Genomic DNA, 288,358 nt, shown 5'->3' on the forward strand with positions numbered 1-288,358 from the left:
GGTGTAAAAATATATCAACATTTTTAATGTTAATTTTATATTTTTTAGGGTAAAATTAACATGAAAAAGGGTAACTTTAACCCCTAATACACCTAAAAAACATAATATTTACCCCGATTTCGGATCAATACTGGAGGGTAAAATAAACATTTCCGGAATGTTATTTTAACTTTTTCGGATTTCCCTCAGTGTATGATAACTTGATAACTAAAAATTCACAATCCACCCATCCGTATCCTTTGACCCCTTTGACCTGAAGCTGGTACTTAAGTGACGGTCACTGTCGTCTTTTCTATGTCTTCGTGATTCACTGCAGTATTGTGGACAAAGTGAGGGGTTAGTGAATGAACCAGTAGGGGAAATCTATAAGATTATGACAATGTCATATGACAACTTCAAATTTTTCTACATGGTAAGATTGGGAAAACAATTCGAGAATGCGAGTTATATCGATTATTGAAAGCTTCATAGAACTCTTTGCAAATGCTATTCAATGCTCACTGGCCTTTAATGTTGTCCTGTTCCCGAATTTATCACGAAAATTTGTCATATGACATTGTCATATCCTTACAGAATTCACTTGAAGGTAAGAGATGACTTAAAATCATGGGAGTTTTTGTATTTACATGTTACACAATACACATAATTTCTAATACATAATAATATTGCAATTAGGGCACAACATAATAAATAAAATATAGAACAGAAATAGGGAGAAGTTAGATAGGGGAGACCGGGGAGGTTTGCGACAGGGGTAGTGTGGGAGAAGGCGATTTTTTCATTTTTTTTTTAAATAAATGGGATTTAACCACTACTCAATCGCAGGCAATATTAAGATGTATCTTGACTAAAAGAATGGATATCCTCACTTTTATTGTTTTAATTCAATGAAATTTTTTTTAAAAATTGATAAAAATCGTATATTTTGACCTCTCAGTTTTCCTCTTTGTATTTTATATCAGCGATATATAATCAAAACTTTTTATCTCATTAGCTAGCAGTGTAATCTGGGAACAAGTTTTTATAAAAGTTTTAGAGATTATACGCTCTTGTTTTTTTTACTTAAATGTTTTAAATACCAAAACTACCCGCGGGGATGTTTGGGACACCTGAACGGGGATGAATGGGACGTTGATTTTTGACAAGATTGCAGGTGGCGTGCAATTTTTTATTGTCAAAATGGAGAGTAATTCCCAATTTCTACTGGAAATCTTCATCTTGTGCAAACTTTACCAGTTGAGCAGTTGTCTACAGGGACAATTAAACCATCAATGTCTTGGGAATCAATAATTTATTCTCAGAGGATATTCGATCTTTGCCCAATCTAGTTAAAAACTATTTTTTTCGAAAATTTCTCGAACAAGTTCTCCAGAAAAGGCAAGGCGAGAGCTAATTCAGAGAAATAATGAGAAAACAGGTACAATGCAGTTGTCGTAAAATCAAACAGGACTCCATCAATGAGTTCAAAACTAAGAGTTGCAAGTAAATCTACTCGCCTGAGGAATTTGATAATCATGATTGCAATATTTAGAATAAAAAAAAAGAAAAGAAAGGTAGATGGAAAATAAGAAGAAAATACTTTAAATAATTGATTGACAATAAATAACTCTACTGTACAAATAAAATTGATATTAATTTCTAAGTGTAAATAAAAGATGAAACATTTTTATTTCTATCAGAAATATTTTTAATCTGGTATATAAAATTAATTAACGTGTTCCAGTAATACAAATTATGCGAGAAAAAACACGTCCCAAACATCCCCTTTTGCGTCCCATACTGCCCCACATCGGGGAGGTTTGGGACAAAGCGTCAAGTAAAATGTTTTATCTTCTCCAAGAAAACTCAGTTGTTTTGCAAGTTCTATCGAGTACTTTTTATAAAGTCAATACCCATAAGTATCCTATATACCGCATAAAATTGTAATACACTATCGTGGTTTTTTGGAATAGTGTCTCAAACTCAAAACATGAAAAAGTGTCCCAACCTCCCCGGTCTCCCCTACCTTTGAAATAAGGGTTTTTTCATCTAGTTTTTAATGAAACTGAGCCTTATAAAATTTAGTTTGAAATTGGTTTGTGAAGCTAATTAAATCATGGCAAGATTCAGTCCCAATAAAAAAAGCTTTATTTAAAAAATTCCCCAATTCAAAGGTGCCCCTCTTCTCCCTATCCCAAACTAAAGCATAAAAAGAGGAATTTAAATTCATAAACTTATAGAAAAAAAAACCAGACGAGAAAAAAGAGAAAAATCAAGATAATAAAGAGTGGTGTTGCATAACCAAATCAAAGAACATAGAGCTTTTGAAGTCAAGTACATCATAAGGATCTTTTTTCCGTTTCTTTTGAAATCATTGGAATCATACATATTCCAATTTCCTGTTGTAATAATTTTCAAACAAGTCATGTTTGATATAATTCTGAAGTATTAATGCATTTACTTCAATTTAAAGTAATATTGATTTCACAGTAAATGTTTTTCCGAGTGTAACCCTTTAACTCTACATTGCATGTATGTATTCCTTTGTGTGCCCTTATATCATTGTCGTCTGATTTCCACCTGAGATAGCAAGAAATTGATATGTGGATTTTTGAAATGTTGTGGCACGGTAATCCGGGCAGATTCCCGATGTTGAGAGGCCTCAAAGGGGTGTGTACATATAATTTCCTTCCGGAAATGATGGTTTAAATTGAGTGGTAATTTCTCTTCTCAGCTTTCTGATATGTGAAAGATGAAACTTGTAATGTGCCCAGAGTTTGTGGTTTCTGAATTAGATGTTCTCGAGAGCTTTCAAAATAAACTGTCTCTTTGATTGGCATCAATCATTATGAACTTCATAAAATACCATCTGTTTCAAGTTGATATAATAGAATCGCAGAACCATGGACATTGGATTTTCTAGTAACCCAGCAGTTTGTTAATCGAATTTTCCGAGTTGTATTGGGGATAAATTCCACCCAAAATGAATATAGCAGAATTAGTCCTTTGGAAATTAATCAATAGGTGGAATGGTGATGTGTGGGAAAATTGTCAACCAAGAAGGGTGTGAAAGTGGGTAAGGATGGCACAGTTGCATTTTCCAACCTGGGGATCACAATCCCAACTATTTATGATTGAAAGTCACGAGCGGTGGAGTGCTAAAGGGGCGAAGAAGAAATTTTGCAGCAAATGCGTCGACTCGGTGTTCTTTCTCCATCCATTTGAAAAGAATGTTCACCATACACTTCCTCACGGATGTATTGAACCACATTTATTCACACACAAAAAAAAAACCCCACTGCCACCAGATACTGAGAGGGTTGAAGTGCTTTTCTTATTCACAATTGATGCTTTATGAAGATGAGGGATGATTGGAGGAATCCCCAGGGGAGAGATTCATTGGCAATTTTGTCGAAAATTCAGCACAAACTTCCTGCCACCCAATGATTGTGTGTGCGTTGAATTTTCCGCAAAGGTGTTTTGTGCCTTTCAGGCTAACACTGTGGTAGACTCCACTATGTGGATGTGTATAAATATTCAGTGGCCGACATAGCACATCAATTTTCCGATTTTCCTCGTCGACACCGAACCACTATGAGGATGAACATTTTAGTTCGGTATAACGTCTCACGGAATACGGACGTATTTTCGATAATTCTAACTTCTATTTCAGTAGACAAGAACGTCTCAGTTGGTGTCCAACAAAAGTGAAGACTTTTTTTTCTCGTCTCGATGTTACACGCGAAACTTTCATCAGTTTCAATCACGAGTTTTACAGAAATTTAATACAAGGTGTTAGCTGTTATTAGATTTTTTTTCTCTTCCATTAAATAGTGTTGTGAAAGTTAATAGTTTTTTTTTAATAATTTATCACCGGATGTTTAATTGATGTGCGTTTGAAAATTAACGGTGAGTTTTACAATTCTTATCCCTACGATCATATTTAAATTCAGTCATACGTTCACAGTGATTTAATATCTATTACTATAGGAAAAAATGGTATTACTTCGTGGAAAGCATTATATTCAAAATTTTATATAAAAGGTGCAAAAGGGCATTTGACCATGAACTACTATACTTCAAGACTAAACCGGTCTTAACGATCATATATTAATTATTTGAAATTCAAACAAAAATTAATTTATATTGTTCTCAGATTTTTTCATATTAGTACAATGATGGGGTAATTTGGTATTGGATCAAAATTGTAATTATGAGATTTCCCCACCTGTTTCGGTAGACAATGGGAAATTGAAGACCATGAAGTAGTACAAGTTAACTCAAGAGTGGTTCTTCGTGGTATCTTCTGGCTATCTAAAACAGTGAATAAATTTCAAAATTCCAATTTAGACCTGATTGATGATTTTACCAGCAATTTTCTAAAATGCAAATGGTAGTCGAATCGTGGCATAACTTATAAAATAATTAGCGTCGAATTACATAGATGGTTGTGAAAGACTGACTTTACTATTGTAAGAAATTTTAACTCATTAAGACCACTTCATTGATCCGATATCAGGGGTGTCCTTTGGACTACAGGTTATATTAGGATAGTATATAAATTTAGGACTTTCCATCTTGGTGGAATTTTTACATTTCTATTATAAAATACAGTGAAGACCAAAATTCAATAAAATATATTCAGGAAAATTCTTGCGCTTCAAATTGTAGGCTTGAAAATTCAACTTGAATTAATATAGGGGAAAGGCTCATAATTTTGTCCAGTTTCTTATTTTGGACACTTTGAGGATAATATTGGACACTAAAAATAAATTGATTAAAATGATTGATTTTTATTTCAATATTTGATGAATAATGAATTCGATCTAAATATTTGTTCTTTTTGGAAGATTTTAACACTAAATACGTTAAATTTTGAATATAGTTTGAGTTAAAATTGCTTTGTTGAAAATTCAATTACTCATCTAAGAAATTTTAGTTAATAAAAGAAGCACACAAACATAAAGTCGACAAAATTTACAAATTTTGAGTATATATTTTGGAGCTTCATTACAAAAAAAGAATTAATAGACAATATTTTCAAGATATCTTTATGGTCAGTGGCTTCTGTAATAATGTACGGGTGTTAAAAATCTTATTTTAAAAGTGTGAGTTAAGCTTTATCCATATAGGGGAAACTGGGGCATTACCGAAGACGGATTAGCACCGGATACTGCGATTTTTTAATTAGATATTAGATTTCGGAGGACGATATGAATTCATAGATACTATTGGGATGCTTATCCACTCAAGAAATGTTCATCATAGTCCAAGTAGTTTAGGCATAAAAACCAGTGTTCGGTGCTACCCCATATTCGGTGGTACCCCAGTTTCCCCTAACGATTATTCAAGTCTCGTTGCATGTATCTTGCATCTGAGTTTTGAATTCTTTAAAAATGCTTTAAGCAACATTTGAGCGTGACTGAATATTAATTTTAATGTGGAGAAAGATTCACTCTGAACAAAAATGCAATTGATATTTTAAAATTTACATACTGCACTTTTAGCCCCACCCAAAGTAGTCCTAATTTATCTTAACCCGAAAGTTCAATGTTCTTTAGAAAAGATATACAGTAGAACCCCGCTATAGGCCATCGCTCTATAGTCCACAATTTATCGACCGTTGATTTCAAAACACTGATTTTAAGTTAGGTTATGTTTTTTAGTACGCGACATGCAATGTGGTCATAATTATTATTATTATTTTTGCAAACTTTATTGAGTAGTTGGGATAATTGTGATTCATAATGAAGAGAGCGAGGACAAGTACCACAATCGGAAAGAAAGTGAAAGTGGAAGAAAGTGGTATTTGATAATTTAAATAAAATGACATGGACTATAGTGCGACCCAAGTGTCAAATCTGGAACCACATATGGCCTATAGCGAGGCTCTACTGTAGATTTGGATTTAAAGATATAACTTTGGACAGAAGTGAAATAATACTGTTTTTTATGCTTTTGGTCAGTAAAAGTTACATTTGATCAGTAGGAGGAAGTGGGGCACATTATTGAATTGGGGCAGTTTTGAAATTGAGCTTTTTTCCACTATTTTTAAGTAGAACTGAGTTTTATCATAATTTAATTTAACTTCGGAATTGGTTTGTGAAGCGAAATCATGGTGATCTTAGTGGTGCAATAGGCAAAACAGTTGATTCTTGGGCGGAGAAGATCTCTGACTCGACTCTCACAGTTGTGACTTCGAGTCCCGCGCGGTACAATCAACTGAATGTTTAGAAAAATACACTTTCACGGTGATAAAATGTAACATAATGCACCGCCTTTATTCAAATAAACTCTGGAAGCATGGACGAAGTATCCACACTACGGGGAAGCGCTCCTGGGCGGTCTACACATGGACTTAGCAGATTCCTCCATCACGAAATACAACAGCAATATAACATGATTACAAGGTGTGAATAAGTGGCTCTCACAGTGAATCGTGAGCGGCGATCGGCAAAATTGTACCGATCAGGAGCTAAAAATCGACAGATCGGTACAATTTGGCAAGATATCAACAAATCGGCATTTTAAATAGTAAAAAAAAACGTTAAATTGGTTTGATTTTAGCGAAGAATTCTCTTATGAAATACAGCTTTCGTCTGAACTCGTGTAACATCAGTGAGAGAAATCCGAAAAAGTTAAAATAACATTCCGGAAATGTTAATTTTACCGTACAGTATTAATCCAAAATCAGTGTAAATATTACCCTTTTTAGATGTATTAGGGTTTAATGGTACCCTTTTTCATGTTAATTTTACCCTCAAAAAGATGTAAAATTAACATAAAAATGTTGATATATTTTTACATCTAAAAAATGTTAAAGTTATAAGGACAAACAGTTAATCGCACCCCCGTTTTTTCTCAGTGTAGAATATCTAAATCAAAATCTAAATCCTGTTCAGTTCAAAAAAAATGTGTAATTTTACATAAAACTTTAATTTCGGTACTTAAAGAGTGTACATTTTAATAAACTGGAGGTTCTCTTTTACATGCTTAATTTCGCATAAAGGTGTCTACACATTGGAGCTGATTTCATCAAGAATTATTTCAAGAATTTTTTAAAGAAAAATTCATATTTTTGAAGGAATTTTTGAAGAAAAATGCCTACACATTGGGTTTTTTATTTTCCATCAAAAATTTTTTTGACAGATTGCCATCATTTCCAAGTCTCTACCTCTTCTGACTGTTTTTCACGAAAATTTGTTGTTTCACTACTGGAAAAAGTGAGAAAAGCGTTTGGTGAAGTTCCTTGGGATAGTATTTAGTGAATTTGTGAAGAAAATCTTCTAAATATGCAAGGGAATAGTGTTTTTCTGGAGATGTCGTTCCTGGTGGAATCCAACCCAGCCTTTGAAGGAACATTTCCTGTGATTTTCCTCCAGAAATTGCCGGAAGTTAATCCATCTGTGTATTCTTGAGGTGTTCCACAGTACAGTGGCCTCGTACTCCATGGATTGCAAGATGGATGGAAAGGAGAAAATTTACGGGCACTTTGGAATCTCTGCCTTGGTTACCAATCAAAACAAGAGCTAACCAGAGCCACCGAGGAGATCTCAATGCAAACGAGAGCTGTCCGAAGCTACCAGAAGCCATCACTTGAACCCCCAGAAGAACATCAGAATGATCTTTTATATCATTCACTTTCTCAACCACTAGGAACTCTGTGGGATTGCTTCCTTTCGAGAACATCAGAACTGGATAGCCACATGCCTTCAATTCCTCATGTCAATGGAACATGGAACCCAGTAAATAAATCAGTAGTGGAATTATTTTGTAACATCCATGGAATTTTCACAGGAATATTCTTCTATTATATTAATTTAAAAAAAAACTACATTTTTTACATAATAGAGATCCTTTATGTAATTTTTTTTTATTTATTAAGGGGTCCATCTGGAAGATGATTGCCCCGCCTTTATGTAATTTCTAATGATTACACTGTGCGACACGTTGTGGGTGTCTTTGACGAGAGTGCCAAAACTTGTTAGAGGGTCATTTAAGGACTTCAAATCTGCAATCTGTTTGTTCGGGTCACCTCTAGATTTTTTTTGGAAAAGCATTTTTTGTTTTTTGCTGTTTTATAAAATTCAAAAATTCATATCTCCGGTTCTAATTATCCAGTGGTAGTCACATAAAGCTAAACTGACGCGTAATTTCATCCTCTATAATGGCCTCTACACATTGGGAGCAATTTTTGTCAAAAATTGCTTTTTTGAAGGAAATTCCCTGCAGCGTTGTAGGGAGAAACGTCAAATTTCTGTCAAAAACGCAATTTTTGACGAAAATTGCTCCCAATGTGTAGACGCCTTAACTCTTGTGAACATATCAAGCACCTACGATGAAATTAAAGTATATTTTTTTAAAGATTTTTTGAAAAAGGGCACCTAAAATGGTACATTTTTCTGTGTTTTTTCCATCTTCTAGTAATTCTCCCACTTTAATAGAGCATTTTATATGTCAACCAACTATGCCTAAAAGTTAGAGAATTTAATATTCTTTCATTTTCTTTTGGTTTAAATTTTCTATCCTAATTCGTTTATTCACAATAATTTATTGAAAATGAAGTGCATTAAAATCTCTTATTATATATAATTATATTAGTATCTTTGTCTAACCTACTGAAGAGCATTCTCTTTTGCACTCTCACTTACAAATTTCATATAAAAAGAGGTGAAATGAAAGAAAAAAGACGTATTTAGAAATAGAGAGAGAAGAATAGCTGTTATGAGTGCCAAAAAACTATTCTTCTCTCTTTATTTCTATATACGTCTCTTTTTTTCATTTCGCCTCTTTTTATATGAAATGTGTAAGTGAGAGTGCAAAAGAGAATGCTCTTCAGTAGGTTAGACAAAGATACCAAATAATTATATATAATAAGAGATTTTATTTTTATAATAATGCATTTTATTTTCAATAAATTATTGTGAATAAACGAATTAGGATAGAAAATTTAAACCAAAAAGATATGAAAGAATATTAAATTCTCTAACTTTTAGGCATAGTTATTTGACATATAAAATGCTCTATTAAAGTGGGAAAATTACTAGAAGATGGAAAAAACACAGAAAAATGCACCATTTTAGGTGCCCTTTTTCAAAAAATCTTTAAAAAATATACTTCATTTTCATCGTAGATGCTTGATATGTTCACAAGAGCTATAGAGGATGAAATTACGCGTCAGTTTAGCTTTATGTGACTACCACCGGATAATTAGAACCGGAGATATGAATTTTTGAATTTTATAAAACAGCAAAAAACAAAAAATGCTTTTCCAAAAAAATCTAGAGGTGACCCGGACAAACGGATTGCAGATTTGAGGTCCTTAAATGACCCTCTAACAAGTTTTGGCACTCTCGTCAAAGACACCCACAAAAAGGTAAATTTTGTCGCACCGTGTTATTTATTAAAAATTCCTACTTTTAATAACATAATGCAATGTAAAGGACTTTTAATTTAGAAGATTACGTGGATTTTTAAATATTTAGGTTTGCTTATTTTTAGTAGTAGAAAATATATCTGATGGGGGGATGTTATAATATAATACAAGCGGTTTAAAATAAATGAACTAAAAAAAATCTAGTATAATGTTAAGAGCAGTTTCCCAAAAATTAAATAAAATTTATTTCAATTTTAATTTCACATTAAAATTCAAATAAGAGACAGCCTTTGAAATTTATTGTCTTTTTTGATCAGTAAAAAGTTTCATTCAAGTTTTTAACGCTTGTGGAAAGGATTTTATCAATATCAGGAGGATTTTTTTATGAGATCTTAAGAGTATTTTCCAAAAATTACACTTTAAGACTCCCAAAAAATCTAGTTTTGAATCTAGTCCTTTACATTGCATTTGTTATTAAAAGTAGGAATTTTTAATAAATAATCATTAGAAATTACATAAAGGCGGGGCAAACATCTTCCAGATGGACCCCTTAATAAATAAAAAAAATTACATAAAGGATCTCTATTATGTAAAAAATGTAGTTTTTTTTAAATTAATATAATAGAAGAATATTCCTGTGAAAATTCCATGGATGTTCCAAAATAATTCCACTACTGATTTATTTACTGGGTTCCATGTTCCATTGACATGAGGAATTGAAGGCATGTGGCTATCCAGTTCTGATGTTCTCGAAAGGAAGCAACAGTGTTGCCAAGTCTAGGAGATTTTCACCAGATCTAGGAGATTTAAGAGGGCATCTAGGTCCGAAAATTTTGATCTAGGAGTTAGGAGAATTATTTAGGAGATTGGATTTCTTTTTTAGGTTTTTTTTAGGGAAATTTCTTTAACAAAAATACCTAAAGCATATGAAGAAATCAGGTTTTTTTTTAGGTTTTTACATCAAATGGAACGTTAAATTTTTAAATTTAAAAGTAGAAGAAGAAGAAGATGGATGTCGTGTAGTCTTTTCTCTCTCTCTCTTCTTCGCGGGCATCAGAGACGTCAAGCTTGACAACCTCGCGTTTGTTTAGACAGAGGAACCAACATAGAAGGAAAAAGTCGTTTTTCTGCTTTTGTAGTGGTAGTCGCCAACATTTGAAAAAGACGTCGCCAAGATTGCTTTTTAAAACCAATTTGTGAAGTTCAATTAATGAAATTTCACTAAAAATTGGTGTAAACATAAAGAAAATAGTTTTTAGAATTAGTTTTGTGACATAGAATTGGTTAAAAGGCATGATTTGATAGCAAAAATAGGCTAAATATGGGTCGCCCAGCGACTTTTGCAACATTTCATTCTTCGTGGAAAATTATGAAAATTATGTGGAAAATCGGTGATTTATGAATTGGAATAGAAAATTGGAGAGTTTTGGAAGCTCTTCTGGCTATTTATTTTTTGAATTCTCCGTGGAAAATCTTCTAAAAATTGCCTTGAAAAAGTGCTTACTTTGCTCGAAAAATGCACCCAATACGGTTCAGTTGTCAAATAGAAGATGGCGGACAGTGCCCTTTGGAACATTTCTGTTGATGTTTTCACGTCATTTTGCACAGAAGTAAGAAAATTCCCGTAGTTAATTCATCAAAAATTATTAAAGAAGTGGTCAGTGAAGTGATTTGTGGGAAAATTCTGTGAATTTTACTGTCTTTTCTTGTGTTTTTTTAGTGTGAAAACTGCCCTCGAAAATTGCCCTGCAGATCGTATTTGTCATCTGTTTTGGGGCTCTTGAGGGCTTTTTTTAGACATCCTGATACTCTATCTTCTCGGGAAGAGGCCCTAGAAGTTCTAGGTAGCCTCCCAGAGAATCCGTGTACTGTTAGGAAGCCTTCCGGACACAGAAACTAATTCCATTATATGACCAGAAGTGTCATTGACTAGACAGAAATTCCTTTTTGTCCTTCAAGAATTGTAAAAATTTCACATCTTTTGCACTGTAAGGATTCTAGAATAGTTTCTTTTTCTTTGTAAAGGAAGAAGAGAATAAAAATGTTACAAGAAAGATTAAAATTTTCCAATTTTCTATCAGTGTTCGTTAACCCATTGTCTTTTGGTCTCGAAAAAACCTGCAAATTTCACAAATTTATCACACTTATCATATTTTTTAACTTTATTAGCTCTCTCTTAAGATAGTTAGGCAAGAAGAATACCTAAAGAATAATCAAAATTCCTAAAAACATTAAAAAATAAATGCAACATCAGCCACTTTTTTTAAGGTGTCCAGATTTGAATGCAAAAATGACTTTTTCCTTTAGTAGTGATTCCTCTGGTTTAGATTTTTTTTGAATAGTGGTGTGGTGTGGGTTGGGTGTGGATATCGAAGAAATCCAAAAGAAACAAATCATTCAGGCACACTCAGTAAGTTGATTGAAGTCGTAAATATGAAATTCTAGATACTCATCATAATCTCTTTACAGCCGCAGAAAGAAAAAAAGAATTTGTAAGAATCAAAATACTAGTCGCAGCCGTCATTTTAGAAGTTCCGGAAGATAGTACGTCAACACAGTTAACAATAGACTTGAAATGAGATTGGAATCTATCAAATGGATTTCTGATGCTAAGTTCTTCTTGCTAAGATGCAAGAGAACTTAAGAACTGCAGGCAGAGAAACTTCAACAGGTAGTACGATATTTTGTAATGAGGATTGATGTATAAAAGATTGAAACATCTCCAAGTTCAAAGAAACAGATGAAATTGCAACGAAAATTGACTTCAAATGGTCAAAAATTTCGTTTGTGGAGTGGGAGAAAACAGACAACATTATTGAATTTTGGTGCGAAGTCAGGAGCCACAAGGACCCTGCTGGAAACAACCCATTTTATGATCTTGCGGGATTCGCTCTTAAGGTTCTCTCCCTACCTTGGGCTAACGCTGAGGTGGAGAGAACCTTTAGCCAAATGAATATAGTAAAACATCCATTGAGAAATAGAATGAGCGATCCCGTATTAGTATCAATTTTAAAAATCCGTGCTGGGTTAAAGAGGATGGGAAAATGCTGCAATGAAATAAGCCTTCCACTGCATATCCTTGGAAAAATTGGTACAAGTGCAGCGTACGAGGGAGAAGTGACAGTGGCAGAAGAAGACGAAATGGGAGACATTCCTTATTTATATTAAAATGATAATTTTTTTGTATTATTTTTGTGGTATTCTGTGATATTCTTCCTCTTTAAAATGTAAAAAATATATTTAAAACGTGAATGTTTTTTGGATTTGAAATTATTTTCAATAAATCATTAAAGAGCAAAAAATTCTTTCCTTAATTTCGCTCTTGATTTTGAGAAAAAAAATCAATCTTAATGACTACTAATTTTATTATACATGGCTCGCGTAAAAAATAAAAATAAATGCCAAACCAATATTATAAATTAAATCAATTTTTTAACCCACACAAATGAAAAGTTGTGTATGAAATCTCATATTTCTTGTAAAAATTCTCATATTTTTACAAATAACAGATAAATATTCAAATTTTTGAATTTTAGGAGAATTCTAGGAGTTTTTAGCTCTTGATTTAGGAGGAACTGTCATTAAAGTGTTGGCAACACTGGGAAGCAATCCCACAGAGTTCCTAGTGGTTGAGAAAGTGAATGATATAAAAGATGATTCTGATGTTCTTCTGGGGGTTCAAGTGATGGCTTCTGGTAGCTTCGGACAGCTCTCGTTTGCATTGAGATCTCCTCGGTGGCTCTGGTTAGCTCTTGTTTTGATTGGTAACCAAGGCAGAGATTCCAAAGTGCCCGTAAATTTTCTCCTTTCCATCCATCTTGCAATCCATGGAGTACGAGGCCACTGTACTGTGGAACACCTCAAGAATACACAGATGGATTAACTTCCGGCAATTTCTGGAGGAAAATCACAGGAAATGTTCCTTCAAAGGCTGGGTTGGATTCCACCAGGAACGACATCTCCAGAAAAACACTATTCCCTTGCATATTTAGAAGATTTTCTTCACAAATTCACTAAATACTATCCCAAGGAACTTCACCAAACGCTTTTCTCACTTTTTCTAGCAGAAAATAACAAATTTTCGTGAAAAACAATCTCAAATCGTGATGGTTTCCTTCAAGAATTCTGTCAAGAATGACTTTGATGAATTTTATTCCAATGTGTAGCCGATAATTTCTTTCAAAAATTCTTGATAGAAATTTCCTTCAATTGGATATGATTTTTGAAGAAATTTGTCTACACATTAGACAAATTTTCTTCAAGAATCCATCTTTTTGTCAAAAATTCTCACCAATGTGTAGGCAATTTTCTTGAAGAACACTTCTTGAAGCTCATTTTTGATAGAAATTTCTTATAATGTGTAGACACCTTAAAGAAGATTACAGATTACAGAATATAAAAAAGAATAAATATATTTTTTATAACACATTACAACGATTATCCATTCTTGAAAAGTATCAACGATTGTAATCTTTATTAGCTAAAACATATGGGCAGTAAATCAATTTTGTTTAGAAGAAGGTTAAATTTAGTGAGTTAAATATCAAATTTGATCGGTAAAATCTTATGGCTGCGGCTTCAGGAAAATTTAGATCAGGAAAATTTCATGAAATCGAAATTCGAAACCCTTTCTTTCTCACATATTTTGCAAATGACTATCTCATTCTTTCACATACTAAATTCGATTGAGCTAAATTGAATTTGGAGTGATGTTTAAGAGAAGAAGAAGAGTGCGAGAGAATGAGATAGATATATGCAAAACATGCGAGAAAGAAAGGGATCCGAATTTCAACTTTATGAAATTTTCCTGATCTAAAAGGTGTGCCGGAGCCATTAATTTTATGGCTCCGGCACAGCTATTAGGTCAAGAAAATTTCATAAAATCAAAATTCACATCCATTTCGTTCTTAAAAGTTCAAGATATGCCTATCTTACTCTTTTGCACTCTTCTTCTTCTTTTGAACATCACACCAATTTAAATTTAGTTCAGTCCAATTTGGAGTCGAAAGAGTTAGGATAGGCTTATTCAAATCTTTTGAAAAAAAAGGAACGCGAATTTTGATTTCATGAAATTTTACCGATCTAAAATTTATATCAGTGACATTATAAATATGAATCCAATTTATATAATTTACATTAAAGTTTGTTACAGTAAAAATGTTTTTTTTTACTTTTGCCAAAACTTGCACGACAATTTCTTTTCATTTACCAAATTGAATATTCCAAATATTTATCCAAATTTAGTGCTAAAAAGTGGGATAGATATAATGCAAAACTTTTAAGAAAGAAAGTTATTTAAGTGAATTTTGATTTTATGAAATTTTCTTGATCTAGAATTGGAGGCATAAAACATAGTTTTCCGTATTCTAGCTTAAACCAAAAAAGAAGTAGGGAAGACCGGGGTAGAATTAGCCACCAAATGAAATTTTTCATTGCGTATAATCAGTACAAAAAATATTTGTACGAGGCTGATTGATATTTCAATGAATAGTAAAAGAAGTATATATTTAAAATAAAGAGTGGTTTCCTCAATGTTCCTCTGAAGGCAAACTATAAGATACTAGTATCTAATACAGAGGCGTGCAAAAACCGTTGAAACCGAATAAACGTCAAATGAAATATGTACGTCAATGGTCAAAACGCTACTATAACAAACTTATTTTGACGTTAATTCAGTTTCAACGATTTTTGCACACCTCTGATCTAATACTATGTGGCCAATTCTGCCCCGGTCTCCCCTAATTTTCGCAATTCATTTCCTTTTTCTTACATAAATTGGAACAAATACTATTGTCCATTTTGAATTACCATGATGGTTCATAACTTTTTAATTTTCCATTTGCAAACGATATTAGCCTAATTTGAAATTTAAAAAGTAAAATTTTATTATAGTTTAGAGCTTTAAAATAGTGTTTCTAAATCTCAAAATCAATTGTGCATATAAGCACATGGTCTATCTTTGGTGAACTTTCATCAGAAAGAACATTCAGTAGCACCATAAACGTTGACTTTTCGCGAGCTTTCGGTGAATTTTCCTGAAATGTTTCTACCCTAAAAATACTATATGTTCTACAAAATAATTCTATTTTCATCTCTTCAGTCATTTACATTATGTGTGTGTGTGTATGTGTATTTTTTCACTTTATGCTGCAAGATGAAACTAAAATGGCTATTTATAAGAGTCTTCCTCCACTTTTGCACAGTCTCGAGGTATTTTGCTCTTTCAACGGAATTTCCTCGTGTGAAGAGAAATTTCTCGAGACACTTTTCTTTGTGCTTTCCACCCATATCACTTTCTCGGGTATGGGCATTTTCCCAGAGACGAGGAGACACGCCAATGATAAGACAAGAAGCGGGGTGGTAAAACAACTTGAGACATATTACACTCCATCACACATTAACTTTCGTCCAATTTAGTGCATATTATCGATTATTAGATGGACACAAGGGGGTTGGCTGGGGTTTCGGATATTTTATATATACACACACTCAACTTTAATGTACATGCGGTGCGTCCACAAATTGATCATTTACCACCCCCATTTTTCCACCCCATGGACTGTCACTTGCTTCTGCGAAGGGGGATGAGAAATTGGGTGATTTTTGTGTCTAGCAGTGAGTGAGCTTTTTGGGGAAGCTGCGCTTTCCACAATTTTTTTTTATCTCTTCCTTTGCTTTTTTTGTGTCCTCATCCACACCCTGATCAATCACCTCAGATAACAAGTGGGAATTTATTTATACAATGAGAGTGTTTATTTTCAACTGCCACACCATCCTCTTTACAGTCGCACGAAGGATAGGGTTTCCCTATTGAGGTGGGGAAAAAATGAAAAGAAAAAGTTGAAGGAAAAAAAAGCTGGATGGGAAAATTCTTTAAAGTTCTCACACAGATTTTTTTCCTCCTTTCTATTTTCAATCAACTCTTTTCTCTTGAGGGAATTTGCTTTCTGAAATCACACTGGATAAATTCTCATAGACTGTCGCCGTTTCCAATTAAAGGTTCAAATTTGATTTAATCAGTTGATATTGCTTTTAAATTGTTAGTATAAGCACCATCTCCACCATTCAACCCTTCTATGAATAACCATAATTTATTGAAAATTCAATTGAACAGTCGGTTAAATCCTAAGCAAATATTAGTGTGCAAAAGTGTATGGATTTCATTTAAATAGGGGAAGTGTGCCAAATTTCGGCCAGCTTCTAATTTCGGCCATTTTGAGTGTAATTTCGGCCATGCAAATAAATTAATTAAAATTATGTATGTAATCTTCGAATAGTCAATGAGGCTATTTACACCGCCGCATTAGATTGGGATTGAACTGTTCTAAAATGGGATTTCGGATCATTAAGTCTCAATCTAAGGCCGCAATCTAAATCGTTTCATTGAGGTCATTTAGACAGTCCCATTAGATTCAGATTGAATTGTCCCAAAATCCGATTTTGGGACAATTCAATCTCAATCCAATGCGGCGGTGTAAATGGCCTCAATGAATTCATTTTGCTTTTAAATATTTATTCATTTTAGGATGTATTAACACAAAGACCGTTAAATTTTAGGTATAATTTGAATTTAAATTGCATTGTAAAAAGTCAGTGTGGTTGTAAAAGTCAGTCTTACAAAAAATGTGACAGATCGATTGTGTTTCTAGCAGTCTTGCGATTTGTGGTGAAGTGCAAAAGGTTTTGCTTCGGTTTTTTTCATGAAAATTGATTAATTTTCATTAAAGATTATTTCTGTTTATGTTAATAGTGAGTCAATCTTTAAATTTCGGGTAAAATTTCGCAGCTGGATTCTATATTTCGCGTAAAAAAGTATATACTTTGTGAGCGTCTCTCCGGTGAGGTAGTGTTGCCTATTCCGACAACATGTTTTGCTTTCCTAAATTTCTTATTCATTATATGTTTTTTTTTTCAATTTCTGAGTTTTACAATGTCCAGAGAAAAAACCATCGCTTCTATGAAAAAAAAGATGATGTGGAAAAGGCCTTGGAAGAGTTCAGGAAGGGCAAATTCCTATGGGAATATGCGCGTAAATTTGAGATGATACTCTTCAGGTCTTCAGGACAAATAACACGGAAGATCTCTGGGCTTGTGGGTCATATAAACGTATTAAACTAAATATTAAACTCGTTCCGTTTGACATTTTGAAATTTTCTATCCGTTGCGTCACAAAAGGTGATCAGAAAAAAGGTGGCCGGTATTTCACACAAAGTGGCCGGAATACTACCCAAAGAAATGTCCATATTTTTATTAATTTTTGAATATTTTAGGAAGTGATTTAAAGAAAACAAAGATGATAAACTAGTTTTCAAGGTTCCATACAACCCTTCCGAAAAGAAAGTAACAAAAAATATCAATATGAATTAAAAATATTGCATTTCAAACTTACGACTTCGGTGCTTATATGCAACTATGTCGAAATTTGGCACACTTACCCTACTTCCATTGAAAATAACAATCATCAATTGCGATGTGAGAGTTTGGAATTTGGACCGAAAGATGAACTTGTTGGTTTGTTCTTGCGAATGACTCAAAATAATGACGCGATAGAATTAGCAAAATTTAACGAGAGGAAAACCCAGAGTTTTTGGCTTTGTATCATCATTGTAAAATTTCTGTCGTTTGTCGCCAAACTGACTGGCATTCTATTCTGTATATACCCTCCAACCTCTGAGTACTGAATACCTTCAGTAGATAAAATCTCATCCTTTTGCTGGAAATACTCCAAATACTCGAGAATTCTCTCTGTGTATTTAAAGCTTTAGTGTGCCACCTTTGGCAAATATTGATTCAAGAAACTGATTTTGTGCTCAGAATCCACAGTCGTATAATTACAAAACTGTCACATTAATACAATTCCAAGACTTTTCCCACTTTACAATAAAAATTCATGCGGTATTACAGATCCGACCAAGCTGTATTAGTACACACGCTTTCTTTTACAAACTGCTCATATTTTATGAAAATTATTGCACTTTCCTTTGTCACGGAAGTCATTTAGCTTTAATGTTTATTTATGAGTTAAAGATTTGCAAGTCGTTGAGGGTTTTAAAGGAAAAGGAAGAAAAAAATGACTGTAGATTAAACTTAAGCTTTTATTCTAAACACGAGAGGTTATTTTTAGAAAGTTATTCGTGAACAAGACAATTCGTGCTTTGTGCACTCAGAGGAAACTTCTGTTGAATCAATTGTTGATATTTGCGTTAAAAATATACTTTGTTGAACCTTCATAATTACATACCGTTCTTTTTTACAGGGATATTATATTTCCAAAGCAGAATGAAGTGTTTAGAAAAAAAGAGTCATAAATTCCATAAACATATAACATTAGATAAAAATAGGTAACTCACGTATATTAATTTTCATTCCAATCTCAATCCAACTTTTCTCTGAGTGCAATATTTGCTCTACATAATGTAGAGCAATGATGAATTACCTGACTTTTCAGATATAATGCAATATTTACATAAATAAAAGAATTTCCTGTATAAATAAGTTTAATACATTGCGCACGTTCTTTTTGCAAATATAAATCTTATATTTCACTCACTCTCATGTCGGAGTGATACGAATATTAAAGATGAAAAATTCAAGGAAAGTCCTCGTGATTTTGCGACAAAAGCTTCTCATCTGATTTGATTATTAAATCACACAGCTTTGAAGCATGATATAATTTTTATTTAATTTAACATATTCATCTTTATTTCTGCTAGATATGTACAGTGACGACAAGATAAATAGCACAGTTTCAGACACTATAATGTACGCTTTATTTTTCAAAAAAAATATACTTTTAAATGATGAAAGAAATACAGTATAGAGTCTCTCAAATCTTAATCTCTCAAATTCGAACGACGCGACGTTTGAATTCAAAATGTCAATTGTGGGGTTATCCCGTCTGCCACAGGGTAAGGGGGACCCAACGTTGAGCCATTAATTAACACATAGCTTTAGGCACTATTTTAGCTCTCATCGGCAAGATCCGAGTGGTAGGCACAAATTAAGGACTGAATCTTGCCACGTACATCAATGACAGAGGAATGAAACTGTCAATTGCACGTCCTGATTTCACCTTCGAATTTTATACAAATGATAGAAGCTACAAAGATAGTGATATGTTTTATTTTACCAGGATGAACGATTTAACACTTTAGAAAAACAAAAAACTATTCTGGAAAAAAATTGCCTTTTAAAAAATACCCCCGAATGGAAATAAAAACACGTATATCAAGGTTGGAAATTTGTTTATAGTTACCACGTTACTTTTCTCTACACGACACGCACTCACTCACATTTATTATTATTAATAAAAAACACCATAAAAACACTGAGAATCTTAGTACAAAATTAAAAAAAAAACAAATAAAATCTTTTGGAAAATATTCCATCTTGTCACTGACAGCTGAGCAACACGACCGGCAACATAATTTTCGTAGTTCCGCTCTTCAGCACCATGAAGTCAAAACAGTGTCCTTCACGTATATTTGATAAAGAGTATGGGAGCTTCCTAAAAGTAAGGTATGAAAGATAGGGGTTAATTGAGGCTATAAGCCATGCTTACCTGGTAAAACGGGATGTTAAAAAAAATCGTATTTTGGCGGAATAAAAATCATATTTATGTGCTTCTTCCTGAATGTTTACATACATTATGATCGTTATAAAATGAAAAGTTAATATGTTACCACTAAAACTTGTGAGAAAGTACGGGAATTTAATATAAAGTACAATTTAATCTCACACAAATTTCGTTAGTTTTGAAAAAATCGTTCGAATTTGAGAGGTGAAAAATGTCAAAAATACCCCCAGAGCGTTCGAATTTAGAAGACTCCCACTGTAATAATAAATAAACGTATATATAATTACATTTTGGGTATGAAGAAAAAACCCAAAAGTTCTGTCAAAAAATTTAGTACGGTAAAAAAAGTATTGAAATGGCACATATTAACTGTGCTATCAAACTAGGATTTTTTCAATTTGCAAATTCAATTCAATTTACAGATGAATTGTTTCTTGCGTTATTTTAGATTAAAAACCAACTAAATTGATAGATCTTCACTTATTTATTAATATAAACTAACACTTGGTTCACAAAAACACGTTTAAGCATGGTAAAATAACATAAATGTGGTTGCTCAAATTAATGTGAATTCAGCAAATTGAAATGTTAAAATTGCTCATTAAATTAATTAAATCAATTAAATTAAGTGCTCCAATTTTATTGCAGTTAAACAAGTAAGTTTTTTGAAGTACATTGTTCTTATTAAATTTATTTACTCTTAATTAATATTATTCACGTCCAATTTAAGTTCCCGGAGTCTTATATATTATTAATATTATTATTATTTATTTTAATCAAAGCTGATAGGATCCGCCCCTCTTACATAGTTTGATTAGAGGAATAAAAAAAGAAAACTACAAGCAAAGACATATAAAATAATAGGCGAAAAGAAATAAGTAATCCAAGATTAGTCCGACTTGATCTGGTAGAATCTAGCCTTGCCAGCCTTATATATTCTTAAATTTAGAGTCAAAATTTAAATGACAAAAACACATGGTTTTACCAGATACAAATATTAAATAATTACCATTTTTATTTATAGTGGGCATTAATTTTCTTAAAAAAAGCATGATCAGATATAAAGATTGATATTGTATCATAAAACATCAAAACAGAAAAATCGCTGAAGTGTTCTATTTATCGTGTTGCCACTGTATAGTTACATGGATATGTAGATAATGTGTTTCAATTTCATTTAAGGACTACACAACATTTTAAATTGCTAATTTCAACCTACCGTAAGATTTCTTAACAAAATTATTTAAAAAAAAATGAATTTCAAACAGTTGCATGAAAATTTCACTGCTTTTAAACTTTGAGTACAGATCTAATTTGAATTTTGCAGAGCAAATTTATTTTTTTCTTACTCATTTGTACAGTGCATTTGAAATGTGTGCAGTATCACAACTTTTTAATTACAAATCTAAAAAAATGCAATCATTAACTTTATTGTGACTACTTTAAGAAAACTAGAATAATTAATGTACTAAGAAAACCGTATATAATTGTTATAGCATTTCCATGACTAATTTGTAATCACCCTAAAGGTCTGACCTATGGGCATGAAATGCTTTCCTCTATAATTGTTTCCTTTGACTTGATGAATATTCATGAACTTTCACCTGTGATATGACAGAAATAGAAGTTTTCACGACTCCCAGGAGTGGCCTTTTGGTGCAAATGTTGCATCTTTTACTGGACTATTCTATATCCTCGATAAATTACTGAGCAAGTAAACTAGCACAATTTACTCAAATCCCAAGACACTCCTCAAACATGGAGCTTTGTAATTAATAAAGCTAATTAGATGATGCCAGTATGTCAGATAAATATTCCTCAATTTAATTTATAATCATATTAATCTCTCATGGGAAAATTCTCCCCATTTATTTCAATAGGCAATTTCAGTGACATTAAGTGTGATTCTCCGGATTCACCTATTACTTTTTAAATATTTTAATTGACTAAGACTTTTATATGAAATGGTGGTCCCTTACTTTATTATTATTGTTATTATTATTGTTATATAGGATTCAACCCAAAGTGAATGACACCAATCTATTTAAAATAACATAGACCCTCATACTAAAATTTACGACACAAAGAATTATGGCACATGGGAAATATTTATAATAGGTTCATTGACTTTAAAAACACTTTTCAATATTGTAGTGAAAAAAACAAGAGTAATGCATAAAGTGCAATCGATGAGTGAATTGGTGTGAAAAGTTAAATAATCACAATTGACCTCGTAATCGTTCAGTGTCCAACGTGTCCAATATGTAAAATAAATAATGTTATAGGTTGAAAAAGTGATGGTATTTATACCAAATAAATCGCTGTAATGGGTTAATTTTAGAATATTTCATCTAAACATTTACTGTATCCTTCGCCATTTTACCGCTCTTTTATGTAAATAGAATGCTTCCATAAGCAATAATGTTAGATTTTATGTTTCATCCAACTCTAAACTGCTTAAAAACATTTTACAATTTCTTCAGTGGTTTTGCATTTTCCTCCCTCGCACATACTTTTCCTCTCTTGTTTCGATTTCCTCTCTAACATTATTGGCATTTTAGTACTACAATTCTTGGGGGCGTGATTGGGATGTCTTCGTGACTTCTTGAAGGGTTTACACAGCTTTTTTTTACTTCTCTGATGTGCTAAGAAATTTATTGCAGTTCCTGCCATTCTACAATCCAACAATTGTACCAAGAACATTATTCCCTCTAGGGCAAAGGCCAAATTTTCCACTCCTTTTCTCCATATAGTTTAGGATTCTTGGAAATTATTTTGATGTTTCACCCAAAGGGATTTAGTCTCTATACAATTAATCTTTTCTATATGACCTTTCGAATAATAAATTTACTGTCTTAATTGTGTCCTTTCTAGGAAGATGTTCAATTTCACGATTTTTTCTCTTATTTTCCATAAACAACTCATTTCACCCATATATCATGATTTTACAACACAATTCATCACACTTGATCGTAAGCATGTTTTATTTTCTTCTTATAGCGTGCCAATAACACTCCAAAAATAGATTCGTTTTAGTTTTGAGTGCATAAAAATAAAATTATTGGCGAGAATGTTTAAGAAAATGGTTGAAAATTAATGCGTTCATTGTAAAATAAACTGAAAAGAAGCATTTTTTTTATTCAAAAATTAAACATTTAAGGAGGAGATTGTGCTGCTTCACAGGGAATAAGATATCCAAGATTTAATATTTTTTACTGAATGCCACACAAGCCAAATCAATTTTATCACTATGTTAAAAGGTCTCTTACTTATTAGGTTCATAATTCCGCCTCACAAAATTCCTGGAAATCCTTGGATTTTCCTCTACAGAAAAATGAAAATTTAGTGGCGATTTTTACGAAACTGCCCAGGTTTGCTCAGCTTCGTACAACATTCTGTCCACCTATGTATAGGCCTCATTTTTCCCGGAAACATTACACAAGATACAAAAATTTGCGCATCACTGCCTAGGAGGAACTTTCATTTACTTGTTTTCACCGTTTGTAGGGAGTATAATGCATTCATTCTTATGCTATTTTTCTAACACATGTTTTTTGACACTTGGAAAACCATTTTTTCTCTGCCTTCTGACAGCCAGTTAAGAGCATGGTTAGGTGTGATAATCTCATAATCACACCTATTGTAATCCTCGGATATTCTCTAACACCTGCAATAGGTCTTACAGAACATAATTTCGGACACAACTGCGTGAAATGCGTGAAGTTCTACTTAAAACAAGGAAATTTGAATGAGAAATTCACAAAATGCACCGAAGTGGCAATTAAATAATCACATCTACCATAAGTAGTCTGGTTTCATCACTGAACTCCAATCTGTCTTATAGAACATCTTTTGAACATCACTGATTCTGAAAATGACCAGTGACTAATTTAAAGTAATATGTATATAATTCCGCCTGAAAACATAGCAAATTGGACGAAAAATGCTCAAAACGCATTGCATTGGCAATGAAAAAATCACACCTACCATAAGCAGATTTAGGCTTAATGCTTGATTTGACAGAAGCGAAACAAAAACATCTGATGAAATCTCACTTTGATGGGGAAGTGCGTGTTTTCCTTCGAGATTTTCGTGAAATTTGTTTTATATCCCAATTTTCTTGTTAACTTAGGGCCTTGACAGACATGAGGATCAACCAAGAGACGGCTTACCGTCTCTTGGTCGTAAAAAGTGAGGCATTCTCAAATTCGATGGTCAATAATTTTGAAAGATGTTTTTACGAAGCTGCAAAATTCAATTTTCCTGAGCTGCAAAGGTGGTAATTTTTGTGAAATTCCTTCCACCCAGAAGAACGACCCCCTTCGAGCAAAAGATTTTCACGGTAAATATTAACCCTGATAAACCCTCTAGGAATGTTGTTTTTCTTCGAAAAGACTCTTGAAGTGTGAAAAAAGTCCTAGGCTTCCAAGTTTGTCAGGAAATATGAAATGTTGGAATGGCTATTAGAATATATGACCATGGATGAAATTCATTTAGTAACTTGGAAAAAATCCACTTTTACGAAGCTGTAGCATTACGAAGCTACAAAACCTTCCCCTAAAAGTTAAAAAAAAGAAAGTGCATTGTGATAAATTTCAAATATTATTGTGAATGTGCTCCTATACGAATTCCCCCAATGGATGCAATAAATATATTGTTTCAAAATAATTACATATTCTCCCAATTCTGCTGGAAATGGCCCCATGGGGATAATTTTCAAGCTTATCACACCACTTACAAATTTAGGCCAGCTTTTATTCTAAATATTGAATGTATGTAATTAAATATTCGATATTTAAATATTGAAGGTTATGTGCTAACAAAATTAATTGAGTTATTTTTATTTTACATTTCGATACTATTATCAAACTATTAAAACAGGAAAGGATATTGCAAGTGACCATTAAATTATTAAAAGAAATTATAAGAAAATTGCCTTAACTCCAATAAGTAATTACATTTCCTTTCTTCTTGTAAGTTTCCTTTTGAAATTACAAAACGATGTAATAAATTTGGTTTTATTCAATTAAGAGATAGAAAACTTCACAGATTTTCTCCTATGGATATATTTTTGGCACTTTATCTTATCAATTATGCAATATTACAAAGGCTAAAGATATATTACGTTCATTTATATACTATAAATAAATGATAAAAGCCTTAATTACGGTCCTGTCTAATACTTTAAATTTTTTATAGACCTAACGATCATTCTTTGCAGAAGATACAAAGTAAAGTCATTTAACCAAATATAATATTGGGTGATGATTGCAGCGTAATAAGAAGGAGTTACTGAAACTTTGCAAGGAAATGAGTCGAGAAAATTGTTTTATAAACAATCTCGTCTGTGGATACGAGAGAATGAACGTATGTTTAAACATATTAGTGCGTGAGTGTAAAATACTAAAGAATTACAAAGTGGAAAGTGAGAGCTTCAATCGTTGACGTTAATATTTTTTGCGCTATATATGTTCCAATTTAAACAAGATACTTTTGCCTCAAATCAATCAAAAAGTAAAGTGGAGGGATGTTGAACATTGGATTAAAAATGCTCGCGAAAGACATACAAACACTCTCTTGAATCCCAAAATCACGTGGAAATTTATTTCCGTCTCTCATCGACTGACTGACTTTAATCATGTGAGTTGAAAATATCTCAGGTCATCGGCAATGTCTTCAATTTTCCTGCCGAAGAAATCCCCATAGAGATTTGTGTCAGTCTGCTGAAAAATTTAAGGAAACTGTCCATGTTTCTTTTCTTTTCGAGGAATTCTTCAAGAAATCCCCTAACTCTTGTGGTTCATATTTGTCTAAAAATACTTTCACACACACAAATATTTCAAAATTTGGTGCAAAAAATTTAAACCACCACAAATTTAATATCTTCTTACAGGAAAATCAAGCTCCTACTTTTGTTGAAAAATATCCCATGAAATTATTATTTTTATTAGCGTGTATAATATGGTGAATTTCGTGAAGTGGCATATGATTGGATTTCAATTAAATTTATATACGATTTGAGAGATTGATGCTTCTTAGAGTAGTATGAAGAGTTTATTATAGGAATAAAAATCGAACACTTCCTGAAAATGTCACAAACACATCTGTCTGCAAAATGTCTTTTATTTCCTTAAGAGGATCTTATAGAAAAGTTCACTATATATATGAAAAAATTCAATCTGAAAGCGAGCATTATATCCCTATTTCCTTGAAGCATCCTAAATTGAAAATAGTGACACAATTCTTTGCTGAGATGCTGACTTGTATAGTCAAAGTGGCTGCATGAAAGTTGCCGTTGAAAACACATTATCGTGTAATACTATTATGCACTTTATAAGAACCTATAGTAGCAGATACATTTAAAATGTGTTCTTTTATTTAAAAAGAAGTAGAATATTATAAGGTCATTTGGATAAATTCGAAATATAAATAAGCTGTATAAAAGTTATCATATAGAAAAGATGGGTAAAAAAGATGGTAAAGCGTCCCAGCTTTGCGGAGTGCTCGAATTCACTCTATGTATTATCTTTTTGCATGCTTTTTGAGTGCAAACGGGTTTACTACCGGTTGAATTCATTCATAAATTTAAAAAAAAGACATTCCAAAATAAGAAATTGCATAGGAAAATCACATTTTAGAATATTTTACCATGAACAACAAGCATACGAACAAATAAAAATATAAATCCGAGAAATATATACCATTAATGGCACTGGTAAAAATGAAAGGATCACCGAGGATCCTTTGAAAGAGTAGCTGTTTTTATACCAATTTAACTCCGGAATAAATGAATAAAAACAATGAAAAAGCCATCTTTGGCGTTCGTTCGGATAAGAGAAATATGAAATAGTGATCAATATATACATACAAAATTTCAAGAGACACTAGTGATCCTATCAAAAGATCAAATATGATCCAATTTGATCCTTTAATTTTTACCAGTGGAGTAGGAAAAAGCGCGGTACCTTCGGATGACTCAAGCTTCGGAAAACGCAATTATTTTTCCTATGTTTTTAATAGAATTTACACACAACTCTTATGGAAAATATTATAATGAACCAAAATAATTTAGAACACATTCAAAAAAATGAATCGTTCGAAGCTTCTTGAGGCCCATAAAGTCGTTAAATTTTGATCTTCGAAAATTCTATATCGAAATGTTTTTGAAACATAGGTGTCTAAGGTCGAAATATTCACCTTGACTATCTCCAAAACATATTCGAATATTTTTAATTAGAGTGAAAATTATCATTCATTGGTAGGGGAAATGTGCCAAATTTCAGCCAGCTTCTAATTTCGGCCACTTTGAGTGTAATTTCAACCATGCAAATAAATTAATTAAAATTATGTATGTAATCTTCGAATAGTCAATGAATTCATTTTGCTTTTAAATATTTATTCATTTTAGGATGTATTAACACAAAGACCGTTAAATTTTAGGTATAATTTGAATTTAAATTGCGTTGTAAACTCTGTGTGGAAAGAGTCTTACAAAAAATGTGACAGATCGATTTTGTTTCTAGCAATCTTAGGATTTGTGGTAAAGTGCAAAAGATTTTGCTTCGGTGTTTTTCATGAAAATTGATTAGTTTTCATTAAAAAATGTTTCTGTTTATGTTAATAGTGAATCAATCTTTAAATTTCGGGTAAAATTTCCCAGCCGGATCCTGTATTTCGCGTAAAAAAGTACGTATTTTGTGAGCGTCTCTCCGGTGAGGTAGTGTTGCCTATTCCGGCAACATCTTTTGCTTTCTTAAATTTCTTATTCATTTTATGTTTTTTATTTCAATTTATGAGTTCTACAATGTCCAGAGAAAAAAACCATCGCTTCTATGAAAAAGATGATGTGGAAAAGGCCTTGGAAGAGTTCAGGAAGGGCAAATTGCTACGGGAATCTGCGCGTAAATTTGAAATGATACTCTTCAGGTCTACAGGACAAATTACACCGAAGATGTCAGGGCTTGTGTGTCATATAAACGTATTAAACTAAATATTAAACTCGTTCCGTTTGACGTATTGAAATTTTCTATCCGTTGCGTCACAAAAGGTGATCAGAAAAAAGGTGGCCAGTATTTCACTCAAAGTGGCTGGAATACTACCCAAAGCAATGTCCACATTTTTACTAATTTTTCAATATTTTAACAAGTGATTTAAAGAAAACAAAGATGATAAACTAGTTTTCAAGGTTCCACACAACCTTCCCGAAAAGGAAGTAACAAAAAATATCAATATAAATTTTAAAAAAATTGCATTTCAAACTTAGGACTTCGGTGCTTATATGCAACTATGTCGAAATTTAGCACATTTAACCTATTGTCAAAAAAATTACTTAAATTTTTTGGACTATTTTTGTCCCTACCGTGCATAGAGATAAAAAATATACCGCATCACACTCTGTTGAACTTTCCAAGGTTATAAAGCGCCTTTTAATATAGTATGCAATAGTCCGTAAGGGAATACAGTAGACTCTCGCAAATTCGTGTATATGGGACCGAAATGTCAGCCAAATTAGACAAAAATTCGGGCGCAAACTTGAAATGCAACGATTTTTTATTCATTTGCATATAGATATTCAGTTTACACACTGATATATATCGTAAATTGCATGAAAATCCCTCAATAATGCAAAATCACATTAAAACTAAGACAAACCATGTCAAATTTGAGCATATTTGATTCATTTTGATAATCATAATCAAACTTGAAAAATGACAACAAACTTTTTTCAAATATAAACTCTGCTTGAATTAAAAAGTAGCCCGATCTTAAAAGAGACGAATTAGCGAGAGTCTACTGTAAAACAAATTGTTACTATTATGCTATACGTTACACCCATAATAATTCAAATCATAGACTTTATTTTTTCAATAATTCAATTTCTTTAATGTAAATCTTTCATTCTATTCAAATGTCCAATTCTAAATGTTAATCGATTTCGTATAAAGTTACACATGCATCTGAAAATTGGGATTTTCAAACTGTAAGCTCCAACTTACATCTGGAGCTTATTTACATATTGGTTTTCCACAATCACTAACAGTATTCACTGTGCCATTCAAGCAAGAAATCAATGTTCCCAAGAGTTTTATCAAACTCTTTGTTTGCAAAACTTTCATCAGATTTAGAACAGTGAAAACTCAGCACAGCAAAGATCCATTATCTAATATAAATGAACTCCAAGTGTTTAACTTTCTTGCACACTTACCACCACCGTATTTTCCTTTATAGCATTTTACTTTACCAATGCAATTTTATTTGTGATATCAAATAATGTGACTGGGTGCAAATAAAATTAATATGCTTGCTTAGGGAATAAATTTTTTTTTTTATTTCATAATATTTTAATAGGACTTTTAAAGAATGTTGAATTATCAAGAATAATAAAGAGGTGGAAGTGATACAAATGGCAAAATAACTCAAAGTATTGTTGTTCTTGGATTAGAAAATGGTTAAATCGAAAGGCAAATATTTAATCAACAATTTGTAGGAAGTGGATTTTTCTGGTATTCAGAAAAGCCCTAGGCGACTTGTGCAAGGTACGTGCGTTATGTAAGAATGGAAGTTGCCCAAAGGCTTAAAGGTAACGACAAGAACATTTGGTGTATTGTGAAAGTCAGGTGTCGAAATTGCAAAATATTCTTACTGAGGTGAAAGAGAAAACAGAGATGTAAGTTGTGAAAAGACAGAGTAAAGCCTATTGACTGAAATCCACAGGATTTTTCTTTTCATCACATATTCTGTGACAATAAGTTTACACAAGGGACAAAAAGTGCCAGGAGGAGAATTTACAATGAGAGTAACTTTTTTCCATGACAAAAGGGCTCACATGTGTCGATCATCGTAAATTTGAGTTTTAAGGAGTTTGGGGAACTCCCACAAGTGTGAGAGAAGAGACAGTTACCTGGTGAATAAATTGGTGGATTCTTGTATTAGATGTCGAGCTAAAATGCTATTCTCCCCATTGCAAAACTCTTTTGAGTCTTTAAGGATTTTTTTCCACCAACAAACTCTCATCCACACTTTTCCCACGGTTTTTCCAACTTCCTTTCTTTAATATTTCTCACTAGTAATATTTCGGGTGTTTCTTCCACGCAACATTAAATTTACTGCTTGGAAAAGAATATTACGTGTTTCGGTGATTTCCAAAGAATTACAAAATATCCCTCAATAATTCATAAATTAATTAAAGGCAAAAATCTCTCTTTAATTAATCATCAAAGCCCACACTTAACCCCATAATTTAAGAGATGCCTAAATGCGATAATCTTCACATAGAAAATTCACAAAACGGATCATTTGGCTGTAAAACTCGGTAGAGAGATTAGAGTGCAATTTGCTATGCATTTAGTGAGAATTTTCCTCCCCATTGGAGCCTTTTCGTGTCAATGCAATAAATATGATTGCTAGTTGGCTGATACCGGCACAACCACTTAATACACAATTTTATTTTATTGCGTGATAATTGTACTTTTCGGTCATTTTGGTGTGGTAAAAGTGGAAAGGAAAAACGAAAAATAATTATGCTTTTCATGCAAACTGTGCAAACAGAAGAAAATAAAGGATCTCAGCTAGAAACAGATTTACTTTTACTATAGACGAATTTCAATTTGCGATTTATTATTTTTTTCAAAATTATAAATGTAATTAAATTATTCCTTCATTCATTCATTTTCGACCGCTTATCCCAATCGGGATCGTGGGACTAGGACACTCAGGTTAACAGCCCACGTCTGTCTATCTCCCACTACTTCAGGAAGATGTTCGGGGTCGATCCTAAAACGATCCCAGATAAGACCCTGAATTTGTTCGATCGTCGACTCAGCGTTGCTCGAATCAGAGATCTCAGCGCCATACATCCAGTACCTACTCTACCCACTGAGAAATTAAATTTCCATAAAAACAAATAAATAAAATTAAACCTTTGAATTGGGGCGGATGGGGTACTTTAAACCGGTGGCAACTAAAATACCGAACGCCAAAATCTCGAAAAGGCCAAAATCCCGAAAGCCAAAATCCAGAATGTTCAAAATCCTAAAAGGGATTAAATTATATGGAGGAAAATATTTAGATTAATTTTCCAAGACACAAAAGGTTTCCCTTTGCCTTCAGCAAGCGCGGGTGTAATCGTAGGAGTAGCTATGACACTTTTAATAATTCGTGATTTTGGCTTTTTGGATTTTGGCCCAATCTGGATTTTGGATTTTGGAATTTTGGCCCGTTCTCATATTGTTTATAATTAATGATTCCAAAAACGGTTAACCGATTTCGAAAAACCGGTTAACCGCCCTATTTTGGAGACGGTTTTAAAACCGGTTTTTAGAAATGAAACCGGTTTAAAACCGTCTCCTTCCAAAAATTTAAAAATTTCTCTTAAGCTTTAGTTTATTTCTTGAAAATAAAGATACATTGCAAAATATTTCCTTGACTTTAGGAGGGAACCTAAACTGCAATATGATTCCAAGTGTAATCTGTAGTATGGCAGTATGTTAATAATATATGAAGGATAGTAGTAATGGGTTTCCTGTACGTTCCTTCCCTTGAAAAGAATTATTTACTTAAAGGTTATCGGAAATTATTTCAGGACTTCTTCAATTGAAAATATATTATCTTTTAAACATTAGTTAAATATTTACAAGTCTAAAAAAACAATTGCATACTGAAAAAAAATTATAAACGATATTTAGTACAATCTTGTAAAATATTGTTTTATGTGGAAAATTAACAAGATGTTTACCTCTCCCCACCTTTATAGAGACTTTTATTGAATCTTGCTATATTTTAATTTAAATACATACCTTATTAAACCCAAATTCACCAAGATTGTTACACAAGATTCTTGTAAAATTTTTGTCATATTCTGGTATTTATTAGTTTCTCAACCAATAATGGAGTAAAAAAAAACAAGAAAAAGTTTATCTTTGATAGTATTTCTTTTTTTTTAAATGCCTATGGATTATTTTTATCAAATTTTTTGTGAATTTGGGTAAATTTTAATCATGATTCTCATGATATATAATACCAAAATTTATGCATCGGTGTGTTTTCTGTAGAGAATGATCTAAAAAAGAGACTTTAGAAACTATTCCCGATCGAAAAATCTGGATTTTTTTTGCTGAAAAGAGAATAATTTTTTCAATACTTTCACAAGATTTTACAGAGACAGCCTTAAATGTGCGTGAGTTAATTTTATAAGGAGACAAATTGTAATTCATTTGTGTTGTTTGTTTATTTGTTATTTATTTATTTAGCATTTTAGCATTTTAGAAATGGTTCTTGGTCATAATAAGCCCAAGGGCTTTAGACCTACAAAGGGGTTAGGGGGGGGGGGACAAAAAAACAAGATTTTACATTAAAAAAAAAACTTCATAACGAATATAAAGCAGCAATAAATATTGGTAACTATCCTTCCAATATTCTCTTTTCATATTTCTATTAATATTATTTTTCAATCACGATTCAAGTTTTCTAAACTTAAAATTAATAAGATTAAACTAGTCATAGAAATTTTAAAATAAAGAGGAAAACTCTTTTGGTTTGTTCGTTAAAACGTTTTCTATATTTTTTTTTCATTTTCCAAGATCTAGAATAAAATTTTTTAGTATTTCCTTATTAAAGATTTTCAAAAATTACAACATTTGTAGCTAATTTACTAATTTATTTAAAAAAAAAAATTGTATGAAAAAATGGTTGTTTTACGGAAATCTACACTGCATTAGCTTTTCCACCATACAATATTATTGGTAAAACTCTCAATAATTTTCCTGCACTCTGAAATTTCCAGAACTATTTTAAATACAAAATAAAGCAGTAAAATAAATATATAAGTCTTAAACTAACTGAGAAAAAGAATATAATTATGTGTTAAATATTACATTAAAGATGAAGTTCTGAAAAATTGCTCAAAATTCCATATTGTGATCCTAAATTTGAAACCGGTTTCAAACCGGTTAACCGGTTTTAGAGGCATCAAAAACCGGTTAACCGTCTATCCTAAAAACCTGGTTATTTGGAATCACTATTTATAATATGCTCGACATTTTTTCACAAGGAGTTATTTGATTTATTTACCTTTACATACAGAATACATTAGATGTCAAATTCTGAGTCTAACTGCAATTGAGAACTTTAACTAACTCACTGTGCAAGAATTTTATTTTCATTATTGATTAAAGTATCAATTTTCTGTCTTTTGTTGTCTGGTGTGGAATTTTAAAGCCATGTTCCTCAATTCGACCGGCTAATATTATATAGCTCTTCTAGTAGTAAATATTGTCGAAAAGCAAACATTTCAATTATTTAGTAATCTAAAATTATTTTATCTCCAAATGAAGTTAAGAATTAGATAGATAAAGATCTATACTACAACATTAAGGTGAAAATCCGATCAAAAACACAAATTAGATGTCGTTTTACATAAGTTTTTCATAAAACCCGTCCTTAAGTCGCCGACATAGGACACTTTACCTTATTATTGGCTTGCATTGACACCTTTTTGCCTATAACTAAGAGAATTCTCTTTAGTGAATGCTAAATCGCGTATCATCTCCAAGTCTCGGTCCTAGTGTTCCGGAAAGAAAACCTGTGATCTCAGGCCTGCACTCTGTTCCACAGTAATGCCTGCAAAAAAGTCTCAGAATCTGCAATAAAATATTTTAGGCCCATATTGATCTATGATTGACTTTGAAAGCATTTAGGGTAAGTGTGCCAAATTCCGGCCAGCTTGCAATTTCGGCCACCTTTTTTGTTCCTCGAATTTCCATGAACTTTTAGATTTTACGTACTCTACAGATTATACAATGCAAAAGAATAACAAAAAATGTAGCTTCGACATGTAGATGACGTGAAAAAGATATTAGAAGAATTCCCGAAGGGCAAGAAACTTTGAGAATGAAGGTGGCCGAAAAATAGGGCACCAAAGCTATGTCTATATTTTTATTCATTTTAAAATGTATTAAGAATGATTTTAGAGTAAATAAAGACGGTATACTCTTTACAAGGTTCCAAGCAACACTCTTTCAGAAGAAAGAATAAAAAAAATCAATTTGAATTTAAAACATTAAATTTCAAACTTAAGACTTTGATGCTTGCATGCAACTATGCCGAAATTTGGCACACTTACCCTAAAGCATTCTGAGCCCTATTTAAATTAACAAAACGTGTTAAAGTTCAAATTGGTTGAAATATTTTGAAGAATCATTATTTGTGGAGAGAATGCTTAAATTTTAACAGAAGGTAACTTTAAAGTCAATTTGATATAGCATTAAAAAAGTGCATACAACTTTTTATCTCACATAATTCTGTTATTGCTTTTCATCAACTCTGTTATTGTGCTCAGTATAATAGGTTTTGTAAATTAATAATGCCTTTACTGTTCAACATGCAACTGACTAATATCTTATTATGATTTCACTTTAAAAGTATTCGTCGCAAGAAATATTGTCACAGTTTTTTTTGACAATTTCATTGAGAATTATTGTTTTGTGATGTGGCATCTATCGAACTTTATCTGGTTCTTTACCTTGATTTGGTCAAACCAAGCGAAGATTTTCTACGACAATACAATACAAAATAAATTCATCGACAATATTACTACAATGATTTCCAATTTGGTAGATCAAGAAGCGGAACTCAAAACTGTTGCTGTTGTGGGCCAGTTCTGCACTTTTTGTGATCTTGAGAATAAAATACTGCAACATGTTCAATCGCTTAATCAAATTTCAGTAATTGCACTGAAATATAATCCCTTGATTACGAAAATCGATCAAAGAAAAATTTTAGCACTGAGTCCATGGAAATCCTCATATGTCGTATTTTACATCATACCTTACTCAATAAATTTTAAGGAAAAATTATTTCAAGTCGATCGTAAGGATAGAAAAATCTTCTGGGTGATTAGTCATCCTCTGTTTACAAAACCGCTCATGTGGGAAAGAACATGGACAGAAATATTTTATATGTATTATAGTATTGTGAAGCATTTCAATATCTACTACATGACATTTCTTGGTTTAAGGGAGACTCAGCTCTTTACTAGGAATTTTGACTTTAAAGAAATTCGAGTTTCCATTGAAGATAATATCGTTCGTGATCGACTAAAGTACCTAAGTGGGCAGAGGACCGTACTTCAAGTGGCTCAGTACCATAATCCTCCAATGTCAATAATAAGAAATGGTCGAGTATATGGATATGATGGAAAATTCTTAGATGTAGTCTGCAAGCTCCTCAACGTGTCATACAAAATTATTGATTACACGAATATTCAAATGGGAAAATTGGATGCAGATTCTGCTTTAACAACTCTTATACAAGTCATGTCTTCAGTTGCGGACTTTTCATTTAACTCACGTGAAATATCTCATGTGGTTTCAAAAGACAATCGTAAAGCTCATGGAACCTATCCACTAGAAATCACAAAAGTATGTGCTGTAGTTCCACGTAGTAAAAAGTACTCAACAATAAGAAACATTATAAATGTATTTGATCTCGTTACTTGGTGTGCTATTGTGGTTATTTTTGCTGGAATAGGGATTATGTTATTCTGGATGACCGGCAGATCAAATATATTGGATATCTACTTTTCTCTTTTGGAGATCCAACTTTTTGGGGCCACGAGCCAGCTACGTACTACAACATGGAATAGGAGTATATCCATCGTATTTATTCTCTACAATTTCTTAATATTATCGTTTTTCACTTCAGTTTTGGTGGCTATGCTCACAAAACCTATTTATTACCCAAATATTAATACTATTCACGAGCTAAAAAGCTCTTCAGTAATACTATTCCTCAGCTTGTCAATTGGCTTAGAAATCAAACTTCATCGCGGGGAAGAATTTGTTAAAGGTGATACTAGTCAACTAATACAAGGTCCCTTTTCAGATATCATTAAAAACGTTATATCGACACCAAATAGTGGTTTTGTGTCCACAGAAAACCTCATTAAAGTTTTCTTGAATTCTAAATTCAATCAGGATAGTATTACTGGAGAAACAAAATATCATGTTGTCGAAGAATGCTACTACGAAACCTTTCGCACTTATTTGATGAGCGAGGAAAATCCTTTTGAAGAAAAGGTGAATCTCTATCAGTCTTGGATAACAGAAGCAGGTCTCTTTATTCATTGGATGCGCTTTGTTAAATATGATTTTGGTTCAGCGGATACACAAAATCTTTACATGATGACTTTTAACGACTACCTTGTAGCCTTTTATATTCTTTTATTTGGCTATGCATCTGCATTCGTTACCTTCTGTTTTGAAATATGTCTGCAATGGAAAAGAAAGACATGAGTCTTACTATTTAATTTAAATGTTCTTAATATTGTTTGACTATAAATTCTTAAGGCCTCCACACATTGGGAGCAATTTTCATCAAAAATTGCTTTCTTGAAGGAAATTACTTGCAGTGTTATAAGTGCGAATGTCAAAATTTTCTGTCAAAAATACAATTTTTGACAAATATTGCTTTTAATGTGTAAGGCCATTAAATAAATCTAACTTTATAGATTCTTGATTATGTAGATGAAAGCAATAAAATTTATTATTATTTTAAGCATTGTACCGTACGTAAAGTTTTTTTTTAATGTTATGTATAAAATTTTTTTCGACCTGTAATACAGTATAGTAGAAATTTCGTTGTAATATTGTCTTGTAAAATGTTGTAACTACGACCTTATATTCTACAAGACAATGTGGTGTATAGAAAACGATTATTATGTATAGATTTTGAAATATGATGTAAAAGTGATTGTAAAGAATCTCAGCTAATTGATTCATAAAACTTCTACAATCTATTCTTCAATTTCACACTTCTTTTACTCTCTGTTACTATTTATCTCTTTCTTAATTAAAATATGGCTTATAATAAAAGTCATTTTGAAGTTAAAAAGTGGTTTTTATCTCCCGCAGAGATATTTCTATAATCTTGTAAAACTTTAATAATTTGGTACACATAGGGTCGATGAAAAAACTAATTGCACAGGGAACACTTTTGTTTGCAGTTTCCTCAAAAAATTGAAAATTATTTATAATATATATCAAATAAAATGTAAGTAATGTGAGTTTTTTCTTTAATCTATGTTTTCCTTTAAACAGAGGTATTTAAAATGCATATGGGAGACCGGGGTACTTTTAACCAGCAAATGAAGTTTTTTCGCGCATTATTTGTGAAAAAAATGATAAGATTTGTCCAATGTTTTTATGATTCTTAAGTAACATTAGGATATGGGCTTTATCAAATTCATTGTGTATGATTTTTTTAGGGAATATAGATATATTTCTCACTTTTCAAATTTGAACAATATTTTTAAAAACCCAACGGAATTCGTGCAAAATGTACTTTCTCTATATTAAGAAAAATAACTTTAGAGAATATATCAATACAATTTATTGTTAAAAATGGAATTTGTTTCAGGAAGTTAATATAATACGGTAATATTATGGAAAAAAAAAACAGAGAAAAATGGTTATTATACAGACTCCACGCAAAATTTTCTTCACATAACCTCAAATTTTACATTTTGAATTCAATGATCAGTCTTAAATTTGAGAAATTCATATTTGAGGAACTTAACGGTATCATAATTCTAACTATGAGCTTCAAAACGCATATGAACTAAGTTTAAGTCCGATCTGACGTGTTCAGAGATTACCTTGAATCATAAAAGCTGACAATTTAAAGAATCTCCACTAACCTCACATAAAAATATATGTAAGGTAAAGTGATATAATTTGGAATTATAGTGTTACAAGTTGGACAATTCGACGGTACAAGTTGGACATGGCTTTTTTCTTGATAAATACAGTACAAAATTTATTTTTAAGCACAAGGAACCAAATTATAAAACTAAAGCATTAAAAATATACAAATATTATAAAAACGAAGTACTAAATTTATTAAGACAAAAGCCCTGTCCAAATTGTACCATTGTCCAACTTGTACCACTGTCCAGCTTGTACCACTTTACCCTATCTTATGTATCTTTATCTCGCATAAAAAATGGATTCGTATAATTAACTCTGTCTTCAATTTATGTATTGTAAATTGCTTTTTGAAATAATAATGAATTTCCAATCATGATAAGGATTTTTTTTGTTTATATACCGTACGTTACATATAAAAGTTCTAGTTATGAAAAGAATATCATAGTGTTCTCTAAATTATTTGAGCGAGAGTATAGTATAATAATGTGGCGTCTTTCAAAAATATTTTGTATCTTTATTTTTGTTTGGATGTGCCAGGGGAATATTATCTACAATAATTCAGTAGAAGACAAATTCATCGAAAGTATTTCTACAATGATTTCCAATTTGATAGATCAAGAATTTGATCTCAAAACTGTAGCTATTGTGGGATGCTTTTGTAATTATTGTGAACTTGATGGTAAGGTTCTTCAGCGTGTGCAATCGCTCAATCAAGTACCAGTGATTGCGTTACAACATGATGCTAGAATTTCAAAAGAAACTATTTTGACGCTGAATCCATGGAATACATCATATGTTATATTTCATCTTGTGCCTTTTTCAATATATATGAAAGAGGCAGTGCTAAAACCAGACCGGAAGGATAGAAAGATCTTTATAGTGATCAATGAGCCTGTGCACCAAAAGCCATATCTTTGGGATTTTGTTTGGATTGAAATATTATCCATGTATAAGCTTCTAAACATTTTAAATGTCTACTACATGGCATATCTTAACTTCCAGGAAACTCAACTCTTTACAATGGTGCCAAAATCTAACGAAATACGCGTCTCTATTGGAGATGATATTGTTCAAAGTAGAATGAGGTACCTCAGTGGAAAAACTCTTCGATTATTTCAGGACCATAATCCGCCAATGTCAATAATAAGAAATGATCATGTTTATGGATATGATGGAAAATTCATAGATGTAATTTGTGAAGTTCTTAACATGTCCTACAGTATTCAAAACACAATAGAATCAGCACGACCTGGAATATATGGAATTATACTTATTGCAAATATATTGAACTCCCTTGCTGATTTTTCCTTTAATTCTTGCGAAATATCTCAGTACGTATCAATGGATATAAACAAGAAAATATATGGAACTTATCCTCTAGGAATTACAAAAATATGTGCCGTAGTTCCACGTAGTAAAAAGTACTCAACAATAAGAAACATTATAAATGTATTTGATCTCGTTACTTGGTGTGCTATTGTGGTTATTTTCGCTGGAATAGGGATCATGTTATTCTGGGTGACCGGCAGATCAAATATATTGGATATCTACTTTTCTCTTTTGGAGATCCAACTTTTTGGGGCCACGAGCCAGCTACGTACTACAACATGGAATAGGAGTCTATCCATCGTATTTATTCTCTACAATTTCTTAATATTATCGTTTTTCACTTCCGTTTTGGTGGCTATGCTCACAAAACCTATCCACTACCCAAATATCAATACTCTCGATGAACTAAACAGATCTTCTGTTAGGCTTATAATGACTTCAGATATTTTCAGTGAAATCATAGCTATTCGTGGTAAAGATTTTGTCAGAAGCGACGGCGGTATAGTATTTGGTTCTTTCTCCGATATAATCAATCACATCATATCTTTTCCTAACACTGGTTTTGTGTCCACAGAAAACTTCATTCAGGTTTTCATGAAATCTAAGTTCAACCAGGATAGTATGGGTAAAGCAAAATATCATGTTGTCGAAGAATGCTATTACGAAACCTTTCAAATGTATGCAATGAGCGAGGGAAACCCATTCGAAAAGCAGGTGAATCTCTATCAGTCCTGGGTCACAGAAGCAGGTATCTTTCTTCACTGGATGCGCTTTCTTAAATTTGATTTTGATTCAGAGAATACACAGAACCTCTACATGATGACTTTAGATGATTACCGGGAAGCCTTTTATATTATTTTCATTGGATATGGATTAGCATTAGTGGTCTTCTTCTTTGAAATATGTCTACAACGGATAAAGAAGTTATATATTCGCACAAATTTTCAATGTTAAAGTGGGAATTCTTATTTTATTACTTAGCTAATTTAACTGTGAGCTATTTCTTTTTTGCAGAATTTAACTATCATATAAGTCGACTTTTTGGACTTTACTAATAGGCCCAAGACAACCTAGAACACTTCTTATGCGTGCCGTGGAGGGGCCGAATTGATAATTCTGTAAAATCCTATAGAGTAGGGTGGAGTCGTCACTTATGAACGTTATTCACTTATGAAAGCTAGCAAAAATCCCCATTTTTTACCTAAAACAATTTTCGAACAGATATGAAGGTGAACGAGAATAAGCCATAGTGAAGAGGCGTCGACCTCGATGCAGACCTAGGACAAGGTGGCAGAATCAAATTCAGAATCTTGCCTTGGAACGCATTGGGATCGAACCCGAACATTTTCCTGAAGTGGCGGATGATCGACAAGCGTTGACTGCTAAATTGGATGTCATAGTCTCGCGACCGCAATAGGGATAAGCGGTTGAAAATGATGATAATGATGACGAATTTCGAAAAGTAACAAAATTGTTAATCGTATCTTAAGGGGGTAAGCGGGTTTGACATAGGGAAAACTTTAATTTTGTTCATTTTTTTAACTATAAAATCTCGTAAATTCAGATTTTCGTCTGATAGAGTAGATAGTAGATAATTTCACCGGAAATTTTTTGGAAAATTTTCAAAATTGAACCGTTGAGAAATGGTATGATCACACCCTCATTTTTTCCTTTGTCACGTTTTTTTTTCTAGCAGCTTCATCTTAAATCCATAAAACTAGTATTTTCTTTTAGGATATGAATGTGGCTCGTACTCAACAGAAGAATTTTTTTATTTTTATTTTTTTGATTTTTGGCACAACTTTTTTCAAAAAATGATCATTTTCAACCACTTCTTAACATGTTTTAAATCCATCAAAATCAATATTTCTAAAATCTCTCATGTTAAGCATGATCCAATTATATCTAGAAGAAGTGTGCAAAGTTTCAGAAAAATCGGTTTAGGGTTTTCGAAATATCTTAACAACCGATTTTGAAAATGGTGTTTTGAGGATATTTCGAAATCGTACATTAAGAGCTATCTAAAAATACATATTTTATAATGTTCACCGAAATAATACAAGAACTACGAGCAAATTTGTTTAAGTCGCGGTGCAATATCTGCAAAATTTTTTCAAGGAAAAGTGAAAAATAGCTTCACTTTTTATTAGGTTTGATAGCCCCCTGTTTAAAGTTTTACAGTAATATGCGCGCGGGAGGAATGCATAACCAAAACTACTCTACCTCCGAGGTTTTACTCCGATTGAGTTCAGATTTTCATAAAATGTTCTTTAAACCTTCCTTCAACCCCGCTTAACCCCTTGAATTGATAATTGCTAATTTTATGACTTTTCGAAATTTGTTTTAGGTAAAAAATGAAATTTGTTACCAGCTGTCCATAAGTGGATAACGTTCATAAGTGATGACTTCATGCTAATATTTATATAAATTTGCTAATAATTTTATATCAGATACAGAGATAAAGATCTCAGAAAATACAAAATATTTTTACAATACAGTAGAGTCTCTCAAATCTGAATCTCTCAAATTCGAACGCCGTTTGGATTCAAAACGTCAATTGTGAGGTTATGTTAGAAAGTTCGTATTCTTGGTGAATGAAAATCATATTTATCTGCTTCTTCCTGAATGTTTACACACATTATAGTTGTGTAAAATGAAAAAGAAGTATGTTACCATTAAGACTTGCGAGAAAGTACGGGAATTTGATTCAAAGTACAATTTAATCTCATATAAATTTCGTTAGTTTTGAAAAAATCGTTCGAATTTGGGAGGTGAGAAATGTCAAAAATACCCCCCGAGCGTTCGAATTTAGGAGACTCTACTGTATTATTAAATTCATTAAAGGAAAACTTAATCACAAGTAATAACAAGCAATTTTTTTTAATGCCAAACATTTTAGAAGTGGAATTTTTAAATAAAACTTGAGTGTGTTATGGCCTCGACACACTAGAGAAATTTATGTCCATATTGAAGCAGATTTTATACGATTGTGTAGGAGAAACTCCTAATTATGGACATAATTTCTCTAGTGTGTAGAGGCCTACAGTCGCACTTTAAGGCTTTTTCATTGAACCAAGCAGATGATCAACATTCAAAAACTTAACTAATTATACATTATCCGTTTTTCTAAAGTTCACCATCACTGGATAAAGTAGTCCCTATATTTTATTGAAATTTAAATAATGTGTGTTCAATAAAATAGGTTCATGCTTTTCACACCTCAGATATGAGAAAATCTAAGTTATTTTGATATGAAGAATAATTTTCAAAAAAAAATAATTCTATATTAAATATCCATAATCTAATTGATTTTTAAATTAAAAGTTTCACAATACAATTAAACTCTATGTCCACTTAAATTGTAAAACTAATTTTAATTTTTAAGAATTAATTTTGTGTAATATTCAAGTCTATTGTCATTTAGGGATTCACAAAGAGCTAGTTTACAATTTCTCATCTCGTTTCATGAGGTTAATAATTATCTATGTTCTAAGAAATGGCGAATAGCTGTTTACAGCCAAAGAAAAAATTCGCATCGTTTAAAGGTTCACTGTGTACGGACCATGCCTGCTTTCCCCTACCTTAATAATTTTAGATTAAGATGCATTATCATTGAGATTGTGAAAATTGTGCAAACTTACTAATATGTGGTTTTAAATAAATGTATAAAAAATGTAATTGAAAATAAATGCTTTAAGTGCTTAGAGAACGAAAATATAAAGAATTATACAAATCTATTCTTCATCATTCGTTCTGACCATAGAAGTTTTGCATACACACGATATCTTCATTCAGAATCAATCAATTTCATTCAATGGGCATCACATTGGAGATAGACAAATCCAGAACTTGTTCTGAAATAATTGATGAAAGTTCTGTGACTATAATTACAAGAGAGAGAGCACATAAGAGTTTTTCCCATATCCGGTGTTTGTGGGTTAAAATCCCTGTGAAACCACAGAATTTCAATCAAGACTTATGTACACGGTTTTGGAAAAGTAATTGGAATTTTCGCAAAGTTGAATAAACGTAATAAATTCATTGAGAAATCTGGTGTGTGATTAAGTTTAAATATTTAAAATGTCAGGAAGTTTGGAAAATCTATGGAAAATCTATGAAAAAACAATTGCAAGTTTTTAAAACTCAATGAAACTTGTCATTTAAATCTTTATATTAGATTTAACATGCATGAGTGTATTACAAAATATACTTCGCCTAATAGATAAGTAAATTAAATTTCCTTATATTTGTTTCATGCAAATTTATATTGAAAATCTAAAATTGCAACACAAAGATTAAGTTCCTTCTTATAAAGGGCTTTAGTACTACTTGAATTCAAGTAAATAAAAAAGCTTAATTGAGGTAAAACATGTTTTTCTGGTGGAATTTTCTCCGTAGAGAGCACTTTTTCAGAGTCATTGCAGATTTACTTCAATGAACCCGATAATATTAACATCTCCTTTAAAAAATAATTATAAATATAAAATTTGAAAATATACTACAAATATACTGCGAATATAATAAATATATATTGGTCTAACATAAAAATGTTCAATACAAAATGAAAATCAACTTTTTTAAAAATTATTTTGAATAGTATTTGCCTGAAATAAACTAAATCATTTATCAAATTTGAAAATTATTAAACTCATGAATTAAAATTATTTATAATGAAATTAATAAAAGAAGGCACTAGAAAATATTTTTTAAAAAGAAAGTATAAATTCAATCTATTATTCGCATTTTTTTTATTAAACTGATTGTCTTATGATGTATGAAGCGCTCAATACACTAACTAATATTTTAGCACGGTAGTATAATAATAATTGTTTGACCAGTGCAATCATCTTCCAGATGGACGCCTAATAAAAAAAAAAATTGTTTGACGGACGTCCTCGTCTTACTTTATTGTAGTCCGTAGAAGTTTCCCACTCTGTGGCGCAGTCCAATCCAATCCTTCACCGTTTTTCAATATTGTATGATATTGACAATATAATAATATGTTGATAATTATATTACGGCCAAATATAAAGCAAGTGCTCTATAATTTAATCAATCATACCAATTATATTTTCAATAAATTTATCATCAGTGGAAATTTGCCCCCTCTCTCATTTCGCCAATCAATATAATATTTAAAGCTTTAACGGATTATACGTTCATTCAAGCCCTTAAGCGTTTGAAAATAGATTATTTTACCAATTTTTTTTTAATTTTTATATAGAAATTTTAAAAATTGAGCCAATTGTATCTGATTTTTGGAGAACTTTTTGACAAAAAAATTACTTTGTGGTTTGTTTTTGTGGTTTGTCATGATTACTCGAAGCAGGATCATCATCTGAAGTTAAAAAGCTAAATATTTCGTGTTAGCAGATATGTTCAACTCAACCTACTCTATCCAGCTTTCCTAAGGCCAATTATGATACATAATGTCGCAAAGGATATAAGGAACATTTTTTTATTAGCGTGTAGTGACAAGTTTATCCGTGTTATCACACTTGCACATTAAAATTTTAATATGATTCATATTAATTGTCGCTGGTGAGAGTCCAAATATGTAATTTGTGTGTTTGAATCATTTTATATTCAAAATTTGATCTATTTGTTGATAAAAAGTTAGAGTTAGCCCGCAAAATTTGATATAAATTGATTTATAGCATTAATGCGACAAATTAATGCGATTTTCTCTTTAATTTTTTAATGTGAAAAATATTTATTCCTTAAGTAAATTTAAACTTATTTTTTCAGGCCAAGTCCACTTCTTTATCAATAAATAGAAAAACCCCAAATATTAAGAGACTCAAAGACACAAATATCACATATGGACGCTCACAAGCGACAATTAATGTGAATCACATTAAAATTTTAATGTGCAAGTGTGATAACGCCGTATATGAGCTTAAAGCTTCAAGTGTAATTCTTAATTCTTAAAAATGAAATTAGGGAGACCACAGACTGTCGGCCTGGAGAACTTTTAGCTATTCATAAATTCATGATCAAGAATGTTGGAAGGGAGACTTTGGTAAAGTTTAAGCCAAATCTGAGATTATGAATTTTTTTGAAAATTTACATAGAAGTGAAAATTACTAAAAATCGCACATAGTTTTAAATTTTCATAGAAAATATTCCACCGTCACAGAACTTTTATTGTATATGATCGACTCTTTAGAAAATTCATACAAACTCCTCCTTGTTGGATATCTGTTTCACCCACTTGGAAAACTCATAAAATTCATATGGTGCATTCATGCATTTGAATAACATAGTGAACCTTCTTATTCATAGTTAAAGTTGCTCATTTTCCGCTCCTTTACAAATGTTTACGGAACTAGGTTCCCATAAAGAGCCTGAAGTGTTATTAGGTGTTTCATTTTTCACAAGTGGAAGCTCGGACGTAATTAGAAAGCACACTTCATCCCTTTTCACTGTTTGCTGGTGAAAAGTGAGTTGCTCGGGGGCAATGTTAGACCATTCAGCAGATTGATATCTTATTTGTATAAACTTATGTGTTGAAGTTTTCTACAAACACCATGTCAGCCCTTCATGAGAGTCCCTTATCTGCAGCCAGGTATAAAAATAAATTTTCCACCTCTTTTTTTTCTCCCTTTTCAACAGCAATCTGTGGCGATGTGGTGGATAGTGTGAGCAAATTAAATGCCATTTCTAGTGAAATAAATCCCTGTCAGGAGTTGGAGCAATCAGGGAGGAGGATCGAGGAATAGAAATGGATGACATATCTGCACACACACCGAGAATAAATTACACAAAAACACGAAGTGCTTCAATTTGTGCCCCAGCCAGTACAAGTCTCGAGAACGTTTTGCTACCTCCATCCGGTAGCGGAACACCCGACAATGGGACTCCAAGCTACCGACGTCGAAGGCCTGCTACACGATCCCAAAGTGCCAGAATAACCGGCCCTAGATCTGTAAGATATAAGAAATTTGGCTAAATAAGGAAATTGCAAACTTATTGAATTATATTTAAGGTGAAAAGAAAGACACAGCAACAACCTAGTAATCTTCAGGAGACCAGTAGATCGCATTGCACCAGCGAACCTCGCCTCAATGACACAGAAACCCCTCCACAAAGAAGGAGAGGATCCCAAAGAAGGCCCACACACACTCAAAGTAAGTTTAGTGCATCAAAAAGATGTTTAAACAAAAAGGAAACCTTTCTAACATCAATAATATTAGAAATGTAATATCAAAAACTTCTCTTAGTAGTTCAAAATCCTGAAAAATTAAATGTTTCTTCCCATTTCTCATTATTATAAATGACTTTTAATCAAACGTTTCCTTTATGACTACTTATTAAAATATTTATGACTACTTATTATAATAAATTCAATATAAAATGTATTGGATTATTAATCGTTATAACCGTTTAATAAATTAAAATATTTAAAAAAAAAATTAAATTATTTAAATTGAATTCAGTCTTGGTAGGGTAAGTGTGCCAAATTCCGGCCAGATAACAATTTCGGCCATATTTTTTGTTCCTCGAATTTCCATGAATTTTTAGTTTTTGGACACTCTTGAGATTGTAAAATGCAAAAAAATAACAAAAAATGTCGCTTCGACGAGCAAGATGATCTGAAAAAGACATTGAAATAATTCTGGCAGGGCAAGGAACTATGAGAATGAAGGTGGCCGAATTAGGCCACCAATGCTATGTCTACATTTTTATTCATTTTAAAATGTACTAAGAATGATTTTAAAGAAAATAAAAATGATAAACTCTCTGCAAGGTTCCAAGCAACACTCCTTATAAAAGAGTAACAAAAATATTCAATTTTTATTAAAAATATTACATTTCAAACTTGAGACTTTGTCGCTTGCATGCAACTATGCCGAAATTTGGCACACTTACCCTAATATTTTTAATAAAAATTGAATATTTTTGTTACTCTTTTATAAGGAGTGTTGCTTGGAACCTTGCAGACAGTTTATCATTTTTATTTTCTTTAAAATCATTCTTAGTACATTTTGAAATGAATAAAGATGTAGACATAGCTTTGGTGCCCTATTTCGGCTACCTTCATTCTCATAGTTCTTTGCCCTTAGGGAATTCTTTCAATGTCTTTTTCACGTCATCTCGTTTGTCGAAGCTACATTTTTTGTTATTCTTTTGCATTGTATAATCTTTAGAGCACGTAAAATCTAAAAGTTCATGAAAATTCGAGGAACAAAAACGGTGGCAGAAATTGCAAGCTGGCCGGAATTTGGCACACTTATCCTACATTTCAAACTTGAGACTTTGTCGCTTGCATGCAACTATGCCAAAATTTGGCAGACTTACCCTATATCTTAAGCTTTCTTTTTATTCTTCCACGATGTTTTTGGGTTGTTTTATTATATGTATATACATATTATATACTTTCGATGATAGCCAGTGTCCCGAAAGAAAAGAATCCTAAATAGTTAAACTCATGAAAAGGTCGAAAATGTGTGGAATAATCATCCAAAACACAAAAAAATTCCCTTTGTGTCTAACAAACGCGGGTGTAATCGTTAATGATGCTCTTACCAATTCGTGATTTTGGCTTTTGGGATTTTTGGAGGTAGTACAATAATATTTGGAATTTTAGATAATACGGAATTGTTGAAAAACTCAGTTTAACATTATATCTTGCCTTCTAGGACGTAGCATAGTTCACAATTGCTGTGCAATTATGTTTCAATGGTTCAATCAGCAATAGACTATATTCCTGAATGATCCAGAAGGATCTCGGGCCTTCTGAAATCCGTTTCAACGCTGAAGTATAAGATCATGCTTTTCAATTTTCAATCTCTAAAACCTTTATAAAAAATCAATTAGGTAATCTTCAAAGTATTCCAGAATTGCATAATTACTAAAATTATTGCTGGATAATCAAAGTTCGTGCTTCCAAATTGATTTGTCCGAAATTCCAAAATTTGTCTTATGCTCTATACGGGTCCCGGTCAGCAACTCAAGCGAAATTTTGGAATTTCGGACAAATCAGTTTGGAAGCACGAACTTTGATAATCCAGCAATAATTTTAGTAATTATGCAATTCTGGAATACTTTGAAGATTACCTAATTGATTTTTTTATAAGGGTTTTAGAGATTGAAAATTGGAAAGCATGATCCTTATACTTAAGCGTTGAAACGGGTTTCAGAAGGCGCGAGATGCTTCTGGATCATTCAGGAATATAGTCTATTGCTGATTGGGGTCCCAGTCAAAATCCCGGAAGCCAAAATCCCGAAAGCCAAAATCCCGAACGCCGAAATCCCGAAAAGGCCAAAATCTCGAAAGCCAAAATCCCGAATTCTTAAAAGTGTCATAGCTACTCCCACGATTGCAGCCGCGCTTACTGGAGGCAAAGGAAATCTTCTGTGTCTTGGGAAATTATTCTAAACATTTTCCTCCAGAATTTCGAACATTCGGGATTTTAGCTTTCGGAATTTTGACTTTCGGGACTTTGGCCTTTTCGGGATTTTGGCGTTTGGGATTTTGGCTTTCGGGATTTTGGCGTTTGAGATTTTGGCTGCCACCGGCTCTAGACAGACTTACGACATAAGCCGAGAGACGGCTTATCCTCGGCTAATCCTCAGGTCTGTCGAGGCCCTTACTCTCCTTATTAATCTGATATTCTTGTAAACTAATATCAAATGACCAATAATTGAATCTTAGCTTCTGTGAATATAGTAATCGAATCTTTATTTTCAGTTAAAGGAAATTTTTTGTGTACTATTTTCTACGAAAAATATCACTAATAGAATTTGTGTAAAGTTTATATAAGTTAAACCTGTTAAGTGCCCAAGAAAATTGTCAAGAAATTAACTTAAGTCATTCATTGGGCGAGGATGGAAGTTTATCCGCGGAAAAAGGAAGTTGATAAACCTAAAAGATGGCTCCAGGCAATATAGAATTATTCACGCGAAGTTCATTTAAGAAAAGGGAGACAAAGAAGCTTAGGAAACGCTTCCCAGAGATCAATTCTCAATCCTTGTCTGAATCTTATTCGAGGAAGAAATGCTTGGGCCTGAAAATTATACCGCAAATGATTTATTTAAATTAATGTTGAAACCATGCATTTTCTGATTATACAAACTTAACGTTATTTTCTCGTATAAATCCAAAATACAATATTAAATCCACCCAAGATCCAAGAAGCATTTCATGTGGAAGAAAATAAATCTCTTGCATGCCTTTTTCACTTGAAAAGTTACAGTGAATTCTAGGATTTTTCTTTTATTGTGGTATGGTGTGTATATTTTGGAGTTCAAGAAATAAATGATGCGTTGAAAAGTACAAGAATAAACGAGATAAATCATTCGTCATCAGTTAAAACATGACTTTTTCAATTTATCCTGCCATACCCAGGGAATGAGGGAAAATTCTCTGTCTTTCTAAATAAAGAATTGTTTTTTTTTTTATTTTGTCTCACCCCAACCCTCTGCAAATGGTTAGCAAACTTTTCCCTGCCATACAGAAAAAAAACTCTCGACGATGAAATGGTAAATTGGTGGGAAAATTTCATTCTCCACCATCAACTCATCCCCTGCATTTCTTAATCAAAAATCAATTGTTCATCTACAAAAGTCGATTTTACACAATTTCCCAGCTTTTCCGTTCCTGTTTACCCCACAAAGTTTGTCCATAATTGAGAACAATGTGTGCCAAATGTTTATTCATTTACACTATATGTATTCAACCATACTATTTGGTGCCATTATTCAAATAGGCGTCCTCCAACTCTTTTATCCAACCGCTCAATGCAAAATCACACCACGCTCCTACACGTGAGATAGGAAGGATGTTGGCAAACTTTCTGGGTTGGCCAAGAAAGGATGTTTTGTGGTCTTTTCACCAAACATCATGACAGATTTTTTCACACTTCCTTGTTTTCTACTTTCTGTCCTTTATCTATTTTTTGGCACTTTATCTTTTAAAAAGTAAAAAGTTTCAAAACTGAATTCAAAATGAAAACTCATTCCTGACAAGATATTTTTCCAATCATATTATGAAAAATTAAATGCATATCACGACTTCACAAAATTAAAATTTCGAAAACGTTGTTATGTTAAAGCTTTACACGATGACTTAAACATTTTTACCACAGAAACCCGCTCTCCTCTACACATCTCTGATATGCATATTTGATGAACTTCATAATTTTAGAGAAAATTGCCTCTTGTACATGAAAGCAAGAGGGAAACTAGGTATTCATTTAGGAACGATAGCAAAGCGTCTCAAATTTACGAAATACCTGAACTTTGTATTTCGTTGGTGAAACACTTCTTGTTTTTTTTTTGTTTCTGCAGACTCAAAGTGACTATACGCATTAAATTGATAATACCGTAGAGGTCCCTCAAATAAGACACGGCATTAGTTCACAATTACTGTACCATCGGTCTCTCAAAAGAATACGGTACATTTTGAAAAATAATTACATGTGAAAAGCGATGAAAAGGGCCCCAGCTTCGCGGAATGCTCGAATTGACGAGATAGAGCTCTCCGTGAATAGATATTTAGCATAATCTTTTGGAGCTTACTCTGGTCACCTAAACCGACTAAATTTATACATAAATCACAAAATCATTTCAAAACAAAAAAAAATAGTAAAGAAATGATCATTCTTAGAATGTTCTGGCATGAGTTACAAGCATATGGACAAAAAAATGTAAAAACGAGAAAAATAAGTTATTTACGAATATTTAATTGATTTCAAGATCTTCCCAAAATTTTACCAAATCGGTTAAAAAGTAGACCCTCTAGACTGGTTAAACTTTGAGCTTTAAAACTTCAAGATAGTGATTTTTTTAAGTCATAGGTAGGGTAAGTGTGCCAAATTTCGGAATAGTTGCATGCAAGCGTCAAAGTCTCAAGTTTGAAATGTAATATTTTAAATACAAATTGATTTTTTTATTCTTTCTTCTGAAAGAGTATTGCTTGGAACCTTGTAAAGGGTTTAGCGTCTTGATTTACTCTAAAATCATTCTTAATACATTTTAAAATGAATAAAAATATAGACATAGCTTTGGTGCCCTATTTCGGCCACCTTCATTCTCATAGTTCCTTGCCCTTCGGTAATTCTTCCAATATCTTTTTCACGCCATCTCGTTTGTCGAAGCTACATTTTTTGTTATTCTTTTTTATTGTATAATCTCTAGAGTCCATAAAATCTAAAAGTTCATGGAAATTCGAGGAACAAAAAAGGTGGCCGAAATTGCAAGCTGGCCGGAATTTGGAACACTAACCCTATGTTTGGGCGAAATATTCACCTGGAATATATACTTCTAAAAGATATCCAAAAATAAAGGAAATCGTATGATCTGTTTTCGAAATAAACCAAAAAACATGGTTTTGGAGAGGATGGGAGGGGGTCGGGGAAAAATGAAAATAATAATAATGATCCTTCCATGGGTCGACTTATGAAAAAGTCACCGAAAATCTAATGTAGTTGGATTGAAAATTTTAAGACCTTTTTAAAATATCCAAATTTAACCAAATCGATTGAAAAATAGGCCCTCCAATATAGTTATACTTTTACTTTTTAAGCACAAATTAAATAAAATAATGTTTATAAAAAAAATAATGTTTCATCTTTGCACAAGAAAGAGACGCTGAAAGACGAAATTTAGTCACTCATATTATCTGAATATTTATTAAATTTTCTTTCTAACGGCGTTATCACACTTGCACATTAAATTTTTAATGTGATTCACATTAATTGTCGCTTGTGAGCGTCCAAATATGTTATTTGTGTCTTTGAGTCACTTAATATTTGGGGTTTTTGTATTTATTGATAAAGAAGTGGACTTGGCCTGCAAAAATAACTTTAAATTTACCTAAAGCATAAATATTTTTCACATTAAAAAATTAAAGAGAAAATCGCATTAATTTTTCGCATTAATGCTATAAATCAATTTATATCAAATTTTGCGGGCCAAGTCTACCTTTTTATCAACAAATAGATCAAATTTTGAATATAAAATGATTCAAACACACAAATTACACATTTGGACTCTCACCAGCGACAATTAATGTGAATCATATTAAAATTTTAATGTGCAAGTGTGATAACACAGTAAGTGCATTAAAATCTCAAAATCTCGAAAAAGTGAGTTGGTCCCTTGTAATTTCCAAAGAGCTATTGTCCCATCCACAAACTTTTCATTTGACCTGTATTAACAAATATGTTGCTGCCTAACACAATGCAAAACTAAAAGCTATTGAATTTTGGACAATTCACATTCAAATAGACTCTGGGCAAATTTATAATACTGCATTGGGATTGTATTGCAAATGTGATAAGAAAAGCAATTTTCAAAATTGAATTTTGTATATCACAAATCTAGGACGTTTATTGAATGCACAAAATTAATTCCATGAAATTGCACTCATCATCCTAAATGGAAGATTACACTCTTATTGACAAAATTTCAAATTAGAAATTGATCAAATTGGACATATTGGTGTATTTAGTATTATTATGAATCTATTAATGAATTCAAATATTTTTTTAGGTCAACGGAAACCAACCACCTTTCTGGATGTTCCTTCCAGTTTTCAGTATACACAGGGTGATGAAGATGATGATAATTATCGACTTCGGACATTTAGCAGTACAAAAGGAGGTGAGGCTCTAAAATAAAATATATCGCATTGGGAGATCAAGGATAATCCTTTAGATTGCAGATAATGATTAAATAATCCATTAGAAAGTATACTTATCTTGTATGTTAGTATTTTCAAATTAGAAATGGGAAGGAAAAAAATCCGTGGAGAAAACATTACAATTATCCTTTAATCTCTCTCCTTCAACTCGCCTTAATTCACTCCATGAGACAGTTTCGAGTTTATATTGAAAATGAAGGCAGCAAAGCGTTAAATTGAATTGATAAACCCCAGAAACCAGGGAAAGGGAATTATATGTGGGAAAAGCTAAGGAATAATTGTAATATCTAATTTTTCCGGTTGATTCATCTCGTGTGGCTTGGTAAAAGGTGTCATCAATCGTGGAGACTCATTTCGACGGAGACGATCCAGGAGCAACAGTTTGGTGCCCACGAGTCCCATCCACACGCGCGCTGAGGAAGTTGTCACAACATCCGCCAGCGTAGAGAGCTTCCAGGTGGCAATGCTTGGGGCACCAGGAGTAGGCAAGGCTGCTCTTGTCTCACAATTTCGCACGTCGGAGTGTATTAATGCTTACGAGGGACCAGGTGAGAGCATCCATTAGTAGCCTCATTTTCTCTGAGATTTTTCTTCATCTCCCCCTTATCTCGTAAAGTCTTACTGGAAGTTTATGAGAAACTTTTTCATAAAAAAAAATTACAACTTAATTATAATCTGCATGAAACTTTTCCAGAGACATTCTCGAGATTCTGCTTTTCTAAACTTTTATGAAACTCTTCCCGGCTCAAATTGCTATAAACTGATTTAAAATAAACTCAATTTAATGCTATAAAATGTATCTTTGATAGAATCACTGGAAGAACAGAATATCTCAATAATTCTGAATGGAATAGAATCTGAACTACAATTCGTCACTTGGCGTGGAAATAAGGCAAGTTTAACTGAAATATAGTTTTATTGGTAGAATTATATACATTTTAAACATGCTTCATTCACATGATTTTATTGTTTATACAAATAGTGAATTAGGTTAAGTGTGCCAATTTCCGGGATAGTTACATGCAAGCGCCAAAGTCTCAAGTTTGATGTAATATTAATACAAATTGAATTTTTTATTCCTTCTTCTTAAGGAGTATTGCTTAGAACCTTGTAGACAGTTTGTCGTTCTTATTTTCTCTAAAATCATTCTTAATACATTTTAAAATGAATAAAAATGTAGACATAGCTTTGGTGCCTTATTTCGACCACCTTCATTCTCATTGTTCTATGCCCTTCGGGAATTCTTCCAATGTCGTTTTCACATCATCTCGTTTATTGAAACTGCAGTTTTTGTTATTTTTTTGTATTGTATAATCCCTAGAGCATGTACAAACTAAAAAATCATGGAAATTCGAGCAACAAAAAAGGTGGCCGGAATTTTAAGCTGGCCAGAATTTGGCACACTTACCCTAGGTGTTACAATAGCAAATAGGGCCTAAGTAAGTGTGGCAAATTTCGGCATAGTTACAAAATAAGCACCAAAATCTCAAGTTTGAAATGCAATATTTTCAATACATATTAGAATTTCTTGTTTCTTCTTTTAGGAGGGTTATTTGAAACCTTGAAAAGTAGTTTATCATCTTTGTTTTAGTTTTTAAAATATTGAAAAATTAATAAAAATATAGACATTGTTTTGGGTGGTATTTCGGCCATTTTGAGTGGAATTTCGACCACCTTGTGTAAAACTACGGATAAAAAATTGCGAAACGTCATACGGAACGACTTTAATATTTATTTTAATGCATTTATATGATTTACAAGCCCTGAGATCTTCGCTTTAATTTATCCTGAAGACTTGAAGAGTTGAACTTGGCACCTGAAATTAACGTGCAGTTTCCCAAAGCTATTTGTCCATTCTGAACTCTTCCAAGACCTCTTTCATATCATTTTTTTTCACAGAGGCGATGCATTTCTGGGCCTTTTACAACCCAGAAATTGAAAAAAACCTAAAAAAAAAAAAAGAAAGAAACAAAAGGTGTGGCCGAAATAGTAAACATCATCTTACTTACGCTCACAAAATATTTCTTTTTTGACAAGAAATACGTGATCCAGCTGAGAAATTTCACTTGGAATTTTAAAGAACGATTTCCTATTAACATGAACTAAAACTAATTAATTTTAATCAAAAACTTTAAAGGAAAAATAATCGCATTTTACCACAAACTACTAGACTGCTAGCAACTCAAGCGATCTGTCACATTTTTTGTAAGACTTCCACATCGAATTTTTTATAATACAATCTTAATCCAAAATATACCCGAAATTTAATACTTTTAGTGATTCTAGTGTTGTTAGGTTTAAAAAAATATATTTGAAATAAAAAGAATTCATTAACTCTTCGAAAAATAAAATCCATAATTTTAATTCATTTAGTAGCTTGGTCGAAGTTACACTCAAAGTGGCCGAAATTGAAAGCTGTTCGAAATTTGGCACACTTACCAAAAAACCAGAATATATCAGAAAACTCTTTCTTGGAATGTGAGAATTTTGAATAAATTCATAAATAAAAATTAGCTTTTGTATTTCCAAAAATTCAGGAATTTCACATTTTGTGATGTATTTGAAGTGTTAACAAATTTAGTGATTAAAGCTTCACATAATTTATTTCTTGAATTCAGGAGTATGAAAGACTACAAGGGGAAACTAGGACAGTATTAAACATGGGGTAGTTGTAAACATTTTTTTTATTATTTTTATTAAAACTGATTTTATGTCTAAACTATTTTTGGTCTTATGTCGACCATTACTTCAATGGACAAAAATCCCTAAGTGTAGTACAGATACATGCAGTATCTATATGAATTCATATAGATCTCTTCCTTTGAAGTCCCTAAATATTAAAAATCACAGTTTTGATAACTACTCCATGTTTACTACTGCCCCAGTTCCCCCTACTGTAAAAGTATTGATTTTTTATAATTGACCATTCCTTTAAATTTGTAGCTTCGTTTCAATCATTATTTTTTTTTATTTCTCAATACTTAAAATCGACCATCACTTTAAAATAAAAATTTAAAAGTAAATAAAAAAAAATTGCAAAGATAACATCTAATAAGAAAATTCATAGATAAAATGTTAGTAAATTTAGTAAATTTAGAAAAAAAACTGTATTCTGTAAATCTCTTAAATTATATGTCTCATTTCTCTACCTGAATCCCAATAATCCCTGCAGAATAAATTTAGTATTCCGAATTCATTTACTATACAACATTTGTACTGTGAGTATAAGAAGATTTATAGTTTACAAATTAATTTCTTTGCAGGATGAACTGGAAAAAGCTGATGCATTTCTTGTGGTATATTCCGTAGTGGACAAGGCCTCTTTTAGTCGATGTGAACAACTCATTTCCATGCTCCAAGACATGGATCTCGTGAGATCTCGTGCTCTTATCCTCGTGGGAAACAAAATAGATTTGGCACGATCTAGGGCAGTTTCTTCACAAGGTTAATATTTTGTCCATATAAATTAAATCTTGTAAATTTTGAAGATAAAAGACCAATAACATTAAACTAAAGCAAACAACAGCACATGAAAATTTTCGGGGTGATAGTGAGTTTCTGTACTCAACTAATTCTTCTTCGCCATGATTAAAAATTGTTACTGGTTATATGCGGCTTATTTATCATGTGTTAAAAGTTTTCTTGTAAATATAAATTTGCATGAAATCACAAAAATATGGAAACAAAATTTAAAAAAAACGGGTTTTATAATTGAGAGTTAGACAGGGCCGTAGCGCTGGGGGCCATTGAGGGGCAATGCCCTACCTTAAAACTTCCAATGCCCTGTCTTAAAAACCAGAAACTACGATAATGTTCTAAGTAAAATGTTCGTAGTATGATATGGTAGAGAAAAAATTAATCTCCTATTAAATGGCCTGTAATCGATAAATGATCGATTGAAGTGCTTAATGCAATTGGTTGAAGTCGTATGGAAAATCAAACGATAATTTTGTGAAAAATTTAAATATTTTCTCAAACATCTTTAAAAAAAAATAAAATAGAATATTTATCCATCAATTTGGAATTGTTATTAATAAGTTGAAATTGCAATTTTTTGATGATTAATTAAATGAAATAATGTTTTTCAATGGTTCTGAGCAAAATGAGCGTAAAGATTCTTACATTTCTTACATAAAAAACTCAATCTTTTCTCATTCACGCATTTTCAAGATAGTTAAGGGGTTACATGGATCAAGAAGACTGTAAAAATATAATAATTTCTCAATTTTTTCAGCATATTAAAAAAATATTTAATTTAAGCTCTTAAGAATATAAAAGTACAACATAAACATAACCTATATTTTGTAAATTTTTCATTTAAAATTCTTAAAAATTTAATCATTGAAACTTTATTTTTGGGGATTTAAAAAAAACATACTTTCCGGTGAAGAAGACGTTTTCTCGAAATTGGTCAATCTAAATCAAAAAATCAAATATTTCCTGTTAGCTGATAAGTTAAATTAATCCTTAAACGAAAGATTTTATGTTCACTTGATCAAAGCGTATTCTACATTCAACAAAAATGAAACGTAGTGTAAAACACGTTAAAACTGGTATTTTTGTATATGAAATTTTCTTAAAAATTCAAATTTCATTTATTGAAAATTCTTTTGTTCAAATACTAGTTTAACTCATCAGGTAATAGGAAAGGAAATATTTGGTTTTTGGTTTCCAGATGAACCAATTTCGAGAAATCTTGTCCACCGAAAAGTTTTTTTTTTTGAAAATGTCTCCAAAAATCAAGTTCCGCAGGATAAATTTTTAAATGAAATTTCATAAAATATAGTTTGAATGCTGTACTTTTATATGCGTAAGAGCTTGAATTACTTATATTTTTATTATGTCGAAAAGAAATTTGAACAATCTGTTGTTTTTTCTCAAATTTTGACCCACGTAACCCCTTAAGTATATGCATCGAAAAATGAGAATAATATATTTTATTTTTAAAATTTGTCTTTCTGAATATTTTTTTTGTTTTACCTCGTTCACTTACATTCAAGTGAAGTGGGACGGGAATCGACTAACCAAAATACAGTAGACTCTCGCTAATTCGGCTCTTTTAAGATCGGGCTACCTTTAATTCAGGCGGCAGTTAAATTCGAAAAAAAAATTGTTTTTTCAAGTTTTATTATGATTATCAAATGAAGCAAATATTCTCAAATTTGCCATGGTTTGTCTTAGTTTTGATGTGATTTTGCATTATTAAAGGATTTTCATGAAATTTACAGTATGTAAGCTCAATATAACAGATGAATAAAAAATCTTTGCATTTCAAAAAAACTTGACACTCGAATTTCTCTCTAATTCGGGTGACATATCGGTCCCAAATACCCGAATTTGAGTGAGTATACTGTAGATGTGTAGATCAATCAAAATTTTGATGACTGTCCTACCTTTAACTACTAATGCCCTACCTTAAATTCAACTCTAGCTACAGCCCTGGAGTTAGGGGAATGTAGGCATGATTCACTCACAGTAAACCTTCAAACAAGACAAATTTTTTCTTTGTTTGCAAAGCGCTAATTTACCATTTCTTATCTCGTCTAATGAGATTAATAATTATCTATCTTATAGCTAAGAAATGATGAACTACCTCTTTGCAACCAAGAGAAAATTCATATCGTTTGAAGGTTCACTGTGTGCGAACCATACCTATATCTATATAGTCCTAATTTATGTTCACTTTTGTGGGTGGCCACAAAAGACCAAAAGATAGTATCTCTCACCGTTTGTTCTACATAGTCCTATAACAATAGAAAATTGAACAGACAAGCTTTGGAAAAGTGATTTTATTCAATTTTTTTATTGGCATAGGGGAAAGTGGGACAGGTTCACACATTGCAGAAGTATGTTTTCAATAATTGCCAAATGTTATGAATTACACTATATTCAAGCTATTTACGTTCAGCTTTCAGCTGGTTTTTCTTTGATATGGTTAGTACAGCACATTTTCCATATATTAATTTATTATCTCAGAATTTCATATTTACAACACTGAGAGAAATCCGAAAAAGTTAAAATAACATTCCGGAAATGTTAATTTTACTCTGCAGTATTGACCTGAAATCGATGTAAATATTACCCTTTTTAGGTGTATTGGGGGTTAAAGTTACCCTTTTTCATGTTAATTTTACCCTAAAAAAGGTGTAAAATTAACATTAAAAAATGTTGATATATTTTTACACCTAAAAAGTGTTAAAGTTATGAGGAAAAAAGTTAATCGCACCCTCTTTTTTCTCAATGAAAAGTTATGTAATGCCTAAAACTGCCCAGGCTTCTCCCTAATTATATTAAAGATTTAATTTCCTATAGGGACAAGAGTGAAGATGTGGGAGTGATGAAAAAGCAAGGGATTATTATATTCAATGCTCACTCCTTGAATTCGCGCAATAAAGTGCACTGAAAAATTTTCAAGTATTGCAAAAAAATTCAATTAATTACAATATAAAGAAGTTTTATAAGGATACACATCAATGGGAAAGTTCAGAGAGCAAATAAAAAGTCTTAAAATTTATTCAAGTCACACAAATTCGACTGAATTACTTCAACTTGTGCTTTTACAGTTCTCTTTTTCTTTCAGACGGAAAATGTTTGGCATGCACTTTCCGTGCTAAATTCATAGAAGTCTCCGTGGGCATCAATCACAATGTAGATGAATTACTGGCGGGTACATTGACACAGATTCGTTTGAAAAGAGAACACAGTTTAATTCAGGTGAGCATCCTCAGGAAAATTACAGGCTATTTGCTTGAAAAGAGTCATTAGAGCACATTTTTGCATCAAACTGAATATCTCGGAAGCGTATGCAAGTCGTTCATTTTGCCATAAAATTGGTTTCAGGGGTCACGAGAAGGGTCTTCGCCTCATTGGTACAAATCCCGTAGTGTTATGAGAGCCAGCATGAAAGCTCGTCAGATGATTACATGGATCCTGGGAAAGGAGGATTCAAAGTTCAAAAATTGCGAAAATCTTCAAATTCTGTAAACAGGACCCATATGATAAGGAAAAAATATTTATATGAAAAATCTAACTTAAGACCTACCACTATTAAATGTTAACACCATAAAATTCTTACATTGGGTTAAGGAACAAAGAAGGGTAAATTAAATTATATCTAGAGAAAAAGAAAACGATAAAAGTAATTGTGAAATGTGGACGATATACATTAAGAGAATATGTGTACTAGTTCTTGTGTGTTACAATCCTGATATGGTCAGAGGTTATTGCGTTAAAACCATCTCTAATTCTTCCACTTGTTTAACACAATGCGAGAGAAAAGAATAACGGTCAAATCATTGTTGTTGGGAGAGAATGTTGGATTAGAATTAGACCAAAAGTAATAAGATCCACGTAGAATTTTCATGTCTATATATGAAACTTTTCCCATTTTCCCTCGTCAATATTTGACACGATTTCTTCATCCTCCCTTTGCTATATTATATGCATACTTCCATACCTAAGTAATATAATTTATTTGTACCTTTTTTTATCAGTCTTCTTCAAAATAGTCATAAATATACTCTTACAGATTCACATGAAATTATTCAATATTTCCATCATTCATTTCCACATCTTATACAGTTTCCCCCCTTTTTTTTCTTTTCAAATCAGTAACATTCCTTCCAATCAACTCTTTTATTTCAACAATAGAAACAGAATCATAAAAATGGATTGAATTGAATTTGAGATATGAATAGAAAATATATTTAAATTTATTCCCTCTGTTTTTTATGCGATTTTTAAAGTACTCATGAGAATTTAATCAAAAAAGAATTGCAAACAAGAGACCAATTTTGAGCACAAGGTTTCCCAATTTAATGCTATTACTTCTTGCTATCTATCATGCTTACTGACAAAGATTATGGCGAGATTAGCTTATTGCATTGTATACACAACGTCCCATGCACAAAGGGATGAGAGCCACAATGACTAGACTCAGATAAAGAGCATAAAGAGCTATAAATTATTTAATAAGATTTTTTATACCCAACACTTAGTACTTTGCAGTTTCATACAGAACTGAAATTGCAATTTGCCAAAAGATTCATTTTATTTCCTTAACAGCACAGTAAAAAAATGTGTAAAATTTCACTACTGCAAAATCGACCATTTTAGTTGTTTAATTTAAAAATGTTTAAAAAATATACAATAATTTGGTAATTTATTGTCACTTGATTGAAAATTACCACTATTATAGTCATTATATAGTTAAAAAAAAATTTCAACAACGTTATTTAATTTGAAAGTGTGTAAAATTTTAACACTATAATAGTGTGAAATCGGATAAATTAATTATTTAATTGCGATCTGTGTAAAATAGTCATAAAAAATTTACAACTATGTTTTGTAATTTAAAACTGTTGAAAAATTCTAAAAATTCCCACTATTATAGTATGATTACAGTTTTTCACATTATTATAGTGTGAAAAAATACACAACTTTATGGTATTTTTTGTCACATGGTCAAAAATTAATATTATTATAGTTTGATCATAATTTTTCACACTATTATAGTGTGAAGCCTTGTTTATTTCAACCAGATTTGTTGAATTTTTAAACAAAAGTTGTTGAATTTTTATACAAAAGTTGTTGAATTTTGAGACAAAAGTTGTTGAATTTTTAAACAAAAGTTGTGTAAAAATTGTTGAATTTCCAATTAAGACTTATACTTCAGTCGAGATGCTTTTTATTGGGCAAAAGTCATATAGAACATCAAATATTTATATGCATAATAGGTATATCGTGAAGATCCGAGCATGAGATGTAAATCATTTCGGATTATGGGGGATCCCGAGTATAGGAAAAACTAATAAAAATGTCTAAAAAGGCAAAAAAAAATCAAAATCTTCGAAATGAAAGGAAAATTCAACAATAAACAGAATTCAACAATTTTTAAATTCAACAATTCCAAATTCAACATCTTGAAAATCAACAACTTTAAATTAAACAATTTTAAATTAAACACTTTTTCCAAATTTAACACTATAATAGTGGTGTGAAAGGTTACACACTATAATAGTGTTAATTTTTTTTACTGTGAGTCTCTTTATACAATTATACACCACAAAGTATTTAATTTCCTCTTAAGAGTTAATATTGTATAATTGCTTCAAGCGACATTGACTCGAATCTTGACTTCCAAAACTTCACAAAATATTCTTGATCCTTTTTGGGTGAAAATTCATAAGGGTTGAAATGGATAAAATAATTGTGAAGAAATAGGGCAAAGTTGTGGCATTTATTGCTCTGGTGAGAAGGTCATGGAAAAAGTCATGGCAGAAGTTCAGTGTCTAAGAATTCATCTTTACAAAATTAAAAGATGTTATAAAAGATGTAATGGAATATTTGAGAGTGAGTGAGATATTTATTCAAGTGCCTTTCCCACCTAATTTTCTTCAATTTACATTTTTTTTTTAAATTAAAAGTTTAATCAGCAAGAGAGCGACCAAATTGAATTGTGTGCACCAGCTGAAAATGACACTAGGAATTGAATTACTGAGGAAAATATACTTTGCATACAGTCTTCAAATCGATATTGAAGCTATTTTCTCGGGAACTTTTATTGACATCCTTTTTGATTATCTCATCATTCTTTCACTCGCCTCTTCAGCTCATTACCTCATTGAATTACTAAGTGAAGAGCAAGATGGAACTTATGGTGTTTCCCCATTAAAGTTTTCCCCGAGATTTCAGCTTTTACGACAACCCAGATGCGGATCTTTAAGCTTTATACTCTTTGACGAAAATATACCTATACCCCAGGAAAAATCCAGGAGATGAGAGTGAGTGAATTTTTCCCTCGAGAAATTGTATTTGAGATAGTTTCATGCACGAAATTCATTCGCATAATATGATGAATAAAAAATGCTCTTAAGGAAAGAACTATTTTTTTTTCCAGTGACTCTATCAACATCTCTGCCTTTTATTCATCATGTAATATCATGTTAAGCTTCTCTACCTTCAAAGTATTTTGGTATTTCGGGAAAAGACTGCTATAAAAGTAGAAGGAAATGCTCGATAGACATTTTCTGCACAAAAATTGACTCATTTTTCCAGTCACATTTTTTGCTCTGTTGAGTTTCAATAAGATTTTTATACATGTGGTTGGCTTTTTCTATAAAAAAAAACACACTAAATTGTATATCTCACAGCTGTTTTTTCTGTAAAAAAAAAAGTATTTCCGTGATATGACTCGATAAGCCAAAAATTGCTATACATACTTTCACTTATGTAAATATTTCAGCTATTCAGAGTAGGTAATATCCTATAGATAAAATCATTTCAATGTGTTAACTAGTTTTTCCTGTACCATGAAAAAAGTAAAAAAAAAAAACAACAAAAAAACTACGTTGAAGGAGATAAAATAACACTTCATAAATAATTCGTAATTGTTCTATTGCCGTGATAACTCTATAAAATAGATAGTGTTAAAGAAAACATTTGTGAGGAAAGTGTGAATGAAGAAATTTTCTCATAAAAATAAAATTCAGAAAGAGAATTTTTGAGATAAATATTAAATCGAAATTTTGCATATTCTTATCCAAAAAAATTATCGTTCACAAATTCCCTTGTGTGAATGAAATCGCGCCAAAAGCTATCAACAGAAAAATTGTATGGAATTTTCTGCAATTTTCACCCCAAAAGAAAACAAACATTGTTATTAGAGAAAATAAAAAAAAAGAAACACATAGCATATGAGAAAGAATACGAGTAACATATGTAAATGACGTGATTTGACAATATTGAATAAAAATCAATGTGAATTGGGAGGAGAACCTGACAATCTTTTTCTTCATTCCCATCCCTGACCCTTGGCCAATCAACCCTAAGCACCTGAAAAAGAACAGAGAAAATTGTACTGAAAGGCCAAAAAGTCCACAGGACACAGCATAGGTAGGAGGTCAAAGGAGATGAAGGTGCAGAGGTCAAAAAAAAATTGTTCAACTTGTATTTATTGTGACATTTTACAAACATACGAACCAAGTGTTCTACATGGACCAAAAATATACTCGAGGAGAAAGGAGTAGAGTGGATGAACAAGAGCTTACCTATTCCAAAAGGGTAAAAAGTTATAGATGAAAGTAATATCACACAGGACGAATGGAATGTGATCTTCAAAGAATATTTTCGTGCTGCTGAGAATTTAAATCAATCTCAATGACTTTTCACTTTCTTGGACAATCGAAAACGGCAAAGAAAAGAAATAAGCAATTTCAATAAACTCGTCAATTGATAAGCTTTTCAATATTTATAACACAGTATATTGTATTTCATTCCCCAACTTCTAGACTAGGCGTTCTCTTTTATTTCACACAATAACATACTGCGAAAAGGTTTCGATTTATTTTACAATATGAGCTTCAATTTTCATTCTATATTTTAAATAAAATGTTTATTGAAAGAATTATTTGACCCTTTTTGAAGTACAAATTTATTTTCATGAGCTCATGTACAAAAAAAATCAGACAGATAGAAGCTGAAAGAAGAAGGGACGGCAAAGTGATTCGCACTTCGCAGGATACTTGCCAAATTATTAAAATTGACTGGTACATAAAAAAAAATAAATAAAAAATTATATTTTAAAATAAAAAATGAAAAAAACAATGTTTTACTAAAACGGTATCTCAGGGAATGATGTGTGGAACAATATAGGATGAACCTATTGAATCTCAGCCAGATCACTAAATTTAAAATCACTATTAAAAACAAGCTCTAATTTTGCTCAATAATATTTCATTTTATCTTTAAATAGGGTAAATTAAGCTAATTCAAAACCTGCTTCAAATGGAAATTTTTCGCTACTCCAAATGGAAACGTCCCTGTTTTCATGATAAATACAGTACTAAATTACTATATTCATATATTTTCTATACCACAGTTACATTATTTAGTTAATTTTGCTCTAAAATAAAGCGAAAATCCATTCATATTCATAAATTTTAATTTGTAAATTTCTCAGAAAAATTAAAAGTGTATCTTTTCACCATCGAATTTTTCATCGATCGACCATGTTTTCCAATGAAAAACACAATAAAGTGACTGTTGTTTTGGTTAAATTAAGTTCTAATCTTTATCGTTAACGGAACCTGAAGTTTTCAAATGAAATAATTACCTATTTTGTGAACAAAAAGGGTTTTTCTGAAGTGTCTGCAAATGCTTCAATAGGAAACCCTGGAAATATGATTTTTTTTTGGAGAGATTTTCTTATTCTTTTAGATGGGAAATGAGAAAAGACCAAGAATAAGAATAAATCCTACCCTCAAGAGCAACTCTACAAGGTTTTGGAAGCCTTTCGTCGCGGTTTCACTTACACTGTTTGTCTCCAATTAGAAACATTTCCTTGTCTCCATTTGGATTAATTTGTTTCCAATAGAAGCATTTTACACTCGTGTATTTTTCTTGTATTTAAGAAGTTTTCAAATTATATCTATAGAATTTTCACTGAACAGTAATATTTTAGAAGAGTCAAGGAGCAAATTTATATAATTCTCTTCAGAAAAAGTATGAACTTATTGCGTTGAATCTTCTGTCAAAGTTATAGCGTCTGGAAATGGTTTTGAATTAGGACATTTACCTTACACACAGAAGAATATGCGTTTTTGGTAAAAAGATTTTTTTATCTTCAATGGAATTCAAGCATGATAACATGATTACATTATGGAACCCAAAAAATAATAGAGCAAGAGCTTTACTTGACCATTGGTGATATGTTGCCGAATATTCTCTAGTAGTTCAATAAGAAAATTTAATTGAAATGGTTTGTAAAGGTTTGGATTACCATGATGGCCGATGGCTACTGTTTTGAACCATCAACATCAAACTCCAATACGTGTCAAGTAATTGTTTTAAAAGGATCTCTAGAACAGTGGGCACTCAAACATTTGGATAAGAGGCAGTGGACATTCCTACAGTCTTAAACAGCATTTTTTTTATCCATTTCAAACGTACAATGTATTCCATTAAATAATAAGGTCTTATTCCTATGGAAAATCATTCAGGAAGTATACAAGACTTTTATTATCTTAACACTGACTGAGTCAATCCAGAAAGATAGATCGGAGATTTGCAATGGATTCACAAATTTTGAATATTTTTCTTCACATTAAAAATTCGTCTTCAAATTAACCCATTAAGGACGATTGGATCACCAGTGATCCATTTTTATCATAGTACGATACTACCCTCTATTTTGGACTTCCCTCGTACTTAAGGGGGATCCCCTGACAAGGTGAAAAGTGATCTATATTTTTTATTACTTAAATAGATAGATAAACTAACTAAGAATATACCATAAAAATTTCAGAAGCCAATTTTGAAGTATTTCCGATAATGCAGAGACGAAAGCAAAGAAGCGCCGGCTTCGTCCAGATTTCCAAGCGCTCAGGAGAACATCCAAAACTTTGAAGGGCGTTTTCTCCACTCCTCACTTTTACAAATTCTTCAAATTATGGCGGAAAATATTAAGAAAGGGGTGGCAAAGCGTCCCAGACTTTGCGAAATGATCAAACTCGTGACTTAGATGCTATACCGCAAAAGTACTTTCGCATCATTTACCGTTTACGGGTCCTCAACCGACTTGAACCGATTCATAAATCTCTCAAAAGATCCCCCAAAATAGTTTTAAAAGTAATAGAATTGATTTTCAGATAAACATTTTTCATCGGATATGAACCGGTTCATTACCTATTCAAAAGCGATTGGAACCGGTTTAGTTTTGTCGAAAATTCCAAGACATTATTTTCAACGACCCCAAACATGATCACATTCGCTTGATAAATGTGCTCTCTAGTGCCTTTTTAACCTTTTACCTTGAAAAACGGTAATTAGGAATGATTCTACGATATTTTCGTATATGGATAATCTCCTGGATAATTCGCCTGGATAATCTAAAATATATCCAAAAATGAAGAAAGAAAATCGCACGACGCGTTTTCGAGCAATCCCAAAAAAACATAGTTTTGGAGGGAAAGGGAAGGGGTGGGGGGAAATGAGGAGCATGTTAACGATCCTTGGGTCGAGTTATGGGGGGGTCCCCCGAAGGTCCCAAGTCGCTATCTCTAACCGTTTGGTCTCTATACTGCTCTCTCCGTAGAGTTTGAGTAGTAAAAAAGCTAGGGAGAGGTGGGGCTACTTTGAGCTGTGGGCTCAAAAAGCAAATGGCGGGCATTGGCGGGATAACCTTACATTTGACCTCTAGATTTTTGCGGATGAGAGTACCCATAAAGTTTAAACAAGTTTTTTGAAAATTTAAGAAAAAAATGTTTTTCAAATTTATGTAATCTGTAATTGTTAGTTATCATACTTATTGACCCCGAGAGGTTTTTCCTTATTCTGGTCTAGAAATATCAAAAAGTCACAATATCTGCAAGGAAGCAGAAAATCGAAAATTCACGATTTTTGACCAAGAATATCTTAGCTCAGGAGTTAATTGGGATCCTGCAAAAAATATCCTAAATTTGGACATCCTTATAGGTTGTAATCATACACAAGAATAGGATTTTTATCGATTCTAGATAGTCTAAAAAAAATTTTTGTTTCCATGGGTACCCAGTATCCCAAAGGAGACGAAAGAGTTAAAGGATTATTGGAACTGCCTGACCCTCCCCTATATACCACATTTAATTGTATTATTATGTTGTATGAGACAACATCCCGAAAGTATTAAATTAATTCTTTTATTAGTCATCAGCACAATATATTTTTGAACGATAAATTTAGATTGAAATACTTGGAACAAGAAAATCGCGAAATTTATTAGTTTTGACGGTCTTATTTACACCAAAAAGCTTTAGAAATTACTGGAAAACATGAGATTGCTGTCATAAGCAAGTCACATGGAAATTTACTTACAAACTGCGTGCAAAAAGTGAGAAAATATTTACTACTTTTGTTGTTACGAAGATTATTATTCTCTCATAATATGTAACAACACATATAATGGGCAAAAAATCTGCAATTATGTGCGAGAACCACCTCAAAAGTTCATGATGAAATCCTTCAGTTGCTGTTTCTGCCTTACTTGCACACTTTCCCATGGCGAATTGGTCATTTATCGTGACATCTTGACCCCTTCAGCGAGTGATAAGAGATCACAAGACATTGTCTGTCTGAGCTTGTCTCTCGGGCACACTTAAACCAATCACATTCAGCAGTTTATTCAGTACAATTCGTGCCTTCAACATGGCTAAATCGAACAAAATTTTCTTTGTGATACTTGTGATAGTCCTACTAGACGTACTTAATACTGGTAATGTTTTTAGACTAACTTAAATCTTTTAATTGAAGTGCTACATTAAATATTGTGCCTCAATTCCAGGATACTCAATTCCTATCCAGGGAACTTCATTAACTCAAAGACCATTGGGATTCGCGCCAAGAAAATTTTGCATTCCTCACAGCACCTTCCTAGATGACTGCAATTGGTGCAAATGCAATGAACATGGAAATCATTTCACCTGTACCACCGAAAGATGTGGAAATAGACCTAGAGCAAAATCCTACGGTTGAATAAACGGTATCTTTTCAAATATTTATTTGTCTTTTCCTCTACTCACCACCAGGATTCTCACAGACTTCCGCTCTTTTGACGTTACAGAAATGGCGCGCAGTGGTTTTTAACCTCAAAAATTGTGAAAAATCTGTGTAAGTGCTGTGTGTGCAAAAATTATTAAAATTATGCAAAATTCACGAAAATTTCTACTACTTGAGTAAGTATAAACAATAATTACGTCTTAGTATTTCCCATGACATTGAAATTTGCCCGATAGAGCTGTTGATTTGGTGAGGAAATCAAATGAAATTGTATCATCATTGTGCACTGGACCAAAGAAGAACTTTCCGGATAGAACCGACCATGAAAAGGCCATACTCAAAGACTTACATGATAAATTGAGAGATATCCTCTGTTCCGAACGCGTAGGCACTGAAAATATACGGTCCATTGGAGATTACAATAATTCCATTGGAAAAATTCATTTGAGAAAAATCTCTGGGAGTTTGCAATCCTTTGGTCAGACAAACGAAATGAATGAGACATTTTTGGAGACGTACGAAGCTCTGTACCTTCTGGAAATGAATCGCCTTATTGTATATTACAATTCAGTAGTTGTATCCTTGGAACAAGCATATGAAATCTTCCTAAACAACAAAGAGGGCGATTTATCACTTGAGGAATATTTTGTTTTTTCTACACTCAATAAAGTCGGATACATTCTAAAGAAGTTTAATCCGAATACCATTTATAATCAAGAAAAAGACAATGTTGACACACCAGAAGATTGCACCAGGAGTAAAAGAAAAAACATGGAAATTGAAGCTGGTTCTTCTAAGAAATTAAAATCCGATCTTTCTCTTCAAAGTCACAGTGAAGAAAGTATCATTAAAGATTTAATTGATCAGTCAATTTATGAAGAATCAATTGAAGAAAAATGTAGGAACATTTTTGCTTCCCTTAACGTGATAAAATTATCATCCGGAGAGGTATTGTTAGCCAAAAAGAAGAAAAGAAACACAGCATTGCAATACAACTTTGACTTGTACAATCCTCGGAAAATTTACAAAAAATCTCATCCACCTTATCCTGATTATCGCATATCGTTATTGAGGTAAGAAGAATTCAGTAAAAGTAGTACAAAAAGTTTAGAAAAGTCAATGACCTATTGAAATTTCACTACCAGGTTTAATCAAAATTGTCCGGATCGAGACGAATTATTGGAATTGTACAACAGCCATGAGATTAAATGCCCCATAATAGCTGTTTACATTGACAACCATCTCAAAATGACGGGATTTATTTACAAATTTTCATGAATCATCACTATCTAGCATGATATTGAATATTTTATATTTTCCTTATCGCGAAGTGAACTTGTCCTTTGTTAACGGTCAAGATTTCGAAAATATTGTGCAAGACCCAGCAAACCTAGCAATAAAAAGTTTTATGTCGTGAATGCAGCACGTACTACTAACGTACTACAAACACCACAAAAACGTCATACGGGGTGATTCTACATTGAAATACATTTTCAAACTTAATGCAATTTAACTCTACAAAATAAATAAAATAATTGTAAGGCCTAAGGTAAAGTGATATAAGTTGGGCATAGTGTTACAAGTTGGACAATTCGCCGGTACAAGTTGGGCATGGCTTTTTTCTTGATAAATACAGTACAAAATTTGTTTTTAAGCACAAGGAACCAAAGTATAAAACTAAAGTATTAAAAATATACAAATAAAATTAAGTATACTAAATTTATCAAGAAAAAAAGCCCTGTCCATATTGTACCACTTTACCCTAGATTCCTTTAGAAATATGCGAAAAATCGTATATCAATGCAGACGTCAAAGTAGTTCTACCTCGACCTATATTTTAGCGAACATGAATTGTCTTAAGGGGTTTTGTATGCCACGGAAACTACGAAATAAAAAAATAATAATTTAAGCTCTTAAGCATATCGACGGCTCCATTCCATACTATGCTAAGTCGACTTAGCTTTATATTAATCCGAGAGATATGTTGTTTCTGGGACCGAGATCTACAACTGGTGAAAATTTGGTGGTCATCCGTCGTCCGGGTAACGAGATATTCAATTTTTTCGAAAAAAAAATTACACAGGCAACATAGGAAATCGCCAACTTAAATGGCTCTCCTGAAAAGTTGTCATTCTGAGATAGCATAGTATGGAATGGAACCGTCGATATGTAAATGCACTATATGTTACTTATATTTTCTGAAATTTTCTATTAAAAATTTAGTCATTAAGACTTGTTTTTCCGAGATTTTTTTGAAAAAAAAACTTACTTTGCAGTGGATAAGATTACACAGAGTGTAGATTCATGTGAAGTTAAAAAAAACACAAATATTTTCTGTTAGCAGAAGAGTTAAACTAATACTTCAGCGGAGTGTTTTTACTTTCATTCAACATACTACAATATCATAGAAATTGCTTCATAAACACCGAGAATATTGTCCGGTCAAGTTATTTTCATTTATAACTCGAGTTCAAGTACAGCGAGAGTACACTACAACCCATCATTGGAAAGGTCTCGAGCTCGACCTGAGCTACAACATATTAAAATTTCATCAAAATTGAAAATGCAAGTTTCGAGATATTCGGTATCAAATTCGAATAATTTTAACTTTGATTAAAACGGATTAAGTTGGGGTGCCAAAAGAGTTGTAGCATTTAACGAGTGCTTTCCAAATAACTATTTTTTTTTACAAAATTTGTCAATTAGAACCGGATATATGGCCATTTGAAAATTAAATTTTCGAACCCTTATAAGTCGAAGGGCTTAAGTTTTTTTTAATTGAAATCCCTTAGGCCCAGCTATAACATAATAAAATTTGACACCCACCCATGCTATTGTTATATACGAAATATAACAATGAAATTTATGAAATGCTCCCTAAAATATTATAGCAAAGTACTGTATAAAAAGACTGAAAAAGTCCAGTTTGTTCTCTTTCGCCTCCTAGTGATTAAATATGCGACATCATCAACCTAATAAAAGTCTTTTGTGATAATTCCAATTGAGTATTTTAATGTCGCATATCAACCATAACGGCTGAGGAAATAAAATTTGGAGATGTTACAAAATGGCGGAATCATCAATCCGATATTTAACCTTTGCCGAAATCCGTTTGTCGATATCTTTTTCGTTCTCTCGCCAGAAGCGTTTGTACTATGTAGAATCGGCGGGACGGTCACGAAAATCGGTTCTTTTCGGGTATGATAGTCGTGATCTATGAGAATTATCCCTTTAAGGACGATTGGGTCACCGGAGACCTAAAAATTAATTTTTCCTGAGGCCTTCTAAAATTCTAATTATTTTTGTTATGTTTTGCTCAAAAAAATCCGAAAGTGTTTTTTTCTGACCCCATTTTTTGACTCTCGTCCTTAATGGTCTCTACACACTAGAGCAGACCTGTGCTCGTTAAAAGTCGTGTAGTATCGGAAATTTTGTGTTGATAGTTCTAATGGAAATTGCAGATAGCCGTGCTGGTAATACTAATCCCGCTTATTCACGGTGCTATGATGAATATTTTTGCGCCAAAAAGACATAAAAGAAAGAAAAACTCATAAAAATAAATTTCTTCTTGATATCTTTGTCGGAAGACGGATAGCCGTTCACTAAACACGTTTTTACTTGAATCTTGCGAAATTATAAAGAAATTTAAAGAAAATATCATTTCAAATGACAAGCTTCCTAAATCGCGCGCAGTTCAACTCTAGAGAGAGATAGAGACACAAATAACTCACTTGACAAACATCTGGCGGCGCTGCGGTTGCAAAAAATCTCTGAAATGCGACAAAATATTTTCTTCTCTTGTTTATGCTTATTAGCAGGTCTTGTACCTTCTCGTAATACGTACTTTTGCATTACTTATTAATCAAAATAGTGTTATACAAAAGGGTTTTTCTCAAATCTATCCTGAATTTTGAGACACCTAAGATGAATATGAGCCATATGAGCCTTCCAGCTTAAAATTTCTTCCCAATGTTTTTATTGTAATATAGACAATTATTCACAATTAACCCAAATAACTGTAATCAACTAAATTATAAAGAGGATTTTTTTGTGAAAATGACTTAACTTTAAGGAATTAAGCAATTTTCACATTAAAAACCTCTCATTTTCTCTACGTGAATTTTCGCGGCATTTCGAAGAATCCCAACTGGCACCACCAAATTCACTTCGGCTTTTATTTTAGCTCAGGCCTGCACTAGAGAACTTTATGTCCATATTGAAGCAAATTACCTACCCTTCGCTTTCCTCAATATGGACATAAATTTCTCTAGTGTGAGAATCTCAGCTAAGAGGGTCGTTAAAAAAATTATCTACTGAAACGCATTGGTTTGCATTATTAGTAGCACTAACGCTTTCGGTATTCGGTACCATAAAGATCGTAAATTACTTAGCCACTGGGATTGATGAGGGGAGGCGCGCGTAGTCACGCCAGTCAGGTCGGGTTCATTTGTTTATCTCGCAGAAAAGCCGTATTTTTTGTAGAAAAATCTTGAAAATCTCACTGCTGTTATGGGAGTCGACAAACGCAGAAAGCTGTACAACACTGTTCAATCCCAGACCTTCTCATCATGCGGAAATTTTCTGTTTGCCGGCAATAATTTCGGTGACGTATTTGTTTTTAGGTTAGAGAATGCTTTGATGTTTTTTCCCGGAAATTTGTTGTGATAAATTTGTTTACTGTGTGTCAGTATTCCAGATATTGCGGAAATCCCAAATGATGAGGATATTCTACACAAAGCAGCACCGTCCCTGGAGCCAATTCAAGTGTTCAGGGTGACTGATAGTGGGCATGTTGAGAGTCTGGCTTTCTTCAAGGACTTCCTCATTGTGGGAATTCCTGGAGAAATTCAAGGGTATCAATGGTGTGAGAGCAGCAAGAGAATCAAGAAGAAGCTATGGGAAATTAGGATACCGACTGGACAGGATACCATGGAAGCGATAGATGTCAATTGTTTGTGGCTAAATGAGGAGAATGATGAGATTTATCTAGGATGCGGTGATTCCAAAATTTTGGGCCTCAATCTCGATAGTGGGCAATTTTTTCGCACTTTCATGGGTCACAAGGATTACATACATTCCTTGCATGGATTGTGAGTAAAAAGAATCTGGGGAGATCTCAGGAAAAAGCCTTTAAATTTTTTTTCTGCAGGGACAATCGTTTATACTCAGCTTCAGAAGATGGAAGTGTTAAATTTTGGGATTTGAGGCAGAAAAAATCTACTGGATTCGTAGAACCTTACAAGAATCCTGACCTTTTGCGACAGCCAATGGGAAAATGGGTGGGAAGTGTAGCTTGTACGGAGAACTTCTTCATTTGCGGCGGTGGACCTAAAGCCTCGCTCTGGCACACAAGAACAAATGAATGCACAACAATCTTTCCCTTTCCGGGAGCCGTTCATGTGTCTGGTTTTATCGATGATACTGTTCTCTTAGCCGGTCAGAATCCCAATGTCGTCCAATACAGTCTCAATGGGGATTTATCAGCTGAAATTCCTGTTTCAAGCCCGGCAACTTACTCCGTTATTTGGCAAACAACTCCAACAAAGCTGATGTCCATTGCTGGGGCTCACAATGAGATCGATATCTGCCTGAATTTCAACTACAAGGATATTGTCTTGAAGCTGTACACAAAGGAGGGAAACGAATGAGTCATATTGATTTATTCTATACACATGATTACATAATGAATTATGATGAAAAGTCAGTCTTTCACTCAGAGAAATCCATGTCCGGCAACTTCGGCGGGAATATAGCCTTCACCGCCTTCTCGGGTTTTAACAAAGAACCACTGGCGACAGGAATTCTTATCCCTGTACTCCTTGCACGCCAGCAGCGTTACTACATCCCCTTTCCGGACACTCACGGAATCCGACATGTAGTTCTCTCGCACGGCCAGGAGAGTCTCTCTCAAGAGCAGGGGCGATTTTATTTGACCTAGTGTTGGTCCTCGGCGTGGTTTGGGCAACAGAGACACATACTCGTCATGGATATTAGCTTTTGGGGCGCACAAGAGGGGCGAAATCTTCAGAGGAGCAGGCTTCTCGTGAAGTTTCGGCTGACTAGTTGCCCGCAAGAAGAGAGCATCCACTTGCTTCTCCCCGCAAGATTTCGAGCGACGTGATCGAGGTGTTCGTGCTCCCTCTGATCTTGTTCCGCGCATTTGCAGTTCCTTCTCACTGTCCGTCATGTTCCCACCGCTGGGCTTCGGAAAGATATCCCCATTCGTCTCCCAACAGGCTGGCGGCTTTGAGGATCTACGAAAAAATATTAAAACATAAGGTAAGTCAATTATTATTAACCCATTTAGTCAATGTACCACAAATACTTGAGATAGAATGTTCATATTTTGGGATTAATTTTCTACAGATTAATAGATGAATTTTTTGAAAAGAAAAAAATTATTGGGGCGCGGGGAGCCCCTGTCTAACACACGTCTTTACGGTCACTAAATTTAAATTCTGTGCATTAATTCATTACACACTCTATTGCGTTAGATTAGATAGAGTAACTATCCAAGAAAACAAATTGGCAACTAGAATTCAAATCGGGAAAGAGGATGAAGACCAATTTTAACAAATTCGACGGGATATCGAATTTTCAGTTCGCCATTTTGACCAAAAAATTTTGCATGACCTTCCGCGAAGCAAGAATACAATAACAAAATCTATTAACATCTCTGTCGGACGATTTTCCTAAGTAATTGAAGAACTAAAATTACTAAAAAATCCATTCCCGACAGCAATTCGCATAAAAATTTCCCAGGAATAAAATCATCTAAAATTACTCAATTTGCGTATGATGTATAATACCATGGTAAGGAATGCGTTAAACTTAAAACTTAGGGGAGGGGAGGGACAGTTCAATGAATATAACAAAATATTCATTTCATATTTTATTTCTCAATTTTCTTATAAAAACTTTTATAATCAAGTGAAGACTCTAAAACTGTCTAAATACACTACATGACTGATTATATTTAAATGTACTTCCGAAATAATTGTTAATATATCTCTCATGGAGCCGAACAGTTACCAACGGCTAGGCTCTAGTATCTTGCGATTGGCATTTGCTCCTTTTACCCCAGTGGACTTTAATGGGACATTTGTAATTATTGAAATGAACAAAAAAGGGACAGATAATCCTAACCGGCTTATGTAGGTGAGATTCTTAACGTGAGCTAACTCGGAGTGCATGCAAATTCGATTTAGAGCTGAAGTTGGGAGACGCCATTCAGTTATCTTGAATCAAATTCGTGAAATTATACAAATTTTGTATTTAAACCAAAATATCAAGGATTTGGATGAACTGGCACAAAAGTAATATATGGGTGAAATGTAGACCAGAATGTTCTCTATAATTTTTCCATAGAACATGATCTCATCGATTACTTAGAAGCCAAGATAATCGAGGTTTTTTGTTTCTTAACTCGTTTTTTCATCCATAGTGCCCCAAGTAGTCATTTGTTGAACTTCATATATCAAAGAATTGTTGTATTTTGTGGGACTTTCCATTTAAACCCCTATTTTAAGTGTCTTGGTGGAGTAGAGGCAGTCAAATTGGCATCTGAGTGATTTCAAAGCGTTATTATGGGAAAAATCAATTTTTTCACACTTAAACGGTAAAATCTGAGTGATAGCGTAGTCTGAGTGGAAAATGATGTATGGACTAAATGTAGAGACAAATGTGCTCTACAATCATGTCGAAGTAATCATCAAAATCGGTTCAGCGACAGTCGAGATAATTGAGGTTATGTGATATTGAAATTGGTTTTTCGACTGTGGCGCCCCTGGTGTTGGTCCCACGAAGTTCAAATATTCTAGAAAGTTGTAGCATTTGGTGAGATCTTTCGTTTAAGCCCTCATTAATCAAAATCGGTCACATAGAACCGGAGATATGATTTTTTGAATTTTGTGAAATTTGACCCCTCATAGCTCCGATCCTATTGTAACCACAGCGAACCCACACCACTTTTTGTAAACTTCACAGCCTAGTCTACAACACTCTAAAATTTGAATAACTTGCGCAAAAGAATTTTTGAGAAAAATGAGTTTGAATTTTGATGAATTTTGACGCTATAGCATCGCCACCTGTGGTGACTTTTTGAACTTCCATCTGAAAGTGTTCATCGAGACGAAACCAAAAACCCAAAATTTAGGTCAAAATGTTAATTAGAACCGGAGATAGAGGCCGGTCAATATCCGAAATTTGACCCCTTATAGCTCGGGTCAGGGATTATTGATCGACTTAAGTATTTTTTTGTTTGATAGGTATAATCTGCGGCTACAACATACTAAAGTTTCAGCCCGATGCACAAAGGAATTTTTGAATTATTTAACTTAGAAAATTGAAAAATTAAAAAAAGCGGTGGTTTTATGAACTAAGCTCCAAAGAGCGGCCGGCCGGGAACGTAACTTAGCCACCCATATATTCTGGATCAGGAAGTGATGAAACACATTTTGGCCAAATTTGAGCTCAATCGGACGACATGAAATTTTGTTAGGATTATAGTAGGTGAGATTATTAAGAATCTCACCTAATACACGAGTGTAAAATGCTTCTATTGGAAACAAATTAATCCAAATGGAGACAAGGGAGTGGTCTTCACCGAACGGATCTACCTTGTCTAATCGGTGAAGACCATGTGCAAGTATTACAATTAAAGAAAAGCTTACGAGCAGTTGGGGGCAAAGTCATCCGTATGTACGGTAGTGATTGCGAATATAGTAAGTTGCCGTTGAATCATTCCTATTAACGATTTTCAAGGTCAAAGGTTAAAAAGGTTCTAGAGAGCGCATTTATCAACCGAATCGTATCAAGTTTGGGTTCGTTGGAAAGGTCTTGGAATTCTGAACAAGCCTGGACTGATAAGAAATTTTTATGCGAAAATATATTCAATTCTAAAGTATTTTAGGCATTTTGGGCAATGTTTTGAATGATTTGTACTTAAATCGATTCAATGTGAATCGGTTCAAATCGGTTGAGAACCTGTAAATAGTAAATGATGCGAAAGTAGTTTTAAGGTATAGTACCTGAGTCACAAGTTCGAGCACTTCGCAAAGGCTGGGACGCTTTTCCACCCCTTTTATTTACAAATGACATGGTTCAAAATTTTCTGAACTTCTTTTCGATATGATTTAATTTTATAATATTATATTCTAAAATTGTTTAACCCTCACCTAAATTCTAAAATTAGTCATTGAATGTTGACAATTTTGTTTTACAAGTTCTTGTAAAAAAAGTCAACTGAATTTAACAATATTTTTAACCAAATATTAGGTAAAAAAAAGTTAAACTATATGTTCACTGCGTGAGCAACCCCTTTTTTAAATTCCAAGGCAAATCTCTTACCTTGAAAATTCCTAATAAAACAAATAGAGGTGAACAGCACTTAGGGAGAGGTAAAAACTAAAAATTTTCCAACAGTGATATTTTCGGTAATGACAGCTGCGTTGATTGAAAGCATTTATTATTTTTTCCTTGTGAAAAAAGTATTTTAAATCCAAAGGTTTAATTAAAAGTTAATTAGCGAAAAGGTGACCCAGTTAGTGCATGCTGACTTATTTCAGTATTATCATTATTTTATAAATTTTCTTTAATATTTTTGATAATTTTTTTATATCGACCACTCAGAATATAAGTCGAACAACTCGATTTTTTAGAAAAATCGTGTTATTCGCTTTTCGAATACTTCTTTATTCCCTCTACCTTCCTTGTGAATATTATACATAAAAGATAATTATTTTCAAAGTTATAGAGATTTTAAATATCAAAAATCCTATACTCTGCATGTAAAATCTCAACTTCAAATCGCTCTCCTGTAAAATTTGCCTAGTGCGAGTTATTCGTTTCTTATTCTGAGTGATCGATATTATGTTTCTGAATGAAACAGTGAATAATTCAATGGATTTAGAAGAAGAAAAAATAATTTCATCAGTCCAAAAACAAGCGTTTAAGTAGCAATCTTCGGAAAACGATCCAGTTACTCCACCTTACTATATTTAGGATTTTTTCGAAATTAAATACGTGGCCCTATAGGGGAATTCTGAAACAGTATGACAATGTCCTATGACAAATTTAAGGATTGTTATGTGGTTAATTCGAAAGAACTAATGAAATATCCATAAATTACTAATAGCTTCATAGAGCTCTTAGGGCTCTTAGTAATGATCTTTTGATGATCACTACGCTTTAATGTTGTCCTGGTCCCGAATTTTACCAAGTAAATTTGTCATATGAAATTGTCATACTGTTACAGAATTCCCCTTCTGGATAGTTTAAACATTCCACCCAAAAACCCGTTTAAATACTTAAAAATGCATTTTGTGCAACGTCAAAAAATCCATAAAACGATTTTACATTCAAAGTGAATGATTTTTAGTTTTTTTTGGAAAGCTCATAAGATTCAACAAAAGGCCTTTCAAAAGCCAAGGCAATTTTTTTAGTTAAAAATGAACTTAAGATGAGCTAAAACTCGTTCTTGAATTATTTTTATTTTATGCTTTTTTTTAATGTTTCAAATATCGTGAGGATAACAACATCGGCCCTTGTAAATGGTAAATTAAAGAAATATCTATAGTTCACATTTTTCAATGAAACTATTTTATGAAAGCTCTTTTGGGCCATTGAATTTTTTCTTTTGGTTTAGAAGAAGTATAGAAAAGGCAAACTGGGAAAAGTGGACCGAGTTAATGTACACCATATGACACAGTTTATCACAAATGGATTATTTTTGAATAGAAAATAATTACATAACGAAAAGAAAAACTCCATTGAAAACCGTAAAACTAACAACAAATTCCTGTTTAACCGATACAAGTTTTTTTCGAAACAACTCACTCAAGTTGGTCAAAACGTATATCTCTTGTAAAGGAACTATTTTAGAACTTATTTTTTCCAAAATACTAGCTGAAATCTGAAAATTTGTAACCATGTAATTTAGTTAACCATGTAATTTGAAACCATGAAAACTATCTATGGTAAAAATTTAGAGCCACGGTTTACTTCATCTAGAAAGATACCGATTTTTTAAATTTTTGACTTGTCACATTTTGCCCCAAGTGACCCTTAATGCAGAATCAATTTAACCCATTCAGTCAATGTACCAGAAATACTTGAGATAGAATGTTCATATTTTGGGATTAATTTCCTACAGGTTAATAGATGATTTTTTTGAAAAGAAACAATTTTTATCCATTATGGGGGCGCGGGGAGCCGCCCTCAAACACGGGTCTTAACGGTCACTGAATTTAAATTTTGTTCAATAATTCGCTACAAACTCTATTGATTTAGATAGAGTAACTATCCAAGAAAGCAAATTGGCAATTAGAATCCAAATCTGGAAAGAGGAAAGAGGCCAATTTTAACAAATTCGACGGGATGTCGCATTTTCCGTCCGCCATTTTGAGCAAAATTTTTGCATGACTTCACGTGAAGCGCGAAAAGAACAACAAAATGTATTTCCCTGTCGGACTATTTTTCCCAAGTAATTGAAGAACTAAAGTAACTAAAAATCCATTCCCGACAGAAGTTTGAGTATCAGTTGCCCAGGAATAAATCATCTAAAATCACTTAATTTGCGTATGATGTATAATACCATGGTAAGGAATGGGTTAACATAATATTATATAAGGTAAGGAATATATCGAAGTAAACTCTATTTCCGTTTGGCTTGTAAAATCATATATATGACTTTAACTCACCTTACTGTGGGGAGTATCCCAAGAGGGAGGCATGAAGTGTAGTTAACGTAGCCTTCTTCAGCATGCGGTGTCTGGACATACAGCCAATTTTGATTTTTAAACACTGCATTTACGACCATTCCCAATGGAAGCGGGATTTCAAGCTGATATCCACCAGATCGAGTTTGGTAGAGGGTACTGGCCTCAGACAGAACCACTGGGATATTCCCAGGTGATGAGAGAGAGCACTGTATGGATGTGATTTACTGAACAAATCTGGCTTTGTTTTGGGTGGGAACACACTCACCTTGGATAGGAAGTCATCAACGTTGGTGATTTCGTATCCAAAACGTGGACAGCGGTTTCTGTCTCGTCTCTTACGATGCCTATGACGCCGGTTGGTTTGAGTTGGGGCAAAAAGTGTTGGTTCTGAGCGTGTGTTCTTGAGACCACCACCCTCAAGGAGTCTCTCACTGGCAATCAAGCTGGATTTACTATTGCCACTGACGGAGGTTTTGTCAGATTCGGCGCACATCTTTCGATCACTTTCTGTCCCATTGGCATATTTCTCGCTGAAAAGTCGTTCGCCGCGTGACTTCTTCCGATGCTGATGGTGTTTTCCCGCGCGATGCTCTGTGGAGGGAGTAGTGGACTGGGCCTGGTGATCTCGGAGGACCCATGTGAGGGATATTCGGGGCCGACGAAGACTCACGTTTTGACCCATGACCTCTCGGCGGGGCGCTATTGGGTGTCTGGGGGAGGGTTTTGCCGCGTCCGCAACGAAACACGACAATTGCGATACACGCTCACGCACATCTTCAATCTCTTCATACACATCCGACCAAGCACTTGGGGAGTGTGTCACTTCTGGGCAACTTCTCACGAGATCCGGTACAAAACGGGCGTTCTTAGCTGCAGATAAGCAATTTAACAATTTAAATATAAGCACTCAGAACTGCCTTTTGTCTTCATTTTCCGACACACTCTCCTTAAGATTGTCCCGGAATTTAAGGTACCTGCTACGATTGGATGCTTGATGGCTTCATTATCGGATGAGTCGGTCGAGGAGTCGTCAGAAGCGAAGATAATATTTTTTGTCGTCGGCAACGCAGGCAAGGGCCGATTGACTTTCAATAACAAAAAAAAAAAGAAGAAGTGAAGATAACAATTGAACTAGAGCACAAATTTCACTGAAGCTGAGAAATTCCCATTAAGATTGATTTATCTTTCACACTCTTTTCACTTGAGAAAATCTCTCAGGCAAACGAATTTATGCTTCCGCGGATGAAGACTTGGATTTAAATATACGATACCACAAAATCGTCTTCGTGAGTAGCAGCAACTTAAGAAAATACCACCAGATGCAACCTGCTAGAGATTGCGAATCACGATAGAGAGTTTGATTGATACACAAGAATGACGACAATTGCTATCTCTTCATCCTCTTTCCGTTGCAGTTTCGCGCAAATGATACACCATTTGGGTGGGGGCGGGTATTTTTTTTTTAAAATTATTTCTGAACACACAAGATATCAATCCTTCGCTGAGAAATTTCACCAAACCACTAAACACATTCCAATAAAATGATGTCGAATTGAGTCTCACGAGAAATTCCCGCGCATTTTTGTGATCCACCCGCGTGAGCGTCTGCGAGGCAACTGAGGAGTGGTGTGAAGATATTTCTTCAATCATGCGTTGGATGATCCATACGGATCCCCGAGCTCGTTTTGTTGTTTATCTCGCGACAGAGGAGAATATGAGGATGGAAGAGAAGAGGCGAATAAAGTGTAATATTCCCATTGCGCCTGGTCAATTTCTCAATAAACTTTCCTGATGTGTGGCTTCAAACATGAGATAGGTTCGGAGTTGAAATATTTCCAGATATGGGATGTTATATTTAAACACCAAATTACATTTTCTCCAAATGATCAGGAAGATCAAGGATAATGAAATTTCAAAAAGCATGAATTTAAGAAATCACAGTATCTCACTCATGGAACGTAGAATTTCTTTGCAATACCTTTATAATATTTTAAATCTCTTGCATAGGGGTAAAATTTGAGTTCCTGGGTAAAATCCGGCAAAAATAAGGTGGTATCATTCTTTCCCGGAAAGTATGATCATAAGTATTTGATATTCATGTATTTTCAATGAGTAGGAGATACTGGGGCAAAAAGTAACAAAACGGATATTTTATTTTTTTACAAGTTACCCGTGCACCTCCGAAATTTCTAATTAGCACAGTTTTATAGGAAATTTACCGCTCTACAACTCTGTGAAAGTCATTTTCTTCTATTTTGTAAGGACATACGTTTATCGAGCCGTTTCCTAAAAGGTAATTTTGTGACCATTCTCAAAAATGCTGGGGCAAATAGTATCAAGCATGGCATATTATCATATTTTGATTTGCTTTGTTACGGGATTCTGTAAATTAAAAACATACCTAGATAACATATTTTCATAGGAAATTTATTCCTCTACACCTTTGTAAAACACCATTTTTTCTAACACAACACGTTCTAACACGACACATAGCATTGACGTTTCTTTTCACCGTGGGACATCAGAAATTGTTTCGGTTTTTATTACTTTTTGCTCCATAGCTTTTGTTACTTTTTACCCCAAGTGGTCGTTTTTAATAAAAAGATTTCTTGAGAGAAGAATCTTTGTAAAATTCTAAAATAGCGGCTTCGTATTCAAAGAATCCAAGTTATTTAGGAAATAATCATCAGTGCATAAATTTTGAATAATAAGTAGGTAATAATTGATATATTCTTCAAGGAAAATATTCCAAAAATAGGGCTAAAAATTTCGATATTTTTTATTTTCTAAATTCCTTGTTCAAATTTTAACAAACTTACGACATTGAAGAAGACTTATGGTGGCTGTCTATGGAAGAAATTTTAAGCCGCTATCTTAATTACCTTGGCAGATATTGAATTTTGAAATTTTCGATTTGTGACTTTTTGCCCCAGTCTCCCCTAATGAGAGGATTATCTTGCAAATTCCATGGTAAGCGCAGGCTAAAAGCCCTGTTCTTCAACAAATAGGTCACACTCCCTGTAAGAATTGCACAAAAATAAATTTAATGAAAATTTAAGAAATGCTCAGTTTTTTGCTTCAGCTTTTTTGTGTAATTTTTTGGATATTTAAATTGTATATTAATAAGTTAAAAGCGGTGATAAAATAACCCGTGCTTTGTTAATTTTTTTTCGTATCATTTACTGCTTACCGGTTATCAGTTTATTTGAAATGACTGTATCAACTAAAAGATCCCTTAAAATAGCTTAAGTGTAATTCAATTCATTTTCGCATAAAAAAATTGTTATCGGTTCATAACCATTTGGAATCGGTTCTGACTTCTCAGAAATTCCAAGGCCTTTCTAACGAGCCCAAACATGATCCCATTTGGATGAAAATACGGTCTCTAGACCTCTTTTAACGTTAGAATTTGAAAAACAGATATTGGAAATGATTCAACGTTATTTTCGTATCTGAAAGAATCAAAGAAGTCCTTTTTTTAATATAGTCTTATAGAATTCTCTAAGTAAGGCGCTATAGAACCACAATTTTTATAATCTGCTTGTAGCTCTCTTGGTTCCATCTCTGTGACTACTAAAAATATTGTAGGGCATTCTTAAGGGGCTTAAGAGTTTCTATAAGAATCTCAACACAAAATTCTCATTATAACCCCATTACAGATGCATTAAAAGAGTTGTCAAAGTCTTGGTTCTAAAAGGCAGCTATTTTGCTTCTTAGATGTCCACTTAGGTAACCAAAAAATGAAAAAAAAAGATCACACAACGCGTTTTTGAGCAATCCCAAAAAACTTGTTTTTGTGGAGCAAAAATAAGGATCATTCTAATGATCTTTTGTGTCGACTTATGAGGGGGGTCCCTCAAAAATCCCAAGTCGCTCTCTCTAACCTTTGGGCTTCGTTTTTTAATAACGACCAGATACACAGAGTACCGTCAAAAAACTCAAAACTAAAGATTTCCAAAATTCTACCGAAATATGACTTTTTATTTAATTTTAGGGAATAATGACTAGCGCACCATAACTTTTGTTTGTAAACATGTTTTCTAAATTTCCCATGAGAATGAGCGAGATGACTAGATATAGATCTCACTCACTCTCATTGAAATGTCAAAAATATGTTTAATAAACAAAAGTTATTGTGCGTTGGGCATGAGAATTCGAAATTACTCAAAAACGAAATATTGTAGGGGAAAGTGAGGCACCTTTGAATGTGGGGCAGCTTTGAAATTGTAATGAAATTGTCATGATATAATTTAGCTGCACAAACAGATTTAGAAGCTAAATTACATTATGATGTAGTTCAGTTTCATTTAAACATAGGAAAAAAAAATCCCAGTTTAAAAACTGCCCCACATTCAAAGGTGCCCCACTTCCCCCTACTGCTCTCTTTGTGGAGTTCAAGAATAAAAAATCATCTGTTGGTATTAAGTTATTAAACTGGAAAAAAGTGAAAATTCAAATGAAGTAAAGGTGAAATTGATCCTTAAATATTCGCACGCGAGCAAAAAAGATTTTAAAAAAATATCTGAATAACTTGTAATTATTGTCGTGTGCACATGGATTTGTAAAGAAATTTAATTTATTTTTTCAAAATAATTATTTAATGCACATTAATTATAATGCAAATCAGCTATAAGAGACTCATTTTAAAGTATTTAATTATTCACTGGCATTTTAATGTTTTTTTTTCACTAATGATTTCGATCATTTCGATCTATCAGAATGATCAATCAACTCTGGAATTTGTGTGAGGGCTCTCATTGACTCCCGAGTGGGGGATATTGTCCCGTGTCGCGCGGGTCGTTGGTGATTCCATCTGGGGATCAGTTAAATGATTTGAAACCTTTCCCATCTTCCAAGCATATTTATGGTAATTTAATGATTCCCTGGGAAGTATTCACGCATTTGGTTATCTATCAAATTACACATTTTATAGAAAGCGTACATTTATCAGGTGACTGCTGAATGAAAGTTTTTACCCTCCAAATTGCCATTATATTCCATTTAAAAAGCCATTTCGTTACATTGCATTTGATTTCTGGTGATGCTCCAGCAGACTCGATCGTGTGGTGATTGGAATATTTTAACAACATGGGTTGATTGTGGATTTTCTCGGGCTGAAAAGTCCATAGTCCATATGCATATATACATCATTTTGATATTGAATTCTGTGTGTGTGGGAAGGAGTCGAAGTGGAAGAGAGGATCACTATTGGAAATAATTCTCAAATGCTGAAGATGTGAATAACACGTTGTCCTACATTTTATTCCATGTGTTAATACTGCTATTTCAATTCTTCGCTTGTTCCTCAATTAAATCATTTTCTTCAATACTACCCAGTGTCTTGGGCAAAACAATGAGGAATACCAGAGAATCCGCTATCACGAAATCGTCATAATTCAAGGCATGTTAATAATCATAAATTGCACCGTCTCTAAGAAATAAATGTGAAATTGAAGAGATGAAGGAAAATTTCTTAAATAAATTTCAATCGTCCACCTGATTTATTAGTCATCTCACAAACTTCGGTGAAGATTCCAGTCAAATCTTCCTCATCGGCATTGTTTTCAGTGGCTCTTTTCTTCTCTCCTTCTCTCTATCTCTGGAGTCACTGAAAATTAATCCCCAGTGGGTTTTATTTGCCACTAAATAGTCTAGTTCTTTGAGGTGAAATACCTGAATATTATCAGAAGATTTTATGGAATTCCCATCACCACATTTGAAAGTAATCAGATAACAATAAACGCGAGGTGGTCTACAGACCGGAGAGAAGAAATTCTTCCTCATCATATTCTTCAATGTGATTTTATTTCTTTCTCCTAGTAAATTATTTATATTTTTTTTCCAAAGTATAACTGTATTACAAAAAATTGTAAATATTTTTGTAATTCAATGAGAGTTCTGCCTAATGCCCAGCGTACAATAATTTTTGTTTGTAAACATGTTTTCAAAATTTTCTATAAAAGTGAGCGAGATAACTAGATTGAGGTCTCACTCATTGAAATGTTAAAAACATGTTTACAAAACAAAAGTTATTATGCTCTGGGCATAACGCACAATAACTTTTGTTTGTAAATGCGTTTTCAAAATTTCCTGTGAGAGAGAGCGAGATGACTAGATCTCTGTTTCATTCACTCTCATTGAAATGTCAAAAACATATTTACAAAACAAAGATTATTGTGCGTTGAGCATTAAGCCCAATAACTTTTGTTTTGTAAACATGTTTTTGATATTTCTATGAGAGTGAATGAAACCTAAATCTAGTCATCTCTCTCACTCCTGTAGGAAATTTTGAAAACATGTTTGTAAACAAAAATTATTGTGCGCTGGGCATTATACCCAGCCCAGAATAACTTTTGTTTTGCAAACATGTTTTTGACATTTCAATGAGAGTGAGTGAGATCTAGATCTAGTCATCTCGCTCATTCTCATGGGAAATTTTGAAAACATGTTTACAAACAAATGTTATTGTGCGCTTGGCATATAGAAAAATCAACCGGAATAATATTATTGTTTAAATATCCATTGAATTTTAGTATCAAAGCATTAACCATATGAAATATTTAATCCAATGAAATATGTAGGTTTTATTGCATCTTATCATTGGCTAAAAATATTTTATGTAATTAAAAATTTAATTATTTGTGAATTAAAGTTTACACACTTTTTAATACATCACCAAAAAGTTATAAAATAGATAATTTTATAATGATCCTTGGGACCATGAGTCCTTTCTCAATCTTACATAGGTTTTCGCATGATTTAGTACAAGAGAATTGAAATACAGCTTGGCTTGAGAAGAACCTGAAAACGATCAAAGAAACGAGGAAGAGAACATATTTTTGATAAGTGGATCACGAATATCATTCTATTCTCTGGCAGCCAAGAGAGTAATTTTCCACTTTCGCGCAAATAACACTGAAGAATTCCTCGCGAAATGGTATATTCTGAAAAGCAAATTACTGGCAAAAGAACGAATGTTGGTACATTGAAATGTTAGAGGTTGAATTCGGCATGGTGCGGCATAAGAATTAGAGAAGTGTGAAGAGAATTCATCAAAAAAAATCACGATATCGTTCCCACAATCATGAACGTGATCTCTTGATTGGAAATATTGGTAGAAGAAAGAATTTTTCAGGTATATATTTCACAAAAATTGAGGATTGATCCATGGCTCGAGGGCGATGGTATTCGTTGGGGGAAATTGCAAAGATTTTCTGGGGATTATAGTGTTTCTTCTCAGGCACTTTATCATGAAATTATGGAAGACTTTAATTGGCACGTGCCTCTTAATGTCAGTGATGGATGACATTACCTGGAAGGGTTATTATCTTCCTCAAAAACTACATCGTCCCAAAAAATATCCATATACAAGGAAGTATGCAAAAAACGAAAAGCAGCCTTGAAATGACTAAACGGTATAAAAATGTGGGAGATCACAGTTAAAAAATCGTTAGATAGGGGAAGGTAGAACAATTCACACAGCAGAAGTTCTTGTTTTAACTGCTCGAACTCCAAGAGAGAGCAGTTTTCACAATCCAGTTTTTTTTTCAATTTCTCTCCATCCTGGCTACCAAACGGTAAGAGATATTGACTTCCGGTCTTCGGTGACCCCCCCCCCCACAAGTCAACATGCTCTAGCGAACTAACTTACCCAAAGTACCCCCCACCCCTTATAACCCCTCCAAAAACATGTTTTTTTGACATTGTAAAAAATTGGCCCTAACGATTTCAATGATTTTCGGGTATGTTTTGTAGTTAGTCGAGCGAAACATTTCGTCCTTAGACACCTGTCACCGGTTAATTCGCCATCTTGAATTATTCGCGGTCAATGGTCAACCACCCTGGAGAGCCTAATTTTCAACGGATTTGGTTAAATTTGGACATTTTTGAAAGATTTTTTAAATATGAACCTGACTGCATCGGTCACAATCGGTGATGGATCGGTAAAGTAACGGTAAGAGCCCTAAACTGAAAATACTGTTTTTCGCACTTTTTCAGTCTTTTGACCCATATAAAATTCAAACGGTAAGAGATATCGACTTCCGGTCTTCGATGACCCCTCCTCAAATGACATTACCCTTCGTACGTCCCCTATCCCCATAAAATACATAAAAAATGAGGTTTTTCTAACATTGTAAAAAATTGGCGCTAGCGATTTCAATGATTTTCGGATATGTTATGTAGATAGTCCAGCTGAACATTTCGTACTGAGACACCTTTCACCAGTTAATTCGCCATCTTGAATTATTCAAAGTCAAAGGCCTTTTTTCGCCCGTTTTGTTCAATTCATTAATTAAAAGGTTAATGATTTTTTGAAGCCCTTTTCTTGAACAATTTTCAACTTCAAGCTGGTTTTGAGGTGATTTAGAGAAAAATTTAATTCGACAGTAATTTTATATGCACCAGAAAAATTTGCGAAAAGCAATATAAGGCAAAACTCTTTCTCGGGAGTTCAAGTAGCTCGCAAAGCCTCGGACGCTTTGCCACCCCTTTTATATTCAATTGACAAATTTTAATGGATTATTTATATTCAAACTAAGTCCAGATAATTTCCCTTGGATATTAATTATTTAAAATAGGGGGATGTAGGGTACATTTGATTTAAGATACTTTTGGAATAGGGCTTTTTTTCTTAATTTTTAAATAAAAATTAATCTTCTCATAATGTAATTTAGTTTGACAACTGGTTTCTAGAGCTGAATTATATCAGGATAAGGGCCAGTTCTATTTAAAAATAATAAAAAGAAACCCCTCTTATCAAATGTGCTCAAATTCTAAGATAGCTACTTGCCCCTATACTGCACATATCCATTTTTGTCTCAAAATTTTATTCGATAGGGTAAATGTCCTAATTCAAAACCATTTCCAGACGCTTTACTTTGACAGAAGATTCAACACATTAAGTTCATATTTTTTCTGAAGAAAATTACATAAATTTGCTCCTTGACTCTTCTAGAATGTTACTGTTTAGTGAAAATTCTTTAGATATAATTTGAAAACTTCTTAAATACAAGAAAAATACGCAAGCGTAAAATGCTTCTATTGGAAACATATTAATCCAAATGGAGACAAGGGAAAGTTTCTAATTGGAGACAAATAGTGTATAAGTGAAACCGCGACAAAAGGCTTCCAAAAACTTGTTGAGTTGCTCTTGAGTGCAGGATTTGTTCTGATTCCTGGTCTTTTCTCCTTTCCCATCTAAAACAATAAGAAAATCTCTCCAAAAAATCATATTTCCTGGGTTTCCTATTGAAGCATTTGCAGGCACTTCAGAAAAACCCTATTTGTTTATGAAATAGGTAATTATTTCAATTGAAAACTTCACGTACCGTTAATAATAAAGATTAGCACTTAATTTAACTAAAATTAGCCAGAAATATGACATATATATTAAACAAAACGAATAAACAACAGTCACCTCATTGTGTTTTTAAAAATTTGTGAATATGAATGGATTTCCGCTTTATTTTGAGCAAAATTAACTAAATAATGAAACTGTGATATAGAAAATATATAAATATAATAATTTAGTACTGTATTTATCATGAAAACAATGACATTTCCATTTGGAGTAGCGAAAAATTTCCATTTGGAACAGGTATTGAATTAGCCTAATTTACCCTAGTCATGTATGTCTTGCACTGCTCTAGCTTTATTATAGTTACATCGTAAATTGCAAACTTAAATTAAATTGAAAAAAGCTCAAAGAAGTCAGGGCCAGTCTCTGAAGTATGATATTTTCAGAAAGAAAAATCTTTTGATCATCCAAAAAGTAAGGTTGATGAAAAACTTGTGGTAATAGGGGCAGGAAGAATAAAACTTATTTCTGCAAAAACCTTCTTCGAGATATGCATAATATTCCATCATGGAAATGGTTTTTGATGAGAAGTATCAAAGACTTCACAAATTTAGAGTGATCTTTTCCTTAACATTGCAATGTACTATTCTACATTTTCTGGTGGATTTGTGTATTGAACAAGATGCAAAGGAGAACCAGAACACAAATTCCGTCCGTGATGTAGTTTTTGAATATTTTCCTCGCGGTGTGGATGGGAAAAGAGTCCCATCCAGAGAGGAGAGAAAGAAAAAAGGAAGAATGATCCAAAGCGGAATCTCCTCGATCTTTTTTTCTGTTCTCTTTGCCTCCTCTCTACTTACAGATGAAATTGAGAAGGAGGAGGATTAATAGTTAGATCGTGAGATGCGTGACTTCAGTCGGTCTTCTTGGTGCTCATCATCTTTTTCGCAAAAGTCTCAACAGTACATTGAAAGCATCAGAGGGCTCTTTTTCCTCTCTCTTGGCATGGACCACTGAAGCTGGAGCAATTTAATTCTTCAGCACTCTGAGAAACATGAGAGAGAGAATTTCATGGATGATGAAGGGCTCAAATGATAATTAATATGTTTCTCCTCTTGCAGTTGGTGTGGCCCCAAAAAAAGGGGAATTTCCTTCCCATGCCCGAAAAAGATGAACGAGCGACTAAGAAGAAAAGAGGATATTTCACAAAATTCATGTCTTGTTCCCACGCAAACAAATTTTATTTTTGTTTTATTTTTACTAGACAAAACCTTAAATTTAGTAGTAACCAGTAGTAACAAAATAGGATATCACATGTATAGAAATGCATTATACTACAATAATCGATATAATTCAAAACCATCGAATCTCAAAAAACTCTTCAAGTGATTATAAATATCCAAAAACTGATCCATGTTTCACAATAAATTACTAAGATGTTAAAAAAAAATTATTGAAATTACATGATGAATTTCTCTCTAAAAATATTTAAATTCGGTGTCGAATGGTGGCAAAGTGATCTTATGGCAGAGAATTGGGATCTTTCATCGGTGAAATGCACTTAAGAAATCGGAGAGCAATCATGTTGAATACCATGCATTAAATTTCCAATATTATTGTACTATTATCATTATTTATGATACACTTGCAACATTTATCTCTCCAAAATGATTCTCGAGCCACATGAGTTGGGGGAAAAAAATTATGTGTATGGAAGTTTGTGAATTTTAAGTATTAGGCAAAACACCAGAAACACTTGAGTTGAAATGCTTTGGAGAAGAGATATTTCGTCGTTCTCTATATCGATTTTAATTCCGCAGCATCCACCTCCAACGATCTTGTGGATGCTTTGAGAGAACCACACAAGAGTTGTGCGGTAGAGAATGAAAAAATCGATTTGACCCCAAACCACCAAAAGGTTAATCGACAATCCACCGCGAATCGTGTTATAATAGCATTTGCCAGTATCAAAAACATATCGAAAAGGAGCATCTCTGGGATGCATTGAAATGCACATGATTCCACTGAGGGAATTCTGCCCCACTTTGAGGAGCATCATCACTTACACGAATTTGTTGGATTTTTGCACAATTTCGACAACATCGCGATCACAAGAGCCAACTCACGGTCAGACAATGAATTTTTGATCTCAAGAGCAGTGACACACAAGACTAAATGAACAATTCCAGGTGCATTACTCGTGGCTTGTGCGAAGAAAAATTCTCCGGGGAAGCCATGCGGAAATTGGAGGGAAATCCACAAGGGGCTCATCACTACACATTTTTGAGAATTATTACGTACTCCAACTCTACCAAAGAGAAACAAATAAATTGAATTATCTCGGCTACCGAGCAACTGATAAGATCAAGTTTTGGGGCAAAATTATAGAGCAGATTCTGATCTATTTTCCTCTATCAGCTTTCTGTCAGTTCATTTACATCCTAGATATTTTGATATAATTAAAAAGTTTGCAATTTTTCAGAAATTTGATTCGAAATTGCTGTATATATCCCTCATATTTAGTTCCAAATCGAATTTGCATGGAATTTGAGCTTGTTTACGTTAAGAATCTCACCTACAATGAGCTAATCTAAGCTAATGATTAGCTTTATTTAGAAGTTACCCCTAATTTGCAGAAAATTTTCAGAATTCTCAAAATTTGGAATATTTTTACAATATCTGTTGGCCTAGACCTACAGTGATATTGGAAGCGATAGTGATACCCACACTGAGAAAAAAAAGAGGCTACGATTAACTTTTTTTCGTCATAACTTTAACACTTTTCGGGTGTAAAAATATATCAACATTTTTTAATATTAATTTTACACCTTTTGAGCGTAAAATCAACATGAAAGGGTAATTCCACCCCTAATACACTTAAAAAGGGTAATACAATATTTACACCGAATCAATACTGCAGGGTAAAATTAAGTTTTCCGGAATGTTATTTCGACTTTTTCGGATTTCTATCAGTGCATCTAAAAGTCATAAGGGTGTCTAGGGAATTAGGCCCCACGGCCCCAAATAGACTCAGGCTGATCCTCTAGAGTATTTAGCTTTTAAAATTCGATAATAAAAGAATTAGATAAAGGAAATTTATGCAAAGGACCTGTAATTGATGATCTTAAGCCTTAAGTAAATGACAGTTTGGAATAAATCTTTATTGCTAAATTTTACAGGCTAAATATTCTCGAGGATCAGCCTGAGTCTATTTGGGCCCTAAAGCTGTGCTCACTGAGAGAACTCTTATTATAAAGATGCCATTCTTATTACTGACTTTCGAGTTTCATTAGTATGGAATTACTTAAAACACTTTAATATTTCGTAATTATTGCATTGGATCACCGGAAATTGAACTTTCCCAGCGAACGCAATAAGATTTACAATAAAAAACCAAAAACAGGTTTTCAGCTTATTTATTCCTTAATTAGTGTTCTAAATTTATTCTTAATTAGTGTTGCGAGCTTAAAAATGCTAAGCCGAACTATGTAAATAGAAATGGAACAGCATTTACGTAGGGCGATGAACTAAATTAGTATATGTATTGAAAATTAAGCTAATTTAGGCAATAGACTTTACTAGAATTTTGCACTTTTTATCTAAAAAAAGGGGTGGGAAATCGTCCCAGCTTTGCGGAATGCTTGAACTTGCGACTTTAGGCGCTATACCTCAAAAGTATTTCCGCATCATATACCGTTTACCTGTTCACAACCGACTTATTGAACAGATTGAGTCACTAAAGAGATCGCCCAAAACAGCCTAATTTATAACAAAAATTAATTTATCGGGATGAACCGGTTTACAGCTGATTGGAACCAGTTTAGTCTTATGAAGAATTCCTAGTCTTCTCAAATGTCTCAAACGAGCCCAAACATGATACCGTTCGGTTGAGAAATACGCTCTAGAGCATTTTTGACCTTTGAACTTGAAACACCGTTATTAGGAATTCCAAGGATCGACTTATAAGGGGGTGGGGAGGGTCACCCGTAGATCCCAAGTCGCTATCTCTAACCGTTTGGGCTCTAGGCGTTTATTGTGATTTTAAATTTAAAAAGTGTCTTCCAAATAGTTTCAGCGAAGAGATCCAAGAAATTATCAAGTATAGAATCCGACCGGGTGGTCAAAGTCGGATATAACATTAGTTCTCCATTAATATACATAATAATTTCTGCCTCCAGGTAAATCATTTTAAAAATAGGTTCAAGTGACACATTTAACATGAGAAGGGGGTTTCAAGTGAAGTAATCCGGTTCAGTTAAAAATTTGGTAGAAAATTGGTGACAATTAGTACCCCGAAATTGACTATCTATGAGATCTAGTATCAATGAATTTATACAGGTCTTGTCCTCTGGAGTCATTTAATAAAAAAATTAAAAGTGTTGGGTGTTACCCCATGTTCGATAGTGCCCCAGTTTTTCCTATATCTACCCCAACTGGGTACATTTATCCAATTTGTCTTCTTTTTTCAATATCCTCTCTAGAAGAAGTCAATTCTTTAATAGCTACTGTTTCATACAGTCAATATCCTAGTTCTATTTATAAAACATAAAAACATCAGACAAATTTATCATGTTTTTCACATATTAATATGCGAAGAAACGGCTTGATTTGCTGGCTAAATGTACGTAGGTGTACCCTGGTCTTGTCTCCCCTAGACCTCTAATGGGAAGGCCACTAGCTACGATACCGGAGTTGAATACTGTCCTATAAAAATTGAACCAACTAATCAACTTTTAAAACTAAATTTATTGAATAGGTAATATAATACGTTTCTATGTAGCTAAGGATTAGTTAAGGCGAACTACCATAGGGGAAAATGCTTTCCCTTTGAATAATTTAAATTTATTTTGTTTTTCGTAAGAGATTTACACTAAATTATCCAGGAATTATCAACAATTGTTGATAAGCCAAACAATATTTAATAGAAATGTGTAAGTTTCTCAGGAAAACTAAAAGAAAATTCACATTATTCGAAGGCATGAACGTTCGAAAGAAGAGTACTTTCCCCTACCATGCCTATTGTAAAAGATTACTCACATGCCCCTTGCAAGATCATAATTTTCTGCTTTGGTAGTTAGACGAAAGTCTCGAGCACCTTCAGCCTAAAACACCTCATCTCGTGATGAAATATCATACAAGGAGTGCAAAAGGGGATCAAGGTAGAACAGAGTAGGAGGCAGTCAGAGTCAGCTGAAGCACTTTATGGAAAATATTAGCATTTCTTCCCGCTCCGGTGAGGCGAGTAGAGAAAGAGCTCCAAGACAAAAAAAAAAGTGCCGTGGACTCATAGAACCATGCCAAAGAGCCCCGAAAGGCACAAAATCCACACATTTTTCTCGTGGCCTGTTCCGCATTAGTTCTCTCACAGTTTCTTTCTCTTCTTTGGAAAAATCAACGAACCTCATCCGCGTGGGTTTATAAATTTACTAAATTTTAGTAGATTCAGTGGATTTTACGGATTTACTATACCTGAGTAAAAGATGGGACATTTATTGGACAGTTTTTATTCACTGTTTCGACCACATTTTTAGGAAGACCATTACAATAAATAAAAATATTGATACTTGATGGTGGTATAAAGAGGCACATTAAAATTTTGATTCCTCATTCACTTGAAATTTATGATTCCCAGTAAGAGAGATTGCCATTAATTCTAAAAGTGATTAAAATCAGGCGGAAAATTTACATATTTCACCAAAATTAAATATATATGGGGAAACTCGCAATGTAAGATGATACTTTTTGGTCACAAACTTTGTAGTAGTGGATATCTTCGGGAAAATGTTTTTGGCTGTGAAGATTTCTGTTACACGTTGATACCAATGATTAGTTTAAAAATAGTTATATAGTGATGATTCTTAATGTTCTTATGTTACTCGCAGAAATTTGGTGTTTGGTAATATTCTCAATAATTCCAATTCCCGCATAATATGCGCACAGTTTAATGCTCTCTGAATAAATTCAAACTTTTATATAAATTCTTCTAATTCCTAGACTACCAAACCTTATAAAATATGGCAATTACACTTGAGAAAATACGTAGGGGAGACCGGGGAGGTTGCGACAGGGGTTGTGTGGGACAAGGCGATTTTTTCAATTAATTTTTGAAATAAATGGGATTTAACCATTACTGTATCGTAGGCAATATTAAGATGTATCTTGACTAAAAGAATGGATATCCTCAGTTTTATTGTTTAATTTCTATGAACATTTTTTTTAAAAATTGATAAAAATCGTATATTTTGACGTCTCAGTTTTCCTCTTTGTATTTTATATCAGCGATATATAATCAAAACTTTTTTCTCATTTGGTAGCAGTGTAATCTGGGAACATATTTTTATAAAAGTTTCAGAGATTATACGCTCTTGTTTTTTACATAAAGGTTTTAAATACCAAAACTACACGTGGGGATGTTTGGGACACCTGAAAGGGTTGAAGATTGTAGGTGGTATGCAATTGTTTATTGTCAAAATGAAGAGTAATGCCCAGTTTCTACTGGAAATTTCCCTCTTGTGCAAAATTTATCAGTGCAGCAGATTTCTCTAACTACAGGGACAATTAAACCATCATTGTCTTGGGAATCAATAATTTCTGCTCAGAGGATATTCTATCTTTGCCCAATCTAGTTAAAAACTTTTTTTTTTCGAAAAGTTCTCCAGAAAAGGCAAGGCGAGAGCTAATTCAGAGAAATAATGAGAAAATAGGTACAATGCAGTTGCCGTAAAATCAAACAGGAATCCATCAATGAGTTCAAAACTAAGAGTTGCTAGAAAATCTACTCGCCTGATGAATTTGATGATCATGATTGCAATACTTAGAATGAAAAAAAGCAAAGAAAGGTAGATGGAAAATAAGAAGAAAATACTTTAAATAGTTGATTGACAATAAATTACTGCACTGCACAAATAAAATTGATATTAATTTCTAAGTGTAAATAAAAGATGAAACATTTTTATTTCTATCAGAAATATTTTTAATCTGGTATTTAAAATTAATGTGTTCCAGTAATACAAATGATGCGAGAAAAAACGCGTCCCCAACATCCCCTTTTGCGTCCCATACTGCCCCACACCGGGGAAGTTTGGGACAAAGCGTCAAGTAAAATGTTTTGTCTTCTCCAAGAAAACTCATTTGTTTTCCAAGTTCTATCGAGTACTTTTTATAAAGTCAATACCCATAAGTATCCCATAGACCGCACAAAAATTGTAATACACTATCGTGGTTTTTTGGAATACTGTCTCAAAGTCAAAACATGAAAAAGTGTCCCAAACCTCCCCGGTCTCCCTATTCTTTTTCTTCTGTGTAAGAAACAACTTAATGTTATAAAATATTCATGATATTCACACTTAGTATTCAAATATTGTCTATCCTTAATAGTAGGAGGAAGTGGGGCACCTTTGAATGTGGGGCAGTTTTGAAATTGAGACTTTTCACGTATTTTTAAATAACATTGAACCTTAGGGGGAGGTGGGGTTACTCTGTGCTGTGGGGCTACATTGATATCTGATATTTTCGCCTATTTCGAAATTAAGGTTGTCTTACAATTATTTTATTTAGATCCACAATTGTTTTGTCTATCCAAATTTCATCATGTTAAAACCCAGTTTCCTTTAAAAATATGCCAAAAAATCGTATGACAATGTAGCCCCACAGCTCAAGTAGCCCTACCTCCCCCTATCATGATATAATTTAGCTGCACATAGAGATTGAAAAGCTGAATTTCATTATGATATGGCACAGTCGGGATAAAAATCCCAATTTCACAGCTGCCCCACATTCAAAGGTGCCCCACTTCCCCTAAGGAAATTTTTATTGGAAAAATTGAAAAGCGTTTAGGTTTTTCGGGTGTTTCCCATACCGTAAATTCGTCCATTAACTTTAATTTTCTAATAAAGAACTTTTGAATAGAACCTCAAGTTTAAGACATTCCTACAATTTTCCATTATCTTTTACGCAAAAAAATTGTCATCGTTGTTACATCTTGAACTACATTTACCACAGGTAAAGTGAAATATAAATCTTTGATGTAAGGGTGCGAAAATGCTTATCTGTCCGTGATGTAGAATTCCTTTTTAAATTAGCACATGAACAAAGAACCAGCTAAAAGAATATACAGGATTATAGGTCTAAATGGAGAACAAAGCGAATTTCGAGAATCACGAAATTGTATAATGCAATAAGCAAACCATTTTTCTTATAAAGCAAGGTATTAAGAAAATAAAAGATATACAGCTAAAATGCGTCCAAGAGTTGATTATGGGCCATCACATGCCACATAGAAATGTTAATCGATGAACAATCAACATTTAATGCTTCTCCACGGTTACTAACCATAGTATTTGCCTATATATTGAATATACTGGAAATGTGTGAATATGCTTGAAATTCTTGCAAAGAAGAGACAAGGTGATTGCTCAAAAGTGGTCAATTTGTGCTACATTTTGACTTCTTTGTTTTTCCCTCCAATTTATTGTTGAGTCAGCTGCAGAGGTCTCTCCCTACATTTCATCTTCCTGTGGGGATATACTGTCTAAAAAAAAGAAAGGGGAGACTTAAGGGCAATCTTTATGCAAAAATTCAGAGTGCAACAACCGTTCCAATTCGTTTAACACAGACAATTTTCTGTGAATTAACAAGACTTTGAATTAACCAGGATCAGTGAATTTTTCTTATAGATTGCGAGAATTCCTTCTATACTACTGAAATGTAATTAAAAATCATTCCATTCTTATTTAAACTACAATTTTTTCACCAAGTTTATATTTCAAAGAAATGAACTCAATTTTTCGGTTGAGAGAATGTTGCTTCCGCACTTTTCTTTAGACTCGACCATTCTGCGTGGTTTGAATAAAGATGAGGCAGATCACGTGCTACCAGAAGTAGGGCGTTTTTTCTTCTCCGTAGGGTAGCCCAGATGTCCAAGACTTTTAACTTGGTCAAAGAGATCTCCACTAATTGCACCATAGATTGCCTTCTGAAGCTCAATGTATTGAAAATGGGGTGGGAAGGGCATATTCTCTAATGCGCATACATGAACTGTGCCATCTGCTGTGCCCACGATCAGAGATCTACCACACTTTGAGAATCTAGAAAAGAGAATTGGATGGAAATTATACGAATATAATTTTCACGAGTATGATCTTACTTGATTTTCGTAAGGGGTGCACTATCAAATGTGTGCGTTGAAGCAGGTTTGAGAGTCTTTCGACGAATATCCCAGAGTTCAACGCGATCTCTGCTGCAACTAGCGATAATGGTTGCATGAATTGGGCTCCAAAAAGCACAATTAACGGCATTGAAGCCACTGGAGAGCTCAATCACGGGCTTAAAGATACCTTCAACCCAAACTCGAATACACCAATCGCTGCCACAAGTTAGAAAAATTTTAGGGCTCCAAGGAGAATATTCGATACTATATACGGACCCCTTATGAACCTGACACACTGCCACATGATGCTGAGGGTAGTTGAGGGAGCAGGTATGCAAGCAACCCTCATCTGTACCTACAAAGTAGATATGATGTCGTAATGGATGAATTCTCAGGCAAAGAGCTTGCGGGTGGCGATAAGCTTCCATTAGATCCTTCTTCTTTGCTATAGGTAGACCTTCAACAACTCCTTCAACGCGACTCAATCGTAAGAGTTGAATGCCAGACAAATAAGGACCAGATGTGAAGGAGTATTTCATAATTCTCCCATCTACAGAGATGGTCAGCAATTGGCCATATTCACTAAATATTCCTTCCCCTGGTAGCCAGTTAATCTGCCAGATGGACTCAAAGCCAAGGGAATTTTCCCGATCTGTTGAAGTTATTAAGGTCCCATATTCATCAGTAAAGTCCCTGATTTCCAAGCTTCCATCGTAAAGACCCACCGCGAGCATTTGTGGGTAAAATGGAGAAAAAGCAAGAGCAGTAACAGGAGCATTAAATTTAAATTTCCGCTCTGGATTTACGGGATTCTGGAAGGCAATTTTTTTTGTTAACATAATTTTATTTCTTGTTACTTCATTTAGAGGAGTATGGGTCTGTTTCAGGCAGCCGAAGTGTTTTTAAAGGCTCATTTATCAAGCGTTAGGTCCTTGACAGACTTGAGGATCAGTCGAGAGACGGTTTAGCGTAATGGCATTCAAAATAATGGTTCATTTCCATCAGTTTCCACTAAATCGTCTCTTGACTTAACCCTGCCTCTATCGCTTTCGAGTCACTCCAGAGTAGCATTACAAAAATCGCATTTACTGAGGCAATAAAGGTTCTATTTATTTAAAATTGCTTTAGTACCCTCAATCATTGTCTTATTAACATTATTTTAAAGGTTTGAATTCATTTTGACCTTTCGTTTGATTTCTGTCGTCAGTTTTGTGTGTCAGAGAAAATCAGCCAAATTTCTTGTGCAACATTTTTCGTTTTCAAAGTACAAAAAAATATCTTAGGTACTCCGAGTGAAGCAAATATTATATTTTCGGAAAGATGTGTTATTCTACTTCATATATTTAGTTTGATAACCAAAAAAAAATTGAAATTGTGAGTTTTAGGGCCAAAAAATGAAGATACTCTCTGGAGCCTCTTGGCTGGTTCGATGACAAAAATTCAAAAAAACCGACCTTCTCATTTAATTGTTCCGTTCAAGTAAATAACTGTTTTGCATAATTTCTCTCACAGAAAACAATTAAAATGACATAAAGACAACCCACAGCGAGTAGTCAGATCAAATTCTTGGAATTTACCAATGATATATGGCTGGAATTCATGGATTTGGTCGTAATACACGAAGAAGCAGATTTTGGATGTGATGATGCAATCACTAATCCAACTTAAAATGTCCAAGATCATGGAAAAGGCCAGAAGATGAACATTGAATTTCATAGTACCTTCAAGATATACAAGAAAGTGACATTTTCATAGCTGATCTGTGAAATATTTGTAAAAAAAATCAGAGCGATTGACACAACTTCAATTTTGACAAGGCTAAATTTTGAAAATTCTAAAGTTTTTTTTTCTAAAAATATGCATTTTTATAGTAATCATAGAACAGCGATCCATAAAAACACTTAGAATTACTTTATTCAACTCCTTGTTCTACATATTTAAATAAAAATATTTTAGTCATTTGATACCTAAACGCTTATCATGCTACACGGTAAAAACTCTTGGACACTGACCAAAATATTTGAACAAGTTTTCCTTGGAACAATTTTTTTTCGAATCGATTTGTCCCTAGAGAAGATATTTGTTTGTTCCAAAAAGTTTTTTTTACAGTTTTGTTACGAAATATAGTTACAGTTTTATTAGAGTTTTCTTTTGGAACCGTTTTGATACGATGGAATGTCTACAAATTTGAGTTGAATTCGTTTTATACAAATTTGTTCTTGAAAGTTGGAATAGAATTTGTTGCACTCGGCTGTTTTGTTCCCACTGTCAGGAACAAATTGGTACATTTTCTTTATAACAATATTATTCCTACATCTGTAATATATTTGTTCCAAAAATTTTCGGTGTCCGTGGACAAGGTAATTTTTTGAACGAAATTGTTACTCATATGGGGAATCTTTTTTTCCCATTGTCTAGAACAAATTCGTGTAAAAGATTTCGTCTTACAGTTAAGGCCTATACTTCAGTCGAGATGGACTTCGGTGGCAAAAGTTCATAAGGAACATCAAATAAAAATCAACTTAAGAGTGTTTTATACAGACGCGTTCATGACGAAATCATGCGAGTGCTGGCAGCAGGAGAGGAAGGGAATCTCGAATTAAAAAAGTGAAATCATGTAGCACGAAAATTGCCATAGATTTAGCGTCCTCCTCGCTTCGGTGACGGGTGACGAGCTATTTTTTCGAACAAATTCGTTACTAATATTGGGTATCTTTTTGTTTCTCCTAGAAGATACAAATTTATTCTAAAAATTTTCGGTGTCCGTGGACGAGCTCCTTTTTGGAACAAATTCGTTACTAGTATTGATTATCTTTTTAAGTCTCGTAAAATGAACAAGATTGTGCCAAAAATTATAGTGTCCGTGGACGAGCTAATTTTTGAAACAAATATGTGCCGAAATTTTTTACCGTGTACTCAGGGTATCTTCACCTTTTCTCATCTGGTGCTTAAACTTAAAAAGATAATGGCGAACAGATTGTATTTTTGAGTTTGTTGGACCATAATTAGCCTAGAAAAACTTATCTCAATACTTTTTCTTGCATATTAAAAAATCAGACGTTAGAGGGTTAAGTCATAAGTGTGTCTAGGGCATTATAGGAGAAGTCTTTGAGGCTTCGCACATATTCTGGCTTCAACTACTTCATATTTTTCCTATATTCCTTTAATGAATGTGACCTAGCAGCAATATAATTAGTAGCTAGTCACACACTTCCTGTAAAAAATGCGTGAGACTCATTAAAGGATTAGGGCAGAATCACATTGACAGTAAAATGCTCACCGTATTTCGTTAATTTACGCATTTTTTTGCAATTCTTACGCAAATTCTCGATTACCGTATTACCTTATCTCATACTCTGTGGCACTAGGTGAAAATAATATAAGAAAATTGAAAAAATAAAACGAAAATTCGATAAACGGTGAGCAAAAAAACTGTAAGAGAAATTAATTGTACTGTTTTTTTTTTGCTCACCGTTTATCGCTTTTTCGTTTTATTTCTTAAATTTTCTTATATTATTTTCACCTAGTGAAAATAGTAATACGGTAATGGAAAATTTGCGTAAGAATTGCAATGAAAATACGTATAACGAAATACGGTTAGGCTACGGCGAGCATTTTCTTGTCAATGTGATTCTGCTCTTAACGGAATATAGAAAAAATATGAAGTGTTTGAAGCCAGAGTATGTGCGAAGCCTCAAAAACTTCCCCTACATATTTGAGCACATTTTCCATATATTAAGTCTTGTAAGTCATGCATGCCTGAAACTGTCTCACTCACCCCTATACTACCTTTATGCTCCAAATGCAAACATATCCATCATCGGGCTGTTCTTGGTTTGGTTCTAGGTAGAAAAGCCCATATCCAACAGCCAAAATGTCCCTGTTAGTCTCACACCAGCTAAAACTCGTTACTGCATAACCAGATAAGGCAATCCATTGATAAGACCATAGTTTCTCCAAAGTATAGTGGTACTTAACATCCATGGCCAGAGGATCTGGCAAATACATATTTCGAAAACGTTTCTGCTTCTCACGGAATACGTTACCGGCTAGAAGACGTTGGATGATCATAGCAGAATGCCGGAAATTGGCTGAAGTACTTTACAAAAAAAAAAACTCGTGTACTAAAAACCATTCAATTTTTGTTAAGGAAACAAAGAAAAAGGAAAGAAACTTACTTGAGAAACTGTCCAAGATCATCTTCTCCTTCCCTTGCATAAGTAGTCACCACAATTTTCGTCTCATCACTGACCTCCAGACTCTGAGTAGATCTTGCAAGATCTTCGTAGGTATCAAACATTTCGTAGTTGGAAACAAAAGTCCCAATATTTTCCTGTTTGATCCGATCAGTATTCACGGCACGAGATTTGTAAAGACAGTCCACTGTTTGGGTTTCAGAATTTGTGGTCCGACGATTTCTTCCTTTTCCCTTGGTCAAATACTCATATCTCTCATTGGCTGAAATAACAGCTGCAGCTTCCTCGCTGTCCCTTGGCACAGTCTCACTAGGATTCTCGAAGAGAACAATATCATCTGTTTCCTTGAGAATAATCTTGATGAAAGTGTGGGTAATTGCAGATACATCCTGACCAATAGTTTGTTCCAGTGAATTATCTGACCTGGCAGTGTCTTTAGGGCTCTTTACTTGAGCCAGTGTATCCTCCATTTTTCGCGGAAGTTTAATCAATATCCAGGAGGTGCCTCAATCTCAAGTAAATACCAAGCGCAATATGAATCACATAAAAACATGCATTTATTTCCCATAATTAATATCGAACACATTTTTTGGGTAAATTCAATGAAGGAAACACCATGATCTCTTCGGTCCAGATGAGGGATTCTTCAGACGAAAAATTCCTGAAACAAATTGGATTTTATTAGAAGGATACATTATCAAAAAAACTCATAATTATTTACTTACTGGAGACTAACTTTTCGATGGGATTGAGTTCGATGGGAATGTCAATTCCTGCACAATGATCCTCAAAATTGACAAGAGCAATGCGTCTGAAGAGTTTTGTGACTCCTGCAGTATCTTTGCATGAGACTTCGTAATATTCTGCATTGATTTCCCTTGCCATCTTCTGTCCTTGTTCCGAAATAGCTCGGTACTCGTACGGAGTCTGGAAGTAAAAGCCAGTGATAAGCCTAGATCAGCTTATAGAGGTGCGATTCCTTCATTGCAAATTTGGATTGTGGCAAACCCGAACGATATTTATACATAAATAATGCAAATTTCGTTTAATAATTCTTAAAGTGTATGAAGCATATTACCGTTATTAATGAGGAAAATTGGATGAGAATTTCATGAAAGTGTCTGAAAATCTTTAGAGTCGATTATCTCGGAAACTATGAGAGATAGAGACCTCAAACTTTACATCAATTTAGTGCCACTTTCAGGCTTGATATATACAAAATTTCACTTTAAAATGAAAAAAAATTGGATGAGAAATGCATAAAAGTGTCTGAAAATCTTTAAAGTCGATTATCTCGGAAAGTTTGAGAGACAGAGGCCTCCAACTTTACATCTGTTTAGAACCTCTGTCAGCGACCCGTGAGATAATCCGCAAAGTTATTCATTACCCACGAAAAATACGCGCCCAGAGAAAATCCGCGAAAAAATACGCGACCCGCGAAAATCCGTGAGAAATTCGCGCCCCGCGAAAAAATATACGCCCCACGAAAATCCGTAAAAAAATTCGCGACCCGCGAAATTCCGCGAAAAAATACGCGCCCCACGAAGACATTCGCGTCTCGCGAAGATCCGCGAAAAAAATCGCGGATCGCGAATAGTATATATAATGTTACCTTACAAATCTTCGAATATATACAGTAAAAAAATTAACACTATTATATAGTGCGTAATCTTTCACACCACTATTATAGTGTTAAATTTGGAAAAAGTGTTTAATTTAAAATTATTTAATTTAAAGTTGTTGAATTTCAAGAATTTGGTATTGTTGAATTTAAGAATTGTTGAATTTTTTTGTGTAAATTCAAAAATTGTTGAATTTTGTTTATTGTTGAATTTTCTTTTCATTTCGAAGATTTTGATTTTTTGCCTTTTTAGACGTTTTTATTGGGTTTTCCTGTACTGTGGATCCCCCTAATGCGAAATGATTACATCTGATGCTCGGATATTCACGATACTTATTATGCACACAGTAAAAAATTAACACTATTTATAGTGTGTAATCTTTCACACCACTATTATAATGTTAAATTTGGAAAAAATATTTAATTTAAAGTTGTTGAATTTGGAGTTGTTGAATTTAAAAATCGTTGAATTTTTGTGTGTAAACTTAGAAACTGTTGAATTTTCATTTCATTTCATTTATTTTAGTTTTTTTTGCCTTAGACATTTGTAATGTTTTTTTCTCTGTACTCGGGATCCTCCCTAATGCGAGATAATTACATCTGATGCTCGGATCTTCACGATATACTTATTATGCATATAAATATTTGATGTTCTATATGACTTTTGCCCAATGAAAGGCATCTCGACTGAAGTATAAGTCTTAATTGGAAATTCAACAATTTTTACACAACTTTAGTTTAAAAATTCAACATTTTGTCTCAAAATTCAACAACTTTTGTTTAAAAATTCAACAACTTCTGTTTAAAAATTCAACAAATTTGGTTGAAATACACAAGGCTTCACACTATAATAGTGTTAAAAATTATGATCAAACTATAATTGTGTTAATTTTTGATCATGTGACAAAAATACCATAAAGTTGTGTATTTTTTCACACCATAATAATGTGAAAAACTGTAATCATACTATAATAGTGGTAATTTTTAGAATGTGTCAAACAGTTTTAAATCACTAAACATTGTTGAAAAATTTTTATGATTATAACAGTGAGAAATTTTACACAGATCGCAATTAAATAATTAATTTATCCGATTTCACTCTATTATAGTGTTAAGGTTTTACACATTTTGAAATTAAACAACGTTGTTGAACATTTTTCAACTATAATAGTGGAAATTTTCAATCACATGACAATAAATTATTAAAATTTTGTTCATTTTTTAAATATATTTAAATTAAACAACAAAAGTGATCGATTTTGCACTTTTATAGTAGTAAAATTTTACACATTTTTGTACTGTGTAGACTTACTATGTAGAGTTGAGAGAGAGAGAAAGAGATAGAGTGCTATATATATGGAAAAGCTTGTCTGACGCCACTTCTCCCACTTTTTTCCCGCCTGACACTATTAGCAAATTTTCTTAAAATTGAAATCTTTAAAGTGAAATATCTCGAGGACCGTTCGATGAATGTCTTATTTTTTTCTTAAATTGGTCTAAATTTTCTGGACTACAACATAAACATAAAAAATTCAAAACCGCATACCTAGATTTCGAGATAAACTACAAAACGTGATTTTTAACCGGTATAGAACCGGTTTTTTAAAAAACTAATAGCACAGAAATCGTCGTACGCGCGAGTAGATATATTTAAAAAAAAATTATGAAGATATCTCTTTCCCAGGGGCCTCTCGACAAACGTTTTTGCATAGAGGCACTGAAGACTGTTGGTAAGTTTTTTCCTAAAGAGAATTGACTTATCAGTTTGATATATTTCGAAATCGTGCACTAAAAGCTATCTAAAAATACACATTTCATAATGTTCGCCGAAATAATACATGAACTATGAGCAAATTTGTTTAAGTCGCAGTGCAATATCTGCAAAATTTTTACAAGTAAAAGTGAAAAATAGCTTCACTTTTTATTAGGCTTGATAGATCCCTGCTCTTTCCAAACCATAGATATTGCGTACTACGGAACGGACGGCTGGACGGCCGGACCCGAAATTTCCGGCTCATGGTTTTCGGCATCAGGGATGTTCAAAACATATACCCTGTGAATTTCAGCTCGATCGGAGCACTTTGAGAAAATCCGAGGATTACAATAGGTGTGATTAGAAGAAATCACACCTATATATTCGAGTATTCAAAATTGAATAAGGGCCTCGACAGACATAAGGATTAGCCGAGAGACGGCTTAGCGTAATTATATTCGAAATAATGATTAAACTACATTTCCATAATAATTTTTCACTAAGTCGTCTCTCGGCTTAAGTCGTAAGTGTGTCCAGGGCATAAAAAGACAAGTGAATCCTTACCAGGAGATCTAGCTTGTTGCCAACGAGAAAAGTAGGACAGGGAGAATTTCTAGCCGTCTCTGAGTGGAGTCGTGCTATTGAAACATAATCGAGAGCACTGGCGATTGTCGAGGGATTGCTCATGTCGAAGACGGACACAATTGTCGAAGCTCCACGGTAAAATGGAATTGCCATAGCACGGTACCTCTCTTGACCAGCTGTATCCCATCTTAAAAAAAAATAAAAATAATAATAAAATTTAATTCAAATATCAACATTTTGCCTTACAATTGAAGTCGATGTTCGCAATTGAGGACGACGAATCTCTCAAGTTGGAAATCAATGCCAAGGGTGGACATGTAGGTGGAATCAAACTCTCCATAGTAGAATTTAGTGATGAGGGAAGTCTTCCCCACAGCACTTTCACCCACAAAAATCACCTTCCTCATGGCAAGCATTGAGTCCTCTCTCATCTTTACAAGCAATTCGCGGTGATTCGTCGTGAGTTCCAGGCAATGGCTGGAGAACTCTTCTCGAACATATGGAGTAATGCCTAGTCGATGGGGACGTTGAAAATACCTAATAATCCGCTTCTCTAACTCTTCTCCGGACAGAAATCTCCGGATTTTCCTCATATTTGGTTCGATGGGAGAAAGTCGTCTGCAACAGTGGAAAAGTAATTAAAAAAAAAACCTATCAAAAAGATTGATTTTTCCGATCCTCTCAACTTATTTGCATAAAATACAGCCCTAAGAAGATATCTCATGCAAATTTTCAGACTTTATGTGCGAAATAGATTTTTTTATTGTCACTTGAACACGAGCCCTTTTCTTACATCATTTCTTTTGAGTAGAAAAACTTTTACCCTTCAATTGAGTCGAATCATCTTGGAAGGAATTTTTGTTGTACTCTGGGAGAATTATGGAAACCAACTGAGAAAAATATAATTGTTTTTGGACTTGATTTCCTCTGTCACAGAAATTTTGTGCAAATATTTTCACGAGCTTTCTCTTCATAAACCCATCCGGGGTTACATAGAAAATGAGCAAATTGCAAATATCAGTAAGAGAATACGAATTCTTATCACATTTGCTCATGGAATGGTGTGTTGACTCAAAAGATAATTAAATGGGAAAGAATAAATAAACAAAGAAATGTTAACATTATTTTAGTTGGAGAAAATCGTTAAAAATTTATTCAATATTCAAAGAAAATAAATTTTCATCTGGCAATTTATCCAAAATTGGGATAATAGTACAAAATACTTTCGCTACGAGGCGCTGCAAGTATGTTCCGCTGTCGGAGAATGTCATCGTGACTTTTCTTTCTTTTATCCAAAAAATGGCTCCGAAAAAGCCCACTGACAAGCCCGGTAAGGATTTTTCACGATTTTCATCAATTTCCCCTGTAGTTTTACCTGTTTTCGCAGTGATAATTCCTCCAGTGATTGTTCGCGGACACGGAAATTGTGTTTTTTCGGTGGAAAATAAACTTTTTCACTGCAAAATTGCAATGTGTACAAAACGCCACGCGGTCGATTGTCTCGATGGTCTGTTGTTGTCCAAATAGCAGATTAAAGTGTACTGGGCAATACGAAGGTTGCCCTTTGTCTGGCATTGACCAGATTTTGCACAAAAGGTGTACTGTGAATTCGGGGAATTATTGCGAAAATCATGTGGAACTCTGCAGCATGACATAACCTCACATTTTGTAGGAATGTGATTTGTTTATTTGTTAATATCCGGATACATTTTATACCTTTCAGCGGCAAAGCCCGGAGAGGAGAAGAAGAAGAAGCCTGCACCTGCTACTGGTGGTGCCTCAACGTCAGGTACTGCCAAGGCGGCACCGGCTGAAAAGAAACCTGCCGCATCGAAGCCCACTGCATCGGCTGCTCAAAAGCCAGCTGCCGAGAAGAAGCCTGCTGGCGAAAAGAAGCCAGCTGAGAAGAAGGTAGCCCCAGCTCCGAAAATTGCAACTGCCCCGAAAGCCGCTGCAGCCCCTAAAGCTGCTGCTGGAACATCGAAGGCTGCTGCTGGCGGGGAGAAGAAGAAGGCTGCTGCTACCACAAGTGCAGCTGCCCCCAAGAAGGCTGGAGACAAGAAGGCTACGGCAACTGGAGCCAAGAAGACTCCTGCAGCTGGGGCTGAAAAGAAACCCGCTGCAACTGACAAGAAGGCCACGGCTAAGAAGACTCCTGCCAAGACTCCAGCTGCTGGGCCAGCAGCCAAGAAAGCTGCTCCGGCCAAAAAGGCACCCGCTGCCAAGGATGCCAAGCCCAAGGACAAGAAGCCGGCTGGTGTGAAGAAGCCAGGTGCTGTCTCGAAGCCCGTGGCCAAGAAGCAGGCAGCAGCCAAGGCGAAGTTGGCTAAAGCCAAGGGAACCACCGGAGTGTCCAAGGTGCAGAAGGGAACGGCCAAGACAAAGGCTGCTGCTGTTGTAAGGGCCAAGAGAACGGCTACTAAGGTGAGTTCAATGAACTTTTCTTCCAGGACACTCGGTTTATCCAAGGTGATGATAATTCATGTAGGAATCTCTTTGAGGATGCTCCAGTGAAAACTATTCAACTCATAATTCTGATCAAATTTCCCTTCAGAACCTGAAATTCTCGAGAACGATCGTGAAAGACAAATTATTCTCTAATTTTTGACATTGCAGTTGATCAAAGGACCTTTTGGTACGCGTACAAGGAAAGTGCGCACATCTGTGCATTTCCGCCGCCCTAAGACACTGAAATTGCCCAGGACGCCCAAGTATCCCAGGAAGTCAGCACCAAGGAGGAACAGAATGGACGCTTACAATGTGATCAAGTATCCGTTGACCACGGAAGCGGCTATGAAGAAGATTGAGGACAACAACACTCTGGTCTTCCTCACACATCTGCGTTCCAATAAGCACCATGTCAGGGCGGCCGTACGGAAGTTGTATGACATCAAGGTGGCTAAAGTGAACCTCCTCATTCAGCCCGATGGCAAGAAGAAGGCGTACGTGCGATTGGCAAGGGATTACGACGCCCTAGACATTGCCAACAAAATCGGCATCATATAAATGTTTTGCTTTCGCTTCTGCATTTTTTTGTAGATTTGAGAGGAAACTGAATAAATATTAAATGAGAATTTTTAGCTTTTCTTTAATTTTTGTTTATGGGAAATGGATGGACAAGGCATATTTGCAGAAATGTTGAAATTCTTCCGGAACACAGAAGATGAATTAAATGTAAGTTATGGGTTGTGCACGCACAAAACTATTTTTTAGTTTTAATTTACTTCTGGATAGAAGTAAAAATATTAATTTAACCCTCAAACGGTCAGACAAAGAAAATATAATCACACCTTTTTTTTCTCAATTTTTTTTTATCGAAATTTGGATTTACCCATTTTAATTTTTAATAATTATCCATTATAGCAATCCAGAGAAACCAAAAATCGAAGAAAGCGAAATATGGTTTCCCGTTTACCGAAACAGTAACGATAGCGGTACCAATATTTCTCAGTGATAATCATAATCCTAATCAGCGTGAAAATGTTCAAAATTATCCCACATAGGCATAATAGCGGCCCAGTAGTCATTTAAAAGTCCATGGAAAGAGGGTGTCTTGGATTAAGGGAAATTATGGTGTGTTGTACAAGATAATTGATACCATGATTACAATGGACTCTTTCTCAATTGGCCGAAAAAATTTATTGGCAATTTTCACGTTTTTGAAGAAAATGTGCACAAATTCGCTGTATAGTTCTTATTTTATCGTGATTCTTTAAAATTGAGCGCTTTTTGTGAAATTTATAATGACATACATTTGCAATTTACAATTACTCTCGATAATTCGGATGACATTTTGCTCCAAATACCCAATTGAGAAAGAGAGTCTACTGGAATTATCTTGTTCTATACTGAACCGATCATCGCACGATTATAACAATGTAGTTATGTTTGTAAATCTGAGTTCTCTAATTCGGTCTTATTAGGAACATTAGCCCTGTATTTCATACAGCCTGGTAACACATAAATGTTACTAAATTTGTTTCATTTTCATACATTTGGTAATTAGTTATTTGTTCTACCTACACAACTTCTTAAAATTGCATTAGGTTAAGTACTTACTAAATACTTAATTCTCTAACGACCAACTTTACAATATGCGAAAAAATAATGAGATAATGCTTCTTGCCTCTTGCCCCATTCACGGTATAATAAACTGTAAACCATCGTGGTGGAAAAATGTCAAAAAAATTTTTTTTGCTTCTAAAACTGACACAGGTTGTCTCCGTATTCTTGCTCCAAAATAAAATGAATTTGTAAAAATAATGCTATTTTTTACCAATTAACTATTACAAGATTGAATTCCGTTAGTTCATATTTAACCTACAAAATCAATACGTGACATATACACGAGCTCAGAACGATCCGAGGTGTTAGTAAAAAAAAATATTTTAGTAAGGTTATTTTAATTATTCTAAATACATATTTTTATTAATTTAGTAAGTTTTTTGCCATTTTGGGCACTGTATAAATGAGCAGTAAAGAATTAAAATTGAGCAGTAACAAAAAATTTGAAAGAGTGTATCGTATAAATTTTGGCAAAGGGAAAATAAATGGCTTTTCATTCTATCTGCAACAATTTTAAATATTAAAGTGTTAAATAGGTTAAATATATAAATTAGACCAAAGGTGTGCAAGAACCGTTTGAAACCAAAAAACGTCAAATGAAACTTGTACGTCAATGATCAAAACCGATCAAAACACTACTTGGACAAACTTATTTTGACGTTTATTCGGTTTCAAACGGTTCTTGCACATCCCTGAATTAGACCTATTTTTGTAAAGATTTCAGTTTTTTACTGACCATAATTATAGATATTTTACTGCTCATTTTTGATTTTTAAACTACAGTAGACTCTCTCAAATTCGGGCATATAGGACCGAAATGTCAGCCGAATTAGACAGAAATTCGGGCGACATGTGCATATAGATATTGAGTTTACACACTGATATATATCGTAAATTGCATGAAAATCCCTCAATAATGCAAAATCACATCAAAACTAAGACAAACCATGCTAAATTTGAGCATATTTGATTCATTTGATAATCATAATAAAACTTGAAAAATGACAAAAACTTTTTTCAAATGTAACCGCTGCCCGAATTAAAAAGTAGCCCGATCTTAAAAGAGCCGAATTTGCGAGAGTCTACTGTATCTCCTATCCGAATAAGGGGGCTGGCACTGTATTTATTGTAGTGTAAAATCCAGATTAATTCCTGAGCTAAAATATTTTTGACCAAAAAATCTTGAAATTGGCTTGCTGCATTGTTGCATGTTTCATATGTTTCATATACACAGCTCTTGCTCTCTCCGATATCCGGCTTAGCTGCCAAACACTGACGGTTGATGAATTCGAACTTTTTTTACTAAGTGTGCAGCTTGTCAAGCATGAATTAAAATGTTGTTTTCACTTTATCAAATCCCTTGATACTTAATTGTAGTACAAAATGAAACATAAGCGCACCACAAAGAAAATTTTGTTGTTTTTCGACAGAAAATAAATTCACACAGGGCAAATTTAAAAACCGTTGACCAAATTCAAAAAATCCAAATGTCATTTTGTCCCTCCGTCAGCCGGTTTATCGGAGAGAGCTGTGTGTAGTGTGGTCCCGAAAGGAAGGGTTTTCGCTCTTCAATTTTCCTTTGAAAAAGCATGTACAGTGCCCGCTTTGTAATCCGGATGATTGGGAGACAAAATGCCAGATGTCCGCTTCGTAATCCGAATGGATTTTTTGAATTTGTTCAACGTCTCGAAAATATAATACAAGATTTTTTTGTAGAATTAGAATAAAAGTTTTAAAGAAAATTAAAAAAGTACAATTTGAGAATTCTATGCTATTATAGGGGAATGTAGGCATGGTTCGCTTCGCACAGAGTGAAGCTTCAAACGATGCGATTTTTTTCGTTGTTTGCAAAGAGCTAGGTCATCACATTTTACCCATACGATAGTTGATTATTAACATCACAAGACGAGATGACAAATGGTAAACCGATGGAATTTTCTCTTTGCCCAGCGAGCACAGTTAGCAGAATAAAATAGGATTTTCAGCATTTTTTTGCTGAATCGGTCTGCTGGCCAATCAGCAGCTCTCGAACAAAAAGTGCTAAGCAAATACATGAAAATGGCACTGTTTAGCGCTCGCAGTGGATGATGGCAGAACTAAATACTGCCGGTAGATGGCGCCAGGAAGCATTTAGCAGCAAATTTTCTCTTTCATTTTTTTTCTTTTTCTCTCAAAATGTCAAAATGGACTTGGAATTTCCCCTGAAATTATTTATCAACTTGGGGGATATTATAATCACGATTTTTATTACTTATATTATTATAGGAATTATGCTGCGGTATGCTGCCTATAGAGAATGGTCAAATAAGAGTATTAAACATACTCCCGACCAAAAATGTTGCATTTTTTAGTGAATTGCGTCATTATTTTCCCGAGAAAAAAAATATTTTTTTCTGAGCAAATATTCAGTCGGGGGTTATAAAATTATTCTTTATTTATGAAAAATATGTTTTTTCTATTGCAAAAAGTATATTTTCCTCAATTTTCGCAATTAAATATTGGCATCTTTCCTGGAACAGCCATTGATGTATTATGCTCACAGTCGGTCACAACTATTGTAATTGATCTTGAAACAGGATTTTTCTACTTTTTTAACTTTTTTATGGTAAATAAAGTTGCAGATGCATTTAAAAAAATCCATTTAAAAGTTGTGACTCCCCCACTTAACTCTTTCGCCTCTTTTGGGACTCTGAGTACACAAAGCAGCATATGAATATTTTGTGGAAAACAATGTTTTTTTTTTTTAATTATTCAGAACTGATAAAAATCCTATTCTTGTGAATGATTACAAACTATAAGGATGTCTAAATGTAAAATATTTTTTGTAGGACCTCAATTAATTTCTGAGCAAAGATATTTTTGATTTAAAAAAAAAGTGAAATTGGCTTGCAGCATATGCTGCGGTCCGGAAAGAGTTAATGAGTTCAATAATGCCTTTAAAAATACTACAAAAAAATTTCTATGGATACTACAAAATAAAATATAATTGTTTTATCACAATTTAACTTGAAAAATTTACATAAAAGCGTTTTTGTTTGTTGCGACAAATGCGGAAAATATATTTTTTTTATGTTATAAAATGTTTTATATTTTACAAGTGAAATAAATGTATGATCCGTGCACGATGCATATGCATAATGTATATGCTGCACTTTTCTATTTATAAATTTTCGATTATAAATTTTCTAAAGCGCATTTTTACGCAAAAAGCTACTTTTATTATCGTGGTAAAATAACAAACCAACAGTTATCGTTTTTTTAATACTGTACGTATTTTTTTAAATGAAAAATTTATTCAATTTGATGATTCATTTGTTAAATTAAAATGATATGCATTTATATTTTTTAGAAGAGAGTTTTTAAATACCTTTAAAGTCAGGAAAATATGCTAATTTGTTGGAAATCATTTCAAATAATTTTGAGTAGACTATGTATACCATTAAATAAAAATGATAGAGGCTCTAAATTCTATATGTTCTTGATCTTCTTGGTATTTCCATGAGGTTCCGAAGTTTTTTCAATATTTCTCGAATTTAGAATTCATTAAATATCAAAATATCTTGATAATTCCCAAGAATTTCTTGGGTTATTAATTTTCTAAAATCACAGCGGGCAAGAATTCTTGGCAATGCAATTTTAATTTAGGTGAAGTATATTTTTTTATAAATGAATTCACAATATATTTTGATAAAATTAGACAAAAAAAATTAAATTTATTGGTCGGAAAAGGTTTAAGAATACATATTATTCAAAATATATTATAAATATGATTTTTTAAAATTTTTGTTAATCTTAAATTTTTTGCTTTATTTTTTAATGTCAAATGTGGTTATTGTAAGAATCATAAAATTGTAATAATGGAAAAGGTTAACCTTAGCTTCTACTCAACTCAGCAAAGACAAAAACCAAGTGCATTAAAGTCTCTCACTCGATTGGGGAAAAAGAATAACTTTGACTAATTGCCACTGCGATCGCTAGTGTAACTTCGAGGTCAGCAGAGCTCAGCTGAAAAAATATATGTTTTCAGCTGATTTGAAAAAGCTTAGCATTTGGTGCTCGCTGGGTGCAAGCAAAGATAAAATTCGCATCGTTTGAAGGCTCACTCTGTGCAAACCTTGCCCACATTCCCCTACTTCATTTATTAAATAAAAACATCACAGGATAATTCATTTTCATTGCTGAACACACATGCAAACATAATCTCAAAATTTTTTTAACTCGTCCGGATTACGCCGATCCGGATTAGAAAGCGGGCAGCTAAAGAAAGGGTATAGGGGGGGGGTGGGTCGCTCAAAATCAGAAATCGATATCTCTTATCATTTGGCCCGTAGCACCATACAGGTTGTGCAAAATACATGCTATCTTAAGAATTGCGAACATTTATGTTTTATGAATTGCAAGCCGAATTGCAAACTTCAAATGATTTGAATTCTAAGAAGCAAAGTTATTATTTATACATACTTTATAAAATTAACAGAAAATAATTGAATTTATATTCTGAAATCTAAAAAATGAAAAAAAATGCAAATTTGAAATCCCATGCACGATATCTCTTACAGATAGGTATCATAATAAGCATTGTGTATTGTGTGAGTTGTTCACTGGGTGTTTGATTGTGAATGCGTGTCACTTTTGGAGTTGCTGTTCCAATTGGTTTTTTGGTGATTTTTGGGTAGGAAAAAGTGTGATTTAGCGTGTGAAAATCGTGCAAAGGAATGGCTGATATAGTTGAGAATGTGGTGCAGCAGGCGGCAGAGAACTTAACAGAGACCACAGCGTCAAGCGGGAAGCCACCAGCCACTTTCGAAGGAACCGCTGTGGCATATGGGAGTCTCGTTGTAATGGTAAAATCCCCTTGAAACAGTCACGTTTTTTACTGAATTCTCATGCTCGTACCTTTGTTATCCAGGCAATGCTACCCATCTTCTTTGGCTCCTTCAGATCCCTCAAGGGTGCCAGCTCGCGAGTGCCCGAGCGGATGAACACAAAGGATGCAATGATGTTTCCTGTGATAGCTTCCCTCTCCCTCTTTGGGCTCTATCTATTCTTTAAGATCTTCTCCCAAGACTATATAAACCTCCTCCTAACTGGCTACTTCTTCTTCCTGGGCGTTCTAGCGCTCTCCAATATGATGAGCCCCGTGATTAACGTACTGGTACCCACCTCCATACCCAACATCCCTTTCCAGCTGCAATTCACACAGGGCGAGGGTGCTCAGAAGGAGGATATAATTAATTACAAGTTTACTTCTTACGACGTGGCATGCCTCGTGATCTCCACGGTGATTGGTGTGTGGTATTCTCTGCAGAAACACTGGATTGCCAATAACCTGTTCGGAGTGGCATTTGCTGTGAATGCCGTTGCACTACTCCGGCTGAATAATGTCGTGACTGGATGCATCCTTCTGGGAGGCCTCTTTGTCTATGATATCTTCTGGGTCTTTGGCACAAATGTCATGGTCACAGTGGCCAAGTCATTTGAGGCACCGATCAAGTTGGTCTTCCCTCAGGATCTTCTCACAAATGGTCTCAGCGCCTCCAACTTTGCCATGCTGGGACTCGGAGATATTGTCATCCCTGGCATCTTCATTGCCCTTCTGTTGCGCTTCGACGTCAGCTTGAAGCGCAAGAGCAAACTCTACTTCTACGCCACTTTCATCGCATACTTCCTGGGACTCATGATGACCATCTTTGTGATGCACGTGTTCAAACACGCGCAGCCGGCACTACTCTACCTCGTTCCCGCCTGTATCGGAACACCCGTGGCTCTAGCGCTCGTCAAAGGAGACATCAAAACAATGTTTGCGTAAGTAAATCATTTCAATTACTTTTTTTTTGGGATGGTTTCTTATATTTATTGCCCAGAAAGTGGGGCTACTTCCTTAATTTTTTTTCATACATTTTTATGACTTTTTAAAGTGCAAATTCTGGCTAGAAATTTGCTTTAAGCTGCAATTTTATTTTTTTATTAAATGCTTTATTCTCCCAAAAATATTTCGTCAGTTGGAATTTTTATTCCCACCAGGATCAATTTTGTTGTCTATGTCCTTTAAAAACATAAAAAAAACTGAAAAAAGGGCACCTTTAATTCAGACACTTAAAATAAGACTTTATGATTTGAGGAGTTAAATTATATCAGGGTAAGAACCTCGACAGACCTGAGGATTAGCCGAGAGACGGCTTAGCGCAATTTTTTCGCAATAATGGTTAAACTACTTTTCCATCATTTTCCACTAAGCCGTCTTTCAGCTTAAGTCGTAAGTCTGTCTAGGGTATAAGGTCCAGCTTAATTTAAAAATAGGAGAAAAAGTTTTAATTTGAAGGCACCTTCAGTCAAAAGTGCCCCAATTCCCTCTATTATAGGATGAGAAGGACATCAGCATAGAATGAAGAAATGCTCTTCAATAAATGCTGATCAGTGAAGGAGGACCTTTAGCAAAGTTTTACGAAAGGGATATTTTATTTTTTTCAATCAAAATATTCTTTTATATTCATTTAAGAAATTTATACCGCTCTTCAACTTTGCTTCATTTTTCTTTATCTTGAAGGGAAATGTCGTCGGTTCCGAAGAAGACTATTGTATGTCTAAAATGCAACTTTTCAGGAGAGAAGTTTAAAATTTGAGATACAATATTAAGCTATAAAAATTTTACTGCAATTAGTTTCCCTCTACTTTTTGGAATATATCGTAGAAAAATGTAAGTGCTTCCGCATGAAACATGTTCCACGATGGTAGCTTTAGTGGAAAATGTAAAAAAAAAAATGTCCATTTATTAGTGTTTTTTTGGAAAATTTAACAAAGTCAGAAAAATCTGTAATGTATCTCGACTTATCATAATCTAGCGCGAAATTTTTAACAAGGTGTATGTGATAAGTCGACATACAATACTATAATTTGAAAAAAAAATTAGAACTCGGTAATTTAAAATGACAATAGAAATATTATTTATATTGAATTTGATATACCGATTTTTTAAAAGTATAAATAGAGCGTAGTTTCAACAATTTACTTTAAATCTTGTAGCAGCAATACGAATGATTGATAAATTTCTTGTTAAGTATGGTTTAAAACCTAGCCCCTCAAGTTTCTTGAAATTTGAAGCCACTTTCTCATACTCCCACCTAAGTTTATATGGGATTTTTTTGTACTCGTGACAGTTAGGATAAGTGTGCCAAATTCCGGCCAGCTTGCAATTTCGGCCACCTTTTTTGTTCCTCGAATTTCCATGAAATTTTAGATTTTACGTAGTCTAGAGATTATACAATGCAAAAGAATAACAAAAAATGTAGCTTCGACAAACGAGATGACGTAAAAAAGGTATTGGAAGAATTCCTGAAGGGCAAGGAACTATGAGAATGATGGTGGCCGAAATAGGGCACCAAAGCTATGTCTATATTTTTATTCATTTTAAAATGTATTAAGAATGATTTTAGAGTAAATAAAGACGGTAAACTCTTTACAAGGTTCCAAGCAACACCCTTTCAGAAGAATAAAAAATCAATTTATATTCAAAAAAAATTCATTTCAAACTTGAGACTTTAACGCTTGCATGCAACTATTCCAAAATTTGGCACACTTACCCTATACGCTAAATATCTAAAAAGTGAGAAGTTTTTCCGTTTTATAAGATACCTTTTCGTATAGAGGGAGAAATATACTAAATTTTTGTTTAAATACATTTTTTCCTCGGATCACTGTGAGCAGATTCCGAGATAAATTTAGGAAATTGACTTCAAATGACTCCATATAAAAAGATCAATTTGCCAGGTGCTTTTAAAACACATATTAAAATTTCCCTGAAAAAAAATTTAAGTCGAAATAAAAGTAAAGTCAACAAAATAGTCAAATATCCAGAAACATTAATACTTTTCATTTTTTTAGAAAGATTGTTGGAGAGAATAATTTAATAATATTTAATACAAAGAACTGAATTTAAGATACCTACAAATTTCACTTATAAACCTCATATACATTTGATTTGTCTATCACATAAGACCAAATATTTACATTTTTATTGCGCTCTTTTTCAATTTTTTGAATTCACAGGTAAAATTGTTATCTACTATTTTTTGTGAAATTATAATTATTACGTGGTCAAATTTAATTAATTTTTTGCATACAAATTTGCTTCAATTTTTTTTAAACTTTCTGAATGTTTTGATAATGGCAAATTGACTATTGACTTCGCGTTAAATTTATAACCTTTACAATACCTACAATACCTAAAATTTCTCAATTGATTTTTTTACAGATTAGAGTATTGTAAACTATTTTTCCATAATTAATGATTAAATATTTTCCGGTGAATACAATTGTTACTCATTTTACAATAATATTGTTTGGAATAGGTTCGAAAAATGCTCCGAACTATTTTTAGTTTTTTTTTAGTAACTTGCAGGAAGAAATTAATCAACATAAAATTTTGTGGGGATGTAGATCTAAGGTTTCTGCATCCACTGATACCATCTTTTTATACTAGGGGAAAGTACTCTCCCTTCGAACGTTCATGCCTTCGAATAATGTGAATTTCTTTTACTTTTCCTAAGAGATTTGCACATGATCGTCGCATAATTATCAATAATTCATAATAAACTAACTAATATTTAATAGAAATGTGTAAGTCTCTTAGGAAAACTTAAAGAAAATTCACATTATTCGAAGGCATGAACGTTCGAAGGGAGAGTACTTTCCCCTACTATAAGTAGACTTACAATAGTCTTCTTCGGAACCGACGATGTGCTTTTCGAGCTCATATCTATATGTTGATTTTGTGGAAGTGTTCGAAGGTGCTAGAACAAATATTATCAAACATGAGGGGATTTTGTGTAATTTTAATTAATATTACGGGCTTTCATAAATAAAACAAATATGCAGTTGACATACTTTGATAGATTTATTCCTCTAAACTATATTACTTTGTCTATCTCAAGGAGGTTCATGAATCTAACACGGGATTCAGATTAGAGGTTCAGCCGGTTTAGTCCAATTCCCAAAGGTTTGGATGAAAATAATGAATTGTAGGGTAAATTAAGCTAATTCAAACCTGCTCCAAATGGAAATTTTTCGCTCCTCCAAATGGAAGCGTCATTGTCTTCATAATAAATACACTACAAAAATTATTATATTTATATAATTTTCTATACAACAGTTTCATTATTTAGTTAATTTTGCTCCAAATAAAGCGAAAATCCATTCATATTTACAAATATTAATTTATAAATTTCTCAGAAAAATTAAAAGTGTACCTTTTCACCATCGAATTTTTCATCGATCGACCATGTTTTCCAATGAAAAACACAATAAAGTGACTGTTGTTTATTCGTTTTGTTTAACATTTATGTCACATTTCTGGCTAATTTTATTTACATTAAGTGCTAATTTTTATTGTTAACAGTACGTGAAGTTTTCAAATGAAATAATTACCTATTTCGTGAACAAAAAGGATTTTTCTGAAGTGTCTGCAAATGCTTCACTAGAAAACCCCGGAAATATGATTTTTTGGAGAGATTTTCTTATTGTTTTAGATGGAAAAAGAGAAAAGACGAGGAAGAAGAACAAATCCTGCACTCAAAAGCAACTCAACAAGGTTTTGGAAGCCTTTCATCACGGTTTCATTTAGTTACACTGTTTGTCTCCAATTAGAAAATTTCCCTTGTCTCCATTTGGATTAATTTCTTTCCAATAATAGAAGCATTTTACACTCGCGTATTTTTCTTTTATTTAAGAAGTCTTCAAATTTTATTTAAAGAATTTTCACTAAACAGTAACATTCTAGAAGAGTCAAAGAGCAAATTTATAATTCTTTTCAGAAAAAAATTGAACTTAAAATGTTGAATCTTCTGTCAAAGTTAAAGCGTCTGGAAATGGTTTTGGATTAGGACATTTACCCTATTGTTTTCTTTCAGATATGACGACAATCCGGAAGAGAAGACAGCAACAACTGAGAAGAAAAACAGCAGCAGTAGTGGCAGCAAGAAAGAAGCCAAGAAGACCAAGTAGACAAATCCTTTAAAGAACATCTCTCAAGACTTCCTGGCCGGCAAAGATCTCCGGAACATGTGCGTGTGTATTGTGTGTGTTAAGAACATGGACGTTGGATCGTGATTGAAATTGTACGGGAGAATATCTAAAAAAAAAAAAATATAAACTAGGACACTGCGAAAAATCGCGCACAAGTCTTCATATTAGTATTTCAATTTTTATTCCATCAATTTTTTTTTCAAGTTTTTCTTACAGTTTATTAGATTCAACATCATCATAAAAACGAAGGAGAAAAGACAAAAAAAAGTAGGATTATTTAAAAATATTTGAACAGAAAACAAAAGTGAATAAAGATGAGAAGAGTAGAGGACTCTCAGAGACAAAAATGTATACATATATATAGTTGAAAAACATCAGAACAGCTATTTCGCACCGAATAAGACGGGACAATATTCTGCAACCATCTGGAACATCTCTTCATGGGTGATTTTTTTTCTTTCTTCATTTATCGGGGAAAGACAGGTCTCCAGATCATTTATTTTCCTCACCACACGCGCGCGCTTTCTCTGTCCAAGAAACAAAATACAGAAGGATCACCATGGAAATTTGAAAAATTCAGGAGAAAAAGATGCGTATTAGTCACGCTTTTCCTGTTCTCCTGGTGAAATCCTGGGGAAAAAGAGACAACTCCTCAATTCCTCAATCACTCTCCACATTCTCCATGGCTCTCACAGTTTGGCTGACGACTGTGTGCCAACTTGGACAGATTGCTTGCAATGTTATTTGTGATTTCAAGTGAATCCATATTTTATCCATATTGTGATCCCTTGTTGATTCACTTCTTCCTGTACTTGGCATAGAATCCCTGAATTTGGTCAAATTTTACAGGAATCGAATTGAGGATGCCGTAATAGCTGAAATGGGGACACTTCTTCTCCACCAAATTCTCACCAGTCAGCAGAGTCACAACATCAGCATTTGTATCCGGATTCATCTGATTCGTAACGATATAGTTGCAAAATTGAGCGATCTGCAGGAAGACAGAAGCTTCTCGGTCTGAAATAAAATTGCAATTAAACTAATACAATCCTCCCTGTCAAGATAATTTATCTTATTTTTTTTTTATTAAACTCACCAATTTTCTTGGGCGTCTTAATTAATGGCAGAGGAAGAGTCTCATGATCTCGCTGAGAACGAAGGAAGCGATTACCCTTACTAAACTCCTGCTCTAACCATCTGATAACATTCCTAGCGCGATCGCTATGCTTCTTCAATTCATCCAATTCCGAGAGAACAGCATTCGGTATCAAAACCACAAACTTACGAGCTTTCACCAAATTCTTAACAGTTGTCTGGTATTCCGTGAGAGATTTTGAGTCCATCATCAAATAGGGCGTTAGATGAAGTCCATTTGGTCGCTTAATCTGTTGCCACGAGTTATGAAAAGACATACGATTTTTTCCATTTTAATTTTCTTCAAAAATAATCCATCAAACTTATCACGAGACAATTTTGAGTAATTCCCAGAAATTTAATTTTTCATGTGAGACTTTAAATAAAGGAATGGTGTCTTTAAGTTGATATATATTTTTTTTAGATGCATCCTTCCTCATTTTAGGCAGCAAAAACAAAGTTTTCGTTAGCTGAAAAGATTTCTTTTGAAATGCTCAAGTGCAGCAACCATCTCTAGGTTTTAAATTGAATTAGTGAAACATGTAAGTCTTGACAAAATACTACAAATTAACTTAGAATATTTTTCCTAAGCTTTTATAATGATTAAATTATCCATTAAATACATATAATAATTATTTAACTATTTTTACTTTAATATGGAACCATAATGCGATCAATCATGGAGTTCAAGCTTTAAGTCAGCATTTAATTCAATTCAATTCAATTTATTGGAAAATAATAGGACAATCTGACCTCTATACAATTAGTATAACTTCATATTCATGGTAAGTTTTAAACTAAAAAAAAGTAAGTAAAACTCATGTGGGGCACGAGGAGCGCGCGGCACCAACAAATCTAAGGATAAGCTTCCTCTTCCGCTCGCGAGGTAAATTATTCCAAAGAACGATTCCCTCAACAAATAGGGAGTCGCGGAGAATGTGACAACCTGAACTGGGCACTCGGAGACACGAAGCCCTAGTTGATGATCCAGTCACCACAAGCTCCGCAAGATACCGTGGCATACCAACACATAGTAACCGTGAGATAAAGTCTACAGCACGAGTCTCCAGATATGGAAATAGAGGAAGACCAAGGATTAAATCCACCCAAGGAGAAATATGTTCAAACTTTCGGAGTCCGAAGACATACCGCAAACAAGAGTTAAATGCCCTATTCAGTCGGGCCTGTGTTTCAGCGTTAGCACTGAAAAATAGTTCAGCCCCGTACGTAAAGAATGGGACAATTAAAGCTCTAACTAATAGAAGCTTTGTAGGGGAAAGTGCTCTCCCTTCGTACGTTCATGCCTTCGAATAATGTGAATTTCTTTTGTTTTTCATAAATTATCATTTAATTAAATTATCTTTTTTATAAAAATAAATTAAATTAAATTATCACGGAATTATCAACAATTGATGATAAGCCAACTAATATTTAACAGAAATGCGTATATAACTTTCATAGGAAAAGTAAAAGAATATTCACATTATTCGAAGGTATGAACGTTCGAAGGGAGAGCACTTTCCCCTACCCTGAGGCGTGAAGGACTGAAGGCGTCGCAAAGTGCGCAAAGTGAGGAAAACTTTCCTGCAAATCTCAGTCGCATGATCAGACCATGTCAGAGTTTCATTAAAAATAATACCATAATAAGGTTCCTGGCCCTTGAAGTGAAAGGAATCACCTCATTTGAGAGATAAACTGGGTGAGGTTCAGGATTCCTCCATCTGGTGTGAATGATTAAGGCTTGAGATTTAGCAGGATTAAGAAGAAGGCCGTTGCAGTCAGCCCATTGACCAACTCTTGAGATATCATCATTGATGACCTCAAATGTGTAAAATGAATGGGACGGATCCCCAGAGCAGTACACCTGAAGGTCGTCTGCGTATAAGTGATAGCCGCAATAACGGAGAACTCGCGGAAGATCTTTAATAAAAAGTGAAAATAAGATAGGTCCTAGAATTGAGCCCTGAGGGACGCCCCGAGAAATACCAAGCGCATTCGATATTTGTCCACCAGACCTTACAGTTTGGGAGCGAGACGTAAGGTATGAAGCAATCAATTTCACTGACACATCAGAGAAACCAAATAAGTGTATCAATTTGTGGCATAACAGATCATGTGAAATACTGTCAAAGGCCTTCGAGAAGTCCAAAAGAATCAGGACACCGAACAGGGACCCATCCAACGCATTTGCCAAATCATACTGGACTCTCAAAAGGGCAGATATTGTACTGTGGATTCTCCAAAATCCAGATTGATACTCGCACAGGAGACTGTTGTTGTTCAGGTGTAATGACATCTGATCCAGGAGGACAATCTCAAGAGGCTTGGATAGAGCGGGCAAAATACTGATAGGTCTGAAATCAGATGGATTTACGGGATTAGCAATCTTCGGGATCGGGGTTATTAAGGCTTTCTTCCATACAAGTGGAAAGGTGACAGAAGTGATTGCAAAATTATACAAGTCAGTTAGACAAGGCAGTAGCATGCGGACCAAATTGAGAGAAATTCCATCAATGCCGGATGCCGTGGACATTTAAGAACGAGTTTATATTTCTCAATAAAAATCTTTCATTTTCTAACGTTAAATTTCTTTACCTTCGATCAATTTCTATGTCAATTTCGTTACTGTATATTCTCATGCATTGTCGGAAAGTGGAGTCACTCTTAGAAAAACGGCAACTCTTCCCAAAAGCTTTCGGCTCGGTCTCCAATCCTTCATCTGTGGTCGAATCAATAAGCAATTTCCAGAGTTTTGTCTCTCAATCTGTCCAGGATTTTACAGGGCATAACAGAGAATGTGTTGGTTGACACTTTTCTAACAATAAGCAATTCACTGGTCGACCAGTGTGAACAAAGAAGTTGCCAAAGTCGACGCAGAAAACCAGGAAAAAGTTGAAAATTGTAAATTTATGCCAAGTTGTTGGTCGACCAGTGAATTGCTTATTGTTAGAAAAGTGTCCCCACATTCTTTGTTATGCCCTGTAAAGTCCTGGACAGATTGAGAGACAAAACTCTGGAAATTCTTGATTCGACCACTGATGAAGGTTGGAGACCGAGCCGAAAGCTTTGGGAAGAGTCGCAGTTTTTTTAAGAGTGTCTACACTTTCCGACGAATTCCGGTTCCCATCTATACTAGATAACATTTAGCTTTTAACCCTTTACTGTTTACCACCGTGTTTTCCGCTTTTCAGACGATTTGAATCGATTTTTAAATTACTGCAAAGGTCACACAAAATAGTTATAAGAGTAATAAAATTGATTTTCAGACAGAAAAAACTTATTGGTTAATAACCGATAGACGAGCGATTCAAAAACGATTTTTGAACATATTTATAAATCACTCAAAACATGAACCAGCGTATTGAGGGATTAATGTTAACTTAGCTAAAAGGGCACGTGTTGCTGACAACAGGATTCATCAGAGATGGATGGGGGCAGACAGTTACTTTGCAAAGACCTAAGTAAGGGTTTTTGAGATATGCGAGGAGCTAAAAGGGCCAGAAGAGACAGAACACTATGGCAGAGGTGTCATTATGCCCAAAACGCCCACAATCCGCTCCGTGGACCACAGACAGAGGTTCAGTCAAGAGGGTATATCACGGGGTAATTTTTTTTTAGAATGATGGCGATGGTCTATGTCATATAAGCCCACCCCGTAGTGGGTAAAAAAAGTACAGAGTCCGGGAAAAAATCCCACTAGAGTGACCTATAGCAGGAGACAGACCTGGAAGACTCGTATCAAATACCCCAGTAGTGCAATTTGCTCCTTTATAATTTGGAAATTTGAAGTGACAATTGTTTTTGGTTGTTCCACTCATCACTTATCTATCACTCAATATAGGGTAAGGGCTCATAATTTTGTCCAGTATCTTATTTTGGACACTTTGAGGATAAAATTGGACACTAAAAATAAATTGATTAAAATTATGGATTTTTATTCCAATATTTGATGAATAATGAATTCTATCTAAATATTTGTTCTTTTTGGAAGATTTTAATACTAAATATGTTAAATTTTGAATATGATTTGAGTTAAAATTGCGTCTTTGAAACTTAAGTGTGAGCAATTGCTTACGAGAAATATGACAGAACTTTGTGTTTACTTCAGTCTTATGCCCAGCGCACAATAACTTTTGTTTGTAAACATGTTTTCGGAGCTTCCTGTGAGAGAGAGTGAGATCTCGATCTAGTCGTCTCGCTTACTCTTATAGGCAGTTTCGAAAACATGTTTACAAAACAAAAGGTATTGAGTTTTGGACATTATTTAGCTGTGATGAAGTACTAACAATGTTTCTTCGCTTTTTTTAATTGATATTATTGAATATTCATTGAATATTGTGTTGATTCACGTTAGTGGTGATTTTTACATTTGACCTGAAGTGAGATTTACCTTGTGCATTACATTTTTCGTGTAAAAAATGGGAAATTTTCTACGAGGTTCACCAGTGCGTGAGGTTATACTCCTTATGTTGGACAGGTGTTTTTCTCACCAAATTTCATGAAGTTTTAGCTTTTGTGATGACTAGGTTGGACAAATTCCTGGAGAAACAAAGGAGCATCATCTCTACGAAAGAAATGTAGTGAGAAAAGCCTTAAAAGGCTCCCGGAAAGGTCAAGGAATGCGCTAATCCGCATGTACTTGGAGTACCAAAGTCAACTCACTTTAATGAATGATATGGAAAGTTTCCGGGTTTCTTGTGACATTCTACATTTCCCTTACATGAACAGGAAGAGGACTTGGTAAGATTGGTTCATGAAGTGAAAAACAATGGACATCATCCTGTTCAGGCGGATTAACTGTCCAAATTTACAGCCAAGTTGTCCAAAATTCGAGTCAAATTCACCTCTACGTATCAATTCATTAATTAAACGTATTAAAACTAATTTTGGTAAAAATAAGACGATAAATAGCTTGCCAAGTTTCTAAACAACACTTCTGAAAAGAGAGTAACAAAAACAGTCAATTAGTATTGAAATTATCGCACTTCAAACTTGGAACATCGATGCTTATAAGCAAATTGTACAAAATTATGAGCCTTTACCCTGATTTGCGTTTATAAATTTTATAAAGAGACCTCGAACCGTAAGGGCCTTGACAGACCTGAGGATTAGCCGAGAGACGGCTTAGGGTAATGTTGTGGAGGAATGTGGCCCTGGATGTGGAACGGGTGTGAAACCTAAGCTTCCCTCCACAATAAAGCAAGAGGCAAAGACAAGTCTTTTTCTCTTCTGCGCTGACCGCCCAAGCGATCACGTCGCCCTAAATGAACTCCAATTTATAATAGTTAAATATCAGTGAAATAAATCAGTTTTTGGTGAATGGAAAGTGGTGTCTCTCTGTTCCTGCATATATATTCACTCGGCATTTGGGCTCCACAAGAGTTTCGGCGACAACGCTGCGATATTATAAAGTTAACCCTTCCTCTCCCCTTTCAGGTGAGAACATATCAGGTAATTATATTAGAAATAATGGTTAAACCACATTTCCGTCATTTTCCAATAAGTCGTCTTTTGGCTTAAGTTGTAAGTGTGTCTAGGGCATAAGTCTATAGTCAAAAAGAGCAGGAAGAAAAAGTGGCATGGCGATACAACGCATATAAAAATTCAGGTTGATTTTGAGTTGGAGCAAGCTTTACTGCTCGAACTCTACAGAGAGAGCAGATTATTATAACTTATAATCGCTCGATGTTTTCATTCCCCAAAAATTTACACCACCGGAGACCATTTTTCTCAACAAATCTTCGCGTTTCAGACGATTTCTGAGAATTGTCCTCACGGTGTTTGTACGTTTGTCCGTCCGGCTGTTTCCAGCTCTAGAGACCAAATGATAAAAGGTAGCGACTTGGGACCTTGGAGGACACCCCCATAAGTCGACCCAAGGATCGTTAACATGCCCCTCATTTTTCCCCCAACCTTCCCCTCCAAAACTATGTTTTTTTTAGATTGCTCGAAAACGCGTTGTGCGATTTTTTTTTCATTTTTGGATATATTTTAGAGATTACCCAGGCGAACATTTCGTCCTTAGACCAAAATCCCGTTGAATCATTCCTAATAACGATTTATCAAGGTAAAAGGTTAAAAAGACACTAGAGAGCGCATTTATTAAGCGAATGGGGTCATGTTTGAGCTCGTTGGAAAGGTCTTGGAATTTCCTATAAAACTGAACCGGTTCCAATCGGTTATGAACCTGTAATGAACCGGTTCATAACCGATAACTTATTTTTATCCGAAAATCAATTCTATTGCTTTTTAAAACAATTTTGAATGATTTATGAATCGGTTCAAATCGGTTGAGAAGCGGTATAAATGGTAAATGATGCGAAAGTACTTTTGAGGTATAGCAATCTAAATCACGAGTTCGAGGAGTTCGAGCATTTCGCAAAGACTGGGACGCTTTGCCACCCTTTTTTCTTATTAAAATGAACACCGAGAGAAAAACGGCGGTGCGATTAACATTTTTTCCTCATAAATTTAACACTTTTTAGGTGTAAAAATATATCAACATTTTTTAATGTTAATTTTACACCTTTTTTAAGGGTAAAATTAACATGAAAAAGGGTAACTTTAACCCCTAATATACCTAAAAAGGGTAATATTTACACCGATTTCGGATCAATATTGCAGGGTAAAATTAACATTTCCGGAATGTTATTTTGACTTTTTCGGATTTCTCTCAGTGAACCAATAAATAGAATTACCATTTGCGTTTTTTTAATACTTCACCCTTTTCTCACCAAATTTACAATGGCAGACACGCAAATAATTACTCAAAATGCCCCTGAGAAAGGTTGCGTGTAAAAATTAAAAGGTGACTCACCTTGGACTCCAGAGATTTGACCTCGCTGCGCAACCAGAGTTTTCCCATCAATGCATACTTCTGGCTTTTGTCACCATTCTCAATTTTCCTGTCACCGTCCTCGCTTTCGACCACATTGCCCATACTGCTTCCATTGCGATTTCTCAGGTAACCCTTTTTGGCTGGCAAATTCTTACGTCCTCCACTACTTTCGGCATCTTCCTCGGATGCATCATCACTCATCACCTTCCGGATACGATTATTCTCCGTACGATTTCGACCATGACGACGTCTCGATGTATCTGTATTTTTTCCTTTTAGACGCTTTGTGCGTCTCTTAGCCAAGAATTTCTCCATGAAAATTCTCCCTTTGGTGCAGAAGACATAGTTGAATTTATACGTTCTGCAAATGTAGAAACCAAAATCTAGCATTTTGAATAGTCTCAGGAGATTTTCCTCGGCTTTTGTCACGGCCAATCTTGCAGACATTTCCCAATCAAGATGCTCCTGATTGGTGTGAAAGAGGACAAAATGCTTGAGTGCCGTATCTTCATGAATTGGAATACGAAGTCTCTCATCAAATAATCCACGAAGATCATCCCGTAATCCAGCCATTTGAAGCATTTGTCGCTCAAAGAAGACCTTACTGGTGAAAATATCAATATTGAAGTGATTGAGAAGGATCATGGTTTGATGGATAAATTCAGGATTTGTCTGATGACAACTTATGACAATATCACGATTATTTTTCAGCCAATCAAAGAGAACTTTGAGAGCTTGAAGGGTTATTTCTGTTTGGGCAAATTCTACCGTGATATTCGGATCAAGTTTGTGAAATTTTTGCTTAAATTTCATTTTTTTCGGCATTTCCGTTGGGTTTTCATCTTCTTTTTCAATCTCCACATTAACTTCGGGAAGATTCTCAGCACCTGCATAGACAATTGTCTCTTCCTCCACCACAATATCCTCCTCATCATCTTCAACATTATTCTGTACCTCATTGAATGTCAATCCATTGAGATTAATCATGGAAAAATCTTTTTCTGGAATTTTGACATCTTTTTCGGGCAATTTCAGTTCATCTTCATCCTCTTCCTCATCGTCAGAATCGGAGAGAACTGAAGAAATATCAGATGAATCGGAATCTGTGTCAAAATTTGAAGTTAAATCACTCTCTGATGAACTTGAAGATTGTCGTCTCTTTCTTCGACGTCGCAATTTATTGCATTTCACTTTTTTGATTTCTTCCTTTGCAACCGGCTGATGATTTCCTTTTTCCATCTGACTGGATCCACCCACTGAGAGGCTATTGCGATCAGAATAGGATGAAGCTGAAGGTATCTTTGTCACATTATTATCAATCATCTTCTGACGCACTCGACGAGCCTCCCGAACTGTCTGATCATATGCCTCATAGTGTTCCAGGTAGATCTCACGGAATTGATTATTTTGCTCCTCTCGCGATGCCACAAATGCCTCAACTTGGGCAATGCACGAACCAATCAATTGGGCACAAATGGCCAGAAGAAATGCATTTAGATGGTGAACTTTATCAGAATTCATTCGCTGCAACTTCACCATGCAAAACAAGAGAATAGCCACAATTTTAAAAAGCATATCCGATGTCAGTAGCTGCCTCATTTCCTCCAACAGCCACTTGAGATCCACTAGAAAAGCATGACAAAGTCCACTAAAATCTGCCACATCCTTGTCATAGAAGAAAATATCCACAATCAAAATGAAACGTGCCAGAAAATCCGCAACAGTCACTTGATAATCTTCCTCATTTTCAATATCCAAATGCTCAAGGTAATTGACATTCTCAAGGAGGATCTTCGTCACATTGTCTTCACTCAAATCAAATGGCACTGGACACACCAGAGCATAGAAATAATGATAAACAGCATCTAAATTGTGATTATGTCCAGTAAGGAGAGTTCCAAGTTGATTCTGTGGCATTCCCACCTTTGGATTGAGCTTAAAAGCCTCAAAATAGAATGCTGCTGCTTTCTCTGGTCCAATACCACCACCACCATTGCCCAATAATTCTCCAAAACCAAAATCCAAATAGTATCTATGCAAATCACCCAGGGAAATGGCTAAAGCATGAATGGTATCCAAAGCATAACTCCTCAAACCAACAGTCAAACATTCAATTTTCTCACATTTCACTTCGTCACCATCAAAGAGACTCAGATCAATGAGAAACTTGAGATCAAGATCAAAACGTCCTTCCACAGTCATTAAGATGCCCTTAAGGCACTCAATGGCATTCAAGATGAATTCCTCAAGACGCTTCATTTCATCAAGGGTTGGTATTTGATTGCGAACAAGACGCTTTGCCAGAGCTATGGGCTCATAGAAGCCCTTACGCCACAACAGAATTCTCGCCTTTGGACTAATACTCTCATCACCCTGCTGAATTAGATATTCACACTTTCGCACCAAAGACATTCGCTTCTGCTTCACATCTTCACCCAACAACTGCATGAGATTCTCCGATTTCTGTTCATCCAGGTGTTTAGCTGTTGACAGGAGGGACCTGAAAAATAAACACCGGAAAAATTCTATAAAACTAACTACGGCCAGAGAAATCATTGGCATTTCAATAATTATTAACCCTTTAACGACGAGACACTTTTACGAACTGAAAATCAACAATAAAAATTAAACTGGGAAACACAATCAATGATAAGTCTTACATCTACCCTTGGAAAGTCCAACAGAGTCTGATTCGGTGTATTTTGTGTTTCTATGAACGATAGGGACAAGAATAGTTCAAAAATTTAAGTAATTTTTCTGACAAAACCAATGAATAATATTTTTCGCTTTAATGAAAAATATTACGTATTAGTATTGTAGTTTTTATTGCCAAAAGGGTTTTGCTAAAAAAAATTGTAAGTATAAAAAATAAATAAAATCAATTATGAATTTAAGATTTTAAAAATTCGCCATTTTTGAGCTTAAAAATTTACTATACAGCAAATAGCTAGAGACTTGCAAAAAATATTCTAGATTCCTTCAACTTTCTACTTTACAATTATGTAAGACATAAGAAAAAAATAACTTTAGGTAGTCAGGAAAAAATATTTTCTTTATGGGACACCGGTGTTCCAATCGTCCTTAAAGGGTTAAACTATGGAAAGTAACATCAAATTCGGGACAGCCTGCAATTTGGAACATTTCTCAAGTTTATCAAAATTTCTAGTTTTTTTTCTTTTACTTTACAAGAGGTCGAAATGCTCGAACTCGTGATTTAGATGCTGTACCTCAAAAGTACTTTCGCATCATTCACCGTTTACCGGCTCTCTCTCAACCGATTTGAACTGATTCATAAATCACTCAAAAGATCCCCCAAAAGTTTTAAAAGTAATAGAATTAATTTTCGGATGAAAATTAGTTATCAGTTATGAACCGGTCCAATACAGGTTCAAAACCGATTGGAACCGGTTCAGTTTTGTCGGAATTTCCAAGGCCTTTCCAACGAGCCTAAACATGACCCCATTCGCTTGATAAATGCGCTCTCTAGTGTCTTTTTAACCTTTAGCCTTGAAAAACCGTTATTAATGTCCTGGACACACTTACGATTAAAGTCCAGAGACGACTAAGCTCGTTCATAGCCAAGTCAGTTCCTGACACACTAAAAACGAGGCTTAACATTTTCTGGCACTCACAAAACATAACTTTCGTGGGTTTTTATGCAGATATTTCTACTGAAATACACTAGTAGTCCTTTGAAAATGAAACTACTTTTAAATTTACTTCACAATATATAACTTTGTGTAAAATTTGTAATTATGCGTCCACCGCCATTTTAGCGTTGGTAACCAACCTACTCCGGAGTAAAACGGTGGAAAAACTCCATCTCAGGTTGTATATGCCAGAGAAGTCTCAAATGGTTACAAATCAAAAGTTATACAAAACTGACTTTCATTAGCACAGCGAGCACAGCTTAATAAAGGTAACAGAAAAATGCGGATCTGCCTAATTTTGCGCGATTTTAAGCATTGTGAGGGGGTGAATGACTAGCTCTAACTGAGCTGTGAGCCATTTGGGCAAACACCCGAGTGTGAACACTAAGTCACACATTACAATGTGAAGATTCCCATTTTTAAGATTATCCAATAAAAAAAATAAACAAGGAATAAATGCAATAATATCAGAAAATCCTTATAAATATTTCCATTTCTAAAAAAATTCAAAAATGCTGTTAAATTAAGGGAAAGGAAAAAGGAAAAAAAGAACGAGTAGGGTGGAATAACCGGCTATCGCCATGTTTAGGAAAAAATTAAATTCATTTAATCATAACTTTTGAATCCTTGTTACAAGATAAGTCAAATTTGACACAAAGTTACTTAGATGTATTGGCTCGAGATACGTGAAAACAATAACCCCAGAACATAACGCTGGACTACTTAAAAAACTGATTTTTATTAATAATGCAAAAATAACCATTTCGTCGCCACTTTTTACCACTTTTCGCCAGTTTTGTAAAATTTGTAACCACTTCTCGCCACCCACTTGAAAAGAACTACACTCGGTTATTTTAGGCAATGCTATGAAAAGAATACATTCACCATTTCTTTTTCCTTGTGATCACTTTATTATTACTCTCTTTAAATGATTTTTCTTCACTTTTATTTGAGAAATCAAATTATGGGGCTTTTGTATAGTATAGTATAGTATAGTATAGTATATTTATTTAATCACAAAATAGGGTTCGTCCCTCTTACAATTGTGATAAAGAGAAAGAAAATTAAAATTAAATAACAAAAGAACACAGAGTTAAAGAGAAAAAAACAAAGGTGGAAAAAAGAAGAGAAAAAAGATAAGATGAATAGATGCCTCTTTAAGATTCACTCAGCCTGTATTCGAAAAAAACCGCCGAATTCCATCCGCGGACCTACGTATGTCACTGGGAATTGCGTTGTAGAGCACAACACCCTTTACAAAGAGTGACCGGTACAGACAATCACTCCTGACCTTAGGCACTATGAGTCCCCGAACCCTGGCCGAACCCCCCCTCACCAGAAGACCCGACAGGTACTCAGGACACCCAAAAATCAGCAAATGAAACAAAAAGAGCACGGCTCTTGAGTTCAAATGAGAAATAAGGTCACAGCCGATAAATACATTTCTATGGGGAGTGATGTGGTCCCGGCGATTTAAGCCACAGATATACCTGACACAATTATTGAAAGAGACAGTTAAACGACGAATGGTGTCACTATCCGCCGCAAAGAAAAGCTCTGCTCCGTAAGTAAAGAAAGGAAGAAGAAGCGCTCGCGCGAGGAGCAAGCGAGTGTCATAAGGTGTGATGTCCAGGAAGCGCCTAAGGGTATACAAGGAGTAGTTGACCTTTCGGCAAATTGAAGTAGCATGGTCTGACCAAGATAGCGTAGAATTGAAGATTATTCCAAGGTTTTTAACCTGATCTACGATGGGAATAATATCTCCGTGTAGGAGTAGAGGAAAGAAATCAAATGAAGGGGTTTTCTTATAAATGATGATAGCTTGGGACTTTTTAGGGTTTAGAAGCAAACCATTCAGCAACGCCCAGTGCTCAATTTTGGAAAGATTAGAGTTCATAAGATCGAAGGCACCCTGTGGATTAGTAGGATCACCATCCACATAGATTTGAAGGTCATCTGCATAAAGATGAAATAGGCAATTTAACAAGACTGAAGGTAAATCATTTATAAAGAGAGAGAACATCAGAGGGCCAAGAATTGAACCCTGAGCAATGCCCTTACTTAAGAATGCAGGTGGTGAAGTTTCATCACCAAATTTGATGACATGTGATCTACCAGAGAAATATGATCGAATGAGGGCAATTGCAGACGAAGAAAATTTGAAGAGACTACACAGCTTGTAGCAAAGAAGGTCGTGAGGAAGGCTATCAAAGGCCTTAGTGAAATCTAGAAGAACTAGAATCGCAAAACGACCACGATCGATAGCTGAAGAGATGTCATGGTTTACCTTGAGAAGGGCAGAAGTAGTACTGTGACCTTTACGGAAACCCGACTGAAAGGCACAGAGGAGTTCATTTGCGGTCAGATGTTGCGAAATTTGTTCGTGTAGAATAAATTCAAAAGCTTTTGAGAGGACAGGAAGTAGGCTAATAGGCCTAAAATCCGAAGGAGATTTGGGATTGGAAATTTTAGGAATTGGAACCACTAGTGCCCGCTTCCAAGAGTCTGGATAGCTTGAAGTTATAAGGATGTGATTGAAGATATCAGTGAGCACTGGATTTAAAACCGGGAGAAGAATTTTTATGAAATCAAGGGAAACGCCATCACACCCCATGGCATTCGACTTAACACGGGAGATAGCGTACACTACGTCTGCTTGAGAGACGCAGGTGAAGCTAAAACCCTCCCAGGGCGTAGGGGGAAGGGAAGGACAAGTCACGTTTACAGAGGAAGACGTAGAAAAGAAAAGGCACAAATCACTGGCAGTAATGGAAAGATTGACGCTTGGCGAGACTGATGGACGCAAGCCGAGTTTTTTTATATTGCTCCAAAGCGTTCTTAAGGGCAGCTTCGTGTTTAGGCAGCGATTGAAGTGACTCTTTTTGCGAGACTTGATTAAATTGCGTACCTTGTTTCGCAGTCGCTTAAAAGCACCCTCGTCGACAGTACAACCAGTACGCTTCCACTTTCTGTACGCAACGTCCCTACGTTTAATCAACGACACAACGGTATCGTTAATCCAAGGGGTGGACAAGGGAGGGATCAGTGAGCGCTTCTTTGGCACAACTTTCTCAAATAAATCATTTATCAGATCTGTAAAACAATCAACCTTTCCTGTGGAAGTGGCTTCAAAAGAGATATCTCCCCAGAAAACCTGCGAAGCTGAGGCTCGGGCATACAGGCCATTACAATTGCGAATATCGGCCACTGTTTTATACTTGTTGACAGGTTTAGGGAGACGTAAATTGTATGAAGCAAAGATCATATCATGATCCGAGATTCCCGGAAGAGGTACCTGATTATACTTCAGTATCCTCTGCGAGTCACAGGAAGGCACAATTAACAAATCTAATAATGAGCCGAATCTAGTCGGATTAAAAGGAACGTGAAAGAGAGAGCGTGCAGATAAGAGATCAAGAGCTCTTTTTGATAGAGAAGTCTTCTTATTAAGGTTGACATTGAAGTCACCCATAATGACGAAATTATTATAATTGATGACGAGATCCAAAAGATTCTCAAAGTCAGCAACACTCGACACAGGAGGAGGGTTGTAGCATGAGAACATAGTGATGGTAACACCAGATGATCTCACACATACTCCTATATACTCGAGCTTACCAAACACACCAGAGCAGATAATAGAAGATTTAAGGCAGCTACGGACATAAATTCCGACACCACCACCCCTCCCCGGGCCAGACCTATCACATCTAAAAAATTGAAAGTCCCGAGCACCAACCGACTCCATGGAATCAGAGGAATTCAGCCAGGTCTCAGAGACACACAGCACCGAGATCGAGGAGTTATGCAAAAGAGCACGCACTTCATCAATATGGCGCCTGATACTACGGGCATTTATGAAAGCAAGAATGGAAGAGAAGCGAGAATCAGTAGTGAGCTGATTCTGGCTCATAGACAAAGAATTTATATCTGCATTAACTATATCATCAGGCTGAATTTGAGATATTAAAGAAACATCGTTAAAATTGACTCTTAAGAAATTATCAATTGAAAAAGTGGAATTTAAGGAATCAGAGAGGGACGACCCACAAAATAAATTCAATTCTGTCGAAGAACCCACAGCAGAAGGCATATTATCTGCAGGGTAAGTCCTAGTGAGAAGATTAGAAACCGGGCCCAGACTCAGATTATTGGGAACGTCAATAGGGGAGATATCCACTGCAGAAGTTTGAGAAGAATTTCCTGGAGACGTGGCAGCCATTACCATCAGGTCACTGTCAGATGGACAGGATGGATCATGTTGAAGATAAACCGGAGCCGAACAACGATGCGGAGATTCCAGAGGCCCCAACCTCATCGTGGGCCGATCCAGCAGCCGTGGTAGGGTCCGGGGATGCATCAGGTCGTGCGGCAGCGGCAGATTTCGGGGCAGGAACGACCTTCGGGCCTGCAACGGGCTTCGGAGCAGTAGTGGGTTCTGGGTTCCCGCGAAAAAAAATAAATTCCTTCACCAGGATTCCCTCATCCCAGAAATCACCATTCAAAGCCTCAATGAACTCATCAGGCAAAAGTTGAACCCTAAATGAGCCCACACGCCTATTGGAATCCCCTCGGACAAGACTGACACATACAGGTCGGCGCCCAGATGTCAGTCTCGATGACAAAAAGTCACTCAGCATGGCAGCAGTAACCTGTCTCGCAAGGCGAGAGACAAAAAGCCAACGCATGGAGGGCACCGCTGGCAGAGGATTCTCGCGCTTCACTCTACCAATCACAACAGGGTGATCCCCGCGAGATGCATGAGAAGTTTGATTCTTCCTTACAAAATCTAATGTTGGCTTGGGGGGCACTCCATCTACTAACGGTTTGGGAGGCACAATATTTGCTACTGATTTGGGGGGTGCAGCATCTACCATTTGCTCGGGGGGCACAAGAGGGGCGGGAGCATCCAAATTCCAGCGGCGATACAGATCACCAGGATCACGAACAGCCGAAGGGTCCCGAAGGCCCAAAGCCGAAGATACTTGACCAGACTGAGGCGGGGATTCGGTCGAGGATAAAATCGCAGCAGACGAATCACGTATGTGGCGAAGAAGAGGGCTCAATGACCCCTCTTCAGGAACCCCCAGATCACTCCGAGGCTTCACAGAAGAGAATTTTTCATTCATTCTCAGAGGCAACTCATTATTTGCAGGCCGCGCAACAGAAGAATCGCGTTCACCCATAAAGGTAGACTCCAGTCTGTTTACAGGTCGGGGCAAGACACCGAAAGAAGCCCGTGGTGTGAAAGCCCAGGAAGACATTGAGTCTAAGCGAAACTCAATAGCTCGGACACTACTGCGCAGGCCCAAACATTCACCCAGCAAATGACGAAGATTTGAGTTTTCCTGAGCAAGCGCCCCGCACAATTCCTCCAACCTTGCCAGACGCACACCAACAGAATCCACAGAAGAAGCACCAGCACCTCCACTGCGAGACAACAGTGAAGATGCATCGCGAGGTCCCAGAGACTGATCGGCACGGCACGCCGAGGAAGCACGCGGAGCATCATCCTCCTCCAGGACAGAGCAACCCGCGCAGGTCCACTTCACCGTCCCATTCAGAAAAGGATCCACAAGCTGACACAATTCCATCCGAGACAGGCCTCCAGAATTCACATTAATTGGAGGATCCGTATGAATGGCATGAAACCATCTGTGACAAGAATCACAGGGAATACCGGGCTTGTTACGATACTTTTGCAGAAAGTAAACAATGCAGATTTGACAACTGAGAATGTACGAAGTGAAGTTAGCTTCGCCTATTGAAAAGATATGGCGACAGGTGGTAAAATCAATTCCAGAATATTACCACTTCTCGCCATGCCTCATTTTTATACAAAAATAATATAAAATGAAATATTAATTGACTAAATACAAATTTTATGTATTCCACAAGTGCAATTAAATATTCAATAGACAAATTATTTACCCAAATAGGTATTTTTGGCCTGATGAAAATTTGACGACACTTAGTACATTTGGTAAGAGATGTTGGATTCGATGCACTTGCTTAAAATATTGCTCTAAAAAGTGATCAAAATCGTGAATCCAAAACGAATAATTATTATTTTTCGATTCTATGCGTAGAAGCAGAAACAATACAAAAAAATTGCGACTCATTTATTTCATAAATTGCGAAAAATAGCGATTTCAATGTAAGTGGCGAGAAGTGGGGCACTGGCGAGAACTGGTGATTGCACCCTAATCTAAAATAAAACAAGAAAAAAAATCAGCATCGTCACGGGTAATTAGAAGGACCCTACGCCGCGACAAACCACCCACCCGCAATGACGGTGGATCCCGGAAACGCATAGCTAGCCTCCACATTCATAGGCCACAGCTTCACAATCCCAGGGGAGAGAGAGCCTAGTGAAGCCAAACTCTAAAAAAAATCAGACCACCCCAAAGCGAGCCAGGAATAACAAGCCACGACGAAGAAATTCCCACCAAATCCAGACGATACTTTAAAATATATATAAATAAATAAATAAAACTGAAGTTATAAATAAAGAAACAAAACTTAATAAATATGAGTAATTACTGTTAAGGAAAAAAAAGAGAGCATGTCAAGGGAGAGGTGGGATCGACAAGTAAGAAATTCAAACAGAAAAAAAGAGACAAGAGTAGACTCCCGCAATAAAATCCACGTGCGCATTGACAAGAAAAGCCCTCAGTTCATCAAACGAAAACGATTCACGCCCAAACATACTAAACAATAAGTTCGCAAGTCTGACTGGGGCAAAACTTGTCAAAACGCATATTTAATTCTTTCACGAGCTCTGAGAAAACTTAAACGTTTTATAATGAGCATATTCTTATAGGAAATTTACTGCTCTACAACATTGCAGAAGACTATTTTCCTCTACCTTGAAAGAAATGTGATTTTCGAATCATTTTCTAAAAGTCGATTTTGTGGAGATTCTCAAAATTGCTTAACGAGAAATGTGCTTAAATTGAGCTAATCAGTAGTGATATTTTCTGTAAACCAAAAAAGTCAGTAGTCTCTCAAATCTGAATCTCTCAAATTCGAACGACCGACGACGTTTGGATTCAAAATGTCAATTGAGGGTTATACGTTAAAAAATTCGTATTCTGGATGAATGAAAATCATATTTATGTGCTTCTTCCTGATTGCTTACATACATTATGATCGTATAAATTGAAAAGGAAGAATGTTACCACTAAGACTTGTGAGAAAGTACGGGAATTTAATTCAAAGTACAATTAATCTCACATAAATTTCGTTAATTTTGAAAAAATCGTTCGAATTTGGGAAGTGAGAAATGTCAAAAATAGCCCCCGAGCGTTCGAATTTAGAAGACTCTACTGTATTCCAAAAATAGGGCTCAAAATTTAATTATTTTTTTATTTTACATAATCCTTCCTCGAATGCCTTGGAACTTTGTAAGTTTAAGAAGGGTCATGAAGGCTATCTATAATAAAAATTTTAAGCCCCAGTCTCTTTTATTTTAGAAAATAGTGTTGCGCTCACAGTGTGGCACACTGTATTCTAGAGTGATTGTATCATAAAAACCCCACCTAATTTACCCAAATGATCCTGATGAGAAAGGGGGAAACCAAATCACTTGATCTCACAAGATCAGTAAAATGTATTTTCACTCTCTCTTGGTTCCTGACCGTCCCCGAGGAAGCATCATCGTCAGTCCTGGCGTCCACGGAATTTCTACTCCGGAAAATTATAAAATTGGGCTGATAAGTATTTTGTGCAGACTCGAGGACTCAGCAGAAATACGCGCAAATAGACGGATATATTATACAATCTTGTAAATTACATATTGCATCTCAGAAATTACATTTAACTTGTCTTTTAAATTCAATTTTTTTTCATTAAATAGTGATATGTGCGAACCGAAAATCAGATTTTTTTTATTTGAAAGTGGTCGCTACAATAGTGAATATTGAAATTTTCGTTTAGACAAATTTGCCCCAGTCTCCCCTACATTTATCACGGGTATTCAAATTCACGAGGACGGCGATGGATTTATTGGAAGTTAATTTAAAAATTTAAATAATAATTTAATAGTACAAAGGCAAACATTCCTTTACAAAATATATTCAGAACGCATTATACAACTTAGGTAAGAGTTTGAGAATTTGCAAAGTATGCGAGAAAAAATGCGTCCCAATCATCCCCTTTTGTGTCCCACAGTGCCCCAAATCGGGGAGGTTTGGGACAAAGTGTCAAGTTAAATGTTTTATCTTCTCCAAGAAAATTCAGTTGTTTTCCATGTTCTATCGCATACTTTTTATGTAGTCAATTACCATAAGTATCCTGTAGACCGCATAAAATTGTAACATCGTGATTTTTTGGAATACTGCCTCAAAGTCAAAACATGAAAAAGTGTCCCAAACCTCCCCGTGTCCTATACTACCAAAATCAAAAAGACAGTGAATTTTTATATTAAAGTGTAGTGTTCAGTCCTCATATCCCCCACTACCATGCCTTGCCCTGTAAACTCGCAGACTTCCTGGCAAAGCTAGAAAGTCTTGGGTTTTGATCACTGAGGAAAGTTCGGAGTCCGAGCCGAAAGCCTTAAAAAAAAATCCCTTTGTTATTGGGTCCCATACCCCCCCCCCCCTCCAGCCCAAAGGTTGACCTGTTTCTATATTACGAAAAATATGCAATTATATTCAGCAAATTTGTTATTATTATTCGGCGAGTTATCTTACAAAAGTGTTTAATATCCGGTTCTAATAGTTAACACGATAGCAATTTTTTGTCATCAAATTTGCTTGAACCTAAATAAGTTTCAGATTACGTTTTATTTTTTTAAACTATTTTATAATGAAATATTATTAAATTAAATAAAAAGAAAAGACTACTCCAAGAATTCTTCCCCAATGCAAATGACTTATGAGGAACTTGCTATCAGTTTGATAACAATGTAGAACTTTCCATATTACAATAAAACGCGTTTTATAAACCAGTGATAAGCTATTACAAATTCAACTTGTGTGTGGCCTCAAATTACATAAAGAATCATTCTATAAGAAAATTCTCCCTGTTATTATTGAATAAATTTTTTACTGAAGAATCACAAACTCCGTTTTATTGTTTTTTCTTTTGTTTTTGCGGAAATAAATGGGCTTTTTTCTTAGCTTCCCTTGTTCCAAGGCCTTTGGTAAATTGAAGCTATAGATAGGGTAAGTGTGCCAAATTTCGGCCAGCTTGCAATTCCGGCCACCTTTTTTGTTCTTCAAATTTCCATGAATTTTCAGTTTTCACATACTCTAGAGAGATTATTCAATGCAAATTAATATCAAAAAATGTGGCTTCGACAAACGAGATGACGTGAAAAAGACATTGGAAGAATTCCCGAAGGGCAAGATATGAGAATGGAGGTGGCCGAAATAGGGCACCAAAGCTATGTCTAAATTTTTATCAATTTTAAAATCTATTAAGAATGATTTTAAAGTAAATAAAGACGATAAACTGTCTACAACTACAAGGTCCCAAGCAACACGCTTTAAGAAAAAGGAATAAAAAAAGATCAATTTGTTTTAAAAATATTTTTTTCAAACGTGAGGCTTTGCTGCTTGCACGCAACTATGCCGAAATTTGGCACACTTACCCTATCTGTATTCTCTGACTATCAAAGCGGAAATAATTGGGAAAATTTAAGAGTTCAGCCCAAGCTCAACATGAGATTTTTTATCCCCTCTAATAAAATGCCAAACATGCGTTTCCCAAGGTCACTAACATTAGGTCAGGTTGGCTGGGGAGCCCACAAAAGAAAGCCCAGGCGCATTACCTGTAAAGTTGATGATGATTTGTGCTGGAACATTCCATTATGAAATGCAATATTTTCTCGATATTCTCACAACGCTAGTTGGTAATTCTGGGTTCTTCTCTGGTATTCTCGCCTTAGCTTCGTCAAATTACTTCACCATTTTCTTCAATGACGTCAGGATCAAGACGGAATATCATTTTTCTCCGTATCAAAAAGCAGTTGTTCAACGCCTGGGACTCTTCTAATCATATCATCAGGGGCCTTCCACCACATTCCCGTGCTGACTCACACGACGTGTTGGATGCTATTTTGCACAATTTCACCACACAACAATGCACTTTTCTTGCCTTTTTCTGGAATTTTTCCGCGATTTGTGACTTTTTTTTCGTGAAAAATCGCAATGGCGACTGAAGTTTCTTCTTATTCTTTTTTTTTATTAAATATGGTATGAAACCTAGCAACAGTAGTTACTTTTGGGGGATTTTTCCTGTGAAAACCTTGCAAAATATTGCATCACACTGAGGGTTTTTGCAAAGTTTTCTTTTACCTAAATTCTCCCTCGAGAGAGAGCGGTTAACTTCAAGTGGCATGGAATCCCAATATGGCTGTCATTGTCTCCGAAGTTCGTAAGTTTTTTTTCTGGTCGAGGAAAATTCTTCTTTTATCCATTTTCCCTATTGCAGATTGTATCAATGGCACTTTAAGTGTAAAGAATAGTGTGTTGGGTGTCGATTAGTGCAAGCAGAACGTCAATTGAGGCAATTGCAAGTGTGTAAATCCCAATCACCAGAATGACCATCAAACCACAGAAGACGTCGGAGGAGGCCAACAAAGAGGAACAAACTCAGAATAATGTAAGTTGGTATTTATAGATGATGAAGGAAGTGCAGTGCTGAAAATGCCACAATTCCGATACGATGGAATGTGAAGCATTAGGGAGTTTGAGGTGATAGAGCATCAAAGTGTTTTGTTTGAGGAAAAAATTGGGATCAATTTTTAAAGGTTGCTATGTTTACGAGGTTCTGTTTAACTCTGCAGAGCCCTCAGCGTGAGAAGAGAGGCAGTGGACACGTGTACGGAGAAGAGAATGTGGGAAGACACCGTCGGACACCTCAGAAAGCGTGTGGCTTGCGAAAGCGAGAGAGTCATCTCAAGAGAGTGGAATCAAGGAGCGAACGTGAGAAGCACTCAAAGAGTCCCCATTTTCCACTCGGCAGCTCCAGTCCACACAATAACAATCTCACCAGTGCAACTACGAGCCACGAAAGAACCACCAGTACTGTCACGGGAAATGTCCTGGATATTCTGGAGGAGTCCTTTTCCGGCTACAACAGTGGTGACGAACATATTGGGCAGCGAGATGCTGTGCTGACGCCAGAAGAGTGGGCCGAGAGGGATGAGAAGTTTGTCAAGGCCATGTCCGAGAGAGGGTTAATTGTCAAGGAGATTGGTGAAGATGGAGCATGCCTCTTTCGCGCCATCTCCCTGCAAATCTATGGAGATGAGGATATGCACGAAGTGATACGGCAGCAGACTATGGATTACATTTACCAAAATCGCGAATATTTCGCACAATTTGTCACAGAGGACATTTCCAGCTATGTACAGCGGAAGAGGCAAAATCATGTCCATGGGAATCACATTGAGATCCAGGCCATGTCCGAGATATACAATCGTCCGGTGGAACTCTACTGCTATCAAACGAGTGAGTTGGCAAACTTTCTTTTATCACTTAGCATCAATCAGGAGGGATTTTGTGAGAGTGTGTTGAAGGCCGAGGTCAAGTTAAAGTTTTCGGCAAATTTACCCTATCTCATTTTTGAGGAAGTGTACAATGACAATTGTGCACCCAAATTCCAAGAAAAGATATACGAGTTCCTTTTCTCGGGATAAGTTAGAAAGGAGAGATAGTATTTTTTTTTTATTTTACCACATTATTTGAAAGATTTTTTCTCAATTGTCAGAGTTTATTTAATATAGGGGAGGATGAGGCTGTTTCAAGCAGTTTACATTTATATGCTATTATGGGAACTAATAGTTCACTTAGTTTCTCTTGGTTATTGGCTATTTGTTAACATAGGGGAGACTGGGGCAATATTTGTCAAAATGGATATTTTATTTTTTCACGAGCTCAGAGAATCTACAATGTAAAAACTTTTGGACACTGACCAAAATATTGGAACAAGTTTTCCTTGGAACAAATTTTTTTGGGATCAATTTGTACCTAGAGAAGATATTTGTTTTTTTCCAAAAAGTTTTCTTTACAGTTTCGTTACAAAATACAGTTACAATTTTATTAGAGTTTTCTTTTGGAACCGTTTTGATACAGTGGAATGTCTACCAATTTTAAGTTGATTTCGTTTTATACAAATTTGTTCCCGAAATTTGGAACAAAATTTGTTGCACTCGGCTGTTTTGTTCCCACTGTCAGGAACAAATTGGTACATATTCATTATAACAATATTATTCCTACACCTGTAACATATTTGTTCCAAAAATTTTCGATGTCCGTGGACGAGGTAATTTTTGGAACGAAATTGTTACTCATATGGGGAATCTTTTTGTTCCCATTGTCGGGAACAAGTCCGTGTAAGTGATTTCGTCTTACAGTTAAGGCTTATACTTCAGTCGAGATGGATTTCGGTGGCGAAAGTTCATAAGGAACATCAAATAAGAATCAACTGAAGAGTGTTTTATAACAAACGCGTGTATGACGAAATCATATACGGGTGCTGGCAGCAGGAGGGGAAGGGAATCTCGAATTAAAAAAGTGAAACCATGTAGCACGAAAATTGCCACAGATTTGGCGTTCTCTTCACTTCAGTGACGGGTGACTGAGTGTGAGAGGAGGAGGGATACGATTTTATACTAGACGAGCTACAATTTGGAACAAATTCGTTACTAATATTGGGTATCTTTTTGTTCCTCCTAGAAGGTACAAATTTGTTCCAAAAATTTTCGGTGTCCGTGGACGAGCTACAATTTGGAACAAATTCGTTACTAATATTGGGTATCTTTTTGAGTCTCATAAAATGAACAAGATTATGCCAAAAATTATGGTGTCCGTGGACGAGCTAATTTTTGGAAAAAATACGTGCCGAAATTTTTTACCGTGAAATAACTTTTACTAATCATATTCTTATAGACAATTTACCGCTGTACAACTTTACCAACGTTATTTTGCTCTAACTCAAAAGGAAATGTGATTTCCGAGCAATTTTCTAAAAGATGATTTTTGTGGAAATTCTCAAAACACCTGGGGCAAATTTTGCCAGGCATGGAGTATTTATTGTCATTTTCTTTCGTTTTGTTACGAGTTCTCGTGAATGAATGATATATCCAATTGAAATATTTTGATAGGAAATTTATTCCTTTATAACTATACAGAACATTGTTATCTAAACGAGAAATGTGCTTTTCAAGTTATTTTCCAAACGCTGTTTTTGGCAAGAAATGGCTGAAGAGCGAATTGGGTGAGTTGAACTGAACGAAGTTTGCCAAGTAATGCCCAACGCACAATAACTTTTGTTAAGTAAACATGTTTTTGACATTTCAATGAGAGTGAGTGAGATCTAGATCTAGTCATCTCGTTCACTCCTATAGAAAATTTTGGAAACATGTTTACAAACAAAAGTTATTGTGCTTTGGGCATAAATGTCACATAGCAAAACAAAAGAAAAAAGGTAGCGCAGAGTGTTTTGTATTAATGGAACTGGAGAAATTTAAGCATTAAAAACACATTTGTGATGTGGGAATGTCCTCCCAAAATTCTTTTACTCTCTTCCTGTTGGGATTGTTTTGCCTCATAAATCATCTGCAGTCTCCTCAGAACCAGGGACTGGTTGTTTCTATTCGCCGTGTAGAATATCGGCATTCTTCGTTTTTTGACAATATTTGCCCCATGCCTTCTGACAAATTTTACCCCGAGTGTTCATTTTTAATAAAAAAATACTTCTGGAGGAAAATCAGTATGGAAAATTCACAAATGAAAAACAGATTCGTGTTCAGCAGATCCAAATTATTCAGCAAACACACTCTAATGCAAAAATTTTGGAAAGTAAGTCGATGAAAATTGATATCTCTTCAAGAGCAAATATTTTAAAAACAGGACCCAAAATTTCAATATTTTTTATTTGATATATTCCTTGCTGGAATTCCTTAAAAACTTTGACATTTGTTGAGGTTCACTAAGGTAATCTATAATAAAAATTTGAAGTCTCGGTCTCTTTTCTTTTGTAAGATATTGAATTCTAAAATTTTCGATTTGACAAATTTTGCCCCAGTCCCCTACATCTCCTATTTTTTAATAACCCCAAAATTTTAAATTTGCGAAGGTCATGTTAATCTGTTCCTGAATCTGCCTCACCGTCCCCTAAAAATTTGAATTTCCAAAACCTACATTATCTACATATTTTAAAATTTTTTTTGCCATAATTAACTTATATAATACACGATATTTGAAAAATTCCAATATATACAGTGGGATCTCGATCGAGTCAACCCCCGGTAGAGTCAATGTCCAATAGCGTCTACAGCTATTTTTTTACACTACGAACTCTAATAGAGTCAACTTGAACTTAAACGAACTCCGATATAGTCAACTACTACACCTAGAAATAATTAGTAGACTATCGAGGTCCCACTGTATTTCTAAAATTTCGAAATTTTTCAAAAACATTTTACCGATGTTCTTGCTTTATCAAAATCTCTATATTTAGTTTTTCTCGAAAATCATTCATAATAAGTCATAAGAATATTTAAAAAAAAAAATCACGACAGTAACAAATTTTCATTAATCTTCAGAGACCGTCAATGGTATTTTTTTCTTTTCATTTTTAGAAGAAAAAAACATTTCCAAATGGTTCATATTCTGAAAGTGAAAATGCACGCGCGTTGATCGAAGTTTCAATTAAATCGAAAATAAAATTTTATTGTCATTTGTCATCTTTATTTTTGACCCCCCTCCCTTATACGGCCATTGCCATATAAAACCTGTGGGATGAAAACGTTGGTAAATTCCTTCATTGGTTTTACATTTCGTTACCGTTGCACGTGGGCCTCTACATGCGAAGATTGGTACGCTTACAAAGAGAAGTTTGAAAAACCTATTCACTGAGGCTGTTTTGTTCTTCATCGCACTAACAACATTTCGAACATTTCATTTAATAAAAACATTTAATAAAAATAATTAAAAAAAGTAATAAAATTTCATTTAAAAGAAATCAATTTTTGTGCTTAATTATTATATTAATTATAACATCATTATCTAAGTTGTGTAAAGAGTACTATGCAAAAATATCTCTTTTTTTAAATCTTTATTTTTAAAAGAAATCTTAAAAACGTCAGAGCAAAACAAGGGCTTGGACAATCTGAAACTTAGGAATAATCTTAACTTCAAACTTTTTGAGATAAAACCGGATTCTGATAGTCCACAAAATTTTCTGTGAAACTCTGTACCAATCTAAAAATCTAAAAATATTCAAAATGCCACTAAAATAGCAGAAGCGCGATTTGATTTTTTTTTTTTTTTAATTTGATCAGTCATACTTAAAGTTTAGGATTAGAAAGAAATGAATATTGCAAAACTTGAAAAGATCCAAAAAACATAGCTTTTTTTGAATGGGATTTTTTAATTTATATTTTGCCAGTTTTTTTTTCTCTGTAAATAACTGAGATTGAATTCAAAGAACAATCAGAAAAAAAATCTACTGTTGGTTACCTTGGTTACTATCCATTTTCTAACTAAATTCTATTTCTTTATACCCAAAAATTTAGCCATGGACAATACCAAATATCTCGTACAACATACCATGTTTCCTTAATCCGAGACACTTTCCTCTCTTCCATGAAGTGAAATAGCTGTTAATAGTAAAATCATTTTGAAATTGCTTCATGTTGCAAGGCTTTGAAAAAAAGCAACTTGTTTTCGAGATGACTGAATAATGGCTAAGCTTAACCCTCTAACGGGTAAGATCGCATCCAGGAGGTCTTCACAAAAATCACATTTACAGTGACAATAAAGGTTTTATTTATTTAAAAGTGTTATAGTGTCCTCGGTAATAGTCTTATAAACATCTCTTGAAAGTTTGAACCCATTTTGACTCTTCGTTTTGTTGCTATTCCCAATTTTGTGTGACCAGGTCAGAGAAAAAGCAACAAAAAATATTTGTGCAAAAAAAACTCATTTCCAATTTCCATAAAAATACCGATTTAAAGTTATCTGACTAAAATAAATTTATTTTTTACTCAAAGATATGTCATTCTACTTTGTATATTTTATTTAAAAAATTTGAAAAAACGAAAAATGTGAATTTTCGAAGCAATAAGAGTTCAAAAATTTTTTATATTTTCTCATCTAGCGCCTAAACTAAAAAAGATAATGAAGAATGGATGGTTTTTTCGACTTTATTGAATCATAATTATCCTAGAAAACATTGTTTTAGAACTTTTTTTCGCATATTAAAGGAAACACCGTTAGAGGGTTAAACGTGAGCCATAAAAACATTTTGACATCTTTTTTTTTTCAGAGCCGATAAATATATTTAATTCCGGTCAATGTGACAATGGCTATGAGCCACTGAGACTATCGTATCAGCGCTGTTCCCACTACAATGCCCTTCTGGACCCCTTTAAGTCGTCTGTGGGCGTTGGTCTGGGATTGGCTGGCTATAAGCCCGAGGAGGTGGACCACAAACAGATGCGCGATGCCGTGCGACTCAGCGAAGATCTCGAAATTGAGCAGACTATGTTCGAGGATAAACTAAAGACAACCGACTGGGAGGCCACAAATGAGGCCATTGAGGAGCAAATAGCACGGGAATCGTATCTGCAGTGGTGCCGAGAGCAGAAGGCACAAAAATCATCCGGGAGTAGTTCTACAGTGACGTCAACAGCGGTTAGTGGCAATCACATGGGAGCTGGGTCTTCCACCATGATAGATCTCAGGTCAGATGTCTGTTCGACGTCTACTGGCGGTGCCACGAGTCGCCTGAGTGATTCGGAGGCTGCTGGAGGCGCTAATTCGCCATCTAGTGAGCGTCAGAGGAGACGAAGGCGTCGACTGGAGGAAGAGAACACAGGGTCTGAGGTGAAGAATGACAGTGATCTCAACTATACACCGTCATCGGTGAAGAAGGCTAAAAGACGACCACAATCTGGATCAAATAGCCCCGAGAGGACACCAACCTCTACGCCAGGACCTTCCAGTCGCGAGGAGAGCCCGGATCAAAAGCCTCTATCGCTTTTCTACCAGTCCCTCCTTGAGTCTTCCTACACAGACGATGGTGAGTGCTACGAAAACTTTTTTCTTTGTTCTTTCCTTGAATAAGAAGTGATCTTGATGATATATGATCTTATTTTCTGTCCCAGGCGACATGCAAATGTCTGAGAAAGAAATGATACAGAAGGCACTTCACATGTCTCGTGTGGACTTTATAAAGGTCCGACAAAAGCACGTCGACTACGACTCACCGTAGACTTTGACCTCTGCCTCGCTCTTCCTTTATTTTATTTTTTTTTCGCCATTAGAACGTAAAGAGAAATGAACCCAAAATTATACAATTTGTAAAATTAAACCATTTAAAATTCCCAATCCTTGGCAATATCACGGTCTTCTCAAATATTGAGTGCAAAATTTTCTCCTGTTTTTTTTTGCCATTAAAAAAAAATAAAATTTTTTATTTTTTGTCTTTGGATCAAACAGCGAGCAATCACCCAATCTTTTGGCAAATCTTTGCAGGCGATTGAGTAAATAGTGTGAATTTAGAGATGGAGATTAAATGATTTCCCCTCCCCCTTCCCCCCCTCATTTTGACATTGTAGAAGATTTGTATAATTCAAAAAAAAAATGATTAAATTGAGAAAGAAAAGAAATATGCCACCATGTACAATAATCCCCATTTTTTTTTGTTAAATTATCTTTAAAAGCGATAAATATAAATACTTCTTTTTCTTGTGATTAAAACCAATTTATGCCCTCATTTAAACACTTACTCTATGTGTAATAAAAGATATTTTGAAGAAAAATCTAACGTGTTTTATATGATATTATAATTGATATTTTGTGGAAATACTAAAAGTTGAAACATGAGCAATTTTTTGGTCAGTAAAAAATCAATTTTGGTGAGTGATCACTTCGCTTCTTTAATCATCATCATTTTCAACCGCTTATCTCTATTGGGGCCGCGTGACTATGACATCCAATTTAGCAGCCCAGGCTTGTCGATCCTCCGTCACTTCTGGAAGATGTTCAGGTTCGATCCCAAGGCGTTCCAAGGCAAGATTCTGGATTTGATTCAGCCACCTTGTCCTAGGTCTGCTTCAATGTCGACACCTCTTCACAATGAGTCGCATAGCTTTTCTGGAGAATCTTCGATTTTTTAATACCCATATAATTTTTATTAGGTAATGTTTATTCCAAAGATTCCAAATTAAAGCCAGTGAAAAGCCTGGCTCGTGCCCCGCGAAATCTGCGAAAAAATTCGCGTCTCGCGAAAATCCGCGAAAAAATACGCGCCCCACGAAAATCCGGGAAGAAAACGTGACCCGCTAAAATCCGCGAAAAATCTCGCGTCCCGCGGAAATCCGCGAAAAAATTCGCGCCCCGCGAAAATCCGCGAAAAATAGACGACCCGCGAAAAAAATATGTGACCCGCGCAAAAATACGCGCCCCACGAAAATCCGCGAAAATCCGCAAAAAATCTCGCGTTCCGCGGAAATCCGCGAAAAAAATCGACCCGCGAAGATCCGCGAAAAAAAGTCGCGGATCGCGAATTGTATATGCCAGCCACCTTACAAATTTTCGAATATAAACTCATTATGTAGAGAGAGAGAGAGAGAGAGAGAAATGGAGATGAGCACATATATTCTGTCAGTAGAAGAGGTCGAAAGTTTGGAGTGGTATATCTCAGCTCCTGATGAAGATAATTGAATGAGTGAGCTATTGTTGGAAAGCTTGGCTAATTAGCTTTCAGAATCTGGTATATGTAATCTGCTATGAGTAAACCGTGGTCATCCAGAACCATTTATGTCGAAGAAGACATTTTTTGCAAAGTCATATTTGGCCATCCACTGCTGGGACCAGGAGTGATCCATGATTCTCGCACATGGACTGTTTGTTAGAGGAACTCAAAGGGTATAATTTGTGGAAGAGACTTTTTTTTTTGGACATCACACTTTTTTTTATTCATCGACTTTTGCTAGAATTTTGAAGTGTTAAACGCAAGGAAAAAATTACAGAAATCCTTCTATCTTATTTTCTGGACAAACTGATGAAGATATCGACTTCGAATGTTCTAAGTACTCCCCCATAAGTTGATCCAAGGAATCCAAATGTCACTTCAATTTCATCCTCACGTCTATCCTTCCCCTCCAGAAACCACTCTTTTAGGAATATCTCAAAAACCAGACCATCGATGCATCTCATTTTTGGATATGTTTTAGAGAGTGTCCTAGCAGACATTTCATCCATACATCTCAAAGACGTGAGACCTCTTCTTCTTGCGCATGCTAATAATTTGTTCAGAAGAGCAGAATTTCTTCTGATCAATTTTCTGACCAAAGAGACAAATTTAGCGACTTTGATTGTTCTGAGTACCCCCCAAAAGTCAGCCTAACGAATCGAAACAACACATGCATTTTCCTCTCATCCCACTCTTTCCCCTCCAGAAACCACTCTTTTGGGAATATCTCAAGAAATAAACCATCGATCCTTTCAATTTTTGGATATGTTTTTGACATGGCCAAGGCGGACATTTCGTCCTCAGACACCAATATCATCCAGAAATTTCTTTTTGGAATTTAGAAGATAAGTGTTTAAAGTCTTGTACCAGTGAATTTCAACATAAAAAAGATACACACAGAAAAATTTTGACTCTAAATTTAAGAATATATAAGATCCTGGGAACTTAAATTGGACGTGAATCCCCGAGGCGTTTAAGTAAGTTTAGCTTAGTTTAGTAAGTTTGAGCTAAAGAAATGGGCTAGAATCCCTAGCTCTTTCAAGTTAAGAGATCGGGAACTTAAGTTCTGCATTAGCTGGAAAATGAAAAATGTCTACGGATTTGCAAATTGCAACTAAAACTAAATGATCAAGGATTTAAAATTAGGGCATTGGCATTCATTGGATGGGATTTGAAATTAAATTCCTGGGTATTTCTATTTAAGAATTTTCCATTTTTCTGTGTGTACTTAACCAAGTAAAAATTGATTAAGCTTGTAAAAAAATTTAAAATCTATCAAATAAACCACATTCTGTCTGAATCCGTTGAAAATACACGCTCTTACGCAGTCTATTCATTGGCCCTGAAAAAATCAAGAAAAAATGTCTGGATGATATTGGTGTCTGAGGACAAAATGTCCACCTTGGCCATGTCAAAAACATATCCAAAAATGGAAAGGATCGATGGTTTATTTCTTGAGATATTCCCAAAAGAGTGGTTTCTGGAGGAGAAGGAGTGCGATTTCGTATTTTTATTGACATTTTTTATATGCAATAAAACAAGGTTTTGCATTTTCCACCAGTTTATTTTTATTTTAAATAATTACCTCCCTCCTTCTTGAGACTACCAATAATTAAATACCTGAAATGGTAATGTTTGCAGCTCTATAAATTACATTTAGTTCAAGGATTGATAATTTCACATACTGATCGATATCCTTTACTTTTTAATTCTTAATTCCTGCAAGTGAAAAAGAAGGTTTTCTAAAGTTGTATGTTAATAAAACATGATTTTTTTTAATGCTATTCATTTTACATTACACCCTTCGCAATGTCCCATTATTCTTAAGAGCATTGAGGAAATTTGCTCGAGCGGCTTGTCGTAAGAGCGTAAGCTTGAACTGCATTAACACTACCAAATACGTGGCCATGAAGGAAATATTGGAGGTAATGAGTTCCCGATTGATGTTGGCAAATCCGTCCAAATTCATCGTGGGCGGATTTTTTGCAATAGCTACGAGGAACATTTCTATCTCTCGCTGAGTGTCGTTATCCACAGCTGTTAAGTTCACATTGAACAGTACATCCTGAAAGTCCAATCCTACACTTTTCGTAGCTGCGTGGGCTTCATTGCAGATGATAAAGAGTAGAGTCATGCAATAAGCCATAATCACAAAAAGCCCTAGTTCCTTGAAAGTCCCTCCGCGATCCAAGATTTCACTGAGAGCTCCATACGTTGCGATAATTGTGGTGAAAAAGATGACGAGACAGTAGATACCGTACATATTGGAGTATGCACGACCTGTGAAATGGTTTAATCCTCATTCTGAGCGAGATTACAAATGAACTTTCAGCGAGAAAAACTCACCCAGTTGTTGCATTTGATGGCTCAGATCTACCCAAAGGTGCCTATACTCAGTGAGCTTCTCAGAAGGCTTTTCGCTCTTCAATGTCTCAATTAGGTGCTTGGCCAAGGCACGACTCGCCATCCCAAAGGCCGTGCAGTTGATGTACCATAAACTGCAGAAGCCATTGAGCATAGCGATGATGTGGTAGTAGGCAAAAGTGTGACTGAACTGAAAATCTGGCTGAAGGTAATACTGCGCGAGAATGACGACCACACTGAGGCCCCAGGACACAAAACATAAGGCCCAGGTGAGTGGATAGAGGCTGGGAAAGAGAATGGGAGTACCGGTCACACGAAGATATTGAAGTTGATAGTGAGTCCACATATTTTTGAACTTGGCCACTTCAGCTCCATTTCGCCAGGAGGCAACTGGTAATAGAAAATGCGGAAGAAGTATACTCATGAAGATAACATTGTAGATCACCTCGTCAAAGCGTTTATCCGTTGTTGAAATGAAGCTTGCGATACGTTCACGTCCAACTGAAAACGAGGTATCTTTTATTTGGAATGGAAATTCTATGCAGTTAGGGTAAGTGTGCCAAATTCCGGCCAGCTTGCAATTTCGGCCACCTTTTTTGTTCCTCGAATTTCCATGAACTTTTAGATTTTACGTACTCTAGAGATTATACAATACAAAAGAATAACAAAAAATGTAGCTTCGACAAACGAGATGGCGTGAAAAAGATATTGGAAGAATTCCCGAAGGGCAAGGAACTATGAGAATGAAGGTGGCCGAAATAGGGCACCAAAACTATGTCTATATTTTAATTCATTCTAAAATGTATTAAGAATGATTTTAGAGTAAATAAAGACGGTAAACTCTTTACAAGGTTCCAAGCAACACTCTTTCAGAAGAAAGAATTAAAAAAATCAAATTGTATTTAAAATATTACATTTCAAACTTGAGACTTTGGCGCTTGAGTGCAACTATGCCGAAATTTGGCACACTTACCCTAATTAGATGTCATTTTATAAGCTGTATAAGAATTAAAGGAATGGAAGTCAAAACCCAGTAATTGCCGTAGATGAGGGTGACTGCACCAACGCTTTTGCAAGCTCCCTTTAATTCTAGGACTTAATGATGGAGAAGTGACCATAAGTGGTCTTCAGACTAGAGGTTTAGCCCTGTTCTCGAAGGTCTCAAAATCCTAAATAGCATTTTTTTTGTTATAGAAAATCTTTTGGATCATTCGCTCTCAATATGTAATCCTAAATCAAAATTTTACCAGAAACCTTGACCATAAACCAGTTAGAAAAGTTAAGCCATTTGGCTGAGCCTAAGGGCCTTGACAGACCTGAGGATTAGCCGAGAGACGGCTTAGTGTAATTTTATTAGAAATAATCGTCAAACTACATTTCTATCATTTTCCACTAAGTCGTCTCTCGGCTTAAGTCCTAAGTGTGTCTAGGCCTAGGGCATAAGGCCTGAAGCCCGTATAAGGGCATTTAAGGATGGTCTAAAGATCATCGTAAGTTCTAGAATTAACGAGAAGCTTATGAAAAGTAGGCGTGCAAGGTCACCTGCATCTACGGTAAATTTAAATAAAGCACATGGTAGTTAGGCAGTTAGTTTTTTCAGAAATCTTCGAGATGATTATATTTAGAATCATGTCGAGTAACATGATATCTACTGAAGGTATGAGGTATCCAAAAATATTTTTTTAATGACCTTAATTATCGTTGTAATTATCAGAAATTGATGATCGGTAGTGCAAATAAAAGGTCCCGTGAAACGTTACGACTCTACGACTCTTTATAACATAGAAATTTGGTACGACTACTCATAGGGGCCCTAAAATCGAAAAATAAATTCTGTTAATTTTGTTAAAATAACATTCCGGAAATGTTTATTTTACCCTGCAGTATTGATCCGAAATCGGTGTAAATATTACCCTTTTTAGGTGTATTAGGGGTAAAAGGTTCCCTTTTTCATGTTAATTTTACCCTTAATAAGGTGTAAAATTAACATTAAAAAATGTTGATATATTTTTACACCTAAAAAGTGTTAAATTTGTGAGAAAACAATGTTAATCGCACCCTCTTTTTTTCTCAATGTTCCAAAGACATCCATTCATTCCTTTCTAACAATATTTTAATATTAAATTCAAATATACTTCTAGAATTATATATTTAACTCCCAAAATTTAAAAAAAAAGAAAAAGATAAAAGATAACAGGTCAAATTTTTTAACGCTTTAACGACGAGACAGTTTTCGCTGACGGAAAATCAGCAATAAAAATTAAACCGATAAACAAAACTTGTGAAACATTTTACATCTAACCTTCGAAAAACCAACAGAGTCTGATTCAGTGTATTTCTTGCCTCTACGAACGATAGGGACAAAAATAACCAATAAATTTAAGTAATTTTTCTGACGATACCAATGCCTGATAATTTTCACTCTAATGAAAAATATTATGTTTGAGTATTGTAGTTTCTTGTTTCAAAACGGTTTTGCTTAAAAAAATTGGAAGTATAAAAAATAATTAAAATCAATTTTCAAAATTAGAATTTAAAAATTCGTCATTTTTAAGCTTAAATATTTATTACATATCAAATAGCTGGACACTTGCAAAAAATATCCTAGATTGCTTCAACTTTCTACTTTGCAATTACGTACAAACATAAGAAAAAATAACTTTAGGTAGCCAGGAAAAACTATTTTCTTTATGGGACACCGGCGTTCCAATCGTCCTTAAAGGATTAACCAAGGCGGTGCATTCTCAGATATTTTCTATAGAAAGCCATGGTAAACAGGAGATTTTTTTTGCACAATAATTTCTTTCGAGTGGCTTTGGAGGAATCAACAATAGGGAAATCCGGAAGTCGCCGGGAAGAGACAATCCAAGGGGTAACTCATTCCCATTTTTTCTGACAAAGGTTTCGGGATTCGCGATGTAGAAATAGGGTTTCTCGGGTTTCGCGAAGCGTTTCTTGGACAATTGACGAGGGTTTCTCAATATGAGTTACCCCTTGAGACAATCACTCAGGGAAACACATCAACTATCTCCAGAGCTTTTGGTTCGGTCTCCAAGCCTTCATCATCATCAGTGGTCAAGTCTTGCAATCTTTCTCTGAGACTCGTTCAGGGTTTTGGTCAGGATTATAACAGAGCATAAGAGGGAGGGGGGGCATTATTCTTACACTGTCTTTTCAAATTTTTGTATTACTTGACACAATTTCAGATCTTCTTCTTCGTCTTATTTTTAACGTTTTTTTACAGTTCAAAAGAGCTTCAAGGTTTTGATGTTCTGAAAAGTTGTGGCAATTCATGAGAACTTTCATATGACTTCCACGAATTTCGATACCTTTCCAACACTTCACCTTGGGTCTTCTCGTGACTTGAGTTATAAAAAGTCAAATCAGAGGGCTAATTTTTGAAATTCTCACTCGCACCCGCGAACTCTTTAGTGGCCGAGAGAAATTGACTCGCAAACCCCGCAGATTCTTGAGTACGTGCAACGAGCAGTTTATGTTATAAAGGAGTCGTTATAGAAGGATTTGAATCTGCGGGGTGTGCGAGTCAATTTCTCTCGGCCACTAAAGAGCTCGCGGGTGCGAGTGAGAATTTCAAAAATTAGCCCTCAGTTGTCTTATTTAGTCGTGTACGGGAAACTGGGGCATATTTCGAATACGGGGTAGCACCGAATACTGTGATTTTTTATTAGATATCAGACGTCAGAGGACGAGACCTGAATGAATTCATGAATATTATAGTGATGCTTGTCCACTGGAGAAATGATCGTCATAGTCCAAATAGTTTAGAAATAAAAATCAGTGAGGCTATTTACATTGCCGCATTAGATTGAGATTAAACTGTCCTAAAATCGGATTTTGGGACAATTCAGTCGCAGTCTAATACGGGGTGTAATTGGCTTCAATGAAACAGTTTATATTGCCGTATCAAATTGAGTCTAAATTGTCCCAAAACCCGATTTTGGGACAAAATGGTGTCCCAGTTTCCCTTATTAACTTCCTTTTTTCACTGATTCATACACTTCTTATCACTTCACTTAGAATTATTTTGGGAATACGGGTAAGTGTCTGACTTTATTATATAAATTCATGAATTACTTACCCCATACAACGACAACGGTTTCCAGCCCGTAAATAAAATACGCCCAAATAAATGCTTTGGATCCCCAATTAAAGGTAGTTCGTGGTAACTGGGATCCCGGAGGACTTCGCATGATGGGCATTATGCCCATGATCTGAAAGAGCACAAGCAGACTCTTGGTGGTTTTGTAGAAGCTGTCATGGTAATCGAGAAGATCTGGGTCTTCTTCATGTTCTTGTGTCCTGAGAAAAGTCTTTGAGGCAGATCCATGTTCTCCAGAAAACAGATATATATTTTCTTAAAGTATTTTATTAACATTTAAAATTAGTTAGACGCCTTACCTTCATTCAATAACTTTATTTTCTTTATCATACGCCGTTCATCTTCGAGTATTTGTCGCTGATTTGGATTCAAAACTTTATGCAAATTATCTTCTGGTTGTATCATTTTGGTGTGTTGCAATTGTGTCCTGCCCAAAGAAACTTTCACAGACAAACTGATCCCTTGAAAGTATCACATTGGGTTTTTATCACTTTCTTAATGGACAAATGATTGCTATTGAGGGAATTATTGATGTTGGTAAATTTTTCATTGGAACAACACAAGGAAAAGACAAATTTCTTCAATTGTATATAAGAAATTTCATTCTCTCTTTTTTATTTTTGAAAAAAGTATTAATGGCTAAGTTAATTAGTTAATTTGACATGTCTAAAAAGCTGATCTAATTCTTATTTTTTTTAATCCTTCATTTTCCTATTTTTTTTCTTTTAAATTAAATATTGCACAGTCAATTATCTTGTTTTACATTTTTTTTCTTAATTTTACGTTTTTCTTTCCTTTTCTAAATAGCTGTTTTAGCTGAGTTTTTTTCTTGGTTTTTTTTTAATGTGTCGGGAATATAAGAAAATGCATAATTATTTGCTAAGATTAGGGCGTTCTTTTTCAATTCTGATTTCTAGCTTATCAGTCCAATAATGATGTAAATTTTGATGGTGAATAATTATCAATTTTTACTTTTTTTGTCAAAAAAATCACACGGTTATTCTTCTCATTAATTGTCTCTTCATCTTATCACAAATTAAATATCATCCTACTATTTCTTCTGTATTTTTTTTTTAATATTTCGTCACTATTATTTTTAATCCACATTTTGGAAGATTGTAGCATAGAAAGATTAGGTTTTGAACAAAAAAAGTTAATTTTAAAATAAAAGTAGGCGGGGCATAAGAGAATTACTAGCAATATTAGGCCACGCCTCTCCAGAAGATTTTTTTTCTAAAATTGTACTATAAAAGGGAGACGATGCTCAATAAAGGAAAATTCAATTAAATTTGAAGCCATTTCTTTTTGATATATCCATCATTTTCGCTTAAACCCGTTAAATTCTTTTCTATATCATTTTGGGTGAAATGTAACTTATTTTCACGGCGTTATCACACATGCACATTAAAATTTTAATGTGATTTACATTAATTGTCGCTTATAAGCGTCCAAATATGTTAATTGTGTCTTTGAGTCACTTAATATTTGGGGTTTTTCTATTTATTGATAAAAAAAAGGGCTTGGCCTGCAAAAATAAGTTTAAATTTACCTAAAGCATAAATACTTTTCACATTAAAAATTTAAAGAGAAAATCGCATTAATATTTCGCATTAATGCTATAAATCAATTTATATCAAATTTTGCGGGCCAAGTCTACCTTTTTATCAACAAATAGATCAAATTTTGAATATAAAATGATTCAAACACACAAATTACACATTTGGACTCTCACCAGCGACAATTAATGTGAATCATATTAAAATTTTAATGTGCAAGTGTGATAATGATAACACTGTAAGATTTATACGAAAATATACTAAATTTTACCGTCCGACAAAATATGAAACTAAAAATATATAGTTACAAAAATGTGAATTAATGCAGTTTTTCTTATAATCTCTGAAATTTTTATTTCATTTTTTTTTGAATTTCCATGAAGCTTTTTTAATAAAAGTTTTATATTTTTAATTGAATGTATCTTGAGGCAGTTTTTTTTTGCAATTTTGTTGGATGTCTTTATGCTTTTGGTGTTAATTTGTGTGATTTTTCTTTATGTGGTTCCAAAATTTTCTTTTTTTTTATAAAGAGAGTATAATAATTACGTAAAGATATTCATCAAATGGTTTCCTCTCTCTTTTTATTGTTAATTAAAAAGATATTTGAATTAGCTTTATAGTCAAAATGTTCATTCATCTTCTTCTTTACTCAAGTATCAAAAATTCATTAATATCGATAATAATTTTTATTACTAGGAAAATTTTATTATATTATTTTTTATTCTAAGATTTAAAATCCTATTTTCTTTTCACAAACTTTATCTTACCTTTCACGTCTACCACCTTTTTTTTCTTAATATAAATGCATTGTCTAAAGAATATTGAAAAAAAAATATATTTGAAAATTACCAATTAAAGAGAATTAAAAGGCTCGTTTTTGATATTTTTATTTCAGCGAATTATTGAAATGTAGGGTGGTGGCATTACTTATGGCCAGTCTATACTTGTGGCCTCTTCCCAGAAATCTTCAATTTTTTCTCAAAAAATGATTTCAAAGAATCACAAAATTACCAATATTTGGTGTGCTATTATTAAATAAAAATTTTAAATTGATTTACTTTAATATTTCAGTACAATAATAAACAATTTAAGAAAAATATTTTACTGATGCGGATGACAATTAAAAATACGTCAAATCGTTAAGAAATTTACTAACGATCACAAAAATTTTAACAACTAAATTATTGCTTCTTCAATCGAAAATATTTAGTACTAGTTTTCAAAACTTTTTTCCTTAATAACTATGTTCTTTTACTATTAAATTTTGATATTTTTTTTAACAAGAAATATAAAATTAAGACGGGGCCATAAGCTATGGTCAAATTGATAGGATTAACGACTTGTGGCCACGGTATTTGACGTGTGGCGCTGTCACATGTGCCACTATTTTGATTTGTAGAGTTGTCAATTGTAGGGGAGACTGGGGCAAAAAGTCACAAAACGGATATTTTATTTTTTTTTACATGCTACTCGAGCGCTTCAAAATTTTCTAATTAGCACAGTTTTATAGGAAATTTACCGCTCTACAACTTTGTGAAAGTAATTTGCCTCTATTTTGTAAGGAAATACGTATATCGAGCCAATTTCTAAAAGGTAATTTTGTGACTATTCTCAAAAATGCTGGGGCAAATAGTATCAGACATTGAGCCCAAACACAAGTAGATTTTGATTCTCCAATAGTGTCTTGGATAAAAGGCAAATGGAACTCTATTTGCACAAAAAGTTGTTGATGTTCGAAGAATTCAAATTCAATTTCGAATTTTCATACTAAATTTTCGAACAAGGTGGGGAAAATTTATCAAATATCACAATAAAAAGCTTGAAAAAGAGTTACTCAGTGATTATGGAGTGATTTAAATACTGGGGCAAGAACAGTAAGCATCGTTGTTCTGTTTTTTCCTCACACAATGTGAAGACCGTCACATTTTGACACTTAAGCACTTCGAAATTCGAACAGGATGTATCTCAGCAACCTTGCGGAATTATCAAGAAGTAAGAAAGTCTCTTTTTTTAGATCTTCAAATAGATTTTCGAATTTTTCAAGATCTACTTGTGGATGGTAAGATTGGGTAGTATCATATTTTGATTAGATTCATTACGGGCTTCCGTAAATTTGAAAAAATACCTAGAGGACATATTTTTATAGAAAATTTATTCATCTACACCTTTGTAATACAGCGTTTTCTCTGCGAGAAAAGTGAGAAAACGAGAAAAGCGTTTTTCAAGCTATTTTAGAAAAAAACACACAAAAGACTGCAAATAGTTTGACCAATGCAAACAAGCGGCGAGACATGATAATGACGTTTCTTTTCGCCGTGAGACATCAGAAATTGCTTCGCTTTTTTGTTACTTTTTGCTCTATACCTTTTGTTACTTTTTACCCCAGGTGGCCATTTTTAATAAAAGGATTTCTGGAGAAAAGAACTTTTGTGAAATTCTAAAATAGATAGCGGATTCGTATTCAAAAAATCCAAATTATTTAGAAAATATTCACTAGTGCATCAATTTCGGAAAATAAGTAGGTAATAATTGTTATCTTCTGCAAGGCAAATATTTCAAAAATAGGGCTAAAAATTTCGATATTTTTTTATTTTCTGAATTCCTTGTTCGAATTCTAAGAAACTTACGACATTGAAGAAGGTCTATGGAGGCTATCAATAGAAAAAAATTTGAACCGCTATCTCTTTTACCTTGGAAGATATTGAATTTTGAATTTTTCGATTTGTGACTTTTTGCCCCAGTCTCCCCTATTGCTTTTATTCAATAGTTCGGTGTTTTCTGGCAAAAAATTAATGAAATTTAAGAAGTGATGAAATTGTAATATAAAATTGTTTATAAATAAATGTGGTGTAAAGTCTGATTTCAAGATTACTCGAGAGTTGCAGATTTATCTCATGAATTTGTATTTTGTTATAGATAACCTAACTTTTATTTTTCTCTCTTTTAATGATACCAGTAAAAAAATATATAAAGAAATCAAAAAAAAGCCTCAATATTCAACTGACAGGCATTAAGAGGCATTGATAATGCAATGACCGCAACCAGAGTATTTCAGGTGTATCACATTCCTCTCACAACTCTCCTCAATGAAGTCTCCGGGAAGCATACGGAAGAAATATCAGACCACGAAGGCTTTCACAGTGCCCTTACAAAAGGAGACAGAGGGAATTATGAGGTGGGTTTTTCATGCAGTCAAATATGGATTTTTCATTATGAAAAACGAATTGCGAGCCTCAGTAAATAGAAAGATGAGAACACTGAGAGAAATCCGAAAAAGTTAAAATAACATTCCGGAAATGTTTATTTTACCCTGCAGTATTGATCCGAAATCGGTGTAAATGTTATGCTTTTTAGGTGTATTAGGGGTTAAAGTTACCCTTTTTATGTCAATTTTACCCTTAAAAAGGTGTTAAATTAACATTAAAAAATGTTGATATATTTTTGCACCTAAAAAGTGTTAAAGTTATGAGGAAAAAAGTTAATCGCACCCCTCTTTTTTTCTCAGTGAAGCAATTAATAGTGCAATGGTACAATCATGAATAAAAACTATATAAACTTTAGAAAAAAAATAATAAAAACATTTGAAACTACCTAAAATCTCTTTCTTTTCTTTTGCACTTAAAATATTTTATTTCTAAGTTTATTTTGCATCATTTTACATTGTGGCCATAAGTCATCCCACGAGCGGCCATAAGTTCGTAAAAGTGGCCACAAGTTATGAATTTTACATTGTTGGAAAAATTATACTTTTTTCTGAGACTTAAGGCAATTTCCTAATAAATTCACCTGGATATATCGAAAGGAGGTACTTTAAAGAAATTACAGTTAAAATTTTATCTTAATTGGTCAAAAAGAAAAGAAGTTGTGTGCAAATATGTCATTAATATGGCCAAAAGTAATGCCGCTACCCTATACTAAAAAAATGCAACTGCTTGTTTTTTTTTATTCTCGGAATCATAATTTGTAAAACAAAATTTTATAATAATTCTTCCATTTTTAAGCACCATATTCGTCCTTTCAGATAAACTTTTCAACAGTTTAATTGATTAAAAAACAAAAATAATGATGCAAATTTTGCTAAATAATTTTCTTTTAAATAAATCAATATAAGTAATATCTCAATCATGAGAGTGTTAATTAAAAAAAAAAACAAATCTATGTGGACAGAGCAAAATGATTTTTTTAAATTTTTTTCATTTTAAAATATATTTAAAAAAAATATATTTTACTGTTTTTCTTTACAAAACTCCTTTCTTTTGAGCATGTCAACAGTAAAATATTGAAAATTTTAAATAATATATATATATTTTTTTAAATCTATCTAATTTACGTACTTTTGTATAAAATGTCTAAAAATAATTATTTCAACTAAATATTCCAAAAAACATTCTCGAAGGTTCATTTTGATCTCTTTCTCACGACCTCTTGAAATTACATACATTCTTTTTAAAACTTCTTTTACATTGACTTCATTTAAGTAAACGAAAAGTTAGGTAAAAATACGTATACAGAAATTATTAAAATATATACTTAATCTGTGTGAATTCTATATATATTTTTTTATATATAGAATGCTGTTTGCAGTAAAAAATAAAAAAAAAATAAAAATGCTCACTGTTTATCCCTCGATCGGTACCAGCTTCCAAAACTGTTCTGGCTAGGGTGTTTTCGTGGAGAAGTTTAAGAATAGAGAACCTAATCTGTACATCTATATGTACAGTTGAAGGATAATGAGGATGCTCAGGATCGTGGCAATGAAGCAGAGGAGAACGGGAAAAATCACCACAAAGCGAAGTGATCTGCAAGAATGGCAGGAAGATACTTTAACAGCATTGACAAATCCCAAATTCTCATGGATTATTAGGAGCAACTACTAATGTGTGCTTTTGGTTCAAACCTCCAAATTGGCAGATGTCAAAGATTGAGATCAGCCTCAGCGTCACCCTCAATCTGCTGCACGGAATTGGCTTGGCTGGGATAGAGGCCGCCCGCGGCCACTTCGGCACCCGCCGCAGCCGGCTGAGACGTCAGGGGTAATCTCTGTTGCTGACCCACCACCGACGAATCCGCTGTGCGTCGCGATTTTCCTGTCAGCCAAGAGAACACTTTTCCCATTTTCCACACATTAATCCCTTTGTGAACTCACTAATTTCGCCAAAGGATAAAAGCCACCAGGAACTAATGGAAGATCAATTACTACAGCATATTTTTGTGGGCCAATGACAGTGGATAGTTCTTTTTCATTGGAAAATATCACAATGGATTTTTATTTGGAAAAGAAATTTGGTACTGAAGCATTTTGCAGAGGAGTAAATTATTTAAGAATACCCTTCAATTGACTTATGAAAAGAGGAATATAAACATTTGTTAACAGTATAATTGCAGATTTTCCGATAAAAAAATATATAGGGTGAGTGTGCCAAATTTCGGCATAGTTGCATGCAACCGCCAAAGTCTCAAGTTTGAAATGTAGTATGTTTAATAGAAATTGATTTTTTTGTTACTTTTTAATAAGGAGTGTTTCTTGGAACCTTGTAGACGTTGTAGACAGTTTATCGTCTTTATTTTCTCTAAATTCATTCCTAATCATTTTCAAAGGGAATAAAAATGTAGGCATAACATTGGTGCCCTATTTCGGCCACCTTCATTCTCATAGTTCTGTGCCCTCCCGGAATTCTTTCAATGTCTTTTTCAGATCATCGTGCTCGTCGAAGCGACATTTTTTTTTGTTATTTTATGCAAAACCTAAAAATTCATGGATATTCGAAGAACAAAAAATGTGGCCGAAATTGTAAGATGGCCGGAATATGGCACACTTACCCTATAAATTGCTTGTAAATAGTTCAAAGAGAGGTAGCAAAGTGTTCCATGCTTTGTGAAATGAGCGAATTCGTTACATAATTGCTATGCTTCAAAGTACTTTCACATCATCGTTTACCAGTTTGTTCATAACCGATTTGAACCGTTTTAAAAATCATCAAATCGGTTCATAACCGATTGGGGATCTGTTGAATTTTTTCAGAAATTCCAAGACATTTCCAACAATCCCAAACATGGCCCAATTCATTTGAGGAAAACTGTTTCAGAGTCTGTTTAACCATTGACTTTGAAAAAAACCTTTTAAGGAATGACTCAACGGTATTTTCGTATATGGTCGAAATCTTCGCCTACAAAACCTCTCAAACATATAAATATTTTAAATCCATTGCATCCCTGATTGGCTGAAACTTAACCCTTTAACGACGAGACAGTTTTCGCTCACCGAAAATCAGCAATACAGTAGACTCTCTCTCAATTGGGCATTTGGGGCAAAATGTCATCCGGTTTATCGATAGATTTGGGCGTCAAAGCCTTTGTAAATTCCACAATAAGCGCTCAATTATAAAGAAACACGATAAAATAGGAAGAACTACAGCGAATTTGAGCGAATTACCTTCATAATTAAACGTGAAAATTGTCAACAAAATTTTTCGCCCGATTGAAAAAGAACGGATTGAGTGAGAGTCTACTGGAAAAAATGAAACCGATAAACAAAACTTGTGAAGCGTCTTATATCTAACCTTAGAAAAGCCAACAGAGTCTGATTTGGTGTATTTTTTGCCTCTATGAACGATAGGGACAAAACCTCGCAAAAGCTAACTAATTTTTCTGACGATACCAATGACAGATAATTTTCACTTTAAAGAAAAATATTATGTTTGAGTATTGTAGTTTCTTTTTCCAAAACGGTTTTGCTTAAAAAATTGAAAGTATAAAATATAATTAAATCAATTTTCAATATGTGAAAAAAACCTTTAGGTAGTCAGGAAAAATTATTTTCTTTATGGGACACCGGTGTTCCAATCGTCCTTAAAGGGTTAAAAGCATCTTAAGCATTTAAATTTTGTTGAAACAATAAGAAAGTGTAAAGGAACTGAAATACTTCATTCAGTAATCGGCATTTATTGAGCAACAAAAATATTTTATCAGCAAGAAACTATTTCGATCAGTAGTTAATTTAGAAGTATATAAAACTAATTAAATCATTCTATTCTTATTTTGAATTCAGAAGGGCACAAAAGAAAAAGAAAGTTCATTGAAATCGTCTAATAAACATTAGATAGAATCAGGTCAATTACGGTATAGTAAGGGTCAGGGTACAGTGGGGTGTCAATAGTTTGTTGCCTATTGCATGTTTGAGAAAATAAGTGGAAAAGTGATGGAAAAAATACTTTTTCAAATTCTTCTTTTTGCAGATGAGTTTCCTGTAATCCGTAGATATTATTTATAAGTATTTAAAAAATAATATTTTATTTCATATCAAAAATAATTATTTTCCAAAAGTTGGTCATTTTTGAGAAATCAAAAGCTTTTTGCCTCATTTAAAAAACTAATTCAAAATGGTCAAAACATGCAATCAACTTAATATAAACCGGCTACATTTTGAGTTTATGTCATTTGAGAGGCAAATGGTTGATTTGTACATTAAAGTTGTCAATGGTAAATATACAGTGGCGGCCAATAAAATAGAATCACCCCTTAAAACATGAGTTTTTTAACTTTTGGTAACTTTTTTCAAGTAGGGGAAAGGCTCATAATTTTGGACTGTTTCTAAATTTGGACACTTTGAGGGTAAAATTGGACACTAAAAATAAATTGATTAAAATTATGAATCTTTATTCCAATATTTGATGAATAATGAATTATATCTAAATATTTGTTCTTTTTGGAAGATTTTAAAACTAAATACGTTAAATTTTAAATATGATTTGAAAAAGATCCTCAGATTTTATCTGAGCATCTTTTCAACTTTATTTGTCTCATAGAATACCTTGCGATGATGTACTAGACTGATTTCGATACATTTAAACCATTTGAAAATCCTGAATTGTTGTTGTTTTCTCAATACGATTGACCCGTGGAACCGGTGGTAGCCAAAATTTCGAGTCTTATGTTCACGTAAACACTATATTGTATTATGGATTATTGATTTTCGTAATTTACTGTGGTCAGCTATGACTTTTACGATCATTTCATGCTTTCATAGCCTCAAAAATCTAATAGCTTCTAACAAGAAAATTCTACATTTTCTCCTCTCCAATTTCTCGTCAGTTTCCTTTATCCAAACTTGGAAAATTAATTGCCAAGACACTAAATAATTACTGACATTACACTAAAATTTTGTTATTTTTGAAATACTCGAAATGAATTTCAGTTTATGACTATAAATGAAAGTGATTCTATTTTTTTGTCCCAGCAGAACATCACTTTTGACGCATTTTGAGTAAAAATACAGACCTTTTGCGGCCAGTACTGTACTTTTTCGACGTAAGGCAATTACTTTAACATTTCTAAATTATTATTTTTTTAAATATACTTGAAAAAATCTACCAAAAGTTAAAAAACTCATGTTTTAAGGGCTGATTCTATTTTATTGGCCGCTACTGCATGTATATAAAAATGATGATAAATAATAAGAAATAATCTGTGTTTTGATACTTCATAATTTAGGTTAAAAATGGCAAATTACAAAAAGTTGAAAGGTGGGAAATTGTCCGGAGATATTATTAGAATTTAAATAATTCACAAAAGTGATATTATTGGCTTTTGGAAAATTGAAGTTTGTCTCCTTTTCTTTCTTTTGGGGACGAGAGTACCCATGAGTTTTCCAATTTCCCAAAGGCGGAGAAAATTCTTTCTCTACAAAAGTATCATATTTGACCACTAAGACTTACAATAAAGTGAGTTTTACTGAAATTCGTTCGCTGGATATGTTATGGTCCGGAAAGAGTTAAATGAGGCAACAAACTTTTGATTTATCAAAAATGACCAACTTTTTGGAAACAATTATTTTTGATATGAAATAAAATTATTTATTTTTATTTTAATATAAATAATATCTACGGATTAAAGGGAACTCATCTGCAAAAAGAAGAATTTGAAAAAGTATTTTTTTCTATCATTTTTTTCACTTGATTTCTCAAACATTCATTAGGCACCAAACTATTGACACCCACTGTACATAGATAATAATTACGTTAAACCGTCTCTCGGCTAAAGTCGTATGTGTATCTAGGGCATAATGCTAAAAAACAATTGAAGGTATTTAAATTTCATAACTTAAGACTTTTCTCAAGCAATAATATTGTGTTCAATTGATCCTCTCTATTCAAACGATTTCTCACATTTAATGAATACAACGTTGTTCGATGCAATTTTTATCAACCCACAAAATGCTTCCTTATTGATTGGAAATTTGAATTTGATTGCTGGTGGGAGGCAAAAAGCAGGGAAATTGCTAAGACAAAAGGATTGAAAACCAAAGAGAAAAAAAAATGGCTAAACGAAAAAATTACCTCCTGAAAAACATAGACATCCCTCATCATCAGACGGTGATTTCTTGCTGTCCTTCATCTCACGCGTTAATTCATTCATGCAGCGTTGGTAGTAGTCATAGTCTTTGAGATACCACACTGGTGGCCAGCGATGTTCCCTCAAATATTCCTGATTGTCCGGATGTAGTGCCTTGAGACTCTTTGGTGACACGCGACAGATGATGTTGTAGTTGACACACAAGTACGACATGCACCATTCGGCCAATTGATGGGCATTGTGGAGCTGAGGAAAGGAGCACAAGAGATCGTGTTGACCACAGGAATTGCAATGTATGGTGGGGAATAAGGATTTTCAGGAGGTACCTTAACCGGCTCCAGGAGTTTCAAGCAATGTTCCACGGCCTCGCTACTCTCATTTTGTGACATTCTTGTTAAATCCTCTATAACGCGACATTCTACAAGATTCAATAGTCTAGGTAAACATAATCTATTGGCTAATTCTAGTAAATTCAGACATTTATCCGCAGATATTGGAGGTATTTCGTCTGTATAGAGATAACACAGTAGTTTATGGAATGTGTATTCTGTCACACCCGGAAAGACAATCTGAAAGATCATCAAGTATATTGGAATTGCATCTCATACAAATAAAATGTAAAAAAAAATGACTCACCACATTGGCATGAGCTTCCCGGAAGTCGCCGTTGAGCATTGCTCTCATAACATCGCAACGTGCTACAAGAATGGCTCGATGAGCTTTCACGTGACCATCATCTAGCTCAAAACTTAAATCACCAAATAATCCACCGTTCACACATAATTTCTCCAGATTTTTCCGGACACACTAATTGAACGAGAAAGGGTAAGAGAAAAAAAAAAACAATAGCCAGACAATATTAATTGGTATTCAATTATTGTAATATTAGTTCTCAGAGTCCATCTCATTAGCACTCACCGTCGAATGGTGCTGAATAGTTTCGTCATTCATGAAGTTCTGATTGGATTGAATATTGGAGAGAAGTACAGACAATTGAGGAAGTTCAAGGAATTCAGCCGCTTGTCGAATTTCCTGGATAGAGAAGAAGTTTTTTTTCTTATAGAAAGACAATTTGAATTAAATCCAATAAGATACTGTTATCATCTGCATCTCTAATTGACTTTTGTTTCTAACAAGTTAATTTTTCTTCAAAACTTTTCTCTCAACTTTAGCACAAAACAATCTTTGATGGTGAATTAACAGTTTTCTTAGACAAATTCCATTACCAGAAGCAATCCTATTGAAGCGGTCTGAAAAAACGTCGAAAGTGACACAGTATTATATCGAGATAATCTCCTCTGTTTTAGTAAGAATTCTATATGATTTCACACTGTTCTGTTTCTCTTTGATTGGTGAAGAATGACCATCTACTCTAAGCATAATTTGTGCATTATATTGTGATTTTTTATTCAACTCCACTAAATCTAAATACTCAAACTTTCAACTCTAGCTTTAAAAAGTGACATAATTTTACAATACCCTTTACCAAAAATTCTTTAGCGGTACCGTAAAGGGATGAGTAATGTGTTTGGTCGGCACAAAGCGCCAGGCTGAAAGGAGCATTTTTTTTTAGACAATTCAATTTTTGCAATTTTTACCACAGATTGGGTTCTTGCTTATATTCTTTCAAGATTTTATGTCAAAATTTAATTTAAAAAAATACTTTAATCTCCTTAGAGGCTTCTGGGTTTGCCCAATTTTTCTTAAGGCTTTCTGAACACTTCTCTGATTTCTTTTAGAAATCATGATCAGGTTTTAATGAATAACCTTCCATATACCTTAATTTCATTCCGAATTTTACCTTCTACATTTCCTCAGAAAGGAATTATTGTGAAAAAAAAGGATTTTATTTTGTACGGGAGCTACTATAAGGAATAATAAGCATAAAGGGAAGCACATATTATAAATAAATAGTTTACAGGCCTTCCATTAAACTTGATTCCATGTCAAGTTTTAGCTTTTCTACTTCTTTTCAAAAAAGGAGCTGTAATGAAAAAAGTCTTCATTTTGTATGAGGGCTACAGGAAAGATGAGTGGGAGAAGAAAATAGTATGCATGGATAAAAAGCTCAAGTCATGCACTGACCCCAAATCAAATTTTATCAGGATTAATTCAACCGATTTTGAGAAATTCGATGGAAGAATAGTAGTTTTTCCAAAAGATAAAAGTGTTTTTACACGGATTCCCGACAAATAAGGAGAAATGGGGCAACTTTGAATTAGGGTTCCTTTAAAAATGGATTTTTCTCCTATTTTTAAAAGGAATTAAGGCTTATCATAATGTAATTTAGTTTCACAATGGGTTTGTAATGCTAAATAACATCACGGTAAGGTTCAGTTTCGTTTAAAAAATAAGGGAGAAAGAGCTCATTTTTAAAGCTGCCCCAAATTCAAAGATGCCCCTCTTCTTCCTATCTTAGTCTCGTCAATTTTTACACCTATCTCTACTCCCATCTGAGGAATTCACATAAATAGGCCGACGAAGATTGGTTAATTATTACTTACTATTTTTCATTACCGCTTCCGGTGTTTTACTGCTCGAACTCAAATAGAGGGCAGTTAATCGAACTTTTTTTTCAATTAGTCACCGCCCTGGAGCTTAAACGGTGAGAGATATCAACTTCTGGTCTTCGCTGATCCCCAATAAAAAACCAATGTCTCTAGACATTTTATTCCTCGCCCCCTCCAACCCCTCCAAAACCACGCTTTTTTGTTTTATTTGGAAAACGTATCCTATGATTTCCTTTATTTTTGGATATGTTTGAAGGTGGTTAAGATTTCGTCCAAACATACATATGACCTAAAAAATTCGCCATCTTGAATTTTCGAAGGAGAAAGTTTAACCACTTTGAAGGGCCTATTTTTCTCAACCGATTTGATTAAATTTGGATTTTTTGGAAAGGCCTTGAAATTTTCCACCCAACTGCATCCGTCACAATCGGTAAAGAATCAGTTATGTACCCATAAATGACCTATCTTTTTTCACTTACATTCGAAATAATGGTTAATTTAAGCAAAATACGCTCCCATATGCAAAGATATGTATCAATAATGGATTTTGATCCAACAACATTTTGCGAAAAAAATTCTCATCAGGCACATTTTGTAGCTTTATGATAGGACTCTCCAAGAAAAAAAAATTTGAGACGAAATATGAATTAGATCCTGGGATTATTAATTTTTTTTTAGAGAACATTGATGCAATCTTGCCTCTACTGCATTGTTTGGGATAATAGTAACATGTTTTATTAAAAAAATCATAATTGATCGGAAAATAGGATCGACGTTTTTCCGATATTTGCACGAACTCAAAGATGTGAAGAATTCGCCCATTTAAAAAAATCTGATTATTGTACTACATTTTCTTAAAAAAGAGCTTTCTCTTTTGATTTTTACTACTTATAAAAATATTTTTTTGAAAATTTAAGTGCTACGAGTCGAAAGGTCCTTTTAATGTTCCTTTTAGCAATTTCGGACATCAGTTCTATTTTTCTTCATTTTAAAAAAATACATATTATTTGTAGGAGTTGGAAAATTTTAGCCTCGCCCTTTGTTTACTATTGCAAATAAGAAAATCCTAGTTTTCTAAAAAAAAAAATGGGTAAAAATATGAAGTTTCTTTTTTAATAGATAAAGATAAAACATTTGAAAGATAATGTCAGCCAATGATATAATAAAAGAAAAACAACTTTATATTGATGTCTGATGCCAATGTCAAGATAACTAAATAATTTACATTAAATAAATTCATTTTGTTTACTTTTGATTTTTATTTAGCTAAGAAATTATCAAAGACAGAAAAAATATGTCTGAGACTTTTTTAATTTAACGGATCATGTGTTTAAAATTCTATTTAATCAATCAATCTAAATATTGTGAGTTACTTTTCAACGACCCATGTATCATTCGTCAGAAAAAATGTATTATTATTTACTCATAAAATTCAAGATAATTTTAGCACATAGAAGCAGATGGTCACTCTATTTTTTTTTATGAATAAATTTCTCAGAAAAGAGATATATTGTGAGATTGTAGTATTTCTTTGCATGTTGTGTCTAAAGAAGTAATTCTAAAATGTGATAAATGAGATGCTAGGTGATTTTCCACTCGAATTTCTTTGTTCTGTTTTTCTTTTTTGAATGAGATATATCAGGCAAAAAAATATCGAGTGATGCATGAAAATGCTCCTAAATCCATTCCCCAAAAGTCATCTTCAATTCACCTGTATATCCAGACATTCGCGATCGATACTGCCGGAGTAGATGAATTTGAGACATTGCTGCATGGCTTGGGGAGTTATGAGTTTACTAAGGGTGACAATGGTCTGAGTGTGGGAGCGGGAACAAAGTGTGGAGAAGCCACTACCAATAGTGCCATTTCCCTCTGCCACTTGAATAACCCGAATGCTTTGGAACACGGGATGATGGAGCTCACGGAAGAGATCACACGGTGGCTTCTTTGGTTCGTGTGTCGGAAGTGCTTGATAGCTCGAGCGTCGCTTCAATTGCTCCCACATTCTGTACAGATCCACAATAAATATTCAGACTTATTCCTAAACATGACATAAAAATGTAGATTACATACCTCAATGGCTGAGCTGAAGATACTCGAGATTGAGGATCACATCGCAGAAGGCACTCAGTGTCTTCGTTGAAGTCGGCAGTTGAATTATCACCGTACGTTGAACTAACCTAGAACCCCCAAAAAATATCATGAGCAGCATATCATATATAACTTACACTGAGAAAAAAAAGAGGGTGCGATTAACTTCTTTTCCTCATAACTTTAACACTTTTTAGGTGTAAAAACATATCAACATTTTTCAATGTTAATTTTACACCTTTTTAAGGGTAGAAATAACATGAAAAAGGGTAACTTTAACCCATAATACACCTAAAAAGCATAATATTTACACTGATTTCAGATCAATAACGCAGGATGAAATTAACATTTCCGGAATGTTATTTTAACTTTTTCGGACTTCTCTCAGTTGAGAAAAAAAGAGGGTGCGATTAACTTCTTTTCCTCATAACTTTAACACTTTTTAGGTGTAAAAATATATCAACATTTTATAATGTTAATTTTACACCTTTTTAAGTGTAAAATTAACATGAAAAAGGGTAACTTTAACCCATAAAACACCTACAAAGCATAATATTTACACCGATTTCGGATCAATAACGCAGGGTAAAATAAACATTTCCGGTATGTTATCTTAACTTTTTCGGATTTCTCTCAGTGTAGGATTTAATCCACAAATTTCATTTACCATGCTCGACTCACTGCTACTCCTCGCTCCCAAGTCTGACAGTTCCATCGTGAGTAACCGATGGAAGGCACTTGAGCCGGCCGACAGCACAAATCGATGCACCGGAAATCTTACAGCACCCACCACAAGCACCAAATCTGTATATCGCTGCCCATTGAGCATTGTGAGCATGTCTTTTGAATGTGTACCAGTGATTACTGTCACCTCTGGTGGAGGTGGTTTAGGCGGTCTAAATGGTGCCTGAAGCAGTGGCCTCTGCACACGCTTAAGATTCGTGATCCAGAATCTCTGTTGTCGACGCGCTATCAATGCGGCTCGAATGGCATTCTCAAATACTTCATTGACCCCAAAGTAAGTGAAAACACTCGATTCATAGTACGCCACTCCGAGATCCTTAGCCACTGCCCTGGCTTCATCTGGCATCACGAGATCGGACTTCCTAGCAGCTCTAGAATAAAAATTTCACTTTCCTCTAATATACCTTACTTAAGAAATTCTGATTGAATATATCTGCCAAAAATTAATACCCAGAAATACATCTTTCTTTATTCAATAAATTTGGAAATTTCTCTGTGTGAATAGTTAAGCTACAGGTAGAAGCATTTAGTAGAAAGAAAACTCTGTAATTTACCTGCTTTTAACATATTTCCTGGGGTGACATTTTGTTAAAAGGGGAGAAAGAATATTTATAGCAAAAAAAATTATATAATTTTTACAATGGAATTTTCAAAATAGTAATTCAATCTGGTAGTACTTTACTTGGATTTGAATAAAGGACAGTTTAAATATTAGAAGACGAGTAAGTCATCCATGATCAGTAATAAAAAAAATTACTCATACATTTGAAGAGGAAAAACAAATGAGCAGTAATAAAAGGATGACAAAACGTCCCATGCTTTGCTAAATGCTCGAATTTGTGCATTCGATTGTATACATAAATCATTTATGTATACAATTCAGTAATCGAATCATTTATCGCTTACTGGTTCACAACCGGGATTGAACCTTTTTAAAAAATTGTATTTTAAACTGACGTACAGTAGACTCTCTCTCAATTGGACATTTGGGGCAAAATGTCATCCGGTTTATCGATAGATTTTGGCGTCATAGCCTTTGTAAATTCCACAAAAAGCGCTCAATTATCAAGAATTACGATAAAATAGGAAGAACTACAGCGAATTTGAGCGAATTAGCTTCATAATTAAACGTGAAAATTGTTAACAAAATTTTTCGACCGATTAAAAAATAGCCGATTGAGTGAAAGTCTACTGTAGCAAATTGCAAGATGAACGCAGGACACCAATGCCCTTTCCGGAAGCGTCAGTGAGAAAGGCTCAATTCAGAGTCAAACTCCTCAGTTTTCCAAAGCTTTCGGCGTACTGCACGCCTTCATCATTCAAAAGATCGTTCAAAATAGATTTTTAGGAGTAATAAATAAGACTTTCGGACAAAAATGACTTTTCGGTTCTATTTACACTTTGTCAGAAATTTTAAGACACAAATTGTTTGAAATCCAACAATATTTTTTGTTTACATTGAAAATTCGTGGAGTGAATCCTGACCTGACTGAATCGACATTCTCTCTAAACATGCGTACTGTCCAAAAAAATTACATTGAGAAAGAATAGATATACAGTATATAGATATACAGTATTTAGGGGAAAGGCTCATAATTTTGTCTAGTTTCTTATTTTGGACACTTTGAGGATAAAATTGGACACTAAAAATAAATTGATTAAAATTATGGATTTTTATTCCAATATTTGATGAATAATGAATTCTATCTAAATATTTGTTCTTTTTGAAAGATTTTAACACTAAATACGTTAAATTCGCTAAATACGATTTGAGTTAAAATTGCGTCTTTGAAACTAAAGTGTGAGCAATTGCTTACGAGAAATATGACAGAATTCATATTTATTCAGAACATTCAAACAGAATTCAGTCTTATTTAGCTGTGGTTAAGTACTAACAATGTTTCTTCGTTTTTTTTGAGTGATATTATTGAATATTCATTGAATATTGTGTTGATTCACGTTACTGATGATTTGTACATTTGACCTGAAGTGAGGTTTGCCTTGTGAATTATATTTTTCGTGTGAAAAATGGGAAATTTTTTAAGACATTCACCAGTGAGGTGATGGTTCTTATTTTGGACAGGTGTTTTTCTCACGTAATTTCGTGAAGTTTTAGCTTTTGTGATGACTAGGTTGGACAAATGCCTGGAGAAACAAAGGAGCATCATCTCTACGAAAGAGATGTAGCGAGAAAAGCTTTGAAAGGCTCCCGGAAAGGCCAGGAAATGAGCGAATCCGCACGTACTTGGAGTACTAAAGTGACTGAAGTCAACTCGCTTTAATGAATGATATGGAAAGTTTCCAGGCTTCTTGTGATATTCAACGTTTCCCTTACATGAACAGGAAGAGGACTTGGTGAGATTGGTTCATGAAATGAAGAACAATGGGCATGCTGTAGAGGCGGATTAGCTGTCCAATTATACAGCCAAGTTGTGCAAATTAATAACCAAGTTATCAAAAATTCGAGTCAAATTCACCTCTATATATCAATTCATCTTTAAACGTTTTAAAACTAATTTTAGTAAAAACAAAAGACAATAAACCCTTGCCAAGTTTCTAAACAACCCTTCTGAAAAGACAGTAATAAAAAAAGTCAATTAGTATTGAAAATATCGCACTTCAAACTTGGAATATCGATGCTTATAAGCAGACTGTCCAAAATTATGAGCCTTTACCCTAGGGCACATGTGGTTTAACAAAAAAAACCCAAAACACGGGCACAATATGTCAAAAAAAAATTTAAAATTCAACTGTCTTACAGACTTTATTATGTCACCCGGAAAAAGAGTCCACGGATAAGCGAGAGTCTACTGTAAGAGAAAAATGAGGGGCATGCTGACGGTCGACTTATGAGGAGTACACAAGATCCCAAGTCTATATCTCTAACCGTTTGGCTTCTATACCTGTTGACAACCGAACGAACAGATGGACAAACAGGTGTGACGTCAAAATATCGAAATTTCATATGTTCAAAATCCTACTAAAATATGACTACTTGCAAGACAAGGTACTTTTGTCTTTGTGGAGTTCGATTAGTAAATTTATTTTCTTACTGTTGGATGACCCACTCGTCCCTAAATTATGCTTAATTTAAATTTGATCAAATAAAACATAATAATCCACATACTGAAAAAATTACTATACAAAATTCCAAGTAGAATTAACTCTCCAATTAGGTTCTAATTTGAAGAAATATGTAGGGGAAAGTGCCCATGCTTCGAACAACCCCAAGTTTCGCAATGATTAATTTTTTCCTATGTTACTCAATAAATGTCACTCATCGCACCCAGATTTTAAAAACCAAGGGAAAGTGTCCTGTTTTTAAAATATATTGCAGAGTCCCATTTATTCAGAACCATAGGAAGAATTTAATCATTACGAAGCTTGGAATTGCATGGGCACTTTCTCCTTCTTATCAACCATTGTATTTTTTTTTTACGTGGTTTACGTGCGCTTCATATCCGAGCGGTTTACTACAAAATACTCCATTTTGAGGAAAATTTCCCACAATCTGTAACGGGTTTATTCTTTAATGATATTTATAATTATTTAATATTTAATAGACAAGGACAAAAAATAATTGAGAATGATTTGGTTTTTTAATGAATCACAAAATGTTTTTCTAATAATTGCAAGAAACCTATATTTTGCACCTGAATCATGTAATTTTTAGCTCATGAAGCATTTAAAAAATATTTACTGAAGAAAAATATTTGAAAAAAGATTTTACTGTTTGTCATTGCGACACAATCATTTCGCTTTTTTTATGTGTCACTGATTAGAATAATCACTAGCACAGGATAAGTAGGGGTGTTGTAAATATTTTTGTGTTATTTTTATTTGTTATGAATTTATAGTAAAAGACACAGAAGATAAAAAAAAGCCACATTATAAACAGCTTTTATATAAGTAGCTCAGTTTAAAATATAAAAATGATAAAATTCAAAGATGTCGCAAAATATCAAATAAATGAAATCTCACCTGACAAAAGGACTCCGATCTCCAAAGTAGGACAAGTACGTTTCATCTCTGTACATGTACCGTAGATCATTTTTACATCCAACAAGGATGACTGGTGTCTGTGGGCAGAATCGTCGAATTTCCGGATACCACATTGCACGACAATTGCGCAATGAGACGGGATTCGCGATGGAAAAGCATAGGAGAACAACATCTGATCGTCCATAGGCAAATCGACGATCTTTCTCGTGGTCCCCAAAAGTATCCCAGAGTCTTAGGGAAACATTCACACCATCCACCACCTCCCACGATCTCTCCAACACCTGCACAGATGAAAACCATAAAATAACATCCAAGTTGGTGTGAATGATTTCGCAAACATCAATGTTGTTGTTGTTCCATGTGATTCACATTTTAAAGTGTTTGATTGTGGATATAACACAAGTATGTGACAAAAATAACCCAGGGGAAGATCAACTCCTCTTGGTGTTTTTCAACATATCAATTGATCAATTTCTCACTCTCTTTGTATATTTCTTTGACTATGTTTACGTTCAAGACAAAGTCTCTTTTATATACGCATTTGCAATAGAATTTTTCTCTCTCACTCACGATCCTCACGATAGTAGATAGACCAGAGAGACTTAAGAGATCACTGTCTGTTTTGTATAGTTTTTTTTATTTTGAACAGTGATGTCACAAAACAACAACTTTACACAGAAATTATATCCAAAACATTCTCTTACAGATACACACAACATTATTATAATTTTTTCTCATTTTCTCCTTTGAAGAACGTGTAAGGAATGAATGATATACAGTAGGAAAAACAATGTTAAGTACTTGGACACGGTATAATGAGGAAATTTACTAGAGCGAGTGAAATTAAAGAAAAATTACCATATAGGAATTATCTCAAATAGATTCTACCACGCAAAAACAATTGCTTTTGCTGTTTAATAATATTGGAGTAATTATTGTGGAATACATTAAGCGTCGATTTGTTAATTAAAATGTATTGTTTGTTGCTGGGAAATAGAAAAAAAGTGAAATGAAAAATTTAACATTATAAGTCAATGACAAATCTAGAAAAGCTTATTGATAGTGCGATTCCAAACATGAACAATTTCGAAACACTTCTAAATTAATTTTGGAACACAAACTTTGGGACATGAAATTGAAATTAAAAGACGGCCTAGTAGCTGGTATTTTAATTATACTAAAAAAAATGATACTTTATGAGGAAAATACGGACCTGAGGAAGAATTCACGGAATGCCAAAAGCCTGGCTAATTAGTCTTTGAATATTGTGAAGTAAGCTCGCTCACTGGTAAAATTAAATGGATCATCAAGGATCATTTGAAAAGTATCACTTTTTTTAACTAAATAATAAATGAATAATAACAATGAAAAGTCACAAAACATTTTTTATTATGATAAATGTGCATTCAAAATTTGAAATTTGATCTATAGTTTACAAAAGGATCAAAAATGCATCAATTTGATCCTTTAATTTTTACCAGTGCTGCATATTGTATCGAGAAACGGTGGCAGCCAAAATCCTGAAAGCCAAAATCCCGAACGCCAAAATCCCGAAAGCCAAAATCCCGAATGTTCAAAATCCTGATAGAAATGAAATTATATGGAGGAAAATGTTTAGAATAATTTCCCAAGACACAGAAGATTTCCCTTTGCCCCCAGCAAGCGCGGGTACAATCGTGAGAGTAGCTATAACACTTTTAAGAATTCGGGATTTTGGCTTTCGGGATTTTGGCGTTCGGGATTTTGGCTTTCGGGATTTTGACCGGGACCCATCGAGAAAGTGTCTCGGATTAAGGAGAATTGATGTATTGTACGAGATAATTGATATTGGCCTCAATTCTGAGACCAGGATCAAGACCAAGAAAATTTCAAGATTTTGGTATTCTGAAATCAAAAAATTATGATCAAGATGTCAAATTCGTCAAATATCTTGGAATCTTGAAATCCAAGACACAAACCGTGTGGATATCAAGATTTGCAATTCTGGAACCAATGGCCTCAATTCTGAGACCAAGATCAAGAAAATTTCAAGATTTTAGTATTCTGAAATCAAAAAATCAAGATCAAGATGTCAAATCTGTCAAATGTCTTGAAATCTTAAAATCCAAGACACAAACCTTGTGGATATCAAGATTTGAAATTCTAGGACCATAGTATTTCAAGATTTCAAGACGTCAAATTTCTTGTTTTCTTGAAATATTTCCAAGAACCTCTCGGAGGTGTTTGGAATTTTCAAGATACTAACAATTTGATTGAAGAGTTTCATGCGGAAATTATTTTTGATGAGGAATATTTCTATAAGAGATGATACAAAAAGAAAATTACTATGAAAAATGCTATGTTTGATCTTGTAATTTAATCGTATGATACATATTTCTAGATGTACGTTTCGAAGTACAACACTCTGAAAATACCTGCAAAAGAATCACATCTTGCAGCATAAGCATTTCAGGGTTTATCACACTTACAAGTTTTGTTTGAACTTCTTTTATTCCCGATTATGGCCTGTCATACATATATTATTTAATACAACCTATAATTAATTTTTCTAATTTATATGGCGAAATTTCAACAGATTCGGCAAAGAAATGAAGATATTTGTCAGAAGTGACGTTTCGTTAAGTGTGGAAAATTTTAAAATCTTGGTTCTTAGCTAAGACATTTTAAATTCCATAAATGCTTTGCGTCACAATATGAAATCTTGATCTTGGAAATATTAGACAGCTTGAAATTTTGATCTTGATCTTGGTCTCAGAATTGAGGCCATTGTCTTTGTCTAATTTTTGGTTATAGACACACATTGAAATAAATTTTCGCTATTGGTGTCAAGTTTCGTTTGTCCATCTTCGAATTATTCTCATATTGGAAGAATTAAGTCAGTCTACTCTTTAACTTTTTTCCTCGGAACTTTAACACTTTTTAGGTGTAAAAATGTATCAACATTTTTAATGTTAATTTTACACCTTTTTAAGGGTAAAATTGACATGAAAAAGGATAACTTTAACCCCTAATGCAGCTAAAATGGTAATATTTACACCGATTTTCGATCAATACTGCAGGGTAAAATTAACATTTCCGGAATGTTGTTTTAACTTTTTCGGATTTCTCTCAGTGAATGAATCGACCGTAGAACGAATTTCACGCGGAGTAAAAGTAGTCGGATCACAAAGATTTAACTATTTAAAAGAAATTCATCAACAAACAGTGTTCTTTGGCCACAGTTTTTCAATAAATTGTTAGAATATTTAAAAATTTTACCTTATTAAAAGAAATTAAAGTTTTATTACTGAAAAATAAGAATCGTGTCTTTAAATATCCCGTGTTACAATATTGTATACATTCAGGCGTATTTCAAAAAATAATTTCTAAATTGACTTCCAAAAGTAGGCAAATTGCATAATTATATGTTCATAATCTCGTCAGATGCATAATCCCGAAGTGCATAATGCCGGGACTTGAGTGTAAATTTACTAACTGATGTGGGAAAAATTGGACAAACACTGGACTGATATCCAAACGAAAAACCACCGGAAAATACACGAAATATCGAATGCTTTGGAAAATTGTGTGTTCATTTTTTTTTTGGATTACACTTAATAACACCAATGCTCAGAGACGTTCTCTCCTAAAAAAACTGATAATGTAACATCAATTTTTCATAATAAATCATATTCATCAAATTATGCCAAAATACGATTCCCTTCTGAGGTTCCGGAGCTAATTTTTGTTTTTGTACTTATTATAAATATAATATAAGTTGCAAAACCCATTGGAGCAAAGTTTGAGCCTGATCTGAGGCAATCACATTTTGTTATAACCGTAATAAAAGTCAATAATTTTAAAAACAATTTTCACGTTATTTTTTATCGCCCTTGATACGAGATTATCATATTTCAGGTTCGTAGATGGTGATAACAGAGATAATACAAACGATTGTTTTGACCAAAGTATTGATAAAAGAATAAGAATGTTGCAGTTTTGTCACCATTTATCATGTATAGGAATTTCTTTTTATCACTAGTGTGTCAAGTTTCACTAAATTGTCTAATTGGGTGCTAATTTTCATCCAAAAATACTTTGGTGACTGCATAATTAATTTCACCACTGTATTCACAAATATATTTTATTTTGACAAACAAAAAGGTGCGGAATTGAAATAAAGATGCGTAAAAAAGTTTTACAAATAAAAACACCACATGCCAGACCAGACAATATTTAGGTAGATCACAAAAAAAATCAATAATTCTGTCGGTGTATAAACATTTTTTTTAAATATACTGCATGGAAAAGAAACTTTTCCCAAAGTTTTTCATTTTAAAGTCCACAGTCACGTGATCCCTCAATGCAGTTCTTTCTCTGTTCATCCATTTTCATCGCCCATTTCTATGTCACTCTCATGAATAGGAATGAGTATAAATAGCAAACACAATGTTATGCGCAACGCAGAATAAATTTTATTTTGTAAACATGTCTTTGACATTTCTTTGAGTCTATCGCACAATAAATTTTGTTACTTGAACATGTTTTGGAAATTGCTTATTAAAGAGAACAAAATGACTGGATCTAAATTTCATTCAATCTTAATTAAATGTTTAAAACGTGTTTATGAAACAAAAGTTACTTTGTGTTGGGCATATAGAGGAAAGTCGTCTGCCTTCAAACGAAAAATGGAGTTCCAAATTTAAGATTTTTCTCTGAAGAATCCACAAAATGGATTTTATTTTCTACTACACCAAAAAATTCTCTTGTTCATTCGGCGTATATGATTACCTCATTTAGCACTCGCAAGTCCTCAGTTTTTCCTTCTGAGGAAATTAAAAAAGTGATGTCGATTTGTATGAAGGCAGCTGGCATAGTCTGCCTTCAAATGCGAGGCAGCTGCCTTTAAATGTTTTTTTTTTCACTGAGAATATTGAATCAATAAATCTAAATGGGCTATAAATGATTAGGTTGAAGCCTAACGCACTCACTAAAATCATCACTGCAGTCAAAAGACATTAAACAATAACTTTTCTTCACATTTTTCTGAAGCACTGTTTTGCACATGAAAATTTGGAAGAAAAAGCCATTGAAGTTGAAAATTGTCAACTTGAAACATCCCGGCCGGAGCAAGATAGCAGGTTATAAGTATATGTATGACGTTCGTCAGAGAAAAGTAGGAGTTCGATTTCACATGTTTTGATGTATGGAAAGATAGGATTTAAAGGCACACGACATTAGCATTTAAAGTTTAAAGGCTGCTGCAGGGTGATATTTGCAAATTTTTGCCACCCACAAAAATTGTGTGGGTGAATCAATCTGAACAATCTGAACCAAAATGTATTAACAGAAATATTAAGCCTGATTAACCTTCTATGTGTTACAATGGAAGATTTATTTGTAAAAAGATTTTTACTATGAAAAATCACATGATTTGTGGAACATCAAAATTACAGTTTAGAGCTCATTTCATTTTTTTTTGATCTAGCATCTAGGAAATAGGAGCTAGGCTCTCCATTTTTTGATGATTTGTGAGGATGATGGATAGCTACCTAATAGTTAATAGAATATAATTTATGCTTTTGAGAACAACGAAAAAATTGCAACATTTGAAGGCTGCTGCATTTAAAGGCAGACGACTTTCCCCTACCCAGAGCACATTAACCTTTGTTTTTTATACATTTTTTCAAAACTGCATACGAAAGTGGGCGATTTTACTAGACGTAGATTTCACATCCTTTCACTGAATGTTCAACGCACAATAACTTTTGTTTAGTAAACATGTTTTTGACATTTCAATGAGAGTGAGTGAGATCTAGATCTAGTCATCTCGCTCATTCTCATGGGAAATTTTGAAAACATATTTACAAACAACATAACACAATAGCACAATAACAAAAGTTATTGTGCGCTGGTCAGAAGAGTCAAATAAATATTTACAAAAAACAAAGTTTATTGTGCGTTGAACATTAGGTAATCCATCGATGCCAAAACATTACATTTTCATAAACTTTTATTCATTGACTCTATCCGATCCGGAGTGACTATTGAAAATTTCAATAGTTATTTTTCATTTCCCACGCAATTCTGCACTTTGAGTGCTATTAATCGACCAAAAGCATATATCCAGCTTAGCATTTTCCCATTAATTTTAGCCCATCATTGTGTGTTAGTTCAACAAATTAATTTCCAATATTTTTTTCCAGCAATAGTAGCGTGTTAATTACTATAGAAATTCTATATGGGGTCATTTTTCTCCATCGTATATTTGTAGTGCTATTTTCGCTGCTCTTATTTCCTGTCTGATACTTCCATTTACAGACTCTTTCACTATGGCTGCACTTTATGCCATAAATAGTTGAATAGAGTCTCTCTCACGTTTGCTTTCTAACCAATGCATTGAAGTTTATTCTCCCATTTGTTTCTCTATCCACACTGCACTCCCCCGCCTTTTTTCAGGGAGATACCCAAGTTAATTCTAGACGTGAAAGTTTCACAACGTCTCGACACTTGGATAAAATGTAACTGTACGCGAAACACAATGGCGAAAGAAAATTCGCAAAGTGATTTTGACTCTGACATTTTGTGTTTAACGACTCCTCTGGCACGTCTTTTAGATCAGGAAAATTTCATGAAATCAAAATTCACATGGCTTTCTTTCTCACTCGTTTTGCATATATCTGTCTCATTCTTCCCTTCTCCAAATTCGATTGAACTAAATTGAATTTTGTGATGTTTAAATGAAGAAGAAGAGTGCGAAGAAGTGAGATAAACATATGCAAAGCGTGTGAGAAAGAAAGGGGGATTTGAATTTCGATTTCATGAAATTTTCCTGATATACGAGGTGTGCCAGAGCCATAAGAATCTGATTGTAACTGATTTAAGTCTCAATATTTCTTCAAAATAATTTAGGATACAACAGAATTTTTAATAAATATGCAGTTCTTTGACCAATTGATTGCTGATTGAAACTGTTTATTGGCCTCTCTACACACTGCCGAAATTTATGTAAATATTGAAGCAAATTCCCTACGCTTGTGTAGGAAAAACTCTTCAATATGGACATAATTTTTTGTAGTGTGAAGAGGCCATTATGGCCATAATGCAGAGGCTATTATGGTCTCTACAGACTAGAGAAATTTATGTCCATATTGAAGAATTTTTCCTACGCGAGCGTAGGGAATTTGCTTCAGTATGGACATAAATTTCTCTAGTCTGTAGAGGCCACAAGCCTAGCTGGGAAATGTCAATAATTTTAAAGTCCTTTCTCATTTTAAAAAGATTTTTAAAATAAACTTGATACCTGGAAAAACATCTATAAGAGTATCAATTCATAGAGGAGTTGCTGAAAACTCGAAATCATATCTCTGAGATCTTAGGTGGGGAGTAAATAAATAGGTAAACACTGAAAGTATTATTCCATTTTTGTTTTCATAAAAAGAATTTAGAAAATCATTTCTTTATAAGGATAGATCTTTATAGCTGAGGCAGCCAAAATCCCGAAAGCCAAAAACTCGAAAGCCAAAATCCTGAAAGGAATTAAATTATATGGAGGATAATGTGTAGAATCACTTCATAAAAAAAAGCATGACTCCCTTTGGAGGGATTTTTATCTGCTTGGCATGTTTCCTTTGGCCTATCAATATAAATATAAGACACTGCGGACTTTTTTCATGAGGGGTGGGTATTTGTCTTCACAAAGAAGTCATGGTGATAGAAATGGCCTACAGGTATCTGTCCCTCGTCCTAGATGCGAACTCTTTAGAAGAAGTCTGTCCTACATGGCTCCCACTCTCTTTAACGCCCTTCCAATTTCCCTTAGACTGCCACACCTGACGTTGGGTACATTTTCGGAGGAATTATGTGCTCATCTTTGGAGCAATTATTTCTCCGAAAGACGCGACTGATGTCCAATTTTGATTGCTTTTATTTGTTTGTCGATGGGGTTCGGGACACCTTGTATTATTGCGAGTGTGCCTGAGTGCGGTGTAGTATACCACATTCTTTTGAGTTTTTCTTGGAGACATCTGCTAAAGTAATTACTTGCTAGAGTGCCTTTCTGGCTCTCTTCTGTCCGGGGTCTCTTTTGGGCCTTCAGCCTTTTCTCTCCCCACTTGTAAAGAGCGGGCTTGAACGGTGTATCTGGATTATAAAAATTGATATTGGTCTCCGACTCCACCGTAGCTTTGGATCGTCCGATGTGCTTTGGTGTCTTGATCTCCTTCTTGCCACCTAACTTTTGTTATTTTTAAATTTTTTTTTTCTCTCAACTTTTAAATTACTGTTCTTCGAACCAACACGGCAACATCACGTGCTAGCTCCCTAGCCACGTTGTCGAATTTCCCATGTGTCATATCTGGCAGTTTCCCCCCTTCCCACACATCCTGGTGAGTACTGCTTGTTAGTCTGCAGAGAAAAGATCGTTTAACACGACAAAAGACTACACAGCCTGAGAAAAAGCATTTCCGCCGTTTGGCTTTGGAGGCTGGTCGTCAACGCTAAGACGGCGGCGGACGCTTGGTATGGGGGGCTAATGTAAAGGCACATGTTGGTAATAAAAATACAATACAATACAATACAAATACAATACTTCCCAAGACACAGAAAATTTCGCTCTGCCTCTTCAAGCGCGAATGCAATCGTGAGAGTATCTATAACACTTTTAAGAATTCGGTATTTTGGTTTTCGGGATTTTTGCCCATTCGGAATTTTAGTTTTCGGGATCTTGACATTCGGGATTTTGGCTTTTGGGATTTTGACCGGGACCCCTTTATAGATACAGATTATTAAGTGAATGTAATAGGGAGGGTCGTTGATACCTCTTGCCAATCTCAAACTGTTGAAGTTTAAGGTATAACAAAAAAGAAAACAGGGAATTTCTTGAGCAAGTACATTAATTTTTTTTTCGGGACTCTATTAGTCATGTGTTGACTAAGCTAACAGTCTGGCAGCGATAGAGCCCTTCCGGCTCTACTGTAGTTTCATGATACCCTTTATGAGAGTGAGAAAGAGAGAATGCAAATACTGGGGTAGAGTGCATCGTCTGTGTCTGGTGGGAGATTCATCTGCACCCAAGGCATACAATTGTGCTCTATTGATACTTACATCCTTGTATATTCTGTACTGGTCAATGGCCCACACAGTTGGCACATGCGTCGACAGCAATTGCGAAAGTGAAACGTGTTTGTTGCACGCTCTGGCACAAATCAGGCGCGTCTTCCCGACCGCCGTGTCTCCTACGAGGACACATTTCACCAGCTCCTGGTGTGGCTGTTCGTTGTCCATTCTGCCATGCCCGGTGAGAGTGTCTGCAAATTAAGTAACCTTAACTGACTAATTGAATACCAATTCATTTATACTGTCCCGTAAACAGGATCTTAATTGAAACACAATTATATATAAAGGAATCAGATTGTCATTCATAAGATCAATTGCAATGATAAATTAGAAAGATAAACAGTTTCCAAGAAATTAACTACAAATAAATCTCATAGATATTACAAGCATAACATAAAGTACAAAATAACACCGACCGTCAATGAACTTCCTTGTGGTTTATGACCACATAAAACGAGAGAGTGCTCAATTGATTCTCTGGCCAGAGCACTAGTAAAAGACAAATGTAGCATTGGTCTTAATTGACAGCAACAGACATCAACATAAATAATCGTGTGCCTTCGGTTAGCAAATTAATTGATCCTCCTTCCCTGGAATCGTCCCACCTGTTTTTTAATTCCAACACGAAGGAAAATTGAATTGTTCACTCAATTTGTCTAATTGAAGTCATTGTAACCAATTGAAATTCAATCAATCAATTTAAAACCACTTAAAATATCAATATTCCCTCCATCTCCGCCAACACATACTCGACAATTACTTGGCAATACCCCACCAGAAGAGTGAACAATTAAGTGGCTCAGCATTGCCATTTTTCATATCTACTTCTACTGGGCCCAAAAAGAAAAACATCAAACTAAAAAAATTAACAATAAATTTAATTCAAGTGTGATGACAAAATGAGATTGCGAGTGAAGTATCTTGAATTTCTTTATGAGAAAACAACATTTTTTTAGTTCACCGATACCATTTCTGAATATCAAGCAAAAGCATTTTATATATACATGAACATCTTGAAAGTCATGCAAAAATTTGCAATTGAAATCACTTCCTGGAAATGAAATTTATACCAGTAGTTTTTGGTAAAATGCAGCAAAGTGCTATTGCACAATCAATAAAATTAAAATAGGAATTTTTGAAGCGATGCATTTTACATCACCATAAAAGACTGACGTGATACAAAATTAAAAAAAAAACAAAAAAGTACATTCTGACGGAAATTGCATATTTTTTAAAAACTAAAACCATAGGCGAACGCTTATATTAAAAACTTTATTAGCAGAAAATGAAATTGCAATGTAATTTATTTCAAAATTAAAAATATAAAAACCAAATTTGTAATATGGTTGAGATTTCTTTGTAAATTAAGCCATTTTTTACGGGTAAAGCATAAGAATAAGCTGAGATTCTTCACATTTTATTTTGTGCATTTCATTTATATGACCAAAGATGTATGATAGACTAATCAAGAGGAAATCTCGTTTTAATATAAAATGAGTAACAAGGCGTTATGTTTTGCGAAATGCTTGAACTAAAACTGAAAATGCTATACGTGGAAAATACTTACTTAATTTACCAACATTGCTATTACCAATATTGATAATTTTAAAAAATTACATGGACTATAGTGCGACCCAAGTGTCAAATTTGAAACCAAATATGGACTATAGCGAGACTCTACTGTATACTTTTATATGCCACAGAGCTTGAATTAAAGAAACTTTTTATTATGTTGAAAAAACTTAGAGAAAAATGTCAAAAACTATGTCTATTTTTCGTATATTTTGACCCACGTAACCCCTTACAAGACGAAACGTGATGTAAAATACATAAAAATGGTAAATTTTATATAAAATGTTCCCAAAAGAATACAAATGTCATTAATTTTTTCGAAAATCCTACGTTCCTGATAACAGTAACTATATTTATTTTTTTGATTTCGCATGAATTTACTCTGAGTAATCTTGCCCATCGAAAGAAAACGTTTTTTTTTTCAAAAAGATCTCCGAAAATCAAGTCCCAGCAATGGTTTTATTTTAATATTTTAATGAAAATTTGGAAGATATAAGATTATTTTTTCGTCTTTTTCACCAAACTAACCCCTTTATAAACATTCTTAATATGTAAGCTCCAAAGAAGACTAATGTAAGTCTAAGATGTAAACTTTTCAGGAGAGAGGTTTAAAGTTTGATAGCTAAGATTTATTTTTATTAATTTCACTACGATTAGTATACTTTTAATATCTGAAACTATTTTATCATACTTATACATTGGATGTCTTCTGGTTAAGGCTATTTTTAAACAATTTACAGTAAAATTGTAGGCAAAAAACTCGTTAATTTGGAACGGTGATTTTCAATTTTTTCTCATAACTTTTGCAGGAATAACTTATTTAACATAAAATATTGTGGAAATGTAGATTTAAGGTTTTTGCATTTAATGATATACCATCTTTTTACACTACGGTACGAAGACTTATAATAGTCTCCTTTGGAGTCGACGATTTTTTATATTTAATCGACTAAATATTAAATAAGAAATTGTAGAATTTTAGGTGTAAGAGAGTATGGGGCACATCAGGTTTATATTAAAAACTGATTTAATTTGTTTTACGGAACAAATATAAAATCTAATAAAATAAAAAAAAACAAATAAATAAAACAAATACAAACGAATTTGCAAACAACTTCAAAATATAGTGAGAAATGTTTACTGATATGAAAGTGCTCCTTCCTGAAACTGTCCCAATCATCCTCTATATTGTTTTATTCCAATAGCATTATTTTTTCCAAACGTTTGTTTAATACTTTAGGGCACTTTACCTTCTCTATGAGATTTTGGTGATAATGTGAGATAACCACTTGTAATGTTCAGAAGACCCCCCCCCCCTATAAGTCGACCCTGGGATTATTTACATGACCTTAATTTTCCCCCCCACTCCTCCCGTTCTCTTATGAAAACATTTATTTTTGGTTATATCTTCTAAACGGCTTAAAAGATTTCTTTTATTTTTGGATATGCCTTAGATAATGTTTCGTCGAACATTTCGTCCATTCGTCGATGCCGTAATGTCACTCCTTTTAACGGTTTTCTAAAGTTAAACTAGTTTTTTTCTGTTTGAGGAATAAAAATTGATATAACGGAATTAACTACTGATTTTTCCTTTTACACACTTAAAGTTTAGAACAAATGCTATTCCATAACGTTATTCGCAGACCATTTTTTAACAATTTAATTATCTACCGGATCTCATTAAAAAATAAGAAACAAAAAGTCAATTTTAATGCTTTCGTTCTTTAACTTAAACCGTCTTCAGACTAGAGATTTAGCCAGGTTCCCAGTCTCAAAACCTTAAACAGCAACCGACTTTATTGATTTTTAAAAATGTAATAGGTCATTTGCCCTTAATAATCCAATCCTAAGTCAAAATTTTCCAAAAAATCTTGACTGATAAGTTATTAGAGAAGTTAAGCCATATTAGAGCCATGTTAGCCATATTAGAGAAGTTAGGTCTGAAGCCCGTATTATAGCCGAGGCAGAACTACAATATTTTCCCTGAACATGGAGGGTACAGAAGATATTTACCAAATAACAAAAACATTCCTTAATCTTTGATTTTTCCTCAAACGTACGACTTTTTTCGGAACAGAGGGAGTATTTCTAAATAGATAGCACAGTTCGTAATCACGACTATAATGTGGAATATTGTCCGTTTATTATTAAAAAAAAATCCCTGCATCATAAGGCTCCAATCGACAATATTTGGATCAGTCTATTTCACTGCAAAATCACTGTGAAAGTATGATTTTATTATCCTTCTATTTTATGCAATAAAAAGATAATTTACTCATTGACATTTTGTGAAAACGTGCCTTCTGTTCCAGCAACTTCATTTGCAGTTTCAAGAATAAATGTCATAGGGAGGAATACTATTAAATGGTTTAGGAAAGTAGTAGGAGATGGAAAAATAAAGAGTCCCATTGTTTTCTCATGTCTTCTATTGGTGTGGAAGAAATTTCCAGCGCGTTTACTTCTTCCACGTGACAAAAGCACGCGCTTTATTTTTTAGCACATTTTTGCTCAATATTATTACTCATTATAACCAGACACATAACAAGAGTCTCACATTTTTAAGTATCGCAAGAAGAGTGGGTGTTTGACTGGCGCCTAGTGATTCTGTCAGGTGCTCTTCTCACAACACAATTTTACCCCTTTTCCATACCCACACCCGTTACCATCCATAATCCCTAAAAGTGTTTTCTCTCTTTCCAACACTTCTTGCTTCAGTCTCCCAATAACTTGTTTACTTTTCTCCATCATTTTCCGCTCATCATTTATAATGTACATTTTCCGAGGTGTGAGAGATATTAAATATGGTCTTTGTATCAATTTATATATTTCATGAACGATACGCCATAAGTAAATGTTAAATATTTGAATAAGTCTTTTGTGTAGATGAAAATAGCTCTTTAAAATTACAATTAAATGCGTATAATTAGCGCCAATAATACTAATATTACTTCAAAATACATATAACAAAGGAGAAAATAATGATCATGTGACATAAATAAAGTTTCCCAGTAGATGAGTCTCATGCAAATATTTGACACAAAAACGTTCCTTCCTTTTTCAGAGAAACAAACAGAGACGAAAACATCGTGGTGCAATTTATATGCCACATCAAATGCCAACAAAAATTGTGTATGTGGCATGGAAAATAAGAGAATAACTTTATCGCGAAAATATCCTTCAACACAACTTCCCGTTTCGATTACAAAAGCAAATTCACAAAATCATTTGGAACTTATTGTATCAATCACACTTGAATTTTATTTATGATCTCTTTTGCTTTTCCATGTCTTCTCATGCAGTCAAATCATTTGAAAATTAAAAAAAAAACCAAATTCATTTGAAAGTAAAATGCCATTAAATTTATAATTTTTATTTTCAACTTTCGTAATTCAAACCATTTTAGACAGTTCCCTATTTGTCAACTTTACTTACTCTGAGACTGGGTAAGTGGTTCACAAATATGAGCAAATGTTGATAACCTTAGCGGTCTCGAACTGTTAAGAGAGATTGTACTCTATATGCAAATCGTCACCCATATACAATACGATTGTATTGTAATGGAGATATTATATAGGTATGAAAATATAAACAACTTTGTAAGATTGAATATATATTTCAGGAATATTATATAGTAGGGTAAAGTGATACAAGTTGGACAATTCGCCGGTACAAGTTGGACAGGGATTTTTTCTTGATAAATACAGTACTAAATTTTTTTTAAGCACAAGAAAACAAATTATAAAACTAAAACATTCAAAATATACAAATAAAAATGAAGTATTAAATTTATCAAGAAAAAAGGCCCTGTCCAACTTGCACCATTGCCCAACTTGTACCACTTTACCCTACATTATATATAGGGGAGACTGAGGCAAAAAGTCACAAAACGGATATATTATTTTTTTACAAGCTCCACAGAAATTTTCGATTAGCGCAGTTTTATAGGAAATTTACTGCTCTACAACTTTGTGAAAGTCATTTTCCTCTATTTTCTAAGGAAATACATTTATCGAGCTGTTTTCTAAAAGATAATTTTGTGACCATTCTCAAAAATGCTGCGGCAAATAGTACCAGGTATGGGATATTATCATATTTTGATTTGCTTTATCACGGGCTTTCGTAAATTAAAAAAAAAAATAGCTAGGTGACATATTTTTATAGAAAATTTAATCCTCTACACCTTTTTAAAACACAGTTTTCTCTATCTGAACGAGAAAAGTGCTTTTCAAACTATTTTAAAAAAAATACACAAGAGACTGCTAATCGTTTGAACAATGCAAGCAAAAAGCGGCGAGACATTGAAATGACGTTTCTTCTCGCCGTGAGACATCAGAAATTGCTTCAGTCTTTATTACTTTTTGCTCCATACCTTTTGTTACTTTTTATCCCAAGTGGTCATTTTTAATAAAAGGATTTCTGGATAAAAGAATCTTTGTAAAATTCTAAAATAGATAGTGGTGTCGTATTCAAAGAGTCCAAGTCATTTAGGAACTATTTACCAGTGCATCAATTTTGGAAAATAAGTAGGTCGAAATTGATATCTGCTGTAAGGAAAACATTTGAAAAATAGGGCTGAAAAATTTCAATATTTTTTTTATTTTCTGAAATCCTTATTCGAATTCTAAGAAACTTACGACTTTGAAGAAGGTCTATGGAGGCCATCTATAGAAAAAATTTTAAGCCGCTATCTCTTTTATCAGAAGATATTGAATTTTCAAATTATCAATTTGTGACTTTTTGCCACAGTCTCCCCTATAGTCTTATAATCCTTATAATACTTGATCCAAAACTCTCAGTGTGTATGATAGTTTAGACTAGTTATTTACAATTGATTTTACGGGGTAAATATCAAGGTAATAGCTATTTGAAATCAATTGGCCAAGTGGTGAAGCACTACCTCTATGATGCAAATGCCCTGGTTTCGAATCTCCTTTAAGTCACCAGGAATTTTTCCGGCGTTAAAGCTGTTCGAATTGCATCCAGTAAACTTAACTGCACTTGATTCCACTGGGTATATTACTGACAACCCTATCCCTGTATAAGAAATATCAAAACAATAGATATTCCGCCGAACTCCCTTGCGGGTAATCCTAAGTTCCTCTATGGAACGTTGTGCCATTATTACTTATTATTATTATTATTATTATTTGAAATCTTAATCTTTTTTTATTATTATTTTGATGTAGGGGGAAATGGGGCACCTTGAAATTGGGATTTTTCTCCTGTGTTTAAGTGGAACTAAGCCATCATAATGTAATTTAGCTTCTCAATGTGTATGTGCAGCTAAATTATGGGTCCCGGTCAAAATCCCGAAAGCCAAGATCCCGAACGCCAAAATCTCGAATGGGCCAAAATCCCGAAAGCCAAAATCCCGATTTCTTAAAAGTGTCATAGTTACTCCCACGATTGCACTCGCGCTTTCTGGGGGCAAAGGGAAATCTTCTGTGTCTTGGGAAATTATTCTACACATTTTCCTTCATATACATAATTTCATCCCTTTCAGGATTTTAAAAATTCCGGATTTTGGCTTTCGGGATTTTGGCTTTCAGGATTTCGGCTTTCAGGATTTTGGCTTTCAGGATTTTGGCTTTCGGGATTTTGGTGCCACTGGAAGTGTTATATACAGCTTTAATCAGGTGATTAAATGATATTTTAAACCAGTTTTTTTTTTTATATTCAACTTAATCTTAATTAAGTTGGTTTTAAAATTTAAAAAGCTTTAAGATAGAAGGCTATTCTCTTTATCACAGTCGCACAAAGTTTTAGTGTTTATCACTTGATTTTCCTCTTTTGAAATGCTTTTGTAGCGCGAAAGAAAAAAAATTGAAGATATTACCAAGCGGCAACCATAAAAGTATTTAGAAAACTTATCAACCACCTTTTTGATTGAACAACTTCTCGCACCTTTTTTCTCTATGACTATATGGGTGGAAAAGTGGTAGTAAAATGATAACGTATGTTATTTTGAGAAACAATTACCAGTAAATATAAAAAAATGTTAAATAATAAACTAAGACTTTGTAATAAGTTCCTTGCTACTTCAGACATAAAAGAAAACGAATCAACTATGGCGAATAAAACAAAAAAAAAATGAGAATAAAAAAAAAATAAAAAGCAACAGAAATATCTATATTTAGCGTGTGCTCGTGCTAGAAATTCTTGTTTTTTATGTCTCTCTTAGCTCTTATCGTTCCCGTGACGTGTAAATAAACCATTTTATACACTATCAATTTAAAAATATGGTATAAAATTGCAGAAAATGTCATAAAAACATTTTATTTATTCGCATGCGATGTGACCTTCCCAAATACTTAAAATCCAAAATATATTGCCAATTGAGCAAATTAAAAAAAAAATACATTAGCTTAATCTAAAATATATAAAATTATGTCCAGAGTTCAACTATAAATATGATAAAATTATTCAGATGTTATTTATAGAATATCGACGATGTGAAAAAAACATGTAGCATGTATAAATGGAGAAACAACATGCCTGTATACATAAGAAAAATTGCTCTGTCTCTCTTGTGCTCCCACTAATCTCTCCAATCCTGTAACTAACATTTTCCGGACATTTCTGGTTGTATGTGGTTTTTCATTCTGGTTTGTATATACTTTTTTTCACTGCGTCTTTTATACTTCCAAAAAGATTACGCACCAATGTTTCGGTATGTCCCAACAACGAAAAAAAATGCTCATTGGAATCTTAATATTGTAATCATTTGAAAATTTGCTTGGACTTCTCGTGGCTTCTTTTGCGAACATTTGTACATTTTCACTCTGACGTGCCTCCATGCTGACGTCAACAGCCCACCCCCTTCAGCGTCTCGGCATTCCGTCGTCCTTTGCCACAGACAACAATGAACCCCCGTGAATTTTTTGGATTTTTCCAATCTTCTCTACGGCGCATTCCCTTTCCCACCAATAAAACTGCATTTTTCTCAGTCCCTTTACTGAATTCGCTTGGACACAAGAGCCTTTGTCCACTTTGGTGCTTTGTTTACCAATACCAGATGAGAGAAGTTTACTTCCAGAGAACTCTGCGAACGTACGATGTCAATGTCGTCCAGTTCATTGAGACATAAAGGGGCTTATCATTCATCAAGTTTTAAACGAATAATAAATTTTAAGCAAGTTATTTACGAAATTACGAAAAATATGTAGACTTTAAAATGAATCGTGTGTTTTCTTTTTTATATCGCTATTTAACAACGTTATTTAACTTGAAATATACACCGAAAACTTACAGAAGTTACCAAACTCACATCGATAAAGTTTTTCAAGTTTTCCAAAAACATTATTGTCTGGCAATTGATTAGGACAATACCAGTAGACTCTCGCTAAATCGGCTCTTTTTCAATCGTGCAAAAAATTTTGTTGTCGAATTTCACGTTTAATTATGAAACAAATTTGCAAAAATTCACTGTAGTTCCTCTTATTTTATCATAATTCTTTAAAATTAAGCGCTTTTTGTGGAATTTACAATGATTTTGACGTCCAAATTTATCGATAATTTAGATGAGATTTTGCCCCATATGTCCTATTTAGCCAGGGGGGGTCGGTTTCCTATACTTCCAATGCTTTAGAAATGGAACCTCAATTTTCTATATACCTCTCACTCATTTGTTTGGAAAAGAATAGCAAATGAGGGAGTGAGACAAACAATAGCAATTTTCGATGGAAGAAAGAATCTTGATTTTCGGACTCTAATGCAACTTAAAATCAAATGTACTCGGGCAACTTTTGTTTAAATAGGGTAAATATCATATTTCATTGAAAAGATATGATGAGAAAAGAAAGATAATCGTGTAAAAACGAAAAAACCAATCTGTAAATAATGCCCGAAATGACATTTCAAGAGAGTCGAAAGAGAGAAAGTGGGTGGGGGAGAGACCTTCACGGGAAATATGTGATTCGCTCAAAATTATTACTGGAAAATTAACTCAGGTCAAAGTTAATGCAATTTTAGATCTATTGTGTTAATTTGGTTGAGGTGTTATTTCTTAAAATAAATTAAAAAATCAAAGAGAGTGCAAAAATTCTCTCGCGAATCTCTCAATTTTCTCAATTTGACTCCCCCATAACAACAGTTCTGCAGTTAGGATTTTCATAGGACATGTCCACTGAATTTTAAAGACATGTCTTATTCGCACCCAACACGTTATAAAATCTATTGAAATACCAAATTATTTTGTGAAATGTGTCTAAAAACTAAAAAGAACTAAATGATATAATATTGTTGAATAAAATAAATAGCAATATGAAGAAGTAAGGCGAGATAAAAATGGATAAACTCACAAGGGAGGTTCTCACTCGATATCGAGTAGAACTCGCGCTGTGATTGGCTTATTTTATTTCTCCCAAGTACGTCCGAAATCGGTTTGTTTGGGAGACAGCGATATCAAAAAATGTTCCATTTTATTCTTGTTTACGAGGGGGCTTGGTTAAAACTAAAGCTATTGTACGTTACTCATAAGTCATAATAATTAACTAGGGTCAAAGAGACACCTATTGGCACTTTAAGAACTTGTGTCATGACATATTGGCACCGCATTTTGTACCATTTTGGATATAAAATTTGAACATCTATCCTTATAGGAAAAGATATATTAATGAAAGAAACGTTATGTTACTATCATTTTATTAGATAAACACAGTGGGACCTCGATAGAGTCAACCCCCGATAAAGTCAATCTCCAATAGAGTCTACAGCTATATTTTTACTCTACGGACTCTGATAGTCAACTTGGACCCAAATTAACTCCGATAGTCAACTTTTCCGTTATTATTGAACTAATAATATTATATGATTTTATTATGATTTTTTCGAAATTAAAATCAGTGTTTTTGTGTATCTATCGTATCAATTTAATGTTTTTAACAAAAGACAAAATAATATTTATGTAAGTAGATGGTAGTATTATGATATAATTCGTATACTAATCGAGTAATTATTTTTCAACAAAATAATTTTCTTTTCGTGATTTTAAGCGTTTTGACCGATTGAATGTTCTCTTGTGTTTTTTCTCTCTTGTCTTAAGATTTTTGATTAAGCCTATGATCGCAATGTAAGGAATTATGAGACATCATTAACTTGGAAGTGAGTAATATTATGACACAAACAAACAAAAAGCCGATAAGCGTAGATCACCTTATAAAGGTGCGATTCCTTCATTGCAAATTTGGATTGTGGCAAACTTGAACGATATTTATAAACTTAATAATGCAAATTTCGCTTAATAATTTTCAAACTGTATATAGCTTATTATCATTATTAATGAGGAAAATCGTAACGGAAACGCATAACAGTGTCTGAGAAACTTAAAGTCGATTTATTTAAGTCGAAACTCAAATTTCACATTTCTTTAAAATCTTCTTTAATTTCACTTAAAATTGGGGAAAATTGGATGAGAAATGCATTGAATATCAAAAAGAAAAACGTACATGTCGTAACGAAAAGAACTATTAATCTATTCTTTTATTCACTAAAAGTTTAAAATAAATTATAGTTAATAACGTTAATTGCGTTAGAATTTTCAATAATTAAATATTTACTGGAGCTCGTTTAAAAAAAAAGTGAAAAAAAACAAACTTTAAGACACTATTTCTTTATCTTAACATTGTGGATAGAGAGTAATTTATACTTAAGATACATATACTAATAATAAAAATATTCCGTAAAATCATTCCTTAAGAGGATCGTCAAGGAAAAAAAAGCTCCAGATTCAAGCTCTCGCGGAGCTACTCAAAGCATCCGTGATGTCCCCTGGTGGTGAAAAGAGTCATCACCCGCCATCAGCTGTCTCGTTTTTTCTACTGTTTTTTGTTCACGCTCATCGTCTGTCTATTTTTCTCCGAAGCGCTCCCCAGACCCAGAGCACACAAAAAACTCATTGAAAAGGTTGAAAACCCAAAGGCAGATTTTTAGCCTTGCGATGCATTATGAGATTTTGTGAAGGAAAGAAAAAATGAGACATGCATGTTTTACTCATATCTTTGTCTCTAAAAATTGATAAAAAAAATTAAATTTTCAAGTGACAAAATTTCTATTTTTATTTTCTTCATAGTCCAAAATTTCTATTTCTTCAAAAAGGACACGTGCATTTGACACATTTGAAAGATAGGGGGAAACAGGTTTGTTTTTTGGCCTTTTTTTGGTACGGGAAAGTCAAACTAATAAATAATTAACACTTCGTAGAACCCTAACTAAAAGTGTCACGGAAGGACCAAGTGGCAGCCGCTGCCACTTATCGGATTTTACATAATATTTTGATATTTTTAATTACATTTTAACATTCGGAGCTTTAGTCAGTTCTTTTCTGGTGTCTGAACCAGAAATTTCATTTCTTTGGGTATTGTATCTAAAGATTTTTAACCATTCGATGTTTTCATCTTTATCAGAATCATGGAGTCAGGGAAAGTGGTGTGCCTTTTAATACGGCAGCCTTTGAATTTTTAATTTTTCTCTTATTTTTCAAAGGAAAAATTCTACTTTATGAACAATAGTTAATACTATTAACTATTTTCTATTAACTTCGTTTAACAAAATGGCTTTTTAGCTTTGGGAAATAAGAGAAAATCGTCGGTTCCGAAGAAGACTATTGTAAGTCTACTTACAGTAGTATAAAAAGATGGTATCATTAGATGCAGAAACCTTAGATCTATATCCCCACAAAATTTTATGTTTATTAAGATACTCCTGCAAAAGTTACAAGAAAAAAATTGAAAATCAGCGTGCCCAATTATTGAGTTTTTTGCCCACAATTTTGCTATAGGGTAAGTGTGCCAAATTTCGGCATAGTTGCATGCAAGCGCCAAAGTCTCAAGTTTGAAATGTAATATCTTTAATAGAAATTGATTTTTTTAATTCCTTCTACTTAAGGAGTGTTTCTTAGAACCTTGTAGACAGTTTACCGTCTTTATTTGCTCTAAAATCAATCGTAATACATTTTAAAATGAATAAAAATGTAGACATAGCTTTGGTGGCCTATTTCGGCCACCTTCATTCTCATAGATTTTCGCCTTTCGGGAATTCCCCCAAAGCCTTTTTTACGTCATCTCGTTTGTCGAAGATACATTTTTTGTTATTTTTTGCATTGTACAATCTCTAGAGTATGTAAAAACTAAAAATTCATGGAAATTTGAGGAACACAAAGGGTGGCCGGAATTGAAAGCTGGCCGGAATTTGGCACACTTACCCTAATTAATTTAAAAGTAGTGTTAACTAGAAGATATTCAATGCGTAAGTATGATAAAATAGTTTCAAAAGCTGAAAGTATACTAATTGCAGTGAAATTACTTAAAATAAATTTTAGCTGTCAAACTTCAAACCCCTTTCCTGTAAAGTTTACATTTTGGACTTACAATAGTCTTCTTCGGAACCGACGAAATTTGAAGCATTCTGATTTTGACGAAAATTTAAAGGTGTATGTCACTTTTCCCTATATTTCATCTCAATAATTAGCAAAAACACTTTCAAACTGTTCTTTTAGGGCTTTTATACACTAACAATCAAGAAAATTACATCTGCAGAACGTCAAACTCCCATATAAAATGCAAATGGCAGCAACTGTCACTTGGTCCTTCCGAGTGCAGTTTTTTGTTTTTGCAATATATTTACATTAATATTTAATTTTTATTAAAAATTTTATAACGAAAAAATACCTAGATAAATTCTGCACGCATTCAATCAGGCGTCCAGGCGAAATGATATATTCTTCACTATAAAAAATAACATTGAAAACTAAATTGGCAGCGGCTGCCACTAGGGTCCTTCCAAGTGTTAACATGACCTTTATTTTTCCTCCATTCTTTTCAAAAACCATGTTCTTCTTGGGAATCTTTAAAAACGCATCCTGCGATTTTTTTATTTTTAAATATGTTTTAGAGGCCGACTCGGTGATAATTTCATATAAGAAAATACTGTTGAATCAAAGATTTTTCAAGGTCAAAGGTTAAAAATGCTCTATAGAGAGCGTATTTTTAAACCGAATAGGGTGACATTTGGTATAGTTCCAAAGGTCATGCAATTTTTTACAATTCTGAAAAGGGTATAACTTTTTATGAATCCATATAATAAACCAGTTATGAAACTATAACTAATTTTAATCTGAAGTCCAATTGTAGTATTGTTAGCAAATTGCACAATCACAGTAAAAACTTTTGGACACTGACCAAAATATTGGTAAAAATTTTCTTTAGAACAATTTGTTACAGAACAAATATGTACCTAAAAAAGATATTTATTCGTTCCAATATTTTTTTTTTCTTTACGGTTTTGTTAAGAATAGTGACAATTGTGTAAAAGTTTTCTTTTAGAACCGTTTCGATACGGTGGAATACCTACAAATTTCAGTAGATTTCGTTTTATACAAATTTGATCTGTGAGTTGGAATAGAATTTTGTTACGCTCTACTGTTTTGTTCCCACTGTCAGGAACAAATTTGTAGATTTTTTTTTATAAAAATACTATCCCTACATTTGTAACATATTCGTTTCAAAAATTTTCGGTATCCGTGGACGATTTAATTTTTGGAACAAAAATCGTTACTAATATGGGGAATCCTTTTGCCTCTCTTAAAAAGTACAAATTTGTTGCTAAAAGTCGGAACCAAATCGTTAGTTGCCTCAGCAACTGTGCTAACTGCATCTGTTTTGTGTCTGTATTCATTGCAAACGCCGCGCAGCGATGCGTTGCTTACAACGAATGCTGACACAAAGCAAATGCAGTTAGCACAGTTGCTGAGGCAATCGACCAAATATAGACATTTTGTTCCAATTATCGGGAACAAATTAATGCAATTTAAAAGATCTCGTCCGTTTCGTCTAACAGTTAAGGTCTATAGTTAAGGTGCCAGTGCTGGTAGCAGGAGGAGAAAAATCTCGCCAATCTCGAATTAAAAAAAAGTGAAACCGTAAATATTATATCTTGAAAAATGCCACAAATTTAACGTCCTTCTTGCTGCGATGGTGACTTTCGGAACAAATTAGTTACTAATATTGAAAATCTTTTTGTTACTCCTTAAGGGTACAAACTGGTTTATTATATGGATTCATAAAAAATTATACCCTTTTCAGAATTGTAAGAAATTGCATAATCATTGGAACTATACCAAATGTCACCCTATTCGGTTTAAAAATACGCTCTCTATAGAGCATTTTTAACCTTTGACCTTGAAAAATCTTTGATTCAACAGTATTTTCTTATATGAAATTATCACCGAGTCGGCCTCTAAAACATATTTAAAAATAAAAAAAATCGCAGGATGCGTTTTTAAAGATTCCCAAGAAGAACATGTTTTTTGGAAAGAATGGAGGAAAAATAAAGGTCATGTTAATTATTTATTAGTTTGACCTGCCAAGATTGTAAAGTTTTTAAATTTCGAATCGTAAGGGTTAGGGGAAAGAACTGTCCTTTCGAACGTTCATGCCTGCGAATAGCGTGATTTTTCTTTTATTTTTCCTAAGAGACTTATAAATAATTATCACATAATCATAAATATTGATGATAAGCTAACTAATATTTAATAGAAATGTGTTAAGTCTCATACGAAAAATAAAAGAAAATTCCCATTATTCCAAGGCATGAACATTCGAAAGGAGAGTACTTTCCCCTACCAAAAAAGGCCAAAAAAAAACCTGTTTCCCCCTATCTTTTAAATGTGTCAAATGCACGTGTTCTTTGAAGAAATAGAAATTTTGGACTATGAAGAAAATAAAAATAGAAATTTTGTCACTTGAAAATTTAATTTTTTTTTATCAATTTTTAGAGACAAAGATATACGTAAAACATGCATATCTCATTTTTTCTCTCCTTCACAAAAGTTCCATTTCAAAATCGGGTTTTCTATTGTAATCTCGAAATCATGTTATGCTTTTTCGCTACTTTTAGGTTTATTTTGTAACTTCGCGGATCGCGATGTGTTCGTGGATTTTAGTGGGCCGCGGAATTTTTCGTGTATTTGCGTGGATCGCGGTGTTGCTCCCGGATTTTCTCGGATCGCGGAATCGTTCACGAATTTTCGCGAACCGCGAAATTTCTCGCGGATCGCGAAATCTTTTGCGGACCGAAGAATTTCTGACGGATTTACGCAGCCGGCAGAATTTATTGTGGATTTTCCCGGACCGTGGATTTTTTCGCGGATTTTTGAAGATCGCAGTATTACTCGCGGATTGCGGAATAGTTTCTGAGCCATTTTGGCATTAAAGTTTTACATGTATTTTTGTGCATTTCTGACAATCGAATTTGCACTTTTCAATTTTCAACGACCTCGAGTTGCACCTTGAGTTCGAGGTTTCCTGTAATAAATCTCAGCTAGCATAAGGTCATCTGGACTTCGATTTTGCCCCCAATTCGAATTTGCAATGAAAGAATCACACATAGCATAAGTCCATTTAGGCTTATCACTGACTTTTTTCTTCTCCGAGAAAAATTATATCGGCATATTTTGTAGTCACCGATATTAGCTGGTTTTGTGAAATGCCCATGACGATTGACGATTCATAATTTTTATGATTTTCTACAATTTTTTGAAACAACGAGACTGATCGTGAAAATCATAAAAATTCGCTCAGCTGTAATTCATAAGATTTCTCACACAGGGGATGAGTTTTGTTGTTTTGTATTCTTTTTTCTCCTCCGCCTGATCGCAAAAAACTGCAGGCGTGCTGAAGGTCAGAGAGAAAAGGAAAGACATGGTGAAAAATGCGACGCGTAATCTTGTGGCGAATTGCTGAACAATTTTGAGTAGAATTTCTCGGAAGCTCGGAAAGCTATCAAAAGCTCATGAAAATTTCCAATTTGGAGCATGTTGTTTAAAATTTAATTGCAAAAAAACTATTAGGAGTTTCTCCAATTCTAATGTACCATTTGAAAGCTAATGAAATGTAGATTGGTACAAAAATAATTATTAATTCGGAAAAAATGATATTCTCGGTACAAAGACGCAATGAAAACTGTCATTTTTTGGACAATTTTCAATTGAAAAATACTTGGAAAATTTGTATGAAAAGTGGAAGAAGTGAAACAGGCATTTTGTAGAGCATGTCTTTAGGAACAAAATTAAAAAAAAATATACCTCTCTATCTTTCATATTATAGGAGATAATGCAGCTTCTTTGTGGCATGTTTTAGGAGTATACGAATGTTTGGAAAATTATATTACGAAAGCAAAACAGTTTTTCAAAAAATTAAAACAGGGAATTCAAAGATAATATAAAAAACTACCCTCAGTTAAATTTTCAAGGAAATATCTCAAAAATTGTAAGACTTGATACACTTTTAATTTTGGGTTTTTGTATGGAGACGCCATTTTCTGGCTTTTCGATCCTCTTAATCTCCAACTTTTGCTCAAATGTACGACATTTTTTTGGGTGAGAGAGACTAGAATTTATGGGTTAATTAAATAATATTCAACTATCGTTTTGAATTTATCAATGATCCAGTACAGACATAAAATAATACCCTTTTCTATCAAAATTTTATTTTTTAATTGATTTTTTTCGGACTCCAATAGAGTCAACGAATCCAATAGAGTCAACAGGCCTGGAAATAATTAGTTGACTCTATCGAGGTCCCACTGTAATTGAATTTCAATATTTTCTTGAAATTGCCAATAGATATTGTCTGCCGAACAAGTGTACCTACTACTACTGTAGGTTAGGGGGTCCGTGGTGCTATTGGTACTATTGGTAAGAGCGTTCGGCTCTTGGGCGGTGTGACCCACGACTCGACTGTCACAGATGTAAGTTTGAGTCCCACCCGGTGCAAATGCGATGCGTCTGAATGAACATTTTTCAGGGAATAAACAAAAAATGGCAAAAATAGTCCAGCACATCAAAAATAAATTTAAAAAAAAGAAAACTATTACTGCAAGTAATTTTACGAAACTGGTGTTTTGTTCGGGAGGTTGGTTAATCCTAAGACGGCGATGGCGGCAGAGGGTCGTTTAAAGAAAAAGATGATAAAAAGTCTATTCTATTTCCTAATATTCGCAATGCACAAGCCTTTATTCCATATTGAAAATGACACGGGTTCGAATCCACTTTGAGCTACCAGAGTTGCATGCATTGAACTTTTAATAAGATGAAAGGAACACCTATTGACATGAAGTCCATATCATTTATTTACATTTTATTAGATATTTTAAATAAATTTCAAGATTTTGATAAAAGTGTCAATAGGGGTTCCCTGTGGAAGAGGTGTTCCTTCGAGCCTACTTGATTTAATTTGAGTATGAGACTGGTCAAATGGTCTCCCTACACAATAATTATGTACCACATATGCAGAAATCTTACTTGTGAAGTCGTGCAACATTCCATTATCATGATTAACAAAATTGTTGGACATGGGACAATATTTTCATTTTAATGAACGTTTTTGAATTTTATCTGTACATTGACTTTGACTATTTGTTAACCCCTTTTACTGAGGGGGCGACAGTAAATTGCATTTCCGCACAAGAAGTGCAGGGAGTATCTTTGTAATTCTATTGACACTTCGAAGAAGTGTTTTGTAAACAGCACTCATCAATTGATTTTCCTATTGAATGTGTGTATGATACATTTGAGTGCCATTTTTTCACATTTCCATTCCATAACCAAAAATAGAATTTCTTAAATATAGTTCAGACCACCATCGATTTCCTCAAAAAACTACCCACGATTTTTCTCAGTTTGGAAGAAATACAGACAGTGAAAAAATGTATAAAATATAGGAGTTAGTGTTGGGAGTTAATTTTAGATCCTTATTCGATTATTTGTTTTGAGAAAAAAGAGCTTTTGGTTACCTCATGCAGTTTAGAAAGACGTCGAAATTGATGGCGATTCTACGATAAAATCCATTCAATCGTGATGTTGGGAAAAACAGAAAAACACTATCACCTTATCCCGTGTTTTCTTTTCGATCACTAACGAACGACAGAGAGACAGATACTGCGGGATAGGAAGAGAAAATATGGCAGGAAAAGTAAATATTCACACACTTTGGTATCTCTCCCCCACTTTTCACCAGAATCCCCTTCTCTTTTTAGTCCTCTTTTAATCAATTATTTCTCTGCCGCAGTAGCCGACACAAACTCACAAGAAATGCAAAATTATCTAGAAAACTAATTCACAGAAGAAATGTTCAAGAATAAACTTGACTGGAGAACTGGAAAACCTGTGAACCACTGTTTTCCACCTTCTTCCAAAAGTTCTTTGGGGCTTTTCGCAATGCGTCAGAACAAGTTCTCCGTTTGGCAGTTGATGCCACACAAAACACCAAAAATTTGTAGAAATAAAAGAAGACAGCAAGTAAATTAATGGGGAAAAAAGACACACTTTCTTGCGAAGAAACGAGCAATCTTTCCACTTGAGATAAACACTGAAAACACACTGAGAAAATAGTAAATTTCTTCAGAGACGCAGAGCCCAGAGCTACTTTTTTTTAAACTTTGCACGTCAAACGAGACTGCGATCCCAGTAAAAATTTTCTCTTCATTATAATTATTTAACAGCGCCACTTCTACGTGCGAGTAATCCGTCAACTAGAAATGTTATCTGATAAAAATCTTCAAACGAGGCGTTTAATTCTCGGGTTTATTTTATTTTATTATCCCTAATATTTTTTTACATCACGTTTCTATCATTTTCATACCCAAGTTTTCCAATGATCTATATTGTTAATGATAATATCCTTTTTTAAATATTAATATTAGTAAGATTAGAAACCATTAAAAATATATTAGAAATAGTGTTCATTCTAGCTATGATTTTTTTTTACAGAATACTTTTACAACTTGCAATCTCAATATCAAATTATTTTAAAATTTCAAATATCAAAAATAACTTTTTGCTTTACGTTTGCGCATAGGAAATATGAAAGAGTTTGACTTTTGATTTAATTGACTCCAGTCTAGCATACAGCCTAGCTAGCAGATGGATAACACAATAAAATAAAGTTAAAGTTAAAGTGGTAAAAGCGGTAAAAGCCTTCAGATAAAAGGAACAAAAACTTGAGAAAGCATTGAGTTCTAAAAGAATTCACATTCAAATAGCACAAAATATATCAATCTGAATAAATAAAATAAATTTTGATTGAAGCACTTCAATTTCGTTAAGTAGGATCGATAATTCTTTCGGTTGTGATGCACCCAAGTCTTTATTTGAGCCCAATTATTTAATCGGATTTTCTCTCTAACCACTGAGTAAATATGGCTGTCTGTTTTACTTTCAAATGATTAATTGTATTGTAACCATTGTAGCATTAAGTTAATGTTAATGTATTGAAAATTGAAACTATTGATTCATTCATTCAATTGACTAAACTCAAAAACTCATTACTAAAATCTGAATGGAGCTCTGTTTGAGCCCAAGTGAAACGGGTGAAACCGTGAAACCATTGAAACCTATCTATCCATAGACCCATTGAAGTTGAAGTAATTTAAAGCCCCACTGTTTTTGACATTACACAGCTCTCTCCATCCGGCTGACAGCTGCCAAATACTGACGGTTGATGAATTCAATTTTTTTTGCTAAGTAATGCAGTTTGTCTAGCATGAATTATAATATTATTTTCACTTTATCGAATGTAATACTTAATTGTGATACAAAATGAAACATAAGAGCACCACAAAGTAAATTCTTGTAGCAGTCAAATTTCCCGCCTAATAGCAATAAATGCTCTGCTAAGGTAACCCGAATATTCGAGACGCAAATGTATTCCTTCTAGGCCAGCGACTCTGGTGGTGGAGAAGACGACTGTGTCAGAGTTAGTCGATCGTATGATCTCAGTGAATACGGACGTCAGTACTTGGTGAGTCGTGAAAGTGTTAGGACGTAATGCGGATGCTCGTGACCCTCGCGACAGTCTGGAGCTCACACCAGTTAATGCATAAGCAGGTCACTCTCAAATATTATAGATATTAGAATGGATTGTTGGTTTCTCCCTTACATTCTGTTGTTTTTCGACAGAAAATAAGTTCACACAGCGAAAAATAGAAAAACAGTTGACCTTAAAAAAAAACCAAGTGTCATTATGTCCCCCTCCCCCCATTAGCCGGATATCGGAGAGAGCTGTGTGTAACGTATTTTTATCATAAATAGAGAGACACAGACACCAAGAATTAGGTTCTACAGTAGACTTTCGCTTATCCGTGGACTCTTTTTCCGGGTGACATAAAAAAATCCGTGAGACAGTTGAATTTTAAAAATTTTGTTGATATATTTTCGCCGTTTTGGGTTTTTTTTGTTAAAGCAAATGTGCTCTATCTACTGTTAATTCTTTCTCACATTGTAACTTTTTTGGACAGTACGCATGTTTAGAGAGAATGTCGATTCAGTCAGATCAGAATTCACTCCATAAATTTGCAATGTAAACAAAAAAATCGTTAGATTTCAAACAATTTGATGTGTATCACTCTCAAAATCCGTGTGACATTTCGGTCCCGTTCCACGGATAAGCGAGAGTCTACTGTACATAAATTTTGTGTTATAAGATTTATTGTTGTAATTTTAGTTCAAATAATTCGAATCCAAATTCAATAAATACAAATTGTTTCCTAACCACAAACTGCGCTTGAAATTTCAACAAAAATGTCTTCATCTACACTACAGCAAAATTTCCAGAAAAAAATGTGCAAAACATTTTGATTTTCTCTGATTTCTTTTTTTTCGGCCAAGATAAAATTAAGAAATACAGTGCCTGCTTCGTTATTCAGATGATTGGGAGACAATATGAACGATGTCCGCTTCGTAATTCGGATGGATTTTCTGAATTTGTTCAACGTCTCGAAAATATAATACAAGGTTTTCTTTTGTAGAATTGGAATAAAAGTTTTAAAGAAGATTAAAAAGAAATAATTAGAGAATTCTATGCTATTATACTTCATTTATTAAACAAAAACATCACAGGATAATTCATTTTCATTGCTGAACAGACATGCATACATGATTTCAAAATTATTTTAAATGTTACCGTCGATAACTCGTCCGGATTACGCCGATCCGGATTAGAGAGCGGGAACTGTATGAGTAATCTTTCATAAACCATAACCATAACCAGAAACCATCAAAATAAAATATTTTAACAACTGGTCCAAATATAAAACTTTTTTTTTTACTTTTTTGTAGTTTTTTTTAAATTAACAAATGTAGAAAATATTCATAAAATTTTGTACAGAAAACAGAAGAAATTATTAAGATTTATCATTAATCTGTACGAAATATCTGATTTTTCAAAATTATCCGACGTGCCCGAGGAAATTTTACAGAAATGTCTAAGAATCTCAGGAATCCGTTTGTAGACTAAAATTTTGTTGGGATGTGAAATGTGGTGAGATAAATTTGTGGTGAGTTCGCGCAAAATATCCACCAGAGGACCCAGTTAGGAAGAAGAAGAAGAAAGAGAAAAAAATTCCAGGAAAATTTGTGCAGAAAAAGTGCTTTTTACCCAATATCTCGTGCATTTTAGCAGTGGTGTGAGTATGGCAGAGAATCGCGAAGAGACCCTGGCGAATTTTCAGGTGAGAAAACTGTGGAAATCAGTAAATTTAAGCCATGAGACTTCTTTGACGTGAAAATGGGGTTATGTTGCAGTGAAGTGACTCTGAAATTTTCCTTTGTCTCTCATTTTGGGGGCTTAATGCGTAAAATCTAGTGGAAAATTACTGATAACCTGAATATTTGCAGAATATCACGGCTATTGATGATGTGGGTGAGGCTATCTATTTGCTAGAGGAGAGCAATTGGGATTTGTTGGTAATGTCATTGATACATGGAAGAGATGTGAAGGGTTGAAGGGTGCATTGATGGGGATTTATCTAACGGAAATTTTTGGGGGGTATTATCTTTTTTTAGACGGCAATACACAAAGTCATCCCACAAGATGATCCTCCAATGGAAAATCCACCACCCTACAGCGTTGCTTCATCGTCGATGGCAACAGAAAAGTTGAATTTGAACAATCTCGATGTGACTTCCAATTCGAGTGTAGAACCAATGGCAGGAACACCGTCCTCCTCCTTACCAGTGAGCATTGTGTACAACATTCCGGCAACGAATAGTCGCACAGCTGGCCCATCCACCTCCAGCAACAATGGATTCTTCAGTGATGCCCAGCAGCGTCCCAAAGACGTCAATTTTACCATCCACTTCAACAATCGCATGCACAATATCGTCATCTCGGATCATGCTACGATGGGTGAACTCAAGACGCGCATCTACGAAGCCACCAATGTGCCACCGTGTCGGCAGGCTCTCAAAGGCTTCATGCCCTTTCGCCATCGAGACGCCCAGAATGCCCAAGCTATCCTCAAGAATCTCAATGTGGCGAGAGACAATGTCCTCGATCTCACTGATCTCACGGATTTAACTGATGATGGGTAAGTACCATCGAAATCAAAATTTCTTATTTCCCTCTAACTTTTTTTCTCTTTAAAAATTTTTCTTTCCCAGGGACTCACCATCTCGGCTCAATGAGACATTTAATTTGAACATAAATATCCAACCGGAGGGTAGAACAATTCCACTTAAATATCCAGGCTCCCAGACAATTCTCGAGGTCAAATCGGATGTCTTTTCCATCACAGATATCGCTGTGAGGCATCAAGTTTGGTTAGGATGGCCGGACAATGTTTCCAATGATACTTCATTGGCTGTAAGCAAATGCACTATATTCTCTTATTCCACTTTTAACGCACTCTATATTCCCTTTATTTTATTTTTTTTTCTAGCAATCTGGAATTGATCTCGAGCACAATTTAGTATTAAAATCCGCAGAGAGTTCTTCCTCAAAGAAATCACAGAGGCAAATGAGATCAAACAATAGGTAATTTTAGAGAAACTCAATATCAGATCTGGCCAGAAGATCACCAAAGATTTTTTTGTTGCATTTTTTTTTTTTAGCACCATAGAGCTGGATTCTGAGAGTTCCATGGAGGAATACGAGGATGCATCTGAAGATTTCAATGCAGACGATGATCTTTTTGCAGAGTCTCCACCCCAAAATCGCCTGAACTATTTGAGTAAGTTCACCAGGATGATAAAAATTTGGAAAATAAGTGACTAATAATGGATTTTTTTTAGTGCCTGACCAAGTGAGTGACGAGATTATTGGAAGCATTGAATTTGTCCAGAATTACATTCAGCGATACGGTGAACCCCATCCGGAATTCTATCAGGGAACTCTGTCGGACGCTTTGGCTGAAGCATGTCACAAACCAGCTAAAGATGTGAGTAGTAACTTTTTTTTTTTAATTTGTAATATTCTTTGAATAAACTACCTAAAAGGGACAGATAATCCTACCCGGCTTATGTAGGTGAGATTCTTGATGTGAGCTAACTCGGAATGCATGCAAATTCGATTTAGAGCTGAAGTTGAGGGACGCCATTCAGTTATCTTGAATCAAATCCGTGAAATTATACAAATTTTGTATTTAAACCAAAATATCAAAGATTTGGATGGAGTGACAGAAAACTGATATATGGGTGAAATGTAGATCATAATGTTCTCTATAATTTTGCCGTAGAACTTGATCTAATCGATTAATCAGAAGCCGAGATAATCGAGGTTGTTTGTTTCTGAACTCGTTTTTTCGACCAGAGCGCCCAAAGTGTTCATTTGGTGAACTTCAACTATATCAAAGAATTGTTGTATTTTGTGAGACTTTCCATTTAACTCTTTCGCGTCTTTAGGGTAATGTCATGACTCGGGGAAAAAAGTTTTTTTTGGGTATTTACATTAATTGAAATCTATCTGTTCGTGCACGACATCATAATAGAAGGATGTAAGATTCTTGGCTCATTTTCTCAAGACTCCAGTTAGATTTCAATTAATGTAAATAGCCAAAAAGAAACTTTTTTCCCCGGGTCATATATGACCCTAAAGACGCAAAAAAGTTAAAACCCTATTTTAAGTGTCTTGGTCGAGTAGAAGCAGTCAAATTGGCATCTGAGTGGTTTCAAAGCGTTATTATGGGAAAAATCAATTTTTTCACACTTAAACGGCAAAACCGGAGAGATAGCTAAGTCTGAGCGGAAACTGATGTATGGACAAAATGTAGACACAAATGTCCTCTACAATTGTGTCGAAGCAATCATCAAAATCGGTTGAGCGACGGTCGAGATAATTAAGGTTATGTGATATTAAAATTGGTTTTTCGACTGTGGCGCTACTGGTGTTCGTCCCACGAAGTTAAAATGATCCAGAAAGTTGTAGAATTTTGTAAGATCTTTTATTTGAGCTCTCACTCATCAAAATCGGTCAAATAGAACCGGAAATATATTTTCTTTTGACTCGTGAACTTTGACCACTCATAAGGTAAATGTGCCAGCGATCGTCAGTGTTCCTCGGATCGGAAGGTTGTCCCGGGTATTGGCACCCCAAAATAAAATGTAGGGGAAACTGGGGCACCACCAAACACGGGGTACCACCAAGCACTAATTTTTATTTCTAAACTACTTGGACTATCTCGACTATTTCTTCAGTGGACAAGCATCCCTATAGTGCCTATAAATTCCTATCGGTCTTATCCTCTGATATCCAATATCCGATTAAAAAATCGCAGTGTTTGGTGGTACCCCGCGTGTTTGGTGGTGCCCCAATTTCCCCTACTTTTAAAAATTAATCACTGTATTCTAGTAATTTTCTTTAGCAAGATGCATCACGTTAGTTTATAAATCTACAGAACAAATTTTGTCGTCGAGTTTCAAACAAAATTGCTATTATTTACCTAATTTATTGAATCACTGTATCAGAGTTTTATCAAAAAATCCGCCATTCATCACATTCTTAATATTTCACGCGAGAATTTGTCTGTAAGAATATGAGGAATTATGTTTGATTGAACTTATTTACAAATTTGTGTTAACTAAAAAATTAATATTCAGTGACTCTAATTTCACTATCAATACACTTTTTTAATTATTTCGGCAAGGAATATTGAAAATAAATTATTTTTTGAGAACAAGTACATTTTCTTTCATCTGTTCCTCGAATCGGCACATTTTTTTTCGTAAAAAAAATTGAACTCAGCGCGCTCAGCTGTCATCTTCACAGCCATTATTAGATGTTTTTGTTGTGATAGAACAATTTACCAGTGAAAGTTTCATTAAATTTAACAATTTTAGAAGTTGTATCATGTGAATACACAGTACGCAGTGTAAGAATGACAAAGAAGCTTCAATGAGGCCCCCTTCCGATCCGTGGAACGCCTGATTAAGTCCCTTCCGATCCGCGGAACACATTGCATCCTTACAATTACACCTATATATTATTACTTTCCATAATTAGCAAAAGTGTCAATACACGAAAATAGTTAAATGGATCACTAATATATCAATTGGCATGTAAAAAAAAAACCAAATAGTGTTTTGGAACTCATATATTCAACTAAATATGGAGCCTGTCTATTAACATTCCGATCCGTGGTACACTTCCCTTATCTCTGGTTTGGAGACGTCCTAGACTGGACTACAACACTCTAAAATTTGATTAACTTGCACAATGCCGTTTTAGAGAAAAATCGTAGGTATTTTTTTTTCTTTGATAGGTATAATCAAGGGCTACAACATACTAAAATTTCAGCCCGATGCACAATGGAATTTTTGAGTTATTTAACTTAGAAAACTGAAAAATCTTCTTTTTAATAATTGCGCCCCTAGCGGTAGTTTTATGAACTTGCGATATTAGAAGGGGAAGTGGCACTTCACGAGAGCTTTCCAAAACGCCCTCACTTTTTAAATTCTGACAATTAGAACCGGAGTTATGGCCATTTTAAGAAGTTTTTTGTACCTTTATAGCTCGGGTCAGGGGGCTCGGGGGACCTTAAGTTTAGTATTGCTCAAAAGCCCTAAGACCCAGCTATAACATACTAAAATTTGAGCCTGATCGATGTCATAGGGGCGCAGCTATTGAGAAAACAAAAAAGGGGGGATTCAAAATGCACCAAGTTGCAATTTTCACCCGATAACCTTTGCCGAAAATCGCATGTCGATATCTTTCTTCATTTAGGAGCTATTAAGCTCCAAAGAGCGGCCGGACGGACGGACGGGAACGGTTTTTAGCCATCCATATATTCGTGATCAGGAAGTGGCCAAACACATTCTGGCAAAGTTTGGGGCCGATCGGAGGATATTAGATTTTGTTAGGATTATACACTGATGAGAGAAATCCGAAAAAGTTAAAATAACATTCCTGAAATGTTAATTTTATCCTTCAGTACTGATCCGAAATCGGTGTAAGTATTATGCTTTTTAGGTGTATTAGGGGTTAAAATTACACTTTTCATGTTAATTTTACCCTTAAAAAGGTTTAAAATAACATTAAAAAATTGTTGATATATTTTTACACCTAAAAAGTGTTAAAGTTATGAGGAAAAAAAGTTAATCGCACCCTCGTTTTTTTTCTCAGTGAATAGACCAAATTCATTTATAACACATGGAAAAAAATGAATTGTTCGAAGCATAAATCCCGAAGGTAGCGCGCTTTCCCTTAAATATTTCGTTTCACCTCTTTCGCCTATTAATATTTAGGCCATTTAGGCTTTTAAACTATTGACATATATATTCATTGCCTTATAAAAATTTTGACAAACGAATTTGACTTTTTTTTATCAAATTTTTTTTAAGCATTTTTTTTTAAATTAATTTTCCTCTTAAGGCCTCTACACATCGGGAGCAATTTTTGTCAAAAATTGCTTTTTTGAAGGAAATTGCATGCAATGCTGCAGGTGGAAACGTCAAAATTCTGTCAAAAATGCAATTTTTGTCGAAAATTGCTCCTAATGTGTAGAGGCCTTTACAACTAAAAAACTAAATAAGGATAATGAGTTTTTCTTAAGAGCTCTTTTTTATTCTAATATAAAGAGGTTGAGCATTTTAGTGTTTTAATAAGTTTGTGAAGATCAATAGATTTTCATGCAATAGTTTAAATATTGCAATATCTTTTTAAATTTACAGTTATGAACTTTGCAAAATAAAATTATTAATTTGCATTTTCTTCCGAAAATTAGGATAATGTAAATTTTTGAATATTTTTCCTTTGGGGTATTTGCAGAGAAAACTTCTGGCTATCTACCTTCACCATGACAGTAGTGTCCTGACGAATGTCTTCTGTGGCCAATTGTTGAGTTGCGAAAGCATCATCCAGACCTTGATGCACAATTTCATTCTGTACGGCTGGGATTTGACATTCGAAAGTAACAAAAATATGTTTCTGTCGGCAATTACGGGTGCCATTGGTACTCCGGCATCCATCACAGTGCGAAATATCCCAATTGATCGTTTACCGGCGATTCTTATCATCTCCAAGAGTCGCAGTAACTGTGAGGTGTTCAGTGTGATACACGGAAATGTAGGTGTGGATGATCTCCTGTCGCAACTGATGGAGTCTATTGATCTCTACACGGAGCAGCAGCGTGTGGAAATCAGGGAGGAGAGCGAAAGAGCGGCTAGGGAGCAGGTGCTGATGGAGCAAGATATGGCGTATAGAGAGAGTTTGGAGGCGGATAGGGCCAAAGAGGAGGCAAAGAAGAGGCGTGAGCAGATGCTGGCAACTGAGAGGAAGCGCCTCGAGTCAGAGAAGGCAGAGCAGGAAGCCAGAAGAATAGCTATTCGGCTTGAAGTGAGTATCGTTTTTTTCTTTTTTTTTTTGCAGAATTGTAAGAGTGACTGAATATTTTTGTATTTCAACATTCTTAGTTATTTAAGTACCTTCGTCTATTTCCAAATGGGTTATTTCATCACACAACAATTTCTCAAGAGCACACGTTGGGCGAAATTGTGAACAAAAGCACATTTATTTTTATAGTTTTTCCCTACATGATATTTCTTAAAGATATTTAAAGAAAAATATAAATATTCTTCTTTAAGAAAATCTTTTCTAAACAAATTAAAAAAAAAAATTTCCTAAAGTTGCTTGCAGATTTAAAATAAAAAACAATTGAAAGAAAATTTTATGTTTTATCAAATATTATCAAATATTACTTCAGGATGTCGGAAAGAGTATTTACACGCCCTATCGTAACTCATCAAAGAGACTTTTTATTCTCTAAAAATAGCTTCCGGAAAATAACTTAATAGCACATTTTCTTGTTTAGATAGAGCAAAATACTCTGCGACAAAGTTGTAGAGAGCGATAAATTTTCTATAAAAATGTAGTATAATTAGAAATCTCTCAGGTGTTCTAGAAATCCCTTTTTTCTAAATGATATATTACCAAGCCAAATACATTTTCACTAATTAGTAAACATGTTTACTTGTATGAATCGTCTAAATAGGGTCAGTGTCAGTGCACCAAATATTTTTAATGCAAATTGATTTTTTTCTTACTCCTTTTTAAGGAGTGTTCCTTGGAACCTTGTAGGTAGTTTATCGTATTTGTTTTCTCCAAAATTATTCTTAATACATTTTAAAATGAATAAAAATATAGGCATAGCTTTGGTGGCATATTTCGGCCACCTCCATTTTCATATAAGTTCCATGCCCTTCCGGAATTCTTCCGAAACCTGTTTCTGAATGTAAAAACTAGAAATTCATGGAAATTAGAGGAACAAAAGAAAATGGACGAAATTGCAAGCTGGCCGAAATTTAGTACAATTACCCTTAAAGAAAAAAAAACACATGCAACTTTTTTAGATGAGTATTAAATAAAGAATCTCAGCTAAATGGTGAAAATAGTGAAAAATAATAAAAATGTTAAAAAAAAATTGTCATTGGAGACTTCCATTCAGGGGTTAGGTGGGTCACGCAGACTCAAAACATAGCATATTAGGTGAGATTCTTAACAATCTCACCTACTATAATCCTAACAAAATTTCATGTCCTCCGATCGCGCTCAAACTTGGCCAAAATGTGTTTCGCCACTTCCTGATCACGAATATATGGGGGGCTAAGTTACGTTCCCGGCCGGCCGGCCGGCCGTCCGGCCGCTCTTTGGAGCTTAATAGCTCCTAAACTAAAAAAGATATCGACTTGCGGTTTTCGGCAAAGGTTATATATCGCATGAAAATTGCAACTTGGTGCATTGACCCCCCACCCCCCACCCCTCCTTCCGCCATTTTGAAGACCCCCCTTTTTTTGTTTTCTCAATAGCTCCGCCCCTATGGCATCGATCGGGCTTAAATTTTAGTATGTTATAGCTGGGCCTTAGAGCTTTCCATCAATACCAAACTTAAGGTCCCCCGACCCCCCTGACCCGAGCTATAAGGGTCCAAAAAAAATTTCTTAAAATGGCCATAACTCCGGTTCTAATTGTCAGAATTTAAAAAATGAGGGCTTTTTGGAAAGCTCTTGTGAAATGCCACTTCCCCTTCTAACATCGCAAGTTCATAAAACCACCGCTAGGGGCGCTATTATTAAAAAGAAAATTTTTAAATATTAAAAGTTAAATAACTCAAAAATTCCTTATGCAATCGGGCTGAAATTTTAGTATGTTGTAGCCGTTGATTATACCTATCAAACAAAAAAAACCTTAAGTCGATCCATAACCCCTGACCCGAGCTATAAGGGGTCAAAGTTCGAACATTGACCGGCCTCTATCTCCGGTTCTAATTAACATATCGACATAAATTTTACCTTTTTGGTTTCGTCTCGATGAGCACTTTCAGATGGAAGTTCAAAAACTCACCACAGGTGGCGCTGTGATAGCGTCAAAATTCATCGAAATTCAAAGACATTTTTCTCAAAAACGGCATTGTGCAAGTTAATGAAATTTTAGTATGTTGTAGTCCAGTCTAGGACGTTTCCAAAATGGTGCGTATGCGCGCTGTGGTTTCAATAGAACCGGAGATATGAGGGGTCAAAGTTCACGAAATTTAAAAAATCATATCTCCGGTTCTATGTGACGGATTTTGATGAATGAGGGCTTAAACGAAAGATCTTACCAAATGCTACAACTTTCTAGAATATTTGAACTTCGTGGGACCAACACCAGGGGCGCCACAGTCGAAAAACCAATTTCAATATCACATAACCTCAATTATCTCGACTGTCGCTGAACCGATTTTGATGATTACTTCGACATAATTGTAGAGGACATTTGTCTCTACATTTCGTCCATACATCATTTTCCGCTCAGACTGAGCTATCACTCCGATTTTGCCGTTTAAGTGTGAAAAAATTGATTTTTCCCATAATAACGCTTTGAAATCACTCAGATGCCAATTTGACTGCCTCTACTCCACCAAGACACCTAAAATAGGGTTTTAAATGGAAAGTCCCACAAAATACAACAATTCTTTGATATAGTTGAAGTTCAACAAATGACTACTTGGGGCACTCTGGATGAAAAAACGAGTTAAGAAACAAAAAAACCTCGATTATCTTGGCTTCTGAGTAATCGATGAGATCATGTTCTATGGGAAAATTATAGAGAACATTCTGGTCTACATTTCACCCATATAAGACTTTTCTGTCAGTTCATCCAAATCCTTGATATTTTGGTTTAAATACAAAATTTGTATAATTTCACGAATTTGATTCAAGATAACTGAATGGCGTCTCCCAACATCAGCTCCAAATCGAATTTGCATGCACTCCGAGTTAGCTCACGTTAAGAATCTCACCTACATAAGCCGGTTAGGATTATCTGTCCCTTTTTAAGTATATAAAGGTACAAACATTTTAACTATATTTTCTAAAAATTTCATTTCGAAATTTTAAAAATTCAGTTATTAGGATCTAATTTTTGGAGACGCTTTTCGAAAAAAAAACACTATTTTTTAGAGGACAAGATTTCTCAGAGTATATTCATCTGACTTAAAAAAAAACTAAATATTTCTTGTTGACTGATAGATTTTTTTTACCTTAGATTTTTTTTGAAACCGCGGATAGCACTAAAGTCCAATCAACCTCTTTAGAAACTCGGACATCTCTTTTAAAACCTAATAAAAAAATCATTCAAATATTTTTATTTTCCATCGAAAGAATATTAATCCTGTAGCGACTCTCGAAATGATAGCTGCTATTTTTGTAGCTAATATAAATAAATATTTATCAACAGTTATATTTGTCATATTCTTTTTAAAATGGTACAATAAATAGTTCAATAACGTGTAAAAAGTCGTTATACTTAAAATTTAACAAATACAGATTTATTAATACTATCGGTTCGATAGCATCAAAAAATAATCATTCCACTTCTTATTTTGTAATAATTTGGAAAAGCTACAAACTACAAACCGCTATTTTATAAACAAATTACAATCAAATGCATTGCGTAGCAAACCTTCTACTTTGCAATTACATATAAACATAAGAAGAAAATAACTTTAGGTAGTCAGGAAAAAATATTTGCTTTATGGGACACCGGTGTTCCAATCGTCCTTAAGGGAATTAGTTCTTCTAACTTACCATTTTAACCTAAATTATAAAGTAAGAAAAAATACATTACTTTATAATCATTTATCATCAGTTTTATTTGTATAAATTGAGCATTGCAAACTTTAGAAATATGCAAACTCAACATTTGCCTCTCAAAAGACATAACTTCATATAACTGGGTTAACCCTTTAACGACGAGACACTTTTTACGGACTGAAAATCAACAATAAAAATTAAACTGAAAAACATAGTCAATGATAAGTTTAACATCTAACCTTGGAAAGTCCAAAAGAGTCAATTTGATTCGATTTGATTTTGACAATTTGATTCGTTGTATTTTGTGCTTCTATGAACGATAGGGACAAAAATAGCCCAAAAATTTAAGTAATTTTTCTGACAATACCAATGAATAATATTTTTCGCTTTAATGAAAAATGTTAAGTATGAGTATTGTAGTTTTTATTGCCAAAAGGGTGTTGCTTAAAAAATATTAGAAGTAGGGTAAGTGTGCCAAATTCCGGCCAGCTTGCAATTTCGGCCACCTTTTTTGTTCCTCGAATTTCCATGAATTTTTAGTTTTTACATACTCTAGAGATTATACAATGCAAAAGAATAACAAAAAATGTAGCTTCGACTAACGAGATGACGTGAAAAAGATATTACAAGAATCCCAGAAGGGCAAGGAACTATGAGAATGAAGGTGGCCGAAATAGGGTACCAAAGCTATGTCTATATTTTATTCATTTCAAAATGTATTCAGAATGATTTAGAGTAAATAAAGACGATAAACTCTTTACAAGGTTCCATGCAACACTCGTTCAGAAGAAAGAATAAAAAAATCAATTTGAATTTAAAATATTACATTTCAAACTTAAGACTTTGACGCTTGCATGCAACTATGCCGAAATTTAGCACACTTAATAAAATCAATTATGAATTTGAGAATTTAAAAATTCGCCATTTTTGAGCTTAAATATTTACTACATATCAAATAGCTAGAGACTTGCAAAAAATATTGTAAATTCCTTCAGCCTTCTACTTTACAATTATGTACAGACATAAGAAAAAAAATAACTTTGGGTGGTCAGGAAAAATTATTTTCTTTATAGAATACCGGTGTTCCAATCGTCCTTAAAGGGTTAATAGAAATTGATTTTTTTTATTCCTTCTACTTAAGGAGTGTTGCTTAGAACCTTGTAGACAATTTATCGTCATTATTTTCTCTAAAATCATTTTTAATACATTTTAAAATGAATAAAAATGTAGACATAGCTTTGGTACCCTATTTCGGCCACCTTCATTCTCATAGTTTATTGCCCGTCAGGAATTCTTCCAATGCCTTTTTCACGTCGTCTCGTTTGTCGAAACTACATTTTTTGTTATTCTTTTGCATTGAATAATCTCTAGAATATGTAAAAACTAAAAATTCATGGTGATTCGAGGCATAAGAAAGGTGGCCGAAATTGCAAGCTGGCCGGAATTTGGCACACTTACTCTAACGTTGTATTTCGCTCTAAAAAGTTAGAAGAAATGATTTTTTCTGACCCTCAATTTTTGACCTTCTCGTCCTTAAATGGTTAAAGGGAAGTGAGACAACTTTGAATTGGGGCAGCTTTAAAATAGAGCTTTTTTCTCCTATTTTAAATTGAAGATAAACTTTGAAGTTAGGGAAAGGCTTTGATCGTTCGCACATTATATAATTTAGCTCCACAAACCATTTCTGAAGCAAAAATACATTATGATAAAGCTTAATTTAATTTAAAAATAGTTATAAAAAAACCCAATTTCAAAGGTGCCCCACTTCCCCGTAGTCCTTTTCAGAACCAAGTTTTTACTAATTTATTAAATAATGTTGCTTTTTGTGTAGGGTAAAGTGGTACAAGTTGGAGAGTGGTACAAGTTGGACAATGGTATAATTTGGACAGGGCTTTTTGTCTTGATAAATTTAGTACTTCATTTTTATTTGTATATTTTTAATGCTTTACTTTTATAATTTGGTTCCTGGTGCTTAAAAACAAATTTTGTACTGTATTTATCAAGAAAAAAGTCATGTCCAACTTGTAACGGCGAATTATCCAACTTGTAACACTAATTCCAAATTATAAACTTTACCCTAGTAGATTATGAAAATCCTGTTTGGTTAATTTGCAGGCTGAGAGGACTTTGCCTGCTGAACCAGATGCCAATCATCCAGCTGGAGTTACGAAAATTCGTGTTCGGAAGCCCAGTGGAGATTTTCTTGAGCGGAGATTTACTGCCGATACCAAATTGAATGTGAGAATTTTTTTTTTTCATGAAATTTAAAAAAATGACTTTACAATAATTAAAACATCGTTTGTTTTTTTTTTTAATTCTAGATTCTACTAAACTACATAACGTCTGTAGGATTTCCCGTGGCGGAATATAAAATGTTCTCTGGATGGCCAAGGAAAGATGTAAGTGATTTTTTTGGTTTTCATTGAATGGGTTTAATAGAAGGATTCTTTTGGGTTACTTTGCAGTTAACAACGATGAATACCGAAGACACGTTGAAGAATTTACGTCTGTGTCCGCAGGAAACAGTGATTCTCGAGGAGCGATGATTCTTCAAAGACTGGCCACAATTTGTCCCAATCCTTTTTGATCAACTCTATTTGAAGATGGAAAACTCCTTGGCATAAATTTGTTTAATAATTGTCGTCAAGAGGAAACAACTTATTTATCTGTATTACTCTTAATTACAATCTCTCAATTTAAGAGATGAACGTTTTTCTTTTGAATTGTCTTTTTGAATAACGGATGGATTTGTCCTCTGGAATTTCTGTGGAAGTTTCCGCAATGGTGGTTGTCTTCGCTGTGGTTACTGATTGACGCGATGTCAATAAGAAGTCCCACGTGTTTTGGAAACTGTAAATTTCCATTGAAAGTGGTTTTTTGAAGTGAATTTCTCAAGGTAATTTGGCTTAGAGGAAGGTCCTTAGTTCCAGGAGAAAATGGTGTTTTTCACATGCAATCACTGTGGAGATAGTCTGAAGAAACAGGCTGTGGAAAAGCATTATGCATGGCAAAAATGCAAGGGGGCACCGGTATTTGTTACTTGTGTGGATTGTCTCAAGGATTTCCGGGGTCAGCAATATGTAGCACATACCAAGTGCATCTCAGAGGCAGAGAGGTACTATGGCAATGACTACCAAGCAAAGCCATCTCAAAATAAGGGACAGAGGAAGCAAGAAGCCTGGATAGATATCATTCAGAGTGTACTGAAGAGAGATGATTTGTCCTCACGCCTCCGGGGGGTGCTCCAGATGCTCACGAAACATGAAAATGTACCCAGGAAGAAAGCTAAATTTCTCAATTTTATGAAAAATGTTTCCCGCCAAACATCTGAGTATGATGCCACAAGGATTTTTGATCTCATTGAGGAGGAATACACAAAATCGAAAGAGACTAAAAATGACGTGACTTCTGTCCAGGAGAGTGTGGAGCATGCAACTGAGAATGGTGTGCATGACGAAAAGGAACATCATGAGGACAAAAAGTCCAAGAAGGCGAAGGAAGTTGCAGAGAGTGGGACATCTCAAGAGGAAACAGTCCAGGAAAATGGAAAGGAATCATCTGAGAATGCCGTGAGTGAACAAGAAGATCATAAGGATAAAAAGTCGAAGAAAAGGAAGAAATTAGCAGAGAATGGAGCATCTCAGGAGGAAACAGAACAGGGAAATGGAAAAGAGGAGCATTATGAGGGCAAGAAGTCCAAGAAAAGAAAGGAAATACTAGAGAGTGGAACATCTCTGGAGGAGACTGTGCAAGAAGATGGAAAAGAATCATCTGGGAATAGTCTAACTGACCAAGAAGAACATCATCAGAACAAGAAATCGAAGAAAAGAAAAGGAATAACAGACAGTGATGGAGGATTTGAGGAGGAGGCTCTGCAGGAAAATGCAACAGAAGCCCTTGAGAATGGTGTAAATGACCAAGAGGAAAATCACGAGGGCAAGAAGTCCAAGAAAAGAAAAGGAAAAGCAGAGAGTGGAACGTTTCAGGAGGGAACTGCGCAGGAAGAAGGAAAAAAATCATCTGGGAATAGCCTAAATGACCAAGATGAACATCATCAGACCAAGAAGTCCAAGAAAAGTAAAAAACTCTTAGAGAATGGAACATCTCTGGAGGATGCTGAAGATTTTACAAAGAATCTGGAGCAGGAGGACGATCAAAAGAACAAAAAGTCAAAGAAAAGAAAACAGGATCAAAGAGAAGAACAGGAAGATGTTGAAAACACTATAAATAGTCCGGAAGCACCTGAGCCCAAGAAGAAGAAAAAGTCCAAGAAAATTGAAGAGAGTGTAGCAGAAGCGGATGAAGATGAAGTCCAGGAAACTCCCAAAAAGAAACAAAAACTTCAGAAAAACATAGAAAATACAGTGAATACGGAAGAGATAGTCCAGGAAGCATCGCCAGAATCCAAAATTAAGAAGAAAAAGAAAAATTTGAATTCTCAAACTAGTCAAATGGAAGGAAAATCTTCCGGGAAAAAGAGCAAAAAGGATAAGGAGACAACAAAGCCTACTGCATCTGAGACCCCGTTTCCCTGGAAAGAAAACATCTTTAAAATCCTGAAGAAGAACAACAACAAGATAGAAGTGGAAAAGCTAAAGAAACGCCTTCTGAAGAAGTACCAGAAAATGTATCCGGAAGAATCGGGTATTAATAAAATGACCATAGGCCTTATAATGAAGAGAAGACTTAGGAAATTCAAATTGAAGATGGAAGGTGATTTTGTAACACTGAAAGTCTAAAATGGTAAAATAATTTAATTTATAAAATTGCATATGATTATTCCATACTTCCTCTTTGCAGATATCCCCAACAACAACAACAACAAAAGCCTCCAGAAAAATATGCTGACGAATACAATGGAATGATGATCAAATTGATCATGATTATCGATTGCAATTCTGTAAGAAAAAAAAAAGATAAAATATAATAATGGTGAAATCACATTCAAATGACTCTTTCATTCCCCATTAGATGACTTCTTTTGTGATTTTATATTGATTTTAAATGCATTTCACATTGGAAATCAATTAATTTGCGGTTGACTCCAAATTGGATGCTATATTTCATTGTAAAAGTTCAGTTTAGTGATTTATTGGAAATTTTCTTGTTATTTTGGTTTAAGCAAGGGGGAGATATTTGGGTGAAAATGTGTACACCACTTCCAGGCCACTTCTACGTTTTGTATGGAAGAGGCCTTCGCACTTCCCAGACTTCGCAACACTCTCGAAAATGTGGCAATACTTCCAGCACTTCTTGCACTTCATACACTTCTCATACCTAACCTAGAAATCAGTAATTTATTTAATCTGATGAACAATCTGATTAGAATAAAAAGTTTTTAAAAAATCTCAAAAAAATATTTTTTACACATTTTTAAAATTTTTCTTATATTTTGATTTTCTACCGCCAGATGAAGGGGTATAAACATATATTTTGCATTTTCCTAAGAGACTAGTGAAGCTGCTTTTGGAAAATAGAATCTCAAAAAAAAACGTAATTTCGTTTGTAATTATTGAAACTGTACTGAAAAATCTGCAAGAGTCCAAAAGTAACGTATGGCCAGTGAAATCTGCACAAAGTTCAAACAGAATTTTCTAATATTTGTACATTGTTGTATTATATTTTTTTACATGTTTTGAAAGGTATATGTATGAACTTATTTCAGGAAAAAATCCGGTCCGATCTGATGAGCTTTTCGGCACATTCGGGGAACTTCCGCCATTGATGTCAAAAATGTGGATGTTGGCATCTTCTTCAACTCTCGTTTTATTTTTCCCTTCAGCGTGACTTCGGTTTTGGGTCGAAAGTTTCGGGCATACACCTTTCACTTAATATTAGCCCAAAATGATTTAATAGGCCTCAATTGGGGTACGTTAGGGGGAGCTTTCTTCCTTCTTGACAACAGGTATGTCAAGTTCCTCCAATGCGTTAATTGTCTTCCTTGAGTAATGGCTGGGTGCTAGGTCTGGTCAGAAGATCACATTGTCCCTTCGATTATACTTTTTGATGAAAGCTTCCAGCTTAGGCAAGCAATCTCTGATATAGACGTTAGAATTTTGCGATACACTCTTTGTGAGGAACGCGGGCTCAGACATTCCAGCAGCACTGATTGCAAGCTACAAAAGGACCTTTTTCGGGTACTTAGTATGCTCAACGTACTTATCTTTCTTGTCTACATTGTCGTCACGTACATAATAATACTGCCCCTGCCACTTATTACCATCCATGGTGAAATAGGACTCATCGTCCATGACACAAACAAAGTCGTTCTGAGCGTGAAAAACATTTTGGATCAAAAGAGACAAACGAATTTTCTGAGTCTTTTCCTGAGTTTCTGAGACAGCTGGCTTCGGTTTTCTGGTTCTCCTCTTGATTCCCATAGACTCCAGATACTTCTTCACCGTTGTTTTGCTACATTCAAGTTTGTTACCAAGCTCACGGTACGACTTTGCAACTTTATTGGATGTTAACTTGCAAGTTGAGCCCGCATCTTCGATTGACTAAGGGTGCTAAAATTTCCAGATCCCTTAGCTCGTGTAGTGATTTTTCGCTTCCCATAGTTCGACAGGATGGTATAAATACTCCTTTGCGATATTCCCATAGTCACAAAATGTTTTACGACTTCAGATTTATTCAATGTGGGATGACTGTCCTGAAAATTACAAACTAATTTTCGTCTATACTCTTCAGTATTATTTGTGGGAGCCATGTTTCCTAACTAAATCTAGCAAAACTTTTATGTCATGTTAAGAACACATCTGGCAACACTGTAAAGTGGTATAAAAGTGACTGGTGTATACATTTTAATTTTTTTAAGCCTTCAAACTTTTGTGCAGATTTCACTGGCCATACGTTACGAGTGCAACAACTAATTCAGCACTTCACACGTATCTTCACTTTCTATTAAGCTTGATTCTCACTCTGGTTCAAAATCCTTTAAAATTAAAAGGAATGGTTTTTGATGATTTATTAATAAATTTTTTGCAACAATCTTGGCTATTTTTTCTGTATCTTTTTCGCTATTGTTATATTACATCAATTTCTCATCACCTGTCGACAATCGATCCAGAAAAAGTTCTTCATTGCAACATAAGGGAAGTGTACCACGGATCGGAATGTTAAGTGACATGCTCCCAGCTGAAAATATGAGACCTCAAACACTATTTGGTAGTGTTTCATATGGTAGTTAATACATTAGTGATCCATTTAACTATTTCCGTGCATTTACACTTTGTTATTTACGCAAATTACTAATGTATAGGTTTAAATTTAAATGCAAAGATGTAGTGTGTTCCACGGATCGGAAAGGGGTGAACCACGGATCGGCAGACGTTTTTGATAAGGAATTTTCTGCTTTCTTGGCATCCAAATCACTTTACAGTCTACAAGGCTTCATAGAAGCTTGTGAAGTGTGCCGATCCAAGGAACAAATGGAACAAAACGTATTTGTTCGCAAAAAAATAATTTATTTTCCATTTTTATTTCACTAAGTATTATTTTTTTTTAATTAACACAGTTTTGTAAAACATTTCAAACATAATTTCTCATATTCTCAAGTTCTCATGTGAAATTTTAAGAAAGTGATGATTGGCGAATTTTTGGCTAAGAGTGGTTTTCACCGGAACTAAAAATCTTAACTAAAAGTAACGTAGTCTGAAAAATATGTATGTATTTAGACAAAAAAAACTTTATATTTGAGCGCTTCCACTTCCAAAGACTTCCAAGCACTTCATTTTCACCTGTACACCACTTCCGAACCTAATATCTCCCCCTTGGGTTTAAGATTTCTCTCATTTCCCTCGAGATTGACCCAAAAAAAAAATTGAAAATCAGGTGAAAAATCGCCCCTCAGAAAAGCCGGATGGGAGGATTAAGAGCGAGATGATGTGTGAGAAAATTCTCAGTAATTGTCCAAGGAGGTGCAATTCAAGTTGAGAAAATATTTGCATATATGGGCAATATAAAATCTTATAAAATGATGATAAATTGCCCCGAAAGATGAGAAATAATTTGCATTTTAAAGTGAAAGGTGGATAATACACGGCTCTCTTTGGGCTCAAAAACACACAATCTTACATCACACTTCTCTCTGGAAAAGATGCGATTCTTTTATCAGCTCACATTTATCGTCTCTTTTCGCTTTATATTTACAACAAAGTTGATTGATGGAAGATGATTTGAAGGGGTTTTTTCTAAGTAATTTGCCGACACTCTATTCACTTTCCGAAAAAATGTAAATTTTTCTCAACTTAAATAAATGTGGCAAAAGAGCGAAAGGTCTTCGCAATTACTCATGGTCTCCATGCGTTAGAAAGAAATATATTAATGTATTTTCTGAAATATGCATATTATGCAATGTTATTCACGCGAAGCATAGGATTAACATGTCAATTTGAGTAATCTGCTTTTTAGTCCTCACACGTTCTAATCTGTTTTGCTTGCAATCACAAGTCTTTTTATGCAGTTTTGAAGCCTTTTTTGTATTAAAGAAGCAGCAAATCATATTTCGCTGAATGCTCGAAATCTTTATTTGCTATACACCAAAAGTGGTTTCAAACCTATTGAGATAAAAAAAAACTAGGAATTTGATTGTGGGCTGAAGCAGTTTGGTTAGTATTAGGTCAAGTTAAATATCTTGAGCTTTTATGAGCTTAATTTTGAAGATGAAATTACCATAGTTAGGATTATCCGATTTAGATCAAATATGCGCCGTTTTGTTTTTTTTTTATTATTTTTGTCCATGCTGTTGAAGATAATTTCATAATTCAACGATTGAAGAACCTCTCGTCCCTAATGGCCTCTACACACTAGAGAAAATTATATCAATATTTAAGTACAGTATAGTTAAGTCATATTTGAACATATAAATGACATTTCTCATCTTCTCACTCCTCAAATTTGAACATTATTTTCAAAAACATAACGGAATTTATGTAAAATTTACTTTTTCTAAATTAAGGAAAATAACTTTAAAGAATTTTATCAATTGAATTTGTTGTTAAATAGCTAGAATTTGTTGAGGAAATTAATATAAGACGACAATATTGAAGAAACACCAGAGAAAAATTGTTCTAATTCAGACTCTTTATGCAAAATTTCTTTTACATAACCTCATATTTTACATTTTGAATGCAACCGTCGTTCAAATTTGAGGAACTCAACTGTAAATTCCCTGCGTTTGAGTAGGAAAAACTCTTCAATATGGACATAAATTTCTCTAGTATGTAAAGGTCATAACTGGTGAAAAACTGGTGATTTATGTCATATTTCTGGCTAATTTTAGTTAAATTAAGTGCTACTCTTTATTGTTAATAGTACGTGAAGTTTTCAAATGAAATATTTCCCTATTTCGTGAACAAAAAGGGTTTTTCTGAAGTGTCTGAAAATGCTTCAATAGGAAACCCTGGAAATATGATTTTTTCTTGGAGAAATTTTCTTATTGTTTTAGATGGGAAATGAGAAAAGGCCATGAATAAGAACAAATCCTGCACTCAAGAGCAACTCAACAAGTTTTTGGAAGCCTTTTGTCGCGGTTTCACTTACACTGTTTGTCTCTAATTAGAAACTTTCCCTTGTCTCCATTTGGATTAATTAATTTCCAATAGAAGCATTTTATACTCGCATATTTTTCTTGTATTTAAGAACTTTTCAAATTATATCTAAAGAATTTTCACTAAATAGTAACATTCTAGAAGAATCAAGGAGCAAATTTTATGTAATTCTCTTCAGAAAAAATATGAACTTAACGTGTTGAATCTTCTGTCAAAGTTAAAGCGTCTGGAAATGGTTTTGAATTAGGACATTTACCCTATCCAAAAAGCGAATAAAACGATTTTTGTAAAAATTCGAGTTGTTCGACTTATATTGTGAGTCGTCGAATACAATTCTTTGACGATACAATTGAATTTTATTGAAAAAGTAATTTCTGCAGCAGATTGAACAGTATTTCAGTAATAAAATTAATAAAAAATAATATTACAGTAAAAATTAAACTTCAAGAGTAAATAAAACAAAAAATCATAAATATAACTGCACGAAAATAGTGAAATATTCTTGGCATTCTTGGCAACGGAAAATTTGAGAGGGTTAGAACGGTTAGAACCCTAAACCATTTCGGAATTATCAGTTTAATTTAAAAGTATTTTTAATCACCTTTTCTCTTTCTAACAAAATTGGATGGTTCTGTTTCAATTATTTACTAACTCATTTGATTTATTTAATAACCAATTTACTAATTTACTAACAAAAAATATTTATTCCAAAGTGGATCATCGGTATCCGCTCCGAGCGGCGCCGATTTCTCCTTAGAGCGTATTATTAATGTTAGACTGTGAGTTACCCTTCGGGAGGGGTATCGTAGAGAGGATTAGCGTTGAGAGTTAGTTTATGTTGGATCGTTGTAGGCATCGTAAGGAATAGATCATTAGGAGGAACGCTGAGAGTTCTGGAGAAACCTCTGGCGGCCAAGTCGCTCATCCATGCGATTCTCTAGGGCTTCGCCCTTACAGATTCCGCCCTTACAGATAGATAGAAAGAAAAATCAAAATCATTAATCTTATATGTGACACCACGGTGACAAGATCAACTATTTAGCGATAGGGGATTCTTCGAAGACCCTAAGCCACTGTCCTAAACCGTTCAGTATCTAGCTGGACAGCTAGAGAGACGGACATAGAATAAAGTTCATTTTTGAAAAGATGGTGCTACAAGGGATGTTAAAAAAATGATCATAGGGAGAGGGGGGAGAAATGGAATTTCAAAATATTTATCAAATCATTGGATATATATTTTGCACTCTCCGTAGTTCGAGCAACACCTAATATTTTTAACAATCTTATTTGCATTTAGATACAAAGCAAATTGAACTGAAGACGATGCTCTATCACCTAATACTTTTATCCAATTTAATTAACCTCATTAACCTAAAATGTTCATTTACACGCTCTTTTCGTTGATCAATTTGAAACGGTCTTCATGTTGAAATGTTTAAATCACTTTTGACTATTTGCAATTGATCAATCTCCAATTGAAATGCGAAATGTGGTGCCTCAAACACTGGAATTGTTGCGTGGATTGTCCAGAAAATTCACGCGCAATCTCTTGCTTTAACAATTGAGAGAAGATGGTCAATTAAAATTGCTAAATTCCCACAGAGATACTATATATAAGATACTCCTATAATATTAATTTCTCACAATCGCCAATTTCATAAGAGTTTGGGGGACAAGATGGTATATAAATTTTTCGTATATTCAGTTAGGAGAATATATGAGATCAAAATTATGCAATAGATTTGGACATAAAAATTTTTCTGGTAAATTTAGCAGAGAGAGGACATTCTCTCTAGAAAATTCAAAACTACTAATATTATTACCTAATCGCAATTACAAGAAGATACCCATGCGGAGATCACATCGCGCCAGAGAGTGATCAAAATGAAAGGCAAAACTGGGACTTCTAATTGATTTTCAACGTGAAACATAAATTGCTTCTTTGCAATTACTCGAGATCGCTTTTTTTCTCATCACCTGGGCATTACAAATTACTTTCACTCTTTCCATGAGTGTCGATCTTCTTTTTTCCGCACCTCCACCTTCTTCGCCATCGCTAAAGCATCAGCATTTTTGTGCTACTGAAACTCCCACATACTTTGCCACAATTACAAATTACCTCTGGCAGGTCTTTGCGATTTCCTCATCAATCTCCATCGCCCAAGTGACTAGAAATACCAGAGCAGATTGAAAAGATGACTGGTATCGCTTGAATCTTATTCTCTTAGGATCTCTTGGGAAGATCATTGAAGGGTTAAAGCAGCAAGAGAATTAAAAAAAATTGTAAGAGTACACATTTCATATGCAAAATTTGCGAAAGATTTAACTGATTTTGTGGTAACGGAGATTATTTCCAGGGAGCGCGATATCGCAAGGAGATTAGGCAAAGAGAAAAGTGAGATAATGACTTAGTGCAGATCCACATTTCCTTCATCGCATTTTACCATCACTGGTATTACGTTTAAATTGCATTGTGAGCATGGGTTCAAAACTGTTGAACTTTTAACCAAGGAGAAGATAGACCACTCTTGTCAATTTAGCACAAAAAAAAACTCCCAAATATATTATGTAAATGTAAATAGATGAGCACTATTTTTCTCTATTTCAATAAGCGATTAAATAATTGTTTAGTCTTTTATTTCATCCACTTAGGAGTGGGTTTTGCAAAAGAGACTTGAATAGAAAATTATACACTTATTAGATACGTGATCGTTTTTACAGCGCTAAAACATTTCTCGCCAATTCTTTTTATGAATCTCGCGACAAATTTTTTTCCCGTGGTATTTCGTCATTTTAAAATAAATCACTGTGAATCTTCAGCCACAATGGGACAGAACAAAAGGTGTAAATAACACAATAAATCAACGTAATTGCATATTTTGCAAAATTTTTCGTTCATTTGAAAATTATTTCTATTTAGAAAGATTTCCAAGTGATTTGGTGAATATAAAAGAAGGAATTTCAGGTAACTTTCATGCTAATCAATTTTACAGTACAGTAGAACCTCGCTATAGGCCATCGCTCTATAATAGTCCACAATTTATCGACCGTTGATTTCAAAACACTAACTTTAAGTTAGGTTATGTTTTTTATGCGACATGCATAATTATTTTAATATTTTTGGCAAACTTTATTAAGTAGTTGTGATAATTGTGATCCATAATGAAGAGAGCAAGGACAAGTACCACAATCGCAAAGAAAGTGGAAGCCGTTGAGCAATTTCAATATTAAAAGTCGTTGATAATTTTAAAAAATGACATGGACTATAGTGAGACCCAAGTGTCAAATCTGGAACCAAATATGGCCTATAGCGAAGCTCTACTGTAGCTTAAATAATAATTATTATGCCACAACTACAAACATATCGAAAATTTTAGAACTGTAGGGGGAGGTGAGGCCACTTTGAGCTTTTAGGCTACATTGTTATACGATCTTTCACATAATATCTGATGGAAACGGGGTTTTAACATGATGTAATTTGGATAGACAAAATAAATGTGGATCTAAATAAAATAATTATAAGACCCAGCTTCATTTAGACGTACAGTAGACTCTCTCAAATTCGGGCATTTCGGACCAAAACGTCATCCGAATTAAAGAGAAATTCGGGCGACAAACTTTTGAAATGCAAACTTTTTGAAATATCTGCATCTGCATGCACATATTAAGTTTACACACTGAGAGAAATCCAAAAAAAGTTAAAATAACATTCCGGAAATGTTTATTTTAACCTGCAGTATTGATCCGAAATCGGTGTAAATGTTATCCTTTTTAGGTGTATTAGGGGTTAAAGTTACCCTTTTTCATGTTAATTTTACAATTAAAAAGGTGTAAAATTAACATTAAAAAATGTTGATATATTTTTACACCTAAAAAGTGTTAAAGTTCTGAGGAGAAAAAGTTAATCGCACCCTCTTTTTTCTCAGTGCATACTCATATTTATCGTAAAGTTCATGAAAATCCCTTAACAATGCAAAGACATATCATAACTAAGACAAACCATTGCAAATTTAAGGATATTTGCTTCATTTGGTAATCAAAATCAAACTTAAGAAATGTCACAACAAACATTTTTCGAATTAAACTGCCGCCCGAATTGAAAAGTAGCCAGATCTTAAAAGAGCCGAATTAGCGAGAGTCTACTGTAAGCGAAAAAATCATATATCAATGTAGTCCCACATCTCAAAGTAGCCCCACCTCCCCCTAGGAATTCCAGAAATTTATTAAAGACTTAATCGATTCAACGTACATTTGGTGTGAATAAATTATAATTTCCTAAGATTTATATTGATTCAGCAATTAAATACACAGTATTTTATTTATGCTAATGACTTTTCAATTAACCATAAATGTACAAATTCACATCTTGATTATATATCTGAAAGCTTGAAGTGAAAGAAAACTTCCTCAAAAAATTTTCTTATGAATTGTGAGAAAGCACAGCAATCTTTCAAATTTTTATTCTCGTTGCAAAGTTTCCATTCAAAATTTCAGTGAAGGGATGCTGAAAAAGCTAAAACTTGGGAGAGCCTTTGGCAAAAGTGCACTTTTTATGAAAAATTCCTATCTCAGAACACGCCCCAAGATCGAAACATTCATCAAGTATGCCAAAGTTGAATTAACACCACCCACTCGGGATGACCTTCCGGCAATCAAAGAGCACTGCCGGAGTCTCTACTGCAGGACGCTTCGCGGAAATTGGCGCCATGCTACAGTTCGCGAGGTCTGGCTCAACACCCTCGTGACCACCGAGGTGATCCTCTGGTTCTTCATTGGCGAGTGCATTGGCAAGCGGCATTTTGTGGGGTACAGCGTTTGATAGAGCGAGAGGCAGACCATCAGACATAACATATTCCTCATGATTTCTCTCCACTTCAATTGATCATTGTGCAAGATCATCGTGCCCAATTGCTTTGAACGCGAAGATTTTGGAGGTAGGAGAGTTCAACTAAATTATGTATTTCTAATTTGAACCGAAACATTCACCTTTTGAGGAATTAAATGGGTGCTTATTTCAAATTGAGTGCAAAGTGTTACCATTTACCTTATGGCAAAAACAAGTGATCCTTCTTTGGTATCACTCTTAAGTTCTATAAATTCATATTTTTACCAAGGTACAAGGGGTAATCTTATAGTTGTCCCAAGATTGTCGTTTACTCTTCCTGAGTATGTAAACTCCAGGGAAGATTCTCACTATACCTGCAGGGGAATTCTGTAACGATATGACAATGTCATATGACAAATTGTCGCGATGAATTTGCGAATAGGACAACATTAAAGCATCGAATAGCCATTGCAAGGAGCTCTATAAAGCCCTTAGCAAGTGGTATGAATCTCATTTTCAATTACTTTTTCCGAATTTCCCACATAAAAATTCTTAAATTTGTCATATGACATTGTCACACTGTTACAGAATTCCCCTACTGGTGCGATGATATACTTCTCAATATACTTTTTATGTTGGGCACCAGATTCTACCAGGATCTTGCACCAGATAAAAACAGTGAATACGGGGGACAACAAATTTTAATATTTTAATGCACTAAAAAACATTACTACAAGATATATTAATGACAAATTTAATTTAAGTGTCAAACGCGGAACAATTTTACGGATAGTGTTGCTGGAACGCTGGCTGCAGAGCAAGTGAAAGAATGTCTCTATCACCCGATGTCAGAGGAAGTAATTCGCCCACCATCGAGTGTCGATCAATTGCATTTTTAGCGCTTAATTTTTTTTAGAACATCTGACCGATAAGAGAATATGATGCAGCATATGCATCTTGTTCATGATCGTTTTTAAAAATGAACGTAACAATATTTTCTTATTCCCTAAGGATCTGATCCAAATAAATCTTACAACAAATTTTAATGAAACAGCTATTTCAATAAATAATATTCGGCCGAAAATGATAAATGACGAAAATTCTAAAGAAATACCAGTGATTAACCCTTTAAGGATGATTGGAACAGCGGTGTCCCATAAACCCATTTTCCCAAGAGGTAACTCATATTGAGAAACTCTTGTGCGAGAAATGCTTCGCGAAACCCGAGAAACCCACTCTTTGCATCGCAAAACTAGAGAAACCCATTCTGTGCATCGCGAAACTCGAGAAACCCAAAATTTTCATCGCGAAACCCAAAAATTGCATCGAGAAATTCATTTTTTACGTCACGAAACCCGAGTAACACAAAAATTGCATCGCGAAACCCACGAAACCAGAAATCCTTGTCAGAAAAAATGGGAATAAGTTACCTCTTGCATTTTCCCATTTTCCTAACTACCTAAAGTTATTTTTTTCTAATGCTTGTATATAATTGTAAAGTAGAAGGTTGAATGAATCTAGAATATTTTTTTGCAAGTCTCTAGCTACCCGCTATATAATAAATTTTTAAGCTAAAACTGACGATTTTTAAAATTCTCAATTTCATAATTGATTTTATTTATTTTTTATACTTCCAATATTTTTCAAGCACAACTCTTTTGGAAATAAAAACTATTAAGACTTGTATGTAATATTTTTCATTAGAGCGAAAATTATTATTCATTGGTATTGTTAGAAAAAATATTTAAATTCTTGGGCTATTTTTGTCCCTATCGTTCATAGAGGCAAAAAATACATCAAGATAGACTCTGCTGAACTTTCCAATGGGCATAACGCTCAACGCACAATAACTTTTGTTTATAAACATGTTTAGAAAATTCACCATGAGAGTGAGTGAAATGACTAGATGTAGGTTTCACTCAGTCTCATTTAAGTGTCAAAAAAATGTTTACAAAACAAAAGTTATTGTGCGCTGGGCATTAGATGTAAGACTTATCATTGATTATTATGTTTACCAGTTTCGTTTTATTGTTGATTTTCGATCCGTATTAAGCGTTTCATCCTTGAAGGGTTAAATTTAAGACACAGTGAGTGATATTATAGGGGAAACTGGGGTACCACCAAACACTAATTTTTATTTCTTAACTACTTGGACTATCTCAACCATTTCTTCAGTAGACAAGCATCCCTATAGTGTCTATAAATTCCAATAAATCTTGTCCTTAGAAGTCAAATATCTGATTACAAAATCGCAGTGTTCGGTGCTACCCCGTGTTTGATGGTGCCCCAGTTTAACCTATATATTTTTTTGATAAAAAACTGCTGTTTTACATTAAAGAAAAAGAAAAGGAAAACAACCGATGTAATTTTATTCTCAAAATGAAATCTTTCATGCCATTATTCAAAATTAATTCGGTCAAATCTTTTCCTAAATTAATTTTGCTAATGGTATCATTATATCTTACCTTATTTCACCTTGTTTTCGGTACAAATTATGATTTATAGGTTGTAATATAGAATTGAATCATCTCTTTTGCAAGACATAGTCTCAATCATTTACATCATTTAACTGCTGTTACGGGTAATTATTGAAAGATTTCAAGTGGTTTTTGCCACATAAGTTTTTATAATTTCGAAAGATCGCACAAGATTGATCGCAACAATCTTCGTGATGAGTATTCAAAAGTTAAAGCGGATGTCTTCTCGGAAGAGATCTAATTTTCTGATCCACCTCTTTGATGGAGAAATAACACGCAAACCACTAAATTTTATCAGGAAGTGCACATGATATCTTCATTATAGTTTTTGAAACATTGCAAACTAGCGTTGATTGCATTTGTCGATCATGGGTGATCGTTAAATTTTCAGAAATTGAAATGTATTCATCTCTTCCTGCAGAAAAAAAACCACCTTGTTATACTCTGTTCATGCAAATTATTGCAAAGACGAGAGTTTGTAATTTCACAGAAACTCTTCTTCTGTATATCTTTAATTAAAGTGAGATTATAATTTTTCAATTAGAAGCAACCTCGCTTAATTGATTACTGCATCATTTTGGTGATTATGCTCTTCATCAAAATATTGTGCAATCTCCTTCGTTTGCATTAAATCATCAGATTTCTGTATATTTTCACTTTTTTTGCATCTTGATAATCTGCAATCCCTCTCCTTTATGGTCCAATCAAATGATCACATTTATGCTTCATCAAATGCTCAACTTCATGTCATGATGGGTGATCGTCCTCAGTGATGCAAAATGCGAGAGATATTTTCAATTTAAGAAAGTCTCTGACGAAGCGCAATTGATGCTGTTAGGAAAAGTCCATAGAGATCATATAGTATCGATCATTTCGATTATCTTGCAAAATGTGATTGGATTGAAGCGATGAAATGATTATCTTTCAAAAACATGTTTATAGTATTCAACTTTTACTTTCGTTCACTTTGTAGGTATATAGAGAACATACAGGCTCATCTTCAATGAAATTGCACACGTTCATGTTCATCATTAGGAAAATTTATGGAATACCGATAAGAAGACTTTCTTATCTTGTAGTTTTAAGAATTAAAAGATATATAGCATATAGTGAAAATTAGGGTGAAAGTCCACGCATATAATATTAATTGGATATTTGGAGGAGAAGTGCGCCTTGTCCCCTATATGAGCAGAAAACTGCCACTAGCCAGTTACCTCATAATTTATCAAGATCTCTTTATTTCCTCGCAAACGGCACACGAAAAAGGTGTGCATTATGTAAGATATATTTCTTTTATTTAAGAATGTTTCTTCAGTATAACATTTTATTTGTGACTTCTTTAGCCCCACACACCTTTTTATCCATTTCTTTATTTCTTCTCTGACACTTCTTTTTCTCCTAAACACTGTCTTTTGTTTGACCTTTTCTTCCAGTTCACCCGCTAGTGGCTTCCATTCTGTCTTTCTATTTTGCTAAAGATGTTAATTACTTGTACATATTGTTACGAACGACAACCTGAATGGAAATAAAATACACCTGCTTTTAGATGGTTGAATATTTTAAAAGTTTCGAATTTTTTAAAATTTTTCCTTATTTTCTGTTGCTGTAATTTTAATAATTAGTAAATATTGGTAAAACAAAATATAGAGGAACTAGGTCTTCCCGCCAGTGGCATTTAGACATGCAATTTTTTTTTTATACCAGGGATGGGGTTGTTAGCCCAATGCCCCGTGGAATATCAAGTGGCGTGAATCTGTGTTGTGAATCTGGGAATGCAATTCGAAGACCTTTAACACCAGAAAAACTCTTGGTGCCCTAAAGGGTATTCGAACCTGGCACACTTGCATTATAAAATGAATACTCTACCATTTGACTCATTAAGTAGGGTAAGTTGCATAAATTGGAACAATTTCCAGAGGCTCGAACTTTGATACAAGATTAAAGACATTATAAATAGATTTTTCCCTGATGACATACATAAATTTGCTCCTTGATTCTTCTAGAATATTACCGTTTCATGGAAATTCTTGAAAAACAGTTTGAAAAGTTCTTAAATACAAGAAAAATACGTGAGTGCAAAACAATATAATTTGGACAGGGTGGGACAAGTTGGACGTGGGAATTTGGACAATGCGTAGGGGAAGGTTGTGCAAGTTTCAAGATTTTTTACTGAATGCCATACACACTGAATCAATTGTACCACTAGGGTAAAGTGTATAATTAAAAAGTAAAAAACATTAAGGCTTAGATATATATTATTTATTAAATCTTTTTTTTGGATATTTTAATTTTCTTGCTTTGCTCCTTTTCTTCTTTTATTTTGAACCTTTCTTCCTGTTTCTGAAGTCTAATTCTTTTTTTTTTTCTTGCATAGCCTCTTCTTTTAGTTTTCTTTAATCATACGAATTGTCACAAAGAACTTCAAACATGAATTTAAAAACTCCATAGAATAATAATAGATACCTGTCCACCTTTGGGCGAAAGCATTACACCCGTTTCGTCAAGATTAAAGATGCGATCAGGAGGAAGTTCCGGAAGATCTTTGGATTTTAAATATTCATGAGTTTTCTCAAACCACTCAGTGATGTCCTCAGTGGTAATACCAGCTCTTTGGGTTGTGTATGCTTCTGGTGTACGAAGTCTCAATTCTGGGTATCTGTTCAAAAAGCTCTTGAACCAAGAGTATCCTGGCCTTCCATCGGTGAACTCGTTGACAATCTTGAACTTCTTACAAATAATTTGCACAGTGTTGAGGACTTGATCTTTTGTTATAGGATGCCACTTGTCACTGCATCCTAAAATCCATTCAACGAGCTCATCTTCTATATCTTTTGGCAGCGTAGGAGGCCTTCCCCCAGAGCATTCTTCCGGACATTTCCCGGTCAGCTTATTAAAAAGTGTTGTTCTTGGCACCCCAAATAATACTGACACCTGACTTAGTGACTTTCCTTGACGAAAAGCTTCCAGTGCTTTGTTCACTTGGTCTTGAGTATAGGATTTGTACTTTTTCAATTTATTTGCCTTTTTACCCATCTGAAATAAAAAGAAAACCCCTGCAATACAATCGTATCTCCGGATGTCCAACTTGTCACTTTTGCTCACGCTTCAAATAAGCACTTTTTCTTCATACAGTTAGTAATTATATCAAATAAAACCATTACGTACCGTTAACTATCGAGATTAAACACTTTATTCCACTAAAATTTGCCAGAAATATTGAGAAATGTCAACAGAACCGAAAAACCAAAGTCACTCTTCTTGTGTTTTTATTAGGAAAAAATGGCCGATCGATGTATTTTTTCGACGGTGAAAAGTTACACTGTAAATTGAGGTGAGAATTTTATACGTTAAATCTTATTCATATGAATGGATTTTCACTTTATTTGCAGCACAAGGAACCAAATAATTAAAGTATAACATAGAAAAATATACTAATTAAAATTTAGTACTGTATTTATCAAGAAAAAATTGCCTGTCCAACTTGTCCCAGCGAAATTTTCCAACTTTTGCCATTGTCCAACTTGTACCAATTTACCCTAACTGTTTCTGTGACTCAAAATAATATAATATTATGCATACACTGAGAAAAAAAGAGGGTGCGATTAACTTTTTCTCCTCAGAACTTTAACACTTTTTAGGTGTAAAAATATATCAACATTTTTTAATGTTAATTTTACACCTTATTAAGGGTAAAATTAACATGAAAAAGGGTAACTTTAACCCCTAATACACCTAAAAAGAGTATTATTTACACCGATTTAGGATCAATACTGCAGGGTAAAATTAACATTTCCGGAATGTTATTTTAATTTTTTCGGATATCTCTCAAGTGTACTACACATCTGAGGCTTTAGTTTTAGATACACAGCACACAGCTTGTCTTAAAATATAAATTTTAAATTAGGCAAAGCTTTTAGCTGTTAAAGGTTTCCTCACTAAGGGAGGGTTGGGCACTTTAACGCAGGGGCAGTTTCATTATTTGCATATTTTTCTCATCCTTTTATAAAGGAATTGGATAAAACCTTTATAATACTAAAGTGGTACCGAAAACTCATGTTCACAAAAATTATTCCTTTCAAACCGCTTTTCGTTTGAGTTCTGCAACTGATTTTATAAAATTGCAACAAATTGAAACTTTTTAGGATGTCTTATTTTCACCAATTTTGAGTCATTGTAGTTATGTATCAAAGTAAAGTAATATAATTGTAATAATTTACTAGTTATTTCATGATTAATAAGGCATTTAGCATTAGATGAACTCTAATATGTTTCTGGCAATTTTGTTTTAAGTCGCGCAAGTACGAGAGGGGCAGTTTCACTTAGGTCATAAGAACGTTTTCTGTGGCCAGTTATTAACGATTTTACTAATTATTACGATTTTTAATTAATAATAACTTCGAAAGGTCGTTGAATAATTTTTCTAGCCGTATTAGTCAATTAAGTTTGAAATTTTAGAAATATATTTCATATAATCCCATTTAAAACAAATTGAACAAAAACGACAAAAACATTCTTTAATTATTTTATGAATACCTTCAAATCGCCAATTTAATTGTAATAATGAATTTTCTAAATATTTTCTGCAAAAATATTCTATACTTTTGTTATTATTATGAGGATTCGTGTTTTTAAAATATTCTTATAAAGACTGTTATATGTTATAAAATGTTATAACTATATTTTAATGTGCAGAAATCGTTTAACATTGCAAGAGACGCGGGAGCAATTAATAAAGAATTATGACCACTATGACAATACCTTAAATTTTCGGAATTGTTAAGTATATTTAAATTCTGTAATGAAATTATACTCGATTAAATTTTTGTATTTTAAAGTCACATAATCTCAAAATAATCATTTATATCTGTTCTAGTATATCTCAAGTTTTAAACAAACGTACATTTTTGTTTCCTAAACTCATCCATTTTACTGCTCGAACTCAAAGAGAGAACAGTTATATAATCGTCTTTATTCAATTTTTCACTGTTCTGGAGCTTAAACCCCCCTCTATCCCCGTCAAAACCATGTTTTTTCGGTTTTCTCAAAATTGGCCCAAGCTTTTTCAATGATTTTCGGATGTGTTTTAGAGGTAGTCCAGGCGAAAATTTCGCCCAAACATACTTATGACCGGAAAATTCGCCATTTTGAATTATTGAAGGTCAAAGGTCAATTAATTTTGGGGGCCCATTTTTCAATCGATTTGGTCAAAGTTGGATTTTTTGGAAAGGTATTGAAATTCTGAACCCGGATGTATCGGTCTTCATCGGTAATGAACCGGTTAAGTATTGATTTTGAATAATTTTTTCGGAATTTTTTTTTACTTGACCTCAAATTTGTTCTTGAGATAGAGGTCAAACGGTAAGAGATATCGACTTTCGGTCTTCGATGACCCCGAATAGAAAAACAATACCTCTAGACGTTTTTCTCCATAATAATGTTTTATGATATGCTTTACAGCTAGATCAGGCGAACATTTCGCCCAAACATACTTATGCCCGGAAAATTCGCCATTTTGAATTATTGAAGGTCAAAAGTCAATTACTTTGGAGGGCCCATTTTTTAACCGATTTGGTGAAATTAGGATTTTTTGGAAAGGTATTGAAATTCTGAACCCGGATGTATCGGTCTTCATCGGTAATGAACCAGTTAAGTATCCATTTTTTGATTTTCAAATGCTTTTATGATTTATGAATCAATTTGATCTCTAGTAGATCAGTAATACCAAAAGATTATGCAAAAAAACTAATTCACGGTGAGCTCTATCTCGTGAGTTCGAGCATTCCGCAAAACTGGGACGCTTTGCCATCTCTTTTTCTCAAAACAATCAAGGGTGAATAAGTTTGGCTAACGAAGAAGATTGGCTGATTGACGGATCGGCGACAATCGATCACTTTAATCGGATGATCGGAAGCCAAAGTAAACCGGAAGTGGTAGATATATTCTGTTTACCCTCTTGTTTCACAATAACATTCAGATATTGTTCACTATTATACAATTATTTTTTATAAATGAAATAGAATTATTTTATCGTTTAAATAACTTTATATGTATTTTTTCCCATTCGAAAAATTTTGTCATTTTTATCAAAAAAAATCCAAGATAGATACTGGTTTGTCGTTTTGATTTACTTAATCATTTTATATTTATCTTCATTAATATTTCTCTTAATAACTTTTGTGACATAAGACTATTTAAGAAATAATCTATAATGCAATACTACAAAGTGAGGTACTCATATGATCATTAAAATCATACATCTTTAAACTTATTAAAAAAAAGATAAAATAACTTTTTTTTATATGTGCATGATGAGGAAAGAAGGAGAGTCAAGGAATAATGAAAAAGTTACATGATGGGATTAAAAAAAAATGGTAAGAAAGTGAAACTGATGAAAGTGTCAATGGTCAAAAGACCACGACATTCCATGAATTATGAACACAAGCTCTCGGACAAATGTATTCCTGGTCATTTCTGCGGTTGCTAAAGACATTGCTTTTCGTTAAATAAAGATAGTCTTCCCACCTAATTTTAAATTGTTCATATTTGATGTTTGAAGTGATGCTTTGGTCACGCTTTTCTTTTCATCGCTTCACACCGTCATCATAAATAAATATTTAAACGTTTTGTGTGAATTGAAGGGAAAGGACCACCTTCGTTTTTTTTCTAGTGTATGTCTTCAGTTTCTTTTTCACCTCCAAAGAGGACTTCCGTGAAATTTTGATAAACCTATATATTAATTAGTAGCAAACACTTCTCCTCTTATTTGATTTAGGCGTAATTGTATATTAAGAAAATTATGTACGTGTGGAAACTAATATTGTTGTTTAAATAAACTGCATGAATTACCTTAACTTTAAATATATAAATTAAGAATTCGTGTTCAGGAATATAATCCTAACCGTTTGCAAATAATTATTGTATCATTGCATTTTTCCAAATTTATGTTTTCAAAGATATCTTTCAAGTTTTCGAGATCTCTTCGTGATGGTGTGACTTTTTCTGTTTTTTTTTTTTGTGAGAATGTCCGGAAAGAGTTTTATACATTTAACCCTCTCAATATGCTATCGAGCACACACTTTTTATTATTGGCAATCACTTTTGATTATTGTTGAGCATTAAAAGTAGTTGTCGACGAGAAGGTGAAAGTTGTCACTTTTTTGCTCAATATCATCTATTTTATCAAAAATTCCACTCACGACAAGAAGAAGTGCCGCAATTGTGAATGTATCTCTTGTACTTCAAGGAGAAATGTTTAGTTGTTGAAATTTATTAGTATGAAATTCTACGTGATTGAAAAGTACCGAAATTCTGACTAAAGAATCTCAAGAGTTTCACGATATTGAGCAGTATAATTTCATAAACCAACAGTATTTCGTAATTGAAGCTGCTGCAGAAGAAGAAATGCAAATTTATGTTCATATTGGTAAAAGAGATCAAGAGATGATGGCAATGATGGAGTTGCGATCACGTTTCGTGAATTGAAACATTTTTCCGGAGGCGGATGGAAGTACACCATCATCAACATTGACTCTTCTCAATCATCACGATCCCACAAAAGAATTTCAATCAATAAACCCTAATGTATTCAATGTCAAAATATTAGCTCTCACCATGCAATGAATAATAATTATGTTATTGTTGACTTTCATCGATCTTGGTGCATCTTCTTACATCCACTGTTTTCTATCATATTCATTGATTTTGTGAGGTGGATATGACGATAAATTACAAATTTATAACTTATATATACTATTTATGAGATCGTGCATGTTGAGAATTCTCATTTCAAATGGCATTTATCTTCCGATGGAAATGGAATCTCCGTAAAAAGAAAAGAGTACCACAGAGAGAAATTTACTTGGTCAGTTTTTTTGTCGAGTGAAAGAAGCACCATTTATTTTCGTATGTTCTTTCTTCACCAAGAACGACTGATGATTATGAAATAAATTGATAATTTATGATGATCACTTCTGAGCCAAATAAAGAAGATTTCCTATCTTGTAGTTAGTGTGTTCTTATAAGAGTGTTAATGGTGTTAATACAACTTTGAGATTCAGTTATAAAGAATTTATCGTCTTTCAATTTGACTTCGTATTATCCAGCAAATCCTAGAAAATTTTATTAAATGTATTTAGACTGAAAGATGTGGTAAAGTTAAATGTTATAAAAAATTACCTATTGTGAATGTTTACGCAAAACACACGAAAATAGAATAAATTGACATAATCTTTATGTTTTTTTTTTTTGAGTTAAAAGAAATTAGAAATTAATATAAAATGCAATACATCAATGGTTTGAGGATTTTGGGCAGCTCTGGGTACGAGAAAGTTGCTTCTAAAAAAAAACTTAGTAAATATTATCAAAAAGGCTCAAAGGCAGAGCAATAGGGGAACCCGGGGTAGAATTAGCCAGCATATGAAATTTTTCATTAATTTGTAAAGAAAATGTTGTACATTTTTTAATGTCAATTTTACACCTTTTTAAGGGTAAAAGTAACATAAAAAGTGTAAATTTAACCCCTAATACACCTAAAAAGCATAATATTTACTTCGATTTCGGATCAATACTGCAGGGTAAAATAGACATTTTCGGAATGTTATTTTAACTTTTTCATATTTCTCTTAGTGTTTGAACTTGTTGGTTACTCTTTCGATAACGCCCCACACGTAGTAATCCAGGGGATTCAAATCCGGGCTATTTGGAGGGCAGAAATCCTTGGGTGAGAACATGTCCACATTGTCTTTCAACCAATTTTGTACCAAATGACTTGTGAGCGCGAGCTTTCTGTCCTGTTGGAAGACCTAAGTCCTAAAGGTCTTCCAGACGCTACTTTGACCATCAAGGGCTTCACAACAGTTTTCAGAACATTCAAATAAACTTCCTTTGTCACTGTTTGACCCTTTTCGAAGAAAAATGGCGGTATGATAGCACCCTTACTGAAAACAACTCCCAACAGGGCCGGATTTAGAAATGTGGAGGCCCAACGCCCATTTGTGGTTGCCCCAAAAATTTTACGTTTTCCAACAGTGGGACAGTGAGAACATGCCAAATCCTAAAACCTAATTTTATTTTTACTACTTGAAGAACTATACTGAGAAAACAGTAGAATTCCTCAATTTTTTGACTATAAATTTGACAAGTTCAGTGAAATTATATCATTGAAATTTTGAGTGATTCGATCTCTGGTTCAATTCATTTATAAATTTAACAGATTGATACAAAAAATACGCAAAACAAGAAATTTTACTAAATCCTCAGACTCGAGAGCACAATACCTTTAAAAGCTTTAAACTTTAAAGGTACCTTTAAAAGTATTTCGTGTTGATTTCATCCAAAAATATTAAGAATTAGGGTAAGTTCTCATAATTTTGCACAGTTTCTAAATTCGGACACTTTGAAGGTAAAGTTGGACACTAAAAATAAATTGATTAAAATTATGGATTTTTATTTTAATAATTGATGAATAATGAATTCTATCTTAATATTTGTTTTTTTTTTTTTTGGAAGATTTTAACACAAAATACGTTAAATTTAATTATTTCTAATTCAGTCCGACCGGCGCGGAGGGCTTCAGTAATGGCCACTCGGCGATTGTGCTCTTCACTTGATTTCACTATTGCATTTTTTCTGTTTATAAACTATCAGCTGATCTACCTAGCTTAAAAGAAAGCCGAGTAGCGACATCTATCGAACAAAGGAATGGCCGCCAACAGACTTTGAAATCAGTCTCAATTTAAAACACGCACCCTGTACGTGTCTAATTCTGCCCGATCTCCCCTATTAAAAATATTTGAATTGAATTGAATTTGATTTTTTTCATATCCAGCCTCAAAGTAATAGCAAAACGTGACCTCTATATTCTCGTCAGCACCATCTATCATATCCTCGCACCAAACCATATTTTTTTGAGTAAGCTCAAAAATGAATAATATTTTTTTCTTATTTTTAAATTAATTTAAAAAAAATGTGATCTTCGCAATCACATTGATTTTAGAACATACAACATTATGAATTTGCGTTTTAATTCCATATAATTATGTCTGTTCTATTTTCTTTTATTGATGTACCAGTGAGTTCATTTATTCTTAATTTCTTATTTCTTAATTTTTTTTTATACCAATCTTAGGTCATGGCTTTTTTCCTTCATTTAATTTCATCAATTTATTGAGATTAATGCTTTTCAATTGAGACTAAATGATTTCGTGAGAAACGGTTGTCCATTGAAGAGATCGTTGAAGGAAAATGGCGTTAAATATTCATTTGAGGTGATGGAAGAGATGCGTCTAATTTGATTATAATTGACTCCAATAGACAATTGAAGTGCAAATTTGTAGCGAAAAATTCCTCAGAGGATAAATATTTCAGTTCGTAATTTAGGCTTTCTTTTTTTGTCTCTTTCTTTCATTTTTTTTTAATACATTAATTTCGTAAAAAGTGAAATGCTGAGCTTTTAAATGATTCACTGAGTCATAATTGTGAATTTTTGTATTCCCTTTTAGATTGACTCCCCGGTATATGGGTTGTAATGGATTTGGCAGGTGTTTTCATAATATTTCCTCGTGGCTGCTCATCTTTTGGAGTGGATCAATGTCATGATCACGAAATTCATTCTCTCATTCATAAAATTGGGCTTTTTTGTGGATCTTATGGATTTCAAACAATGGAAATGATGGTACGAAATTGGACAAAAGTGAAGGTGAATTTTTGATGAAAGGTGAATTGGTAAAAATTTCTTCGCATGACTCGTCCGCCCGCAATAAAATGTGAGTGGAATTATCATTAGATGTGGTTATTAATAAAAATTGAACATGTTTTTTTGTATATGCGTGCACAATCACTTGAAAGATCAAGAGAGAAATGCTTTTTGACACCTCACCAAATTGCGCCTCGAGACATCCAAGAGGTGGCAATTCCTATCAGGAGATGAGAGAAGATTTCGTTAGAAGAAAAACGCAACATCTTCAGCAACTTTCGCGAGAAATGATGTGAAATTTTCAAAGTTTTCTTCAAGACTTGAGTCGAATCTTTCACGTGACCGTTGATCATGATCCATAGCAGATTTTCAAGATCGCGAAAATTTCAGAAATTTCCGCAATCACGATATTGTTGGTGATTTTGGTGTCATCCTCATTTGATGATCACTTCGCCATATACGTGGAATGCACCGTGAAAGTGATCTTGTGTGGTTTTTGTAATTTTCTCGCGCATCTCAATCTTTGTGCTTTTAATCACATTGGCGAATGTTATGGTGAAGATCACTACAATATTGAGAAGTTGCCTGTCCAATTAATTATTTAACTCTCATCGTGGATCTTTTCTCTAATATTCACCTCCACCCACCAAAAGAGCCTTCTTTTAGCCAATGACCAAAAATTAAGGCATATTCTCACGATAACTCGTGCTCAAATTTACTTTCTCCGATGGATTAATTTGTATTACATGTTTGTCTCATGGGATGGCATGGGATGTTGGAGGTGAAAAAGACCAACAAATGGTGGTCTAAGTCTAAACGATCACACTTTGATCATTTCCGTTTTCTCAAATAAACATCCACCATGGCAAAGAGACAAGTCAATGAAATTCTTCACTGTCGTAATTTTTTCTCCTATGTATTGATCATGATTCCGTGAGATTTTTGCATACAAAGCTTGGAATTTGACATCGTTCGCGATATAAAAGAGAGTCCGCAACAGAGACAGAAGAGAGGGGGCCTATACGAAAAAAAAAAGCGACAAGGAAGTCAATCAAGAGATCTTCACCATTGAAAATTTCTTCGAGTGTCCACATCGACTTGAAAAACCTGCACAAGCCTGGTTAAAATTTTATTTTACTGATTTTTCGAAGGAGGTTAGTGGCCCAGAAATCGCTCGCGCCAAAAACCATCTACAAAGCCAATAATTGAGTTCGAAGCACGCCGACAATCGGATAAAAAATCCGCCAAAAATTTCATCAGTGATGGCATGAGCTCTAAAAAGTCTCTAAAATTGATCTTGCACGATTTTCGTGAATAATCACAAAAACACCAATCCAATAATTGTGAATGGTACATTTAATATAACCTTATCAAAAGATTTTTTTCCCGAGCATTTTATTCCACCCCAGCCAAAATCTTTCACGTCTTCAATAAACGTTCATTTTCATGCGGTAAAAAAGTAAAGAGAGAATAATTTAAAAACTACGGATTAATTAAAAAGACGGAAAGTAAAATTGAGAGCAATTAGTGTATGCGGTTATGAACTTGGAAAGGTGTGTCTTTTTATTATTATTATTTTTATTTATTCGATACTTTTTTTTCCAAAGTATTTACATTTGTATAGTGAAAGATTTTATCTTGGCACAAAATATGTATCAGTTGAGGGAATAATCATAAAATAATAACTGAATGTTTCTCTATTACTTCTAATTATAACTCATGTTTAAGAGAAAACATTTGTACTTATTTGAGTCAATATTTTGATACACGGAATAATTTGTAAAATATTTTATGTATATAAAATTGAAATGATGTGCAAATAAAATTTTCACCACTTTGGGTCAATTAGAGTCAAAATCATTTGTCGAAAAAATTCTGAAACATAAATTGATTCACGATCATCAAAACCAACCCCCTTGGAAGTTGCCTGAAATTTGAAGTCACTTTCTCATACTTCGATTTAAATTTATATGGGATTTTTTTTGCACTGGCTACCGTTATGCTAAGTATTTAAAAAGTGAGAAGTTTTTCCGTATTATAAGATACCTTTCCGAATGGAAGGATAAATATAGTAAATTTTTGTTTAAATCAATTTTTTCCTCGCAGCACTGTGAGCTGAGTCCGAGATCAATTTAGGAATTGGCTTCGAATAGCTCCATATAAAAAGGCCAACTTTCCAGGGGGTTGATCAGAACGTTCTCATTTCGCACCCAAATATCCCATTATAAAAAAAACTATTTTGTAAAAATATGCAACATACTTTAGAAAAATTGGAAACTTCACCTCTTTTCTGGAATAAAAAATTATAAATAAAAATATACTCAGGTTAAATATTAAAAGTATTGCCCTATAAGGGATCTAAATCTTTGCAAAAATGGATTTAATTTAGATAATTAACATTTAAAACGTATAAGACAGTTATAGATGCATGGTGTTATGTAAACCTTTTATTTTTCTTTTGCCACACTTGCTTAAAATTTCTTTGCCTTTAAAATTTTAAATTGAGCTTCTTCTCAAATTTGGTTTTACTGACCAAATTTAATTTCTTATACTGATCCTTTGCACGCTTTTACAATTTATCGCAAAGTTATCGTGTAAATAATTAACTTTTACCATCAATTAGTCCTTTCGGGAATTATTAACATTTTTTTTCTTTTTGAATATTTCTGGACAAAGACCACCGAGTTTCACCGGAGAAGAGAAAATTTTACAGAAATTATCAATTGAAGATGCACCAAAAAGATGTTTGTGCAGAGATAGAAATTAAATACTCAGCGAGAGCCTTAAATTTCATTTACAGTAAACATTAATAAAAGGCAAATAGTTGCTGGCAGATGATGAAGTTGCTGGAAAAAAACGCAAATCAATGAGGAAGAAGTAGCATCTTCGTGGGCAAGAGTAAAAGTTGCCACTATGCAAAGAGGTGAGTTTTTTTTTCTTATAAAGTCAGGTATGGTGCGTATGTGTGATGATAAATTTCTTATACCTTTCTCCCGCGATGGGGTCGTCTTATTGTAGTGTTGCGTGGAAAAAAAATTACTAACCGTTTGGGTGGGAAATAATATGAGACTCCAATACAGCTACTTTACCTGGGGATCCATCTCTGGTAGTGGAGAGGGGGTGAATTTTGAGTGGCTGCGACACGGAAGACCAAGATGTACTCTATACCTCTTCGTCAGTGTTGCATCGGAGGTGAAGCTCGTTGGACGTTCTTTTTTCACCTGAAACACGTGAGATCATCGCGCAATTGTATATAGTTACTTCTCAGCAAAGTGGAAAAGATCATTAGAGAGGCCTTTTCGTGAGGTTGATCAATTGAGAAAAACCGCCTAAAAATGATTGGATTTCAGTGATTTGTAGTTTAGGGAGGATTTTATTGCTTTTCTAGTGAGAGAGTGATTTTTTTTTGTGTGAATTGAAAGAGTGCATTTAGAACTCCTTTTGAAAGAGCAAGAGGAAAGTGAGTGGATTACCAAGGAGAAGATCAGTGATCTTGTTCATGAAGGATACACACGAAGTCGTTGGCAGACACTGAATGAGAAAGTCCAACAATGCGACTTATGCTAATTGTGAGTATCACAAGAAAGTTGGTGGATTTTCGTATGTTTCTGGCAGTGAAATCTCTTCAGCTTCTTTCCCATACTCCACGACCTTTGCCATTTTCACAACATTCTTCCTCACTCGTGCCATGCACATCTTTACTTTTCTTCTCGCCAAAAACCTGTGAGCCCTGCAGAATTCCCTCTACACGGGCCTCTGATGATGCACTTGTATACCGGATTCACCCAATATATTTGGGACATTTCTTCATGTTCCAATCAATCATGCAAATTGTGTGCAGAGCATCAAAAATGTGAAATTAAGTCCGATCGATGAATTCAAAACACATATTTTTTATCGTGGTTTTTTTTTAGTGATGATGATTCGTAAGAAGAAAATTTATGCGAAGAAGTCGGTCATGCACCCAATTTTCCCTTTCTTCGACCCCGTGTGAGTTGGCCACAAATACTTGGAATTATAAAAAATAAAAAATAAAAACTCTTTGGTTCTTTCTCACCTATCCGCTTCGTTGTTTGATTATCCCAGAGAAATTATCATTTTCTCATATTTGTTTTAATATTATTGCTCATCTCTCTCTCATTCTCCACCTTCGCGGTTTGTCTTTATCCATCGGTCCAATGGGTGGAAAAAGTGGACCGTCCACTTTTTCTGGGCTATCTTGCTTCATTTTCGGCGGTATTAAATATCTTTTCACGACTTTGAGTCACTTCTTTTATTTTCTTCATAACCCGAAGGGAAAAAAAAGAGAGCCAACGGCAGGAGTGTATGATTTTAATGGTGCGATAACGCACAAGATATCTCAACACCCGTAAAATTTGAAGTGGACAGTGTGCTGGTGGAAACTTTAGGGGGAGAATCTACAGTAAGGTGCGAAATGTGAAAACACATTTCAAAATTTTATTTTGTTATTATAAAAAATTATAAGAGTAACTCATTAAACTACTGCGTAGCGTTAAAGGAACACCTGTTTCGATAGGAAACACTTTTTAGCAATTTCGTCAAAATATTGAAATTTATTACATTTATCTAATGGAATGAAAGTAGTATGACGTCTTCTTATTAATCTACCTTTTCCTATAAAGATATGTTCAAATTTTGTATCCCAAATGATACATAATAGGGTGACAATATAGGTCCTGTCCTGACATCCTGGCACGGAATGCTTAATGTGCCAATAGGTGTGCCAATACCCTATACCGTTTTCACTGTGCAATTCTGGTACGACTTTTGTACCCCAGGCAGACCTACACGGGTTGCAAACCTGAGACTTAGCCATATGGCACAACTGCTCTGATTTTTCAAGAATTAAAATTTTTTGAAAAATTTGACTTAGAATTGGATTATTAAGGACAAATGACCTATTAAATTCTGAAAAAGCAATAAAATTGGTTGCTATTTAGGATTTTGAAACCATCGGGAACTGGGCTAAATCTCTAGTCTGAAGACCGCTTTAAGGCTTAAGCCCAGAGGCGGCTTAGTGGGAAACTGATGAGTAAGGTAAAGTGCCCTCAAGTAAACCGGTTCCTCAATTCGACCGGTAGTTATTTATTCAATTTATTTATATTTACACTAATATATGGCGTATGATCTAACATTAATTGGTCAATTATTCCATAAATAAATACGAATCAGTGACAATTTTATAGAAATTCACCATCAAACATTCAAATATTGACCACCGGTCGAGTCGAGGAACTGGTCGACTCGAGGGCACTTTACCTTATATAGTCTAATCCAGGGGTATGACATTTCCTATGTTTTCCATATGTTTCTAGCGAGCCGAAAATTTTTTTGAGTTTATTAGCTGTTTTCTGTCACTGTTGGATGAATTAGTAAAAAATACTAATAGAAAATAAAAGCCAATTTAATAACGAAAAAGCTACCGAAAACCCTAAATTGGCAATCTACGTAGTTTTGGAGATATTTCGTGAAATGTGTACGAAAACAGGGAAAAAAATACACTAAAACTGGTCGCATTTTTCAGAGCTAATGTCACCCCCCCTGGTCTAATCATTATTTTGATTATAATTACGTTAAGCCGTCTGTCGGCTTAAGCTGTAAATGTATCCAGAACATTAAGGCCCAAATAGACTCAGGATTATGATCCCCTAGAACATCTAGCTCTAAAAATTTGGCAGTAAAGTATTAGGTAAAAAAGTCCCTCTAAACGATGATCCGCCATCAGCATATATGATTAGCTTTGGGGTAAATTTTTACTGCCAAATTTTTACAGGCGAAATATTCTCGAGGATCAGCTTGACTCTATTTGATCAGGGTGAAATTTTTCCAGAAACGAAGAAAAAATGCTTTTTTATTTAATTGCCTAAATATTATATAATATGTGTATACTTTTTTAAGATTATTGATACAAGCATGATTAATATTTTATTATGATAATGTATAAGTGAGCAATATACGAGCATATATATAATATATATGGGAAGCTGGGGCATCACCAAACACTAATTTTTATTTCTAAATTATTTGGACTATCGCGACCATTTCTTCAGTGGAGAAGCATCCCTATAGTGCTCTGAAGTCGAATGTCTGATTAAAAAATCGCAATTTTTGGTGCCACCCCGTGTTTGTTGGTGTCCAAGTTTCCCCTATAATGCAACTTAGAGTATACTTTTCTCTCTTGATTTCGTTGATAATGGAAATGGACAGACACAAACCGATTTAAAATTTAAAAAAAAGACATCTGCACCATGCTACTCCATTTGGTGTGAGCGTAAAATTGTTTGTCGATCGAAAGTCTATCCATATGGCTTAACTTGTGCAATTTCTTAAACGGAAAAACTTTGGGAAAATTTAGAAATTTAGAGATATTTTATAAAATCACTGATAATACTTATTATTAAAAAAATAAGGAGATAACCTGCAGTGTAAACTTTGAGAATCAAAGTCACATCAGTGCTTTTATAAATACTCTAGTCCACTCCAGTGTAAAGCCTATACAACATGAAACTAACGACTAAATAGTTTAAATTATCAACTGTTATTATTGAAATAATTGCCGTAAAGCCAATTTTCTTCATTATAAAGACAATTTTTTCAGCAAATTTTTCGAGATGAGTTCAAAAAATTTAAAATCCTAAATTTAAACAAAATTTTATACTTTTAATAAACCGTAAAGTTTTTCTTAAATCCGAATGTTTTCGAAAGTACCCCGTCTTTGAGGATTATACTAAAATTCGTGACTTAAAAGATCCTTAAATAAAGTTTAGCCATGTGATTTAACATCTCCATGGTTTATTAGTAGCAGATTTTTTTTTGAAAAAAATTGTAAATAAGAATTGTAGACTAAGTTTAGTTGATTGAGTATATTTAACAATTTAATTTAAAAAATTATTGACAGAGCAATTAATTATTTTCTTTTGCGATTTTGATTTTTTCAACTCTTTGTTTTTCTACTTGTTTATTTTCATTTTTATCATCATCTTTACGTTGAAGGAGTAAAATCGATTGAATATCGATTAAAACCAATAAACATTTTGTAAGCTATGCAAAATAAAAATTAACGGAACAGTGTTACATATATCCGCTTCAACATAAGTTTCAATAATAATTGATCTTTATCTTTAAATATTTTTACAAAAATATTAAATATTCATTCCAAAAATCGGAATACAAACACGTAATATTAACATACTTAACCCAGATTTTTTTTTGAGACAAGCGCACCAATTGATATTGAATGACTAAATAATTTAAATGCATTTTATTTGTCATGTATTTTGCATCTGACTGTATAATTATAAAGATTTTTACATTGACTAAAATTTTGTGGTCAATCTACCACACTGAGGTCAAACTGGGTCACACGTCGTTGTTTTGCGGAAAAGGATATAGGCATTTATGAGAAGTCGAGAAGAACCTTATTAGGTCTCGTCTCTCGAATGATCATCACTTTGGGAGATCGTGATTTCTGGGAGGATTGAGAAAGAAGACGACGTGAACAATGCTTTTTCGCGCCTTGGGGGAAAAGAAGCACCGCGAGTCTGCAATTTTTGCCCATTGACTTGGAATTGCTTTCACTCCAAATCCGTTGAACCTTCATTCACAGTCTCGTTGGCACAAAAGAGAGAAGATTCAATGTGATGACACTTTGCACTTAATGAGAGTTTCAATGAACTATCTGGGCAATTTCACGTGTTTTTTTTTCTTCTGCACCATCTTCTGTCGATCGATCGAATAGCGGGAGGAAAAAACTTCATGGAGTAACAATTGAGATTCTTCAATTGTGTGGGAAAATGATGTCATTTTTTCACCTAGCCACTCTTTAACACACTGGAAAAATCTCACGTGGAATTCTTCAGGTGTTCCCGAACATTAATTTTCTTCACTGAATCAGCACTTTTGGAAATTGACGTGCGTCTTCAGCCCTCCGAAAAATTCCAGATGCTGCACGGTATTTGTCCAAGAAAATCCAACAAATCATTCACTAATCGTGTGATATGTCTTCATTAAGATCCGGTACATTTCACACCTGAGATACCAAATCATTTCTTCCATAAAATGAGAGATCGATTGATGTGTCGAGAAATTTAATTAGAAGGGAATGTTCTCACCGCTTCATAATCTGCCCACTTTAATTTTAATCCTAGTGATTCGGGACACCAATCAAAATCTTAAGTTAATTGTCTTTCAGTGTAGCTTTGGTTAATAAATAAAATTTGAACATATTTAATGAAATAATTTCGTCTATAAGCCAGATTTGCTTAGTAGTGCAAGAACCATAAAATCAAACTGTTTTCAGATCAATCGACCATATATAGCAAAATTGCTACAATAAAAATACTGACCAGTGCACAAATCAATTGTTCCCAATTAATCCATTTTCTTTAATAAGCTCTCGAGCAAAATCAATTGTGTTGGTGATTTAAGACATAATTGAAATTGGTGAAAGTGTATTGTATTTCTTCATTATTCTATATCTATTTTAAATATCTCAGTGGGAAGCAAAAAAGTGGACAGATTGGAGAAAATGTGAGATCATATTTATTAGAATGTGTGATTTTCCATGTGACACCTTTCGATGATCATAAATTATCCACACCTCAAACAGAGGAGTGTGCTTCAAAAGTCAAGTATCACCTTTTTTTATTGGGAGTGACACTGTTATCTCTTCCAAGAACTTCCTCTTTTGTGCACACATCTTAATCCTGGTGAGTATCACATCAAGAAATTCGGGGTCAGAAATGAAGCGCGCAAAAGTAATTTTATAATCTGGTAGAAATGCAGACATTTCCTCACGATCAAAAAACAATTCCATTTTATAGAGATGTTATAAAAGAAAATGTGCCTTCTATTGATTTTTTTTCCTGTCTCACATGAACTTGATCTTGTGCTCCAGTGAAGTGTGTCCGATTATGTCAGAGCACAGAAATATATTCAGTGTCTCGATAATCTCGTTATGTTATATTGATTCATGTGCGCGATGCAACATAATTGGAGACCGCTGATCCAGATCTCACTTAATTTACTGCCACCATCTAAAGTGTGCCTTTCGCATCTCTCTCTCTGTTTTTCCTAGCCGCCAACGAAACACATTGACCAAGAGACGCGAACCTCTATCACTAAATGCGTCTATGCATGAGGCTTCGTTAAACAGCCTCAGCTATTGCAACCAGTTCAATTTATTATTATTCAAAACGAATAAAAAATATTTTTGCTGAAAAATCGAGCTAATGTTTTCGGCTGATAGTTTAAAAATTTAGTGAATTAAGTTAAAAAAGTACTATCATCATGAAATTTATTTTCTTTAAAAAAACCACTGAGAGAAATCCGAAAAAGTTAAAATAACATTCCGGAAATCTTAATTTTACCCTGCAGTATTGATCTAAAATCGGTGTAAATATTACCCTTTTTAGGTGTATTGGGGGTTAAAGTTACCCTTTTTCATGTTAATTTTACCCCTAAAAAGGTGTAAAATTGACATTAAAAAATGTTGATATATTTTTACACCTAAAAAGTGTTAAAGTTATGAGGAAAAAAAGTTAATCGCACCCTCTTTTTTTTCTCAGTGATCCAACATCCTTGGCCACCCAATAGGTTAATAAGGTGTAAATCTCCCGCTCTACAATGCAAATCTTTGGAGTTCGACTTCGCTAAAAGTTAGCTGAAGTTTTCTTTTATAAAAATTATAATCTTTGCGTAACATTTTGATAAAGAGGGGATTCGTAGTTCGTGGTGCAATTGGAAAAGCGGTCAGCTTTTGGGTGGTATGACCCCCAACTGGACAGTCACTGTTGTGAGTTTGAATTCCGCCCGATGCAAATGATTGAAGCGCCTTAAGAGACATATTAATTATACACATTGTAAACCGAAGAAAAATTTGTAAACTGAATAATGGACAAAATGTCAAAACAATCAGGTACATAAAAATTACATAATTATAAAGGGTGTCGAAGAAAAATTTTCCCCAACGCTTGAAGTGAATTTTTAGCCACAGTAGGATTTTGATTTTATTTTGTTCTTCGGTGTCGTTTCAAGAGAATTTAATCAGCTTTCTTTTGGTGAAAAACTTGTTAAAAATATTGATTTTTTACTGAGTAATTGCAAAAAGATAGAGAACATTCAAAGATTAAAAGTAGACAATAATCTCAAACATCTAAATGCGAATTATGCTAAAATCGCGAAATTGACTGGGAAATGTTCCGCTCCATTGATTATATTTCGGTTCAAGGAACTCAAGATTGTTGCTTAGAAGCCAGAACGAAGTGGCAGAAAGTTTGGGATTTAGGACAAAAGAATAGAAAAGAAAATGCTTTAGCCTTTCGAGAAGCAACTCCATCTTTCCAAGCGTAATGTTGGCAAAAAGATGGGAATACATTGAAACTTGGACCATAAAATCAAGAAAAGAGGGATGATTTGATAACCTACAAAGCTTAGGCTGCTCCCCATTTGACCGACAAACACCGTGACAGTGCTAAAACAAGGTCGCGGAAAGTCAACGATCATTTTTCAAAGGATTCCAAGTCTATGAGAGATTTAACCCGTTTAACCCGTCATGCACTCCGGAAGATTGAGAAATACTGGGGAATTTTAAAGACAAATCTTAGAAAGAAGGGTCAGACAGCCGAACACTTGCTGGATTTCGAGAGAAAGTGGAAAAAAACCGTCCGAGACCTTGGAGGGGACTTTGTCAAGTCACTAATGAAGGGAATTAAGAAGAAGGTGCGAGAATTCGGCGAGAAGTAATTGGATTAAAAAAAACCAAAATCCCCAAAAAATCCTAATAAAGTTATCTTTCCGAAAAAACATTTGTTTTTCATATATACTGTTGTTAACTTATAAGAGCCTTTTTCCGTGAGGGAAAATTTTTCTTCGATACGCTTTATATAATTCATTTTGATAAAAATTTTCCACCCAATTTCCGTATAAAATTGCTTTTCTATTCTCACCATGGTAAACTACATTTCTTTTGCTATTTAGGGTAAAGTGATATAATTTGGAATTAGTGTTACAAGTTGGACAATTCGCCGGTACAAGTTGGACATGGCTTTTTTCTTGATAAATACAGTACAAAATTTATTTTTAAGCACAAAGAACCAAATTATAAAACTAAAGCATTAAAAATACACAAATAAAAATGGAGTACTAAATTTATCAAGACAAAAAGCCCTGTCCAACTTGTACCATTGTCCAACCTGTACCACTTTACCCTATAGTTTTATTTCAAGTTTTAATAATTTTACCAATACGTAATTGGCTATCGTTTCAAAAGGTATAGGGTAAAATTGAGTTATTCTGAATCATTATGAATTCGAAATTTTGAGATTTCCAAACTGTTACACATGTGTAAAACAAAAAAAAAACAGACAACGAAGAAGTACAACCCTTAAGAGTACTTCTTCGTGTTTTTTTTTACCCACCTAAAACGATGGGCAAATCTCAATATTCCGAATTAGATATTATTCTGGATTACCCCATTTTACCCTACCATCGATTTCCACATTGGATGATTTATAGTGGTTAAGAAATAAATCAGTTGTCCCAGAAAACTCGCTAGCCTATATTTATTTCTTTTTAATAGCTTCACTTCGAGACATGTTGATAGTGAAAAGTACTAGCCGCTGGGTGAGAAAAAAAGATGAAAAGTACATAGACATGGTATTTAATATCAGCCACATTGCATTTTAATAACTATATTGGATTGTGTAATTTCCGCCTACAATTGCTCACAACAGCTCCATTTCGATCCTCATGGTTCTCATACCATCCTAGACTATGTAATTATTGGTGGTAAAATCAGAGTGAAAAGTACATTAATCATCCACCATTTTTACGAAAAATGCTTTTCTTAACGAGAGACTCAATCAATTGCCGGATATTTTTTCATCTTCCCAAAAGTAATCTTCAACTCTTGCACCAAAAGAGACACAAAAGCGATCTCAATCTTTCCAACTCTGTAATCTCAGAGGGGTATTTAAATGGTTATCTCAGCATGAGCATCTCTATACACGTGAAATATTTTCAATTGTTGTAATTCAGGTAGTATATAGTGCCATCATTCCTTGCCTTCCACATTCTTCGTATGAGAATATAAAAATCCATTTGTTGAATCACATTTCTGACAATTTTGCCGTGTTACTCAATTCGATCGTGTGGCACTAACAAAAACATCTTTGTCTTTGCATAGGAGGGAAATTTCCATGTCGAAAAGACGGCAATTATTTGGAGAAATTATGAAGATGATCGCTCATTTGCATTAATCTAGTGTATTTTATGGGTGTTTAACTTGTTGCTATTGCCAACACACTTACTGATACTTATGTTGAGGGCCTCTTCGGATAGAGAACCCACAATATTTAGAGAATTCCGGGATTGTGTGAAACAAAAAAAACTTAATTCACAAATAATATTTAAAAAAAAAACCAATGTTTTTACGACTTTCCAATTTGCTCTAAAATCATAGATTTTTCACAAAAAAATATCTCGTGCAAAGAATTTTAAAACCCTTTTTTTCTAAGCGTATAATTATAAAAATCTATTTTCTTTTTTGTTTTTCACCTTTTTAATTCATTTTCTTATAGATTTTATACTAAGTATAATAAATTCTTAAAAATTTCAACTCACAATAGAATTTGGTGGAATTGGGTTTTAAGACTGTAGCTTAGTCTAATTCTCATGGTAACAGATAAGAAATTAGAGAAGTTAAACCATATGGCTAAACTTGGATTTGACAATATATTACTCCTTGTTTGTACATATGTACATTAATTGCCTAATTGTTTTTGTTGAATCAGCAAAACTGTTCTCTCAATTCATAATTATTTATGCTACTTTTTTTTTGATTTTCTTGTTCATCAATTAAGGAGAATTAGGTAAGGTACTTCTCTTATTGATACCTATTATACACCTACAAGATCCCATTTTCAAACAGTTGCTTATAGCGTTGAAAATTGAAGTTTCTTCTACTCATCATGTTCTTAATGACACTGATATTAATTGAGAGTAAAGAAAAGGTGTTGGTCGTTTTAAGTACTTCCTCTTGAAGAACCTCTCCTCTTTTTTTATGAGCAAATTCTTAAGCAGACAAAAAAAACATTTCAAAAGCGCTTCTCTCAAATAAAATAAAGAGCGTGTTTAGTTTAAAAAAAAATCTAATGTCCGGCAATTGGATAGCCCCAGACGAAGATGTTTGCCAGCTAATTTGATTTCTGATATATTCACTGCCAGTAACTTAGCATGTGCCAGATGGAGAGAAAGTCACTAAATATTTATTTGCGAGTTAGGTCTTGGGTGTGCTAGTGGCACTTTGCGGGGCAGAGGAACAGAAGAATGCCACAGAAGCCACAAAAAGCGAAAGGAAGGGCAAGGAGTTGAGGGACAAGAGGACACTCAACAAGTTCGGAAATTTCGACGATCTTACTCCAGCCTTCTTCACATACCCACGTGTCCTAGAGCGAAGGATCGGAAATGCCCAGCCGAACGGAAGATCTTTCCCTCATGCGCCGCAAGAGCGGAAGTACGAGGAGAGTTTCAACGTGCCATCATTCAACTATCAGCCACACTATGAAAATGAGGGAAGTAATTTCATCGGGGGACACTCCTATGCTCCCCATCCTCACTATATCGAAGCACCAGAACCCATTATAGAGATAATCATCAAAGATAGCAATGAAACTCTTCCAGTACCCCCGCCAATTGTGCATCCAAGGAAAAAGAAGAAGGAACAGGTTGAATTTAAATATTTAATCAAGTATCTATTAAAACATTATTCTAATCATTTTTTTTTCATTTTGGTATACAGGTGCAAGTATTCTACGTGAAATACAAGAAGGATGGTCACAAAGGTGTAATCATCGATCAGCCAGTGCCAGCACTCTCACCCACAGCATACCACCAAGAGCGACATGATGAAATTGAAGAAGAGCAACATGAGGAGCCAATTATTGTAACTCTACCTCCTCCACTTAAAACAACGACCCTTAGAACGATAATCCATCCTGAATCTGAGAAATTTCATAGCAACAGCGGAATTCATGTAACTTTCAATACAGAAGACAAATCCCAAGGAGGTCATCAAATCCAGGAACAACGTGTGGAAAGTATGGTGAAACCCGTTATAGCCTTGCCACGCTCAGTATCTTTCCCACCCTTGCAGCCGAATGTACAGGTAAATTTCAAGCGGATATAGAAAATATGCTTAGATTTTGAAAAATCATTTTTCTCAGGCAACGGAATTTAGACAAAGATACGTGCATCAGGGACGCAATTTTGGAGGTGACCAGTTTAACTACGCACAGCCAAATCTACATCAGGGTCTTGTTAGTCCTAATCTTCAGCTACCTCTGCCAAACACACCAACACAGCAATTCCGTTCTGGGCAGAACTTCCATCAACCTCCTGGACAGTACTTCGGCCACCATCGGTACAGCTTCCAACCTCATCTGCATCCTGAGCAACACCATCATCAAGAGCACAATCAGCAGCATCATCAACAAGAACATCATTCGCAGCATCATCATCCACAGCATCATCAAGAAAATCATCCACAGCATCATCAAGAACATTATCCACAACACCATTCACAACATCAGGAACATAATCAAGAGCCTCATAGACACACGGGACCACCTCCTCCACCTCACTTCTCACCAACACCACCAGGCTTTGGTCCCCCGCCACCTTTCCGACCAGTTCCACCCAACCACTTCTCTCAGAGACCATCACAACCACCATTTTTCCAGGCACCACCTCAACAGCAATCTCCTCCTGGTCCTCAACAACAGCAGATCCGTTTCCCTGGCCCTCCTCCCCAGCCTCCCTCTCAAAATCATCAATATCAACCTTTGAAGTATCGTCCGCATCCTCCACAACGGCCTATTCCAATCCCTATTCATCAATTCAGTCAACCACCACAAACTCAATCTCAATTCAGGCCACCACATCAAAATCCTCCACATCAAAATCATCAACCTCAGCAAATCCATCAACCACAACAGATTCACCAAGTGCAGCCACTTCGTCAGAATCAACATCACCAACATCATCAGCACCATCAGGGACACCAATCACAACCCCAACAACCTCACCATGCTAATCAACAGTTTTCCTTCACACCACCTCCTCCAGGAGCAATTCAAGGTGGAGGATTGGTTCAGCAGCAAGCGCCTAATCTCAGTCGAGAGCCAAATCACCAACAAAATCTACAACAAAACGTCCTACAACAGAACGTCCTCCAACAGAATCCACACAACCAGGAGATTATTCAGAATTTAGGACCTGGAAGTGAATTGATACCTTCTGTGGCCAAATATGAACAGCACATTGTCGAACATGTGCCAACAGTTAATCAGTACATCTCTAGTCAGCCGCAATTCCCTGTGCAGCAACAATTCTTTTCGCAACCAGCAACTTCACAGAAAGAGCCACAACAGAGACCCAATATCGGTCCATTGGCCAATGAAATTGGTCACTTGAGCACACCATTGCCACTACAGGGTATTTCCTCCAATCCAGTTACACCTCAGCCTCAGGTGTTCCACCAAAGTACCCAAACTCCTGCACAAACCTATATTCAACAACAAATCTCTCAACTCCTGAAAGACCCACCTCGGCAAAGTAGTACCCAAGTGAATCCTCAACCCTTGATAATTCCAAACGCTCAACCTACTGTGCAGAAAAATCGACCACCAGTTGGACAGAGTGTATCAACACTTCATTCAGAAGTATTCCCAATTTTTGAACAGCAACAACAACGATTCTACAACAAACAACCAGTATCAGACCAGGCACAGGATCAACTGCAAACCGTAAGTTAACACTCAAAAAAATACACTTATAAGTATTACTCATCGAATAAACTTATTTTTTCTTTAGGTAAATATTCATGGCAGAAATGGAGGCAATCCTAGTTCAACGACAATCTCCGCATCAAGCACCTATAGACCAACAACTCAAAGAACTTCCGAAAGTACACAACAAATATCCTCGACTACACAAAAAACGACAAAGAAACCTTCAACGAATGTTGTCTTACCGGATGAAGTACCTGACGACCTCCGAGAACAGCTTTTGTCATCAGGAATCCTGGATAACGCTGACATCAGCGTTCTGGACTACGATAAAATTGGTGACACATCCCTTGATGATCTTCCAGCAGATCATCTAGCCAACTTCTTCAGTGCTGGTGGTGCATCTCAAATTTCTAGTTCGAATCGTGTTGAAGTGTTTGCCAATCCGGATAAAGAGAAGCGCTCGAAGCTTGAAGAAGCGACTCCGGCGCTCTCATCCAAGGAGAATGTTGACCTGAGAGTCGTAAGATTCGATGCAGCATCGCAAAAAACCATCTCAGATAAATACATCAAACAGGACTCTACAATTTTGCCTTCAGTGGACATCAATGATCATCAATACAATCGATATCTGCCACTGAAAATTAACGGAGCTCACTTCCCCATACCACAAGAATTAACTGGTAAAAAGATCAGTAGTGTTGTAGTCTTGGCTCCCGTAGACAATTTGCAAACAGTGGAAGATCCTGAAGATGGACGTTTTGAAAGAGATGTAATTGATGCTAAACAAGTGAGATTCCTGGCAGGAGATGCTCTCAAACAACTTATAAAGAAACCCTCACAGGAGAACTTTAAAAAATGGCTGGACAAGGAAGCAACAACCGACGTTGAGTTCCAGAGTGTTGTTCTCCTAGTAACAAGGTAAGTTTTTCCCCCAACAACGATAGGTTTTATAATCCGCTAATTTACCTAATCTGTTTCAGAAATCCCCAAAATAATACAGACAAAGAAATCTTCATGTATGATATCGCCTCGAAGACAGTAAACCGACTCAGTGGTGAATTGTCGTCAGCTTTTGTAAACGTAGCTGAGGCTAATGCCGCTACGGAGGACATTGACAAAGCCACAGTGGTTGACAGTGGAATAATTCAGCAGATGGACTCAGAAGGGACACCAGAAGAAGATACAATAGAGGAGTCCACAACTCCTTTTCCAACCGATGATCCCATGGAATCCGCTGCCTCAGACATAGTAGAAAGTCGGGCAGAACCTGATATAATCCTAGATGATCCTTCAGATATGCATGATGTGGTCATCAGCAGTGGGTACAGTGTCATTAAGAGTTGAGAAATGTGTATTAGCGAATTTGAGTGTGAATTATTCGAAGCGAAAGTGAGAGGGAGGAGAGAAAAAGATGAGGAGGTTACATAGAGAATGAAAAGAGTCAGTGAGAGATAGAGAAGAGGGAATTTTTATTATTTAAATGAGCAATTGTTCACAATTGCACTGCATTTCCCTGAATTCGCACCTGTGGCATCAGCATTGCCCACAATGGTGCGCTCTTTTCTCGCGCAAATGTTCTTCCGGAATATTCAACATATTGTTGAATGCTTCATCCTCTTGAAAACTTTTCATTTAATAATTATTCACTTTTGTATCTGTTAATATATAGTTTTTTTTTCTTTCTCTCACCTCCTCCTCCTTCACCTCCCATCTTGGGGATATTTTGATGAAATAATCACAAATTATTGACGACGACCATTGTGTGTGAATGTTATCATATAATTAATGATACATCATGAAGATATGATTGTAAAATTGTATAAACTCTTAATTCTACGCAATAAAGGCTAATTTTAATCAAATATTTACATTAATTAAATTAATTGGAAGTGTTTTCACTTTTCCCTGAGCAAAATTTACAATTTAGTTATATAGACTGTTCAATTGGTTCTAAAAAAAGGGTGTAGGTGTTGGAGAGGGTGGAAAAAATTTAATTATTAAAGTAAAGAGAATGTACCTTTACATTTGTATACAAAACACAGTCTCCCAACGTGCATTTTGTGGTGGATACAACATTGATCAAGTGATTAAGTCGTAATTATTTTATTAAATTTCACAGTGTATGTAATCTATAGATTACCAATCATTTTGAGCTCATATTCACAGAGTAGATTATTAGAGACTTCCTTAATTTCGAATATTATCATTTGCTATAATACCATATGTACAAAAGTATTACTCAGCTTTCATATTTATATGTTCATTTCATATTCTGAAATTGAAGTTGATTCCTCTACTCTAAACATTTTAAGAACGAGTGACGCACCCGTGATCCAAAAACCAAAAAAGAAACATTTTTAACACAGTCAAGAGGGGTACCTTTGAATTGGGGCATCTTAGAAATAGGCTTGGCGAAATGCTCGAAATCGTGACTTAGATGCTATACCTCAAAAGTACTTTTGCATCATTAATCATTCACCGGTTCTCAACCGATTTGTACCGATTCATAAATCATTCAAAAGATCCTCCAAAATTGTTTTAAAAGTAAATAGAATTTGTTTTCGGATAAAAATTAGTTATCGGCTATGAACCTGTTCATTACCGGTTCAGAACCGATTCAGTTTTATAGGAAATTCCAAGACCTTTCCAATGACCCCAAACATGACCCCATTCACTTGATAAATGCGCTCTCTAAATGCCTTTTTAACCTTTGATCTTGAAAAACCGTTATTAGGAATGATTCAACGGTATTGTCGTATAAGGGCGAAATGTCCGTCTGGGTAATCTCTAAAATATATCCAAAAATGAAAAAATCGCACAACGCGTTTTCATTCACCAAAACATGGTTTTGGTGGGGAAGGGGAGGGGTTGGGGTAAAATGAGGGGCATGTTAACGATCCTTGGGTCGACTTATGGTCCCCCGAAGGTCCCAAGGTGCTATCTCTAACCGTTTGGCCTCTAGAACTTGCGACAGTCGGACGGACAGACAGACAAACAGAGTGCCATTTCTCAGAAATCGTCTGAAGCGTGAAGATTTGTTGACAAAAGTGGTCTCTGGGTAATGGAAGGTGGAAATTTTGGAGAGTGAAAAAATTAAGGGATTATATACTGCTCTCTCCGTGGAGTTAGAGCAGTAAAATAAGGAGAAAACAGTGCAGTTCTCTAAATAGCCAGAAAATAGTTTTTGTTTTAGGGACACCGGTTTCCCACTCACTCTTAAAGAATTAAACATTGAGAGGCATTAAAATTAACTTTGATAAAAGTTTAGAGAATGCTAACGGCCTCGACAGACCTGAGGATTAGCCGAGAGACAACTTAGCGTAATTATATTCGAAATAATAATTAAACTACATTTCCATCATTTTCCACTAAGTCGTCTCTCGGCTTAAGTCGTAAGTGTGTCCTAGGGTATAAGGTAAGTACCCAGTACCCCCTATACTCATTTCCTATAGATCATGATTAATAATTTTTCATACAAATTGCACAAAATGTATGTAAGGCTGTAACGAAATACGGATGTTTTTCTCATATATCAACAATCAACGGCACTTATCGAAATGGAGTACTTTATTATTGTCACATCCATACCCATAACAGATATTCTCTAAACCCAAAGGAAGTTTGAATCCGATAATGGTAGGGTATCCGATAAGGGATCCTACCTCACTCCGGTATCTTCTTATCTGTTTTCTATAACCAAATAAAATACCTATCCTAAGCTCGAAAGGTGCGATAGGTGAGTTTTACCCTTGAAGCTTTAGTATTCTTGGGAATATATTTCTTTCTAATATATTAGGTTTACATAGTTTATAGAAATCTTCTTTATGTAGTACCAGAAGTATTTCAGAGCCTTTGAAGTCACTTAAAATATTTTTTGAATAATTTATTTATTTATATTAAAAAAATCATTTCAGTCTTTAATAAATTACTTTCAAATCGAATAACTATAAATTGGAACACTCAAAGTTGATGAAATCGCATCATTATAAAATGATTAAAGTTTTTTTGTTTAATTTTTAAACTACCTACACATTGCAAATAAATAATCTCAACACCAATAAGCTAATACAATTTTATCATCTTAGCTTTTAATTTAATTAATGATTATCTGTGCAATCAATATATTCAATGAAGAGCTAAGGCAAAGTACCTTCAACTCTTAAAGGATGGATTTTTTACAACTTGTGTAAATTCTTTACCTTTGATTACAGACAAGGATGGGTCAAGAAGGGAAAAATGCTGCAAAATAGAATAATTTCTTAAGAATATAGTTAGGTATTATTCCTGTAATTATAAATAACAGGTCTAACAAGAAGTGCATATAAAACGATTAAAATCTATTGAAACTCTGTGCTAAGAATTTTAATATGAAAATCGCATTTTTTTTTTTTTAATAAACACAGTATAGAGAATCATAAACTTTCTTAATTTCAATAATAGGGGAGACTGGGGCAAAAAGTCACAAATCGAAAAATTCAAAATTCAATATCTTCCAAGGTAAAAAGATAGCGGCTCAATTTTTCCTATAGATAGCCTCCGTAGATCTTCTTCAATGTCGTAAGTTTCAAGGGATTCGAACAAGGAATTTAGAAAATAAAAAATATCGAAATTTTTAGACGTATTTTTGAAATATTTGCTTTGTAGAAGATAACAATTATTACCTATTTATTTTCCAAAATTGATGCACTGGTACATATTTTCTAAATAATTTGGATTTTTTGAATACGAATCCGCTATCTATTTTGGAATTTCACAAAAGTTCTTTTCTCCAGAAATCCGGCCACTTGGGGTAAAAAGTAACAGAAGGTATAGAGCAAAAAGTATCAAAAAAGCCAAGCAATTTCTGATGCCTCTCGGCGAAAAGAAACGTCATTACCATGTCTTGCCGCTTGTTGTTTGCATTGCTCAAATGATTTACAGTCTTTTGTGTGTTTTTTTTCTAAAATAGCTTGAAAAGCGCTTTTCTCGTTTTCTCACTCTTCTCGTAGAGAAAACAGTGTTTTACAAAGGTGTGAATGAATAAATTTTCTATGAAAATATGTCCTCTAGGTATTTTTTCAAATTTACGAAAGCCTGTAATGAAGCGAATCAAAAGGGACAGATAATCCTAACCGGCTTATGCAGGTGAGATTCTTAACGTGAGCTAACTCGGAGTGCATGCAAATTCGATTTAGAGCTGAAATTGTGAGTCGCCATTCAGTTATCTTGAATCAAATTCGTGAAATTATACAAATTTTGTATTTAAACCAAAATATCAAGGATTTGGATGAACTGGCACAAAAGTGATATATGGGTGAAATGTAGACCAGAATGTTCTCTATAATTTTCCCATAGAACATGATCTCATCGATTACTCAGAAGCCGAGATAATCGAGGTTGTTTGTTTCTGAACTCGTTTTTTCGACCAGAGCGCCCCAAGTGTTCATTTGATGAACTTCAACTATATCAAAGAATTGTTGTATTTTGTGGGACTTTCCATTTAAAACCATATTTTAAGTGTCTTTGTGGAGTAGAGGCAATCAAATTGGCATCTGAGTGATTTCAAAGCGTTATTATGGGAAAAATCAATTTTTTCACACTTAAACGGCAAAATCGGAGTGATAGCGTAGTCTGAGCGGAAAATTATGTATGGACGAAATGTAGAGACAAATGTCCTCTACAATTATGTCGAAGTAATCATCAAAATCAGTTCAGCGACAGTCGAGATAATTGAGGTTATGTGATATTGAAATTGGTTTTTCGACTGTGGCGCCCCTGGTGTTGGTCCCACGAAGTTCAAATATTCTAGAAAGTTGTAGCATTTGGTGAGATCTTTCGTTTAAGCCCTCATTCAGCAAAATCGGTCACATAGAACCGGAGATATGATTTTTTGAATTTCGTGAACTTTGACCCCTCATATCTCCGGTTCTATTGAAACCACAGCGCACATACGCACCATTTTGGAAACGTCCTAGACTGGACTACAACATACTAAAATTTCATTAACTTGCACAATGCCGTTTTTGAGAAAAGTGACTTTGAATTTCGATGAATTTTGACGCTATCACAGCGCCACCTGTGGTGACTTTTTGAACTTCCATCTGAAAGTGCTCATCGAGACGAAACCAAAAAGGTAAAATTTAGGTCGCTATGTTAGTTAGAACCGGAGATAGAGGCCGGTCAATGTTCGAACTTTGACCCCTTATAGCTCGGGTCAGGGGTTTTAGATCGACTTAAGGTTTTTTTGTTTGATAGGTATAATCAACGGCTACAACATACTAAAATTTCAGCCCGATTGCATAAGGAATTTTTAAGTTATTTAACTTATAAGATTTAAAAATTTTCTTTTTAATAATAGCGCCCCTAGCGGTGGTTTTATGAACTTCCGATGTTAGAAGGGGAAGTGGCATTTCACGAGAGCTTTCCAAAAAGCCCTCACTTTTTAAATTATGACAATTAGAACCGGAGTTATGGCCATTTTAAGAAATTTTTTTTGGACCCTTATAGCTCGGGTCAGGGGGGTCGGGGGACCTTAAGTTTGGTATTGATGGAAAGCTCTAAGGCCCAGCTATAACATACTAAAATTTGAGCCCGCTCGATACCATAGGGGCGGAGCTATTGAGAAAACAAAAAAAGGGGGGTCTTCAAAATGGCGGAAGGAGGGGTGGGGGGTGGGGGGTCTATGCACCAAGTTGCAATTTTCACCCGATATATAACCTTTGCCGAAAACCGCAAGTCGATATCTTTTTTAGTTTAGGAGCTATTAAGCTCCAAAGAGCGGCCGGACGGACGGACGGACGGACGGACGGACGGGAACGGTTTTTAGCCATCCATATATTCGTGATCAGGAAGTGTCAAAACACATTCTGGCAAAGTTTGGGGCCAATCGGAGGACATGAGATTTTGTTAGGATTATAGTAGGTGAGATTGTTAAGAATCTCACCTAATATGACAATATCCCATGTCTGGTACTATTTGCCCCAGCATTTTTGAGAATAGTCACAAAATTACCTTTCAGAAATTGGCTCGATGAACGTATTTCCCTACAAAATAAAGGAAAATTACTGGCACAAAGTTGTAAAGCGGTAAATTTCCTATAAAACTGCGCTAATTAGAAATTTTTGAAGCGCTCGAGTAGCTTGTAAAAAAATAAAATATCCGTTTTGTGACTTTTTGCCCCAGTCTCCCCTAATGTCATAAAAAGCACCAAAAAAATGTATGAAAAGAAATAGGGGAAGGCTTTCAGGCTTCTCATACACTCTAGCTTCAGACACTTTATATTTTTTCGGATTCCTAAACTAAAGGAATTATGGAAAAAAAACGTGGAGTGTTCGAAGCCAGAGTGTATGTGAAGTCTGAAACTCTTCCTCTATTTTTTTCCACACATTTTTTGATGCCTTTTATGACATTATTATTGAAATTACAAATTAAATTATTGGAATTGGTTAAATTGGTACGTCGACAAGACCGACAAGACACTAAGAAAGATGTTTTTTTTTCAAAGATTATTTTTGCAGATTTGTAATCATTTGTTTGTATTTTAAAAGATTATTTTAATGTAGAATTAAATATTTTTTTTAGTAATAATATAAAAAAAATCCTTGGCTGTAGAAAATGTGCACATCTCGTTGAAATGAAAAGTAATTTATTGATTGAATGCTTTAACCAAGAATGAAGTGAAAAATGCTAGCAAAATTAATTTCATCGTCAGATATATTCTGTTGAGCGTGAAGAATGGACGGAAAGAGGATTGCAGTGAAAAGTGCAGGAGTGATACCAGTGCACTGTGAAGGACTAATTTACACTGCTATTGCACCCATTTTGAGAATCTCAAGGATTGTCGGCTTGTCTCCTTTAGTTATTAAAAATTCACCAAATTCAATCACAATTACCAAATCGTCAATTTCTACTATATACTCCTTGGTTTTAATGCTTGTTCTGATTTTCTTATTTATATTGTCCCTGTCTGAACTTCAGGAATTCCAAAAGAATGAGCAGAAACTCAATTTGGTCTCAATATGGTCTTCTTGGGGTCAAATTTACGCAGTTTTTTGTGTCTCAATGATAGCACTACTTACAGGAATTTATTTTAGAGATTTAGTAGAGAAGATCTTTCAACGAATTGCTGCAATCGATCGTCAATTTTGCCATTTAGGAATTTTAGTTTCATATCACGGTTGCCAAAAGCAACTATTCATACAATTGCTGATTCTCTTGATTATTCCTTCCGGTGCTTCGATGTGTCTCTGTGCCATGATCAGTGGAGTTTTTATGGCAGGAGTCAAAATCAAATTGGGATTGTGCTATTGGTTTATCTGTTTCTCTCCAATACTCCTCATCACTATGAAGGAATTTCAATACTACAACCTCATTTGGTTGGTTAAAAAGAAGATTATCATACTGAACAGGTAAAGATCAAAGGATTATTATAGTTATTTTTTTTGTGAATTATTGATAGGACAAAATATTTTATTCGTTGTATGTAGATCCTTGGAAAAGCTCGCACGATGGGACAAAATCGAAAGGACGGATCAGCAACAAATTAGAGTTCACATTCTTAAGACCCATTTAGAAGGTCTGAGAGGAATTCACAGTGATATCGTTGATCTCATCAGAGATATTCAAGAAGTTTTTGGACCATATATCCTTGTGTCCGTTTTAGCAGCTTTTGGCGTGATTACTATTCAGCTTTACTACATCTTTGCCACATCTATTCAAGAGATACATTTTAACATTTTCACGATGGTGATAACTTTTATCTGGACTTTCACTCATGCTTTGTTGATTATCGCTAACGTGATTGTATGCAGTTCAACAAGAAATACTTCTAAAGCCACAGGAGGAGCTCTTCTCAATGTCCGAGAAGCCATTGAACATCCACAGATTTTTCACATTATCCAGCTCTTTTCTTTTCAACTGTGGCACAAAGAAGTACAATTTACTGCATGTGGCTTCTTCACACTTGACTCAAAACTTATAACTTCGGTAAATATGATAAAACATAATTACCTATTTATTGCAACTTTTATTTTAAAAATTTATTTTTTACATTTTGAAGATTGTAGCCGCTGTGACGACCTATTTAGTGCTGATGATTCAATTTCATCTCTCAAACAGTGAGAACGCCGCTAATTTCCTAAAGTGCAATTCAAGTGGGCATTTGAACTAATTTTATTGTGAATATTGTATTCTACTAATATGAAAATAATTCTTTTCAATCAATAAAAAATTAAATTTGTCCATTTGTCCATATTCTAAAGTGAATTTAGTCTAAACAATTTACATCTGAAATGGTTTCTCCATTTTTCAGATTTTTATTGGGTAGATTAAGTAGATTTGACAGTAAATAATTGTTATAGTGAATAATTAAAAGTGGCCACTAAAAAATCAATTTAGGTCGGGAAACAAAAACATTTTGATTAGTAAAACCATAAAAAGTGATGCTGATTTCCCTTAAATCGTACCGAATAGAAACTTTAGATTAAGATTTTAGATTTGTATTAAGATTTTCAATTTATATTTCGATTTTAATTTAGACTTTAGATTTAGTTTTTAGATTAAATTTTTATGGTTCCGGTACAACTTTTAGATCAGGGAAATTTCATGAAATCCAAATTCGCGTGCCCTTCTTTCTCAAAAGATTTGCATAAGTCTATTGCACTTTTTCAGACTTAAAATTGGGCCGAAATAAATTTAATTCGGTATGATGTACAAAAGAAGAAGAGTGCAAAAGTGTAAGATAGTTATATGTGCAAAATGTTGAAGAAAGAAAGGGATGTGTATATTAATTTCATAAAATTTTCCTGATCTAAAAGGTGTGCCAGAGCTATTACATTTAGATTTAAATTTGAAATTTAGATTGCAATAAAAATTTAGATTTGGAATTTAGATAATACGCTTACGTTTTTTTTCCATTTGCTAACCGAATTTCATTTCTACCGACGACGAGTTTTTTTTAGCGAAACTAGAATTTTTTGAAATCTAAAACGAAATTCGTGACCAACAAATTCACCAACAAATATGAATAAAATTCCCACTTAATTAGCAACTTGTGTAAGTAGGGTAAAATAGCTGTATGATGCTTGTAGGATTTTTAAGAAAGAATGAAGAGTCATAACTACAAATCCAGCCTGCATCTTCATTAGTCTATTGCTTCCCACCATGCATTGAAGGACAGCTTTTTGGTATATCACATCGTGTTCATACCAATTGCTTTTGTACAAAGATATAGCCAACTTTTCGCTATGAAGACTGATCTCATTTGCATGCCAATAGTACATCCAAAGGATTACAATCATCGTAGTTATATAGCAAACTATGATGATAGATTCTACACCAAACTTAACATGAGTACCCTGAAAAAGGAGGGCACAGAGAAGAACGGAAAAGACAACAAAATCCAGGAAAATTGATCCAGAAATCAATTTCTCCAGTTGCTTAACATATTCGCGAATTTTCACTTGTTCCACAACACTCTCTGCCAGGAAGTTCAATAAATTTTTTGGACTTTGTTGCCTCTCCACATTGGAACGTTTAGCATTGTACATCCCGCCTAAAACATAAACTTCAACATGTTGAAATTGATGATTGAGTATTTGAAGGCGAAGAATGGCAAATACCATGAGAGCTACCATAAATGAATGCCAACAGGGAACAATTATCATTCCCACCCACATATTGTAAAACTGAACAAAATATACCGTGTAAAAGTGTTCCCATTGATCATCAAAAGGAAACCAAGAACGAAGGATTACAGGTGGAAAAGATGTCTGAGTTGTATTCTGAAAAGATATATGCTTTATCTTTAAAACAAATTTGATCGCCAAAAAGATGAAGAATTTTCTCACCGTAACTGGGTCATATACATCATGAGGCTCATAGAGGAACGAAAGAATAAATGACTGAACACACATGAGATTTCCTGTGGTCAGTGCAATTGTCCAAAACCCCAATGTGAGTGTTCGTGTGTACTTCAGATTTTTCTCAATGATATCCCGTTCCTCTGGGACTTCAGTGTCCATCAGTTGACTTAGCATGTCATCCAATCGTGCCACAATATTTGTGTATGTCTCTCTATTTCTAAAGAAATTCACAAGGCGGAAAACTGTGGTCGTGAAGAGAAGTGTAGTGGCCGCATTTGTGGTCATCTCATCGACATTTCCCCAAAGGGATATTAAATCCACGTGCTGAGTCACGTTGAAGATGGTGAAAGTGATGGAGAAAAAGAGTCCTCTGAACCAGTGCAAAAAGGGTACACTTTGACTACCAAAAATATACAATCCAAAAATCCTCATTCCAAACAGATGCATCCCCAGCAGAGGATTGTCCTGTACTTTCTTATCCAATACTCGATACATTGGCATCGTAGCACTTGTTCGCGTAAGAGAGTTGTAGAATACTTAGAAATTCTTCTTCTGAAAAGACATTTTATATGCAACCACCGTTGCACTCGATGCATTTGAGACATTATTAATCCTACACGCGACACTTTAATTGGTGAGGTGGAATTACAGATTTATGATGGGAAGTGACAATTTGCTCAACATTATCACATCACTCAACTTTTTTCCAATTAATTATAGCTCAATATTTGATGGATTTCCATTCATTTATTCACACCATCCACCCACTTTTTTGCTTGGCACAATTTTCTGCCCAAAATCTCTCCCCACAAATTCTAATTTTGATAAGCTGAGGGAAACTCTTTTTACCACTGAGATATTATTCTTGTGGTCGAGCTCTTTCCCGCCTTATCGCTCTCACATGCCCTCGTGGTTAGAGAATTTGGGTATAAAAGCCGACGAATTGAACTAGTGGGATAACAGTGCTTAATTTTTGGCTGTTGTGATAAGTTGTCCAGGAGGATTGTGCTCAGTGAAAAATTATGGCTAACAAGAAGGATTTAACTCTCCTGTTCCAGCGTCCTTACGAACCAATATTCGGTGTAAAAAATGATCAGACTGGAAAAGTGCGAGTTGATGTACCACCAAATTTCTACACAGAGAAATATAAGGATATCTCAACAGAGATACAGAGTCGCTTTGGTGAAGATGATGTGGATCGGACAATTCCCGTGAGATCAGTAGCTCCGCCAAATCTCGATTTCGCCGAAGAATTGCCACGAAAGAAACCATTCTGTCTCTTCAATCGACGCCACACTCAAATTGCCGGTCGTCTGATTAAAATCTTCCTGGACGCACCCGATGTCGATAGTCTCTTTTCCGTTGCCTCATACGCTCACGATCGCGTCAATCCCCAATTGTATCAGTACTGCTTGTCAGTTGCAATGCAACATCGTGCTGATACACAGGATCAGCCCATTCCTTCTGTAGCTGAAACCTTCCCCAATCAATTCATTGATCCCTCAGTGATTCCCGAAGCCCGAGAGGAGAACAGTTTTGTTCCTGATGGTGTGAGGGTAAGTCCCGCAACATAAACAATTTCTCATTAAGAGCTATGAATAATTTTTTTTTTAATGAATTTTCAGCGTCCTATTGTCATCCCACCCAGCTACACTGCGTCTGAGCGTGAAGAAGAGCAACGTCTTGCGTACTTCCGTGAGGATATTGGCGTAAACCTACACCATTGGCATTGGCATTTGGTCTATCCCGGAGACGGACCCGACAGTATCGTGCGCAAGGATCGCCGTGGTGAACTCTTCTATTACATGCACGCCCAGATTATTGCACGGTACAATATTGAGCGTCTGTGCAATCGCTTAGCACGTACAAGGCGCCTCAATAATCTAAGGGAAGCTGTTCCTGAAGGATATTTCCCAAAGCTCGCTCGATCATCATCAAATCAAACCTATCCACCTCGATTTGCTGACATTGTACTACAGGACATTGATCGTCCAGAAGACAACACTGTAGTGGAACTTGCTGATTTGGAGCGTTGGCGCGATAGAATTCATGAGGCTATTGATCAAGGATATGTTGTCAATGTAAGATTGTATTTTTGGTCTTTTTAGTTTTCAAATTTTTAAGACTTTGAGACTAATTATTTTTTTCCACAGACATCAGGTCAGAGGATCCCATTGGACGAAAGGCGAGGCATTGATATTCTAGGTGACATGATTGAGGCTTCAATCCTCTCACCAAATCCCCAATTGTATGGAAACCTTCACAATATGGGCCACAATGTTATTGCATACAGCCATGATCCCGACAACAGATTCCTCGAAGAGTTCGGCGTAATGGGCGACGTCACAACAGCCATGAGAGATCCTATCTTTTATCGTTGGCACTCGTTCATTGACCAAATCTTCCAGAAGTACAAGAACATCCTTCCAGCGTACAATACTAACACCCAACTGGCTTACGACGGCATCACTGTCCAGTCAATCATGTGCCAGATGAATCAACGGAATACACCAGCTAATGTCATCCTGACTTACTGGCAACGGGGTGAACTTAATCTGGGTGCTGGTCTTGACTTCGGTCCACAAGGAAACGTCTTTGCTCAGTTCACACATCTTCAACATGCTCCATTCTCTTGGCGCATCGAAGTTAACAATAACTCGTAAGTTCTACTAAAATCTTGAAGATAATCCTAAACTAAGCACTTCCTATTTAACGCTTCAGTGGAGCACCACGTCGTGGAACATGTCGCATCTTCATGTGTCCCAAAAACGATGAGCGTGGAATGCCATTTACGTTCCGTGATCAGCGTGTCTTGATGATCGAAATGGATCGTTTCGCCGTTAATTGTAAGTATTTTGTCTCATCTTCTTTATAATAAACTACAATTAATTTGATTTCTTCCTTTTTCAGTAAATCCCGGTATGAACACCATTAATAGACGCGATGAGGAATCCAATGTAACAATTCCATACAACCGAACATTCCGTAACATTGGATCTGCCGCCAGAGCTCCTGGCAGCGAAGATCAATTTAACTTCTGTGGCTGTGGCTGGCCAAGTCATCTGCTCGTACCCAAGGGAACTCCTGAAGGATTCACCTTTGATGTCTTCGCAATGATATCCAACTTTAATGATGACACCGTCAACGAGGAATTTGATACGTAAGTCGGGTTTATTTTTTTTCTTTCTGCCTTTGAAAATAAATCACTAATATTCTTTCATATTTATTCAGAACTGATATGTGTAATGACTCCTATTCCTTCTGTGGAATCCGCAATAAGCTCTATCCTGATCGTCGGGCAATGGGCTATCCATTCGACAGAAATCATCCAGCCAGAACTCTTCAGGACTTTGCCAACCAATCATCTAACATGGGACTTGGAGAAATCAATGTTCGCTTCACAAACACCTATGTTGCACGCACTTAAGTTGCAAACAGAACATTCTGGACTCATTGATAACGATCTCTGGCTATCTCTATTTTTGATCCCTATTCTATTACACTCTATTTTATTATTATCGGCTTTATTCTTCATCTGCTTTATTCTACGCAATTATCCACGTTAATAAAAATACTTCTAAAAATATATTGGTGTATGTCTCAACGCAGTCCCGTGTAAAAGGCATTTAGTGATAAAATTATATCAAATATAAATATTTTTTGAAAATATAAGTTACATTTTCTTTTCATAAAGTTCTAAAATCACAAGCTAATCTTCTTTTTCTTCTTTAAAGTTTTTGTAAGGGCCGGGCGTCTCTTCTCTATCGTTGCAATGAATGTCTTCTCTATCACTTTCAAGCCAATCGATTCTTCTGTCTTGTCAATATACAGCCCAAATCCTCTCATATCTTGAATAATTGATCCAACGGTGTAGATTTTATAGAATCCTACTTCATACAATCCAACGCACACATTTTTGAAGAATTATTGTTAACTTCACTTTTTTTCAAATTATTTAAACTTGGGATATTTCCATGAGCAAATAAATTTGCTTGACTGTTGCTTTAGTAATGTTTTTGTGAGCATTAATTAGTTCTCTCAAATTGTTGGTGGTATAAAAAATGATATAAAATTATATTTTTTATTTTCAAGTTCAAGATTAACGAATGTAGCTTCTATATCTTTAGGGTTTTAGATTGTTGAAAAATATCCTGGGATGGGAAGCAGCCATGTTAAACAGGTAGCTCTGCATGTCTAAGTGTCTAGTCTAATCCCTAATCCCAATTCGTTTAATCCTCCGATTCAGAAATAGAGTAGATCACTCAATCGGATAATCTAAAAATCCTTGAAGTCTATGGTGTTTTCTTCAAAATTTACGCGTCTAAGTGAAGATAGCGTTGGACAATTTCCTAGAAAGTGTGCTCCACTTTTCATGCGCAGCTTTGCACCATCTGCATATCGGGCTGTCGGCGGCCAGGTTCATCTTAAATAGATGGGCATTCAGCCAGTGTCCTGTTAGTAATCCAACGATAGTTCTTGTTGATTTCCTGGGAAAGTCCAATAATTGGGCAAAAATGTCCATTGAATTTTCTAGCAAAGCCTTTGTGGATCTGCAGACATTTGTGCTTTCCCAATATTTTTTGTGTTCTTTAAGAACATCATTTTTTGTTTCCTTGCGTACTCCTATCACGCAGGTTCAAGTCCTATGAAAGTACTTTACCTACCGAGTTTCGATAGCCTGTCCGCAATCTCATTACCCAGGATATCTGCGTGTCCTAGGACCCAAAATAGAATAATTCTATTTTGTGCTGACAGTTCCTTAAGGTAATTTCTTCCTTCTTTTATCAGTAGTGAATCAGTAGATCCCTCTGCAATTGATCTTAAAGCTCTCTTGCTTTATATTTCATTATAAGAATAATTCTTGTGAATACCAATAGTTACACCTCCACGTCCATCGCTTTTCTGCAATTCAATTGAAGAATCTTCATTTTGGAAGAGCAAGTTTTTAATCATCTGGATTGAATCCTCGAATTGGAGGAACTCCAATCAGCTTCTTAACATATTCCATGTCCACTCGTTCATAATTTTGATCAATATCTGACTTTGCTCCTTCAGCTTTTGTTCCCTTAGTTGCCTTGTTTAGGGGAATCATCCCTGAAGTTATAGTAAAAGATTTCTTTGATCTCAACATCTCCTTGCTCCTGACTTTTTCTCTTTGCACGAGTTTTGGCTGAGTTCTCTCGAACTATTGCCGGCCTCGTATTTGCATTGGATGATGAAGGATCAGATATTTCCAAGTGGTCTGTCTGCTGTTTGTATTCTTCCATACGTTCTGTGTTGCTCTCATCAGGATTCTTCAGAGATGAAGAACTGCGAGAGTGAGAACTCTCCTCTTGTGTGACTTCAATCACACCAGCATCTTGGTTGGTTCTCTTCATAATGAGTCAGCACTGGTGGAACTCTCATTCGTGTGTTTTCCACACATTCACAATTGCACGTAGTACGTCCCCTGTTGTTCCTGGCCACTGCCGCGTACGATTTGCCAAATTCTCCGGAACACAATGACTTGTACCTCACTTTAGCTGCCTTATAGGTGATCCTCTCAGTCACTTTTATCTCTTGTATCTTCTGCTCTCTTTTGAAAATCGTACATGACTTTGATGAGACAATATGAGTATCATCACAATTAGCACACTTGTTCTTTGCAGGGATTTGGATCATGATTTTTCTCTGCACAACGACCACAAACAGCATCTCCCATGCATCTTACCAATACATGGCCAAAACGTTGGCAGGAAAAACATTTAACCGGCTTTGGCACGTAGACGTTTATATACGGATCACTCTGTAACCGATTGAGGACGTTCCGGAAGATCATAAGTACAGAACATTCCTGTTTTGTACCTTCAAATTGAGAATGTCAATCACCTATTGAGATGCAAGTTCACGTTTCATCTCCTCCAAATTCCAGTGTATCATATCCCAGTCTCGAATTACTGCTTTTGGTTGACTGAGCTTCACGTGCATGTTAAATTCAACAGCCAAGTCATCTATTTCCTTGACTTTTACTTCCGATTTAGCCTGCATCAAATTTGCAGATTCAATAAAAAGGCTTCCAACAAAAAAGTTTTTGATATTTACCACCCCTATCACGCTCAAAGATTGTTCTATTGCCCATGGTTTATACTGCGACAGCGGTTGCCCATCTACTCTCACCCCAATTATCTGCATTTTTCATCTTCTCCCCCATAAAAAAATCCTCCCTAAGGAAATTTCACCAGGGGATTCCCTATAGAAATTTCACTAGGTACCAAAGGAATTTTCCTCCACAAGTCTCCAAGATTACCCATCATAGGACTTTGAGTGGAATTGCTCGAGAAATTACCCACTAAAGAGTGGAAATTTCCCAAGAAGAGCATAGGGGTTTCCATTTGAATTTTCTTCTTTCGGAAAGCATGGTAACTTAGGGAATTTTAATTGAATTCCTAAAGAAATTTCTATGTGCAATTTCCATTATCGTTCTCTAGGATTTTCCACCGAAGTTTCGATATTTACGACAGGAGTTTTCTAACTAAAATCTCTGTCGATTTCAACAACGAGAATAAGAGTGGAACCTCAGGAAAAATTACCCCACTGAGGTGTCGAGATCTTTCAAAGGGATCCCTTTAAATTCCCTTGGAAAATTTTCCTTAAAAAATCCTTCTGAAAATTTGGCTAGTGCCAAATGAATTCCCGATGAATTCAAGGGGAAATTCTATGGGGAAATTTTATGGGGAAATTGCTACCGGCATTCTTGGGGATTTAAAGGGGAAATTTCCTCCTAGTGATAGGGAAAACCCTGGCTATTCCTATAGAGGATTCCTATAAATTTTCCGAGAAAGTCTTCGATTTTTTCAGACCATTCTCGAAGATTTCCCAGGGAAATCGAGGGGAAAATTCTCCCCGTAAGAGGAAAATTCCTTCCGGAGATACATGAAAATTCCGTGGCGAGTTCAGGGGAAATACTGAGGAAAATTCTGTAAAAGTTAAACTTATACTTCGGGCGATATGGTTTTGTGGTTGCAAAGTTCATACAGAACATCGAATATTTCATAAATCAATAGGGGAATTCAAGCAGCCGTGTGAGGGAGTACCATACAGAAAAGTCATCAACTGAGTAACAAAAAGGATAAGGTAAAAAAGAGGGAAAAAATTGAAGAGACCTAAAAGAAAAAGAAGTACAAAGATAAGAAATAATAAAGGAAAAAAATCAAAGTGGAATGAAAAATGTGGGGATTTTTTTTTTAAGGTTTTCCCAAGGATTTTCCTGAGAATTATCCTCAAGTTTTTCTGATCTTTCCCGAAGAGTTCCCAAAGATTTCTTTGAGAAAAGTCCCCTAGTTTTTCCGACCCCTGACTTTTTCAATGGAGTTCACGGGTATATCCCTGGGTAAAATCTCTAAGTTTTCCTCACAATTCTTAGGAAGTTGGCCGGAATTTCCTTAAGAAAAGTCCCCATTTTTCCGTGTCATATTATCGACGATTTCTCAAGGGGAGCCAGAGAAATCTTATCCCCCGAGGTGGGGAAGATTCCCTAGGAAGTTGCGTTACATGCCAATTCAGCTTTGTTATTTGACCTCCCCCAACTTTTCCCGAAGTACCCGTTCGAGAATTTTCAGTAAGGGAGTGTTGACACTTTTTGGGGATTTTCCTATGGAATGGTGCGGATTTTTTTTATAGGGCAAACTCAAGATGCCCGCATTCAGGGAAATGAGCCACATTTTTTGGGGGATTTTCCCCGATCGCATATTTTTTAATGGCTACCATTATATCGACGGCTCCATTCCATACTATGCTAAGTCGACTTAGCTTTATATTACTCCGAGAGATATGTTGTTCCTGAGACCGAGATGTACAACTGGTGAAAATTTGGTGGTCATTTGATGTTCGGGTAACGAGATATTTGAGACTTTCGAAAAAAAATTACACGGGCAGCATAGGAAATTGCCGACTTCAAATGGCTCTCCTGAAAAGTTGTCATTCTGAGATAGCATAGTATGGAATGGAACCGTCGCATCAATATAGTTTAATGCCCTAGACACACTTAAGACTTAAGCCGAGAGATGACTTAGTGGAAAATGACGGAAATGTACTTTAACCATTATTTATAATATAATTACGCTAAGAAGCCGTTTCTCGGCTAATCCTCAGGTCTGTCAAGGCCCTAAGGCCGCGTGTAAAAATAGCAAATTGTCTTTCACGCTTTTATATCGCTGAATTCTTAAATTCTTTTTTCTTTAAATTGTTCTGTCAATAGATTTAAACAAATTGGAATAATTTTAAAGCCCACTTAGCTGCTTTTCTTTGGAATTTTCGCCAATATTTCTTCGGAGCACAAAATTTTACAACCACCTTTACGAATATTCACCACTTTTTTCCAAGAGCACGACACGAAGGGTGGGGTGGATAAGTATTTTTGGAGGGAAATTTCATCACTTTTCTGATGTCAGCGCCATCTTACAAACTCAACATAAATTCATTTTTGACTTCGACTTTAAAAAATAGGGTTATGTTATTGTTTTTCTTATGAGAATGCTCTGAATTTATGAATAAGGATTTTGGGGTGCAAACCCTTGCAAAGTGCCCCCAGAGTGATGGCTATCGTGCCAAAACAGTGTTTATCAAGTGTTTTTGTGAGAAACATGGTGTTTCCTTACCTGAGAGTGTGGAAATCATCAAATATCGACAGCATAGATTGCTTCACAAATGAACTTGTAGAAAAGCAGAGTTCCCAATGGAAAATCCAAGTGGAAAAGCGTCTTCAAGAAGAAATGAAGTTTATGAAGAACCACCAAAGAATAACTGTTGAGAAAGCAAGGAGAAAGTTGGAAACTCACCTTGAAATTGACGTCCGGAACTTGGATGAATGCCAATTGAGGCACCTCTGTGCAATTGCAATGGAACAGCAAAATTCCAAAGAGTTAAGTTTTCTACTTGGAGAATCCACAAAGTGGAGGAGCAATCTATCTGAAGAGACACTCATTCATGTCCTGGAATTTGCTGCTGAATCTGCCAATAGAGATGTAATGGAAGACTTGAGGGAATTCTGCAGAAAAATACAACCAGAATTTTTGCTGAAGAAACAAGACTTTGTTCTCAGTGAAATTCGCATACTGTGGAAGGAAGGAAATATTTATAAAGCACTGGATATGATTAGAGATGTATATCAAAAGTTATTACCTGAAAATTTGCCGGAAGCTCATAGAATTCTCAGAATTTTCGCTAAAGAAACAGTCGGTCAGAAAAGTGAAGGCGTTCTTGTGGCCCTTATCAAAGTTGCCGATGACATTTCCACACGTTCCGGAGATAATTTTGCCTTAGGGATTCTCTGGCGAGATTGCTTCTTCAGCCACTGGTTTAGTGATCAGAAAATTGCTCTAGAACTCTTCCGCAATCACTCTGCAGTTCGGGAATTTGTTCGGAAACAAGTCAAAACAATAGTTTTCCGGTTGCTCCTGAAACATCGATTGGAAACGGTTTATCGTCTTATTGAGTTGTTATTGGATCCAGCTGTAGACATGAAACCTTCTTGTAAGGATGTCTTCATGCTCTTATTCGACTATCAATGTGAGTAAAAGCTGCGTCATGATTTTTAACACAGGACTGTACTGCTTTTTCTTCGCAGATTGGCGGCATAACTCGGCCGGTTGCTCAGAAATTCTTCAATCCTCGGTGAATTTAGGGATTCCTCTGGATTCTGAGTATGAAAGAAAGTTAGTTGTCCTACTGTTGAAGCCTCGAACAATTATTACATCGAGGAATAAGGCTGTACCAGTTGTTAAATACAGATTTTAGTTAATTATTCTTAAAAATTCTGGAAATTTGAACGATTTTGAAGCCCAATTCCAGAGGGGAAATTGAGCAACTTTTTTTGCTCGGAAAACGACCACACACGAACACAAACACGACAATCGCACGAAAGCAGACGCGTCGGGTTAATTTTTTTTCGACAGCGCATTTTAGTCTGACATTTTTGTCACATTTTGACGTCGCGCCCCAACGAAAAATCGCCTTTCAAAGGGTTTTTCAGCCTAAATAACTCCAAATTAGTATAGTTTGGGGTCTGTAAAGTGTTTCTTTTGTGTGATTGTGTGTAAAAAGCCGCCAAAATTGAGCAGTACACAGAAAATATTATCGTAGAGGAATTAGTGGAGGATTCCCCTACGATAAAATTGCGTAAGTATTTGAGGGTTTTCTATCTTCACTAGACCCCGGAAAAGACAATCTTTCCTTTCCGCTGAGAGTTATTGTGTCCGGAAAAGGTGTTTTGATCCAATTGTCTGGGCGACAATTGAGAATTTCCCCCCAAATCAATGTGTCAAAAATTAAATGACAAGTTGACAGATTTCTCTGGGAAAAACTTGAAGGGCAAATGCCCCATAGCTTAGCTGTTATTTCTAGATAATTTGCTACCTATTTTATAGACATTAACTCTGAGTGTACTTTATATTGATTTTATAAGATTCTCGGGTATTCAGAATTAGCTTGGTGGTATTTTCTCTTGAAAAAAAAAATAGAACGCTTTGACGTCGCCATTTTGAAATGACATTCGTGCAAGCAGCCGACTGTGATTTCCCCAAAAGACCTTGTTTTGATGCCCTAAAATAAATTTAATATCCCCAATCCCAACAGATGCTTCCATATTATAATTTTTCCTTTGCTCCTTTGCGCTCTAAATGCCATTTGGGATTGCAGAAAATAGTATTTTCTTTGATTATTTTGACATATTTTTCAAAAGCGACTGACGAGCCAATGTTTTCAGCATGGCCGTAGTTGTGACGTATGCGACGTATGCTTTGTTCAGTTATTAAATTACACGTCGTATTTTTTACGCCGATTGAAAAGTTTATTCATCGTAAATAAATACTTATTTTGGTACATTTTTGGCTCCAAACAAGATTATTGTAATACTGGCGTCAGACCTGAGGCTTAACCATATGGCTTAAATCCTCTAATTCCTTATCAGGCAAGATTTTTGGGGAAATTGTTGTTTTGGTTTAGATATTAACTCTTTCGCGTCTTTAGGGTCATATATGACCCGGGGAAAAAAGTTTCTTTTTGGCTATTTACATTAATTGAAATCTAACTGGAGTCTTGAGAAAATGAACCAAGAATCTTACATCCTTCTATTATGATGTCGTGCACGAACAGATAGATTTCAATTAATGTAAATACCCAAAAAAACTTTTTTCCCTGAGTCATGACATTACCCTAAAGACGCGAAAGAGTTAAGGGAGAATTATCAATTAGATTTTTAAAAAATCAACAAAATTGTTCAGATTTTTGAGGCCTTCGGGAACTGGGCTAAACCTCCAGTTTGAAGTCGATATAAGTCTACTTTCTACTTACAGTAGTATAAAAAGATGGTATCATTAGATGCAGAAACCTCAAATCTAAGTTCGAAAAATATTTATATTGATTAAATTCTCCTGCAAAAGTTATGAGAAAAACACTAGAAATCATTCGTCACAAATTATCAAAATTTTGTCCACAATTTTTCTGTAAATAGTTTAAAAATTTCATTCAATTATTTATTTATCATCTCTTCTCATAGGTCATAGTGATTTATAATAATATATGAATTTATAAATAGCATTTATCAGAGGATATTTGATGCTCAAATATGATAAAATAATTTCAGAAGTTGAAAATATACTAATGGCAGTGAAATTAATATTTCAATCTTAGCTGTAAAACTTTAAACCGCTCTCCTCAAAAGTTGCAAAAAAGTTTTCATTAATAAATAAATAAAAAGTCAGCAACCGAAAACATAGAGAAACATAAAATGCCAATATGAATTTTCAAATACTTTTATAAAATATTCTTCTGTAAAATTGTTAAATTTACGCTGTCTTAGCGTCGATTTTAACCTCCGGAATTAATTGAAAGTTAAGTTTTATATAAAATATCAGACTGCTTCCTTGAAATTTAAGCAATAATCCGCATAAAACGTCAAATTTTTAATCATGTTTTTCTTTAATTTTTTATTCTTATTTATTTACTTTTTAATATCATTTGATGAGTATTAGTAAATATTGTGAATTATTTAAAAATATACCTATAAAATAAAAACTACTATTATTTATTTATTTATTTAATTCATGTCCCTGTACATAACTAATACATTGGGGCTGCAAATTTTCTTTTATTCATTATTTATATTTATTTTATTGTTTATTTTAAAAGAGTTTCTCAACTTATTAAAAAATGTCTACGAGATTTTTCGATTCCCGTAGATTTTTAATATTACCCTTCGAAAGGAGAATGGTCAAAACTATATGGGCGCTGGTCCCGGAATCGCCACAAACGAGAGTAGGTGCATTTTGTAGGCACTGATATAAGATTGAAAAATTGCCGGGACCCAGGACAATAAACGCTGGGAGTCCTTCTAAAATAGCCTTTATCCTTCCGAAAAATCGCTGTTTTGACAACGAATTACACAAGAACTGCTAAAGTGATCTTGATAAAATTCGGTATAGGGTCACTGTATGACTTAAAGTTTTATCCATGCATATCACCCCCTCCCCCCACCCTCCATTCTGATAGCCCCCATACAAAATGGGGGCACTTTACCTTATAACTCCTTTCTAAGAGGAGGTAGAAAGCTGAAATTCGACAAGGGAACAAAGCTTAGGTAAGACTTTTAAACCATGTATAATATCTCCTCCTCTGTCCCCCTTTCTGGTAGCCCTCATACAAAATGAGAGCATTTCACCTTATAACTCCTTTCTGAGAAAAGATAGGAAGTTGAAATACAGCATGGGAACAAGGCTTAAAGAAGACTTTTTAACCATACTGACCAAACTCTTCCTCCATCATCTCTTCTGGTAGCCTCCATACAAAATAAGACTATTTTACTTTAAAACTCCTTTCTAAGAGGAAGCAGAAAGCCGTAATTCGACTAGATGCCTATAAATGCATATAAAATCTAGAAAATTATTGTTAACGTTACTAGTTATTCATTTTTTCATTCTTTTACAAACCAACTACTTCTTCTCAGAAAGGAGGTCAAAATGCTCTCATTTTGTATAGGATTACCAGAAGGGGTCATAGAGGAGGGGGTTAACATGCATGGTTGAAAAGTCTTCCATAAGTTTTGTTCCCTTCTTGAATTTCGGCTTTCTACCTTCTCTCAGAAAGGAGTTATAAGGTAAAGTGCCCCCATTTTGTATGAGGGCTATCAGAACGGAGGGTGGAGGGTGGCGTTGGTATGCATAAATAAAAAGTTTAAAATATACACTGACCCTATACGGAATTTCATCAAGATCACTTAAGCAGTTCTTGTATAATTCGTAGTCAAACCGACGATTTTTCGGAAGGATAAAGGCCTTTTTTACAAGAACTCCAAGCGTTTATCGTCCTGGGTCCCGGCATTTTTCTCAATCTTATATCAATATCTTCAAAATGCGTCTACTCTAATCTTTGTATGAAGATGAACCAGCGCCCATATACTTTTGATCTTTCTTCATCAGTCTAAAAAATAGTTTTTATGCTCTAGAACTGTTCCTCCATGGATTAGAACATTGGTCCCAGAACAAAAGTTGTTATCTATACTAATGTCTATCCAATAACATAGGTCCCGTTCGTGGCGATTCCGGGACTGGATTTGACCATTCTCCTTTTTAAATATATTTTAAAGCTTATTAAACAGAGAAAAGAATATTTTTTTAATTATTACCTGGCAAAATGCAAATATTAATTTGAGGATAATAAGGAATAAAAATATAAATAATTAAATTAATAATTAAAATACTGGTTGAATGGGTTTAATGATTGTTATCAAATCAATCAGTGTGTTAATTTTAGAATCACGAAAATTGTAAACAATTTTGATATTATCAAGATTTAATTTATAGCAAACTCAGCATATTTTATCATTCCTGGAAGAATTTTCTATCAATGAACAATTTTCGATGTACTTGGCTCTACGATTTGGCGGTTTAATGATTTAAAAATAAACGGTCATTTATACAATTGACGCGAATAAAAATGTCCGGAGCGCCAGTAGGTTTCGGAACGAAAAAATGGTAATTCCTCAATAATAACGAAAAAAAGGGTCATGTCATAGCCGAGACACGAAGTGTAAAAAAATGGTTATCGCTCAGTTGTTGTCTCGGCTATTTATACACTTACCCTAGCTTTGTGGGCGCTCACTACGAGAAAAACGTTTCTGGGCGATGATCAGCAGATTATTCCAACACGAAAGCGTTGTAAAGATTACATTGTAATAGAAATAAAGTGTCTCGATACGATTAATATTAATCGAAAACTCCTCAAAATGCCACTCAAATCTCCACAGTGCGATATGCTTTTATAAATTACCTCGTTAAACGCTTAATTTTCTACTCGTGTAATTTATGTTCATTTATTCTCTCTCTCTCTCACACGCACACAATCAGAAAAGTCACACGTATGCTATGTTGTCAATTTTTCAATGATTTTTTCTCCATGGAAATTTTTATTCATAATGCATAAAAATTAGGAAATTTTGACACAAAATAGTAGAATTTCATTTTAAGAACTAAATGTAGGTATTTTGGTATGAAATCAGTAAAGAATTTAAGATTAAAAGTAATAAATATATATTGTGCTTTTTTTTGGAAGGGGAAGAGCCATTTTGTAATTTTTTTACCGCGTTGCCGTGCTGCCATTTGGCCTGTCAGTGGGACATTTGCTGTCAGGGTGCCGAGATCGTGAGAAAATATTAACTGAATTTTAAACATATTTTAACTAATTTCCATAGTAAATTGTAATATAAATTAGTTTATAAAATATTGTACTAGCATTTGAAAGTTTAATTTTGTGCAGGCGACGTGTAAACACTGTGGTATTTGTGGTGAAAAATCAATGTGCATTTTCCACCTCAGCACCATAGTTTCTTTCGGGCTTCCGTCGCTGAAAATCAACTCCCGGACTTGGGGAGGAAGATACGCGGCCATGTTATTTTAGTCACAACTAAAAGTATCATAAATATAGTACAGAACTTTAGGGTGAGAGTGGTTGGTGGTGTTTTTGTTGTGGGGAAACATTTTTTTGGGAGGTCTCTGGATCTCTATGACATGCTACCACCTGCTTTGTCGTACAATCTCGGTGAAAAGATGAATTCCCTTTATGAAAATACAACTCGTAGGGATATCAGGGATATGGTACATGAAGCTAGAATTCAAACACAACTTCTTGCAAAGGAAGGTAATATTCTTATGAACATATTTTCTACATTAATTACATTTTGTGATTGTGATGGGTTGGCGTGACTGCAGAGGACTATGTGCAAATAGAGACTTTTCCAGATACCTCATGAACATAGTGCTAGTAGAATTTCCTCAGCAAACAAACATCAATGGCTGGGAATGTATTTATTTTTCTGGAAGAGACGGATGAGAGGGAAAAATGTTGGGTTTTTGTTTGGGAAGTTGAGTGACAGAAAATAGACATTTCAAGATGGCGAATGTGAAGGTTTTGATGGGAAGAGAATGGCATAAAAACAAGGGGTTTCTCAATTTAAATTTTGCGATACATATCCTACATATCGTCAGTTAAATCAACATTTGTCATAACTT

General features: G+C 34.4%; 20 protein-coding genes across 31 annotated transcripts in view; 13 read left to right on the plus strand and 7 right to left on the minus strand.

The window, feature by feature from the left end:
• Positions 1 to 3,590: 3,590 nt before the first annotated feature.
• Positions 3,591 to 63,385, plus strand: LOC129801374 (GTP-binding protein REM 2). Its single transcript, XM_055846327.1, has 9 exons — positions 3,591 to 3,888; positions 45,578 to 45,890; positions 45,951 to 46,092; positions 52,460 to 52,570; positions 52,940 to 53,158; positions 53,420 to 53,502; positions 55,874 to 56,054; positions 59,191 to 59,324; positions 59,451 to 63,385. The coding sequence occupies exons 2-9, from the start codon at positions 45,687 to 45,689 to the stop codon at positions 59,592 to 59,594; spliced, it is 1,218 nt and encodes a 405-aa protein (XP_055702302.1). The 5' UTR covers positions 3,591 to 3,888; positions 45,578 to 45,686; the 3' UTR covers positions 59,595 to 63,385.
• Positions 63,386 to 68,180: 4,795 nt separating this feature from the next.
• LOC129801377 (tRNA-splicing endonuclease subunit Sen54) lies at positions 68,181 to 69,431 on the plus strand. The gene is made up of 3 exons (XM_055846331.1): positions 68,181 to 68,317; positions 68,378 to 69,214; positions 69,287 to 69,431. The coding sequence occupies exons 1-3, from the start codon at positions 68,286 to 68,288 to the stop codon at positions 69,417 to 69,419; spliced, it is 1,002 nt and encodes a 333-aa protein (XP_055702306.1). The 5' UTR covers positions 68,181 to 68,285; the 3' UTR covers positions 69,420 to 69,431.
• A 2,250-nt stretch (positions 69,432 to 71,681) lies between these two features.
• Positions 71,682 to 73,841, plus strand: LOC129801376 (THO complex subunit 6). The gene is made up of 3 exons (XM_055846329.1): positions 71,682 to 72,763; positions 72,830 to 73,231; positions 73,291 to 73,841. The coding sequence occupies exons 1-3, from the start codon at positions 72,651 to 72,653 to the stop codon at positions 73,787 to 73,789; spliced, it is 1,014 nt and encodes a 337-aa protein (XP_055702304.1). The 5' UTR covers positions 71,682 to 72,650; the 3' UTR covers positions 73,790 to 73,841.
• LOC129801375 (uncharacterized) lies at positions 73,787 to 81,391 on the minus strand. The gene is made up of 5 exons (XM_055846328.1): positions 81,133 to 81,391; positions 80,836 to 80,946; positions 80,127 to 80,731; positions 79,841 to 80,067; positions 73,787 to 74,395 (listed from the first exon to the last, which is right to left on the minus strand). Exons 3-5 carry the CDS (start codon positions 80,541 to 80,543, stop codon positions 73,855 to 73,857), a joined length of 1,185 nt encoding a protein of 394 aa, XP_055702303.1. The 5' UTR covers positions 80,544 to 80,731; positions 80,836 to 80,946; positions 81,133 to 81,391; the 3' UTR covers positions 73,787 to 73,854.
• A 16,560-nt stretch (positions 81,392 to 97,951) lies between these two features.
• On the minus strand, positions 97,952 to 102,973 carry LOC129800977 (dynein axonemal intermediate chain 4). The gene is made up of 4 exons (XM_055845726.1): positions 102,486 to 102,973; positions 102,097 to 102,406; positions 98,305 to 99,119; positions 97,952 to 98,245 (listed from the first exon to the last, which is right to left on the minus strand). Exons 1-4 carry the CDS (start codon positions 102,971 to 102,973, stop codon positions 98,023 to 98,025), a joined length of 1,836 nt encoding a protein of 611 aa, XP_055701701.1. The 3' UTR covers positions 97,952 to 98,022.
• Positions 102,974 to 103,036: 63 nt separating this feature from the next.
• Positions 103,037 to 108,071, minus strand: LOC129801379 (ras-related protein Rab-6A-like). 2 transcript variants are annotated; one of them, XM_055846333.1, is made up of 5 exons: positions 107,838 to 108,071; positions 106,709 to 107,080; positions 106,442 to 106,649; positions 103,229 to 103,430; positions 103,037 to 103,164 (listed from the first exon to the last, which is right to left on the minus strand). In XM_055846333.1, the coding sequence occupies exons 1-5, from the start codon at positions 108,035 to 108,037 to the stop codon at positions 103,103 to 103,105; spliced, it is 1,044 nt and encodes a 347-aa protein (XP_055702308.1). In that variant the 5' UTR covers positions 108,038 to 108,071; the 3' UTR covers positions 103,037 to 103,102. The 2 variants fall into 2 exon arrangements, with proteins under 2 accessions (XP_055702308.1, XP_055702309.1); XM_055846334.1 differs by lacking the exon at positions 107,838 to 108,071 and adding an exon at positions 107,286 to 107,531.
• On the plus strand, positions 107,702 to 109,536 carry LOC129801378 (60S ribosomal protein L22). Its single transcript, XM_055846332.1, has 3 exons — positions 107,702 to 107,792; positions 108,186 to 108,886; positions 109,079 to 109,536. Exons 1-3 carry the CDS (start codon positions 107,762 to 107,764, stop codon positions 109,466 to 109,468), a joined length of 1,122 nt encoding a protein of 373 aa, XP_055702307.1. The 5' UTR covers positions 107,702 to 107,761; the 3' UTR covers positions 109,469 to 109,536.
• A 5,559-nt stretch (positions 109,537 to 115,095) lies between these two features.
• Positions 115,096 to 120,709, plus strand: LOC129801382 (minor histocompatibility antigen H13). The gene is made up of 3 exons (XM_055846337.1): positions 115,096 to 115,371; positions 115,437 to 116,332; positions 120,433 to 120,709. Exons 1-3 carry the CDS (start codon positions 115,243 to 115,245, stop codon positions 120,524 to 120,526), a joined length of 1,119 nt encoding a protein of 372 aa, XP_055702312.1. The 5' UTR covers positions 115,096 to 115,242; the 3' UTR covers positions 120,527 to 120,709.
• LOC129801380 (nonsense-mediated mRNA decay factor SMG5) lies at positions 120,706 to 142,367 on the minus strand. The gene is made up of 4 exons (XM_055846335.1): positions 141,945 to 142,367; positions 128,499 to 131,019; positions 121,644 to 121,932; positions 120,706 to 121,564 (listed from the first exon to the last, which is right to left on the minus strand). Exons 1-4 carry the CDS (start codon positions 141,980 to 141,982, stop codon positions 121,344 to 121,346), a joined length of 3,069 nt encoding a protein of 1,022 aa, XP_055702310.1. The 5' UTR covers positions 141,983 to 142,367; the 3' UTR covers positions 120,706 to 121,343.
• A 45-nt stretch (positions 142,368 to 142,412) lies between these two features.
• On the plus strand, positions 142,413 to 149,948 carry LOC129801381 (OTU domain-containing protein 5). Its single transcript, XM_055846336.1, has 5 exons — positions 142,413 to 142,549; positions 142,607 to 142,777; positions 142,962 to 143,628; positions 148,451 to 149,206; positions 149,292 to 149,948. Exons 2-5 carry the CDS (start codon positions 142,715 to 142,717, stop codon positions 149,396 to 149,398), a joined length of 1,593 nt encoding a protein of 530 aa, XP_055702311.1. The 5' UTR covers positions 142,413 to 142,549; positions 142,607 to 142,714; the 3' UTR covers positions 149,399 to 149,948.
• A 2,496-nt stretch (positions 149,949 to 152,444) lies between these two features.
• LOC129801384 (gustatory and odorant receptor 22) lies at positions 152,445 to 163,585 on the minus strand. The gene is made up of 5 exons (XM_055846348.1): positions 163,539 to 163,585; positions 157,667 to 157,828; positions 157,347 to 157,598; positions 153,230 to 153,748; positions 152,445 to 153,163 (listed from the first exon to the last, which is right to left on the minus strand). Exons 2-5 carry the CDS (start codon positions 157,770 to 157,772, stop codon positions 152,679 to 152,681), a joined length of 1,362 nt encoding a protein of 453 aa, XP_055702323.1. The 5' UTR covers positions 157,773 to 157,828; positions 163,539 to 163,585; the 3' UTR covers positions 152,445 to 152,678.
• Positions 157,943 to 205,741, minus strand: LOC129801383 (rho-related BTB domain-containing protein 2). Of its 9 annotated transcripts, none has more exons than XM_055846341.1 (13): positions 205,078 to 205,730; positions 186,706 to 186,908; positions 177,601 to 177,902; positions 173,543 to 173,990; positions 172,858 to 172,964; positions 172,496 to 172,790; positions 169,501 to 169,524; positions 169,193 to 169,306; positions 168,911 to 169,081; positions 168,601 to 168,843; positions 168,259 to 168,520; positions 163,821 to 164,010; positions 157,943 to 163,744 (listed from the first exon to the last, which is right to left on the minus strand). In XM_055846341.1, the coding sequence occupies exons 2-12, from the start codon at positions 186,883 to 186,885 to the stop codon at positions 163,838 to 163,840; spliced, it is 2,319 nt and encodes a 772-aa protein (XP_055702316.1). In that variant the 5' UTR covers positions 186,886 to 186,908; positions 205,078 to 205,730; the 3' UTR covers positions 157,943 to 163,744; positions 163,821 to 163,837. The 9 variants fall into 9 exon arrangements, 8 of the variants coding, with proteins under 8 accessions (XP_055702316.1, XP_055702315.1, XP_055702314.1 ...); XM_055846340.1 differs by having other exon boundaries at positions 157,943 to 163,722; positions 163,821 to 164,028; XM_055846339.1 differs by having other exon boundaries at positions 163,821 to 164,028.
• A 2,845-nt stretch (positions 205,742 to 208,586) lies between these two features.
• Positions 208,587 to 221,325, plus strand: LOC129801385 (FAS-associated factor 1). Its single transcript, XM_055846349.1, has 11 exons — positions 208,587 to 208,791; positions 208,958 to 209,026; positions 209,126 to 209,649; positions 209,723 to 209,924; positions 210,001 to 210,095; positions 210,173 to 210,291; positions 210,353 to 210,498; positions 214,323 to 214,889; positions 220,739 to 220,861; positions 220,945 to 221,022; positions 221,089 to 221,325. The coding sequence occupies exons 1-11, from the start codon at positions 208,753 to 208,755 to the stop codon at positions 221,167 to 221,169; spliced, it is 2,043 nt and encodes a 680-aa protein (XP_055702324.1). The 5' UTR covers positions 208,587 to 208,752; the 3' UTR covers positions 221,170 to 221,325.
• Positions 221,326 to 221,425: 100 nt separating this feature from the next.
• LOC129801386 (cell growth-regulating nucleolar protein) lies at positions 221,426 to 223,566 on the plus strand. The gene is made up of 2 exons (XM_055846350.1): positions 221,426 to 223,366; positions 223,424 to 223,566. The coding sequence occupies exon 1, from the start codon at positions 221,560 to 221,562 to the stop codon at positions 223,360 to 223,362; it is 1,803 nt and encodes a 600-aa protein (XP_055702325.1). The 5' UTR covers positions 221,426 to 221,559; the 3' UTR covers positions 223,363 to 223,366; positions 223,424 to 223,566.
• Positions 223,567 to 232,675: 9,109 nt separating this feature from the next.
• LOC129800978 (ATP synthase subunit g, mitochondrial-like) lies at positions 232,676 to 232,993 on the plus strand. The gene has a single exon (XM_055845727.1). The coding sequence runs from the start codon at positions 232,676 to 232,678 to the stop codon at positions 232,991 to 232,993; it is 318 nt and encodes a 105-aa protein (XP_055701702.1).
• A 16,316-nt stretch (positions 232,994 to 249,309) lies between these two features.
• Positions 249,310 to 263,840, plus strand: LOC129801387 (uncharacterized). The gene is made up of 6 exons (XM_055846351.1): positions 249,310 to 249,738; positions 259,471 to 259,914; positions 259,989 to 260,354; positions 260,413 to 261,993; positions 262,061 to 262,896; positions 262,959 to 263,840. Exons 1-6 carry the CDS (start codon positions 249,721 to 249,723, stop codon positions 263,320 to 263,322), a joined length of 3,609 nt encoding a protein of 1,202 aa, XP_055702326.1. The 5' UTR covers positions 249,310 to 249,720; the 3' UTR covers positions 263,323 to 263,840.
• Positions 263,841 to 271,994: 8,154 nt separating this feature from the next.
• LOC129801389 (odorant receptor 56a-like) lies at positions 271,995 to 273,493 on the minus strand. The gene is made up of 2 exons (XM_055846353.1): positions 272,805 to 273,493; positions 271,995 to 272,738 (listed from the first exon to the last, which is right to left on the minus strand). The coding sequence occupies exons 1-2, from the start codon at positions 273,318 to 273,320 to the stop codon at positions 271,995 to 271,997; spliced, it is 1,260 nt and encodes a 419-aa protein (XP_055702328.1). The 5' UTR covers positions 273,321 to 273,493.
• A 254-nt stretch (positions 273,494 to 273,747) lies between these two features.
• Positions 273,748 to 276,491, plus strand: LOC129801388 (phenoloxidase 2-like). Its single transcript, XM_055846352.1, has 6 exons — positions 273,748 to 274,375; positions 274,445 to 274,900; positions 274,973 to 275,478; positions 275,541 to 275,665; positions 275,730 to 275,979; positions 276,051 to 276,491. Exons 1-6 carry the CDS (start codon positions 273,842 to 273,844, stop codon positions 276,244 to 276,246), a joined length of 2,067 nt encoding a protein of 688 aa, XP_055702327.1. The 5' UTR covers positions 273,748 to 273,841; the 3' UTR covers positions 276,247 to 276,491.
• Positions 276,492 to 281,288: 4,797 nt separating this feature from the next.
• Positions 281,289 to 282,610, plus strand: LOC129801392 (uncharacterized). Its single transcript, XM_055846357.1, has 2 exons — positions 281,289 to 282,365; positions 282,424 to 282,610. The coding sequence occupies exons 1-2, from the start codon at positions 281,393 to 281,395 to the stop codon at positions 282,591 to 282,593; spliced, it is 1,143 nt and encodes a 380-aa protein (XP_055702332.1). The 5' UTR covers positions 281,289 to 281,392; the 3' UTR covers positions 282,594 to 282,610.
• A 134-nt stretch (positions 282,611 to 282,744) lies between these two features.
• LOC129801390 (homeobox protein PKNOX2-like) overlaps positions 282,745 to 288,358 on the plus strand; it is a 14,686-nt gene continuing 9,072 nt past the window's right edge. For 2 of the 3 annotated variants that reach the window (XM_055846354.1, XM_055846355.1), the window contains exon 1: positions 287,445 to 287,987. In XM_055846354.1, the coding sequence (XP_055702329.1) occupies positions 287,858 to 287,987 (130 nt within the window). In that variant the 5' untranslated portion in view covers positions 287,445 to 287,857. Of the gene's footprint in view, positions 282,975 to 287,444; positions 287,988 to 288,358 lie in introns of those variants that run through there. The other variant, XM_055846356.1, reaches the window with a different exon arrangement.

This window comes from Phlebotomus papatasi, chromosome 2 (genome assembly GCF_024763615.1).
Source record: "Phlebotomus papatasi isolate M1 chromosome 2, Ppap_2.1, whole genome shotgun sequence".
Lineage (NCBI taxonomy): Eukaryota > Metazoa > Arthropoda > Insecta > Diptera > Psychodidae > Phlebotomus > Phlebotomus papatasi.

Bases quoted from the DNA above. Each gene is read 5' to 3' on its own strand.
- LOC129801374 (XM_055846327.1), top strand. From the start codon at position 45,687: ATGGATGACATATCTGCACACACACCGAGAATAAATTACACAAAAACA. The intron at 53,159-53,419 runs GTGAGAGCATCC...TATCTTTGATAG, and splicing joins TAATGCTTACGAGGGACCAG to AATCACTGGAAGAACAGAAT. The intron at 53,503-55,873 runs GCAAGTTTAACT...ATTTCTTTGCAG, and splicing joins TCACTTGGCGTGGAAATAAG to GATGAACTGGAAAAAGCTGA.
- LOC129801377 (XM_055846331.1), top strand. From the start codon at position 68,286: ATGCAAAATTCACGAAAATTTCTACTACTTGA. The intron at 68,318-68,377 runs GTAAGTATAAAC...TTTGCCCGATAG, and splicing joins CGAAAATTTCTACTACTTGA to AGCTGTTGATTTGGTGAGGA. The intron at 69,215-69,286 runs GTAAGAAGAATT...TTTCACTACCAG, and splicing joins TATCGCATATCGTTATTGAG to GTTTAATCAAAATTGTCCGG.
- LOC129801376 (XM_055846329.1), top strand. From the start codon at position 72,651: ATGGGAGTCGACAAACGCAGAAAGCTGTACAACACTGTTCAATCCCAG. The intron at 72,764-72,829 runs GTTAGAGAATGC...ACTGTGTGTCAG, and splicing joins GGTGACGTATTTGTTTTTAG to TATTCCAGATATTGCGGAAA. The intron at 73,232-73,290 runs GTGAGTAAAAAG...TTTTTTCTGCAG, and splicing joins ATACATTCCTTGCATGGATT to GGACAATCGTTTATACTCAG.
- LOC129801375 (XM_055846328.1), bottom strand. From the start codon at position 80,543: ATGGGTCAAAACGTGAGTCTTCGTCGGCCCCGAATATCCCTCACATGG. The intron at 80,068-80,126 runs GTGAGTGTGTTC...ACATCCATACAG, and splicing joins TTGATGACTTCCTATCCAAG to TGCTCTCTCTCATCACCTGG. The intron at 74,396-79,840 runs GTGAGTTAAAGT...ATTTTTTCGTAG, and splicing joins GGGATACTCCCCACAGTAAG to ATCCTCAAAGCCGCCAGCCT.
- LOC129800977 (XM_055845726.1), bottom strand. From the start codon at position 102,973: ATGGAGGATACACTGGCTCAAGTAAAGAGCCCTAAAGACACTGCCAGG. The intron at 102,407-102,485 runs GTAAGTTTCTTT...TTTTTTGTAAAG, and splicing joins GATCTTGGACAGTTTCTCAA to TACTTCAGCCAATTTCCGGC. The intron at 99,120-102,096 runs GTAGTATAGGGG...ATTGCCTTCCAG, and splicing joins TTTGCATTTGGAGCATAAAG to AATCCCGTAAATCCAGAGCG.
- LOC129801378 (XM_055846332.1), top strand. From the start codon at position 107,762: ATGGCTCCGAAAAAGCCCACTGACAAGCCCG. The intron at 107,793-108,185 runs GTAAGGATTTTT...TATACCTTTCAG, and splicing joins AAAGCCCACTGACAAGCCCG to CGGCAAAGCCCGGAGAGGAG. The intron at 108,887-109,078 runs GTGAGTTCAATG...TTGACATTGCAG, and splicing joins CCAAGAGAACGGCTACTAAG to TTGATCAAAGGACCTTTTGG.
- LOC129801379 (XM_055846333.1), bottom strand. From the start codon at position 108,037: ATGCCAGACAAAGGGCAACCTTCGTATTGCCCAGTACACTTTAATCTG. The intron at 106,650-106,708 runs GTAAGGCAAAAT...TTTTTTTTTAAG, and splicing joins TGCGAACATCGACTTCAATT to ATGGGATACAGCTGGTCAAG. The intron at 103,431-106,441 runs GTAAGGATTCAC...TTTTACTTCCAG, and splicing joins GCAACAAGCTAGATCTCCTG to ACTCCGTACGAGTACCGAGC.
- LOC129801382 (XM_055846337.1), top strand. From the start codon at position 115,243: ATGGCTGATATAGTTGAGAATGTGGTGCAGCAGGCGGCAGAGAACTTA. The intron at 115,372-115,436 runs GTAAAATCCCCT...TTTGTTATCCAG, and splicing joins ATGGGAGTCTCGTTGTAATG to GCAATGCTACCCATCTTCTT. The intron at 116,333-120,432 runs GTAAGTAAATCA...GTTTTCTTTCAG, and splicing joins GACATCAAAACAATGTTTGC to ATATGACGACAATCCGGAAG.
- LOC129801380 (XM_055846335.1), bottom strand. From the start codon at position 141,982: ATGGAATGTTCCAGCACAAATCATCATCAACTTTACAG. The intron at 121,933-128,498 runs GTGAGTCACCTT...TCGTGGCAACAG, and splicing joins TCAAATCTCTGGAGTCCAAG to ATTAAGCGACCAAATGGACT. The intron at 121,565-121,643 runs GTGAGTTTAATA...ATTTTATTTCAG, and splicing joins TAAGACGCCCAAGAAAATTG to ACCGAGAAGCTTCTGTCTTC.
- LOC129801381 (XM_055846336.1), top strand. From the start codon at position 142,715: ATGACCATCAAACCACAGAAGACGTCGGAGGAGGCCAACAAAGAGGAA. The intron at 142,778-142,961 runs GTAAGTTGGTAT...TTAACTCTGCAG, and splicing joins AGGAACAAACTCAGAATAAT to AGCCCTCAGCGTGAGAAGAG. The intron at 149,207-149,291 runs GTGAGTGCTACG...TTTCTGTCCCAG, and splicing joins GTCTTCCTACACAGACGATG to GCGACATGCAAATGTCTGAG.
- LOC129801384 (XM_055846348.1), bottom strand. From the start codon at position 157,772: ATGATACAACCAGAAGATAATTTGCATAAAGTTTTGAATCCAAATCAG. The intron at 157,599-157,666 runs GTAAGGCGTCTA...TGTTTTCTGGAG, and splicing joins AATAAAGTTATTGAATGAAG to AACATGGATCTGCCTCAAAG. The intron at 153,164-153,229 runs GTGAGTTTTTCT...ACCATTTCACAG, and splicing joins CCATCAAATGCAACAACTGG to GTCGTGCATACTCCAATATG.
- LOC129801383 (XM_055846340.1), bottom strand. From the start codon at position 186,885: ATGGACAACGAACAGCCACACCAGGAGCTGGTGAAATGTGTCCTCGTA. The intron at 173,991-177,600 runs GTGAGATTTCAT...TTTTTATTCTAG, and splicing joins GATCGGAGTCCTTTTGTCAG to AGCTGCTAGGAAGTCCGATC. The intron at 169,307-169,500 runs GTAATGGAATTT...TTCTCTATCCAG, and splicing joins CTTCAATAGGATTGCTTCTG to GAAATTCGACAAGCGGCTGA.
- LOC129801385 (XM_055846349.1), top strand. From the start codon at position 208,753: ATGGCAGAGAATCGCGAAGAGACCCTGGCGAATTTTCAG. The intron at 214,890-220,738 runs GTGAGTATCGTT...GTTAATTTGCAG, and splicing joins GAATAGCTATTCGGCTTGAA to GCTGAGAGGACTTTGCCTGC. The intron at 220,862-220,944 runs GTGAGAATTTTT...TTTTAATTCTAG, and splicing joins CTGCCGATACCAAATTGAAT to ATTCTACTAAACTACATAAC.
- LOC129801386 (XM_055846350.1), top strand. From the start codon at position 221,560: ATGGTGTTTTTCACATGCAATCACTGTGGAGATAGTCTGAAGAAACAG.
- LOC129800978 (XM_055845727.1), top strand. From the start codon at position 232,676: ATGCTGAAAAAGCTAAAACTTGGGAGAGCCTTTGGCAAAAGTGCACTT.
- LOC129801387 (XM_055846351.1), top strand. The intron at 259,915-259,988 runs GTTGAATTTAAA...TTTGGTATACAG, and splicing joins GGAAAAAGAAGAAGGAACAG to GTGCAAGTATTCTACGTGAA. The intron at 261,994-262,060 runs GTAAGTTAACAC...TTTTTTCTTTAG, and splicing joins CACAGGATCAACTGCAAACC to GTAAATATTCATGGCAGAAA.
- LOC129801389 (XM_055846353.1), bottom strand. From the start codon at position 273,320: ATGCCAATGTATCGAGTATTGGATAAGAAAGTACAGGACAATCCTCTG. The intron at 272,739-272,804 runs GTGAGAAAATTC...ATATCTTTTCAG, and splicing joins ATGTATATGACCCAGTTACG to AATACAACTCAGACATCTTT.
- LOC129801388 (XM_055846352.1), top strand. From the start codon at position 273,842: ATGGCTAACAAGAAGGATTTAACTCTCCTGTTCCAGCGTCCTTACGAA. The intron at 274,901-274,972 runs GTAAGATTGTAT...TTTTTTCCACAG, and splicing joins ATCAAGGATATGTTGTCAAT to ACATCAGGTCAGAGGATCCC. The intron at 275,666-275,729 runs GTAAGTATTTTG...TTCCTTTTTCAG, and splicing joins GGATCGTTTCGCCGTTAATT to TAAATCCCGGTATGAACACC.
- LOC129801392 (XM_055846357.1), top strand. From the start codon at position 281,393: ATGGCTATCGTGCCAAAACAGTGTTTATCAAGTGTTTTTGTGAGAAAC. The intron at 282,366-282,423 runs GTGAGTAAAAGC...TTTTCTTCGCAG, and splicing joins GCTCTTATTCGACTATCAAT to ATTGGCGGCATAACTCGGCC.